Below are 207,963 nucleotides of genomic sequence, written 5' to 3'. Positions count from 1 at the left end.
CTTGGATATTGGCAAATGCTAAAAATGCTTGATTTATTATTTTGTTGATTGTTTAGACTTAAGAACATGATGGAGAAAATGTTAATTACTATTTAAAGGGTGTCATTTGTACTTTTTTCTGAGAGAGGCAGTTATTAAACATTTACCAGTACCTCCCTGCTCTATAGGGTTTTCTAGTACTGAAGGGATTAGAGACTTTCTCTGCCATTGGTTGGAGCCCCTACTAATTGTGTGGTTTTAGGAGTCTAGCAACTAGCACCCAGCTCTATTTAACCACTTCACATAATATTAGATTTTACAATGTGATATTTACTTTAAAAATATCGCAACAAAAAAAATAGAAACATTTACTCCCAATTTCTCAGAAGCATAACACCCACACCCATCCCACCCCCCAACCCTCATATGCCACATCGATCTATGGTTTGGGGTAGGAGACTAGGGCCTTTGTTTAGCTTGGTTCCTACATAGCATTAATCCCATTGAGTTCAAGTCAAAAGCCAGCAATGCCAGAGCTGGCTTCTTCTGGGCTCATGCCCCAACCCTTGCTCCTGAGGGCTAGCAGCAACACTTGGCCTGGATTCTTAAACTGATGAATCCCTGTGGCTCAGGGATCTAGGTCAGAGATTTCACTCCTAGAACCCAAAATGAAAAAGAATGAGTGAAGGAAAAAGCCAAAGACCCAGACCTATTTCTCAAGGTTACCAGGCACCTAAGAGGTGGGGGAAGGAGGAAGGAGACCCTAGAACCCTTGTACCTAACAACATGGCATAAAGAAAGAAGTCATTCACCCTCAAACAAGAATACAGCAAAAAAGCCCCAATGATGCTCAGGTGGCTTAAACCAGTCTCAGAGAAACAGGTCCCCCAGGATCTTCCAAATGGGTGAGCCATCTTAGAAGATCTAGGCAAGTGCCAAACCCCCATCACCTATGTATGACACAATTCTGAAACACACACACACACACACACACACACACTCACACACTTAACCAGCTTAACTTAAGAAGGATGGAGGCAGCCCATTGTCTGCAAATTTTCTCCTATTTTCAATCTCTCCCTGGTCTTATTTACATTCTTTCCTCCTACTCTAACATTAGACATTTTGAAACTTTCAATAAAGAATTATAATTTCAATCAAGAATGTTAATGTTGGGAGAGATCTCTGAGAATATGTCATCCAAACTCCTCATTTTACAGATGAAAAAATTGAGGCCCAAAGAAATGAAATTATTTGTGTAAGTGGGGTTCTTGACCTGTGGTCTAAGACCTATTTTTAAAAAGAATTTTGATAAACATATTTCAACACAACTGATTTCCTTTGTAATCCTATATATTTTATTTTATGTGTTTAAAAACATAGTTCTAAAGAAGGGATCTGTAGACTTCACCAGACTGCCAAAGTAGTCCATGACATTAAAAAAGGTTCAGAATTCCTGGTCTAAGGTGCCATAGCTCATTTGTGGTGGAGCTTAGACTAGAACCTAGGCAGAGGTGCGCTGGAGCAAGCTGTACCAACTATACCAATAGTCACAGAAAGCCGATTGTTAAATTAGTGTGTAAGCATTTACACCTTGGAAATTGACAAATGCTACAAATCAGGGTTTGATTTATTTTTTCATTGATTATCTAAACTTAAGAAAGTAATAGGGAAAATGTAAATAATGCAGAATAAACTTTAAAGTATGTTGTCGATGTATTTTTTCCCTAGAGAGCCAACTGTTAAATATTTACTGGCAAACCACTGAACACAGGTTTCCTGACTCCAGCGCCTTTTGAGATACAGTTAGTCTATAATCCAAGGGCACTTAAGATCAGTGCGAGCACCCCTAGGCCAGGGGTGGGGAACCTGCCCCTTCAAGGCCACAAGTGGCCTGCTAGGTCCTTAAGTGCAGCCTTTTCACTGAGTCCAAGTTTTACAGAACAAATCCTTTTTTGAAGACCACATGTAGCCTCGAGGTTGCAGGTTCTCCTCCCCTGGTAAATGACCTTTGAAGTCCATTCCAATTCTAAGACTCTATAACTGCTCTTAAGTTTTATAATTCTGTTTTCAACAACTGAAGAATAAAGCTGACAGTCTGACTTAGGTGAATTCTTGTTACTCTTATCAATGAAAGCAAGAGCCAAATATTAATTTACAATGCCCTACCCAAAAGGTAAAAAAAAGGTTATTGTCCCCTGTTCTAAAATATATTTTTTACTCATGAGGCTAAATACTTCCAAAGTCTCTTCTTAAGTTTAGACTCTAATGAAGTTCATCAGATTTTTCAAAGTCATTAACATATCATTTGGCTATTTCTATTTATACTACAATACTTGAGAGCAAACCCCTAGGTCATGTTTTATATAGCTGAGGGCCTTTCATAGGCCTCTGCATACAGCAGGGTAATAAATGTTTATTGAACTGCATTTTTATTGCCTTGACCTGACAAAGTTAATGCTCCTTCCTAGGCTTCTAACTTACTATCTGGGAGTGGCTTGTCTTTATTTTAAGGTCTAGTGATAACTCACAGATCCTCTCATTAAGGGACAATTCACCTAGATTCACTTAGAGGCCATAGATTATAACGTGAACAATGCCAAATTGCCCTGAACTATGTTCCTTCATAGACCAGTTGACACAGAGCCCTCTCTATCCTTCTTGCATGGCACTCGAGTCTGCATCATTCTTAGTCATCTCTGGAAGGACTTGCTTATACATGCCATGCTCCAAGAGGCAGAGTTGCTAACAATTTTTATTGGGATCTGTTACTGCAATAGTCATATCATTTAGCCCTTCTCCTGTATGGTATTAAAAATATACTAATTTAATTTAAGAAATTTATTTCCTTGCTACCAAAAAAATAAATAACAGAGGCAGTAAGTGACTGGCAATGTAAGGAACAGCTAACAGAGAAAAGAAATTAAAAAGAAGAATAAGGGATAAGCCTCTAGAGGAGCCCGGAAAAGGACCATGACAACAATACAATAACATTCCTACCCAGTTCCTGAAAATTTACGCGATAGGTAGTAAAATGGGTAAATCCCAATTGAAGCTAACATCATATCTCCTGATAGAGTCCCTTAATTTATCACTGGTCAAGAACAAAAATGATCAGCCATTTCCAATGGCTTGTCAAAATTTGAATAGGCTAAGTCAGCAGGCACAGTCTTCCTATGACAAGATGTTTTCTGAGTTTCCACACCAGCAATCTCCCACCACATTTCTATCCCTCTAGGATGCAAAATGGTGCTAGCTTGCTTTAGCAATCTTCTTTCCCCAGACACAGAGATTTATCATCTCCCTTCTGGGGTCCAGAATGTGGCTCTGATACTAGATATGTGACCCAGAATAAATCATTTTGCTTCTAAGAGCCTTATTTTCTCACCTATAAAACAGAGAGGAATTAGGCTAGTGAATCCCTAAGGTCACTTTCAGTACTAAATTCTATGACTTCTGATGATCCTTTTTATACAGTTCAGCATCTAGAATCAACTAAGGAAGGGTAGCATTTACTGAATGCTTGTTGATTTATATTTAAGAAACAAATTTTACCCTATGAATTTTAGATGTTATTTTGTGCCTTTTTTCTTATGTAGCATTTTATAAGCCTTAAAGTATGATACAAACATAAGATACTAAAATCTTCAGGTTTTTCCATTTGGTACTGGTTAAAAAATACAAATCAATCAGTGAAATAGATTAGGTTCATGGTAGAGGTGCAGTTTATGCAATTCTTCCCAGGTTTCTCTAAATCTATTCCTCTCATAATTTCTTATATCCATTCTATTCATATATCATAAGTTGTTCAGCCCTTCCCAAGTAATGGGCATGCCCTTAGTTTAATTAGTCTTTTCCCTAGTTACTGGGGTCTTTGAGTTTATCAAAGACTAGGTTACTACATTCTTTTGCTTCTCTCTATCACGAACCTAATCTGCAAAACCCTTGCAACAAAAATGAACAATCAAAGCAAAAAAAGTCTCAAAATGTGTGTGTCATTCTGCATCTTGAATTCATCACCGAATCTATCAAGAAGTGCATAGTTCATGGAATCACTTTGGTCATTGTAGTGATCAGATTCTTATGTCTGTCAAAGTTGTCTTTATAATATTGTCATTGTATAAATTGTTTTCCAACTCTAAATCTACGGTCCTAATAGTTGGGGGTGAGGAGGAGGGAGTAGGAACAGTTTAGGGATTAGTGATCAGAAAAACCATCCCATGTATAGGGAATGCCATGAACAAAATCATGGAGGCCAGAAAGCAGGGCACACATATGGGAAACAATCTGTAGTACAGTTTGGCTGGAATATAGATCATGTGGGAAGGCAGTTTGCACCCAGGTATTTGGAAAACCAGGCAAAACTTTTCTCTATAGGCAAGAGGGAACCATTGAAATGCTTTGAAAAGGAACATGCAGTTGCCAGACCTATGTAAGAGGAAAATTAATTTGGTAGTTGTAAGGAGGAGTCTTAGAGGAACCAGAGAGTAGAGGCAGGACAACATAGTAGGTTGCTATTGTAATGATCAGGATGAATGGTAATAAGAATCTGTACTAGGATGGTGATAGCAAGAATGGAGAGAAAGAAACAAATGGAAGAGACTTTATGGAGTTGGAATTGATAGTACCTGGTAATTGATTAGATATAAGAAGTGAGGCGGTATAATGTTAATGGAATAGGAAGATCTTCCCCATCTATCAACAGGCTAATGTGACCACATGTGTTCAATCACGATGTTTTGCTGCTTTAAAACTCTAGCTCACAACTGTGATACATCCTGAGTCAGTGTGGAGCCCATTGGGGGAAGGAACTTGCTTAAAGGGGAAGCTCACTTATGGGGAGGCTGGCTTGCTTGATGGCTTTCACACCTTTTGGTAATTAGGCACTGAAGTAAGAGGGTTGTGATGCCTTTTGGCTGTGTATATATATTCTGAGGTTAACATTTTGCTTCAGGGCTCACTAATGGAAAAAATGTTCATGTGATTTGGCCAGACAAGATTCTAGGTAGCTGTTAAGGAGCCCCCTGGCTTTGAAAACCCAGATGTCGGTGCTTTTCTCTCTGGTGACTATGTATGTATTACTTTGGTCAGAGAGTTGGAAACCCTGTCTGTTGATCTTTGTGCTAGTTTCTCAGACTGTTGGAAGTCCTGTCTGTTGATCTGTGCTATTTTCTCTGCTTGTGTTTTCTCTGTGTTCAGGGTGCTGATCTGTCCTCTGAACTAAGTGAATGATATATAGATAGATAGATAGATATATGATATATGATAGATATATGAGTATATGTATATATATATATATATATATATATATATAGGTATGTGTGTATGTGTTTAATTAAAGTAAAATTGTTGACCCCTTTAAAAAGCTATTTTTCCTTTAAAAGCAGGCAGGCCATCCTAGGTATGCTAGGGTACTTGCTGTTACAAGGGGTCATAAAATCATAGGTTGGAGCTGGAAGGGACCTTAGAAGTCATCTGTTCAATCCTCTCATTTTAAAGATGAAGAAACTGAGGCCCAGCACCATTAAATGACTTGATCAAGGTCCACTAGGTAGTAAGTGGCAAAGCTTAGATTTGAAGGAAGAATCAAAGATAATAAAATTACACATTTATGTTGCTCTGTAAGGTATTCAAAGCAATTGCATACCCTATTATCTCCTTTGATCTTGACTAGTAGATTGTAAGCTCTTTGAGGGCAAGAAGAGACTTTTGCCTCTTTTTGTATCCCTAAGTGCTTAGCACAGTGCCCAGCACATAGTAGGTGCTTAACAAATGTCTGTTGATTGATTGATGATTCATCTTTCAGGTATGTGCTACAATCACCATTTTACAGATGAGGAAAATTAGGCTCCAGAAGACTAACTGACTTGCCTAGGGTCACACGGTTGGTAACTGCAGGGTTGGATCTAAACCCAAATCTTCCTGATTCCAAGTCCAGCAGTCTATATACTACATAAGGCTGCTTCTATATTCTTGTTTGTCCTTCCTTTTGTAAGAAGAAGAATAACATGACATCTTAATGTGCCCATGAATTGGACTGAAGTGAGGCAGAGTTGCACAGTCTTCAACCTCACTCTCTCTTCCACAGTCATTGAAGTCTAGTGGACATAAGCAAGATGACTGGTGATGGCCTGGGATGCAGTGGATGACCTTGGCGTCTTTGACCTCTGACCAAGCTCTAAGCACTCCTCAGCTACTGCTTCAGCCACCTTCATGATCTTTGGAATAAATTGTTCTCATCTGCCCATTACACCAGAAGTCTTCATATTCTTGGGGTACACATCCCCCTACCTCACTGACCCAGATTGAGTTGTTGGTTACCCTCAACCTGATTTAACCTGTCTGAGAAGATGTTTTACCTGGGTGTGGCACCTCCACATGCTACAGTTTCTTGAAGTCACAGGTGAGAGTTGGGTGAGTCAGGTGGACACTAAGGGGATGAGAAGCCCTGGAAAGGGCTTGGCAAGCCCTCTCAGAAGTGCTAGTCCTCCCTTAACACCCCATACAGCCTACATCTATATTAACATGGTTTGAAACATAGGAGCCCGACTGAATCATAATGCATTTAATAAAAGTTGCAAAGTGAGAGGAAGAAGCAGATTTTAACAAAATATAAGGTGGCTTCCAGGTAGATGTGGGTTTGGAACTGAGAAGAGAGATGAGGGTTAAAGGTAAAGCTTTGGGAGTAGTTGTATAGTGTAAAGGTACATGTCAGTATATGAGACTGCCAAGAAAAAAGGATGTAGAAAGAGAAAAGAGAAGTTGAACCAACTTTGAAGTAGAGGTATTGTAAGATGATGAGAAGCCTGCAAAGAACACCAAAAAAGAGTCGTTAATGAAATAATAGCTAGCATTTATTATGTTCCAGGCAGTGTAAGTGCTTTATAAATTTTATCTTATTTGATCTTCACAAGAACCCTGAGAGCTAGAAGTTATTATCTCTGGTTTACAGATGAGGAAACTGAGATAGACAAAGTTGAAGTGACTTGCCCAGGGTCACACAGATAGTTAAGTGTCTGAGTCTGGATTTGAACTCGGGTCTTCCTGACTCTAGATCCAATGGCACTGCAGCTACCTAGCTGCCAAAGTAGGAGGTTATGCATGATGAGGGTAAGATCTCAGGAAGCCAAAGAAGAGGGTATCAGGGAAGGGATTGGTAGAGACCTGATCACATGCAAATATGTGCTCAATAAACACTCCCATTCATCCACTCACACTAATCTAGCCTTCAGTTTTCCGGAAGGGATACAATTAAGGAATACACAAAAAAAGGGAGAACGATTTCAGGGTAATGGATTATAGCTTCTTCACATGTCTCTTTTTAGCACATACGAAGAGGTTACAAACCCAGTAAAGTTACTCAATAAATATCGGATATCTATTTGAAAGACCTTATTCTCAAAGCGTGTGTGTGCTTATTTATTTTTTTCCCTTTTAAAGAAATACAGGGAGGCCACATTCTAAAGTAATATTCCAGGAATCTCAATCAGGAGAGATTTTTGTGTCCCAGGAGCCGAGAGGAGGGCCTTTGAGTGGACTTGGGTTTAGAATGGAGCTCAGTTTACCGGACTCACCTCTAGGAAGGAAAGTTTGGGACTGAGGGAGGTAGGTGGCTGGGGAGGTAGGACCTAGGGAGGACAGAACACAGTGCTTCTCCTGTCTGTACCTTTTCTCTCTTCTCCACCCCCAAAACCAGGAATTTCTGGGACGGGATAGGCAGCGGACCCACCTCCTCTTTCTCCTCCCTTTCCAAGCTGGAGAGGGTAGGGCGGGGAAAAAAGTTTATGACCTTATAGTACCCTAGTACTGAGTTGGTGGGGGCGGAGAGAGAGGCGTGGATCTCCTCCTTCATCAATCTGCCCGAGGGTGTGGGTAAGAGGGGTGTCTGGATTGAAGGTTTAGGGAAGGGAAGACGAGGAGTAGGAGTGGGGAGAGGGGCGAAGAGGGAGGAGAAAAAGCAGAAGGGAGTTGTGCGCCTTCTCCCGCTGTTCCGTGCGAGGCTTGCCTCCCCGCTCTTCTGGAAGTGTTTTCCAGTTGTGGCTCAGCTAGGGTATAGCAAGGGGAGGGAGGTGGCGGTACGATGTTGGGGGAGCGGAGTTACCAGTGGTTGGCGTTGCCACCATTGCTGTCCCTGCTGCTGCTGCTGTTACAGGGGCAATGTTATAGCTGCCTCGATGACCCCTTACCGCTGACAGAGGAGCGGGTCAGCCAGTTGCTGGGTAAGTGCTGTCAAATAGCTCAGGATGGTAATCCGACACCTCTCAATGTCGCGGGGGTGGGGGCGTGGGGAGGCCCGAATTGAAGAAAGATAGGGGAAGGGAGTGTAGTAAGGAAGAAGCTTAGGAAGGGCCTTGGCCACCCTATTTTGAGAGAAAGGAAAAAAATTTCTTGCTACTGGGTGTCACATTGGGTGGAGGGATTGGGTAGATGTGCGCACTGATGCGCCCTCATCCTGCTCCGCCCCTCCCCTTCTCTCCAAGCAGCGGAGGAGACACTTGGCTTGTTTAGAAAAAGTTTTGCTTGGCTCCTTCTAAGGACTGACGCTGATCTGATAGCTCCTAGATGAAATCAGAGCTTCACTTTTGGGTGTGAGCTTTGGAAGAAGCAATTGGGGAACAAATTCAGAGTTTGGGTTTGGAGAAAGAGGAACTTACATCCTGTTTTAGGTAAAAAAAAAAAATGAAGTGACTAATTTTATTGGGGAATCTTATCTCTGTTCCTCGTGTGCCACCAACTCGATGTGTGACCTTAGGCAAGTCACATATCTGTGCCTCTTTTTTTTGTCATTTGTAAAATGAGGAGCCTAAATCACATTATCTCTAAAGTCCCTTCTTTCCTGCTTTACAATCTGTGAAACCTATGAAATCTAAGTGACTATAAAGATGTGGCAGTTCACGCCCACCGGCATGTAGATATGAAGTAAGTCAATCTTGCATTGCTGTTTCTTGGAAATCAAACTTTCTCTTCATCTGTTTTGCTTCTCCCACTGCAAGAACTAGACTTCGAACAAAATCCCTCGGGCAGGGCAGCTATTTCAGATGCCTGATTTCTTCCTAGATTAACTCTGCCGGCTTCCCTCTCCTGCACCTCATCTATTTCTCTCACTGCTCTTATTCAAACACCGTGGCTTTCCTTAATAAGTGTAGCCATCCCAGCATACTCTCATATGTTTCTTTTCCTGGGTTTAGGTTAATAAGAGGAATCCCACAACTGCCTAAATCTGTTCATTTTAGATGCCTTTGATAAGATGGGGTTGGACTGTAGTGCGTTGCATCTGGTCAGGGAGACTATCCAAAAATAGTGGCTTTGCCTCTTGCTAATTATATAACTGGGCAAATAAATCCATAATCAACAAGCATTTCCTAGGGGCTTTGCTCTGGAGTGCTAAGCTCTGGAGATACAATAAAGGAGTGAAAACATTGTCTGCCCTCAAGGAGCATACATTTGGACAATAATTATTAGCTAGCATTTTTAAGGTTTTTAAGGTTTGCAAAGTACCTTACAAATCATCTCATTTGATCCTCTTAAGATCCTGTGAGATAAGGCTTATTGTTATACCCATTTTACCGTAAAGGAAACGGAGGCTGAAAGAGATTAAGCAATTTGCCCAGATCTTACAACTGAGGTGGGATTTGAACTTCAGCTCTTCCTGACTCCAAGTCTGCTCATCTATGCACCTAACCACCTTCTACTGGAGGAGATGTGTACATAAACAGTCACATATAAATTACACACAGAGTAGGTAGAAGTAACCCTAAAAGGTTTGGTAAGCCACACTGCTTGTACTAGACTTAGTGTCTTAATTTGTATAATGAAGGTTCCTTCCAGCTCTAAATTTATGGTCCTTTGAATAAGCATAACCTGCCGAAATTCCTTAATGAGTTCATGAAAACAGGATGCTAAGCAAAATGATGTTTGAGAAGGAAGGGAATTCCTTAGGAGCAATGTTATAGAGATCTGCAAAACCAGTTTTTTTAAAACCAAACTTATGACTTCATCAGTTTATGTCAACTCTTGGTAAAGAGGTAAGGAACCTCTTCTACTAACACAACTGGCATCTCCTCTGCAACTTATGGTATCTGAGTGTTGACAGAGGACACTGGTTAGGTTAAGTGACTAGCTTAAGGATATATAGCGTGTGTGTGTGTGTGTGTGTGTGTGTGTGTGTGTGTGTGTGTGTATAAAGAGAGACGTGTTAACCAGGCCCTTCTGACTCTAAAGTCAGCCCTCCATTCATTACGTCATGATGAATAAATGAAAGGAAAGAAGGAAGAAAAGATGAATGAAAGAAAGGATGGAAGAAAGGAAAGAAGAAAGGAGGAAAGAAATGAATGAAGGAAGAAAGGAAGAGAAAGAAAGCATTTATTTAGTGATTACTATGTGCTAAGCACTGGTGATACCCACAGAAAAAGTGAGATAGCCCCTGTACCCTGGGAGCTCACACTCTCATTGGGGGAGATAACACATAAATGAAAGTTTATCTTGGGGAAGATAGAAAACCCCACAAGTCCTAGGAGTTCTGCAGCTGAATGGATGACAAAGCTCAAGGTTCTTTTCCTTAGGTTACATGAGTAAGAATGATGGTCATGTTAAGGGACTACAAGATGTAGAAATAGAACAGATAATATGGCCTGGAGGGGACCTTAGAGGTAATAGCAGGGTAGATGGTAAGCCTAATGGTCTTCTGTCTCACCTGAAGGAATGGAGTTAGTGACTCCCATTTCACCCAAGCAGCCCCACCTGGGCAACAGATAGACCAGGGAGGTGGGTAAAAAGTGATAGCAACAGGATAGGCCATTCAGAGGCCTTCTTACTCTGAACATTTGCATACATAGGGTATCCCAAACCTCTTAGTAAAATCTCTCCATTGGACTTCTAGAAAGTCTTCACTAATGCTTCCAAGGTCAGAGTAGTCATGGAAGTAGCATTACATAACATGCAATATACTGTCCTATATCAAATTGGTCAGTCACAGAAAAACATGTTAAGTGGCTTTAAATCCATGACACTATGTAAAAGTTAACCCAGAATGGATAGCCTAGTCCTTTCTCACTAGGAGTTTAAAATGTAATACTCATTCCTTCTTTAGTCATTTAGATTTTTTTTTAAATGTGTCATTTGTTCAAAGTTTTCAGTAGCCTAAACAGGATACACACAGAGCCAGCAGGACATAAGGTTAAAGGTTGGCAGTCAGGGTTATGCAAAGAAACTGAAAGTCTGTGGTTCTGACACTTTAAACCTTTTTTTTATTATCAACTAATTAATACTCCCTCCTCTTTTTTTCTGACTGGACCATCTGCTTTCAATGAGAAAGCTCTACCAGGACAAATCTGCAACTACTTGACGACTTATAGTCTTACTTTCCTGAGAGGTTAAATGATTTATTCCCATAGGGTCATATAGGCAATATGTGTCAGAGGTAAGACTTAAATCCCAGTCTTGCTGACTCTTAGGCCTGTTCTCTATCTACCACCACAAAATCACCAAATTTGAGAGTGGATGAAAACCCCAAAGGCCAATAGGCTCATGAACAAAAGCAATGCTCTCTATAACATAACCTGCAAGTGGTTGCCCAGCTTCTGCTCAAAGGCCACTTCTGGAGAAAGCCCATTCTACATTAGAACAGTTCTAATTTGAAGATGTTTTTCCTGATGTCAAGCCTAAATTTTCCCCTTTGCAACTTGTACCTATCGTTTTTTTTTCTCCTCTGGGGCCAAATAAAATATGTCTAATTATTATTCCACATGACAGCCTTCAGATGTTTGAACATGCCTATCTCATTCTCCCCAGGTCTGATCTTCTCCATGGTAAATAAATATTCCCAGTTCCTTTAATTGATTCTCATATGGCTTGGGCTCAAGATCATTGGCCATATTTGTTGCCATTCTCTGGATACTCTCCAGTCTATCCATTCCTTGTTAAACTGGTGTCCAGAACTGAACATGGTACTTCAGATGAGGTCTGATGAGGGTAGAGTATGGTGGGACTCTACCCTCTTGTTCCTGGATGTGCCCTGCTTCTCTAAATGTAGCCCAAGACTGCATTGGACTTTTTTGGCTGCCACATCACACTACTGACTCGTCTTAAACTTGGGGTCCACTAAAACCCACAGATCTTCTTTAGACAAACTGTCAAGTAATCATGTCTACCCTGTCTTGTATTTTTTTATCCGGTTGTAAAGCTTTACTATTCAATATCCTATTATTTCCATTACTATTGAATTTTGTATTATTAGCTTTAGCACACTACTCAAGCCTCTCAGTGTCTTTTTACATCCTGATTGTCATCTACTGGATTAGCTATTACTTCTGGTTTTGTGTCATCTACAAATCCGATGAGCACGCCATCTCTTCCCTTACCCACAACATTGTTAACAATGTAAAACAACTGAAGGCCAAACATAGACCCTTAGTGTATTCCTCTGGAGATCTCCTACCATGCTGAGATTAAATCATTAACAACTACTGTTTGAGTCACCCATGGTTGTACTAGAGCCAACTATAAGGGAGTAATTGGGGGAGGGTACCTAGGGGAAAAGGGCAGAGTAGAACCAATTGTTAAATTGCCAGTGTGAGTATTTACACCTTGGAAATCAGCAATCCCCACAAATCAGGGCTTGATTTATTGTTTTGTTGATTCTCTAGATTTGAGAAAATGCTCATAATGTAAGTTAAACTTAAAAGTGTGAAATGTCTGTTTTTTGTGGGGGAGATGATTATTAAATATTTACCAACATACCGCAGAATGATCCAACCAGCTCAGACTCTATCCCACTATATTATCACCTGGTCTACCTCCCTCTATCTTCTCCACAAGAAAAGTATGATTTTTTTTATCAGAAGCTTTGCTAAAATCTAGGTAAACTACATCTTTATCTTTCCCCTAGTTAGTAACCCTATCTAGAATGGAAATAAGATTATTCAAGCATGATATGTTCTTTTTCTTTTTGGAGTGGGCCAGGCAGCGCAATTGGGATTAAGTGACTTGCCCAAAGTCACACAGCTAGTAAGTGTGTCAAGTGTCTGAGGCCGGATTTGAACTCAGGTCCTCCTGACTCCATGGCCAGTGCTCTACTCAGTGAGCCACCCAGCTGCCCAGCATGATATGTTCTTGATAGAGTTATGCTGACTTTTTGTTAGCAGGACTTCATTTTGTAGATGTTCACTAGACATCTCTTTAATGATCTGATCTAGAATTTTCTGAGGAATCAGAGTCAAGATTGTTGGACTATAGTTTGTAGACTCAATTCACGTTAAAAAAAAATCAGGACATTTGATCTTCAAAATTAGCAAGGATTGGCAAGCTATGGCCAAAAATAATATAACAACTGATTTCATCATCAGAATGTGTTCTTTCTTTTTAACACAAGGGACAGCTGGAACTCTACTTCCCCCTATACACATACACACACACCCACATGCACAAGCACATGCACACACAGATACATGCACACACAAACACACATGCATACACACACAAATAGTTTATTCCTACAGGCATGTTCATCCTACATTTATAGATCGTCCCTTGCTTCAAATAGCTGCTGCAGTGAACTATGGTCTTGAGGCAGCAAATTTGCTACAATACAACACAGTTTCGCTTGGTGCAGGGAGCTTAAAGTCCGAGACTTTGATTGTCCATTGATGGTCAATCCCTGGAAAACTGAAACACATTACCCAAGCTTGCAAAATCTGATTCATAAACCAGAATTTCAGTTTGTTAATTTACAATTCTACAGCTACCTGTTTGACCTTGGGCATCTAACTTAATCTCTCCGGGTGACTCTATCACTATATATAAAATGAGAAGGTTGAACTAGATAGTTTCTAAGCTGGCTTCCAGGTCATAATCTATGATGCTATTATTGAAAGGTTAGAATACTATGCTATATGGTGGGAAAAGGAAGAAAATATAAAATAGAACTGATCCTTGTCCTACCGAAGCTAGGTAAGATACAACCATAAATAATTGTAGTAGGTGGTATTATACATTGAAGACATTAGGTGCCAAACAAAGTACTCTGTGTGGAGACTCTGAAAAGAAAGATTGTTATCAACAGGGAATCAGTGAGGGCTCCATTGAAAAAGAGCTTTTCAGTTGAGCTTTGGAGTTAGGTTGGAATTTAGCAGAGGAAAGCAGGGTGTTTCACTCATAGGGAGTAGTATAAAAAAGTTATAGAGGCTGAAAGAACAACGTCCTTTGGAGGAACAAGGAGTAGTTCACTTTGGCTGGAGTGTATTGCTTATTAAGGAGAGCAATGAGTAATACAACTGGTAAAATCATATCAGATTGTGGCTAACAAAGGAGTTTGAAGTTTACTTGTTGGGTAATAGGGCCATACTGAAACAGATTTCTGAGCACGGGGGTGGCTTGATTAGATCTCTGTGCAATAAAGTTTATTTTGAAGCTGCGTATTTTTATTATGTGAAGTTCTCTTTTGCTTTTAAGTATATAATAAATTCAACATGTAACTTTCAAAGCTATCCTCTTTGCTTCATCTTTAGTCAGAAGCTCTACTTCCTTTCCTCTTAAGTCTTTGGAGTCTATCTTCTGACCTCATCATTCAACTGGAACTGCTCTGTTCAAAGTTGCTAATAGTCTCTTCATTGCCAAATCTAATGACTTTCTCCCAACCCTCATCCTTCGTGACCTTCCTGTAGCCTTTGACACTATTAGTCACCCTCTTCTCCTTAATGCTCTCTTCCCTTAGCTTTCCAGGATCACTCCTTCTCAGACTTTTTTACTGGCTCCTTATCTAGGTCTTGTTCACTAACTGTAGACATTCTCCAATGATCTGTCCTGGGCCTTCTTTTTCTTCTCTCTCTATGCTGCTTCACTATGATGCTTCTCATCATTTCTCATAGCTTTAATTATCTTCTGGAGAGATGATTTTCAGCTCTACTTTCCTATCTAGCCTTCTTCTCTCTCCTGATCTCCATTCTCATGTCTCCCATTGCCTTTTGGACATCTCAAACTAAAAGACTGACAGGCATTTCAAATTCATATGTCTAAAACTTAACTTTCCTCCCAACTCAATCTTTCCTCCTAATCCTTCTCTCTCCCTTGTCATCTTTCCCATGTTCTTCATATATTTATAGATAGTTTCTTACTGGCCCTAGTGAAGAGTGAAAAAACCCCAAGGAACCAGGGTTTGAATCTCAGCTTTGCTTCCTAACAGTGGTATGACATTGGGCAAGTCATTTGACTTTCCTGTGACTTGGATGATTTCTGATCGTCCTTTCAACTATAAAATACTGTGGTCCAATAATTCTGGGAATTTGGAGATCATTGATAACCATTGAGAGAGCAGTTTCACTTGAGAAATAATAATAAGTAATAATATTTAGTACCTACTGTGTGCTAGACTCTGTTAAAACACTTTATAGATATCTCATTTGATCCTCAACAACCCTGGTGGTTTTATAGTTGAAGGTACTGAGGCAAACAGAGGTTAAGTGACTTGCTCAAGGACACAGCTAGTGAGGATCTGAGGCTGATTTGAAATCAGGTATCCCTGACTTTAGGCGCAGTACTCTATCCACTGTCCACCTAGCTGCCTCAAGAAGCAAGTTCATTTTTTAATGATTTTTTATTTCACATTTTTTAGTTTTCAGCATTGATTTCCACAAGATTTTGAGTTACAAATTTTCTCCCCATTTCTACACTCCGCCCCCACTCCAAGATGGCAGGTATTCTGATTACCCCATTCCCCAGTCAGCCCTCCTTTCTATCACCCCCCCTTCCCCTGCGCCCCATCCCTTTTCCCCTTACTTTCTTGTAGGGCAAGATAGATTTCTATGCCCCATTGCCTGTATATCTTATATCCCCATTGCATGCAAAAAAACCATTTTTTTAGCATCTGCTTTTAAAACTTTGAGTTCCAAATTCTCTCCCCTCTTCCCTCACCACCCACTCTCCCTAAGAAGGCAAGCAGTTCAACACAGGCCATACATGTATCATTATGTAAAACACTAGCATAAATAGTCATGCTGTCAAATACTGACTATATTTCCCTCCCTCCTATCCTGTCCCCCTTTATTCAATTTTCTCCCTTGACCCTGCCCCTTTTCAAAAGTGTTTGCTTTTGATTAATTTTTCCTCCTATCTGCCCTCCCTCCTATTGTCCTCCTTTTTTATCCCCTTCCCACTACTTACATGTGGGGTAAGATACCCAATTGAGTGTGTATGTTATTCCCTCCTCAAGTCAAATCCAATGAGAGCAAGATTCATTCTCCCTCACCTGCCCCCTCTTCCCTTCCAATGAACTGCCTTTTCTTGCCACTTTTATGTGAGATAATTTACCCCATTCTATCTCTCCCTTTCTCCCTCTCTCAATATATTCCTCTCTCATCCCTTAATTTGATTTTTTTTTTAGATATCATCCCTTCATATTCAACTCATCCTGTGCCCTCTGTCTATGTATATATATATTCCCTTCAACTACTCTAATACTGAGAAAGGTCTCATGAATTATACACATCATCTTTCCATGTAGGAATGTAAGCAAAACATTTCAACTTTAGTAAGTCCCTTATGATTTCTCTTTTTTTGTTTACCTTTTCATGCTTCTCTTGATTCTTGTGTTTGAAAGTCAAATTTTCTATTCAGCTCTGGTCTCTTTTCACTGAGAAAGCTTTAAAGTCCTCTATTTTATTGAAAATCCATATTTTGCCTTGGAACATTATACTCAGTTTTACTGGGTAGGTGATTCTTGGTTTCAATCCCAACTCCTTTGACCTCTGGAATATCATATTCTAAGCCTTTCAATCCCTTAATGTAGAAGCTGCTAGATCTTGGGTTATTCTGGTTGTGTTTCCATAATACTCAAATTGTTTCTTTCTGGCTGCCTGCAGTATTTTCTCCTTGACCTAGGAATTCTGGAATTTGACAACAATATTCCTAGGAGTTTTCTTTTTGGGATCTTTTTCAAGAGGCGATCAGTGGATTCTTTCAATTTCTATTTTACCCTCTGGCTCTAGAATATCATGGCAATTTTCCTTGATAATTTCTTGAAAGATGGTGTCTAGGCTCTTTTTTTGATCATGGCTTTCAGGTAATCCAATAATTTTTAAATTATCTCTCCTGGATCTATTTTCCAGGTCAGTGGTTTTTCCAATGAGGTATTTCACGTTGTCTTCCATTTTTTCATTCCTTTGGTTCTGTTTTATAATATCTTGGTTTCTCATAAAGTCACTAGCTTCCACTTGCTCCAATCTAATTTTTAAGGTAGTATTTTCTTCAAGGGTCTTTTGGACCTCCTTTTCCATTTGGCTAATTCTGCCTTTCAAGGCATTCTTCTCCTCATTGGCTTTTTGGAGCTCTTTTGCCATTTGAGTTAGTCTATTTTTAAGGTGTTATTTTCTTCAGCATTTTTTGGGTCTCCTTTAGCAAGTCATTGATTTGTTTTTCATGATTTTCTTGCATGACTCTCATTTCTCTTCCCAATTTTTCCTCTACTTCTCTAACTTACTTTTCCAAATCCTTTTTGAGCTCTTCCATGGCCTGAGACCAATTCATATTTTTCTTGGAGGCTTTTGATGTAGGCTCTTTGACTTTGTTGACTTCTTCTGGCTGTATGTTTTGGTCTTCTTTGTCACCAAAGAAAGATTCCAAAGTCTGAGTCTGAATCTGGGTGCATTTTTGCTGCCTGTTCATGTTCCCAGCCAACCACTTGACCCTTGAGCTTTTTGTCAAGGTATGACTGCTTATGGAGTAGCATGTACTTTGTCCCAGGTTTTAGGGGCCTTGTGCTGCTGTTTTCAGAGCTACTTCTACACAGCAAGCTCTGCCACACCAGCACTTCTCCTCCCCCAAGAACCACCAACCTGGACCACAACTCAGATCCAAGCAGGCTCTGCACTCCCACTCTGATCTGCAGCTTAATTCCTCCCGCCAAGTGGGCCTGGGACCAGAAGCAACCACAGCAGAGCTGCACTACTTCTGCAGCCCCGGGCCTGGCACCCACTGTGAACTCCTTCCACTCCATTCTAGCAATTCTACCCAATAACCTTCTCTGTTGTCTTTGGCATTTATGGGTTGAGAAGTCTTATGACTGCCACAGCTCAATGATTCAGGGCCCTACCACCTGTTCTGCCCGGCTCCTGGTCTGATTGGTCCTGGCACAGCCCAGGCTGGGCTGTGCTCTACTCCGCTCCCAGCTCCGTGTGATAGACCCTTCCCCACACCCATCCAAGCTGTCCTGGGCCGGAGCCCTGCTTCCCTCTGCTATTTCATGGGTTCCGCAGCTCTAGAATTTGTTCAGAGCCATTTTTTACAGGTATTTGGAGGGACCTGGGGGAGAGATTAAGCAAGTCCCTACTTTCCAGCTGCCATCTTGGCTCTGCCCCCAAGTTATTTTTTTTTAATATCATTTTTAATTTATGGATAAAACAAGCATTTCTATAACAGTACAATAAAAAGATGATTGCATGTGAAACTGCAAATCTACTATACACAACTTGCTGTTCCTTTCAAATATACAACAAAATTATTGTGTAAATGTCTTTTTCTTAAGCACTGTGTTAAGCTCTGAGAATTCAAAGATACTCTGGGAAAAGCAGTAGCTCCTTTTGGTCTCTCTACAATGCCTCTGTCCCTACTGCCTCTTAAACCAGTAGAAGTGAATATATTGATAATTCAAAAGAAAGTCCCGATGATAATAATTACTGATAAACTTTTTTACGGAAATGATCTATGTATACTCTCGAACACTATGTGTATTACTATGTTGTTGTCTTTCTTTATTGTTCAGTCGTGTCCTACTTTTCATGACCTCATTTTGGGGTTTTCTTGGCTAAGTTACTGGAGTAGTTTGCCATTTCCATCTCCACTTTATTTTACAGATAAAGAAACTGAGGCAAACAGGGTTAAGTGACTTGCCCAGGGCCACACAGCTAGTAAGTGTCTGAGGCCAGCTTTGAATTCAGGAAGATGAGTGTTCCTAATTCCAAGCCCAGTGATCTATCCATTGTGCCACCTAGCTGCCATACTTCTGTGTTACTTAGTCCCAGTTAGTATGAATAATGAATCCTATTAAATGGTTGTATTATTTGAAGTTGTAATTATATGTAATTATATATAAATTATGATAGTTGGTTCTAGCCCAACGGAAATATGCAATGAAAATTTTGAATATTATCACTTCACAAGATATATTATTTGCATTAATTGGCCCCTAGCTGAGATTTGGAACTTGAGTAAAAATGATCAGTCCTATGCTATTGAATGACCTCCCTTCCATTGTGACCAGAGAATCCATTTGGACATCTCTTTAAGTTCTCTCATCTCAGTAACCTCCCCACTTCTCTTCTACTTCCTACTTTCCTTACCCCAATTCTCATAGCTGGTGCTTTGCCTCTCTGTTCAGTGGGTTTCAACAGCTTTTCTAATTAGTTATTGGTATTTCCCTGTAAATTCCATCTCTTTATCCTTAGTTGGTTTAGTAACTGTTGCTTGAATGATGGAAGCACCAACCTAATGACTTGGAACACAAAAGCTGTTTGCTCTGGACTTTAGCATCTTGACTAATATCAGATTTCCTGAGAAGTTTCTTTTTGTTTGCATGTCAATATTGGGTACATCTTCCTGTAAATGTGCAGAAATAAAATAGTTGATAAGATGTATAAAGACTTTAAATTGTTTTTTAAATCAATGTCTTTTGTTTTAACATCAATTTTTCCTGGATATAGGCCTCCCACCATCAGAAATGAATACTGTCTTGCAACAAAGGCAAATGGTTGAGAAAAGAACACCCATATGGTGATCACATTTCACAATATAGGCAACATCCCATCCCTGAAGTCTGCCGTTTCTCTGCTAAGAATAGGGAAATAGTTTTCATTATCAATTCTCCAAAATCAAGATTGTTTATCATTATTTTTCAAATTTAGGCTCCTTTTTGGGGTTGTTTTTTTTTCACTTACATAATTGTAGTTATTTTACATATTTTTCTGCTTATTTTACTCTGCATCAGTTGTTCCATATCTTCACATGTTTCCCTGAATGCCTCATATTGATAATCACTGAAATCACAATAACATTTAATTACATTTGTGTGCCACAGTTTGTTCAGCCGTTAGGGTTAGAGTTAGTTAGGGTTACTAGGCACCCACTCCATTCCAAGTTCTTTTTTATTTAATATTTTATTTTTCCCCAATTACATGTAAAAACAATATTTCACATTCATTTTTAAAACATTTTCGAGTTCCACATTCTCTTCCTCTGTCCTTCTGCTCCTCTTCCCCTTATTGAGAAGGCAAGAAATTTGATATAGGTTTTACATACACAGTCATCCAAAACACATTTCCATGTTAGTCATGTTGTAAAAGAAAACACAGATTTAAAAAAAAACACAAGAAAAATAAAGAAGCAGTATGTTTCAATATGCATTCAGACCCTATCAGTTCTTTCTCTGGAGATAGAAGCATTTTTCATCATAAGTCCTTCAGAATTGTCTTGGATCTTTGTGTTGCTGAGAAGAGCTAAGTCATTCATAGTTGATCATCATACAATATTGCTGTTACTATATATAAATTGTAGTGCCAATGCAATACCCATAGCAGCTATGGCTGCTATGAATATGCTGGTATAGTTCTGAATTGCGAAATGTAACAGACTCTCTTCATTGAAGATGAAGCCAAAACATTTATTCAAACACCAGAAAGCCAAATCCATAATAGCAGCAAAGAAATCTATACACATTATCCATGCAGAGAGCACCAACATCCCCAGGCCTTCCCTCTATTAGGGCCTTCCCACAAATGAACACCCTCAAGCAAAATCACTCCCCCTCTCACTCACACTAGCTGTTGCTCTGTGTCTCTCTCTCTCCCAGCTCTGACTGCTCTCACTTCCTCTCAGTTCTGTTCCGTGCTGTCCTGCTCCACCCATTCAGTAAGCTCTTCCCACTACAGGCTCATGTAACTCAGGCTTCCATATGACTCAAACAGGTCACATGGGCCTATTAATGGATGGGAAGATCTTCAAATTGTCTTAACATTACAACAACATCCTCCTGATTCTGCTTATTTCACTTTGTATCCATTAATGTCTTTCCAGGTTTTTCTGCCAACATCCTGCTTGTCATTTCTTATAATACAGCAGTATTCCATCACAATCAAATACAACAATTTGTTCAGCCATTCCCCATGATGGTCATCCCCTCAATTTCCAATTCTTTGCGACCACATAAAGAGGTGCTATAAATATTTCTGTACATATAGGTCCTTTTTATTTTTGTTTTTTATTTCTTTAGGATATAGACCTAGTATTGGTATTGCTTGGTCAAAGAGTACACATAGTTTTATAGCCCTTTGGGCATAGTTCCAAATTTCTCTACAGAATACTTAAATTTTACCAACACTGCATGAGTGTCTCAATTTTCCCACATCCCCTCCAATATTTGTCATTTTCCTTTTCTGTCATGTTAGCCAATCTGTTACATGTGGGGTGGTAGACCAGGGTTATTTCAATTTGCATTTCTCCAATCAATAGTGATTTAGAGCATTTTTTTCATAACTGTAGATAGCTTTGATTACTTCATCTGAAAAATGCCTGTTCACATCCTTTATCCACTTATCAACTGAGGAATTGGTCTTATTTCTTTAAATTTGACTCAGTTCTCTACATATTTGAGAAATGAAATTTTTATCAGAGAAACTTGCTGTACATTTTCCCCCACAGTTATCATTGCTATGTATTTTCCTCCATCCTGTCTCCCTCCTATTTATCCTACTTTCACTCTTCTTTCTTTCTGTCCATTCTCAAAAGTGTTTTGCTTCTGACTTTTCCTCCCCCAATCTACCCTCCCTTCTATCAGCCATTCCCCTTTCTCTTATCCCCTTCCCCTCATACTTTCCTGGAGGGTAAGATAGATCTCTATACCCAACTGAGTGTAACTTATTCCCTCTTTAAGCTAATTCCAAGGAGAGTAATGTTCACACACTGCCCCCCCTCACCCCTCCCATCTTCCCCTCCACTGTAAAAGCTCTTTTGCACCTCTTTTACGCCAGATAATTTGCACCATTTTACTTCTTCCTCTCCCCTTCTCTTAATGTATTCTATTTTTTCACCCTTTAATTTTATTTTTTTAGATAATCATCTCATCATATTCATCTCATACCCAATCCCTCTGTCAATGTATACCCCTTCTAACTGCCCTAATAATGAGAAAGTTTTTAGGAGTTACAAGTATCATCTTCCCATATAGGAATGTAAACAGTTTAACCTTATTAAAGTCCTTTATGATTTCCCTTTCCTGTTTACCTTTTTATTCTTCCTTTGGGTCTTATATTTGAAAATCAAATTTTCTATTCAGCTCTGATCTTTTCATCAGGTCTGTGCTCTCATCTGTGAACAACCATAAGTGCTCTTTTGCATCCAGAAACTGTGACCAGGGTCCCAGCTCCCCTGCAGCTGTAAAGTTCTAGTGTTCTAGTGCTCCTCCTTGCCCTGGGACTGAGACTCAGGATTGTGACCCAGATCTGAGTATGGGTAATGCAACAGAGTCCTGCCCCCAGTGCCAGCAGAGCAACCCCTGTAATCTCCTTCTGACCAATGGTCCAACCCTCTTACTACCTGAAGGTCCCAAAACCCCCACTGTCTCTACTGATTCAGTTACCCCCAAGGCCTACTGCTGGCTTGCTGAGGTGTGGCCTGCACTGGACTGTGCTCTATTCTCACCTTGGTGCAACAAACCTTTTCTGCTGACCTTCTAAGTTGTCTGGGGCTGGAAAATTGTTTCACCTTGTCCTTTTGTGGGTTCTGCCACTCTAGAATTTGTTTGGGGAAATTATTTAAAGTTGTTTGAGGGGTTTGGGGAAAAGCTCAGGCAAGTCCCTGCCTTTTCTCCACCATCTTGCCTCCCCAAATTCTTTACGACCAGAAAATGTATCACTACAAATACTTTGGTGTTTGTTAATTCTTCCTCTAGGAAGACTTTTTTGATTGCCTCTCTGCCTCTGTTCACTATACACACCAAAATATGGAGAATGGATTGAAAGTTGGCCACAATGATATAAAATACTATCATTTCTAAAAGAGACAGGCATACTTATCAACCACTTTTCTAAAGCCACTTAGGAAAATAATTTATTAAACTGCCATAAAACCATAGTTGTATGATTTCTACAGCTATAAATAAGGACACAAAAGACAAAAAGAAGAGAGATCAAAGTGCTTAGATCAATTTAAAAGAATGGGAAATAGAGCTGAATTGTTGATGATCCTATAAGTTAAGAGTTGGAAATGACTTTAGAGATTATTTTAATCCAGGTCTTTCATTTTACAACTGTGCTGCAGCCCAAGACAAAAAGGAGTTACCTAGATCTCTTCCTCTTTATTTTTTAAAATTTATTTTATTTTATATTGGCGGCAATCTGTGTTAAGTAACTTGCTTAGGGTCACACAGCCAATAAGTGTCTGGAGCCAGATTTGAATTCAGGTCCTCCTGACTCCAGGACCAGTGCTCTCTCTATCCACGATAGCACCAAGCTGCCCCAATCTCTTCCTTTTTAGACAAACCAGCTAACCGAAAGTGGAGGAGGGAAAAAGACCTTGCTAGACTTCTAAATCAGACAGCATGAACTTCTTCCTTTCTGATAACACAGTGGTGAAGCTACTGGTGTATGTACGGGTTTATGTGGAGCGTGGAATATGTGTGCTCATGTGTACTTACATAGTACCAGGAAATACTTTACATTTTTATAGGATTCCTATGTTTCTATTTTTTTTCTGACACATTAAGGGAGCAGGAGTGAGTAGAAAAAAATATTTTAAATGATTGAAGCTTTTCTATATTGTCCAAGAAATTATTATTTTCCTCCATTTATGCATAATATTTTTATTGCTGCCTCAAACAAATTTTAATAGGACATTTCAGTACAGTTTTCCAGTAAGATGGAAATAATTCAAAATACCAGCTATTAGAAAGTAATAACAGAATAACAGGGAAAAATTGTTTTTATGGGAGAGGAATGGGGAGAAATTCCCTAGTAATGTAACCAAGCACAGGGGAAAGAGAAAGGATTTAATAAATAAAATAAAGTTGATGACAGTGAAACATGGAAAGAATTGCAAATAAATATAATGTGGGTATTAAATTATTTTATATTCCTTCTTGGCTATTAAAATTCCTAAGAGAAAAATCATAAGATTGTCATATGTTTTGCAGTGACCTCGTATTAAGAGTTAGCTAGATGGCACAGTGGATAAAAGTGCTGAACTTGGAGTTGGGAAAACCTGAGTTCAAATCCTACCTCAGACACTTATCAGCTGTGTGTCCCTGGCCAAGTCACTTAAACTTCAGTCTGCCTGAGTTTCCCAAAAATTAAAATGGGGGAAATACTAGCATCTACTTCCCAGGGTTGTTGTAGGTGTCAAAGAGGGTGACATTTATACAGCACTTTGTAACACTATATATAAATGCGTGCTATTATTGTTATTAAATACAATCTCCTGTTAGTCACTTAAGCTCTTCACAACCTGCCTCCAATCTAACTTTATTATTATTACTCTCCTTCATATAATCTATGGTCCAGCCAAACTACCCATCCTGCTATTCCTCACACCCAGCATTCTATCTTCTACCTTCATGGCTTTATGTGGGCCATACCTCATACCCCTCCCTCCTCACTTGCCTCTTAGAATTCTTAATTTTCTGCAATGCTTAGCTCAGTGTGAGGTCTTTCCTGGTCCTCCAACCAATTGCTAGAGGCTTCCTACCCTCCAAAACTACATTATATTTATTTATTTGTGTGTATATACATGTATATATGTATGCATGTATACATATTTCTTCACCACAAAATGTGAGCTCCTTTGAGAACAGGGTCTTCATATCCCCATCACCTAGCATTGTGCCTGGAATGACTGTATTAGGTGGTTAATAAATACTTGTTTGTCTGATCGACCACAGAAAAGTTAGTTCTTGCTCCTGCTCTTCGAAACTCTGCATTAAGCCTTTGTCAGAAGTAGCTGGAAGGGACTGCCTAATTTTGTGTTTTTTTTTTTTCCTTAATGAAGGCAAAATAATCCCAGCAAATTTGCTCTAGTTAGGGCATGCATGACACACAGCAGCTTATAGGCATTAGATGTCATCCCTTTCAGAGAATGTTGTTGTTTGCCCTTCATTCTCAAACAGGACTATGACACGGGGGATGTGATGCCATGACATGCAAGTGAATTGGATTAAGTGAGGGAGGGCTGCACAAAGTCACCAAGCTCACTTTTTCCTCTGGAGCCATCTGGGTCCAGTGGTGAGATACAGAACAGGAGGACTGGATGCAGAGAATGTTAGAGCTGGAAGGGGCCTTGGAAATCATGTAGGCCAAGCCTTTCACTGTCTGGTTGAAGGAACTGAGGACCAGGGAAGTGAAGTGACTTGCTAAGTTAGTGGCATGGCTGGGGCTAGAGCCCACATATTCCAATTTCCAGTACATTGTTCTTTTCTGCTCATCTGGTCGGAAGTATTCATAATCAAAGAAACAAGCCTTAGAACCATAGTCTCTCTCCCCTCTCTCTTCTCTTCTTTCTTATCTTTCTCATCTTTCTTCTCTCTCCTCCTCTTCTCTTCTCTTCTCTCTCATTTCTTGACTCCTCTTTTGTTTCTCTCCCACCTCCTCTCTCTCTCCCTCGTCTCTCTCTCCCCGCTCTCTCCCTCTCCCTTCCTCCCTATCCCTCCTTCGTTCTTGTTTGGCAGATTTTTTGCCATATTTTTATTCTTCTTCAGAAGAGGAAGAATGGGGAACTACATTAAAGCTGTCATCTAAAATACTTTCTGTTTTGATTAAAAAACCACCATATGCTTAACTAAATGTAATTAAAAATAAAATTAGTGTATACTCAAAGCAATGAAGATGGACAGTTTTTTCAGCTCAGCTTTTTAATTTTGCTTTGAAGAATGACAGAGAAATCATTTCCTGCATTTTTGGATGATCCAACTTTGGAACCATTTCCTCTTGGGCACTAAAGTGAAAGGGCTTTGTGAGGGAATTTTAATATCTGTCAGCTGTGTCTTATTTTGCATTGTTGTAACTTGCTGCTGCTAATAAGATGCTCCAGAGAATGAGATGTTACATCTCAGTGTAGTCCTGGAGAAGAAAAACGAAGCAAGGTACTGTAAACAGCCTTTTTCCCCCTTCACACAAACAGTAACAGCCAGTATTTTCGAGTTCAGTCATTGCCAAGTGATGAAGGGGAAGTGGTTAAAGGCTAAGGAAAGAAAAATGTTTTCAATTCAAAGTTAATCAGTGAGGCACAAAGGTACATAAAGAACCTTCCTTAGAAAAGAGAGAGGAGCTTGTATTAATTACCATACACATGTGGGCCAGAAGTAGGACAGGGAGTGTTATAAGGCTATGGATAATTAGTTAAAATAGGAAGTTACAATACTTCCCCGGTAGCCTTACCCCGGGTGAGCCCCTTCTCTCCCCTGACTCTCTCTGCTTCCTGCATTGGTAATGGCCTCTCTAGAAGCCTGATATTAGAATCTTCTATTTGTCTTCTGGTAGGAGGCCTTGTGAACTAAGACACAGATCTCTTTTCCTTAATTGTATTTAGCTTTAAAAAATTATTCAGGTGCTATCTTCTGCACGAAGTCTTTCTTGATCTCTTCCCCACCCCCAGCAACTATCCTCCTCCAGCTCAAAACTACCTTATATAAGGGGGGAAAGGATTTATTTTCTTCCTTTTTCCCCCATCAGTCCTCCCTGCCACCCCATTAAGGATGGGTACTGAGGTGCTAGCAAGGTGTTAACATCCAATGAATCCTCTACAAGTATAAATACCTTTCTCTGATTTAATGGGAATGGACATGGATCAATCCCATTGGTAGACATCTTAAACTCATTATGTCCAAAACAAAACTCATTATCTTTTCCCCTAACCACACCCCTATATTGAATCCCTCAGGCTCACAACCTAGGTATCATCCTTAATTCCTATCTCTATCTTCCCCTTTCCCCCATATCCAATCTGTTGCCAACACCTGTGGATTTTACCTTTGCTACATTTCTTAACATACCCTCTTCCATCCTCTGATATTGCCACCGCACTGGTACAGTCCCTCATCGCCTTACACTTTGAACAGCCTCCTGGTGGGTCTGCCTGCCTCAAGTCTCTCCCCACTCCAATCTACTCTCCATTCACTCACAAAAAAAAATGATTTTCCTAAAGGACAGGTCTGACCATGTCACGATCCTACTCAATAAACTCCAGTGCCTCCCTTTTGTCTCCAGGATCAAATACAAAATCCTCTCTTTGATATTCAAAAGCCTTTTATAACCTAAATCCTCTTTACCTTTCCAGTCTTCTTACACCTTAATCTCCATCAGGTAATCTTTAGTCCATTGACACACTGGCTTCCTGGCTGTTCCTCCAATAAGGCACTCCATCTCTCAGCTCCAGGCATTTTCTCTGGTTGTCTGCCTACTTGGAATATTCTCATTCCTTATCTCCTGCTGGCTTCCTTCAAATTCTAACCAAAATCCCAGCTTCCACAGGAAGACTTTGCAAACCCCCTTAATTCTAGTGCTTTTCCTCTTTTAATGATTTCCTATTTTCCCCATATATAGCTTGTTTGTACATATTTTTTTGCTTCTTGTCTCTTTCATTAGATTTTGAGCTCTTTGAGGACAGGAACAGTCTTTTGCCTGTTTTTGTATCCCCAGTACTCTGTGGGTGCTTAATAAAAGTTTATTTACTGACTGAAAATTGGCCACAGTGGTATTCATTTTATATGGAAAACCAGGCTTCGATAAAGCCCTTCAGGAGTCAAATGGAGCTTCTTGGCTGTGCCTTTAAACCCAAATACACTGGCTCTCACTGATTAGCCAATAAGAGGTCCCAGTACAAGTCTCACTTGCTCATTTTCTGGGTTTTGCTGGCTGAGAGTGAGTGTCAATATCAATAGTTTCTATTCTGGGCGGAAACTCTGATGGTCTCCTTCCAGATTGATTCTTTTGTGAAGGCAAACTAGGCCATTTTTGGCCTCAATTCTTACCTAGCCTTTAGCTACTGAATGGGTGTTGCCTCAAACTAGAACCTGGAAAAGACCTTAGCTTAAAAAGGGCAAGGTCTCTCACTGCATCCAGGCCATTGCCAGCCATCCTGACCTCTATCTTGCCACTGGACTCCAGTAACTCTGGAGGAGAGTGAGACTGATGACTTTGCACAGCCCTGCCTCACTTAAATCCAATTCATTTTCAAGTCAAGATGTCATTCGTCCTCTTCCAGAAGGATGGGACAAACAACGACAAGGTGGATAGTACAGAGAAGTCCCAGAGGTGCTCTTCATGCTTCCAGTTGACCAGATGTGACTTAGCATTTGGGCACCTGGTATGGAATATCTGCTCATATTTTGTACAACCTACACATATTTTTGTACATCCTTGTATAGCTACATTTTCCCACATTATAATGTGAGCTCCATATGTACAAGGACAGGTTTATTTTTGTATATCAAGTGCTTAAGGCAGTGCTGGCACATAGTAGGTGCTTTATAAATGATTGAGAACTGATTGATCAGTTGTCACGTCTGCTGCTTGTCCTGGAGCATATTGCCTTGGTTTCTAGAATTAGCAGCTTTGGGAAGCATAACAAACAGGCAGGATGGCACGGTAGATCTTGCTTTGGAATCAGGAAAACATGATTTCAAATTTGGCCTCTGACACATACAAACTGTAGGACTAAACAAAGTCACCAAATGTTTTAGTAACTCCAGGCAATGTGTTAAGACCATGAGCTAATGGTCAACATGGAGAGGAAGTTTCCATAGCAGAGTCATGGCAAAGCTAAGATTTTTTTAAATGAAAATCATAGTAAATAAGACCTAACCAAACTCGTCTGGCTTTGGAAAACTCTTGAGTTTGAGATATATTGGCAGAATCCGGAGACATTGTGCCAGGAGATCTGGGAGCATGGAATTTTTGTTGTTCAGTCATTTCAGTCATCTTCATGACTGCATTTGAGATTTTCTTGACAGACATATTGGAGTAGCTTGTCATTTCCTTCTCCAGGTCATTTTATAGATGAGAAAACTGAGGCAAAGAGGGTTAAATGACTTGCCCAGGTAACATAGTAAGTGGCTGAGGCCAGATTTGAACTCAAGAAGAGTCTTCCTGACTCCAGGCTCTGCCCTCTATCCACTGGACCATCTAGCTGCCCCAGGAGCATAGACTACCTCCCTATATGATAGGAATTTGGGAGCAACATAAGTTTTGGGGTTCTCTCCCACTGAAAAACTGATGCATGTAATAAGTATGCATAATTTCATATCTAATATCTTAGGGTGAGAAACATCTCTGGCACTGAAAAATTCTCATAGAGCCTCTATTCCTCTCCCATAGAACACAGTGGACCTGTAACACAGTTTGGTAAAAGGATGTCATTCCTAAGCGGGTGAAAAGGAGGGAATAGAACAGTAAGCTGGAAGTAGGCTGAAAGTCAAGAGGACAGAGACTGAAAGGATTTATTGGCTCCGTGTAGGGTTGGTTAACAAGGCCAGACTAAAAAAATCAAAACAAAATGAAACAAAACTAGAGCACCATTGGATTGCTTCAGGTTCCCTCACTTGGTCACAGGAGGAAAGGGATTGTGTAGCTCTTGGACTCTGGAGGTGTGATCAAGGGAGATTATAAAGAAAAGAAAATAACAGTCTGAGAACACACAAAAGGTTTCAGAAGAGGAATCTTAGAAGGCCTGGAGTGTTGGAGATAATACCAGTTCCTGAAGTGTGGGAGGGAAAAGGGAACTCAGAGGCAAGGATGATACAAGGATGGATAAGTTAAAGGGAGATTTCAAGCAAAAGAGATACAGAAAAGGAGAAGGCCTGTGTATTATATGGACAGAAGCATTTGAGTTATAGTTTAACAAAAGTAAATTGGTAGGAAATCATGAACTTTACTTTTTGGAGTTAAAGGAATTAGAACTCCCTGATCCAAAAGACATATTCTAAACCAGAGGTATCAGCCTTGCAATTCCCAAGTGGTCTGAATCAGATTAAAATGTCATTGGAAAATGGTTAGCAAAATGTTTTTTTTAAAGTACAGTACAACGTAAATAGGGCACCTTGGGGGGTACAATGGATAGAGAAGTAGGCCTGAGTCTGGAAGACCTGAGTTCAAATCCAGCTTCAGACACTTACTAACTGTGGTACCTTGGGCAAATCATTTGATCTTGTTTGCCGCAGTTTCCTCATCTATAAAATGAGCTGGAGAAGGAAATGGCAAACCACTCCGATATCTTTGCCAAGAAAACCCCTAATGGGGTCATGAAGAGTCAGACATGACTAAAGTTACTGAATAACAACAACAATAACATAGATAAAGTTACTTTTTCTCCAAGTTCTCCAAATTGCTATGTGTCCCATAAGGATCCATTTCTGTTTGAGTTTGACACCATTGTTCTGAACTATAGATGGATCAGATCAAAATGCTAAAATTGAAGTGCCAAGTCCAGACAGTCTGGGTTAGTTTTTCTATCATGCTTGTCCTTTTTAAAGAGATGCAGTAGTTAATTCATCTGAGTATTACATATAGGGAACCAAACATGTACCTGGGTTCAAATCTTCCATCTGCCTCCCGATAACTATGTGATTTTGCAGAAGTTTATAATCTCTCTTGTATTGAGTTTTCTCTCCTGTAAAATGAAAACCTTAAGATCATGAAATTGAAGTGTTGGTCAGAATTTCTGACTTCCATTGCCTTATTCTTGATCTTCCACCCAGATCTCCTCTTTCTAATTCTACTCCCATGGCACTCTTGTGCAGTAAACAGCACTAGCCTGGATGAGTTAGTGAGTGCCCCCTCCTAAAAAACAAACCAACAAGATTATATTCTCTCCGCTGCCTACAGTATCAGTTTCCTGTAATGTTTGGTCCACTAGTAAATCCTTCAGGACTTGAAAATGCTAGGGTTTCAAAAGCCTTCTGTTAAATACTTCTAGGACCATTAAAACATTAAGCTTTATCAACTAACCCCTTATCTGTATTGACTTCACTTGGGTAATTGCTAGTGGAGAAAGTCTCTTATAGAAAAGTACCTGAAGGTCTCCCCCCACCACCCAGAGGAGAAGAAAAATGACTTAAAAAAAATAGAGCCTCAGATATACATGTGGATTTTTAATCTCATCATCTGGGTATTCCTTTCCACAGGGTAGAGCACAAACCATCAGTATCCATCCATTTTATCTCTGTCATCCATTTATTCCCATAAGATTGCTACAAAGGGTCAACTCAATTTGCTGGGAGTCTTCCTTGCTTTCTCTTTTTGTCAGAAAGGTACCAATGAAGCATATAGGCTAGCCATAATTATCCCTTGAATATCTTCATTTTTGCTCATACTTCTTTGATAACAACCTTTATTCCATTTCTTCATAATACATATTTATGTATACATATATGGATATATATATATAGACATAGAGATACATAGATACATGTAGATATGTACATAATCAGGTGTATATACATGTGTATATACACAGAAACATATTGATATATAGATATGTATAGATACATATAGATATATGCATATAGATATATATAGATACACATAGCCATGTTTCTATATATGTGTATATATATGTGTGTGTGTATATATAGGCATCGATCTGTGTTTATGTATCTGTAGGTATGTACGTATGCATGTATATGACACAAGCTGCAAATAATGTTAGATAATGATTTGGACCCAGAATTGAACAGAACTAGGAAAGAAAAAGCAGGCAAGATTGCTTTTGGGAAACTAAAATTATTTTAATGGCCTTAAGTTTTTCCATGAAACAAAGGCCCATCTTTTTAATGATGATATTCTACTAATGTAATAACATGGCTATGGGTCAAGGAACATTACAGTCTCTGAAGAACTAAAAGTGAGTATTACCCACAGGACAATGATGAGACTCATGGTGAATGTGAGTAGGCAGCAAGTTATTATAAACAGTGAATCAAATGGCAGATTTTGAAATTTTCCCTAGGCTGAATTCTGATTAGGCAGTTGGAGTAGAGTTGGTGGGAAAGACTCCAAAATGTGGACCACATCTTCTTAAGGAGGCTAGCCAGTGGGTGGGCTCTAGAGGCTGCCCTTTAAAATGCATTAAGGATATTCCATAGGACTCAAATCAATAAAATAAATGCTTGTTAAAGGACTGCTTTGGGTAAGACACTGTGGGAATACGGGATTTGCATATGGAACAACATTCAGAGCCATCAATGTTCATTTGTTAACTCCTATTATATACCAGGCATTGTGCTAGAATGAATGAGGAGAGAGTACAAAGAAGGTGAACAGTCCCTGCCTTTGAGGACATAAAAATCTGTTGAGAGGAAACAAAATGGATACAAGATAATTTCGGGGAGAAGGTACTGACAGCTGGGAGTAAGAGGATAGGCTTCCTGTAGAAGGTGGTGCTGAAGTGAAGAGGGAGTGTCTTCCAGGCATGGGGGACAGGTTGTGCCATGGTAGTGTTATGGAATTTTGTAAATGATTTGTAAATGACATGAGGTTATTTAAATAATCTTTTTCTTCTTATGGTAATGATAAGGTAGCCTAATGAATGGAGCAGCTAGGTGGCACAATGGCTAAAACACTGAGCTTGGAATCGGAGAGATTCATCTTCCTGATTTCAAATCTGGCCTCAGACTCTACTAGCTGTGTGACCCTAGGCAAGTCACTTAACCCTGTCTGCTTCAGTTTGTCATCTGTAAAATAAACTAGAGAAGGAAATGACAAGCCACTCCAGTATCTTTGCCAAAAAACCCCAAACGGGGTCACAGAGAGTCAGACACGACTGGAAACAACTGAACAACAAGAAGGCTTATGAATGGAGTGGAAGGGATAATGAACCTATGGATGTACCTATTTCTACCTGTCGAGGTAGAAATAGAAAGATTTGTTGACTGAATGAATATGTGGCATGAAATAGAGTGGTATCAAGGATGCCATCAAGGTCTCTAACCTGGACAGTGGGAAGAATGGTGCTCCCCTGGAGAGAAATGGGGATGTCTGGAAAACGGGTGGGTTTCTGTGAATTGATTGAAGATCATAAAGATAGAGCTGGAGAGGATCTTAGAGGCCATCAAGTCTAACCTTTTCACTATGTAGTGAAAAAGTTCAAGTACAGGAAAGTGCTTACTTGCTTAGCATCCCATAGCAAGAGTCTAAGGTGGAATTTTATCCCCTAATTCCAAGTCTATTGCTTTACACATCACACTTTGGTGCCTCAAACTCATTTTGAGTTGGAGATGCCTATGGGATGTCCAATTCTAAACGTCCAAGAGGCAGCTCACGATGTGGGACTGAGAGCCAGAAGAGACATTCGTTCTGCATCTACAGATTTGAATTAGGCATTCAACTTAGAAAGAGAGGTGAGATGCAGGACAATAGCTTGAGGGAATGGTAGGGTCTAGAAAGAACCTTTTAAAAGATGAGAAAGACTTGTATGTATTTGTAGACAGATGGGCCAGAACCAATAGATAAGACACTGAAAGTAGGCACCATACAGGGGAATCATAAGAATAGATTCTACATAGAGTTGTGTTGATACTAATTCTTTTATCATTCTGAATTTATCAATCTTTAGTTATTTTTCAGCCTCCTAGCTAACAGTACTTAAATTAGAGGCAGCTGGTGGTATAGAACTGGGCCTGGAGTCAGAAAGACCAGAGTTCAAATCTGGCCTCAGACACTTACTAGCTGGGCAAGTCATTTAATTGCTGTCTGCCTCAGTTTCTTCAACTATAAAATGAGGATAATAATCGCATCTACCTCCCTGGGTTGTTGTGAAGATCAAATGAGGTAATATTTCTAAGAGCGCTTAGCACAATGCCTGGCGCATGGCAGGTACTTTGTAAATTCATAGTCCCTTCCCCTTTCCTTTCCATTAAAGCCAATTTAAATTATTCATGAAAAAAAATCTATGGATCATCTCATGGCAAATTTTGTCAAGAATATGGACAAAGCACTCAACTTTCATTTTATTTATTTTTAATCCTCTCTCTGAAGTAGACTTTGCATATTCAGAGTAGGGGAGGAGACAGCAGGGTATAGTAGAAAGAACACTGGATTCCAATGCAAAGACCTGACTGAGCTCCTAGGCATGTGGCTGCTTGGACAAGTGATGTATTCTCTCTGAGCTTCAGCTTACTCATCTAGAAAAACCTTTTGAGAGAATTTGTCTATAAATACAAAGTATTGATTGATATTGATGTTTTTTGAGCATAAATGTTTAAAATCTTATAGGTTGTAAAGAAGAAAGAAAAAAAGAGGTTGATTTTGAGGCTTCCCTCACCACCTTAGCAATGTAGTTTTACAATGTTCTTAACTCTTTTTCTTCAAGCCTGTAAATCTGAATTTATGGATTTTTCTCATCTTTTCCTCAGGTATTTTTTCTGTAGGTATCTGTCTTGATTCCAGTGCTTTCCCTCTTTCAATTATTTCCTATTTATCCTCTCTATAGTTTGCTTTGTAACATTTGCTTACACATTGACTCCCACATTAGTTTATAAGTTCCTTGAAGGCAGGGACTGTCCTTTTCCTCTTTTGGTATCCCCAGAGCTTAGCACAGTATCTGGCACATGTTAGGCACTAAATAAATGCTTGTTGATTGATTGAGCAGAATCAGACCTGAATTCATGAAAGGAATAATTGCAGGAAGGAAATATCTTCTAATGAATTTCTTATTATTTTTCTTGTCAATGTGCAAGCCTAGGCTGAGCTTTTAAAGTAGAAGAATCTGAAAGAGTTATGCCAGTATGATTGCTGACATTAAGTTATTCTCTTTCCTAGAAAAGTCAAGGAAAAGTAGAAAATAAAGCTTTAGTCATTTCATAGCACTCCAAAATACCCTGTGGCAGGCTCCTTACCATTTATTACACAGATACTAGAATTTTCCTGTCCACTGCAAACAGCACTCCCCTTTTGAGGTTGAGTTGCCTTAAATGGGGCCCCATTTAAAAAAAAAAGTTAACTCTGTATTTGATAATAAGTGGAGCAAGACATTTCCTTTGGGAAGGATATCCACCCCTGCGCAGTTTTGAGCTCGTATTGAGATCAAGGGATAAATAACAGACAGCCTGCCTACTTCACTGGTAGCCATTTTTTAAGGTCAGCTAAGCAGCACAGCTAGGTGGCATAAGGGGATAGAGTGCTGGTTCTGGAGTCAGGAAGACCTGAGTTAAAAATCAGACCTCAGACATTTACTAGCTATGTGACCCAGGGCAAGTCACTCAACTCTGTTTGCTTATCTATAAGATGAGCTGGAGAAGACAATGGCAAACCACTCCAGTATCTTTGCTAAGGAAACTCCAAATGGGGTCAAAAAGAGTCTGAAATGACTGAAAACGATTTCATAACAACAACAAAGGTGGTACAGTGCACTGAGCGCCAGGCCCAGAGTCAGGAAGATTTATCTTCTAGAATTCAAAACTAGTCTCAGACACTTACTAGCTATATGACCTTGGGCAAGTGACTTACCCCTGTTTGCCTCAGTTTCCTTATCTGTAAAATGAGCTGGAAAAGGAAATGGCAAACCACTTCAGTATCTTTGCCAAGAAAACCCCAAAAAGAGTCACAAAGGGTCAGAGACAACTGAAAAACAACGGGACAACCAAAGCATATTTGGGTGGGGCAGGAGGGCCCACTGGGGAAGACCTCCTATGGTCAACATATGGGAGGAGATGGACAAGATCTTCACAGGATCTGCAGGCTTGAATGAGTTATAGTGAGAACATTTACATTAATGAGACCACAGACACCCTGTAGTATGTACTAGTCTAAGGATGATTGGACAAATTGCCATTTACCAGGCCAGCTTTTGAGGGCCGGATTTCCAGGAATTGTCATATGCCACTGGAGAACAGTATAAAGGGGACTGTATTTAAGTTCACCTGACAAAGGATGATGACTTTTTTTTTCTTCTTCCTTTGTGAAAAATGAAGATTATTCCCACAGGCCAAGGTCAGATTCCTTCTCGGAAAACCTGATATTTCATTTAGCAATTCTGTAACTACCTCTTGGGACAACACTAGAGAAAAATCTAAACATTGGAGCATTTTTCATGAGTAACTGTTCGTTTGTCATGCTGTAGACTTAGGGGTAGACAATATTTTAGAAGTTATTGAGTTCAGTCCCCTCATTTTAAAGACAATGCAGGCCAGCAAACATGAAACGAGGTGCCCAAGGTCACACAGATAGTTGGTGGCAAGCCAGGGATTTGAACATGGCTCCTCTGACTTTAAATCCGGTGCTCTTTCTACTCAATTACTTTGAGTAAATCAATCCCTTTTCCACTCTAGAACTTGTAATTATGAAGGGAAGTATAATAACATTTTCCTGGAAAGAGCTTTAGTAATTCTGGCAGCACTGCATTAATCAGTTAATCAGTGTTCAAGCAGAACTGATGCCCTTGACGTATATAATCAATCTTGATTCCTTCCACATTTGATTTTTATCGCTTTTGAAATTTGACAGCTACAGATATCAAGGAATAGTAGTTTATTTTCACATCTTCTCTTGTTACAGCTAACACAGATGGGCACGTATAATACAATAGAACTGTTGATACATGTATTGGCTCTCCTTGCAGTCTTTTTGAAGATAATTATAGTGTCTCCTCAGTGAATTTATGGAGATTAATGGTGTTCAAACCAGAGCCTATTATAACTAGAGGGGGCTGTTGTTTTTTACCTTTTGTAATGAAATAGAATTCTTTTCTTCAGGTGGCATGTTTATTAGTACCAATAAATGCTGAAACTTCTTGCCTAGGATTAATTTTGAGGACTTTTTGAAAGGTGAATGTGGTGCTACATATGGCAACTTCCTATTGAGCAAAATGGGATTTAACTAGGGCAGCTCATTCCCTGCCTAGGCTTGATAAATGCTTATAGTATGAATATACAGTTACAAGATTTTGTTGTTTTTTTTTTGAAATGCCACGATGATGGCTACCTTACTGCTCTATTGAATCATCCCACTGAAAGAAATTTGGAATCTTCCATACTGTGGTGGAAAGAGCACTGGATTTGTCAGTTCTACTGCTTTACAAACTGCATGACTTTAGCCAAGCCTCTTTGTCTCTGGCCTCTGTTTCCTCATCTGTAAAATGAGGGGGCTAGACTGGATCACCTCTTAAGGCTCTTCTACCTCTGAATCTTAGAAGCATCTAGATCCTTAGGCATTCCAGATACTACCCACCACAACCATGGCCACATCAGCCTTTCAAACAAAGCAGCAGGGAACTGTGTTCAGTATCTTCTACTTTAGGAGGGTGTCTGAAAGACCACAGATCTGACTGTAGAAGTGGTCATTCCGTTACTTTTGTTTTCTGACAAATACTCTAAAGGTTTTAAAAAATTAATTCAGCCACCCCAGATTTCAGTAGCCTGGCATTTGTACTTATACTACCTCTTGACTGGGCAGCTAGATAGCACAGGGGATAGAGCACTGAGCCTGGAGTCAGGAATACCTGAATTCAAATCTGACCTCAGACACTTAGTAGCTGTGTGACCCTAGGCAAATCACTTTATCCTGTTTGCTGCATTTTCCTCATATGTAAAATGAGCTGGAGAAGGAAATGACTAACCAATATCTTTACCAAAAAAAACACATCCCAAAAACCCAAATGGGATCGCGAAGAGTCAGACATGACTGAAACACTTGAACAACAGCAACCTCCCTAACCATACCTTCCTTTTAAAAACAATAGGACTGTTTTATCATATATAAGACTGCTGGTCTTACAGCAAATCTCTTGCTACATCCCTACAAATCAGTAAAATTTTTATTTTAAGTTTTATTTTTTTATTATTTTTGTCACTTTATCGTTATAAACTTGACAAACATCAACAAAGATAAACATCTCCTACACAAGGGAGAAAAGAACGAGAAGACTGCATTTGACTCCACCATGTACATTGCACGGGTTCCTTGTATATTTCAAATGTATGATGATAAGCACCAATACTGCCCAGTCCGCCTGTCTCCCCTTCTAAACTTCCTTCTGCTGTCTTCTCTTACTGTTAATGACTCACTGACGTTCTTTTCTTTTTATATTTAGTATCATGATTCACTGTTATTCTTTCCTTTTTATGTTTAGTATCACTATCACTCCCCCTTCCATTCTCCCTAATTTTTCCATACCCCAGAAAACCAAAAACCCTCTTTAATAATAAATAAGTATAGTTTTGCAAAACAAGTTAATCACAAATTGGTCATCTGGAAAAATGTATCCTATTCTGTACCTCTAGTGGTTCTCAAACGTTTTGGTCTCAGGACTCCTTTAAACTCAAGAATTATTGAGGACCCCAAACAGTCTTTGTTTATATGGGTTATATCTGTTGATATATACTGTTTTAGAAAGCAAAACCAATAACATTTTAAAATATAATATTTATTAATTCATTATAAATAGTCATAATAAATCTATTGCATGTTGACATAAAACATATGATTATGAAAAATATATTTTCCCAAACCAACAATTTTTGTGAGAGGAGTAATTATTTTATACTTTTTTGCAAATCTCCTTAATGCCTGGCCCAGTAGAAGACAGTAGGACTCTCATATCTGCTTTATCATTCAATTTATTGTGATATGCTATTTTGAAGCATATGAAGACAATCTGGTCTCACACATATATATATATATTTGAAAAAGGATGGAGTCTTTTAATAGGCAAATAAGATCTTAGTATTCTGAAAATAGTTTGACCTCAAAGACCTTCTGAAAAGGTTTCAGGATCCCAATGGGTCTAAGAACTTCACTTTGCCCATCACCCCTCTGCCAAGAAATATTGGAAGCCTTTTTCATTGTCAATCTTCTGGAGTCCTGACTGGTCATTTTATTCATCAGGATTCTTAAATTTTTCAAAGCTATTTTCCTTTATAGTCTTGTAGACATTATATAAGTTTTTCCTCTGGTTTTTCTCTCTTTACTTTGTATCATTTCATAGAACTCCCATACATCTCTGAATTTCTCATTCTCATTCTTTCTTATAGTACAACAATATTTCATTGCATTAATATGCTATAATTTGTTCAGGAATTTCTTATAAAATCAATTTTTTAACACAAAAAGAACAAGAATTTTTGTTTTGTTTGTCTCGCCTTGTTTTTGCTGCTGAAGGTGGTAGATTAGTACCTTGGTCAATTTTGAAGCCTGAACTCACACTATAGATGGACATTTAGTAGGATTTAGCAAAGGAAGGGACCTTCAACATAATTTCATTCATGTTTTCCACTTTATAGAGGAGGAAACTACTAATGAGCCAGAAATGTCCAAAAATACAAGCTCTAGGGAGCACCCCCATGGAGGGAAAGTGGTCTTCATGTTCTGAATGAAATCTTTACTAAAACCATTTATTCTCCTCTCCACCTTTGATTTTATTTCTAATTCCATGCTGATAGCAGTAGCTTTCAAATAACTAATTTAGTTTCTTAAAGTATATTACCAGGAAAGTATGTCTGGAATGCATTAATAATGAACAATAAATCATATTAATGTCTTATAGTTTTAAAAACATTTTTTATTTGTTGGGCTGTGTTTTTTTCTCCCTTCTCTTCCATTTCCCTTCCCCCTCCCAAGTCCCCAAACCCTCCTCTAGGAGAAAAAAAAGGAAAACAAGGTAAAAATCTTTGTCACAAATAAGTATAGTCTAGCAAAACAAGTTTCCATATTGGCCACACCCAAAAATGTGTGTCACTATGCATATTAGTCCATCACCTCTCTATCAGGGTGTGGGGAGGATACTTCATCCATCCTCTGGAATTATAGTTGATTATTGGGTTGACCAAAATTCTTAACTCTTTCACAATCGTTCATTTTTACAATGTTGATGTTGTAATATAAACATATAAAATTTTTACTGCAATGTCTGCTCACTTCACTCTGCATCACTCCATAAAAGTCTTCCCAAGGTTCTTTGAAATCTTCACTTTAATAATTTCTTATGGCACAGTATTATTCCATTTCATTCATTTTCCATAATTTGTTCAGGCACTCTCCAATGATTGGCACCCCCCCCTTAGCTTTCAGTTCTAAAAAGTGTATTTCTTACAAAAACCCTGTGAGGTAAATATTATTGCAAATATTTCATTTTACAGCTAGAGGATACCTGGTTGGTAGCATTATGTTTGCTATCAATTAGTTGGAAAGTTCTGAGCCCTCTATAAAGGAAGACTTTGTGAAGCGCTTATTGCTCTTCCCTCCAGCCCTCCAATCAGAGGGGAAGAGGTAGCTGAGGATATTGAGAAGATGAAGCTAGTTTAGTCTTCATGGTGATGAGATTTGAGGAGATGAGCTTCTCCTGGGGGAGTTATGATGTTCTTGGAGTTGACACCAAGCAGAGCAGCTGATGAAAAATGAAGAGTTTAGCTACAAAGTTCTTAGCCTTCTTTAAAAAGGAAGCCTCCAGAGGCATAGGATCAAGCAAAGGGATGGAGGGGCGTGGCAGGGAACAGGCAAGTGTCAGAGATCTAAGCATCCAAGGAATCAGCATTAAGTAGGTCTGGAAGCAGAGAATAGGCAGTGATCCTAGGAGGCAGGGAACCACCATACAAGAGCTCTGACCTCATATGGTGAGCAGCCCATCATTAGGGGCTAGAATTCAGAGGCAGAACTCTGGTACCAGTCCCTGGTAGTATTGACAAGAGCATGGCAGATCCCCAGTCCTGGAGCAAAGGATACCAACGTTGGCATATGGGCATAGGAATCAAGACAAGGACCTAGCTACTAGCTCAGTGCCTCAGTAGGTGCTTAATAAATGCTAATCGATTGGAATGAGGGAATGAGACATGTTAGTTATAAGGTACAATGTAGTAGTCCTACCATTAGTACCAAAGTAAGGGAGCTAGGTGGATAGAGCACTAGGCCTGGAGTCAGGAAGATTTATCTTCCTGAGTTCAAATCCATTCTACTAGCTGTGTGACCCTGGGTGAGTCACTTAACCCTGTTTACCTCAGTTTTCTCATCTGTAAAATGAGCTGGAGAAGAAAATGGCAAATCACGTCAGTATCTTTGCCGAGAAAACCCCAAATGGAATCACAAGGAGTTGAACCCAACTGAAACGACATAGAAAGTACTGAAGTACAAAGTCAGAGGGGAATGAGCATCAAGGCTACCTTGATGTTTGAGTTAATCCAGAGGTCCTTGTATGTCACCTGTTTAAGAACCACATTGGTCCTGGAGCCCTAGATGAGGATTCCCTCCTTCCAGTGCCTTCAAAATTAAGTTGTCACTTGAGAACTGGAAAGCTATGGATCAGGAAGTCAAGCAGTCATTACAAAGAGAAAGAAGCGCATATTTCTAGTTTGTTATATGGGAAATGTCTGACACTAGTTATACCTTTTTCTTTCAGGCAAAGGAATATTCATTATCCAAAATGAAGACCTTAATACATGCATCCAAGCAAGTAAATTTGGACTGGCTCTGGAGAATTGCAACCAACCAACCACATCTATGTTATGGAAATGGGTTTCCAAACGCCACCTGTATAATATAGGCACCAGCACATGCCTAGGATTGAATCTCAGTGCCCCAGAGCAGCCATTGGGACTGTTCGAATGTGATTCTACACATTTTCCCATGTGGTGGCGTTGTTACAGAAAGGCGGTAATCGGCTCTGACCTATATGGGTTAGAGGTAAAGAACAGGAACCTGGTGGTGGCCACAAGACAGTCTTCCCAGAAATGGGTGGAATACATGTCAGGGGGTGATGATATCTGTGAGCATCCTTTTCAAGGTAAAAAGAGGAACTCGTTTATCTTTCATATGCACTATTATAAAACTGCCTTGCATATTATATTTTCTAAGTATTATATGAAATGATGCCCATTTTGATAAATTACTATAAATATTGGAGAACTTTAGTTTACTTTCTTTTTTTAAATTCAATTTTATTTTTTTCAGTTCAAATTCTCTTCCTACCTCCGCCCCCTCCCCCATCCATTGGGAAGGCAAGAAAATAGAATACATTATGAAATATATGTAGTCATATGAAACAAATTTGAATTTTAGCCATGAAGCCTTGAAGGAGCTGTGAAGACTGAGGCTTGGGGAGGGATATAGGAAGTCCCACTTCTTGTGAGGGAGGGGCTGGGCGGTGCTGGCTGAACTAGGTTAGACTGAAAGGCCAGGGGATCAGGCTGACAAGGGAAAAAATCAGTTGATACCTGAGGAGGGGTAGAGGTCAGAGGGGAAGATACTCTAGAGACCCAAGTGGGTGCCACCTCAAAGAGAGGGGCTAGGGGAGGAGATATTGCCATGGGGGCAGGGCCCGAGGCTGGAACCTGAATAGGGGTCCCTTCAGGGGAAGGGGCCACAGAGGGAGGCACCGACAACAAGACCCTTGGCTGGGACCTGAGCAGGGGTCGCCAAGGGGGGAGGGGCCGAAGCCCTGGGGGTCATAGAAGGGGGTCATCCAAAATGTCCTGTTCACCTCCATTGCCCCTTTGTGGGGCAGCTCTAGCTACAACCATTTTACAAGTTTTTAAAGGTGAACTTTTGGGAATTAAAAAGGATTGAGCCATTTCAGGCATTTGGACTGGAAGTCTCTTCCTCCGTAGTAAAGGAGAAATAGAGAGACAAACAAAATAAAACAAGACAAAAAAAACCCACAAGAACGTACCTGCTGGAGTTTCCCAATTCCCTAGTGTGAAAAGAATTGAAATAATCTGGCATATGCTTCTGGATGGGGCATCTGTCCATGTCCTCCATGCTTCAGAAGCCGTGCTTGGTCCATGGCTTCCAATATAGCCACTGGACCAAGAACCACCTGAGAGCATCAGGCTGAGTACAACAAGACAGTCTCCTAGCTGTCTGACCTTACTGGGACCTGCTGAGGTCAGGCCCAAAAAGCACCTCCAAAATGCTAGGAGAGTGAAAAGGGGATTGGAAGAGGGGGAGGCCCACATACCTTCAGTCTTGGCTGGAGAAGAACTTGAGATTAGCAGTACTCCTGGTCTCAGGGAATCAAAAATGAAGAGGTTTAAGCAAAATGACGATAGGTAAGGGAACTATAGGTTTCTAGGGGTGCTCATGACCCCAAAATACCTACACACCGGGTCCTGCCAAAAGAATTCGACTCAAGCCTTCTCAGTCAAGGGAAAAGACAAAGTTTATTAGGTATTCACCATAATGGGTTGTCTTAAGAAATCCCACCCTTTGTCACACCTGTTTTCACAAGCGGGCCAGATTCAATCTACTGAGCCAGATTGAATCTGAGCGCCTTCATGGAGGCAAGATGGAGATTATATACACAAAGTTTGTGGGAGGGATTGAGGGGTGGTCTGGGGTGACTAGTGGAGGGGTTTAGGGAGGGACTTGAGGAGGAGTCTGAGGAGGAGCTTGATGGGACTGAGATGAGGTCAGACTCCAGGGTGGGAAATAGCTGAAGGCTACATGGAGTCATACAGACAATAGGGGGCTAGGGTAACAGAGCTAGGGTATAGATATTTTGATCAGGATTAAGGGTGGGAAACAACTGGACCAGCTAGGCTAGGCAGAGACTTGGGCCCAATGATAATGCAAGGCCTGTGGCCTTAGGGGAAGGCCAGATCTAGTTGGAAGACTCAAGGAGAGTTCAAGGGGGCTCCCAGAGACTGTACTCCAGGTTCAAGGGGGTTGCTGGAGACTGTGCCCTCATCAATAACTACTTTTTAGATGCATAATTATTTACTGCAGAGGGGAATTTAAAAGCACCATGATGCTGCATAAAGAGTTCTGGGATGATTGTCAGAGGACCATCTCTTGACACTTCCTTCCTATGTGATTGTGACTAAGTAACAATTTCACTGGGCCTCACTTTCTTCATTTTTAAAATGAGGAGGCTGAATCAGATGACCTTTAAGTCTATGTCTATGATTCCATGAGAATGGGAATCATTTTGTCAAATTCTAGTGGCTGACTTCAGAATGGAAGGATAATTTATAGTACATCCTTGAACAAGTCAATACAGCTGTGATCTCACTGATGCAGAAAACACTCACCAGCACACATTGCAGCCCATTTTTTCCTCTCCAGAGTATATGACTCTCATCTATGTCTTCTCACAGTTCATCCACAGAGAATCTACCCAATAGACCAAAGGCCTTCCCCTAGGTCTATTTTAACATTTACACTACAATTTTCAAGTACTGAGGGGGAAGAATTCTTGTATATCAAAAGAAGTAAATAGTGAAGAAGAAAAGAAAAAGGAAAGAAATCCACTTTGACAAAAGTGACTTGTTCCTGGTTTGGGGGCCCTGGGTAGGGTTCTCATTTTTTTTCCAAGACTGATATTGAAGCTGCCTCTTGGGGTTGGTGGCATATCCAACTAGCTCAAAGCCTGGCTAATGCCCTCTTGATAGGCTGGTTACAAAAACACAGATGAATTCTGCATCCTCATACTTGCCATCAAGTGTCCATTGTGTGTCTGTATCATGTGACTTCCCCAATAAACACTCCTCTGCTTTGACAACTTAGCTTTTAGTCCTGGCAAGAAAGGTCAGGGAGTTCTGAAGGGCTGGGGCTCCGGGATAACATCCAACGCCAGTCTCTTACCTCCACAAGTAAACATTGAGGGAGAGTTGTGACCAGTGAATATCACCAGTTGCACAATGATACTATATGTGTAAAGTTGATGCTCTGTAGGAGGCAGAATCACCTACCCTCCCAACTGGACACTGATGCTTTTATTTGGTACCTTCCCACCTTTATTCCTCTCAATCATCCACCTACACCCTGAATACATCTACAGAAGGGATCTCTGTGGGATTTAACTCTCTGAATCTGAAAGAAAGTAGATTGAAATAAACAACTGTGTCCCCAAGGAACTACAGCATAGCTACACTATTAGGGCATGGTTTCTATCCCTTGGGGCACAAAAAGCTTGTCAAGAGGTGTGGGGAATGTTTGGTGAATAATTATATTTTCTACTGAAATATTCCAAAAGTAGTCATGCTAGAGAAAAAATGTGGATTGGAGTGAGAATGATGAGGGGGTGGGGTGCAGGATGAAAAGAGAGGGAGCTGTATAGTTTATCTGAAAATTCTGAAAGAAATGGCTGAAAGAATAATTCCTCTTGACCAAGACCAAATGAATGAGGTTTGGTTACAAACCTCTTTTCAAACTGAGCTAGAAAATATCAATGACAGTAATTCAGCGAAAGACACGCTAAAATTACTTTCTTCATTCTATTTCTTATATGCATATGCATAGTAAACTAGAATTTATTTCCTTTCATATTGAACAGAGTTACAGGAAAATTACTTAAATCCAAAGGATGTAGAGACCAAAGTAGAGAACTTATGTATCAGGGGAAGGGGAAGCCCCAGGCCAAATTTATATAAAATAATATACTATTTACATGATATATGCATATGCATATCTATATGCACATGTATGTGTATATTATATATAACATGTGTCTTATAAGTACACAGTTATTTGCATATTATCTCCTCCATTAGAATGTGAGTTCCTTGGGAGTAGAAACTGTTTTGCCTTTGGATTACTGTTACTGTTCCGGTTACTGACTGACTGACTTGGTACCCTCAGCATTTAGCACAGTTCCTGGCAGATAGTAAGCACTTAATTAATTATTGATGCCTGACTGACTGAACTCCTGGTGCGATGCCCTACATTTAAAAGCTCTGGCTGATAGCATGAAGCCTCTAGAATCAGACAAAGACTTTTCTCCAGGCCATACTTAAGACAAGAGGAGGGGATCGAGCATTTCCAGAAAGCAACAAGTTTCCCCTTTAGACCCCCACGTTTCAGTGATGTGCCAGTGGAGCCCTTCTGGTTTAGGATGCTGGTTGGTCCTTTGGCATATCTTTAGATACTTCCTAGGACTAGATGTGTATTTTTAATTCAATTATATTTTTTTTCATTTTATAAGCATTTATTTTCTCCCCTTCCCTGAAAAAAACACACACACACACACACACACAAACACACACACACACACACACACACCAAAACACAAAACCTTTGTAACACATATACATAGTCGAACCAAAATAATCCCTGCTCTGGCCATGTCCGTTCCCCCTGCCCCACAAGGAGGTGAATAGCATGCTTCATCACTGGTCCTCTGGTATCACTGTTGGTCATTGCATTGATCAGTTCTCACATCTTTTGAAGTTGTTCACTTTTACATTATTATAGTTTAAATTGCTCCTCTGGTTCTGCTCATTTCACTTAGCTCAGTTCATACAAGTCTTCCCAAGATTCTCTAAAACCATTCCCTTTGTTATTTCTTAGGGCACAATAGTATTCCATTACGTTCCTATGCCATCATTTGTTGAGTCCTCTCCCAGTTTATGAACTGGATACTTATTTTAGTAGCATGGTATAGTAGAAAGAGCATAGGACTTGGAAGAATGGACACTAAATTTCCATCTTGGTTCCACCACTTGCTGGCTGATCTTAGAGAAATCACGTGTCCTTTCTCAGTCTCCATTTTCTCCTCTATAAAATGTGGTAGATTTAATGGTTTCCAAAGTCCCTTCCAGCTTTAAATCTACGATTCTATGATACTATGGCCTCTATGAGTTTCCTCTTATATAAAATGAAGATAATACTATTTGAACTATTTGTACAGGGTTATTATGATCATCAAATGAGAATATTTCTGACAGCAATTAGCAAACTGCCAGACAAAAATTAGTGCTCCAACACGACAAATACGGAAATCTGTTTAATATGGTTGTGCATGTATAGCCTAGATCAAATTGCATGCTTTATTGGGGAGGGGAGAATATTTAGAACTCCAAATCTTATAAAAGTGAATGTTGAAAGCTAAAAATAAATAAATAAAATGAAAAAAATAGCTGCTATTAGGGACCAGGAAATATGTGTGGCTGGAGAAATATGCAACATTTTTTTTCCAAAAAGGAAATTTAGGGGATGATTACTTGACTATTTCTCACTTCTGTGATTTGTTTTTTCTGTCGTAGAATTATACACAGTGAAAGGGAATTCCCATGGAATGCCGTGTGTGTTTCCTTTCCAGTATAATGACCAATGGCATTATGAATGTACCCGAGAAGGCAGAGAAGATGGGCAGCTGTGGTGTGCCACAACAAGCCGATATGAAGAAGAAGAAAAATGGGGATTCTGCCCAGATCCCAGTAAGTACAATAATTTACTATTCTTTCTACATTAGGAATGGAAGATAAGGACAAATATAAAGTTATTTGTATCTTTAGAAATTTTGCAACCTGCACAATCACTTCTATTAATGCAGAATTGGATATTGTTATTACCCTGCCATATTTGTCCACAAATATTTTGCAGTAGGGTTGCTATGATGCAAGACTTTGGGATTTAGAAAGCTAGAAAATTTAATAGCATATATTGCCTTCTCCTCCATCTGGTCACTCAGGAAAAGCATCCCCTTCAAGGATAGTCCTGTTTTTAGAGTCCTGTTTTTCTTTGCTTCAGAAGATGTTAATTAAACATTCTAACTAAGAGCCTTATGAGAGTAAATCTTATTCTACATTAAATTATAGTACTCAGTGCTTTCATTAATAACAGCTTACTTTAATGAGACATCAAAACAGACCTGAAACATACATTTATTCCTTCAATACACTCCTTCTTTCATGGACTTCTTTAATCTCTCCAAATCCAGACTTTTTCTCTTCCCCACTTGGATCACCTTGACTACCCACTTCTAAGAAGGTTTTGATCTTTGACTGGGTCATTCACACCATGACAACCAGGTACACAATGGCTCTTTGAGTCAGCTCCCCAAAATGACATGTTCCCCTCCAATTAGCCTGGAGACTGTACGTCAATTATCCCAGACTCATTTTCTTTGCTAAGTTTTTCTTAGTATCTAGCTAGCATGACTGCAACTGATTCATATTGACTAAGATCACCTTCAAACTGGTTTACCTTCCTAAGAATGAGCTCCATCTTTGGGCTTATGCTGCTACTGCCTAGGGGCTTAAGGTCTCGGCCCTTTCAGCATTTGAACATTTTTTTTTTCGGATAACTCTATTATTGACCCAGTAAAGACTATTTGATTATTTTTAACCATGATGGTATGGAAATGTAGGGACAATAGTTAAAGCACTCCACCTGGAGTCAGGAAGACCTCGCCTCATTCACTTGGCTGTGTTGACCCTGGGTAAGCCAGTCCATTAGTCAATAAACATTTATTAAATGCCTACTGTGTGCAAGGTTCTTACTAAGTGCTGGATATACAAAGAGGCGGGAGTGGCATAACTGAGGAGGTATGGGTTTCAGGGTTGATAAGATCTTTCAGGATAATGAGATTCCAGAGAGCACAATGAAATCCACCTGAGAAATAATGAAATGACTGCCCTGGGTATCCTCCTTAAATAGAGGATCTAAGAAGAGCTCTCCACTATCTACCTTCTCCCCTCTCCCCTCTCCAGTCGGAGGAAGGGGAGAGACCCAGAAGCAGTAGGTCCTGAGAAGGTGTGTGTTTCTGGATTAATTAGCTGTGGACCCTGCGCAAGTCATTTACCCTCTCAGTCTCAGTTTCTTCACTTGTAAAATGGGGAATATAATAATTAATAGCACATTTCTGACAAGGTTGTTGTCAAGCACAAATTGGACTAGACACGTACATAAAGCATCTTATAAATCTTAAAATGCTATAGTAACAATTAAGGCAAATACAGTGAATCATTTCTCAGTTATCTGCCTTTATTCATGCTCACTGGAATAATATTTTTCCATGGATAGAATTATCTATGGAAAATCTTGCTCCCAAGACAGGCTTATCCACTTGACACATTTCTGAACCACCTTCCTATGTCATCAGTCAGTCCATCAGAAAGTTAATCTAATATGCACAAACAGAAAAACAAATATCAGATGGAGAATTTGTTAGAGAAAGTCTATGTCTATATATGTACATATGTATGTATATGTGTGTTATCTATCTATCTATATAAATATATTCGCACTTAATTGTAGCCATCTGGAGGGGCAAGAGGAAGGAGGGGAAAAGAACAAAGTAAAAAGTGCACATCAGAAAACAAAAGAAAACTTACAAGGAAGCAAAGGAAAGATAGATAGCTCTCAACACAATGTGTAATGTTTATCACGTAGGCTTTCTTGAAATGAAAATTTATGGCTATATATTTTGAATCCTCTTTTATGTTCTGCTGGGCACATGACATGCTTTTTTTCTTTTCTTATTTGATATTTAAGTTTCAATATTTAAGTTTATGAAATGTTTCTTTTTCTTTTCTCTATTCTGTATTTGAGTTCTGATGTTTGAGTCTAAATTTTTTTAAAAATTTAATCCACCAGCATTAATTAAGTGCCCAATATCTACAATGCACGGGGGCTAGGTGTTCTAGGGGATTCCAAATACCATCCCACTGCTAACGGAGTTTATAATCTAGGTCAAAAAACAGGATTATAGTATAGTTAGCACATACCCAGGGAATGCAAATTCAATTTAATATTGTCCTAAGAAATACGTGATTTGGGAGAGTAAATCAGCTATAAAAATATGTCATTCATTCCTAAACCAAGGATTAATTATATTTGCACTAATGACTTTTTTGTGTTATTCATCCCACTATTTCCCTCCATCAGGGTAGATAAATGCCTGGATTAATGATTTTAAAATGAATGAGGCGCACACACTTTACTAAGCTGAAAAGTAGACAGCATACCAGTGCATTAAAACTGTTGCATTTTCCTGATACCAGGAAGTGCCCTTGTCCCTGAACTCTGACACTTGAAGCCAATTAGTATCTCCTGCATAGAGACTGTGGCTTTCTGGAGCCTAGGGCTTTTGCCTCCCCAAGTTGGCTGTTTGCTTAACATCCTTCAGCTAAAGAACTTCCTGCGTTTGACAGACTACTACAGCTAGCTCTCCTGACCTTTCCTTCAGACATCAGTAAGCCAGCTTTATTTCTACAGTGTTGAATTACAGTTCCAGTTTTCTCTCTTTCTTGTTGCTTTCTGTTCCTAGTGGCCAATAAAACTAAGAATTCAGTACCTGAAACCCGACTGTCTTCGTGGAGGCAAACAATGACAGGGTAGTAAAGAAGTTAGATTGCAGTCTTTATATATTTAATTCAATCATACACAGCTATGTGGATATACCCTTCACTCATCTAGATTGCAGCCCATTCATGCTCTCACATCTTGTGTAATTCTTGTCCAACCCTTTTTTAAGTTCCTTGTAGATTATCTCCCCACCATACTAAAGATCTTCCTCTGCTTCCTTTAATACTTGAGGGCATCATTGTAGTCCTTGGGTTGTCTCTCTTTTGTTCTCACTTCATATTGAGACCACCTCCCTTTCCAAACATATCCTTGATGATGTGTTTTAGGTGATGCCTTACATGTTAATGATATGTTTTCATCTACTTGCACCCACTATACGTCATTCTGTTGACCTTTGGGTCAAACGCTATTTTGATTCTTCAGAAACAGTGATGTTCCCTGATTTTCAGCCACGTAGCATCCCTAGGAGATCATTAGTGTGAAAAAAATAGGCTTCTATGACTGAAGGTGGCTTATAAAAGTTTTTTAATAGTCTATGCATATCCTTTGTCTCCTTCTATATAGGTATTTCTAAGAATCTCAGAATGTAGAATAGTATTTCTTTGTTTTTAAAAAAATTGCCTAATTAAGCAAAATTTAAACACTAACTTTTTTTTGTAGCCTTGTTGCTAAGTACTAGCCCACAATTTGTTTTCTTACTTACTGTGAGAAAGGCCAAATATCTCTTTACATCTTGAAGAATAAGTATTTGTAAATCTTTTGGGGATTTTTTGTTAGAATAAGTAGATATATGTTAGATAGGTTTAGTAGATGCACAATTGACTGAAGCATCAGTCAACGATTAGGAGTTATTTTTGGCAGATCAACTTAAGGAATGTAACACCTGCCATCTTCTTCTAGGACCCAACACAGCATAACCATGCTTTCATCAGTAATTTAAATGATGAGAACTAGAGTGAGAGCCAGTAGGTATTCAGATAGGGATGCCATAGCAACTGGGATAGGATCAGAGTTCAGAGTGGTCTCTACCAGCTAAAAGATTGGTCAGAAACAAAGCCCGACTGGGACAGGTGCCAAGTAGGATACTTGGGGTGGAAAGATAAACTATAGAATTTCAAATTGAGGAATGGCTAGCTAGGGGAAAATCCAGGAGAAGAGGCTCTCTAGTGTATAGTAGATAAAGTGGCACTGCTATTAAGAGGATAAGTATGATATAGAATGCACAGCTAGAAATAGAGTGTGCAAAGACACAAGCTGTCATAATTGTCTATTTTCACCATGACCTATTTCATCCACTTTGAGTTACTATTATATGAAGCATAAAAAACTCAGAATTCCAAGTAGAACCAACAAAAATATTTAAATTTTGGAATATGGAACCTATGAAAAATGTGATAGGATCTGAGAGTATTCTAAAAGAAAGTTTAGAGCCCTACCTTTTAGAAATTACATTTCTTTTCACTAGAACACACCTTATATCCTTGGAACAAGATTAGATAAAGGGTTGATTTGGATTACCAATGGAGGCTGTGGGAATCCATCCCTAAAGAGTTTAGGCTTTTACTACCTCGTATTTACTTATCAGTGCACATATTATACCCAACCTACTCACCCCCAGAATGTAACACTCTTACTGACAGCTACTATTCGTTTTGGTTTTTTTTTTCATTGTAGGGCCTGCCACAATACCTTGTACATGGTAAGCACTTCCTTAGTGTATACCAAGTTACATCATTATGGGAGTGGTAATTATTAAAACTGAATAACAATAGCCTTTATATAGCACTTTAAGGTTTATACATGTATCTGCTTTGTTCTTTACCACTACCCTGCAAGGTACATGCTATTTTTATCATCATTTTACAAAAAGAAACTGAAGCTTAAAGAGATTAAGGTGTTTGCTCAGGGTCACATAGTAAGTAAGTGTCTGAGGCAGGTTTCACACTCAGGTCTTCTCACTCCAAGTCCAATGCTCTATCTGCTCTGCCACCTAGCTTCTTGTTAGATAAGAGATTGGAGGTTGGATTAGACATCAAAAACAGCAAACTACCTTGTGTTTCTCTAATTCTGTGACTACTCAAACTCCTTTTAATCTCTTTATAATTGTAGGACAAGGTGATTTCCCTCGGTTCTTTTTTTTTTCTTCAAATTATGAGAGATTTCATTTACTCTATAGTTTGGATTCAGCACAGCTGACTTAACCTAATCTTGATACCCTGGTGTGACACATACTAAAAGCAGGAATTTTGTGAGCTTTGGAAACAGGAAACACATTGAAAAAAATCCCAGGATCTTTGAGGAAGCAAAACAACCCAAAATATTAATGATTATTCCAATTCTGTGCCTGTGAGAGTTATTCCACATTCTGGGGACTCATAGAGCCTTTACTGACAACTTTATCCTTTTTCCAGGAAAGGCCTATGTTCTTTTATATTTACATGCTGCTTTCAGAGGGAAAGGGGAAAGCAAATCAATCCAACAAACATGTATTAAGCACCAACCATGTGCAGGGTCCTATCCTGATGCTTCACTATGGCATGGAGATGACTTTAGAGCCTCTACATTAAGGGTTCTTGATCCTTACTACGTCATGGATCTACTTAATGATTATTTTTGGGCTCTCTTGGCTCAGAGTGAATGTCAACAGTAACTGTTTCTGTTTTGGCCAGGCAACCCTGAGGGTCTTCTCCTCCCAGTTTTATTGGGTTTTTTTTTTATTATTATTATTAAAGGGGCCATTCCTTGACTCACTTCTTAAAGAGGGCTAGTCACTGAATGGGAGTTGCCTCACTCAAAGTGAGAACTTGAAAAGACCTTAACTCAAAAGGGTCAGGGTCTCCCACTGCATCCAGGGCCATCTCCAGTCATCCTGACTGATATCTAGCCACTGGACCCAAATGACTCTGGAGGAGAAAGTGAAGCTGGTGACTTTGCATAGCCCTCCCTCAAACCAAAGTCAATTGCAAGTCATGTCATCATCTCCCTAATGTCACAGTTCTCTTCGAGAACGAAGAAGAAACCATAACCACCAAGTCACAGATCCGTTGGGAAGTCTGGCGAAACCTATGGATCCATTCTCAGAAGAATGTTTGTAAGTGCATAAAATAAAATACATAGGATTGTGAAGGAAACCAATTATATTGAAATGCAGTCTATAGACAGGAAGACTTCAGTCATATGTGACCTAGCAGCAAATCTAATAACTACAGTAATTTCAAAGGTACTATGAGCATAGACAATATTTTGAGATATCTGCAGCAACTGTAACAGGATTGGAAAAAATCTGTGACTTTTATTAGTAACAAAGTCCCAGGTGCTAATACTGTTGTGGTTTATTGCCTTCATTCCTAATGATCAGCTTCAGTTAGAAAATAGAGAAAATGAAGATGTAATTTTTTCTCATTCAAGTTCACAAGACCCCCCTGAAATCTATCCAAGGCCCTTTTGGGGGTCCATGGAACTCAGGTTAAGTTCTTTTCCCAAGGTTATGCCAACAAGATACAATCTTTGGCATGTCCTACATAATAAGAAACATTCAATGACATAAATCAATTGGAAGGTTTCTCAGACAAGCCTGATGACAGATTGTCTGTCTGGAAGTCTCAGCCTCCTCAGGTGATAAAAGGAACCAAACATTCCTTTGGCCACAGGCCTTGTACCTCTCATCTCATGCTGGGTATAGTATGTCACCTGAGGCAAAGGTGGCAAGGGGCTGGGTATTTTCTATCTGCCCCAAGCAATGACTTTCATCTATGTTAGGACAAGGTAACTACCCTGTCTCTCAACCTGCATGTGGAAACCTTCCAGTGCAAAGAGGAGAAACATTTCTTCTGACCTCAGGCATTCTATCTCCTGATGCACCTGACTCTTGAAAGAAGAGAAAACGTGGTGGAGAACTAGACTTTTTCCTGCTATTCAGGTTCTACTTCCATCTCATGCTGTATGTATCCTTTCCTGCCTAATCTCTACCCTTTGGAGGTAAGAGGCATATTGAAGCAGGACCTCCAATCTGATTATCTAACCATATGCCTCTCATCTCATACTGCACTTGTTTTCAGCCCAATTTCCAGCCTCTTTTGAGAAGTGAAGTGGTACCCTCCACTTAGTGATGAACATTCTCACACCTTTTCATGCCTTCCACATCCCATTAATTTTGAATACCTGTAAGTCACCATCTAAACCTCGTTCCTCACGTTCTACCCCTCAATTCCTTATTCCCATCCTCCTAAATTCTCTCACTCCAAAGTTTCAACCAAACACTACCTAGTTCTTTCACTGTGCCCTGTGCAATGTCCGTTCCATAAGCAACAAATCTCCCTTCATTCTAAATCTTTTCCTCTCCTGCTCCTTTCATCTATTAGCTATTATTCAATCATGGCTGTCCTCTGATGATACAAACTCCCTGGTCACTCTTTCCATTATTAGCTACACCTTCACTCATTCCACTTGAATCACTAGTCAAGGTGAGAGACTTAGAATATTCCATGTTCCCCATTGCCACTGCTAAGTTCTCCCCCTGCCTCCATCACTCAGTAACTTCTCTTCCTTTGAGTTTCATATCTATCACCCGATAAAAATCCTGGTGGCTCTTGTCTACACAGTTCCAGGTCACTGTCTTGCGTTCCTTAATGAATTTGGTACATGACTCACAATTTTTCTCTCATCCTCAACTCCTGTCTTCATACTAGGGGATTTCAACATACAGATTGCCTTAACCTCAAATACATAAACCATTCAGTTTCTCAACCTACTCACTTCCCATGAACTTCCCCTCCACTGTACCTCAACCACACAGAGTGATGATTATAACCCCAATATTGACATTTGTAACAACAATGCTTCTAGCAGCTGCTGTGGCTGTGTAAGACCAACAAGACCAATGGAAGAGGTGCTAGCACAGGTCCTTTGATCTGCTTTTCTAAGGAAAGCAACTTTAAGAGGTTAACAATCTCACTTTAACCAAACATACATATATCATTCACTAAGTTCAGGGCAAAAAGTCAGCACCCTGAACTTCAGAGCAAATACAAACAGAAATTACAAACAGAGAAATATGAATAGAGCAAATAACACAAATCAACAGACAGGCATCTAGCTGTCTGACCAAAGCTATAAATACATAGGTACCAGAGATAGAAGCACCAGCATCTGGGTTTTCAAAACTGGGGGGCTTCTTAATGGCTACCCAGAGTCTCCACACCAACACTCTTCCAATGAGTGAGCCCCAAACAAAATGCTAATCTCAGAGCATATATACCTTTTTTCAGGGTCAGAGCACTTCACACCTCTTGAGGGTTTCACACCTCTCATGACTTAACTAGCAAAAGGGTGTGGGCCTTCCTACAAACAAAGGCAAGACTCAATCAAAGGCACTTGATTGCCTTGGTGCTGAGAAGCACTCCAAAACAAAAAACAGTAAAAAGTCCCACTTTACTTGCCCTCACACCATTACCCCAAAATGTACCACCTCCACATTCCAGAGTTCCAAAATCCCATTATCTGTTCTATAATCTATTGGCTTTTCATGTCTCCCTCTGACTTCCCTTACCAGACCTATACTGTGACCTCCAATCCCTCCTAAATCCTCTCTGAGGCCATCTCCCCTGCACTAGCTACTTTCTCTTTTTTTCCCTATCTAGACCCCTTGGTAAACCAATTCAACTCTCCACTGTCCTCTTTTCTTGAATCCCTAGCCTTCTTATCATAACATCATTTATGTTCTGCTAAGCCTCAGCCTTGGATTACTCCCACCATTGGCCACCTTGACTCCTACATATATGTTACTGAATGAAAGTAGAGAAAATCATGCAACCTTTCTGACTGGGTCCACTGTATACGTATGTTACCCAATTCAACTGGGCCCTCACTGATGTTATGCAATCCTTCTATACCTGCCTTATCAACTCACTATCCCACTCACTACAGCATCTCTCCAGACCTTGTCATCCTTCCTCAAAGCTCCCATGACTCCCCCATCCACACTCTCTCAAATGAGCCCCTTACTTCATATTTTACAGCAAAAACTGAGGTCATTCAACATGAGATCACTCTTCCTCATGTTACATGATGTGCTTAGGTGCCTTCTGCCACTGTCTCTCCCTTCACCCTGTGTCACATGATGAAGTGGCTTTACTCCTTACCAAGGCTAACCCCTCTACCTGCTCCAGCAATTCCATTGCTTCCTGTCTTCTCTAGCAGATTCCTCTCTCTCTTTATCACTCCTTTTCATTCTCTCCCATTCGCTATTGCCTATAAGCATGGCCATGTCCCCTTCATCCTTGATCCTGCCATCTCTCCTATCATCCAATATCTCTTCTGCCCTTTGTGGTTAAATGCCTAGAAAAAGCTGGGCCTCCACTTCTTCTCCTCTTACTCTCTTCTTAACTCTCTACAATTTGGCTTCTGACTTCATCATTCAAGCAAAAGTGCTCTTTCAAAAGGTATCAGTGAACTCTTAGTGGCCAAATACAAAGACCTTTTCTCAGTGCTTTTCTCCTGACCTTTCTGCATCCTTTGATACTGTTGATTGCCCTCTTCTCCTTGATGGCCTCTTCTCTCTAGGTTTTTAGGATACCACTCTCTGATCCTCCTCCTACCTATTTAATCACTGTTTTTAGTCTCCTTTGCTTTAGTCTCCAGCTCACACTCACTAACCGTAGGAGGTGCATGGAGTTCTATCCTGGACCTTCTTTCTTCTCTCTTTATACTACTTCATTTATCAGCTCACATGGATTTAATTGCTGTCTCTATGCTCATGATTCTCATGTCTACCTAACCTGCTCTAATCTCTCTGCTGACCTCCAATCTCACATTTGCCTTTAAGACATCTCAGACTGGATGTCCAATAGACATTTTAGTCTCAATATGTCCCAAATTGAACTCATTATCTTTCCCTCTAAACCCTGTTCTGTGCCTGTCTTCCATATTGCTGTAGAGGGCATTGTCATCCTCCAGGCCCTCAGTTTGCAATCTGGGAGTCATCCTCTCCTCCTGAATCTTTCCCTTCTCATATCCAGTCTGTTGCTAAGACCTGTCAGTTTCACCTTTACAGCATCTCTCCAGCATGGCCCCTACTCTCTGACACTGCCACCACTCTGGTGCAGGTCCTTATCCTCACTACTGGACCATTGCAGTAGCCTGTTGGTGGGTCTGTCTGCCCCGAGTCTCTTTCCCTCTCCAATCCATCTCCATTCAGCCATGATTTTCCTAAAGCAGATGTCCAACCATGTCACCATCCCCCCATCCCCTACTCCGTAAACTCCAGTGACTCCCTGTCTCCTTCAGGATCAAGTACAAAATCTTTTCCTTGGCATTTGAAGGATTTCCTCTGACCTTTTAAGCCTTTTTATACCTTATTCTTGCCGCTTATTATTTAATCCAATGACACTGGCCTTCTTATTGTTTCAAGAACAAGACACTCCATCTCTCAACTGAAGGCATTTTCTCAGGCTGTCTGTGATGCCTGGAATTCTCTCCCTCCTCATCTCTGCCTACTGGTTTCCCTGGCTTCCTTTAAGTCCCAACTAAAATCCCATCTTCTACAGGAAGCCTTCCCCAACCCCTCTTAATTCTGATGTTTTCCCTCTGTTCATTATTTCTTATCTATCCCATGTATAGTTCATACAGGGCAGCTAGGTGGTACAATGGCTAGAGTATCAGGCCTGCAGTCAGGAAGACTCCTCTTCCTGAATTCAAATCTGGAATCAGACACTTACTAGCTGTACAATCCTGGGCAAGTCACCAAACCCTGTTTGCCTCATTTTTCTCATCTGTAAAGAGATACTTCACTGGGGTCGTGAAGTCAGAAATGACTGAAAAATGACTGAATGACAATAATTTTTATGTATTTGTTTGTTTGTCTCCCTACCCCCCCACCATTACATTGTGAACTTCTTGAGGGTAGTCTCTGTCTTTTGCTTTCTTTGTATCCCCAGTGCTTAGTACAGTGCCTGGCACATAGTCAGTGTTTAAAAAATGTTGATTGATTAATTTAAGCTAGGTAGAGGAAAACTCCACCAGAAGGTTGGCTACCAGGTAATTTTTTTTCTTCACTGTATTAACTCATGAAACTTACTGCTAATTCATGGAGGGGTTGAATTGAACTTGGTTGAATGAAACTTTCTGCTAAATCATAGAATCTACGCCAATTCAGGAAATTCCCACACCAGTGAAGTCATCAGTGTCCTAGAGTTTGAGCAGAGTAAAAGGTGCTAGATAATGGCAATATAAGCATAAAAGATTACATAATGCTTGCCCTCTAGGAGTTTACATTCTATTTGGGGGTTGAGGTGGGATAAGACTTGAACACAAAAACTATGGTTACTGAGGGTGTGATTAAATACATACATAGGTGAAGTCAAGCAGAGTGATTTAAGAACTTCAAGGAAGTATGGATTACTTCTAGTTAGAGAGAAGGAGGGAAGGCCTGAAAGGAGAGAAGGCTGCTGTAAATGCAAGTGGTTCGTTGTTGGTGACAGCTCTTTCCCATGGAAAAGGCAGGGTTTGGTGGCCCCTAATTCACTCTGATTTGACAAAATTTAGGCATCTGAGATGGGCTTGTTGTTCTCTTCTCCCTTACCCTGCCTTCTAAAATGGTGAACTGAGGAGAAAAGTTACTGAGCAGAGGGAGAGAAAGTTCAGTCACACTGGTCAGTTATCCCAAGCTGGGTGAGGCTTGCCCAGAACCTCTGACAGACTCACAGCTTTACCTCCTCGTGGCTGTGTAAAGAGTCAATGGGCCACCTTGTGGCCACCTCAAGGAAATGCCCCTTTCCCAGCAATCAAGCATAAAGGGGAAAAGTAGGTCATTATGAGGGGATTCAATTCAATTCAAAATTAATTGAGCATTTATTAGACACCTAAGGTGTGCAAGACAGTGTACTAGGAACTGAGAATATGAAGATAAGATGAAAAATAGTCCCTGCCCTCAAGGAGCTTAAATCCTACTGGAGAGATCAATTAATACAATATTGTTTGACGGGAGAAAGAACACTAAAAACTAGAAGGCTTCCCATGCGATGTGACATTTCATATGAGTTTCGAAGGGAACTAAGAATTCTAAGACATGGAAAGGAGGAGGGAGTACATTGCAAGCACGTAGGATGGATTGTAAAAAGGCATAGAGGAGAGACATTTGAAGGTTAAGTTTGGCAGACAGCAAGTTTGCCGTTTAGCTGGCAAACAAGGAGTAGCAAATACCAGTATAGCTAGAACATGGATTGTGTGAAGGAGACCAAGGTGAACTAAGTCTGGAAAGGTAGGCCAGAGCCAGAGTATGAAGGGTTTTAAATGCCAAGTTGAGTTTGTATTTTTCCTAGAGGTCACAGGGAGCCAATAAAGATACTTGATTAAGGGAGAGAGGTGGTCAAACTGGTAACTTGGCAGGATTATTTTAGTAGCTGTCAGGACATTGCTTTGGGAGGGGAGAGTCTGAAAGCAGGATCTCTAACTAGGAGTCTGGAGCCAACAGACTGTGACTCTAACCCTTATCAGGGTCTGCCTGATTGAGGGGTTATGAGTAGAGAGAATGTGGAAAATGTAGAAAGTGGAAGGAGGTGAAGGGCAAGGGTGGGTGAAGAGTAAGAACAACAGTACTGCCACTCTCCCCACTACCAACACAGACTGGGACAAAGTCTCATCAAATGTCAATATCCTAAATTGGCAGGTCCACTTTCTCCCTTGGAAATAGCAGGTTTTGATTCCTTAATATGATGAGAAAGGACTCAGTCTACATACTATATTACCTAACTTGCATTAGCAAGTGGTTAAATTTGGTTTTGACTGCCATGACTTTTGCCCTGAATAGTCAACGAGGAAGGGTGGTGCAATGGAAAAACTAGCTGGATTTGGAATTAGAGAACTTAGGGGGTTCGTATCCTAGCTACACCAATTAACTAAATGTGTGACAGTGTGACAGTCACACCTCTTGGCCTCAGGGTCCTCATCTACAAAATGAAAGCACTTGACTAGGTGACCTCTAAGGGACCCTTTACCTTCTAGCTCTAAATCTGTGACTGGTACTTTCCCTAAGCTCCCCTTTTTGTGCTGAGGGCCTGAAGAGCTCTCCTCCCTCCCCTCTCACCAATTCACCCTGCCTTTTGCACAAAGTAGGGCATTTATCTCCACCAATGAAGACAGTCTCATATCAATGGACTTTGGGATGGGGGATAGGGGGGTGGTTCCATCTCTATAACAGAAGACTACCCAAAGGCCAACCAGAAAAGTAAAATTTTAATCTGTAATGCATAAAAACCTGGCTTCATTAGGGCATTTCAAAAATCATCACACACACAATCATTAAAAACAGGCTGTACGGAATGGAAAGAGCCCTGGCTTAGTAGCCGGTGGACTCAAGTTCATATGCTATCTATGCTGCTTATTACCTGTGTGACATTGGGAAAGTCATTTAACATCCCTGGGCTTAAATTTCCTCATTGTGAAATGAGGGGCCTGGATTGGATGGCCTCTGAGGACCCTTCCAGGTCTGGATCAACACTTACTGAGATGTTATATTCAAAGCACAATGCTAGGTGCACTGTGCTAGGAATACTGAGACGTGTAAGATGTGATCCAGCTGGGGAAGGAGAGTGTGAACATAGAAGATGATGAATTAAAGGACAAATCAGTATGTAAGCATGTTTTTAAAATCAGCATATTTCAAAGGCCAGTCAAACCCAGCAGGGAGGCTTTAGGGTTGTTTTGGCAGGGGAATGATTTAGAAATTTTGAATAAATATCAAGAAGCATGAGAAGCAAGAGAAAATTTCCACCCGAACTGGAGCTGCTAGTAAGGGTATGGGCCCCAGAATGCCACTTTTATAAAAAAAAAGTTTTAATTTTTATTTTTTTAATTATTTAATTTTTAAAAATTATTCCAAACTTGTTAATCATCAACAAAAATATCAAATATTACAAATAAGAATAGAAAACAATTATATATGAAACTATAAATCCTATTATATTCTTCAAATAACATATAATTTTTGTTAAAGTTTTTTATTTTGTTAAAATAAGCATATGTTATTGTTAACAACACAGCAACAAAGATGCCCTATTTGCTTCCATATCCCTGTCTGAACTGTTTCTTTTTCTGGATTTTGTTGCTTGGAACATTATTATATTTTACATTGTGATAGTTAATGTGTACATTATTTTTCTGATTCTGTTATATTTATTTAACAGTTGCTTCATTTAAGGCTTCCCATACTTCTTAGCCTAGTCTTTCACTTTATTTCATTGTTTTTTGTCTGTACTTATGTTTTTCACTGCTGTAAGGATGGAGAAAAAAATTTTTATCTGTGAAAATAGGCAATTATTCTGCAAATTATAATCTTGGGCAGTTGCCTGGGTTCACTGAAGAGTTAAATGACTTGCCTAGGGTGATGCAGCCAGGGAGTATCAAAGATAGGTAGGATCTGAACCCAAGTTTTCCTGAGTCTGAGCCTGACTCTCTACCTACCATGCCATGCTGACTTTATCTTTCTTAGTTATTCTTCATATCTGTCATTTCTTGTGTAAAAATACTATATATAAAAAATATAAAATAGATATTGTATATATGATGTATATAATATAAAAATACTATCTATATGTATATGTATATATATATATATATGTAAAACACAGCGTGTTTTACCATGCTAAAGAGTTTCATAGCTCTTGTTGTCATTGTGGATAGCATCTTCTAACAGAGCTTTGTAGAACAAAATATGCCCAGTTAAAAAGAGCAAAGGGAAAAGATGGAGTCTACGTTGAAAAGCAGCATGGTGTTGTGGATGGGGGCCCTGGATCTGAAGGCAAGAAGACCTGAATTTAAATCTAGCCTCAGATACTGTGCAACCCTGGGCAAATCATCAAGCTCTCAGTGTTCTGGGCAACATATAAGTTAGAGACAAATTGCAGATCTGCCTCTGTGCATAGAATTCCCCACGCTGATGATTTTTGGCCCAGCCTAAAAACCCAAAAGCACAGCATTCAGTAGTTATAACCAAATGTTATCTTGTTCTTCAATGATATAGGAATGAAGGAAGGAAATGAACATTTATTACATACCTACTATATGCTAGATACTGTGCTTAAGTGCTTTATAAATATCTAATTTGATCCTTATAACAACCCTGAGAGGTAGGTACTATTATGATCCCCATTTTACAGTTGAGAAAACTGAGGCAGATTTAGGTTAAGTGACTTGCCCAGGGTCACAGAGACATTAAGCAATAGAGTCTGAGGCCAGATTTGAATTTAAGTCTTCCCGATTCCCATATCAGTGCTCCATCCTCTACACCATCTAGCTGCTTCTACACATAACAATGCATCCATACCTGCCCATCCACAAGGAGACTCCTACCCTGCCCTCCCATAAATTCGGCATAGGGTGTCCTCTCAACATGCTTGGGGTCTCCCTTGATTTCTGTAAACAGCATAAGAATTCCAGCGTAACAACAATGGACCATTCACCGGCTATCCTTTGCTCTTGCAAAATGAGGATAATAACAGCACCTGCTGTGAAGATTAAATGAGATTATATTTATAAAGTGCTTTGCAGGTCTCAAAGTGCCGTATCAATACTAGCTGTTATTAATATTATTAGTAATCAGAACAAATATTTGGTGAATTGAATCTATTCCAACCTAGTCATTACACAAATGAGGAAACTGAGACCTGGAGAAATTAAGAGATGTGAAAAAGGTCACGGCTAGGATTCCAACCCAAGTCCCCTAACTCCAAATGTAGCATTTACAGATTTATAAATATTTTATGGAAACAGATTTATCATGGCAACAAACCTCAAACAGAAGCTTTCAATGGCCTGTGCCCTTGTTATAATTATTTCCCGTATACCATGCTACTTCCTGCAATGTGATTCAACCCTTCATCTCCACTGCCACAGCCACTGCCTTGGAACAGACCCTTATTACCTCATGCCTGGATTACATCAAAAGGTTTATCTTCCAATCTCCATTTTCCCTCCATAACAAGCAATTCTGTATCTACTGCCAGATTAATTTTCTCTAAATATCACTTACATCCAATTAACTCCCCTACTGAAAAACCTTTAATAGCTCCCTTTCTTTTTTTAAAATAATATTTTATTTTTCTCCAGTTACATATAAAAGTAATTTTTAACATTTGTTTTTTTTTTAATTTTGAGTTCTAACTTTTCTCTCTCCCTCCCTCACTTTCCCCCTCCCTAAGACAATAAGCAACTTGATATAGGTAATACATGTTCAATCATACAAAATATATTACTGTATTAGTCATGTTACAAAAGAAGACATAAACCCAAATGAAAAAAAAAATTGAAAAAAAAATGCAAAAAGTAAAAAATAGTATGCTTCAATCTGATTCAGACTCCACCTCTTTTTTCTGGAGGTAGATAACATTTTTTACCATGAGTCCTTTGGAATTGTCTTGGATCATTGTATTGCTGAGAATAGCTAAGTCATTCACAGTCGATCATCATACAGTATTGTTGTTACTGTGTACAATGTTTTCCTGCTTCTGCTTACTTCACTTTGCATCAGTTCATATAAGTCTTTCCTTAGATCCCTGCTTCTTACAGCATCAACTCACTTTCTCTATATTGTTTGTAAGACCCTACAAAACCTAAACCCAACTTATTTTCCCTGTTTCCAAGGACTTATTCTCTTCTGTAGATGAGTTGTCTTCACTGTCTTACAAATTCTGTACCATCGTTATTCCCACTTCTGTAATTTTGCTTATCTTATTCCCCCTGCCTGAAATACTCTCTTATTTCCTTTCTGCCTTTCCAAATCTCCTCATCCTTCAGAACACAGCCTATATTGAGCCTCCTACAAGAAGCCTTCCATTACTACTCTAGCTCTCATTTGGTTCTTTTGCCTCTGAATTTCTACTATATTTATTGTGTATAATTTTCTAATCATGTCACTGGATTGTATACTGCCTTTCACCAGTTATATGCTTATTCTGGCTTGATCGGCATTTTTATCACTCTAAAATACTTGCGGTCTTATTTCAGATGGCTATAGTTGTGAGTTTTTTGTCACTATTTTTCCTTGTTCACCTCAGTTTATGATTTTTTAAAAAATCTAGTGCAAATATCATCCCAATTTGATATGGATTCTCTCATGTTTCATGGGAATGGCAAGTTCCAGGCCCCATTTTGTGTGGTTTATTAAGTTTATTTTTAATCATGTTGTGAAACTTTTGGCTAGCTCCTTAAAAGCGGATTTGTACACATCTCCCCTTTGGCTGGACGAGTTTCCTTTCCTAAACTGTCAGGGTTCCAGTTTCAATGTTCATTTGAAAGCCTTAATTCATTTGGGATATGTCATGCAATATAAAAATAGGTTTTAGTTATTGTAAAATAAATATGATGTGATTTATTGTATTTCTTGGAAAAGGCCATTCTAGACACCATACAACCAAAGATGTTGCTGCTAAAAAATTTTTTTTTTAAATCCCAAGCCAGTTATGTCAAACATGAACCCTTTACATCACTATGTATTAGAAGCAAAGATTCAAAGTGGCAGGACTTTACACAAACCTGTTAGTATGAACACATATGTGACTTCTTTTCTATGAATAAATTGCTTCATAATTAAGGCTTAAAGAAAGGATCATAACCTCATCACTAAAAATTTCATTTGCATTCTTAGCTGAGTCCGTTTAATCCAATGGAGTAATACAGGAGAGTTCTTGGTCATGAAGAGCTAATTAGGGATAAAGACCGTGAAGATTTCCATATTTTGCCTTTTCAAGATTGTAATGCTATAATGGTTTTTACTCAAATGTACTTTGAAAATCAATCATCAATTATCTAGCTAACTGATTAGGTATTAGGTTTGTCAAACTATATTTATGGCATTACCAAACAGAGACACTAACACAATAAAATAAGAGTGGAGTTTTTCAAATGGACTTTGTTTTTAGCCTCCACAGCAATAAGTTGCGAAGTTTTCTGGGAGAAGGATCCTAACACACATATTTGCTACCAATTCAATCTCTTTTCCATTCTGTCTTGGAGTGAGGCCCATTCTTCGTGCAAGATGCAAGGAAGTGATTTACTAAGTATCATGGATGGGGCAGAAGAAAATTTTATAAAGCGTAAGTAGAAAAATGATCTATATTTATGTACACCCAGTTAAAATAACTGTTGTCACTAATCAAGTCCATTTCATGCAAAACCACGCCCATGAGACTAGAGTGGAGAATGAAACAGGTTTGCTTTTTGTTTGTTTGTTTGTTTGTTTTTTTATTGGAAGTGGTTTTCCTATTATCCTGGAGTTTCATACTATTTCTTATCACACTTGGCACTCTGGGAAATTGCCCTCACTTTCTTTTTTGAATATCAAATTATAAATAGTATGACCTTGTGGCAAGAAGAGAACTCCCATATGCCCTTGGGTGGATGTCCATTTAGTAGAGCAAATTTCCATTTACTTACTCGATAGAAACCTACTGAGCACCTGCTATTTTCAAAACCTTGTGATAGGCTCTGCAGGGCCCACTAGACAAATGTCATATGTGGTTCCTGCTATCACAGATGGCCAGATCTAAGAGCTATCTGGGGACAAATGTATATGAAAAATAAGTCCCAATAACAAAATGAAATAATATGCAATGACACAAAATAATGTACAATTATGTTAAGTGCTACAAGTTATAGTTATATTTATCCAGAATTTTGCTATCCCCTTGAGGTGAGAGGTAAATGAAGGTAGTTTTCATCATCGTTGTCTTCTTCTTTTCCTTCTCCTCCTTCTCCTCCTTCTCCTCCTCCTTCTTCCTCTTCCTCCACCTGCCCCTCTTCCTCCTCCTCCCTTGCGATTGAAGCAGTATAACAAAAAAATCAAGTTGTTATTTTTTGCTTATTGTGTTTGGTTAAGTTGGTTTCTTCCCTCATGGGGTTTAAAGTTCTAAAATACAGACTCTAGCTTTTCCCTTCATTATCAATATGTCCCTCTTTTTCTTCCTATTCTCCCACTATGACTCAGTACCTGTCAGATGCATAGTGTGATGTTGAAAGTAATGCTGATTAATCAATTGAAGGAGAACACAGTACATCATTTACATTACCATGTAATTAAGTAACTTGGCACAGTACTTCTTGTGTGAACTCTACTTTGTTTTTATTTACCATGTTCAATGTTAGCCTATATCAAGTTAGGAAACTTCTGTACTTGTAGAATGGGGCTCAGTTGTCTCCAGTAGTGTTGACATGTCTTTTGAAATAGTTCAATGAACATAACTCATCACTGTGTCTCATAGCTAAGGCCTCATTCTGCCACCTCACTGACTGGTAATACTTATCATTGGTGTGTTGACTTTGGGGTTGTTGTTATTGCTTGTCCTTCATTCTCGAAGAGGACCGTGACATCAGGGAGGTGATGCCACAACATGCAAGTGAATTGGATTTCAATGAGGGAGGGCTATGCATTCACCAGCCTCACTTTCTTCTCCAGAGCCATCTGGGTCCAGTGGTAAGATCAGGATGGCTAGAGATGGCCCTGGATATAGTGGGAGACCTTGGCCTCTTTAAGCTAAGGTCTTTAATGTGTTTCAGTTTGATTGAGGCAATGCCCATTTAGTGATTAAGGTGAGGTTTGGGGTTAACCTTCCTGTCAGAGCCATAATCATGGCAGGAGAAGGAGAAAGAAGAACCCTCAGAAGATCTGACTCCAAAGATGAGAATAAACCTGGGGTACTGAGAATAAAAGCCTTCAGACTGAATTTGAACATTGTCAGAACAACTTCTTCCCCCAAGGGGAGCTATCTAAGGTCCTAAATCATTTCTCCTTGCAGTTATCCCTCATTCTGTGGATCAGTACCCCCTGTCTCAGTATCTGTCAATATCTTACCTAACCTTGACCAACTCTTAAAACTGACACTCTTACCCTTGATCCATAGCTAGCCTACTCTTGGCTAATCCCTGTGCTACCAGCTTGCACGGGTATTTGCATTGCCTGATTTTATTACAACCTTTATCTGTCACCTACTCTGTCATTCCAGAAACAAGTGCTTTGATTCCCAAACCTAACACTATCCTCATTCCAAATGTTATGTGCATCCATCAAAGACTAAAGAAGATAGTCATATTTGAAAACTTTTGTTAACCTCTGTTGTTTTCTTCAAAATGGTGAAAAGCACCACAGATCAACTAAGGTATTCCTCCACACTGTTTAATAGCATGCCAGATTTTTGTCCAAATCAGTTTCCCTCTTCAAATGTCACTTTGAAGTGAACACACAAAGCAACACAGAATGTTCAGTTTTCAAGTTGAAACGCAGACTTCACAGTTTGATAAATTAGATATTTGTGGCACCTGTTTTGATCTAAAGTGACATTTTTGTATCTTAGAAGAAGCATTTGGGTAGCTTGTACATTGAATTTTGTGATAATACTTAGGAACATAGATGTAGATTTGAAAGGGACCCCTTCATTCTACAGATGAAAGAATTGAGGCACAGAGAGGTTTAATGATTTGCCTGAGGTCAGGCAGGCAGTGACAACTCCAGGATTCAAACCTAGATCATTTAGGCTTATTCCCTTTGACACTTGGGCAATAGAATCTGGCTGGCCAGGAAGGATAAGTGTCAGGATCTAGCAAAGGAAGGGGTAACTTGTAGATTCTCTAAGTTAGGTGGGTTGGAGGTTAAGTCCAGGGAGGTCAGTCACGGCAAAGAAGAGAAGGCAGGCACTGTAGATCCAGGGAAATGAGGGGTTCTGTGTCTGACGGAGCTGGAAGCAGGATCCCAGGCTTAGGATACTGGGGAGGGGAGGGAAGGCTCAGGGGTCGAGTCATATCATACATACAAATCAGAGTCCAGGCAAGAGTTCAGAATTTAGAGAGAGGCCTGAGTATGAAGCATGGGGTACCAACAACACAAATGAACCTTGAGATTGAGCCAGACACTTTTTGAGGCAGTGTGTGTTTGGGGAGGGGGGTGGTGTATGCCTCCATGTATGTACGTCAGCATCCAAAATCAGTCTGAAGCCTTTTGTTCTCAGAACCCTATGCTCCTTATGCTCAGAACTTTTTATTTAAAAGTATTTTTTTTCCAATTACATGTAGTTTTTAACATTCATTTTTATAAGATTTTGAGTTCCAGAATTTTCCTTCCCTCCCCAAGACAATAAGCAATCTGATGTAGGTTATGCATGTACAATCATATTAAACATAGTCATGTTGTGAAAGAAGAATCAGAACAAAAGGGAAAAACCACAATTTTCAGAACTTCTAAAGGCTTCTGTCTCTGTCTCTCTGTCCTTCTTCCCCTTCCCCTCCCTCCTTTCTTTCATCAAGCACCACTTTCTACATGAAGTCTTTTTTGATGCTTCCCTCCCCTCAACTGCTAGTAGCCTCTTTCCCTAGACTACATTGATTTTATTGTTGTATTTATTCTGTAGGTACTTATATATGTATTTATTTACAAATCCACACATCATGTCTCTCCTTATAAGAGCAAGGGCTATCTCATTTTTGTCCTTATGTCCTCAGCATCGAGAGCAGTGCCTGTCACTTAGGAGGCATTCAGGAAATGTTGGTGGAGGTTCAGACCCTGCCTTTGACATGTATTAATTGTGTGACCCTAGGCAAACAACTTAACCTCTCAGGGTCCAATGTGATTTTTTTATATTCATAAGTTGCAGAGAAATTACTGATTTGTATTGTTAAGGGAAGCTTTTTCATTAAAAACCCCTATATCATTCATAAGTAAAGTCCAATATATATTTAAAAGCTTATGTATTGATGATCCCTCCTGACTCTTTTCCTCCTTCTTTCCTCCCACTTCTTAATCTACCAACTGCAAAATTCTCCCCGCTGACTGTGGATCCCATGAGAATGAAAGTGAGCCTAGGTTAGGTTACTGAACTTTGGGTGTTATAGGGTCATGGTATATATGTGTGTTTGTTGCATATGGGGAAGAGGATGATGTCTGGAAATGGCTGCAATATATGTTATATAAAACAAAAAAAGTTAATAAAACATTAATTTTTCTAAAAAGAAAGAAAATGAGAGTGAACTCAAGTTTAAAATCATAGAACATCTCATGTACTTTTTGGTTACTACTGTTCCGTATAATAGATTGTTATAAAAACTTAAGATTTCTAGATGATAGGGGGAAAAATGCATTTTAACTCAAGTACTGCTCTCACTGAAGTAGTAAGAACCTCTAAGAAAATTATGGAGGGAATCTTCACGGCTGTGATAATGTGTTACCAGAAGGCTGATATTTTATGTTAGATGTAGTTCAAAACATCATGCCCCATAAGTCCTGAAAAATAAGAAAGGTAATTTTTTTCAAACCTGTGATTCCATTCTCTGTTCATTTCAGAGCATTTAAGTACTAAAGCAGTGGATGTGTGGATAGGTCTGAATCAGCAGGATGCAGTTACTGGCTGGAAGTGGTCAGATGGAACCCCGCTCACCTACATAAACTGGAGTCCAGGTACTTGTGGCTTTTAGTTATACTACAACATGACAACATCTCAAGGGTTTAATAGCTAGGGTTGTTGTTCAGTCATTCTGTCATGTCCGACTCCTTGTGACCCCATTTGGGGTTTTTTTGGCAAAGATACTGGAGTACTTTGCCATTTCCTTCTCCATCTTACTTTAGAGATCAAGAACTGAGGCAAACAGGGTAAGGTAACTTGCCCAGAGTCACACAGCTGGTAAGTGTCTAAGGCTGGATTTGAACTCAAGTCCTCTTCACTCCAGGTCCGGTGCTCTATCTACTACACCACCTAGCTGCACCAAAGCTGAACTGAATTCCTACAAAGTAAGAACATGGAACACTTGTACCAGGCAACAATCAAAAACCAAGAAGCTAGGCAAATTGCCCAAGGTTGAAGAAAGAATTTGGGTCAGAGCCAGATCTGGGGTCAGCTACTTTCTTATAGTAACAAATTGTAAAATATTTACCTATTCAAGAAACAAAATCATCCCTTTATTTAGTGTGATATTTTGCAGATGCTCTTCCAAGTAATATTTTTCAAGAAACTATTAATGATACTAACTGGTCATGTAGGATTTTTTTTTAAGAGTCACACTAATCACCGTAAGTAGCACGGTGTAAAGGAAAGAACATTGGATTTGGTGTCAGTTGACTTAGGTTTATATACCATGTCTACCACTCACTACTATGTAACCTTGAGCAAGTCACTTAACCATTCTGAGCCTCAGTTTCTAAACCTGTAAAATGCTGGTTTTAGACTAGATGACCTCCAAAGTCCCCATTAACTTGAAATCCTATGAGTGAATGTCAAGAACATGCTTTAGATTGATTAATTATATTTGCTTTGGGAATTTAAAGAGCTGTTATTTTTTTCAGATATAAAATTTGACCCATTTCTTGATCACTGTGGAACATTCAATTCTTTGATGACACGGTCCTGGCGAAGTCGTGAATGTGAATCTGGGTTGCCTTATGTATGTAAAAAATATTTAAACCACACCAAACATGAGGCATTTGGTAAGTATTTTATGTTAGTCTTATAAGTTGTTTAATATTCCTCTAAACATAATTAAATACCTCCCTCCATCTGTTGATAATACATAATTCACACTTTGTCAATGTTGGTTTACATTTATCCAATAAAATATTTGTATCCAGAAAATTTCTACTATTCCAAAGGAATCTTGAATTCCACATATATGGTCAGGATATTGCTCAAAAACAAAAACAAAACAAAACAAGATAACTTTAGCATATCAAACATTTCCACTTTTTAATTTTTCCCGTTGGAATTCTCATTCTTTGACACTGAAACATGCAACACCTGTTTCTCATCTAAATCTACTCCTGAATTTCATTCATGATCCCTTTGGAAATTGACTAAATCACAAGCAAGTTTTACACAACAATATACTTCAGTGATTTTCCACTGCATTCCACACATCACTGATAAGCCCAATGGGGTAAAAGTCTGCAACTCTTAGTAACAAGTTTTTAGCCCAATTAATTTGCTTTTTATGATCTAGCTCCTCATTTATAGTGGGCATTAGAAATCTGCACTTCGTCTAAAAGGTGAAAAGAAAGACCAACTGTTTTCTCTTATCACTAAAATCATAGAATTCATATTTAAGTCTTAGAATGTAACTCGCAAAATCACATACAAAATCCTCTCTTTGGTATTCAAAACCCTTCATAGCCTAGCCCCTTCCTACCTTTCCAGTCTTCTCATCCCTTACACCCCAACATGTTCTGTAAACAAGATACTCTCTAGGCTCAGGGCATCATCTCTGGCTGTCCCTTGTGCCTGGAATGATCTCTCTCCTCACCTCTGCCTACTGGCATCCCTAACTTCATTAAGTTCCAACTAAAATTCCATTTTCCACAGGAAGCCTTTCCCAACCCCTGTCAGTTCTAGTGCTTTTGCTTTGTTCTTTGTTTCCTGTTTACCCTGTTTATATCTTCTTTGGAAATATTTGTGTGCTTGTTGCTTCCCCTTTAGATTGTGAGCTCCTTAAGGGTGCGGGCCATCTTTTGCTCTTCTTTGGATCTCCAGTGCCTAGCACATATTAGGTTCTTAATAAATGCTGACAGATTGATTTATCCTGGCTAGGAGAAACTCATTGTTTCATATTACAACTTGGATTGTGGATTATAAGGGTTTTCTCTTGGAACAAGTAAATATAGTTAATGTTTATGTTTTTATCTTCCTCTAAATAGCCATTCCAGTTCTTACAGAATTTGGAAAAGAGTAGTGAGTCAATTCGTCATCTCTATAGAGAGATTCTTTTAATGTTTTAATAGTTTGCTGAAATTCACATAGAATTCTCTCTCTTCTTCTCTTGTTTTCTTCTCCCTGTTTCCTCCTTCCCTCTATAGTATGGGGATTAAATCACTAATTTATTGTCAGTCAACATTCAACAAACATTCATTAAGTGCTACTCTGTGCACAGCTGGCATTTTTAAATTGTTAATGTTGTCCTAGGTACTGGCAGACATATAAAGTTTTGATAAAATATGGTTGCTGACTTCATGAAGCTCAAAGTCTAGGAGAGGCATAAAATACAAACTCAGATGACTGTAACACAAAAAAAATTGTGGCACAAAACACAGAACTCTGTGAGGTCAAAGGTAGGCCCCTTGTGCTATCTACCAAACTGGGTAGCTGTGAGAAATAGACATGCATTGTACCTGTTACTTTACTGGTATAGAGAACTCCCTGGTGAGGGAGCTCCCACTACTAATTCAGGATGACACCTTCCCTGCAATTTATAGTCTTAGAGAGTTGCCTAGAGCCCTGAGAAGTCAAGTGATTTGTCAGGACACACAACCAGTATGTACCAGAGGTGAGATTCTGAACCCGGGGAGGTCTTCCTGGTCCCAAGGCTGATTCTCTCTTTGAACAGTAAGCTCTCTTTTGCTTTTCATGTTATTTCATTCTGTCATCATCTCATATATCTCAATAATGTTTTTGTTTTATATCTTTAAAATGAAAAAGATGCTTGGAAATACCACCCGACCCTCTGTGAACCAGGCTGGAATCCTTATAATTACAATTGTTACCAGTTCCAGAAAGAAGGAAAAACCTGGAAGACTGCCCTGCATTCTTGTCAGTCCAATGGCAGTGACCTGATCAACATAGCTTCATTAGCAGAGACAGAGTTTTTCATAACCCTCCTTATAGATGGTGAGTCCTTAAAGCTGATTGCTTTACCTTTTTTTCTAATTGCTACTAGATCTTAAGCCCATAATAATGTAGCAGGACATATTTTTTATTAGTGGGATAGAAAATAAATGCATCTATTTTTAAATTGACCTTGATGTATTTGGAATACTATTTTCAGAATATATGCAATGAGTTGTAGCATTTTGACAAAATATATGTTCAGAAAAAATTAAAAGGCATTCACATATTTTAGGCAGACAAAGTGATCGACACAACAGTAGTTTTTAAAATATGACACTGAGTGTGGCATTTACTGTTATTTTATGACTTTAATTTTAGAGATTCAACCCTCAAAAAGTAGACAACTGAACGAAAAAACTTGCAAACAGTTAAACACCACCAAACTCATAATTTAGTGATGCTGTTGCCAGTAGTAGTATGCCCTAAGCATACAATCCAGGCAGTAAACTTTATTGTTTATTAAGTTAAAATTAAATGATGATGATGTTGATGATGGTGATGCTTTAAGTTCTACGAAGAGCTTTATAGCTGTTATCTCACTTAGTCCTCACAACAACCCTGTGGAAATTATTGTCCTCTATTATTATTCCCATTTTACAGATGAAGGAACTGAGGCTGAAAGAGGTTAAGTGACTTAAGGTTTATATAACTAATAACTATCTAAAGAAGGATTTGAACTGGCTTCTTCCTGATTCCAAGTCCAGCTAGGTGACATCGTGCTACTTAGCCAACCCCAGACCAGGGGTTCTTCACCTTTTTTTTGCTTTTTTTTAACAGTCTCCTTTGACAGTCTTGTGAACCCTATAGAGGCTGTCTTTCAGAATTTTTAACTGCATAAAATAAAATACAAAGAACTACAAAGGAAATAAATTACAGTGAAAACAGTCATTGTAATTATTTTCCTCTCCAAGTTCACAGACCCCCTAAAATGTCTGTCTGTGGACACCAAGTCAAGAAAAAGAATTTTTATAGACATTAACTAGTAACATAAGTAATTCTGGTAAAGTAAATTTATTATGAAATAAAGGTCTAATGCAGTCAACCATTGCCCTAACACTAAACTTCTGTTTATCAGCTGACCTTGAATTTTACCTAGGAGTCAAAAGCCCTTCTTGGTGGGTTGCCTTCAAATTGAGGATTTGCTCAGAATCCTCAGAATGAGCTGCTTATTTCCCAGGGGTCCATCCTGATTTTTCTCTCTCCATTACAAAGAGATATATTTATTCTGACTAGGCTGTTTGAGCCTAATTCACCTTCCTGACACTCATGATCAGCTTCCAAGATCTGAGTTTCTCTTCCCAATTCCTTTGCTCTAAGATCTCCAACCAACTTTCTTCCATATCAGAAAAAAACAGAGAAAACAGAAAACAAAGAGAAAAACAGAAAAAAAAAGTATAAAAATTGCTTGATGGAACTGAGGAGTTAAGAAATAGGTGTTTCTTTTTCTCCAGTCAGAAAGAGGTATTTCTCACCTTAATTAGTCTAACCCCTCTCACCCACCTCCCTTTCATTGGTTTTCTTTAGATGTCACTTTCTTGCTTTGTGTAAGTTTGGGGAAGTTAACAAGAATTTCTTAAGAGATGACTTCCCCCCCCTCCCAAAAAAAGAGATGACTTCTCTTAAGCTTAGTGATTCCAGTCCATACCCAGCTTCAGAGGTGGAGGTTTCCCAATCTTTTTTTTTAAAACTTGTATCTCTTACCATAACACAAAACAAAGTTGCTGTTGTTATTTTCTAAGCTTTTTGAAAAAAGAGCTAAACTAGTTCTATCACATGGAGAATTTATAACCAAAAAGAAACTTTTAATTAAACAGTCAAAATAATGACCTCCTTTTTCAGATAATAGGGATCCAAACAATAATCTCCTATGATCTCTTACAGAAAATGTATCTGAAACATGGATCGGCATGAGCAGTCATAGCAATCCAGTTTCCTTTGAATGGTCTAATGGCTCTTCAGTTACTTTTACTAACTGGCACATCCATGAGCCCAATATTTCTCTCAACAGCAGCCAACTCTGTGTTTCAGCTCAGCAATCTGTAAGTTTTCCCCATCATTACTAAGAGTCTTTGAAGGCTGGATTGGTTTACTGGAAGGCTATTGTTTTTAGGGTCATGGTGACTCTATGAACTCTGTAGGTCAGGACTCATGAGAGTCCATGACCATCATTGAAAGGAGACTGTAAAGTTGGGGGAAAAATTTTATAGACAATTTCTCAGAAAAAGATCTCATATCCCAAATATATGATTTTGTAAAAATCTATAAGAATAGAAGTCATTCTCCAATTGATAAATGGTCAAAAGACATGAACAAGTAGTTTTTAGATCATGAAATCACAAAAATTTATAGTCATATGAAAAAATACTCTGCCTCATTGTTGATTAGAGAAATGCAAATTAAAACAACCTTGAGATGTCATTTTACACCTACCAGATTGCCTAAAATGATTGAAGGGGCAAGTGACAAATACTGGAGAGGATGTGAAAAAATTGGGACACTAATTCATTGTTGGTGGAATGGTGAACTGATCCAACCATTTTGGAGAGCAATATGAAATTATGCCCAAAGGGTTATTAAACTGCTTATGTAACTCTTTGACCCAGCAATACCACTACTTGGTCTATTTCCAAAGATGAGTAGGGAAAAAGGAAAAGAACCTATACATTCTAAAATATTTATAGTAGCTCTCTTTGTGGTAGCAATTGGGGAATGGCTGACCAAGTTGTGGTATATGATTGTGATGCACTACTACCATGCTATAAGAAATGATAAGCTGGGTGATCTTAGAAAAACATGGATAGACTTGCATGAAATAATGATGAGCAAAATGACCAGAAGCAAGAAGACATTATACAGTAACAGCAATATTGTTTCAAGAATAACTTTGAGCGAATAATTCATTTTGACTATTATAAATAATAAAATTAACTATAAAGGACATTTGAAGGAAGACACTATCTACATCCAGAGAAAGAACTGATAACTAGAACTATGTATAGAATGATTTTCACATGTGTGTGTATACATATTTGTGTCTAATAATAGCCACCTCTAGAATGGGGGAGAGGGGTGAAAGAAGGGAAGAAAAAAGGGGAAAAAAGAAATTTACAAAATAACTTTATTATATTTAAGAGGAATACCAAGTTGTACATAATAGAATTGCAATTTCATGTGCAATAATCTTTTTTTATAATACTATATTATAGGAATGCTTTTTACTCCATAAATTAAAAATTAAATAAAATTAACCCCCCAAAAGCAGGCTATATGCACTACTCCAATGGAACTCCATGAGAGCCCTGCCCCTCACCCCAAATGGCTACTTTTCTAGTCAGAAGTGTTTCTTTATGTAATGATGACACTCCCAACTAGTCTCAAAAATATCTAGGCTGACAGCTTTATTTGATTCATGTTCTCACCCTGTTTACAATACACATCCACACCTCTCTAGATCAGAGCTATAGTGATATTTTGCAAGCACCAGGTGTGAGTTTTTATAATTCTCAGATTTTTCTCCTCAGATTGAGGGTCTAGGTTTATGATAATCTTGATCTTTTACCTGTTTATCCAGGAAATTTGAAGGAAATTTTGACAGTATTTTGTTATTAGCATCATGGACAGAAAATGTTATTTTGACAACAGCATATTTGAAAGATTAGGATCTGAGAATATGACTCTGGAGATTATTTAGTCCAGCCCGAACTTGAGGCTCACAGAGTTTAAGTGACTGACCTTGGTCACACAATAGGAGATGTTAAAGGTGACAAGTCTGATGAACAAAAGATATTAGTAAGAATATATATTTATAGGAGATGTACAAATCATAGGACCCATATCAGATTATTGCCTTTAACACAGCAAAAAAGACCATTCTGTTATAGGAATTTTTAACCTGTTTGGAGTCATGGACCCCTTTGATGAAAGAATCTGGTGAGACCTATGCATGCCTTCTCAAAATTGTTTTTAAATGTGTAAGACACATAGGATTACAAAGGAAATCAATCATATTGAAATATAGTTATAATTTTTTTTTCAAAAATAAGTTCACAGTCCCCAGATTAAGAAACCCTTTATTATAGGATCATCAGTGAGAGAGAGACTGAAGAAACCATACAGTCTAACCCCCTCATTTGACAAATGAGAAAACAGAGGCCCAGAGATATTGAGGCTTGAACAATTCACATAGTATCAGAGGTGAAATTTGAACCTTGGTCCTCTGACTCCAATCAAATGCTCTTCCAGAGAAAGATAAAAGTGTTAGGACTTAATCATAGGTGGAAAAGAGGGAAAAAGAGAATGAGGTGTCTAAAACGATCATGAATTGTCTCTGAGGTAGTTGTGGTACGGAAAAAGATGAAACTTCCCAAAATGCAAGCGGAGATGAAGAAAAAGGACTAAGAAAAGATTTCTTTTGGATATATTAATACTATGTGCTAACAAACATTTCACCTCTTTGCATATCCCAAGATTGGGATATGCTGGGCGCAGAATAGGTGCTCAAGAAATATTTATCAAATGAATATTTCATAAGTTGGAAGAATAAGAAAGGAGTTTAAAAAGAAGAGATGATGAAATCAGTGAGAAAGAAGAAATAAAAGAATATAATGATGTTTGTGAAATTTAATTAGGAGAAAATATTAAGGTGATACTTCTTCTGTTATGTGCTAAGAAGAGGTTGTTTAGAATGAGTATGGTATTAAGAATAAAAAAGCCATCAGATTTGACTATAATTTAACCATAGTTCCTTGGTGTTCTCTATCAATGAGGGCACTGAAAAATGCTATCCTTAGTTGGCTGATTTCTGAGCTTCTGTTGCCTTTGATAATGAGGTAGCTCAGTGGAATACCAGAAGATCCCAGAGATAGACTTTAAAGGTCATCTAGTCCTATCTATTGCCTCTTGGAAAAGATAAATGGAAGCCATGAATCCATACAAATATTCAGAATGAGTCTGGCTTCCAGGGAGGAAAGAACTATCATTTTTTTTTTTTGGAGAAGGGAGGCAGGGCAATTGGGGTTAAGTGACTTGCCCAAGGTCACACAGCTAGTAAGTTTGTCAAGTGCCTGAAGCCGCATTTAAACTCAGGTCTTCCTGACTCCAAGGCTCTACTCACTGCGCCACCTAGCTGCCCCAAGAGCTGTCATTTTCAAAGAGGACAGGACATGACAGGTGATGTCTTGACTTGCACGTGAATTGGATTGAAGTGAGGCAGAGTTGCACCTCACTCTCTCTTCCTGAGTCACTGAAGTCTGGTAGCAGGACAAAAGTCAGGACAACTAGCAATGGCCCAAGATACAGCAGATGACCTCAGTGTCTTTGATGTCTGACCAGGTTCTAAATGTCCCACAGCTCCTGCTTCAGCTGCCCACATGGCCATTAGAGCAAATTGTTCTCATCCATTCATTCTGCTGGGGAAAGTCTTCACATGGTTGGGGTAGACACACACACACCCCCAACTCATCTTTGAGGTCTGTCGATTACCATCAACCTGGTTTAGCCCATCTGCCAAGATGACTTTACTGGTATGTGGCCAATGAGAATAGTACAGCTTCTTGGAGTCACAGGTGAGATTTCGGTGAGAGGTAGACACCAAAGTTGGATGCGGAGCCCCAAAAAGGGTTCAGCAAGCCCTCATAACAGAGGTGCTAGTCCTCCCTATACACTATGTAGATACAGATGTTTATATGTCTGTATGCATGTATGTGTAGATGTACTGATGTACTGGGGGAAGAGATCACTCAAGTGGCAGCTACGATAGATCACAGATTTAGAGCTGCAAGGAGCCTTAACAAAGGTCTTCTAGCACAACCCCTCACTTTACAGATGAGAGAACTGAGGCCCCAAGAAGCTGTGACTTATCTGAAGTTGTGCACAAAACACTCCCGTTATAGGATAGAATTTAATTTAACATCAGGGGAGGAGCTAGAGCAGCAGCTTGGGGTGGCATTCCTGGGCGAACCACAAGATGGCACTTTGAGCTGAAGCTGTGCCAGCTCCCTCAAGCATACGTGAATGACAGAACTTATTGGTCCCCAACTTTGAGCTCCTAGCTCACTTACCCCATGCGCATATGATAGTCTTGGCTGTCCAAGTCTTCACAACCTTTACATACTTCCCAGTGTTTCCAGGTTACTACGTAGGGGTGTAAATGTTCCAACAATAATTTGTAACTCTCTTAACTTGTGGCCCCCACCCTCTAGATGCCAATCTCTTTTTCTTCATCAGTGTGGCTCTACACAGAATTTATTCAATCAGCATTTAAACTAAAATTCAATGCCTATAAATGGAAATAGACATATTGAAGTATAACAGGGTCATGTCCAAGCAATGGGATTAGCCCCAACTGAATTCTATGTTCATCCTTGCAGGGAAAGGGGAGGATGAAACATCTGAAAAGTTTATAGGGCTGTACTTTCAAAAATCCTTCCTTCATCCTCCATCCTAATATCAGAGTCAAAGGGGAGAAAAAGGAAATTGTTTTACCAAGCTAGAGCTTCCCTTGTCCTCGTACATTACTGATGGTGAACGATCCCTGCCCTCTGGCCAAAAAATAAGCAAAACCTGCAGTCTATAATAATTCAGCTATGGGTCCTGGGAAAATCCCCCACCCCCCACCCAGGTAACCCAAGCAGTGAGCTTTCTTCTCCATGTCCCTCCTCATGTGTGGCTAACACCAACGAAATCAAATCAGGGGCCCAGTACTTCCATGGGCTGACCTTCCCCTTCCCATCCCAATAACCACCCACACAATCAGAGGCCTAGCCATGCCAGTCAAACTGAGTCAACACTGAGAGTGAACGTCAGAAAAGGGTAAGAGACACAAAGCAATTCTTCTACCTTTTTCAAAGTTCCAACAGAGCTTGTGACCCAGCATGACCCTGACAGCTGTCCTTCCTACTTATCCTCTCCTCTAGGGCTATTTGCTCTATGTTTCTGTGTTACATTTGGGCCTAAAGACCCACAAAATCCATAGGGTACAAAGAGAGGTAGCTGCCATTCAGCAAAAGACTGCTGGGGCAAGTGTTATGCACATATCTTAAGCAGCAGAGCTAGGTTTGAAACACCACAGCAACATGGACTCCGTTTTAGCATGGTGCCCCCCAGCCTAGGAGGATTACAGGAAGAAGAGATTTTTAGGTTGGTAGAGATGCACACATTTTAACGTGTAATAGAAATGGCCAACAAAGAAAGAACAATTGATGGTGCAATATTAGGATAGATAGGTTGAGTGAGTAAATATAGTTATGAGAAATTTCAGAACATGCAACATTTGTGCTTTTAACAAATATTATCTCAGAATACCATAATTCATTTTCGCAGATAATTTGGACCCAACTATGCAGCATTCATATTCAGTTTTTAACCATTATCAAGTACCTGCTACATGCAGGCATCTGTGCTAGGTACTAGGAAAGATTCCAAGTTAAATAGGATTCAGTTCCTTCCCTCAAGTAGCTTCTTATCTAATTGGTAAGTAAAACACATAAATGACTATAAACCTAATGATATAGAGACTCCCGGAATAGTATACTTAGAAATTATCTAGTCCAACCTCATTTTTACAGATAAGGATGTTAACTCTCAGTAGATGCTCCATCTGTCTGTCTGCCTGTCTATCCTCTAAAATTATCAAGAAAAAAAACCAATAATAATAATAATAACTAGCATTCATGTAGCCTTTTAAGGTTTGCTAACCACTTTTCAGGTGTTTTTTACTCCTCACAACAATCATGTGAGATAGGTACTATTTATTCCCATTTTATAGATGAGAAAATTCAGGTTGATAAATTAAGTGACTTTCCCCATCACATGGCTGTGATGTGGCTGGGGGACAGTTTAAACTCAGATCTACTTGACTCCAAAGCTAGCACCATGCCCACTATACCACTGGCACTAACTTTCTGAGGACTTATCGTGGTATAGAGATGGACCTGGGTTTCCAAAGGATGTGCCAGTATAGCGCTGGCAAGTATGAACAAACTGGAAAAGCATTATCAAGGTATAGCTGAGTGACATGATATATGACCGTCATCCACTGAGAGAGGAGAGGACCCTTGCTTAGTTCAGAGAGACTCATCTCATTTTGCAGCCCCAAACTCACTCAGGGACTATTTACCATTAAAGCAGCAGCAGGGTTGCCATCCCTCTTGGTGGGAGGAATACCTACACTGGTGAACTCTCAGATTCTTGAAATTCCGTAATATGGAACAAGCTCATTAGAAAGGCTCATCAAAGGGTGCTGGGTGAGAACAAAGGAGAACGTTATCATCTACAAAGAGGATATCCAAATATAGCTTTCTAAATGGGCAGCAGGCCAAAGTGATTGGGCACAGCCCTGTAGGGGGTGTGTCTGTGGCTACCGTTATCAGTTACAGTCATTAAGATTAGACCCTTCATGCTTTTGTTTAGTTTAATTTGTTGCTGTTAAGTTGAGAGATTGCTTGTAGCTTCAAAAGAAACTTCTAATGCAGAAATTTTTAATCTTTTGTGTCATGGACCCCTCTGGAAGTCTGGTGAAGCCTGTGGACTTTCCTCAAAATAATAAATGTAAAATATAAAATAAATATAAAATATAAAATGCATAAAATAAATACAAAGGATTACAAGGAAATCAATCATATTGAAATAAAGATGTAATTTGTGTGTGTGTGTGCTCTGAAATCCATATGGTAGCTGGAGTCCAGGTTAAGAATCCTTGTTCTGAGGCGTTATCACAAAGGGACAAATGTGAGAGGAGAGACAGTGTGGTGTAGTGCAAAGAGCTCTGTATATGAAGACTAAAGATCCGCTTGTAAGACTTGTTTTTGCCGCTGCAGCGATGGCCTGGGGCCAAGTGAGTTATTCAACTTTCTGACTAAACCTGAGGTTTCTACTCTGTAAAATACGGGCAGTAATGCTTAGATAAAATGAAATCATACTTGCATAGTGTTTTACAAACCTTAAAGTACCACGTAAATATTAACTATTATTATTTGGTTTTTGTGAGGATCAGCCCTATGAGGTGAACAGTCCAAGCATTAGAAATTGTGATTAGAACTGGGATTTCCTTGGTAAAGGTAAGTCTCAAATGAGGAAATTCCCTCTACCAGTTTACACTGATACCTTGTCTCCAGTCAATGGTAACTGTTTCTCTTTGGAACAGCAACCTTGGGAGTCTTCCCCTCCCAGCTTGATTTTTTTTCCTTTTTTTCTAATTAAAGGGGCCATCCTTTGACTCATTTCTTAAAGAGGCCCATTCACTGAATGGGCCTTACCTCACTCTAAGTGAGGACATGAAGAGGCCTTGGCCTAAAAGGGTCAGGGTCTCCCATTGCATCCTGGGCCATCTCCAGTCATCCTGATGAATATCTGGTCACTAGACCCACATGGCTCTGGAGAAGAAAGTGAGGCCGGTGACCTTGCACAGCCCTCCCTCACTCAAATCAAAGTCAACTGAAGGTCATGTCATCATTTCCCTGATGTCATGGTCCTCTTTGAAAACGAAGGAAAAACACAACAACAATAGCAACCTGACTCTGAGGCCAGCTCTCTACCCACTGCACCACACTGCCCCTTCTGTCTAAGTATTATTGCCCATATTTTAGTCTTCATATACAGGGTTCTTTCCACTACACCACACTGCCTCTCCTCTCATATTTGTCCTTTTGTGAAATAAAATTCTGAAATCCCATCTTTTACAGGAAGCCTTTCCCAACCCCTCTTAATTCTAGTTCCTTCCCTCTGTTATTTCCTACTTATCCTGTATATAGCTTATTTGGGCTTGGCATATATAAAAACAATATGTGTATATGTTTGCTTGTTTGTTTGTCATCTCCCCAATTAGATAGTGAATTCCTCAAAGGCAGGGATTCTCTTTTGCCTTTCTTTGTATCTCTGGTTCTTAGCGCAATGCCTGGTGCATAATAGGTGCTTAATGTTTATTGACCATTTACACATGATGGCTCTTCAAATACTTGAAGGCAGCAATTATTATCATTATAGTTCATATTTGTACATCATTTTACTATTTACAAAACACTTCTACCTACATTCTCTCATTTGAGGCAGCTGAGTGGCACAGTGGATAGAGTACTGGACCTGGAGTCAGGAAAACCTGAGTTCAGATGTCACTTCAGGCATTTACAAGCTGTGCGACCTTGGGCAAGTCACTAAACCTCTGTATGCTTCAATTTCCTGATCTGTAAGATGATGTTATTAATATCACAAAACAATGATACAAAAACAAAACTGAAACAGTCCCTTCCCTTAAACAGCTTATAGTCTTTTTGTTTTTAAATCTTTATTTTTTTATTTTATTTTGTTTTTTCTCTTTTTTTTTGGAGGGTGGAAGGCAGGGCAATCAGGGTTAAGTGACTTGCCCAAGGTCACGCAACTAGTAAGTGTGTCAAGTGCCTGAGGCCGGATTTGAACTCAGGTCCTCCTGCCTCTGGGGCTGGGGCTTTACTCACTGTGCCACCTAGCTGCCCCAAACAGCTTATATTCTAACAGTAGAGACAATCGATGGATACTTGAGCTTATATGATCAATCAATAACATTTATGAAGCACCTACTATGTACCAGGCACTGTGATAAGTGCTGGAGATACAAAAAGAGGCAAAGGATAGTCGCTACCTTCAAGTAGCTCACAATCTAATGGGGGAGATGACATGCAAACAAATATGTACAAATAAACTATATTTACAGGATTAATAGAAAATAATTAACAGAAGGAAGGCACTAGAGTTAAGGAGGGGTTGGGAAAGGGTTCCTGTAGGAAATAGGATTTCAGTTGGGACTTAAAGGAAGCCAGGGAAGCCAACAGGCAGCAATGAAGAGGGAGAACATTCCAGCTTGAGGAATAGCCGGAGAAAATATGCCAAAAGATGGGGTGTCTTGTTTGTGGAACAGCAAGAACAACGTCACTGGATTGAAGAGTACATGGCAGGGAGTAAGGTATAAGAATACTGGAAAGGTAGAAAGGGGCTAAGTTATAAAGGGCTTTGAATGCAAAACAGAAGATTTTATATTTGATCCTGAAGGCAATAGAGAGCCATTGGAGTTTATTGAGGAGGGGAGTAACAGTCATACCTTCACATCGGGAAAATCGCCTTAATGGTTGAATGGAAGATTGACAGCAGCAGGGAGAGACTTAAGACAAGCAGACCCACCAGCAGGCTATTGCAATAGTCCTGGTGATGAGGGCCTGCACCAGAATGGTTTAAGTGCCAGAGGAGAGAATGGGAAGTGTATGAGAGATGTTGCAAAGGTGAAATAGACAGACCCTGTCAATAGTTTGGATATGGGAGGTGAGAAATAGAGGAAAGTCAATAGCGAAGGACCAGACATTAGAGGATGGTGTTGCCTTCTACAGTAAAAGAGAAGGTATTAAGGGGAGGAGGGCAGCTACATGGATCAGTAGATACAGCCCTGGCTTTGGAATCACGAAGAATCCTCTTCGTGACTTCAAATCTGGCCTCAAACATTTACTAGCTGTGTGACCCTGGACAAGTCACTTCACCCTGTTTGCCTCAGTTTCTCATCTGTAAAATGAGCTGGAGAAAGAAATAGCAAACCACTCCAGTATCTTTGCTGAGAAAAACCCAAATTCATGAAGAATCAGACACAACTGAACATCAGCGAGGGGAGGAAGTTTAGGGAGAAAGATAATGAGTTCTGTTTTGAACATGCTGAATTTAAGACGCCTACTGGACATCGTACAGGTATAAGAATTAGCTGTGTGCTGAGCCAGTAGTGGGTAGAAATCGCAAAGAGGGAGAGTTTGACTGTAGATGAAGAAAAATTTCCTAACAATTAGAGGTATCCAGAAGTTGACTCAGAAGGAAACGAGTTCCCCTAGCACTGTAGAACTTTAATTCAAGATTAGACAAACATATGTTAGGGAAGCTTTGGAGGAGGTTCCCATTCAGATAATGACCTCTGAATTTCTTTCCAACTCTGAGAAGCTATGGTTCTGTCTGTGCTGGGTCTTGCCACATCTCAGAATTTACTCTGTTAGATGCTGTATTTGTCAGTGGATTTTTCGTTGATGTTTAATTAATTAAAATAACCTTATTTCCTAATGATATTTCTAGTGTCTATTTGATAGCTCTGGGTGTTTGTTCTGGAGCCCATTTGTAGACAAGCAAACAGCCATCAACCAGTAGACAAGCATTTATTAAATACTTACTGTGTGCCAGACGTGTTGCTATGAGTACTACAAAGGAAAGCAAAAGCAGTCCCTGTCCTAAAGGAGTTCGCATTTTAATGGGGTAGATATGCACGCACCATGTACAGGCAAGATTGTCTACAGTAAATTGGAGGGAAAATGCTAACATTAAGGGAGATTGGGAAAGGTTTCTTGTAGAAGGTAAGATTTTAGCTGAGACTTGTAAGAAGCCAGGGAAGCCAGGAGATGGATATGAGGAGGGAGAGAATTCCAGGCATGGAGGACAGCCAGTGAAAATACACAAGAGTTGGGAAATGGAATGTCTTGTATGAGGGACAGCAAGGAGGCTGGTACTTAGTGGTTTTATTGTTAAGAAGGAAGGGTGAAGCATCTAGGATAGAGCACTGGCTCTGGCATCAGAAGGACCTGAGTTCACATCTGGCCTCAGACACTTACTAGCAAGTCATTTAACCCTGACTGCCTAAAAAAGGGGGAGGGTTACTCTCAAATTCGCTGGTATCATCCTATACTAGATTTTAAGCTCCATGATGGCAGAGCCTATATTCATTTTCTTCTTTTTAGTTACTGTCCCCAGACCTAGCACTGTGTCTTATACTTAGTAGGTCTGCTGAATTGAATTTAGTAGAGCCAGTGATACCTTAACCAGGAGTGGGCTGGAGCCAGCTCAGATGGGCTATTGGGAGACAATTGTTAAATTTTCAGCATGAGCATTTTATATACCTCGGAAATCAAATGATACAAATCAGGGCTTGATTTCTTATTTTGTTGATTGTCTAGAGTTACAAAAGTAATGGGAAAGGGGTTGATAATGCAGATTAAGCTTTAAAGTATGTCATGCATATTTTTTTCCCAGAGATCCAGTTATTAAACATGTCCTGCCACATCTATTTCTCTTACTAGACTGAAAGCTCTCTGAAGGCAGGGATTTCTTATTCATTTTTATGTCCCTCTCCCTCCAGCACTTAACACTGAGCCATAAACATATTGTTGATGAATTAGATAAATTCATTTTCTTCCTTTAATATTGTAACTGTGCTTACTCATGCTTCATTTTCTGGCAAAATGGTAATTATAAAATGAATAAACAGAATAATTAATCTATTTCTAAGAAGCAAAACTCTATATTAACAGGTAACCTTATAATTAACAGATTACTTAGTCATCATAGATGACTAAATTTAGGCCTGAGAAATGGAGAGGTTGGATAGACTGTCATAAAGGGTAAAGGCTACAGTGGTAGACTGAACAGGCATTCCCCCACCTGCTGGCGACTGCTGTAGTTACAGCTTAGAGTTCCTTTAAGATTCTGACTGATCCATAGATGGACTATTTCATCTGGAATGATAGAAATGATGGAAATTCCTCCAGGAAAATTCCCCCTGCTCTAAAGTGGTATTACACGCTTAAGCCTTAGCATGCATAAAGGCTTTGATGGTGCATACTAATACTTCAGGCAGCTAGACAGCACAGTGGATAGAATACTGGACCTGGAGACAAGAAGACCCATCTTTCTGAGTTTAAATCCAGCCTTAGGCACTGACTAGCTGTGTGACCCTGGGCAGGTCATGGAACCCTATTTGCCTCATTTCCTCATCTGTCAAATGAGGTGGAGAAGGAAATGGCAAATTACTCTAATGTCTTAGTCAAGAAAAAACCTGTCACAAAGAGTCAGGTATGACTGAACAACAACTAATAGCTCACATTAATAGAGGACTTTGTAAACTTTAAGCACTACATTTGTATGTGTTTTATTTTCCTCAAATCATGATTATTCTGACTTTGCAGGATGAATGAATGAAACATTCCCCCCACCCCATAACAATTCTATAAGGTAGACAAGGTATTATTATCTCTATTTTACAGATGAGGAAACTGAGGCCAAGAGACTGAGTTTTTGCTGACACTAGTAAATATCAGAGCCAGGACTTCAATCTAGATCTTCCTTACCCAGTGCTTTGCAGCAGTCAGCTTTAGATTAAATTCTTCTACTTGTTAATTTTTGCATCTAGAAAAGGTGGTTCGTGCTAGACCAAAAGTAGGTTCTTTTCATATTCTGGATTATGGTATAGGCAAATGACTTCTGTGCCGGGAGTCAAAGGATTCAGTTTGCACCATGGTTACATAGCTGGCTACCTATGTGACCTCGGGCAAGTCATTTTTCCTCGTGTGTAAAAGGAAACTGATAAATTTATTGATCTAGAGCTAAAAAGCACCACTAAGACCACCATGTCCAACCTCCTTTGTACATGTGAGAACCCTGAGGCAGGTTAAAGACTTGTCCAAGGACACATAAGTAACTTCCAAGGCCAATTTTTTATTGTTATTGTCTAATCATTTTTCAGTTTTGTCTGACTCTTCCTGACCCCGTTTGGGGTTTTCTTGACAGAGATACTGAAGTAGTTGCCATTTCCATCTACGGTTCATGTTACATATGAGGAAACTGAGGCAAACAGGGTTAAGTGACTTGCCAGGGACACACAGCTAGTAAATGTCTAAGGCTGAATTTTGAACTCAAGTCTTCCTGACTCCAGGTCGGGCACTCTAAATACTGTGTCACCTAGCTGCCCCTAAGATCAATTAGTTAGCAACTATTTATTTTGTGTTTTATTCTGAAATTGGACACAAAAGAACAAAAATATTTCCATATGCAAAAGAAAATGTAAAAAGAGGACTGAATATTAATCCATGAATCTCTTCCACATAGCTTGGGTTGGCTTTTTTGTTGTTATGTTTTGTAAGTACTCAATAAATTCAACACATTACTTTTTTTTGAGCGGGGAACCATCAAGAAATATTTGCACCCCACCCCAAATTACCAGTGATATTCACCAAAACACAAGATATCTCCCTAGTTTCCAGACTTGTCATTCCAATGCCCAGGACACAACCTCATCATTCTTTGGGGAAACTACCCTAATCTCCACTTCTTCAGAGTTAGCATTGAGTGAAGTCAAGAGACATTTCACTACTTTCCTAAAGTAAAGTAGCAAGGAAGGGGTCAACAAATGTGTAAAGAAAGCAAATTTTACAGTATGTTTATCAAAATGATTACCATAGTTCAGATATTCTTTTATGTATACATTTGAAATCCGCTAAAACTAGGTCATAACACTTTAGCCTTGCCAAGAAAACCCCAAAGGGTCACAAAGAGTTAGACATGACTGAAAATGACTAAACAAGAATTATTTATCATTAGTTTTCAGTTTCTCTAATATAATGTGATCATTGAGAGGGTGTGAGTCATAGTATGTAGGATGCCTTCTTAGCTAGGAGTTTGGGTTCAAATTCTGCCTCAGATACTTTCTAGTTGTGTTTAGGGAGACAAAAAGTTTTTTTTTTCTTTAGCCAGAATACAGCATGAAAGGCAAATTGTTTTTATTTATTGCTGGTAGTTATATATAATAAGAGAGGAATATGAACCAGGAAAGCAAAGGATTGTGAACCTGTCTTTTTTGTTTTTCTTCTTGCTCAAGTTGATTTGCTCATCAGTGAGATGGGGTCTTGGGAGTAAAATGGGCTAAAAAGTCTGCACATAGCTCCAAGTATTATTTTTTGATGGTCCCCAAATTGGGTTGGGGGCCATAGTTGAATGGGGGTTTAAAGGAAATTTCTAACTCTGTAGTAGTTGTCTGAACTACCAATCACGGATTTCAAAGTAGTACCAGACACAGGAAATTTTTTTAAAAATAGACTTAATCTTAGCCTAAAGGACTCTAGCTGGATGTCCTTAGCTAAGTGTCATGTCTCATAGCCTCATCTATGGCCCTGCTCAGGAACATGTGTCTAGTCACACCTGAGTAGATGGGAACAAAGGATCAGTAGACGGCCCTGAAGAGCTTAAGCCCAGGAGATGGGAATGGAGAACAAATTTGGTAACTAGAAATGCTCAACTAAAACAACATGCCCCCCAGGGAAGAAGAAAGATATGATCAGCCTATAAATGCATCATCCAGCAGAGAAAATTCATCCACCTAAGAGCAGCACAATGATATCTCCAAAGGCCATTGGCAGGCCTACACCATAGAAAATGAGAATGGCCTTGATCACTCAGGTTCCCATTATGTGCCTATGTGCCTCTTGATGCATGGCCCCTTTGTGTGTACTTGGTCATGTGTGTTCTTTATACATGTATGCCCTCTTCTACTGGTAGTATGGTAGTCTGTAGTACAGGGCATTCCATTTGTGCATAAAGGAGATCTTTTTGTCAATTTATTTGCTAATGCTGTTTGATGAAATGTCTTTTTTTTTAATTAATATGTTTTTTGCCTAACTAGCAGAAGTAAAACACAGTAGTGGGGTTCTTTGAGCTATGGCTTTTGAGTGGGTGTTGATCCATAAAAGGTCTTAAATTTGGGTTAGCTTTTCTGGAGACCCGGAAACAAGAGGAGGCACCACTGGCACTACATGTGCGATCATGGCCAAATCACGTAATTGTTAAGAGTGACACTTTCCTCATCTGTAAAATGGAGTTAATATTCAGTCAGTCCTCAATATTCACACATTTAACTTTTGGGACTTCAAACATTCAAGTGATTTTATCACTAACCTCATTTTCACTTTCCCATTGGCAAAAGTGCACATTTGTGGCCATGTGCAGTAGAGAAAAAAATGAGAGGTGGTATGCCTGCAAGTTTGTGGAAAGGCTGGTATCCTACTAGGAGCTTCACTGGTCTTGTTCATGCTACTGTGGCAGAGTAAAGCACTTCATGTATTTGTTGCATATTTTCATTGTCTGCCTTTACAATTCAAGTTTTGTGTTGTGATTATGTCCCCAAAGCAGAGTGCATTGAGTTCTAAGCCCAAATATACCATGTCAGTGATGTGGCTTAGAGAGAAAATAAAGATGTTAGATAAACTTCATGCCAAAATGTCTGCAGCCACTGTTGGTCTCTAGCTTGGTGTTAGTGAATCAGTGATTCCTTATATCTGCAGAAAGGAAGTATTTGTAAAAAGTGTTTGTGGAATCTGCTCCAGAAAGTCCTTAAAGTAACCTCTCAAGTGTGAGATGAGGGACTGAAAAAATGAAAAAGTAGCTGAGTGTGTGGGTAGATGAGATGGTGGTCACCCTGGCCCCCTGTCTTGCTGACTGGGGTCTGGGGAAGCTGGCAATTCACTCCAGGGCATGTGCTTTTCATCAGGGAACAGTTCAACCTTGGAGCCAAAAGGGAGATTAGAGATGGCAGGTTGCCACTTTCCCTTTTTGACCTCGGGGTTCTTCTGAGATTGCTACCCCTCTCCCCTCTGCTCCCTCACCAGTCCAGTGTTGCCTTTCTTTTCCCCTGCATTTTATGGTTTATTTTATGGTTACTGTGTTAGGAAAAGGACATATTATGCCTGGGAGTATACAAACCTAGACAAACCCAGGAACTACATGAACATAATTACAAAACACTTTTTATACAAATAAAGTCAGATTTAAATAATTAGAGAAATGTTAATTGTTCATGGATGGGCAGAGCCAATATAACAAAAATGACAATTCTTCCTAAATTAATATACTTAATTCAATGATATCCCAACTAAATTACCAAAATGCTGTTTTATTGAGATGGGAAAATAATAACAAAATTCATTTAGAAGAACAAAAGCTCAAGAATATCAAAAGAATTAATGAAAAAAAAGTAAAGGAAGGTGGTTTAGCAGTATCAGATATTAAACTGTATTATAAGATGGTAATTATCTAAACTATCTGGTACTGCCTAAGAAATAGAAAGGTAGATCAGTGGAACAAAGTAGACATACAATACACAGTAATAAATGATTATAGTACTTTGGGTTTAACAGATATAAAGATTTAAGCTTTTGGCATAAGAACTCACTACTTGGTAAAAATTGTTGCGGAAACTAGAAAGCAGTATAGCAGAAACCAAGTATAGACCAATGTCTTGTACCATTTATCAAGATAAGATTAAAACGGATACATGACCTAGATATAAAGGGAGATATCATAAGTAAGTCAAAAGAACATTGAACATATTACCAATCAAACTCATGAATAGAAGAATTTATGAATAAACAAGAAGTAGAGAGCACTGTGAGGTATAAAATAATTAATTTTGATAACATTAAATTAAAAAGATTTTGTACAAATAAACCCAATGTAGCCAAGATTGTAAGGAGCGTAGAAAATTGTAGGGAAGGAAATTTTATAGACACTTTCTCAGATAAACATCTCATATCTCAAATACATAAAGAATTTTGTCAAATTTATAAGAATATGAATTATTCCCCAATTGAGAAATGAACAAAGGATATGAACAAGCAATTTTTGGATGAAAAAAAAATCAAAGCTATATATAGTCACTGAAAAAATGCTTTAAATCATTATTGATTAGAGAAATGCAAATGAAAATATTTTTGATACATCATCTCACACCTATCAGGTTGGCTAAAAGGATAGAAAGGGAAAATGACAAATGTTGAAGGGGATGCGGAAAATTTGGTACACTAATGCACTGCTGGTGGAACTGTGAACTTATCTAACCATTTTAGAGAGCAATCTGGAATCATGCTCAAAGAGTTGTAAAACTCTCCCTTTGACATGACAATACCACTCTTAGGACTATTTCACAAGGTGATGAGGGAAAAAGGAAAAGAACCTATGTGTTCTAAAGTATTTATAGCATCTTCCTTTGTGGTGGCAAAGAACTGGAAATTGAGGGGATGCCCATCAATTGGGGAATGGCTGAACAAGTTGTGGTATATGATTGTTATGGGATACTACTGTGCTGTAAGAAATGATGAGCAGGTTGCTTTTAGGAAAACGTGGAGAGACTTGCATGAAATAATGAAGAGTGAAATGAACAGAACCAAAAAAACGTTGTATACTGTAGCAGCAATATTGTTCAAAGAACAACTGAATAACTGAGCTATTCTGAGTATTATATATATTCAAATCAACTACAAAGGACTTATGAAGGAAGATGCTATTCATCTCCAGAGAAAGAACTAATAAATAGAAGTATGCATAGTATGGTTTTACAAGTATATATATCTGTGCGTATGTATGTATATGCACACATACAGAAATATACATGTGTATATATATATATATGTATATATGAAAATAAATGGTAGCCTTCTCTAGCGTGGGGTGGGGAGAGAGGGAGGGAAACAATCTGGAACTTAAAATGTAACAAAAAAAATTAAACTTTTTTAAAAAAAAGAAATATGTATATTATCCGAATTAATGTTTTGTTATAAAGAATTGTATGCAGAAAAGTATATTTTCCGCAATATAGAAAAGATTATAGTTTGTAATGGTTGTGGGAACCCAACTCACTATTTCCCATAGGTTCAATGTATCAACATTAGCAATTTTTACTTTTGTGCCATTTTCTAGGAACATTACCCCCATGAAAATCAAGGATTGACTGTACACATACTACCTGTCAAGGTTATTATAAGGAAAACACTTTGTAAACTTTAAAGCCTATGTAAATAAAATCATAGATTAGAGTTGGAAGGGAGTTTTATTGCCATAAAAGTGTTAAGTAATACATCTTGCATTTTTATTTTATCCAGGAGGGACGGTGGGAAGTTAAAAACTGTGAAGAAAAAATTCCATACATTTGTAAAAAAACGGGACACATCCTTTCTGAAACTAAATCAGGCTGTCATGAAGTAAGTCTGTTTAACATTATAAATTATGCATAAGCACCTTTAGACATAGTTATTTGAAATTATTATCCTTTTTTTACAAGAGGAACTAATTATTTGAGTGTGTGATTTTAAAAAAACAATATACAAATTAATCAGAAAGTCATGAAAGATTTACAACTTTTTGAAGGCTCTCTTTATGGATCATTGCCCTGTCGACACTTGTGACCTAAATTTCCGTTTCTTTCTAGATCAGAAGCCTAAATGATATTCTTTTCCCATCTGTACAAATAATAAGTGTTACATGATGCCTCATCTCACACATGGTTTTCATAGTTCAAGTGAGATGGCAGAGGGAAAAGGAGGCATTCCTTTGATCAGGGGAGGAAGCCCCTATACCTACACTCTTACATTCCTTTCACTTACAGCAAACACAAATAGGGTGAGGGGACTATCAATCAATGCGTTTGGGTAGAATAAAGCAATAAAAGGCCAGAAATTTTTATAATTGTTTATATTATATTATTTTTATTATTTATTATATATTTTATTATGTTAAAATTATAATTTTATAATTATATTTATGGTCTACTGGTAAATGGAAGACAAAAAAATTATATGGCTTTTAAATGAAAATAAGATAGAAAAGTTATAGCTATTATAATAATTGAAGTATGTTTTAGATACTGAGTTAAAACTACCAGGGACACTAGGCATGCTATGATGGCTGCGGGGAGGGGAACCTTGGAATCAGGAAGACCTGAGTTCAAGTGTGACCTCAAATGGATGTTAGCTGTGACCATGAGCAAGCAAGTCACTTAATCTCTTAGTGTCTCAGACAGCTTTCTAAGCCTCTAAGTTAGAGATAAGTTGTCAAGCGGTATTGGGGGAAGAGGGACAGTTTCCTCACTGAGTAGTAATCCCTATATTGATGAAATTAATTTTTCCCCTATAGCGCTTTTGGGGGTTTGAATGATATATGATTGTTGCCACATTTTCATCATTAATGAAAAGCATATACCACATACGACTTATGTGGCGCCATGCCAAGGGTACTAGCAGATTGAATCAACTTGCCTCTTCACTGTCCCTGGATAGACACACTGACTGACCCACAACAAATAAACTTTCAACATCTTGATTTCTTTTCCTTTTCTTTTTTCTCAAATTGTCTCAGCTCTTAGCTTTTGTTTTTATTTGGACTAAGAGATAGATAGATAGATAGATAGATAGATAGATAGATAGATAGATAGATAGATAGATAGATAGATGATAGATATGTGTACATATATACATATGTGTGTATACATGCATATATATAAACATGTAGAAATATGTGATTTCATCAGCATAAAAATGATGAAATAAATTTCATTAGCACATAAAAATAAATTTCCTGTGAGGAAGAATTCACCTACCAGTATAAGTCAGTACCTTGTCTTCAATGTTTGGTCTTAGACAGTATTATTATTATTAATAATAATAATATTAATAACAATAACTTAGCATTTACATAGTACTTTACCTCATTTAATATCTTCCTCATTTAATCTTCACAACAACTCTAATAGGTATGTATTATTATTATCCACATTTTACAGATAGGGAAATGGAGGCAGACAGAGGCTAAGTAACTTGACCAGATTCAAGTTGACCAGCCAGGAAGTATCTGAGGCAGGATTTGAACTCTGGTCTTCCTGACTCAAGGTCTAGCACTACCTAGCCCCCAACCCACACACACTATACACACACACACACATGCGCGCGCGCACACACATGCACGTACACATACATACATACGTGTATATATACACACATATATGGAAAAATATGTGAATATAGATAGCTATAGATAAAGATATACATAGATTATATCTATACACACCCACACACACATATATATATATACACATACACACATACACACATATGGAGAATTTAAGTTAGAATTGTTTTATAACGTCCCATCTTTATTCATATCCTTTTGGTACATATTCTTTAACTTATGTAACAACACCTGATATAGCTAGCTCTTCAGGAATGTCGATATTTCAAGATTTGAGCTCAATGGTTAGAGCTAACAAATCCAATTTCAAAAATCAGATTTTGGAATCCTATGGATATAGATTTCTTTACCTTCATTAAATGTTGTCAAATACAGGTTTTCTTCCTAATAGATACGTTTGACCTATTTTGCTCCTTTTGCCAAGTCTACCTGTAACTGTTTTTAGCTCATGGTACCAATATAGTCATGTTCAAGGGCTGGACATATCTACAAGTCAGTCTGTTTCTCTCTATTCCATGGCCACAGATTATGTCCCAAAACCTGCTCAGCCATTTTCCAACCATATATCATTTGTTCTCTTAGATTGCTAGGTTTTTTTTCATACAAACTTAAAATAAATTTTCCTACAATTTCTACAAATTTTTGGTCTCTCCCAAGGGTAGAAAGTATGCTTATCATTTATGTTTTGGAACTTTTTATGCCATTATATTAAAAGAGATCATAGATTTAGAACTGGAAGGGCCTTTAGAGGCCAGGTATCCAACCCGCTAACTTTACAGATGGCCTAGCAAGATGCTAAGGAACTTTCCCAGTCACACAAGTAGTAAACAATGAATAGAAGTTGAAAAAACGTTCTGCTGCCCCATTCTAACCTCCCTGCAAAGATTCACACCTGTGAGCTTTGCTTAGGTTGTACTTCAAAATCTGCCTTTTCTCTTCCCATACGTATACCAGAATACACACACACACACACACACACACACACACACACACACACGCACTCACGCATATGTGTGCACACACATATGCACATACACTTATGAATCTTGCATATATGTGGATATTTGAATTCAGAATTCTTGAGCTATCTGACATTTAAAAAGGTTCAAGAGACATAGATTCTGGATAATTTAACCATTTTACTAATAAAGCCAACAGGTTATTTATAAAAAGATGGTCATTTGGCAATCTCTCCCAACCCAAAGACAATCATGGTAAGCAGGACTCACAGTTTATATACCCTTCAAAACAGTAGGTGGTCCATTGAACTGCAATCAAATCTAATTGGAACTGGTTAATGTGATTGGAGATGGTCTATATTGAAATGAAGGGCTGATTATCACTTGGATAGGGAAAGTATCTCTATACCAGAACACCCACAGCTTTGGGCTATCAATTCAAAGAATGTATACCCCACCCAAGCCTGAGCAGAACACCACAGGTTATAACAGAGCGGGGCCTTGAACCACAAAGTGAGTCCAATTTCATCATCAATAATGTCCTTAAGAACTGAACATAAAAGTCAGGACTTTGTAAGGGCTATGAATCTCCCCAAGATATTGGTAATTAATAATCACTTCTGACAGCTAGAGATTATCTTTTTGTTGTTCAGTCGTTTCAGTCATGTCTGACTCTTTGTGACCCCATTTGGGGTTTTCTTGGCAAAGATACCTGGAGTGGTTTGCCCTTTCCTTCTCCAGCTCATTTTACTCATGAGGAACCTGAGGCAGAGGTTAAGTGACTTGCCCAGGGTCACTGTAGTAGCAATTTAGATTTACTTCTACCTTCTATGTGGAGAGTTTCATATACTTTGCGATACAGAACTACATAGGCATTTTGACAATTATCATCCACCTTGTTATTAGTGCCTTACTGTTACAGTCACACAACTAGTTAAGTGTCTGAGGTCACATTTGAACTCAAGTCTAACTGACTCTAGATCCAGCCCTCTATCTTCTGGGCCACCTAGCTGCCCCAGAAATTATCTAGTTCAACTCATTCTATAGATAAAGAAACTGAGTCCCAGAGAGATGAAATAACACTATATATTTCTGGATCAAAATCACAAATTTAAAAGCAAGTGTGTTTATATTTGTTTAATTCTGTTTCTTTCCACTATGTACTCAATGGACTAGGAGAAAGATGTATATTATTTTGCAGCTGTGGATAAGCAATAACAAATATCGCACTGAAGAAAACACTTGAAATGTTTGAAAACATCTGGGTGTTTGACCTTCTGCAGGCACATCCTAAAAATTAACATAGCTTGAATCTCCATGTGAAAAGGCAGTTATATGTATACATGTACACAGGTCGTTTCGCCAATAGCTGGTACATACAGATCTTCAGGAATGGAAACATTGCAGGATCCAGATCTTTCAGTTGTTGGAATTTTTTTTTCCTACCCCAGACTGCTCAGAAACTCAAACCAGGCATTGTGTCTTATTTTTTTTCTTCTACTCCAGTTGTTTACATTCTAGTCATAACAGACAATACAGATTTCTCCCTTTTGTGCACTAATTATTGTTTCAGAGAACAATCTGGTTTTTTTTTCCCTGCTCTAGTTGTATGATACCTACATTTTACCTGACATTAATCTAATAGTATACAGCTGTTGGCTGATTAGCACTAAGCACTTCAGCAACCCAATCACTGCCTACTGAGGAATGATAGACCTCCTCAAATTTTTTGTTTCATTTTTTTTCCCATTCTGAAAGGAGAGAGCATATCTACGATAGCAGAATTCGAATTTGCATGGCAACTATTGCTGTTTGACAATTTTGCTCCTCAACTTCTTTCCCCTCAGACCAGCTTTGTCAGCGTTTGTAGATTCAGTGCTCTAATGTTGTAATATATTTGACAAACTTTTTATTCTGAACATAATTTGAATATTTCCCATCCTTGTAACCATTTGTTTGAATGTAATCCCTTTTCCAGAAACTTTACTGAATCAATTCAGAAAATCACTCTGATGATTCAGGTTAAAAAAATTATTTTTCCTCTATGCCACTTTTGGTATGGCATGGAGAGTTGTTTGTACATTTTTGTTATTATTTAAATGCACTTAGTAATCACTTACCTATATGGCACAATGCAAAGAACTCTAGCAGATATGATCAGACTGCCTCTTCACTTTCCCTGGGTAGACATTGGCTCCTAACTGATAGGCTTTCATCATTTTTATTTCTTTTCCATTTCCCTTTTATCAAATTGACTCAGCTCTTGAGTTTTGTTTTTATTTAGCTAAGCATGCTATCAGTTCTTCTCATCTAAAAATGGCAAAGGAAGAGGGAATACTTGGTCAAAAAGGTCAAATTGTCAAAATTCCTTCGCCTGCCCATCTAAACCCAAATGGGGTCTTTAACTTTCCTTACCCAGTTCACCCCTTCTTCTTTAAGCCTACATTGTGTGAAGGATCTGGGGCTGTGAGAGAATGGGATGGGGGGTGGGGAGGAAGTCAGGGGAGTCGGGAGCAGGAAATGTAGAGCCATGAAAAGAGTAAGTAGTCAGGTAAATGGATGAGCGAGCTTCTGTAATCCATGACTCACTTAATGATAATGTTCCAAACTGAAATAACTTATTTCTAAAGTTGGGTTTTCTCTAATTTACTGCAAGACAAAGACACTAGCCAAGAATTATACTATAAATTGTGTTACATATGATCTGATAAAAAGCAATAAGTAATGGCAGAGTGCAAAAAGAAGAGGGTTTAAAGACTGGCAAGCACAGAAAAGAGAATTTATTCAATTGAAGAAAATTCCCCAAACCTCAGCTGAAAAAGAAAACAGCAATGAGTGTATTTCACCTACGCTGGACTGTTAAAGAGGAGGGTCACATTTTAGGTTTTGTGTCATGTCAACTCAAAGCCGTCAATTTTGATTAGGTGGGAGAGCAAAGTTCACCTTTCTTTTACAAAGGGACCGCTATTTTGGTTCTCCCTCCAACCTTTTTGCATCCAATAGACAGTCAAGGGAATAAGAGGACTACTGGTTTCTAGTCCCTGTTTTGCCATTAACTAGTTTGACAGATTTCCTCAGTTACTTGGGCTTTAGTTTCTTCTCCTGTAATATGGGGAATAATCCTTTTCATCTCACATATTTATTTGGAGGGAAAAAATAGCAAGAGATCACAGACTAAAAGAGAACTGTGAAAAATAAAGAGCCCTATTATAGAGGCATCTGTCCCTTCCCCCTCCATTACCTTGCATGGAGCTGAAATTCTCTGTGGGAATCACTTGTAGACTATTCTTTAAGTCTGAAGAAAAGATGTAAAAAGACATTATTCCAGTCTCTTGGGCAGGGAAGGGGGGATGGTAAGGGGAGCAGGGAAGGAGGGGAGAAATAAATGAATATTACCACTCACTGGTGGAATTATGTGGAAATGCATGGATTCCGATAGGGCTGCTATGCCATCTCTTAACCTTTTCCAAGGTAGGAAACAAACAAACAAAAAAAGCAACCCAAGGATCAGGTTTGATCTGATTTCCATTTTTGTGGTGTTTTATTTATTGTTGGGGGTTTGGGGAGGGTGGAGGTAGGGGTGACTTCCTCCATTTTCATTTGCTTTAGGCAAGTTCAAGATAGTGCCTCGAATAACTATAATATTGATGACAGTGAATCAATAGAGGAAGAACCAAATGATATTAGATTGTTCTGGATATGGACACAAAACCTCGGAGACAAATTGCAAATGGGTATGTATGTATAGAAAAGGAAGTCATAAGAGGTCATGAATGAGCTGAGTTGAGAAGGGATCTTGCTCGATAACCAATTCAGTGTTGTTTCCCTGATTTTATATTTCCTTTTTTAAGGGATGGGAAAGACATGGTGGATTTTGTTACAAAATTGATACAATCCGTCGAAGTTTTGAACATGCGTCCAGTGGCTATTACTGTCCTCCTTCACTTGTAACAGTTACCAACAGGTAGAATAATATTTTTTTAACAGAAACACAACTGCGACACCAAGCAAGGAAGAGAGAGAGAGAGAGAGAGAGAGAGAGAGAGAGAGAGAGAGAGAGAGAGAGAGGGAGAGAGGCCTTTGCTACAGCAAGAGATCAGCTCCAGCTGTTCAAGCTGCTCCAGCTGCTTTATGATCCACTCTTGATGAAAAACAAATGCTTGTTTTGCACCACAGTATCAGTTTCTTGGGCTGAGATTAGCTGAAATCATAAAAAGGTTATTCCCAAATTGATTTTATAGTAACAAATGCTAATGCAAATATTTTAATATTTCAGTCTCTTAACATTCTATAAAGATTTATTAGGTATTTTACAGAGCTTTAATATTATTCTTTCCAACACTGCTAATAAATTCAGCTGAATTTTGGATTTCATTACCTAATTACTTGCTTATGTAAAACAAATATGCAATTTAAAAATTATTCTCCATTAAGTATAACACTTTCCTCGATTCTAATCATACTTTTTAAAAATTGTTGGAATAGCAAAAGGAAATGATAACTAATATGGAAATGTTCAAATGCCTCCCAATCACCTCTTAAGCATCTACAGTAACTTACTTCTAGTCTTTCCTGGGAAAAGTATCTTCCTGACATTGAAGGAAAAAGGGTGCCCCCTTTGTGCTTCCGGTGTAACTCCTAACAATGAGAACATTTTAATATATGACAGATAGTATTAAGAGCATGATAGCTGTAGACATAATTGTCACTTTCCTAAATGCTTAAAGGAAGCAGTGATTAGGGTAAAGGGGAAGGGCTTGAAAGACTGAACACTAAATGCTTTGATAGGGAGCACCACTAGAATGGGGCCAATGCAAAATCATGGCACCATTCCAGCCTTTGACATCAGGCAACATAGCAACCCATGCTGATTTTGTCCCTCAGAATCTACTTGCTTATTATATAGCTAGCAATTGCATAAGTTGTGAAAAAACTTCCTATGCTATAATTAGTTAAATTTAAAAATTAATTTAATTTTTTCAATTAAGAACAAGTGATTTTCTTTCCTCCCACATCCTCTTTTCCCTCCCCATACCCATTGAAAAAGAAAAAAGATAAACAGAATCCCAGTAACAGACATGTACAGTCAAGCAAAACAAATTCCAGCATTGGCCAAGTCCAAAAAATATGCCTATTTCATTCTTCCCACATGGTCTTAAACTAGTCAAGGAACCTGACCTACGAAGTTACTCTTTTAGTAATTACACTTTGATTCTCTTCTCCTAGAAGTGGAAAATGAATCCTATTTTTTAAAAAAAGCTCTTTTCTTTGACCAAAAAGAAGGTACCATGAACACTTAAACAGTCATAAAACATCCTCTATAAATGAAACACTATATCAAGCATTATGGGAGACAAAAATAAAATTAAAAACATAGTCCCTGCTCTGATAAGGCTTACTACCTCACTGGGGAGACAAGACCTATGTATACAATGGCCACATTTTTGTACCAAATGCAGCTCAGTCATATGAAGACAATTGAAGGACAGGGACTGGACCTGTGATTATATTTATAGAGAACTCCCAGGTGAGGAAGCTCCCTCCACCAATGCAGGTCAGCAGCACCTTCCCTAGTTAGATAAATGGCATGATGGAGAAAGCATTGTACCTAGAGTCAGGAAGACCTGAGTTCACATCTGGTCTCACATACTGCAGACTGCCTCTAGAATCAATATTCTGATCATCCCCATTAAATAATTCTTGAGCAGAATTGTGGATTTAGACGGCCAGGTGGTGAAGAGGATAGAGCACTGGGCCAGGAGTTTTGGGAAGACCTTAGTTGTTTTGGGAAGACCTTAGTTCAATTTGACCTCAGATACTTACTAGCTGTATGAACCTGGGCAAATCACTTGATTTCTGTATAACTCAGTTTCCTTATCTTCTATTTTTTTATTTTTTGGAGTGGGGGAGGCAGGGCAATTGGGGTTAAGTGACTTGCCCAAGGTCACACAGCTAGTAAATGTGTCAAGTGTTTGAGGTCGGATTTGAACTCAGGTCCTCCTGACTCCAGGGCCGGTGCTCTACTCCCTGAGCCACCTAGCTGCCCCGGTTTCCTTATCTTCTAAAGGTGGATAATAATCACACCTGCTTAGGGCTGTTGTGAGCATAAAATGAGGTCACATTGGTAAGGCACTTTGCAAATTCTAAAATACCCCACAAATAAATGCCAATTGTCATTATGATTAGTTTTAGAGTTGTCTAAGGCAGCTTACCCAAGGTCACACAACCAGTGTAGGATAGATTAAATGCAGTGCCTGGATGACATATTTCAGAAGCATTCTGGTGGAGCTGAAAGTCTTCATTCTCTAAAATCCAAGTAGCAACACCATGAAGATGTCATTAAATATCAGGACAGGGATAGAGATAGACTTGTGATTTCTTTGATCTAGAGAACTCTCAGAGGAGAAAACTCCCTCTATCAGTACAGTTTGGCATCTTCCCTGCAACTTGTATGAACTGTTTCTCTTTTGGGTAGGAACCCTGAGGATCTTCCCCTCCCAGTTTGATTCTTTTTTTTTTTGAGTTTTTGATTAAAGGGGCCATCCCTTGGTTAACTTCTTAAAGAGGCCTATTCATAGAATGGGTCTTACCTCACTCAAAATGAGAACCTGAAAAGACCTCAGCTCAAAAGGGCCAGGGTCTCCCATTGCATCCTGGGCCATCACTTGGGTGAATATCAGGCCACTGGACCCAGATGTCTCTAGAGGAGAAAATGAGGCTGATGACCTTGCACAGCCCTCCCTCACTCAAATAAAAGTCAACTGCAAATCATGTCATCATTTCCCTGATGCCATGGTCCTCTTTGAGAACGAAGGACAAACACAAGCCTTAGAAAATTTTTTAGGGCAGTTACATGGCGCCATAGTGCACAGAGTGCCAGACCTGAAGTCAGGAAGTCTCATCTTTCTGAGTTCAAATCTGGCCTCAGACACTTACTAGCTATGTAACCCTGAGCAAGTCACTTAATCCTTTTTGCATCAGTTTCCTTCTCTGTAAAATGAGCTGGAGAAGGAAATGGCAAACCATGCCAGTATCTTTGCCAAGAAAATCCCAAATGGGGTCACAAAGAGTCAGACATGACCAAAAACAACTGAAAAGTTAGGGCACAGAGAGGTTAAGTGACACAGCCACATAGCCTGTATGTGTCAGCCAGTATGAACCCAGGTCTTCCTGGCCCCACCACACCATTTTAGCATGTTGATACCTTCAAAATCTGCCAAAAGGGTGTTAGGTAAGTAGACCAAAATTTCTTAATTTTGTGCTCAATTTTCTTGAGAGTTTGTTTCTTAAGGGCCAGCCAGCTCTAGGCCAAATTTTGTTTATCTAGTCTATGCCTCTCATTTTACAGATGAGGAAATTGTGGCCCAGTGGGGTGAACTTTCTGAGTGTCATCAGTGAATCAGTGGCAGTGGCACACTCAGAACCCAGGTTCTCCTGACTCCTAGCACAACTTCTTTCCATCATATCCAGCTGCCTCTAGGTCTAAAACAAGGACATGTGGCAGCAGAATTGAAATACCACTAGGTCTTTGAGTCTTACATTTTTAATAGCAACTTTTTATTGAGAAAAGTTAGAGAGAAATGAAGGTCCTACTCAGCGGTTCTGCAGAACTAGACAGCTCCCTCTGTGACTTTGAGCAAGTTCATCTCTCAGGACCTGCTTCGTCCTCTGTAAAGTGATGAGTCTTGTCTAGATGCCCTTTAAGGTCTCTTTTGACACTGAACTCCTGTGATTCTGAGGAGCTGTCCACCAGTGCTTTTGACAATCATTTTTACCTATTACAGATTTCCTGAGTGAGGTACACTCACTCCTGTCTCTCACCAGCATACCCTGGCTCAGTTACTAATGGATTTTCCACCCTTCTGCACAAGTGAGTGGCAGGCTGGATGGGCACAATTAGAACCACCTGCTCCAAATTACTTAGTTCTTTTGTTATCTGGACAACTCTTGGTCCTGGTTTTTTTTTTTCTTTAACCCTTTGTTCAAGAAAAGAAGGGAAGGAAGATGGAGTTGTAATCCTGAGTAACAGAATTGCTCCTTTATGCAAACTAGTGACAGACATCTTTCAGGCTTTGATGTTCGGCTTGTAGAGAGGCCGCAAAGGCAGGAGTACTCATGTGAGTTCTAAGGTTGCCATGGCTGATTATCACACTGCACATACAGCTACATATTGAATCAGTCTGCCATGAAATACTGGGCAGCCGAAAATCCACATGACATTTGATTCTCGGCAGCTTTTTAGCAACAGATAGAAATGATCTTGTAACACATCAGTTAATCTTAGCTTTATATTTGATTTCTTTGTCCAGTCATTTTTTTTCCTTCCCCACACACCCATTTCAGGTTATTTCCTCTAATAGCACACTTCTCTTCTAATGCCATATCAAATATAACAACCACAGCTTCAGAGATCCACTAGATTCAGAGGTCAGTAGTCAGTAAACATGTATTCAATGCTAGGAACTTGTGCTAAGTCTGGGAACACAGATATTTAATTCAGTTCCATTGAATAAACACTTATTAAGGGCCTACTGTGTACAAGGAAGCATGTTTGGTTCTGGAGATATAAAGTAAAAGATGCAATAGTCCTTCCTTTTAACAGCTAACATTTTACAAGGGAGAATAAAACATGTATAAGGATGGATAAATAAATAGATGATGGATAAACAATAAGTAGATAGCTAAGTAAATAAAAACTATCTTTATACAGTGCTTTAAAGTCTGCAAAACATTTTACAAATATTGTCTCATTTTATCATCTAAATAACCCTGGCTGTTAGGTGCTATTATTATTCCCATGTTACAGATGAGGAAACTGAAACACAGAAATGTTAAGTCACTTTCCCAGGGTCATAAAGCTAATAAGTGTCTCAGGACAGATTTGAACTCAGTTCTTCCAGATTCCAAGTCCAGAGCTCTGTCTACTTCACCACCTAGCACTAGTAACTGGAGTTATCAGAAAGAGCTTTATGAGATATAACACAGCCTCTGTTTCAAGAAGCTTACAGTTTATTGGGGGGAGGAGAGGACATATACACAAATAATGAGGGATATAAGGGAGAATGGGATAAGTACCAAGGATTAGACCAAATAAAAGGAGAATTAGAGGAAGTTGAGGTCTTTTTTATCTGCAATAATCAAGTAAAATGTCACAGAGGAGGTGGCACCTCAGTTGGATCTTGAAACAAAAGAAATTCAACAAAGGGAAATAGATGAGAATACTCTTCTCCCTTGAGGCATGGGAAATAACAGATAACACAGACACGGCAGGGAACAGAATAAGATTGGAGGAGGAGGTTAGTGCAGTTTGATTGGAATGGAGAGGATGAAATGAGGAGCAATATGAGATAAAACTTGAAAGGCAAGTTGAAGCCAGATCATTGTGAGGCTTTGAATGACAAATTCAGTAGACCAGGGGGAACTACTAAAGGCTCTTGAGTAAGAGGAGAAACAGGAAGAAATTGTTATTTTAGAAAGATTATTGATCAGTGTTAGGAAGGGTGGATTAGGAAGTAGGTAGACTAGTTAAAGAGGAAAACCAGTTAGGAGACTGACAGTAGTCCAGGTAAGAAGAAAGGAAGCTGGAACTAGAGGAAATACATTAGAAGGTCAGAAGTGTAAAAGTGTGAGCTAGTTGATAAGTTCCTTATGAAACTGCATGGATGTCTTTAAACAGTACCTGCACCTTCTCTTTTCATCAGCATGGTGACTGTTTTTGATGTCAAACTTTTATTCTTGTTCCAACATCTCCTATAGAATTTTAGGCTCTGGGATTGTTCTTCTCTTTTCTCTGAACCCTTTGAAATCTACCCTCCCAAAATCTAGAGGGATATTCAGATTATGTCTGGCTTTCCTCTCCTCTCCTGAATCCCAAGATAGAGTGGCCAGTTTATAATTTCCACTTACACAGACAACTTCCTCTTTGTGGCTCAGCATCAGGTTCAAAATAGAAGTTCCCCTTATCATTTCCTTCACCTTTAAAAAAAAGGAAATTATTATTATGGCAAGTTAAAACTATATCCAGGAGTTCTAATTCTGTGTATGTGAGTTTGTGTATGTGCGCGTGCATGCATGTGTGTGTGAGAGAGAGAAAGAAAGAAAGATGAAAGAGAAAGGAAGAAAGAGAGAGTGAAGGACGGAGGAAGGAAGGAAGAAAGAAAGAAAAATAGAAAAAGAAAGAAAGAAGGAAGGAAGGAAGGAAAGAAAGAAAGAAAGGAAGGAAGGAAGGAAGGAAAGAAAGAAAGAAGAAAAGAAAATTCTGAATAGTTTGTCAATCTTCATTTACTAAGAGTGATCTTCATAGAGGGGGTAATTGAAGCTAGGGAAATAAAAGGAAAAGTAGAAAAAGAGAAGAAAGATAAGGATAAGATTATTGGAGGCTATCCAGATTTAATGGGTGGGAGAAGAGGATGAGCAGCCAAAAAAGAAGATCAAATACTAAGAAAAATAGGAGAATTATGTGTGCAGTGTTACAGAAGCCAAGGTGCAAGAACATATTGAAAAGATAGTGATAGTGTCACATGCTGCAGAAGTATGAGAACTGAAAGGCCATTGGTTTGGGTGATAAGAAGGACATTAGAGATCTTAGAAAGAGCAGTTTCAATGGTGTGGTAGGAATGGAAGACAAATTACAAAGGCTTTGTAAGAAACTGGGTGATGAGGAAATGAAGCAGTGAGTAGAGCTTACTCTTTTAGCAGTGAGAAGAAGAGATAAACTTTTGGGGCTATCAAGATTAAGGTGATGTTTTTAAGGAGAAGGAGACTTGAATATGTTTGTAGATTGAGGGGAAGGAGTTCATTGGTGAAAAGGGATGATTGACAGAAAAAGGTCATGAAGGAAATGAGATGTAAATCTATGATACAGGGTGTTACCCTTGGTAAGCAGCAGGATTATTTGTTCCTCTAAAGCAAATGGAAGGAGCAAAGGATGAATTAAGGAGTAGAGGAGGCAAGCTGAGCAATTTAATGTTGCATGGTCTCAGTCCTTACAGTAATGTAAAGGAAAGAACAATTTCTACGGGTTAAGGTGATAAAGAATGGCGTTGGAAGCTTGAGGAGAAGGGAGAGTATTTAGAAGAGCCAATATGTGGGGGGGGGGGGGGGAGTGATAGAGATGAATAAAAGGATTGCTAATCAATAGCGTGAGTCTAGAGAAGGTTAAACACACAAATTACTATTGAATCCAGGTGGCACTATTTTCCAATTTACCGAAGGTTGAGGATTGACAGGGAAGGAACAGTGGGAGTACAGAGGAGGCAAGGATTCCAGGGCAGGAAGAAGGAATTATTGAAATGATAGACCTGGGGTCACAACTTTGTAAGGAGGGAAGTAAAGCAGAATAGGATTGATGGAGTGGGGGAATGAGAAGAAATTATTTGTTTGGGTCTCCTTGAAAATGAAAAAGAAAAGCAACCTCCATTGTTTGTCCAATAGAGAGTAGAAAGGGGACAGTATGTAGGGGTTCAGTAATAAAGGAGCCTCAAAAATAGGTCCCAGCCTGCCATTTGATTTGAGAGAAGTCCAAAAGAAATCACTCAGCTCAGAGATCACATCATACTGATTGTGGATCAGTTTTATCTTCCCACATAAAGGACAACTCTTCAAAAGAAAAAAAAATAACAAAATAAATTAATTCTCTGGCAGTTGCTTAGCCCATTGCCCAGAACACTGCGATGTGTGTTACGATTGATGATTTGGGGAGAGTTCCTTTAATATGTTTAACCTCTTCCTCTTTCCATACTAGTATCTTTTTAGTTCATAGAAGAAAAAAAATATTTCACCGCAAGGTAGTTGAGCAATATTCATTCCATGGATCAGAAATACTTTGGTTTATTTTGGACACTGCGCAGTCGATAATCCAAGTAATAAAGTGCTTCTTTGCATGATGCTGGGCTTTAGGAAGCACAGAATGTCCTTAAAGTTATTTTTAAAAGCAGAATAACATGCAGGTCTTTTCAAGAGACATCAGTGCCTTCAGACTTCTTTTTTTTAATGAGAAACTGAAAATAATTCACTCTAGGCAACAACTTTAAATTTCAAAATGATGACAACTCAAAGTGCATTTTCCTTGAATACTTTCCCTGCAAAGGAAACCTCATTTTCTGACCTTAGAGTTTATTGGATCAATGCATACTTCCCTGATTGAGCCCCAGAATTCCTTCCCAAGAAAAACTGCCTATGTAAATAAACAAGGGCCAAATTTCTATCCCTTAGATTTTGTAGATAAAATGAAAATCCATCATCTTATTGTTCTCCTTAGAGGAAAAAGATGTAGTTCAAAATAATAGTATACATAGCAACAGAGAAGGTACAGGTGGTAATTTTTGATCTTTAGGGCTTGACGAAACATTTCAGACAGCACTTTGAATGGACTAAAACAAAATGGTCAGCTCTATAAAATCTCATATCAATAATTATAGAAACTGAAGAGTCTCTTTTAAGGTCGTATAATTTGTTTCCTTAAATCAACATTTTCATAACTTCTTTGGTCATAATTCAATAGCAGATATAGAGAGGAATATGATAAAATATTCGTTCCTTTTTTACTTCATCAATTAGAATATCTAGAGCTAATTTTCTTAGAATATATATCTAGAAGAGACTTGTTTACTCTATTTTATTTCATTAATAGGGCCGTCTTTTTTAATCTGGAATAAGAAAGCTGGAGGACTAGTTTGATTTGAATGTTTTAAGATTTAATTTATGGTTTTATATCCAATTACTCTATTCTTTCCTATATAAAATGGGTCATTGCTCATTTTAAAAAGCCAAAGGCTTTTATAGAAGAAAAAATGCTGGACTTGGAGTCAGAAAACCTGAGTTCCGGCTGAGACCTTAACTAGTTGGGTAGACTTGGTCAACATAAGGCGGTAAGTTCAGGATTTGGACAAAGGTTTCAAACCCTACCTCTACCGTTTACTTGCTGTGTGACCTTGTGCAAGTCACTTAATCTCTCATTTTTTTCATCTATAAGAAAGAGGACTGGACAACCCCTAAAGTCTTTGATCTTATGACAAATCATTTCTCTGTTTTGAGCCTCAGTTTCCTCATCTGTAGAAAGAGAGCTGGACCAGATGATTTCCAATATCTCTTCCACTAATACAATTCTATGTCTTTTCTGGATAATAATAAATAGAACTGAAACATGCACCAGAGGACAAAAGTAAAATGAGTTTTTTTTTAAATCATGAATAATATTGCAATAGCTGATGGATACTGTTATTACAGTAGCTTAGTTCTTAAATAATTTGATTGGCAGCCAGGAAATGGAGTTAGTAAAGGGTTAGGGACTAAGCCTGTAATTTCACTGGTATAGGGAACTTCCGGAAAAGGAAACTCCCTCTACCAAGGCAAGTTAGTACCTTCTCTGCAGCTGATAGTCCTCAAGAGTTGTCTCAGGCAGTAAGAAGTTAAGTCACTTGCCCGGGTCATAAAGGCTCACTCTGCTTTATCAGAGGCAAGGCTTGAACTTGGGAATCTGAGGCTAGTCCTCTCTGTAGACACGTTGCTTCTGATCCATAAATAATGCCATTAAAATGATAGCCCTTTAATTTGGGCTTTGGGGAGGTAGCATGGTGCAGTGGATTGAATTTTCCCTCTGAACTTGAAGTCAAGGGACCTGGGTTCAAATCCCAGCTCTGCTGTTTAATATCTGTACGGTATGAACTTGTGCAAGCTACTTCACTCTCTAGGCCTCAGTTTCTTCACCTGTTAAAAAAAAGAAGAGGGCAGGCCTTATACTAGTTGCGCTCTAAGGTCCTTTCCAGTTCTAGAGTCATGAACCTATGGACTCTGAGCCATGCCATGGACTGGCTGTACAGTCTTAGTTCACTCCCCAGTTCAGTCTCTGAATTGGGGACAGTCATGCTTATCTGTCTCAAAAGGAAAATAGGCATTGAGCCTTCTCCTTTTGAAAGAAGAAACTGATGAAAATGAAGGGAGATCACAATAAGGCATAACACATTCAGTCAAGTTTTACATCCTTGTGAAACAACTTGTCTAATGTGCTACCACTAATACCCAAATAAATAATTTTCTCGTATCAAAAATAATCTCTTAGGACTCAGTAACTAAAACAGCTGCAGAACACACTCACCAAACGCAAATGAAAATCAGTTTCCTCTGCAAGGGGAAGACCCACTGGTGCATAAGGTCATGAAGTGCTGTTAATTAGCTGGCATTACCAAAATATTCAGGGGAAAACCTGAGGAAACCACATTTTGCCCTATTCCCTTTCCCTTCTCCCCAAGATTGACTTCGTTTTGTGAGCAATCGCTTTGTTTCTCTGAAACAGACAAGGATTAAAAAGTCACAGCATCTAGATGTTTTTAAAATAATAGATAAAAAGCCTTGTTGAGTTGTATTGTCAGGTTTTCTGGGTAGTTTTATAACACTTCAGCTTTTCAGTGACTGTGCAGCTCTGGCAGGGGGATCCCCATTGATCTAGAGTGTATGTGCAAGTAAAACTGAGCTATGTAGAGACTTCATAACTAAGTGCCCAAGTTTGATAATGTTTCCTGTTTAGTCCCTTCTACCTATGGGAGGCAGCATGATTATAGTGAATGGAGGGAAAGTCTTGGTGTGAGGAAGACCTGGGTTCAACTCCTACTTCTGGCATATGCCGGCTATGTGATCATGAACAAGCCCCTTAACCTCTCAATGTTCCAAATAACTCTCCAAAAGAGTAAGTCACAAGTGAGTTGTAAGTCTGGAGCAGTGGAAGGGGTTTACATACCAGGAGTTCCCTATAATGGTAAAATCACAGGTCTGGACCCAGAACAAACAGAAAATACCATGAATAGAACTGACTGAATTCTTGTTACTGCAAACTACTGTAAAAATCTTCATATTCTAGTATGTGGGTTCACAAAATATATATGGATTTATTAAAATTTAGGCAGAAGCACATATACATACATGGTAGATAAAGTCAACTCTCAATCTGTATTAGGGAAGGGAACATATCTGAAGCAATTTCAAAACCAAAAACCATGCACTCAGCTAACTGGTAAACACTTTAGTAGGGCAACGTGCTTAGATTAATCCCCAGGGTTATCTATATTTTTGTATAAATGGCCATTGACTCTATATGCATTTTTTTAAGCAAAGAATGTTATACACACTACACTTTGCCCTACATGAGGAAAGTGTCTTACTGTCAACATATTGGAATTGCCAGTATGTGTTTATTCAGGGGAGAATAATACCCCTCCTTTCTCCTCCCCACCCCTCCTTCCCCATTCTCAACCCAGGCATTGTGGCTCTGTGTGTGGCCCACGCTTGTGGAGGGACCACAATGCCTTAAGGGATTCTGCCACTGGCAGAGTAACCTCCATCACTGCCCCTACCTTCCCCCAAAAGGGGCCTGGCTAGAATCATTACAATACTAGCAGGAAGGATTGGAGCCGAATCAGTATAGACCAGATTCTTTTTTCTCTGATGCATTTCTGGGAATCAGACCGACATTTTAGCATTTATTAGTCATGTTTGGGGTTTTCAGCTTTTTTTTTCCCATTCTATATTTTAAGTGTTTCACCAGAATTGCCTACTCTGGTACCATTCTGTGCACCTCATTATGTTTTAATGCCATTTTTTTTATTGCTGAGAAACTTAATATAATCATTTCCCATTTCCCCTATTAAGGTTTGAACAGGCTTTTATTACCAGTTTGATCAGTAGTGTGGTAAAAACGGAGGACAGTTATTTTTGGATAGCTCTTCAAGACCAAAATGTTACAGGAGAATATACTTGGAAAACAGCAGGGCTAAAGGATGAGCCAGTGCAATATACAAACTGGAACAAATATCAACCAAGTGAGTAAAATACCCTGCAACATATACTTGAATTCTTCACACTAACTCCAGCTTCTTTTGCTCTTTTAGCCCAATTTTTCCCACGCATCAAGCTGTTGCCTTTGTCTCTTCCTTAAAATCTCTTTATGTCTCAGTCCACTCACTAACCACCAGTCTTTGCCAAGGGACAGGTAGGTAGGCTACCATCTTTACAGATATTTTGGGATCAATTCATTCATTTAACAACTATTTATTGAAAACTTTCCATGTTCAAGGTGCTCTGGAGACACTGGGAGATGCAGAGATGAATCCAAACTATTTTCTTTTCTTCATGGAGCTTGGGCTGATACTATACCTACATGAATATAGTGAAGGGGAAATAAGATATGTACACATATTGCTCATTATCATTCAAGGCAATCTGTACCTAAGGCCATGAGTTGTATAAAGAAAGTATCATGAGAATTCAGAAGAGTGAAAAACAGCTTCCTTTTTTAAAAAAAAAATTATTTTTAGTTTTCAACATACACTTCTGTAAAATTTTGAGTCCTAAATTTTCTCCCCCTCCTTCCCTTCTCCCCTCCCCAAGATGGCATGCAATCTGATAGAGGCTATACATACATATACATCCATATTAAACATATTTTCACATTAGTCATGTTGTAAAGAAGAATTAAAACTAATGGAGAAACCACAAGAAAGAAGAAACAAGAAAAAAGAGAGCAAATAGTCTGCTTCAATCTGCATTTAGACTCTATAATTCTTTCTCTGGATGTGGATCACGTTTTCCATCATGAGTCTTTCAGAGTTGTCTTAAATCCTTGCATTGCCAAGAAGAGCGGAGTCTATCAGTTATTCTTCTCACAGTGTTGCTGTTACTGTGTACGGTGTTCTCTTGGTTCTGCTCACTTCACTCAGCATCAGTTCATGTAAATCTTTCCAGGGAAAAACAGCTTTCTTCCAGGGTCATAATAATAATGATAGCTGGCTAGCATTTATGTAGGGTTTGCACACTACTTTACATATAGCACCTCATTTGATTCTCAGAACAAGCCTATGCGGTGTCACTAGTATTATCCTCATTTTACAAATGAGGAAACTGAGGTTGAGAGAGTTTAAGTGACTTGCCCAGAGTCACAAAGGTATTAAATGTCTAAACCAGGGTTTGAACTCACATCCAATGCCCTATTCAATGTGTCACCTAGATGGCACCAGGAACCATTTCATGGAGGGGATGGTTTTGAAGTAAGCATACAAAATAAATATTCTTTTGATTAGCAGAGATATGAAGGAGGTATTTTCAGGTCCAAGGAATGGTTTTAGCAAAGGTGGAATTAGGGAAGTCATGAACTGTGCATAGGACATAATAAGGAGCCTTATTTAGCTGGAGAATAAAGTATATGTAGGTGAGTAGTGGAAGTAGGGCAGGAAAAGTAAATTGAGGACATATTGAGAAAGTTTCAGGTATTTGGACTTGATATGAAAATGAAAGATCAGCCATCGAAGAGTTTTGACTGGAGAAATAACAAGGCCAGAAGGGTGGTTTTTAGAAAGAGTAACATGCTGTTGGTATGTCAAGGTAGATCGAAAGGAAAGACAGATGTTGGGAAGAGCAGTTAGGGACAAATATCACTATGACCCAGACAAGCAATGGAGATCTGAACTATGGTAACAGCAGTGAGAATGGAAGAAAGAATCAGCAGGATTTGGTGACTGGCCCAAAGTAGTTGGGATAATTACTGCTCACCCAAAGCAGCACTAGGACGCTACACCCCAATGCCTGCCCATGTTCTAAGGTCAGGAACTCCTTTTCATCAGAATCCACTGTGTATTGAACTGGCCCTTGATGTTCAGAAACCCTGGTGGGTTGGCACAATCTGAAAACATTCTCTAATTCTAATCTATACTCCTAGACTGACTTCCTCAGTCTTTTAAGGCCTTATTAAAATGTGGAAAGGCCCCCTCGGCGTCTCAAGAAAAAGGAAGAACAAAGGAGGGAAAGATCAAAGACCACTCAATCAGCTGAGTGTACAATTAAAGAATTTAAACCCAGTTATTTTGTGAGGGAGTCAGACTACATGGCCTATGACATTCTTTCTAGATGCAGGATTTGGTAGTTTTGGGAAAGATGATTTAGACTGCTGTATATTGTCATTATTCTAGGAAGACTGTGGAAATTGGTGATTTTTTACCACACTAATTAAGCAGTACAGCAAATCACCGAACAAAATGAGCCTTTTTTAATTAATATCTTTTTTTTCCCTTAATATCTCTTTATATCTCAGTCTACTCACTAACCACTGGTCCTTACCAAGGGATTGGTAGGTAGGCTGGCATTTTAACATGTTTTGGGGTTAGTTCATTCATTGAATAACTACTTTGACAAATCTATATGTGTTATTTTTGCTTATTTTATACTGAAGAGAGGAACTGTACTGAGAAAATGGGGGGGGGGAATAAAGTATCAATATTACTTAACTACAAAGAATGATATATTTGAAATGGTACTTTCATTTTTTATTCAGAATAAAAGTATTTTTACTCTGAACAAAAACTAAAGCACCAATTCTAATATACTTTGGAGAATTGTTATAAGGAACTACACTTGTCAAAATAAATTAACTGCATTCTGGGAAGTAAAATTCCTTGGCTTCTATGTCAGGGGGCCAATGGGGGAGGGGGAATGAGGGAGAGAAGAGAAGGAGGCATATTTGCATGTTTGTAAAACTTGGAATATATAACAGAACTCCCTGTCATTAGTAAGTTTCTGCTATAATTTATTTGACTGGCACTACTTGTCTTTCCTTTTCCCTAAGCAAAAATGCTGTTGTGATGCTCAGTTTGGCTGCTGATGCTGATTGACAGTGAGCAAATTGTCTTTGAATAAGATGAAAATGTAAATCTTTTTGAAGAAAATGGCAATATAAAAGCCCTTGTGTTTTCCTTTTTCCCTTAAATTGCAGCTTGCAGAAACACCACCCTAAATCACATTTTCTTTTCTACGTGTCACAAAAGAATCCATTAGCCCAGCCTCTGTGTCAGAATCTTAATCCAGCCAAGACTGACTAACAAATTGACCACTGAACAGGAAGCCGACTGCTTTTCATAAACTCAGCCAAAGCAGTGACCTTGTGTGTTACCAACAAAATAATCACCCAGTGATGGCTTCACAGTTCTGCCATTTTCAATCAAAAAGCAAATTTGTGGTATGTGCTCTTTTACAAGGAATAAAAAATTCAAGTCATTGACCAGGAGAAATAATTCAGATCCACACTAATTAATAGTATTGATTAAAACATGTGATTCCAACTAGGGTCTCCCTTAGTTACAATGGGGCCAGTGATTAGAGGTTTAAATGCACTGTGTACATGATTTGGACCTTTAAAATGAAATTGTGTTTTGTCTCTGATGAAAAGGAATAGGTCAGGTAAGACAGTGCCAAAGAGCATTTTGTGAGCAAAATTGAAAGTTATTCATTATCTCCATAGGGAAAAAAGAAAGAGTTTGGAAATGCTACCTGTTTTCCATTCACTCTACAATAGCTGTATCATTCTCATGTTTTGGGACTACAGATGCCAGGAGTCTCTGAAGAGCAGTCCTCTTTGTCCCAGTGAGTATAGTTCAGGTACATATAAAGGTACTCACCCAATGGTGCCAAGAAATGAGAAATCATGTGCCAACGAGAGATAGAAGTGGATTCATTAGAGCAACTGAAAGAGTTTAATAATTATTATAATAACATTCATAATAGCTGACGTTTACATAGTACTTCATAGGTACTTCAGCTGAGGTCACTGAACTTTTTTTTAATCTTTTGATAACTATTCCAATATATTTGGTTTCTAATGTAATTCTATATATTTGATTTTGGGCATTTAAAAACATTATTCTGTGAAGGCATCCTTAGACTTTATCAGACTGCCAAAGAGGTCTATGATATAAAAAAAAAAAGATGAAGAACCTCTCATATGATGCTTTAAGGTTTATAAAGCACTACATACATATATATGTATATATATATATATATATATATATATATATATATGCGTGTGTGTGTGTGTATATATATATATTTCATATATATGTAAAATTTCATTTGATCTTCGTAACAATCTTATGAAATAATTGCTATTATGACCCCCATCTTATGGATGAGAAAACTGAGGCTGAGAGAAGTTAAGTAACTTGCCCAGGGTCACACAACCAATAAGTATCGGAGGCAGTATTTGACCTCAGATCTTCCTGACTCCATGCACAGTGCCACTTAGCTACCTGTCTATAAAATCTCCCACGTATAATATTTAGTATCATCTCTTTATCATTCTTCAGTTGACAGCAGAGTAGCTTGAATATAATATCTGTTTAATAAATGGAAGGAAGAAAAGGAGGAGGGAAGGAAGGAAGGAAAAAAGGAAGAAAAAGGGAAGGAGAGAGGAAGGAAGGAAGAGAGGAAGGATGGGAAGGAAGAAAAGGAGAGGAGAAAGGAAGGGAGGGAGGAAGAAAAGGAAAGGAGGGAAGAAAGAAAACTAGAGAGGGAGGAAAGAAGAAGAGAGGGAGGAAGGAAGAAAAGGAGAAAGGGAGGAAGGAAGAGAAGGAAGGAAGAAAAGGACAGAGGGAAGAAGGAAGGAAGAAAAAGGTGGAGGAAGGAAGGAAGAAAAGGAGAGAGGGAGGAAGGAAGGAAAGATTTAACAGTACTGAATATATTTAGACTGAAGAAAAAGAGGACTTAGAGAAACATGGTGGCTGTCTTCGTACCTGGAAGGCTCTCCTATGGAAGGGCAACTACACTTGTCTGGCCCTAGGAAGCTGAAATAGGAGCAACTACTTTAAAATTGCAAACAGACAGATGTTCAATATCAGGAAAAACTTTTAAGATTAAAGTTATCCTAAAGTACTAAAAGCTAGCTCAGTAAGTAGTAGGTTCTGTGCTCCTGTAGGTTTTCAAGTCAGTTCTGAATGACCTCTTGGGGATATTGTCAGCCATGACTCCTGCCTCGGTGCCCCACTCCTCTTTCAGCTCTGAGATTCTGTGATTCTGCAAAGCACTGTGTTAGGAGCTATAGAAACAAAGAGGAAAAATTATATTGTCTTCATCCTAATGGACTAATATTCCAATAGCGGAATGTGACAAAAAGCCATAATATAAATCAGAATGAGGCATGTTTTAAAATATTAAAATGTTTTTAAAAGAATGAAAAAATGAGAGAGTTGAGGCCAAGCACAGAGGCATGAGAGATTGGAAAGGGAGTAATCTCCTCCACCTAGAAGGATCAGGACAATTCATAGCTCATTGGACAAAGACGATTGATGAGTGGATCAACGTCGGTCAAGAAGTAATAGGTCTGCAATAACTCTGCTTCTCTGGTCTCTCTTTTCAACATTTTTATCCGTGTCTTGGATAAAGACAAGTGTGGTATGCTTGTCAAACTGTGGGTGGCATGAAGCTTGGAAGAAATCACTAAGTGAGAGAAGAAGGATTTTTTAAAAAAATTCAGGAAGCTGGAATGTCAGCCCAAATCTAACAAAATGAAATTTCACAGGTATATATTTAAAGTCCTATATTTGGGGTTCACATAAAATAGGTTATATAGGTACAGGACAAGAGGGACTTCACTTTCACATTTTTACTGTGAAAAATTCATCAGTTTGCACGTTCAATGAGTCACCAGTGTAATGTCCTATTACAAAAAGAAAAAAAAAAGATTCCAATTCATCTTAGACCACATTAATAGGATTACAGGATCTTAGATTTAGAAAGGCCTTAAAAAAACCATCTAATCTACCCCTGTCTCTTTATAGATGAGGAACTAGGAGCTAGGAATTAGGTTAAGTGTAGCAAGTAACACAGCTGGGACACAAACCCAGGTCATCTGGCTCCAAATCCAGCATACCCTCTACTGGTAAAAGCAGAGTGTACATGACAAGGAAGATAACTGCCCTGCAGTATTCTGCACGAGTCAGATGATATTCAATTGACAGCATTTGTTAAATACCTGCTTTGTGTTAGGCAGCTAGATGGCACAGTGAATACAGCACTAGGTCTGAATTTAGGAAGACTCATCTTCCTAAGTTCAAATCTGGCCTCAGACGCTTACTAGCTATGTGGCCCTGGGCAAATTATTTAACTCTGTTTGCCTCAGTTTCCTCATCTGCAAAAGAAGCTAGGTAAGGACATGGTTAAACCACTCCAGTATCTTTGCCAAGAAAACCCCAAATGGGGTAACAATGGACACAACTGAAATGACTAAACAACCATAACAGCCTGCATCAGGCACTGTGTGAAGCACTGGAGGCACAAAAAAAGGCAAAGGTAGCACCTCCTCTCAAGGAGCTCACAATTTAACTCAGTTCAATTCAACAAGCATTGATTAAATGCCTCCTATGTACAAGGCACTGTGCTAAGTACTCAGGATACAAAAAGAAAATGAAAAACAATCCCTGCCCTCAAGGAGATTAAAGTTAGTTGGGGAGGAAGATGCGGGATACATTTACGCAGATCAGTAAACACAAGATAATTTGAGAAAGGGGAAGTACTCATAACCAGAAAGATCTGAGAGCCACACTTTAAGATGAATGTTGACAAACTGGAGCACACACAGAGGATGGTGGTTAGAATGATGAGGGGCCTTAAAACCTTATCTTGTTAACAAATAACTTTGTTGTTGTTCAGTTGTGTCTGACTCTCCATGACCCCCATTTGGGGTTTTCTTGGCAAAGATACCAGAGTGGTTTGACATTTTCTTCTCCAGTTCATTTTATAGATGAGGAAACTGAGGCAAACAGGGTTAAGTGACTTGCCCAGGGTCACACAGCTAGTACGTATCTGAGGTCGCATTTGAACTCATGAAGGTGAATCTTCCTCTATCTACTACGCCACCTAGTATTGTTTAGACTGGAGAATATAAAACCTGTGATCAGTATCTTCAGATATATCAGTTACTTTCTTGTGGAAAAGATATTAGATTTAATCTCTGTAGTTTTAGAAGGCAAAGGATAGAAGCTATGGGGTAGCTTTTTTCGGTGCAATGTATCTAAGAGCTTTTTTTTTTCTTTTAAATCAAAAAAAATTTTTAAAAATTCCCTTTCATTTCCCCTCCCTCAGAGAGGAGTAGGGAGAACAGAGTGGAAAAACAAAACCCTTGTAGCAAATGTACATATTCAAGTACAACAAATCTTCACATTGGCCTTGTCCTAGAAGATCCGTCTCATTCTGCATGGAAGTCCATTAATTTTCTTTCAGGAAGTGAGTAGCATTCCTCATCAACTGGCCTCTGAAATCAGTTAATCATTGTGTTGATCCAAGTTCCTAAATCTTAATTGGGGAATGGCTGAACAAGCTGTGGTATATGAAGGTAATGGAATACTATTGTGCCATAAGAAATGGGGATGATACGGACTTCGTAACAACCTGGAAAAACCTACACGACATAATGCTGAGTGAGCAGAGCAGAGCCAGGAGAACATTGTACACAACCACAGATATGTGGATTCTGTGAGGACCAACCCTGACAGACTTTGCTCTTCTCAGCAATGCAAGGTGCAAGGACAACTCCAGGGGACTCACAATAGAGAATGCTATCTTCATCCAGAGAAAGAGCTATGAAGTTTGAATGCAGATTGAGGCACACTACATGCTCACCTTTTTTCTTCTCTTTTTTTGTTTTTGGGGTTTTTTTTTTTGGTTCTGTCTCTTCTTTCTCATGATTCATTCCATTGGTCATAATTCTTCTCCGCAACTTGACTAGTGTATAAATTAATTCAATGCGGTTATACATGGTAGTTATCTGCGATTCCATGCCGTCTTGGGGAGGGAGTGGGGAGGGAGGGGAGAAAATTTGGAACTCAAAACTATGTAGAACCGTGTGTGGTAAACTAAAAATAAAAAAAATATTTTAAAAAACTCCATTTTTAGAAGAACTTTTTCATAATTAGCAATGTCCAACAAAGGAAGGAATTCCTCATGATCATGAGTTTCCTTATCACTGGAATTGTTTAAGGAGAGATTGCATGAGATCATATCTCAATGGTGTTCTACAGAGGATTCTTACATCAGGAAGAAGAAAGATGGGGTCTCCCCATCCTCATAACAGCCCAAAAATTGATGCTTTTATGAAAAAGCCCTAATTTTCAAAAGTAAATTTCATTCAAGTTTTTTATTCTTTCTTATCCCCTCTTTAGCTAACTTTGGTAGCTGTGAAGGAAAGATCAGTCTATGTTAGATCCAATCCCATTTCAAAGAGTCATCCAAAGAGTATTTATTGCACTGCTTCCTTCCCATAGGATAGAAATTTGGTGAGGAGATATGAAAGCAAGGTAGAAAATGGAGTAAAGGCCCAACATGTGATTTTTTTTTCTGGTTAAACTAATTGATCTTGAGAACTTCATGGCTTAAAATCTCCTTATTCTGAGGTACAAACATGATTTTTACAGCCACTCAGACTAAATGTTTCAAAGGAGCCATTAACATCCTCCTAAGAATAACTTGACAGTGGTAGATACAAATTTTCCCCATTTCGTTCACTCATTCAACAAATTTTTACAATATGTTTTACAATATTTACATTGTAAATATTCAACAAGCATTGATATATATGTATATGTAATATATGTAAACATATATTGTTTTACAATATTTTCAATATCAATAAATCTTTACGATATTGTTTATTGGGTCTACAAAAGCACAAAGTTATACAAAGCAACATAAAGGAACAATTAGCTCAGGCCATCTGATTGTCCAAATGATGTTATAACAGTGTATTACCACATTGTGGTCAAATTTTGTTATATTGTTTTTAATGGAATCCTAAGCTTATTTCTTCTACTTACTACCTGTATGACCACGGGCTATCTACAGTTAACTGCAACCACAATTTTATTATTTGAAAAACAAAGGAATTGAACTAAATTTACCTTTAAGGTCCTTTCCACCTCTAAAGGCTCTGAACCTATGAATATCACTGTGAAATGATCTTGGTTAGGGTAACATAATGCAAGGCATCCCCATGTTAAATGTCTACTAAATATTTGCAAGGCCCAGAGTGATATAAAGTTAGCTAAAACATGGTTCCTGCCATCAAGAGAAGCTTACAATATTGTAGGTTCATTTGGATCAAATTACATTGATTGGCATCTTTATTCACCAGCAAAGGATAGAATTTCTTTCTGGAATCAGAGAAAAGAACAAACAACTGTAATGGATAAATAGATTTTTTTTTAATTCAATTGGGCATTGGGACATATGGTGGGCAATCATGGATTCAGTAGTAAGGATGAACTTTCTCATGACCAATGTGGCAAAGAGTAGGATCTGGGGGCTCAGGGAAAGTTTCTTCCGTCAGTTGTTCCTAATCTAGAAGCAGAGATTGATCTCAAAGGGAAAGTTCTGGCAGTCTCTTAAAAGTAGATAGAAAATAAGATTGAAAGATAATAGAGGGAGAAGCCAAAAGGGAGAATAGTGAGGCCTTTTTGCAGAGTTGTCACCGTGTAAGGTGCACAGCTAAATAATGTGGACAGAATGGGAATCAACGGAAGGGTCCTTCAAGGAGGTACGCTGTTGTGGAGAAACAATGAAGGCATCCAGGAGAGATAAAAGCAGGAGATGCAGGTTTTCTAAGAGTAGCCAGGAGTTGTGATGGAAGCTAAAATTCAGAGAAGATGTAGCTTGGATTTCCCTCAGAAAATTTTTAAGCTTGCAACCTGGTAGCATTTCCCAAGATGGTCATCTGGATTATCCATGGAAGATGAGGAAGTTGTTGACTTTGGAGAAAGGAGATGATTTATCAGTAGAAATGCCCAAAAGGAATAGATCTTTATAGGTGGCATGACAGTGTTCAGAAAGGTTTGTGTTAATCAATGGAAAGTAATGAGATACACATAGGTCATATAGTCATGTTCATGCCTGGATTTCCTCCTCGCTAGAGCCTTTTGCTTGTTTAAGCATCACGGTTGGCCAAAGCAACATGTCCACTTTAGAAGGAAAGTCCATTGACATGCAACCTCCATTAGGGCAGGTGACTTTGGCGAGGACCCGGGGATTCTTTATGGTGTTTGTGGAAGACATTCGTTATGCTTTGTCTTCTGTGCAAAATTCTTTGGGTTTCCTATGTCATCTGCCTCCCATGACTCAGGTGTTAGGTAGCCTCCAATATGATAAAAATCCAGATTGACTAAAGCCCAAATATAATCCTAGGCAGAAACCATGAAATGGCCAAGGAGCTCTGCGCAACTAACTGGATGGACTTGAAATGAGTTTTGGAGGTTTTCCTTTCCTCCCTTCCAATTCAGAAAGATGCAATTTCAAGGTCACCTTTCTAGTTAGTGGCAGACTCAGGACTAGAATCCAGTCTCCTTGACTCTTGACCTGCTGTTCTGTCCACCATACTACACCCAAGTTCCTTTGTGTCACACCTAAGCAACCATTGTCCTCATGTTCACTCAGCTTCCCAAGGCCCCAGTACTGTAGTACCTCGCCCAGGCTAGCTATCCCTGAAAACTCCTATGCTCCATGATCTCCTCAACTCCTTACCCTCATCAAAACAAGCTGTCTTATGTTCCAAAGCCCCCGGGACTTAAGAGGAGAGCTAAACAACTGGGTGTGTTATTTTGTTAATGGATTAATATGTTGTCTTTCCCAGAAACGTGTTTTCTTTTCAATAAGGACCTTCCATAAACTATGGTCTAACCCAAAGAAATCACTTTAATGGTAGAAATTCAGACACATGTGGCAGGATCAGAAGTAGGCAGGCCTCCTGGTACCTCTCACATTACAGTATATGAGCAGTGGCCTATGGGAAGGGGCAGACTTTCTGCCTTGTGGCTATGACATATTAAAGGAGAATACAGTTTAGGTTATGGAGTAAGTGGCTTATCCAGCTTTACATTTTAGCATTTCAAATTGACTAAAATTTGCCTCCTTCCTACCTATGTAATAGTGTCCCTCTCCTCTCCTCTCCATTGAGTTCCTAGAGGGGTGTGGGGGGAAGGGGTAGGGAGAGAAGGAAAGTTTAATGAACTCCTGCTCTAGCATTACAAACTGCAGTCCAAACTTCCCTAGATTTTCTTCTCTTCTTGAGGGAGTTATCAAACTTGAAAAATATCCCTTAAACCAAGAGAAGCAACTTTCCTGACTTTTTTACTTCCTACCTCCTATGCTTCCTATTTAGCTTTGCAAGCATCACCATGATGTAGGATTGTAAATTCAGTTTGATTTTCCCTTAGCCCGGCCTCCCTTTATTATACCACTTTACAGCTTCTTTGGGGGTTGAGTCTCTAAAATTTAGGTCAAATGTTCCATTAAGGTAACCACTTTAAAATACCAATAACACTCATACAGCACTTTTCATCTTCATAGTGGTTTACAAACATCTCCTTTCTTCACTAATGAAGATGAGTTGGATTTCTACAGTGTCTAAAACCAAAGCTATTTAATCACTGTCTTATAGAGAAAAGTAAGACAAAATGCAAGACTAACAAAAAAAGTATATTACATTTTAAATTTGCTGATTCCAATGCTCTGCAAAAAATCTGGGTTGTTTTTTTTCTCTTCCAACATGTAGGCAAGACTTTTCTGCTATAAAGTCCCAGCATCCATAATGAAATTGAAGATATATCTCTAGCAGCCCAGCATTTCCCATAAGGCCTTCAGTCTAGCTGGGGAATGTTTTTTAGCCAGTATGCTCCAAGTGAAGAAACCTCAAGTTATAAATCCCCTGTATATATATAGAAATGACTGACTATATACTTACTGCCTCTGCTTTCTAACTACCCTCACTGAGGCATGGAATCTAGAGAGACAGAAAGGTACTGTGGGTAAAGGACTGGAGTAGGTGATCTAAGACTTGAGTTCTGGTCTTGGCTCTTCTGTTAGCTCTGTGACATTGTATAAGGCAACCTTCCTCTCTGACTCCCATTTTCTTGTATGTAAAAGCAGAGGTTTACTTGGATAATCTCTAGGATCATTTTCAGCTCTAAAAGTCTCTAAATGAGGGGCAGCTAGGTGGGGCAATGGATAGAACACCAGCCCTGCAGTCAGGAAGACCTGAGTTCACATCCGACTTTAGATGCTTGACACTAGCTGTGTGACCTTGGGCAAGTCACTTTAACTCTGATTGCCTCACCAAAAAAAAAATTCTATAAATGTTGAGATGAAATCCTCTGGTTCCCACAATCAAAATGTCCTGGGTAGATATTAACATTGAATTGTGGGTAACAGGGAATTGTCTAACTTGACTTCTTTTTCTTACCATCTCCTTTTGTGCCCACTAGGGATATCATGTATGTTCCAAGGTCCTCCATTTCCACTGTTTTCCACAGTTCAGTTGACTCCACCTCAGACATTCTCTTTCCCTCATCTTCTTTGATCACCTTCCTTCTTCCCTCTTTTCTTCTAATTCTTGCCTAGAGAAACCTTTCTCCTTCTCCCTCTCCCTTTCTGTCCACCTTCCTTATTTCACCTCCCTTCTCTCCTTATTTCTGCCTCCTTATTCCATTTACAAACCTAATCATGACTGATAAGTATGAATAGTCTAGATAAAGAATCCTAATCAAGAAAAAGAAAAGTCATGAATTTTGAAGTGAGAATTGACATAATAAGGAAATAGTGTCATTCCTCCCTCACAAGTTTCTATCTATCTCAGTCAATCCAACAACATGCAGTTATAAAGCATACTATGTGTCAGCCGCTGTGCTAGGTACTGGATACCAAGAAAAAGTGAACATAGTAATATTTTTAAAATTTGTTAAACAGCCAAATGTTTTTGATAAGTTTGTAACATTTATGCTGCTAAGTTATTAAAGCTTAAAAGTGCACTCAGAATTTTAATTTATTATTTAACTTGACAAACAGGATTTAAGTGCCTACTGTATTCAATGCACTGTGCTAGGCATTATGGGGTATATAAAGATGTGTTAGAAATAATCTCTGCCTTCCCAAAGGACCCTAAGGTCCAATAAGATAAAAACAAATATGCAAATACTAAATAGTGATACAAATAATAAAAGAATGTGATGGTTCAAGAGGTTTATTTTGTTTTTGTTTTAAGTGTTGTGGGGATTTAAGGAGGAGAAAGAGCCTCTCTGTTTAATAGATAAAGAATAGAATAAATAAAGGAATGCTTTATGGAAGACTAGACAGTTTAGTTGTGCTTTGAAAGATGGGTTGAAGTTCAACAAAGGAGACTCAAAGTATAGGCCATTCCAGGAAGAAAGGGGAGGAATGGAGACAGGAAAATAAAATCTAGCTGCCATTTATAACATTGCTTCTTTGGGAGAATGTATTCCTTGTGAACAGCCAACTTGCAAATGAAGCCATGGAATAGAACACTTTTGAAATTCATGGAGCATAACAACAGAGTAGATTTGGGTTTGTTCTATCTGCTCTGAACCTTTCACTTCTCCACATTGCACCTTAATTCTGCAGATACAGCACGTTGGGGGATGTAGAGTTTAGAATAGGCATAGTTTCTGTCTTTGTAGAACTTTAATGAATATATAAATTGCATAAATAACTGTAATAGAAAAGAATTTCAGTTGTTGTTCAGTTGTGTACAGCTCTCCATAACTCCATTTGAAGTTTTCTTGGCAAAGATACTGGAGTGGTTTGCCATTTCCTTCTCCAGTTCATTTTATGGATAAGGAAACTGAGGCAAACTGGGTGAAGTGACTTGCCCAGGGTCACACAGCTAGTAAGTGTCTGAGGTTGGGTTTGAACTCAGGAAGATGAACCTTCCTGACTCCTAGGTGGGAACATTATCCACAGCACCACCTTGCTGCCAATACAAAAGAATATATCACATGTTTTAGTGCTGTTTAATGTCCAAGGAGTGGAAGTTATTGCCAACTTGTTGTTTCATTGTTTCAGTCATGATTGACCCTTCCTCACCCCATTGGGTGTTGTCTTGGAAATATTACTAACTGGGAGCTCATAAATTCTTGAGATGGTGAAGTATAGGGAAAAGAACGCTGGTTTGGTAGTCAAAAGATCTGGATTCAAATCCTATCCTGGTCAAGTCTCAGCTTCGGTTGCTGCATTGATAAAATAGGAAGGTTGGACCAGATGATATAAGGTTTCTACCAGTACAAATTCTATGATTCATCCTAAGAGTTATGGAGGATGTTTGAGGTCATCTTAACCAAACATCTCATTTTACAAATGAAACTGGGCCCTACAGAGGTGAGGTGACATAGGTAGCAACAGGCCTAGCATTCCAACTCTTGTTTTCTGACTCCAAATTCCGGTATTTATTCTGTACTGCACCAAGCTTCCTTGGTGAAGGCTTCCCAGAGGAGGGCCCTACAGCCATTCTTTCTCTTCTTAAATCAAGCCTGGGCAACCCTGATAATTCTTAGAATAGTTAAGAGATTCTGAAGGTTGGTTGTGGCCATGCAAGATCAGTCAACTAACAAGCATTCATTATGTGTGCCAAGCACTGTGCTAGGTGTTGGGGACACAAAAACCAGAACAAAACAGCTGTTACCCTTGGGGAGCTTACACTATCTGGAGAAATGACATATACACATAAAAATAAACTTAATATATATACAAAGTGGTTTCAGGGGGTCACTACAGATTAGGGGTGAATCAAGAAAGGCCTCATATAGGAGAGGACACTTGATTTGAGCTTTGAAAGGAGTTTAGTTTCTAAACGGCAGGTATTTGCACTACAGCTAGAAATAATCTTTTTCCTATGACTGCCATATGTGTTTACTATAATGTCTGAGTTTTCTACTTAACAGAGACTAGGTGCCACATTCCTTCTTTTCTCTTAGAATTTTCTATCTTCATTTCTGTTCACCAGAGAGGAATGGAAATGAGGCCATCATGCCAATGGAGTGCCTTTACTTTTGCATTTTTATTGTTATTGTCTCAGTATTTTATTACAGGATGTCAGTTATTCATCATTTCTGAGATGTCTCACCTGAGCACAAAATGGTGTTGTAGTGGGATGTTAAATCTGCTTATTTTCTGGTTTTTAGGCTACAGTGGAGGCTGTGTAGTTATTCGGGGAAGGAATCCCCCTGGTTTCTGGGAAGTCAAAGACTGCAGGAGATTTAAAGCAATGTCCCTGTGCAAACAGCCGGTGACAGCGTGGAAAGAAACTGAACATGAAGAGAGGTGGCCTTTTCATCCTTGCTCTTTGGGATGGGAATCAAAACCCAGTCTCACCAGTTGCTACAAGGTAAAAACAAAGACCTTGTTAGGATTATTAATTCAGTTCACGTTTGAGCCCTTTTCATCCATGTTTCCTGAAGACATAAGTGATTATTACAAATTCAGAAGGAATTCATTTCCCTTCCTGTAGTCGATTACACTCAGATGACATCATGAGCATAAAATGCATTGTAGATGTGAAGTGCCCCATAAATGTGAGCTGGTGTTATTGTGTGAGCTACAAAGTCAAATTCAGAATTTCCCCAAAGACTACAGGGTTCCTTGTGGTGCTAAAGTCCTTTGATGTAGAATTAATCCTGAGGTCCCAATCAGTATTGCTTATGTTGATAAGAATCAAGGAAATATTAGAAGACCAGAGTGGAAAATACCTGGAAATGAGAATAGATTGATTTTGTGTCATTTGTAAGTAAGTTAATTAAAGCCTTGTTATAGGACAGTACAATTTTGCACTATTTAATCAATCAATCAATAAACATTTATTAAACACGTACTATGCAGGGAGCACTGTGATAGATGCTGGGGATAGGAAGATAAAAAATGAAATAATTCCTACCTCAAAAGAACTTGCATTCTGTTTAAGGGTAGCCTTTAAACTTTCCCCGAAGCCTGAAGGCTCTACTCAATTTATGTTTACACATGCGGGCGTGCGCACGCACATACGCGCGCACACACACACACACACACACACACACAGAGGCAACTAGATGGCTCAGAGCACTAAGCTTAGAATCAGGAAGCTCCAAGTTCAAATTTGGCCTTAGATGCTTGCTAGTTGTGTGACCCTGGGCAAATCATTCAACCTCTGTTTGCTTTAATCCACTGGAAAAGGAAATGACAAACCACTCCAGTAGCTTTGCCAAGAAAACCCCATAGATAGGAGGGTGACAAAGAGTTGGACATGACCAAACTACTGAACAAGAACAAATGTATAAATACAACACACACATAAACATGTTTCTACCCATTTTCAAGGAAGTGCTCCTCCACAAATGATTTTAGAGCTTTGCCCATCCTCAAATTAATTCCCACTATCTTCTAGTTTTCAATAGTAACTTGTACGCTGGAAGTGGTGTCTGAGGGCTATCATTAAGAATATATATGCTTTAAAATGGAGGTGGATCAGTTATGTCCATGATAACAGAAGGACAATCTAGTGCTTCACTGGTACCCACGGAATGTTAAAAGACCTAGAAGAAGACCGCTAATCAAATCGACAAGTCAACAAGCATTTATTAAGCACCTATTGTATGCCAGGCACTGTGCATTAAGTAGATCCTCAAAGAAGGATTTATGGAAGAAAGAAGAACTGCACCCGATGAGAAGTTTTGAGTGAATTAAGGTTTGCATTAAAGAAGCAAATACTCATGTTAGTGAGATCACAGATCCAATGTGAAGAGCATCATCCACCACCAGTTTTACAGTCTGGTATCAAAGAACAATTATCCCTTTACCCGTATTTGAAAATTCTTTTTCAAAAGGATGGCATTTTGGTGTTTGGTATTTTGTCTTTGTTCAGAACTTGGTATAGACAACTTCAGAGAGGATGATAACTTTGGGCAGATGTGCCATTATACAAATAGGGATACCCCACTGGAGGGAAGAGTTTTTTCTCTTTGGTTGGTCATGACACTTATGTTTGTTTTCATAGAAATATAAAATAGAAATGGCTCCCTATCCCCACAGACCCTATAGTCCCCCAGGAAGCTAACAATAGATATGCATGCAGTCAATTTATCAATGTACACCATAAAATATAACACATGGAGTTCTTTGAATTACAGCTCTCAAAATAACTTTAGATACTATTTTATCCAGATCCTTTTTTCATAATTAGTCTGTGAGCCTCTTGAGAGGAAAGACTAGTTTTGCCTTGTTTTGTATCCCCAGTGCTTAGCCTAGTACCCGGTACACAGTAGGCACTTAATAAATGCTTGTTGATGAAGGTCCAAAGTGATTAAGTGACTTGTATAAGTCTACACAGCCAGTTAGTTTCAGAACTAGGATTTTAACTCGGGCCTCATGATCTCCCATCTAATGCTTTTCCCTCTAGGTCACACAGACATACCACTAAATATACTAAATTGGGGCCAGTCACTGCAGTGATTAGAATACAGGCTTTGTAAATTCAAGAAATTTTAAAATGAGGAGATAATTATTTTCTCCTACCCATTTCAATTCATTCCTTTGTTGGTCAATGCCTCTCAAAATGAGTGATTATGTGCTAACCCTATATCCACAGAAGGGAGGAGAATAGGAAACCTACATACTGGTTTTCAGAGCAAAAGTAAAAAAAAAAAGGGAAAATGAACACTCATAGGATACAGGCCAGTGACCCAGCAAGTGACAGTTAACAAGTATTTATTAAGTACTTACAATGTCCTAGGAGCTATGCTACATTCTGAGGATGCAGAGGAATACCAGGAGAATGGCCATGGGTTATTTCTTCAAGTAAGGAATCAAAAGCCTTATAGAGGTATTTGTGTTTATTTGTTTTTTCCAACTTGGTTGGAATTCTACATGTGAAATGCTAACTCAGATTCCATAGAAAATATGGGGATAAACTCCCATCACATAGAGTCTAACAAGGAAGAAAGAACTTACTTATTAATATAGCTTTGTATAAACATGTGTTTGCATTTATATATTCCATAGCAAGCAATATTGATTTGTTTACCTTTCTCAGAGGAAGGAATAGCACTGGCAATTACAAAATTCTTAGAAACAAAACAATGTCCTTATATACATAAGAAGAACAGGAATAGAACTATTATGGAAAGCATTGCAACGGTTCCCATTTTGTTGATCCTACAAGTATATACGGTAGTTGTTGGTATGTGAGGTTAGGTATTTGTGAATTAGAGTGAATCAGGAAGGAGACACATTTTGAGTTACAATTAAAGGATGAGAGCATTAGAATGTGATCCATACAGTTTGGAACACAAGTTTTTTCAAGGTCAACCAAGGCAAAAGGTCTAGAGAGGGGTGGCAGGAAGGCTTATTAGATTAGATTGGAATCAAAGACAGACTGGTATGTTGAATTCAGATAAAGAGACTCCCAGCTTTTTTAAATAGTATTTTTCCCTAGTTTCGTATCAAGAAAAAAATTTTTTTTTATAAAAAGAATATTTATTAAAATATCTTAATGTAGCCTAAGAGGAAGACATGACATGGAAAGTACATTGGTAACATCACACATTAAATTTATACCTAGATTGAGTGGTTTCCACCCATTTGGATCTTTGTACCTAGAATAAGGCCCTTACATTGTTCAGCCCTTTTTAGAATGCCTCAGGGCTTTTCCATAGTTCTTTTTTTTCAATTTATTTAATATATTTAGTTTTCAGCATTGATTTTCACAAGAGTTTGAATTACAAATTTTTTCCCCATTTCTACCCTCCCCCCACTCCAAGATGGCGTATATTCTGGTTGCCCTGTTCCCCAGTCAGCCCTCCCACCTGTCACCCCACTCCCCTCCCATCCCTCTTTCCCTTCTTCTCTTATAGGGCAAGAGAAATTTCTATGCCCCAGTGCCTGTGTATCTTATTTCCTAGCTGCATGCAAAAACTTTTTTTTTGTTGTTGTTTTTGAACGTCTGTTTTTAAAACTTTGAGTTCCAAATTCTCTCCCCTCTTCCCTCCCCACCCACCCTCCCTAAGAAGGCAAGTAATTCAACATAGGCCACATGGGTATCATTATGTAAAACCCTTCCACAATACTCATGTTGTGAAAGATTAACTATGTTTTGCTCCTTCCTAACCTATCCTCCTTTATTGAATTTTCTCCCTTGACCCTGTCCCTTTTCGAAAGTGTTTGTTTTTGATTACCTCCTCCCCCATCTGCCCTCCCTTCTATTGTCCCCCCTTTTTCATCTTCTTCCTCCTTCTTTCCTGTGGGGTAAGATACCCAATTGAGTGTGTATGGTATTCCCTCCTCAGGTCAAAGCCGATGAGAACAAGATTTACTCATTCCTCCTTACCTGCCCCCTCTTCCCTTCCTAGAGAACTGCTTTTTCTTGCCACTTTTAGGCGAGATAATTTACCCCATTCTATCTCTCCCTTTCTCCCTCTCTCAATATATTCCTCTCTTATCCCTTAAATTGATTTTATTTTTTTAGATATCATCCCTTCATATTCAACTTACCCTGTGCCCTTTGTGTGTATATATACATATACATATATATGTGTATATATATATACATATACATATATATGTGTATATATATATACATATATGCATACATAGACACACACATATGTATATATATATATGTATACACATATATATGCATATTCCTTTCAGCTATTATGATATTGAGGTCTCATGAATCATACACATCATCTTTCCATGTAGGAATGTAAACAAAACAGTTCAACTTTAGTAAGTCCCTTGCAATTTCCGTTTCTTGATTACCTTTTCATGCTTCTCTTGATTCTTGTGTTTGAAAGTCAAATTTTCTATTCAGCTCTGGTCTTTTCACTGAGAAAGCTTGAAAGTCCTCTGTTTTATTGAAAATCCATATTTTGCCTTGGGGCATGATACTCAGTTTTGCTGGGTAAGTGATTCTTGGTTTTAATCCTAGCTCCATTTACCTCCAGAATATCATATTCCAAGCCCTTCAGTCCCTTAATGTGGAAGCTGCCAGATCCTGTGTTATCCTGATTGTTTTTCCACAATATTCAAATTGTTTCTTTCTGGCTGCTTGCAGTATTTTCTCCTTGACCTGGGAGCTCTGGAATTTGGCGACAATGTTCCTAGGAGTTTTCTTTTTGGGATCTATTTGAGGAGGCAGTCTGTGGATTCTTTCAATTTCTATTTTACCCTCTGGCTCTAGAATATCAGTGCAATTCTCCTTGATAATTTCTTGAAAGATGATATTTAGGCTATTTTTTTTATCATGGCTTTCAGGTAGTCCAATAATTTTTAAATTATCTCTCCTGGATCTGTTTTCTAGGTCAGTGGTTTTTCCAATGAGATATTTCACATTGTCTTCCATTTTTTCATTCCGTTGGTTCTGTTTTATGATATCTTGATTTCTCATAAAGTCACTAGCTTCCACTTGCTCCAGTCTCATTTTTAAGGTAGTATTTTCTTCAGTGGTCTTTTGGACCTCCTTTTCCATTTGGCTAATTCTGCCTTTCAAGGCATTCTTCTCCTCATTGGCTTTTTGGAGCTCTTTTGCCATTTGAGTTAGTCTATTTTTTAAAGTGTTGTTTTCGTCAATATTTTTTTCAGTATTTTTTTGGGTCTCCTTTAGCAAGTCATTGATTTGTTTTTCATGGTTTTCTTGCATCATTCTCATTTCTCATCCCAATTTTTCCTCTACTTCTCTAACTTGCTTTTCCAACTCCTTTTTGAGCTCTTCCATGTCCTGAGACCAGTTCATGTTTTTCTTGGAGGCTTTTGGTGTAGGCTCTTGCACTTTGTTGACTTCTTCAGGCCATATGTTTTGGTCTTCTTTGTCACCAAAGAAAGATTCCAAAGTCTGAGACTGAATCTGAGTGTGTTTTCACTGCCTGGCCATGTTCCCAGCCAACTTACTTGACCCTTGAGTTTTTCAGCAGGGTATGACTTCTTGTCGAGCAAAGAGTACTTTGTTCCAAGCTTGAGGGGATGCGCTGTTGATTTCAGAGCTATTTCTATATAGCCAGCTCTGCCACCCCAGCACTCCTCCTTCCTCAAGAACCACCAACCTGGACCTGACGCAAATCTTCAGCAGGCTCTTCACTTCTGCTCTGATCTGCCACTTAATTCCTCCCACCATGTGGGCCTGGGGCCAGAAGTAACTGCAGCTGTAGTTCTGTAGCTGCACCTCCCCCGCTGCCCCTGGGGCAGTGGCCGAACCTCGAGCTCTGTCCCCCGCAGCTTTTCCCACTAACCTTCTCTGTTGTCTTTGGTGTTTGTGGGTTGAGAAGTCTGGTAACTGCCACAGCTCACTGATTCAGGGTGCTAGGGCCTGTTCTGCCTGGCTCCTGGTCTGGCTGGTCCTGCTGCCTCCCACGCTGAGCTCCGCTCCCCTCCACTCCATGTGTGATAGACCTCATCTAGCGACCATCCAGGCTGTCCTAGGCTGGATCCCTGCTTCCCTCTGCTATTTTGTGGGTTCTCTAGAATTTGTTCAGAGCCATTTTTATAGGTTTTTGGAGGGATGTGGTGGGGAGCTCATGCAAGTCCCTGCTTTCCAGCTGCCATCTTGGCTCCACCCCCGGAAGTCCCAAGAAAATTTTTAGCATTCATTTTTACAATATTTTGAGTTCCAAATTTTTCTCCCTCCCACCCTCCCTTCTTTTGAAAATGGTAAGCAATTTGATATAGTTTATACAAGTCTTATCATGCAAAAATATTTTCATATTAGTCACAGTTGTGAAAGAAGAAACAGATCAAAAGGGGGAAAAACCATTAGAAAGAATAAAGTAAGTAAAAAAAAAATATGCTTTGATGTGCATTCAGAGTCCATCTGTTCTTTATCTGGAGGTAGATAGCATTTTCCTTCGTGAGTCCTTTGTAATTGAAGAGACTCCCAACTTTAAATGGCCTTCAGAAGTCTATAATCTGTAGTGCTGGGATGTAAGTGCTCCAAGGGGCATAAGCTCCCTAACTTGTACCATAGAAGTCAATTCCAATTAATTCCCTATGATGAGAACAGCTGAATGGTAATCTAGAGAATGTACTAAGATTTAGCACCCCCGTAATACCTCATTTTGAAAAACCAGTGTCCTCTCACCCCAAACCTGAATTTAAGTTTCTTAATCTCTGGGCCCTCCTTCCATCAGGTCTAACTAGCCATCATGGAAGATTTCTACAAGGTGAACTCACAATTAGTTTCCCCTTACTTGGGTTAAATTTTAACACGTTCTTGACAAATAAATTACAGGCTATTTCTATGTCTGGAATAATCAAGGTCGCCTCATTTTTTTAAAAAAATAACACAGGTGTTCCATAGTGAGAAAGTCTTGATGAAAAGAACGTGGAGAGAGGCCGAGGCATTTTGTGAAGATTTTGGAGCACATCTTGCAAGCTTTTCTCATATCGAGGAAGAGAATTTTGTGAATGAGCTTTTATACACAAAATTCAATCGGTAAATACATATTATTTGATCTTGAAAATTTCTCGGATGACTTTTCAGTCTTTCAGTCATGCTACCTTCCACCAGGTATTCTAGGAATTTGCATCTGTATTCTTATAAGAATTTGCATCTATATTCTTATAAACTGGAAGCCTGTGGTTTCTGTTGTATATTGGGAAAAATGTCACACTCATAGGTCATTAATCATTCAGTGGTTAATAAGGAGATTTACTTAACCATATCAGGAAAAGGATATTCAACATGGAGAGTCACTGAGAACACTTTGAGTTGAGTCAGCTGAGTGAAGCCCTTTTGCCTACATTGTAAATCATGTTTTGCTAATCATCAGAGAGCTCCTTGTAGAGCTCCTTTGTCCTAAGGCAACTAGGAAATGATGTCAACAGCCTCAGCCCTTAGTCCCCTCAGCCAACCAAGGCCTTTTTTTTGGAGGCAATTGGGATTAAGTGACTTGCCCAGTGTCACATAGCTAGTAAGTGTCTGAGGTCACATTTGAACTCAGGTCCTCCTGACTCAAGGGCCAGTGCTCTATCCACTGTGCCACCTAGTTACCCTTTGTCAAACTCTTGAGAATTGCCTTAATGCCTTTGGAGGAAAAACTAAGCTTACTTGCACAGAAGGGTTAGGCTGTGGCTCCTACTTCAAGGTCAGAAGCAGACACTGACTCAAAAGAATGGTGGCATCCTATAGAAGTGCATCCCACTAATTCACAAAATCATCCTTCTGTAAGACAAAGGACAAAGAAGCTCCTAATTTTGTATTTAGATTCTTTCTTTCCTTATCTGTTCAGAGTCTAGGGATCTTTCATTCTCATAGTCTTAATGTTGCAAAACTAGAACCTGCATCATTATTAACAGTTTTCATGTGCTCAAATTCTTCAAAGCATGACTGTTGGTTGACAAACATTTGTTGACAAGGCACCCTCTGGGTGATGGGCATCACACGCAGCATGTGAAAGGGACAAAAAAAGAAATAGAAAAGACAAAATCTATGATCCTGCCTGTAAAGATCTGAAAAAAGACTAACATAGATTAAAAAGGCAAAAGATATGTGTATGTGTGCGAATTTTTAAAAAAATATAAAGTAAGACAGTTATAGAATATTTGTATGTACCAGATTTCTTCTGGACAAATGCTTTTTTGGTCCAGAGCTGTGATTTCATTGATTTAGGGAATTCCTGGTGAGGGAATATCTTCTATCAAATCAAATCAGCACCTACCCCACAACTTATAGTCTAGGACAGGGTTTCTTAAACTTTTGAGTATTTCAGCAGTGTTAGTTGGAGTTGCATGGTCTGAAGGCAAGCTCAGTGCAAAGTACACATGCTTCGTATTCTCAACCAAAGTTGCAATGAAATTACTCAGCGCAATAGGCAAACACTGCCAGAAACACTTCAGATTCATTATGTTTGATTTTTTAATTTTTGGTCGTGCATTCAGAAACCTTTTACTGTTGCCAGATTTTTCCCAACCTCCATATGAGGTCACAACCCACAATTTAAGAAGTGCTGGTCTAGGACAATGAGACATTAAGTGATTTGCTGAAAGTCACACAGTTAGAGGAGTTGTTTATACCAGGATAAATGAAGACTCCCCAACCATTGTTTGGATTGGCTGGAAAAGTGCTAACTTACTTACAGAAGTGATTTTAGGGCCCGACATATGACATTTGAGCAAATGTACTTGATTTGCCCCCAAAGAGGCCAACCTTCCTATCCTGTTCCAACCCTTATTCTAAAGTTTAACTGCAGGAATGATCATAGCAATACCAGAGGAAACTCTGGTTTAAGAACTTTCATCTAATTTTTACCATCCAGCCTGAATAACTCAAATGTCTGAGAACAATAGCCTCAAGACAGTTTTATCCTTGGCACTAAAGAAAATAAAGCATCTGTCAGGATTTCAGAATCTTTTAAATATTTAATGCTGTAAAATTATTCTCTCAAAATTATCTTAGTGAGCTCCTTCATTGTATAATTAGTCTTTATTGTTTGATTTATTGAGCCCTCTCTGGCTGGCAATATCTGTACCCTGCCTTGTGTGCAGGAACATAATTGGGTGTGGAGTTTCTCGTTGAGTTGGAATCAGTGGTGAGGGTGGGAGGTAACCCACTGAGGCTTAGACTAATGCAGGTTTCTGTGGAAGTACTTATGTGTGCATTACCTTCAAAAAATCCTTTTTGGAAACTCCTATTAAATACTGGGATCTTTATTAACTGCCCCAGAGCCTTTGGCAAGACTCTAACAAAAGAGAAGTATAAAATAGTAAGTAATGTTGCCCCTCTGGAAAAAGGAGATCTTCCAAGCCCAGATGGAAGTTCCCTCTGCATTTAACCCTTCTGAAATACTTAACAACTCTTACCAGAATACCAAGACCCTGCATTCTTAGAATGGGCTGACATTTCCTCCAACTAATTCTACCTTACCAAAGGTAGTCCCCAAAGCAAAATACTAAAACCATGCCTAGCTCATTTGGCAAAATTCAAAGTATCAACTATGTTTGAATTATATGTTTGCAATAGAGGGTCATACACTGGTTGATTCCTTAATAAATATATTGGTTGATTTGGTCTGATGTGTAATCACACCAATAGCACTAAAAGAATATTTTCTAGTCAATACAATTTCAAACTAATTTTTTTTCTGATTCTCTTAACATAACAATTAAATTACAGTGACAAAAACGAGAGGATTTTTGTTTTCTTTGCCCACTCTAGGACAGAAGAAAGACAGTTCTGGATTGGATTTAATAAAAGAAGCCCATTATCTGAAGGGTCATGGGAATGGTCTGATGGAACTCCAGTAAGTTTTTACAAATACAATAATGGAATTTGGACTGGAGCATTACTTTGAAGGGCAGCTAGGTGGCACAGTGAATAGAGCACTGTGCTTGGAATCAGAAAGACTTATCTTCATAGAGTTCAAATCTGGCCCCAGACACTTAGAAACTGTGTGATCCTGGGCAAGTCTGACCAGCCTGCAACATGACTTCTTTTAGACAAATCTTACATCTTTCAAGAGCTGAGCTTTTGGGGATTATATGAACTCTCAGTTTTCTGAAATCAAAACCACTCATAATTTTTCAAACTTGGGAATTTTACCTATATATTTATTTTGTTGGGTTGCAAAAGTTGTTATATCATCAGCAATATCCTATCAAGATTCTTTACCTGCCCTAGAATCATGAGAGAAGACCCAGCTAAAGCTTGAAGTGGTTGCAGTATGTACAAGGCAATATGTACATAAAAGATATAAAAGGACATACAACACAATTAAATACTGAGTGCCAATAAAGAATTTAGAAAATATGTAGTGAAAAGCAGCACAGTATAGTGAATAGAATACTGAACACTACTGGAAGACTTGGGTTTATATCCTAACTCTTTTACTAACTTGTTGTGGGGCATTTAACTGCTCTGAGCCTCAGTTTATAAATCTGTAGAATAGAGATCATAAAATCTGAGAAAAAAAGTACCTGAAGGGCCAACTAATCCAACCCCTCATTTTTCATATGAGGGGCTGAGGCTTAAGAGGTTAAGTGGCTTACCCAGGGGTACATAGGTAATCCACACTTGAGGCAAGATTTGAACTTGGATCCTCAGATACCAGAACAAGAGCTTTTTCTTCTGTGCAATACTCCCATTTCTAACGTTTTTCCACTACCCACTATATGATATTGTTATGAGGATATTAAAACTTAATGTCGTTATTACATAGGTGATAAGCACTATTTTGTTTAAACAAAATAAACACATTAAATAATTCAGGGTAAATTAAGTAAAATAGTTTACCCAAAGTAAATGAGATAAAAATATATAACTACTTACTCAAATCCGCACCACTTCTCCCTGGGCACAACAAACTACAAAATGCATGTTCTCTAAACATCTGTCAGTTTTAAATTGGTGAATTGTTTTATGTGTGGGAATGGAAAACATGTGAGCTTAGGGTTCCATCTTACTCATTTCTTACCTCAGTCAGCAAATGGCCTTTTGGCTAAAAACCATTTGTACTATCAACTATCAATAATTTTGTATATCTTTTATCTAGGGACCATCCCTTGTTTTGACAAGATAATGGAATCTTGTCATTTCATAGTTGTAAGGGGAAATTATTGAGGATTTTTTCTTCATTTCTAGGTTATGTGATCTCTCTTGGGAAAGTGTTATATATTTTCAAGATTAAAACTACCTAGATGTTAGAAAGCAGTTATTAGTGGTATATAAAATCTTGGGCTTTCCCCCAAAGAGCTTTACATCAAAGGTATTACTCAAATCTGACAACACCTTGAGTCTTTTGCAGAAACTGCTAGAAATCCCAAGGCTACAGCCAATTGTGTCTATGTAATATAATCCTAAAAGTTTTCATAAAATACACTCAAACTCACAAACTTATTATTATTTGCAACTTCAAGAAAAGGGAAAAACTTGGCTACCAAGTTCCTTTAGAAGACCAGAGTCTTAATTTGCTAAGCAGCTTCTCTACCATGGGGAGCAGCTTTAACTGAAACTTTACACCTACAATTCTGAATTTCTCTCCAAAAACAAATTTTAATGACTATTTCTAGTGATGGTTCTTTAAGGAAAAACAATTTAAAACTTTTGTTTGGGATCGTTATTAAGGAGTAATGACCTTCCTCTGCTGCAGGTTGTTGCTTCATTTTTAGAAAATACTTATTTTGGAGAGGATGCAAGAAATTGTGCTGTGTACCAGGCAAACAAAACTTTGTTGCCCCTGGCGTGTGCTTCCAAACGGGAATGGATATGTAAAATACCAAGAGGTAAAAATATAAAGAGCTTCAGTCTGTGTTTATGTGATGCACTTTCTTATTCTTCCGCAAGGATAAAGGGATATGGGACTAACATATAGAAGCTTCATATACCCATCAGCCAAGAGGCAGTGGGAGTTAGTGGATGGAGAGTCTGCCTCAGTGCTGGAGGCCCTGGGCTCAGCACTTGCCTCTAACACACACCAGGCAAGTCATTTAACCTCTTAGTTCCCCAGGCAATTATTTAAGACCACAAGTGATAAACCAATGGTTGATTGACACCAGTGGAAGAACTTCCCCACTCTACAAAATTACAGATCCAAACCAAAATAAACAAACAAAAAAAACCCAACAATATGTTGAATTTGTTTCCACTGAATATATTTAATTAGTTGTACTGCATATCTTTATAAAAAGGAGGCATGATAGCTTTTTGAGAGTTAAATGGAAATGAGAGGGACAGCTAGGTGGTATAGTGGATAGAGCACCGACTCTGGAGTCCGAAGGACTTGAGTTCAAATTTGGCCTCAGGCACTTGACACTTACTAGCTGTATGACCCTCACAAGTCACTTAACTCCAATTGATTTGCCAAAAAAAAAAAAAAAAGGAAATGAGAAAAGATGCCACCAGCATTCAAGAATTCAATCATTAACACAAGTTATCAAAATATTCTTCTGTAATTGCAGAACTATCACCTCTGCAGATATGGTTAGGTCTCAATTAATGCAAATAATGAATTCCATTAAGTGGTTGCATATGTTAAAATGAGTATTATTTAGAGTTATGATCATGTAAAATATAGTGATTGGTTCTCACCCAATGGATTTTTATGTAATACAAATTCAAATAATGGGACCATTCCATAGGATAAATTATTCACACTAACTGGGATCTAGCTCTACAATTTGAAAAAACATGTCATGTTGACATTTTTTTAAAAAGTTTTCTTGTGTATAATATCATATCTATATGGTTAATGTGTACTATCAGTAGCATCATCTGCAAATCTGCAATGTTTTTACATATACATATATATATACACACGTATATTATATCAAGTATTACAAATTACTTCCATTAATTAATTGATTTTAAAAGCATTTTTAAGCTGAAATGAAAATTATTTTTAAGTTTAAGCTGTTTTAAATGAAATGCCTCTTGTGAGAAAATATTCAATTAATTAGTTTGCTTTTATGTATAAATCATCTCTTTCCTTTGCAGATGTAAAACCAAAGATCCCAAAATGGTACATGCATGGTAAGCCATTAGCCTGGCAATTCTTTGTTATGTGCTATTCCATTTCTGTCGTTATCAGCACTTCCTTTTTACAATTCTAAAACTAAAGCATATTTTAAAGTTAGTGATGTAGTTAAATGTTCCTGGGAACTAATATTATAATTTATTTCCATTTTCATCATTTGTGATTTAAAAGCAAGAAATGGTTCGTAAAATGGGCACTAGACTTGAAGTTAGAAAACCTGGATTTGAGTCCTGGCTTGATGATCTTGGCAAGTCTTTTCACTCCTCCTAGGTTTCAGTTTCCCCATCTTTAAAACTGGGACTTGTACTTCCTTCCTCTCAAAACCGTTGTCAGAAAATACTATTGAGATGCTATTATACTACTTATTGTTGCCTTTTAAAGACTAATTATTGTTGTTGTGTGTCTGTGTGTGGTGGTGGTGGTGGTGGTGGTGGTGGTGGTGGTGGTGGTGGTGGTGGTGGTAGCAGCAGCAGCAGTAGTAGTAGTAGTAGTAGTAATAGATTATAGATTATAGAAAATGATCAATGTAGGGAATGGACAGAAATATAGAAAAACAAGAGCCATTCCCCAAAGTTAAGTGGTAAAAGACTATGAACAATTTTTGAAAGGATTATAAACTATCAAGTTATATGAAAATATGCTTCAAATCATTAATAGTAAGACAAATACAAATTAAAACACCTGTCATGTTTTACTTCACACCCAGAAAATTAGAAAAGATGACAAAAATAGAAACCATTTATGTTGGAGAAGCTACATAGGAAGACAGGTACATGAATACACTGTTAGTATGTCTGTGAATTGGTCCACCTGTTCTGGAAAACAGTTTGGAATTATGCAAGATTAAATTGTACATACTCTTTGACCCAGAAATACCACTACTGGACCTGTAACTAAGGAGCGCTGAAACAGACAGAAATGTCTAATATATCCATAAATATTCATCACAGACTAAAATAAAGAGGTCAGATTTGATTATCCCAAAGGTTCCATAATCCTGATCCAAAGACGTAGAGCCAAAGAGGGAGTCTATTGATTGGGGAACAACTAAATAAATTGTGGTACAGCAAAGTAATAGAATATTATTGTGCAGCAAGACAAAAATATGAGGAATTCAAAGAAACATGGGATGATTTATATGAACCATTATAGAATGAAATAAGCAAAACCTGAAGACCACTATGCACAACTATAGTCATTTAAATGAGAAAAATAAATGGAAGAGAAACTCTTCAGTAATTACCCTCCACTTTGGGTCCCAGAAAACAGATAGTGAAATATAACTTCCTATTCTAGGTAATGGATGGGCAACTACCAGAAAAGAATGCTGCATACATTTTGAGATGTAGTCACTGTTGGTTGTTTTGGCCTAACTTTTTCATTATTAAAAGGGAGGATTCATTTCAGGGCAGCCGAGGGGAGCTAATCTAGAAATGACTTAATGTAAAAATCTAAAATGTCAACAAAACTTTTTTCAAGAAAATGAGAGGTTTAGGCATTTAAAAAGAAAAATCGTTGATAATCTTAGAGTCAATCTATGACTATGCCTTCTTTTAAGTATATGGTATATCTTTTGACATAATTTTTAAAATTTATATTTTAGATGAACCATGGCTTTTCCATCAAGGGACCGAATACCTTTTTCATAGTGATCCTTCTGAGTGGGAAAGTTTTGAGTTTGTCTGTGGTTGGCTCCGCAGTGATATACTCACCATTCATTCTGCACTTGAACAAGAATTTATCCACAGCAGAATAAAAATGGTAATCAGAAACAATTTCTACACAATAACCTTGAAGATTTTAAAGATTAGCTCACGCCATATCATTTGAGACGTTTCCGTGTTGATTTCAGACCTTGTTGAAACTTTCTAGAAAACACAACCCTATTTTTAATCTTCTATTAGAGAGATTGAGAAGGCAAGAAAATTGACCTTGGCATGTGGATGTCATTCATTTCATTTGGCTTCGTTCTTGATTAGCGGGAATGTTGCTAAAGAAGCAGGGGTTTTGCTTTTGCAAAGTTTATTCTTTAATGAAAGTCACCTGTTTCCCTGGCTTTCAAGTTATACAGAGTTCATGTACAGCAGATGGAGACTAGAAATCCCCTTCTCCACTAAGGACAGCAAAATAATGGGCTTAAACCATAGGATTAAGAATTTGGACTGGTTGAGGAGAAGAACCTGAGAGTTGTTGAACAGGAAAAAAGATTACCAAAGGAGGTTGTGACTTTTGTCTCTAGAAACCTTTGAAAATGAAAGAAAGCCTTATCTTTCATCTATGGTTTATATATATTTCTGCCTGAAGGCAGAGGGAGAAACTAGGTGGTCCTACAGGATCCTTTCCAGATCCAGGACTTTCATATTATTTTATAATAATTGATCAAGGAATAGTACCTTGTCCATATATGGTGGCTCCCTCCAGTAATCCCTGCAACTGAAGGAGGTTGAAGCCTTGTGTTTGGGAGTTCTGTTAAGCTGCAGGAAGGTGTCCTCACTGAGTGTAGCACAATGTGGGGAGCCTACAGGAAGAGGGTCTACTAAGTGGCCTAATGAGGGGTGAACAAATCCAGGTCAGAAAAACTGAGCAGGTTAAAGCTTCTATACCAATCAGCAATGGATTAGGGCCCTGAGTGGCCCATGTACTTCCATCCCAAGAGAGATTGAGAGAATGGGCCTAAAAAGAGAAAGAGATAGAAAAAAAGAGAGAAGAAAGGCATAATACCTTGAACTTTTAAGACCAGCAGGATGTTTTAATTATATTCTTGATCAAATAATATTTAATATCAAATTTATCACGGTACAGTAGAAAAGATACAGACTTTGGAGTCTAGCTATGCCATGTAATCCCTGTGTGACTTTGGACAAGTCACTTAACTTTTCTGGGCTTTCCTCATCAATCCATCTCTACTAATAAAAGGGCCATCTTAATCTTTCTGACAAAGATTAAGCTTTCCTCTAAGACTTTCCACAGCCTCCTGGCAACTATTCCTTATTATTTCTCCTCACATTCAATTTGGTGCAGTGGAAAGAACACTGAATTTGCCAGAATCTGGATCTGATTGAATCCTGGGACTGTCAATTAGTGTCTATGTGACTTTGGTCAAGTCATTTGACCTGTCTTATTTCAGTTTTCCTCCTCTTTAAAATAAAGAGATTACTCTAGAAGAGCTCTAAGGCCCTTTTTGCCCTTTCAACTCAAAACCCATGATTGGATGATTTGATGAGCCTATAAATTTCCTCCCCAACCCCTAATCTCACAATCAGTGGGGTTGGCCAAAATAAATGGAAAATCTAGTTGGACTAGGAAGTCCCAGGAACTTAACAGGGACTACCACTGCTTTCTCAGGCTTTGACTGTTCCATCTGGATACCAGACTGACCTTGCAGCATTTAGCATATTCAGCTAACTACCAACTGGCTGTCTTAACCCAAGCCCTTGCCACTATTGGAGGCATTGTATAGTATGTGGCATAGGCCCCAAAAGGGGCCAGATGGCCTGGTTTCAATTAGGGAGTATCAAATCTGTAGTTGGTATGCACATTCAATTTCCTAAAGCATCTTTTTTTCCTGTTAGTAATAGAATTGTTTTTATCTATTTTTTATTTTTTTAACTGTTCGACCACTTAAATTGATTGCAAGGTCCAAAAATAAAGAGGTTCCTCATTTTGCTAATCCCTATTGGGTGTGGTAAAATAAGATGGAGCCACATTCTGCCTAGAGAAAGGACTAAAACACACAGAATCCATTTGGGATCCTCTCTTCTACCTTTGTCATCTCAGAAAGCAGAAGCAGGGCAAATGTTTCATGGCATTGCTCTTTTTCACTTATCGTCCTGCTTAAATAGTTTTTAGGATTGTAACAATGCTAAGAAACAACAAAAAAAGTAGTTGTGACCAGACCCAATTGTTGTATAAACAAACAGGACAAAACCCCTCCAAAAGACTAATAAAGGGAACAGTTATAACTAAATGTTTTCTAATGTTATCCATAGACCTTTCATCCAGAGAAAAGAGTGAGTCATTATTTTGTCTCTTACTCTTTCAGCAACTGAAAAGCTGTATTGAAAAAGCACAACAGGGAGTAGATTGGTAAATACCTGTTTTCCAAACCAACTTAAAGATCCTCAAGCCTATGCTTCAATTGTAAAAAAAAAAAAAGAGAGCTGTTGGAAGGAAGACGTGTGACATGAGCCATTTGCTAATAAGTGTGCTGTGTTCCTATTGTATTGTGTTTTGGGATGCTGTCTGTGTGTTGACTTTTTAAAGCATAAAGACTGATGTGCTTATTAGTACCTCCCTGAAAGTCAAGTTATTGGGTGTGCAGTTTCCTGAGTTATAGTTCTAGCACCGCATTTCTTTTTATTTTAACCTCCAACATGCTTAGATTTGTACATCTCGACCATTAAGAAATACCTATATAAAATCCATGAAATACATGAGTCAGTTGACAAACCATTGGCAACTTTGTAGTGGGGACTTTTTGCATTCTCCTAACTCTATTTGAATGGAGAAGGTAATACTGTTAGTTATAATAATGATCTTTATGTCTTGAGTTTTTTTTTAACCTTTATCAATCAATATCCCTGGGAAAATATAAACTTAATTTTTCAGTCAAAAGAGAAAACAAGTTAATATTCCATCTTTTATTGTGGGTTGTACTTTTACTTTTTAAGACCTTTATTGGAGTTGGAAACTACTCTTGAATATGTGATCCTGGTTTGTTGGTTAAAGGTTCTTTTGCAGTGGGGAGAGAGCTGTGATTATTTATTTATGTTTATTGGCTACTATTTCCTTCCATCATGAATATGAGATATTTTTAAGGTAACAAAAGTTCAAGTTTTCTTGAAGTGGTAAGTATAGTCTTTTTCTAGATAATTGAATAAGATAACAAAGAACAAATGAATACTAACTTTGTTTTTCCTTTGTTTTGTTTTTTTTCCTCCAGCTATCTAAGAATAATAAAAATTGGTGGATTGGGCTCCGTGAAGAAAGACCTAACGATGGATTTCAGTATGAGTTGCATTTAATTGTACTTAATTCTCATTGACAGACTTGATTTTCAGAATGATTAAACCAATCTGTGTGATCAGTACATAACATGTCTCTCAATCATAATTTATTGCTTATAGTCTCATTCTCCCTAGAAAAAAAAAAACATTGTGTACTATTATGAGTTAAAAGGAACATTCTGACCTTGATTCACTTCCCCACCCCAGATCCCAAGGATGATATTAAGAGAGGTGTATGCAGAACAAGACAGGGATATGGGTTTTATTTTATGTTTTTATTTCCTTATAGTTGGAGAGATGGCTCACCATTACTATACCAGAACTGGGATGATGGAGGAGAAAGATCTGTGAATAATCAGAGTCAAAGATGTGGCTTCATTTCATCCAAAACAGGTCTTTTTGCTTATCTTCTGGGGGACATTCTTCATAAATTAATCATTTACAAGGTTGCTTAAGAACTATTTTTTGTTACATCAGCAGCACGTTAGGGGTGTGGTAGTGGTAGGTTTTGGTTTTTTTTTTCCAATTTATTTGCTTCTCTTTATGAGTCTATACACTGATGGTATTGTCTATATGATCATTACCATGTGATTTGTTTACAACTTGGTAACTTTTCTTGTGGACCAGGGTAACGGCAAAAATGAAACAACCTACTGAGACTGATTTAAAGAAATTACCCATCATGGGGTTTGCTCTTTGAAGCAACAGACCCTTGGCATCCATTTTCACTCATTATTCTTGGTGGATGAAAATTAGTTGGCTAGAGGGTTTAGCCTTTGTGAGTTTACTTGAACATTCACATTTAAGGGAAATTGGATTTGAGAAAATGTGTCCGTCTGCTCTTGTTAAGGGCCTGTCATTAACTGCTATTTGGCCTAGTAGGGTGGCCATTTGCACCTTGTGTTTAGTAATACTTTATCTTAAGATGAATAATATATTTTATTTCCCAGGAGGCTTTGGTTTGGCTGTGTAAGCTCATCAGTTTGTTCTTATGATTACTCGTAGCATTATTTTACATTCACACTTAATTAAAAATAGCCCATTCCCCAACTGAGCCGTGTTAACATCCACTGTTTATAAAAAGAAAGACAAAGCTAGTTTCTGTAATTACCATCAGGCTTACTTAGACTCCATGGCAAATTACATGGCTCTTTCCTGAGATTGTTTGGAAACTGCATTGCTCTTACAGCATTCACTTCCTTCTTTCTAATCAATAAATGGGAGCATTCCCGTTGACCCTGAAAAGGGATCCAGCTTTATGCTAATCTTGTAACCAAATGTCAGGAGCAGCAGAAGAAAAGAAGCCCACGTGATGAAGGATGCCTGACTTTCCTCCCCTGGATATATTTAGAAAAGGAAAGGCCTTTCGATTAGCCAACTTGAGTTTACCAGCAGGTGTCACAATAGTCTACAGAAAGCTAGTTTGGGAATACAGAGGCTAGTCTAAACAAGAAAAGAATGAAGATACCCCTTTCAAAACCATGAATTCCTTCTGGCTCGCATCGCCGACCCCAAGGTGGTGAACTTGTCCTGTGCAATTGGCAGGCACTGCCAGCCCACAGGAGATTCAGCTTCAAAGCAGTCTGTGTTGTGCTAGATCTAATCCTCTCCTTAGAAATCCTTCTTCAAATCCATGAAAACACCCACCTAGAAAATCTGGTTTCTTACAAATGACAAGGTGGTTGAGTAGAAATATGAGGGGTGTGTGTGTATGTGTGTGTGTGTGTGTGTGCGCGCGCGCACGCGCGCGCATTTGCGTGTTGATGGGCACATGTGTGTGTGCACACATGGGTATGTGTGTGTCTGTGTGTTACCTGGTAGTCTTTGCTAAGAAGTTTGACTTTTTCCTATCAATTTCCGTATACTAAGTAGTAATAGTTTTGAAATGTCACCATTATAAAGCTGAGTGTTATACTTCACACAATCTATTCTTTTGGAAATTTCCTTACTACAAAATTCTTAAGTTATTAAGCAATCTTCTCCTTATTTTGTTCTTTCCCTTTCTGTCAAAATTAAACATTTCTAAAGAAAACTGTTAGTGTAACAAAATATAGTATGGTTATCCCTTCCATATCACAGGGTTAGGAGTTCTTGTGATCTGGGAAATCCTCATAAAATGTTTTGGCCCTCCCTTTGTACCAGAGAAGAAGTCTGAATTGTGATGATATTAAAATGTAAAATATGTTGATATTTTACAATACTATGCATATGTTTTATGCATTTCTGAATTTCCAAACTTTTTCTGTGTTGTCTTCTGGCCTTTGGGGGTTGTCTGTGTCTTTCACAAAACTCCCCCAAAATTCCCATTTAATTTCTTATGCCGACCCACAATATATCAAAACCACAATGGGGAAAGTCACAATGTGGAAGAGATAACTGTACTCTCTTTCCTTCATGAGCCAAGTATACATGGTGTCAAGCAGATCCCCCTTTTTGGCAAAATGCTCATGTACATACACTACTCTTAGAATTGATTCGTGGTGTTGCCTAGTTAGCCAATACTGCTTGGAAAATATATATATGATGAGTCATTAATTATAGTTCAGTTGCCAGAATGAAAACTAAATTTTAGAATGAGTAAACTATAGCTAGCCAAAGCATTTGTTGAAAGAATGGTTGAATCAGCAATATTTTCAAGCCCTTCTAATTTTTTCTTTAATTTTTCCCTTTCCAAGGACTTTGGAGTAAAGAAGATTGCTCTGTTTCCATGTCTAGTATTTGTAAGCGTAAAAAAATATGGGTTATAGAGAAAGAGAGAGATATACCCAAACAACATGGATTGTGTCCCAAAGGATGGCTGTATTTTGACTATAAGGTAAACCTGATTTCAAGTGGTGAGTTATTTTTCTGTAAAATAAGTTTCCATTTTGGAAACGTGAAAAAGAAATTAAAATGACTTTCAAGATCAAAAGCTGTGAGTAGGAAATGGGAAATTAATTTTTGGCTTTCAGCCTACTTGATAATTTTTCAGTTTATGCTCCTACCTCTGTGCAAACATTTAGGATGCGGATTCAGCAGTCTATTTACCCCTCTCCTCCTGCATACCTCCTAGCATTATATAATCTGTTAATATGGCTGATATATTCATTTGTGCTGCTGTTAACTTGCTTTTCAGTTGTTTTATGAATGTGAGTTTTACCTTGAGGCAAAAACAAACTCCTCTAGGACACAGCCTGCATCTTCCATTTCTTCTGTGTCTCCTGTGTCTGGGCCCACTATCATGTTGTGAACACATTATGAACTGAGACATAATTGTCTTTGATTGTTCAGATCAGTCTCAAGCCTCACAAAGCATTGAATCTCCCTACAAACTGAAATAAATGAAAGATTTACCAATAGGGCTTATGTTTGTTACCTTAGGGCTGGGATTTCATAGACTATGCCTAATTAACTCCTGAATATTTCTTCTATCTCCTCAGTCATACCTAGTTTTTATAAATCATTCTATGGGTCTTAGGTGGAAGCCACTGCCACAAATGCCAAGAATTATAATCATTTAACTATTTGTTATTTTGATAATTTAGAAACCCCAAATAAATCATGATCCCAGTGTTTCAGACTATTAAATTAACATAATACATACTGTTAATTGAAATATTTAATCTATTGAAATAGTATCTGGTTCTTTCCTCTGATTTTTCTTCTACTGTTAACTTGAAAAATCTAGCCATTATTGTCATGGGTTCATACTTACGGTCCAACCAGCTCCACCCTACGGAGTTTTGTTAGACAATACGGCTGATCTCAATGACCTCACAACATCATAGTAAACAATTACTTCCTATCATTTGAAGCTGCAAATTCAGTTTAAGTTACAGTATGAAGAATTTAGCCATTGACAGCATTAAATTATAAATTGAAAGATCTTAGGGTTTTAGTGGGATGCAAACTCAGTATGAGTCAGCATGCAACTTAGGAGCCAAAAAAAACCCAAACTAATGTAATATTGGGGTGGTTGAGGGACAAAGCTTCCAGGAACAGAGTGTGATTGTTCCATCATCTTCTGCCCTGATCAGACTTCATTGGAGTTTTAGGCTCAGTTCTAGACACCACAGTTTAAGAAGGATGCTGATGAGCATCAGAGTGTTCAAAGGGAGGCAACCAGGATGGGATAATGAAGGGTCTTGAGGATCCATTGAAGGAATGGGTCATGTTTATCTTGGAAAAGAAAAGAATTAGGAGGGGATGTGGTGGTTGTCTTCAAGTATTTAAAGGGCTAACATATGGAAGAGGGATTATGTTCATTCAGAGCATAACCAGGAACGATGCATGGAAATTTCAAAGAGGTAGATTTAGGTTTGATGTTAGAAAAAACTTCCTAACAATTAAAGCTGTGGGATCAGCTGTCTAGAGAGGCGGCTGGCTCTCCCTATTTGGAAATCTTCAGAGCAGCTAAGTAGCCTTTTACTGAACATACTGTAGAACGGATTCCTTTTGTGTATGGATTACATGGTCACTAAAGACCTCCCAACTCTCAAATTCTGATTCTGAGATTCATTTTTTATCTTAGTGTGATATTAACCTGCTTTTAGACATACCTAGGAAAACTGTAGCTTCTCAAACATACACATTTGGAATAATTGAGGAACAAATTTGTAGAGGACCATAAGTACAAATTAAACATCAGGTGGTATGGTAGATAGAGCACTGGGCTTGGAAATCATGAGGATTCATCTGTGTGAGTTTAAATCTGGCTTTAAGACACTTCATAGCTGTGTAACCCTGGGCAAGTAACTTAATTCTGTTTTCCTCACTTTCCTCATCTGTAAAATGAGCTGGAGAACGAAATGGCAAACCACTCTAGCATCTTTGCCAAGAAAGCCCCAAATGGGGTCACAAAGAGTAGGACACAACTGAAATGACTTAACAACAACAACACCAGTGCAAACTGACAGTATCAGTCAGTCAATGAAGATTTGTTAAACATTTAACTATGTGTCAGGCTCTGTGCTAAGCACTGGACATACAAAAAAATGTAAGACAGTCCCTGCTCTCAAGGAACTTACAGTCTAATGGGGGAAGGGAAATGGAAAGTACCAAAAATTTATTAAATACCTACTATTTGCCAGGCACTATTCTAAGTGCTTTACAAATATGGTTTCATTTGATTCTCACAACAAGCCTGGGAGGTAAATGCTATCATTATCCCCATTTTATAGTTGGGGAAATGGAGGCAGACAGAAGTTCAATGACTTGTCTGAGATCAAATTTGAACTCAGGGCTCTATGACTACAGGATCTGGGCTCTATCCACTGTACAACCTAGCTGCCCATGCAAACAGCTTCATTTAAAAAAATAATCTAATATAGGGTATCAGGATGCCAAGTAGATGATGAAAATACAAGTATGACTTTAGAGGTAGGAAAAAAAAACAAAGAAATAAATATCCTAGAGTCACATGTTTGGCAAAGAAGACGTATAGCCCAATAGTAATGGTTCAAGCCATTTTCCAGTATTTAGCTCATCCCATCCTTTTTCAAGTACTCAAAATGCTCTCAAATGGATTAGTGATCTCATCAATGTGGGTATACCCCATAAAGATGTAGATTGCAGCCCATCCCTGCCTGTCCTGTGAAACGCTTATCCACTTTCTCCCCTGTTTGTCATAGAGGGTCTGTCCAATGTGTGTGGAGGCTCTTCCCTTTGTGCTCTCTTCAAACCATTGATATTACTTTTGGAGGCATTATTCTTTTTTTTAAGTTATTCAAGTCATTTTACTTTTTTTCCATTTTCAATATAGTATTTTCCCCAATTACATGTAATAGAGGCATTATTCTTAAACTAAAGCCATAGCAGTTGTCATATTTAACCAGACAGTTTTCATTCAGTCCAAGCCCATAACTGAACTTCCAAAAAGATATTTATCCTATGACATTATCTTCCTGGGCAAAATCTGGAGATGGCAGTGGTGAAGGAGAGAGGTTTTAGCCTCCAGTTATTAATTTATTTAGAGCAAATGCAACCAAAGTTCACCAATATAAGAACACACTGAATTTCTGAAGCAGGAGTCCAAATATGTCCAAAATGCTCTTAAAAAGAGCTACTGATTTGGAGAGACCAATTTTCTTCTTTAGATCAACTAAAGAAAAGAAACAAATTATTTTCATAATTTTATCTCCCAATCATTTTAGGTAAAAATTTTACATTAATAATTCAAAACTGACTTTGTGAGTGACTGATTATGTGGTGTGATTACAGGAGCCCCTTCTCCAAGAAAAGTATCCCGTCTATATCGTATATCTGTCCAATACTTTGGAATCATGTGTATCAATTTTTCTTCCAATAATTCCTGGGAGATTGATTGATTATTTGTCCTCTACAGATATGATAACTGAAGCATGAGATGGTTAGGCTTAGTGTCTTTTCCCAGCATTTCAGAGAGCCTACAAAACTCCTCTTTAAGGGTACAAAACATTCTAATGGAAATCCATTACAAAAGCAATTTGACCAGCATTCACCCAGAAGGAAAAGTGTTAAGGTACTTGCTCCTCAGGAGCTGGGCTTTATTTCAGAAACAAAGGCCCACATTTAGACACAAGGAGCCTTTGTGTGGGGAAGGAGGGCACTGAATAATTCTAACCATTCCTTTCTCAAGATAGACTTTACTCTTCCTCTGTTACTTTTTCATTTACGGTTCTTAAAATCTCTAGCTTCACTCTGATTCATTGTTAATATGGACTACAGAGTCTGTAATCCAGCCATTAATTGGTTTCATACCCTGCATATTTTTAAGCATCCTCTTCTGTTTAATAAAATATTTTGTTTGAAGGAGATGTCTTAAAATAGAGGAAGATGTCTTCAATTCACTGTAACAACTGCAAAGTGCATCACAGATGTTCACACTGCTCATCACAGCTTAGACACAAGGATATTGTACTTTGTTCTCTGGCTTAGTTTTCATGATAAAAGAAAATGCTCATCACCTTTGGAAAATATGGTATAGCATAGATTTGGAGAAGCAATATGAGACACCACTGCCACAGTCAGGTGACAAATCTTGGTCAAGATAGCTGTGGGGTATTTTTCCCAGAGAAATTTATGTGGCCATATTAGTCAGGTTCACTGGTGTCAGACAGTGGAACATGAGGCAAAGTCAGCAATAAATGATAACTTTCTGCTAATTAACATATGCCACCAATTTGAAATGGATAAATGGAAGCACGGAGAAAGGCAACCAGTAAAATACCCTTTTCTTAAAAAAAAATAAAAATAAAAACAAACAATGCCTTTAAACTGATTTAGTTGTTTCAGGTGTCTGGAAGTTTCAAGGAGCCAGAAAGAGTTGATTTCTCCTTTAGGTTAATAGCTCGAATTCAGGTGAAGTCAGCAGTCTCTGATAAATAGTAGTAGGTAACATTTCATGGTTCATGAGTATTTGGACACCCTTTGGGGTGAAAGTGAGTTAAGCTACTTGGGAGGGCTCATCTATGGGGTAGATTTCTGGTGTAGCAGAAGAACCACTAGATTTAGAGTCAGAACACAATACTGTCTCACAATAATCACTACTTAGACCAAGTCATTTAATGTCATTGAGTCTCATTTTGCTCATCTGTAAATGATTGGAATAAGTTGACTTGCACTGCTTTCCTCAATCTCCCAGAACTACTGCAAGGATGAACTGAGATGATAGATGTGATGTACTTTGTTGACAATAAAATCCTATGTTTTCAGCTGTTCTTCTTATCCGCAACAGTGGCTTTTTCACTAACAGGTTTTCCACCTTTATGGGGCTGGAATTCTTAGTCGATACCAATATGAAGACCTTGTGGAATGGCTAAGGAAGGAGTAAAAGTAGGTAGGACAAGGCGAATCCTACCATCAAGAACTTCTGCCTAAGTTATATGAAACAACTGGGTATATCACCCCAACTGCATGTCCATGATACTTAATCTCCTACAGATATGATACTTAATCTGTGGGAAATTGCACCAAAATTTGATTTTATATCACTCTTTCCTCCACCTAAAGTTTTTTTCTAGTGAAAATGAGATAATTCATTTTGTTTTGATATTTTTAAAAATCTCAATTTCTCCTCTCTGGTTTTTACAATATTAAATCTGCCATGGTGGATTTTGCAAGCAAATTGCCCAATTGGGATTTGGTACCAATCGTAAAAACATAGATCCTATGCAAACATTTTTTTTATTTTGAGAGCCAGTGTTCCCAAACTCCTCCACCATTATTACCACAAGTACTTTTGTGCTTCATGGCTACCAAGAGCACAAAGCTAGAGGCACTTTAAGAAGAGTTCACACTTATATAATGTTTTAAGGTTTGCAAAGCTCTTTGCACAAGCACCCTCTACAGTATTGAGTGCCATTATCTTCATTTTAGAAATAAGAAAACTGAGGCTCAGAGAGGTTGTGACTTGACCACTCATGAAGTTTTAAGAGCCAGGCCTCAAACCTAGATTTTCTAACTATTAAGATCAGTGCTTATTCTGAGACATCAACAGCACATTGATGGTATTGACTTGTGGCTTTCTTAGAGCACCAGAGTTAAGTAGAGAAAGTTTTAAATTAATTTTTATTTTTATTCTGAACCTAATGAACACCAAAGACAATGGGTATTTGCATATACATAGTAGAGAAAAGGGATTGTGTATGAAAATGTGAGTCTCTATTACCTACAATTTGCTTTTCTTTTTAAGTACGTCATGAGGTCAATCTGTAGCTTTCAAAACTATCTTGCTTGTCTGACCTTCTTTGTGGCCTTTCTTCAGTTATTTTCTCATTTTAAAAAGTTGAGGCTATAACTTCCCAGGTAGATGAAGAAAATTTCTAGAGCTTCTCTACATTGAATATTTCAGGGTCTCTGAAACTTGTCAAGTCCCGAAATAAATCAAAACCAGGAGTTAGGAATAAAGTGTCTTTAACTGAGATAACAAGGCAGGAAATCTGCCACCCTGGATTTTATTGTCAACAAAGTACATCACATCTGTCATCTCAGTTCATCCTCACAGTAGTTCTGGGAGATTGAGGAAAGCAGTGCAAGTCAACTTATTCCAATTGTTTACAGATGAGCAAAATGAGACTCAGTGACATTAAATGACTTGGTCTAAGTAGTGATTATTGTGAGACAGTATTGTGTTCTGACTCTAAATCTAGTGGACGTCCAGTGGATTTCCCAACCAAAGAGACCCTTGAAAATATTTTATAGTTTCAGGAGGAGAGGGAGAGGAGAGAGCATGAGGTAGCAAGGCCTGGTCATGACTATAGTGGCCCGTGGCAGTCTGGGCAAAGAAAGCCACTTCATTCTGGCTGTTTTGCCCTTCATGCCATGAATCCCAATGGAAGTGGTCAAGGACACTAGAAGCTGAGATCCAGCCTAAGTCAGGCTCCCCGACAAGGCAAAATCCCTGAGTGGGGGGGAGACCTAGGGTGTGGTTCCATTTAACCTAATCAAGAGTAAATGGTTTAAGAGTAGAAATGTAAGGACATTATTGAAATTCTGACATTACAAGGATCATTTAAGGAAGTGACATAGTACATTTGTATTAACAATTTCCGTCATTATGGTAACAATTATATTAATAATTTTCTGTCGAAACATATGCTTATAAGTTCAGAGGTTTAGAGGAGAAAGGAATCTTAGATACCATCTAGCCCAACCCATTTCACTGCTGAGGAAACAGGTCTGAGGAGGTTGAATTACTTGCCCAAGGTCACACAGGTAATTAGTATATTAGAGGAGAGAGAAATAATGCCTTAAAAATAAATTTTATCCAAAGTGCTTCCTAGTGGAAATACCAAAGGATCCAAGGCACCAGAAGACCTGGAAGAATGCTCAGAATTTCTGTGCTGAAGAGGATGCTGTACTTGCCTCCATTCAAAATGAAGTAGAGCAAGGTATGGTACTGAAGTTTAATTTTATCAAATTAACTATTATTAGACAAGTGTTTTACACATTTACTTTAGATATGTGTTATAGCTACTTCTCTGTGTACATGTTCCTCTTCCTCAAAAAAAAGAGGAATTTAAACTCCTTGAGGGCAAGAGTTATTTTGGTTTTTGTGTCTGCATCCCCAGTGCCTAGCAAACATTAGGTGTTTAATAAATACTCATTGAATAAATGAATATTTGAATATCCCCTGTGTTGTTCTAAAAATAAAAATCTCATTCAAGGTGAAGGTTGCAAGCTTACCACCAAGACTGTATAAATATTCATTGTTCTAAGCAATGATGTTTCAGATGGAGTCTAAAAAGGCTAGGGTGGTATATGCATAACAATAAGCTGCCAGTGTTGCATTCTTTTTGTCCCCTGGAGAATGGTGTGCAGAGTAAGGGGATATGTGTGATCAGTTTCCTAAATGGCAAAGAACATAATATATTGTTGGCACAATGAATTTTCCCTAAGTCATTTAAAGATTTTTCTTCCCAGGATGATTTGGGTTTTTGCCAGCTGTGCATTATAATTTAAGTATAGTAGAGGGATTATTTTTTTTTCAGTAAAACAGTCATTACATGAACATGCTAAAATTGTTTTGTTAAATATGTGATAAGACCCCAGGCCTGGCCAGTTAATGTCAGCGAACAATGACATGAAACAGGAGAAAGAATGCATTACCTTAAACAAGGGTGACGGAACAAACTCCTACTGCTGATTTGTAATTAAGTTTCCCCTTTATTTAAATGTACTAATCATGACTACAAACAGGGATATGTGATTACCCAAATGGTTTCCATGATATTAATGTTAGTAATGTATTCTTGTTTTTGCAGCTTTCATTACAATGAATCTTTTTGGACAGACGGCTAATGTTTGGATAGGCTTGCAGAGTGATGATTATGAAAAATGGCTAAATGGAGAGCCTGTAATATATTCTAACTGGTCTCCAGTTGAGATAATAAATGTAAGTTGTGAGATATAGTTTTCAGAAGTCATTTAACAAATGATCTTGTTGAAGAAGGAAATTTTAGTCAAAATTATTAGGTTTTCTGTGATACCCAAAGTGATCTGCGTCAGTTTTTTATTAGTATTTTTATTTTTTTAACAACTCAATTTAATGTCATTCCATGAATATGTTGATTCTAATTATCACTATTTTTATTTTTTTTTACTTTGTGGTGAATTCAGTGATTATACGAAAAATTGATTAATTGCACATCAATTTTATAGTATTTATATTTTAATCAATTATAAGGTGTATTCTATACTGGATTTCCCAAGACCCGTTGTGATTTATTTTAATCACTAATAAACTTTTTTTTTAAAGAGTAAGAGCCATAACTCTACAAATGTTCAAGAACAAGTTCCTCTCTGTGCTTTATTATCAAGTAACCCTAATTTTCATTTTACTGGAAAATGGTATTTAGAAGATTGCAGAAAAAAAAGTTTTGGATTTGTCTGTGAGAAAACACAAGGTAAGGAACCTTTTTATCCTTTCCATTGGCAAATATTACGCTCAATCTTCTTTTTCATATTTAATATAGCCATGCCCTACATGCCTTACCACGCAGCTTCTTTTCAGTGAACTCCCAAGCACAGCAGAGTTGATAATAAAGCCTGTATACTTACTTAAATTGTGTAAGAAGACTTCACTGCATGGCCTAAGTTCTCTGTTTAGGTGACAAAGAACACATCCTCAAGAAAAAACAAGAGTAGGTTGCCTTCGCTCCCATATTCGTCCCCTCCAAATGGTCCCTGGGATCTAACCTGGCAGAGAATGCACTGTTTTTCACCCTAGGAGTCAACACCACCAAAGGACTTTATAGGAGTTCAAACACAGAGAAATTAGAACTGCCGGGCTCCAAAGTTCTATTTGTCAGTAGTGCCAGTGAGCTCTAGGCTATTCATGTGGAGTGTGGGAAGAACTTTTTGTGCTGTCCTCTGTCCAAGACCATGACATTGAGGAACAGAATGACAATGAGCTCTCGAGCTTGAACAGATTATCTTGCTAACTAATTGGGAATCAAAATTATCTCCCTTCTGCATCAGCTAATTTGTATAGTATTTTGCAAACTTGAAAGCACTAACATCATTATTGTATTGTCACTTATTATCGCATTTAAGCGATATGTTGAGAGATAGTGAACTACTAATGAAAATAATCTGGGAGGAAATCTTAGTCTTCATACTTATCATGTAATAATACAGATCAATGGAATTCTGAAACAATATTAGCTCCATTAGACTATAGCCAATTGAATCCTAGTATACAGAGCTGGAAGAGACCTTAACAATCACCTAGTGATGCCCTCTCCTTTTACAAATAAGGAAACTGGGGCCCATTGAGGTAAACTGGCTTTCTCAAGGTCATACAGCTGTTGAGTAGCAGAATTGAGATTTGACCCAGTTCCTTTAACTCTAAATTCAGGATTCTTTTTAGTACACAACAATGTCCCTGAAGGGAGTATTGAGGAAGGGACCCAGGAAGTTGTCCAGGAGAATCCCTTAAGAATTTTAGAACTATCTATTCCATGTCAAAATTATGGGCATGTTGAATGTTTCTCTCTCTGAACATCATTCTTCTTCTGCCACAATTTCAAACTAACTTAACTCAAAAGGTTTTTTATTCAGTCATTTATTCATTGCACAAGCATTTATATTTAATTTCATCTTATCAGATTCAGTCCAACATCCTAGGCTAGTGATAACACTGGGGATTCTCACCCAGTCTTTCACCTTATTAGCTGATAGCTCTCAGTTTTGTGTCATCTGCAAATTTGATAACCATGTCATTTATGCCACTCATCTAAATCGTTAATTAGAATGCCTAACATCACAGAACCAAGGACAGGTCCCTGGAAAGCTCCATTCAAGTTGATATCAAAACATCAATGATTACCCTCAGGGTCCAGTTATGTAACTACTTATTATTTGGGCTACTTCTCTCCATCTTTTACCCTAGGAAAGCATAGTCTTCTGAAAATAGAATTATGCTCTAGACCTATGGTTTCATTGTTAATGGGGATCTTCTGGGCAAGGAGACTACCTCAAACAAGGCAGGTCCACACATTCTCTGCAACATACAGTTTGAAAGATTTGCCCAGAGCACTGAGATGATAAGTGATTGACCCAAAGTTATACAATAAGTATGTGTCAGAGGCAGGACTCAGCTCTCTGTCTACTATCCCACGCTGTCTTTGCTAAAATCTAGGTCAGCAGTTCTCAAATGTTTTTATATTAGGGCCCCTTCTCACTTTCAAAAGTATTGAGGATCCCTCCCCAAAGAGCTTTGGTTTACGTGGGCTGTATGTGGGCTGTAACATTTTAGTAACATTGTGAAAAATAGTTTTGACTTCACAAATTCCCTGAAAGGATCTCAGGGACCTTTAGGAACTCCCAGACCACATTTTGAGAACCACAGATGTAGGAGAACTATATCTGTGGTATTCCCCCTGACCAGGATAGTAACCTTTTAAAAACAAAGTGAAGATAATCAAGCATATTCTTGTTGAAGCCATGCTGACTTTATTTTTTCATAGATTTTTACTTATTCTGTTAAATATTTACCAGTTACATGGAAAAAAAATTTGTCTCTTTTTTTAATTTTGCATTCCAGATTCTCTCAATTTGATATTAATTATACATGTGATATCATACAAAACATATTTCCATATTAGGCATGTTGCAAAACAGTACACAGACAAAAAAAGAAAAAGGAAGTTGTTAAAAGTATGCTTCAATCTCCATTCAAATTCCCTCAGTTCTCTCTCTCTGGAGGTGGAAAGAATTTTTCATCATGAGTCCTTTAGAATTGTCTTGGATCATTGTCTTAATCAGAGTAACTAAGTCTTTCACAGCTGATCATCCCAACAATATCACTATTAATGTGTACAGTGTTCTCCTGGTTCTGCTAAGTTTATTTTTATCAGTTCATATAAATCTTCCCAGGTTTTTCTGAAACCACCCTACTCATCATTTCTTATAGTACAATCATATGCCACAACTTGTTCAGCCATCCTCCAATTGATGGGCATCCCCTCAATTTCTAATTCTTTGCCACCACAAAAAAGAGTCACTGTAAAAATTTTTGTACATGTAGGTCCTCTTCCCTTTTCTTTGATCTCTTTGGGGTACAGACCCAGTAGTGGTATTGCCAATTCAAATGGCATGCCCAGTTTTATAGTCCATAGTTCCAAGTGTTCTTCAGAATGGTTGGACTAGTTCACAACTCCACCAATAGTGCATTAGTGTCCCAATTTTTCCACATCCTTCCACATGCTGGCTCTTTATAATAAATTATTCACAGAATAATAGAATTTCAAAGCTAGAAGTGACTCTGCGTATACATAGTCTGTGGCTTGTCCTTCGTTCTCAAAGAGGACCATGACATCAGGAAGATGATGACATGACTTGCAATTGACTTTGATTTGAGTGAGAGAAGGCTGTGCAAAGTCACCAGCCTCACTTTTTTCTCCAGAGCCATCTGGGTCCAGTGGCCAGATATTGATCAGGATGACAGGATATGGGCCAGGATGTAGTAGAAGACCTCAGCCCTTTTAAGCTATGGTCTTTTCAGGTTCTCACTTCGAGTGAGGCAATGCCCATTCAGTGAATAGGCCTCTTTAAAAAGTGAGTCAAGGGATGGCCCTTTTAATCAAAAAAGAAAAAAAAATCAAACTGGGAGGGGAAGACCCTCAGGGTTACTGGACGAAAGAGAATCAGTCTACTATATACCTGAAAGTATTCTCTGCATCAGTTTATACAAGTTTTCCTATGTTTCTCTGAAATCTGTTTTTATTTTTTACAGAATAATAATATTTCATTGCATTCATATACCATATAGCAATTTACGCAACCATTTCTTCTATCTAGTTTTTTGCTGCCACAGAAAGTGTTATTAGTAGCCTTTCAATGAACTCAAAGAATTCACCATTTGACAACAATTGCTGAGAAAACTGGAAAGCAATCTGGCAGAAATTAGATTTAGGCCAACTCCTCTTACCACATACCAAAATAAGTTTCAAATGGATATATGACTTAGATATAATAAGAATAAATAAATTATGAGAGCACAGAACAAATTATTTCTTAGATCTGCAGACAAGAGAAGAGTTCATGATCATACAGGAACAGACCATTTTCTAAGGGAGAAATCCAAGCTATCAAAAACCATACAAAAAAAAAAAGTACCATTCACTTATAATTAGAGAAATGCAAATTAAAGCCACTCTGAGGCTCCACCTCACACCCATAGGACTTGCAAATGTTAAAGGCGAAAATAGGCACATTAATGCAGTGTCATTAAAGCTGTGACTTGGTAGAGCCTTTCTGAAATCCCATATGGAGCATTTGCTAGAGACATCAAACTACCCCAAGGGCTATTAAGCTACAAAATAAAGAAAAAACATGTTTTCTCTTCAGTTACAGCCCAAAAAGCTTAAAGAAGGTATTGAACATGAGCCAGCATGGATTAATAGATAAAGAATGAATGGATATTCCAGAAGACCTACTTTCAAATTCTGCCTCAGACACTTACTAGCTTTTTGACACTGAACAAGTCACTTAGTCTCTCAATGACTGTTTCCTCATCTGTGAAAAAAAAATGGGGGGGGAGTGGTTTGGAGGTCTTAATGACTGCTAAAGTCACTTCTACATCCATGATCCTTTGATTCTGCTTTGTGGAGGCCTTGATTATACCACAAGAACTCCAAATGATTTCTAAATTCCTTCATCCAAAATCATAGACTTGGGGACTTTAGAAGCCATTTTACAGGTGAAGAGCAGAGTTTGAAAGGTTAAGAGCCTTTCTTACCTAGGCTTATACAGATTTAGTAAGTGTCTGAGATAGGTCTTCCCGACTTCAAGTCCAGCACTCTAAGAAAGGCAAATTTACATATTTTTTTAAGCACCAAATAGTGGGAATTGTTTAAATGCACTATCCACAATTCTACCAAGTAGTCATTTTGTTACTGGTCTTCAAAAACAGAAAATTTGCCAGAGAATTTCAGTATTTATCCTGAAGTTTCAATAGGCCACTATTAAAGTTATGTCACATGCCCACTATTTGGTGTCATTGGTTCCTGAGGCATGCTATAAAGGAAATAGTCAATTCTACTAGGATAAAAAGAATTCTGGGATAGATTAATTGGAAGATCCGGATTTTAGTCCTGGCTTTGCCATTAACTAGTAATATAATATAAATCATTTCTCCTCTTTGGAGACCTAACGTGATATTTTTGCTGTTGTTACAGATACTTCTGGACTTAATATAAACGCGTCCGACATGTATCCAATACCAGAAACCTTAGAATATGGAAACAAAACTTATAAAATAATTAGTGCCAATATGACCTGGCATGCTGCTTTAAAAGCCTGTATGGAGAGCGGAGCAGAATTGGTCAGTATTACAGATCAGTTTCACCAATCCTTCCTCACTGTCATCATCAACAGACTAGGACACGCCCACTGGATTGGACTCTTTACTTCAGACGTAGGTGCAATTTTTTTAGGTATATTTTTACATAAATAAGTGTTGAGTGGGGGCGCAAAATGGTCATGGGACAAGACCTGGATTTGAATCCCCAACCCTGACACTGACTCTCAGTATGACCATAAGCGAGTCACTTCACTGAGACTCAGAGAAATATTTTTTGTACTGTCTGACTCACAGAGTTGTGAGGAAAATGCTAATAAGACTAAAGTGCTGTAAAAAGTGCGTTATTTTTAATTCACCTTCTTACTGGGTGTGGCCAGTAAGAACTTACCATGTAATACTGTACCTCATGTTTGTGAATTAGCCAACCTATTTATTCAGTTTTAAAATATCCCATCATGGTTCCTTTTGGTATCTAGGGTTATGCCTAATTTGATTATTCTCTTTAGCACTTATCAAGTACTTAGCAAAGTGCCTAGCACATAGTAGGGACTTAAATGTTCATTGAGTAACTAACACCATTTCTTTTTTTTTTACTTATTTATTTTTAGTTTTCAAGATTCACTTTTATAAGATTTTGAGTTCTAAAGTTTCCCCCCTCCCTTCCTCACCCCTCCCCAAGATGGCATGCAATCTCATATAGGGTACACATGCACAATCATATTAAACATATTTTCATATTAGTCATGTTGTAGCACCATAATTTCAATAGCCTTTGAGATTTAACCTGTAGGTACTGTTTCTCTTGCCTCGGTACTATGATTTGGAGGCATTTTTGATTGTTTATTGGAAAATTGTGGATATCCCAGGATCCAGGAGGGGATATGTTTTCTTATTCTCAGGTCTTCATCCTGTCACCAGTTAATAGAGGGGTGGAAGTAGAAATATGGGTATCAGGTCTGGAGTTGGGCTGTGTGATATCTAGTTTGGAAGGAATCTTTTACTTAGAGAGTCACTGTCATCCAAAGCTGGGATCTGCAATATCTCAGCTAGGAACCTTTAATTCAGAAGTATCTAACCTGGGATCTGGGAACTTTTTTTTAACATTTTGATAACCATAGTTTAATACAATTATTTTTTTTAACCCTACATACTTTTGTTATGCATTTCACCAGACAGTCAAGGGGGTTCAGAACATGCAAAAAATATTAAAATCACCTACTCTAAATAAATTTCCTTCTGTAGAACGGTCTTAATTTCGAGTGGTCAGATGGTACCAAGCCATACTTCACGTACTGGGAAGATGAAGAATCATCATCTGTGGGTGCATGTACATTTGTGGCTACTAATGGACGTTGGAGGCGTACAGACTGTGAAACACCTCTTCGAGGAGCAATCTGTCATGTGCCAAAGGGTAGGGTCGTAACTGGTCAAACTCATACGGCAGAAAGTTTGCCATTTATTTTATCCAAATTAAATTTATTCACTAATACTTAAAAGATACTCTTGTATGGATCAAGTCTCATGAAAGGAGCTGCATGACATCTGTTTCAACAATCTGGCTAGCAGCTGCTTTGGGGGTGAAAAACCAACACAAGCCCAACAACAAGAATGCTGCCAGCATAGGTTATTTTGATCTGCTTTACTAAGGAAAGCAACGTTAAGGGGTTAACAATTTTACTTTAATCCAGCATACAGACATCATTCACTTAGTTCAAGGGAAAAAGCCAGCATCCTGAACTTCAGAGCAAATACAAACAAATTACAAACATCAACAGACAGACCTTGTCTGTTTCAAATCCCAATATGTAGTTACCAGAGTTTAACAAAGTCCCAGCATCCAGGTTTACAGCTGGAGGGCTCTTAGCTACAGCTGCCCGGAGTCTCCACATCAGCACACCACCAAGAGTGAGAACCCTCAGCAAATGGCTCTGTCTTCCCTTTTTTACACGTTTCAGATGTTATCAAACGTCATCTGAGCGACCAGAACTTAGGCTGCTATGATTGGCTCTGGAGTTAGCACCTCCGCTTAGGACCCTGGGAGCTTCACACCCACATAGACTTAGCACCTAGTAATTAGGGGTTTGGGGCAAACTTAGGAGCAAAGATCTAATCAGGCCTCCCTTAGTTGGCCCCACCTGGGGCCCCACCTTAATTACCAATTCACATCCACATAGGCTTAGCATCTAATAGGGGTTTGGGCCTGAGGCTTAGCACCTAGTAAGGCTCAATCAAAGACAATCATTTTAAAACAGTAAGAAAGGCCCAACTTAATTGATATTACAACATCTCCCAGGTGTCAACATATTTTGGCTTTACTGTTCTTCGACATAACACTAAACTAAGAATTAGGATGTATGTTATTATAGACCAGATTCTGCCACTAGTAAACTGTGCAGCCTTGGGCACATCTCACTGGACCTCAGCCTTCACATCTGGAAAATGAGGAAGTTGGTCTACATCTGGGGTGGGGAACCTGTAGCCTAAAGATCACATGTGGCTTTCTAGGTCTTTGGGAGCAGACTTTTGACTGAGTCCAAATTTTACAGAATAAATCCTTTGTTCTGTGAAGTTCGGATTCAGTCAAAGCATTGCACTTGAGGACCTAGAGAGCCACATGTGACCTTGAGGCCACAGGTTCCCCACCCCTGGTCTAGATGGTTTATAAGACATCTTGCAGGTCTGATGTTCTGTGACTCTGAGATTGATATCTATTGAGTATATGAAATGTGGGCTAGAAGTTGCAGCTAACAAATGCAAAATAATCCTCCCAAGGTCCCATTACTCCAGTATTCCAATAGTCCTTACTTAGCACTAGTAGTTATCAACACTCAATCTCAAGTAAAGGGCTGCTGAAGTGAATGTAAATATCCAATTTTGTTAGGGTTAGCCCTGTGTTACCTTTAATATTCTTAGCTGGTTATTTTATTTAAATGCTCCATAAAGAGTTCTTAGTCTATGAAAAAGGCATTGGGAAAAAATCTGTGGAAACAGGAATAAATATACACACGATTTATCCCTTTGTTAAGAGATAATGAAAACAACAGCTATTTAATAAGCAAATCATTAGGCTGAGAGCAGAAGGGCAAAGGCGAATACAACCTTCTAATTTGCAGATCATTAATGGACCTCAGCCAACTGATGGGCATTTACTGTGAGAGATACACAAGGACTTTATGAAGTCCGTATGGATTTTTATAAAATGTGATAGCTTGGGTTACAGATATGATAGAAATAATCTGTCACTTAAAAATCAAATTTATAAACATTGACAACATTACAAACTTTGGCATAATCTTGTGCTTTTTCAGATCACATGCTAAATGTAGAATGGCTACTCTAGACAAAGAATCTGAACCCTCTCCTGGGACTAGCAGAATTTAGACCACTTCAGCTCATTAGACTGCATGGTCTTTTAAGATAGGAATCAGGCTTATTTTCTTGCTAGTCCCCATAACCTCTAGCACATAGCACAATGAATATATTAACTGCTCAGAATCATCACTCATTACCATACCATTTACAGATTGTTTCTATCAGACCTGCTGCATAAATTATTAAAGGTACTAGACTGGAAGTAAGGAAACCTGTGTTCTCATCCAAGCTCTGACGGTGGCCCAATGTGATGGGACCTGAGCCATGCCCTTTCACCTATTTGAGGCTGTTTCCACATCTGTAACCTAAAGAATTTGGGCTAAATGATCTCTAAAGTCCCTTCTAACTCCATAAGTGTGTGTTCTAACATAAGTTTTTAACATTTAAAAATGAAAAAGCTTAAAATCAAAATGTGAATTTTATAAAACAATGTATGAATATAGGCATATATGCATTAGCACATAACATACATATAAATATATAGAAGGAGACAGTATGGTACAGTGGTGGTAAAGTTGGCCTCCCAACCAAGAAGACCTCAAGTCCTCCCTCTGACCCAGGACAAGCCGATTAATCTCTCATTGCTCTAGACAACATTCTGAGGGTGTACATTGCAGTAAAGGCACCAGCCTGCATTGGTGGAAGAATTTCCTCATCTAGGGAGTTCCCTAAAAATCACAGGTGAAGTCCCTAAACTAGTATTTCCTTATATTTGTTATTTCTCCTTCAAGACAGGAGTCATATCTGCTATTTCTATTTCCTTCATGACTAACTAGAACTGTGTTCTGTACACATAGTAGATGCCCAGCAAATATTGCCTGGCTTACTGGACATCCATCATTCTAGTGATGAAGGAAATAGAAATACCTGATGAGATCCCTGCCTGTCCTATATATGGCCAAGATTTGGGCTCCTGCTTTGAATGAGAGCCAAGTAATTGTACTTATCCAACAAGTATTTAGTATGCCTTCTTCACTATAAACGGAATAAAATAAATTGGTATATCTACAACCTACCTCATCAGGAAAACTTTCCCTTTTCTTAATTTTTAGGCAAGTTTTAGAAGAATCAACTTCTTAGGAGACCAAAATACCATATATTTACATTCTGTACTGAATTTTCCTAATGTAATGTCTCAAAATGCTGCACATTATGTGACTTCAAATAAATATCAGTATTGGATATAGAAAGATAGATAGATAGATAGATAGATAGATAGATAGATAGATAGATTTCCTGAATGCACCCATTTTTAAGTAGATGCACTTCTGTGGGCATCAGTTTACCATTTTTAAAAATGAGACTTCTAAGATTCTTCTTCAGCTCAATGTTTGTGATCCTATAGTCCCAGGACAATGCTCATGCTCCCTCTTCTCCTTCCTCCTCCCCATCCATCCAAACTCCAGCAAGTTTGTAAACTAACTCACACGTAAGTTCTCAGTAGCTGATAACAGCTTTAGGTGTCTCTTTTCTTCCAATGATATTTGCATTTTAAATGGGGATAAGATGGTAGTAGATGGGAGATATTGCTTGATTTAAAAGTAATGGATTCCTAACATCTCAGAAAGTGAAACGGATGGGGAGAGAGTATTTCTCATTCTCTTCAGTACCTTCCATATCACATCACTTGGCAAATAGTATTCTGGGCTTATGATTATCCCTGTGCCTGCTAACTTTTGATGAGGTATGTCTCTCATGAAAGAAAATCAGATATTAGCAAACATCCAGCAAACTAGATTTGTAGAGGCTTCACTGACATAAAACAAAACTCTCTATAATTAATAGTTTGTTCAAGAGTTAACCTGGCTGAAAAATTTGTCATTCTGTAACCAACCTGGGAGAGCTCCTTTTCAAACTTAGCTAGGATGGTTCTTAGACAACCGACATACAGACCATCATTAGATCCATATTGGAAGCCTTTCTGTATTGATAGGACTTGCCAGCAATTGCAAACCATAGCCAGAGTCATCAAGAATTAAAGGTTATTTCTGTGCCATGATGAGACATTGACAGTGGGGCTTCGAAGGCTTTATTTCAAATAAATGAAATAATTTGCTTCCAGGGAATACTTTAAGATCAAGTCCAAATAGTGAGGTTTTTTGTTTGGGTGTGTGTGTGTCTGTGTGTGTTTGTGTTACCTTGAGCTCAGTTATAGAAGCTAGCCTTAGCTACTTGGATTATAATAACTGGATATTGAAAAATAAACATGTGTAGGATCGTTGTTTGTGGGTTTCTGTGAGTCCTAGTATATGATTTCCCATTTTCTGTGGCATAGGACTATCCTGAACCTAATAAATAAATTGGTACATTGATGCTTATACAGAATCTGGATATACAGCTATGAAGATCTTGACATTAGGTAGGGGAAAGGGAAAGGAATAAGCATTTATATGGCATCCGGTTATATTCCAACCACTTAAAAATATTACTTCATTTGATCTTCACAACAACTCTGGAAGGTGAGTACTATCATTATCCCCATTTTACAGATGGGGAAATTGATGCATGCAGAGGTAAAGTGACTTCCCCAGGATTACACAGTTAGTGCTGGATTTGAACTCAGGTCTGGTTCTAGGCTCAGCGCTCTACCCACTGCACCACCTAGCTGCCTCATGTATATTTGGAGATTGTCTTAGAGGGAATTCGATGAGCCAAAGTGAAAGAGATATGACTGCTTCCAAGACTGAGTATGGTCCCTATGAGTCACAAGGCTAAAAAGTTGAGCCATCAGTTACTCTTGCATGTTGATTCAGTTTGCTATGGCATACTGTAGCCAGAATGGCCTTTGTTTTCTTTGAATGACTCAGCTTACCTCATTGAGCCTCTGGACACTGTGGCTTGCTCTTCCGGGGCAGGAAGCCCAAAGAGCATTCCAGGAAGCAGACTACTTCCTGTGTGAGGAGTCATGGGGCTGGCTGAGGGGAGGTGTTAACGGCTATGCTAGGGGGAGGGGCCAAGTCAAGAACCAATCGGCCCTGGTCGTTCAGGCGGTGCTTGATGATGTCAAAAACTCTATAAGAGGGGAGAGGACAGCTTGAAGATCCTCTTTTCCTTTTCCGGTTGGAGCCAGCGACAGTTACGACAGTTACGTCAGTTACAGCCACAGCCACAGACACAGCTGAAGCAGGAGCTGCCAGTAGCAGAGCTAACCTACGGGAGAAAGCTGAACAAAGACTTCAGGCCATTACAGCGACAGTTACAGCGACAGTTGGAGCCAGAGGCAGTTACAGAGGCAGTTACGACAGTTACGTCAGTTACAGCCACAGCCACAGACACAGCAGAAGCAGGAGCTGCCAGTAGCAGAGCTGACCTACGGGAGGAAGCTGAACAAAGACTTCAGGCCAGTGGGTAATCTTATTACCATCGAGGGGGAAGCATGATTTTGCTTTACGCAATCATGCTTCTCTGTAGCCTCCTGGTTACTCTTGCAAGGCGTACTTGTTGGGCCTGGAAGCTTTTGATCAACATATCAAAATGGGGCTTCTGGTTCATGGGTTGGTTACTGTGGAGCCTAAATAAATGTTTTGATTCTTCTGCCTTCTACTTTGAGAGTTTCTTATATCCGGCGGTTCCGAACCTTTCAGACATGTTTATGATCCTCTTTGAGATTATAAACTCTGCCCTCCTAATTCACATACTACAGATTTCCTAAATAAAATACAATATTTTTAAATTCATGAAAGGTTTCTCTCTCCTCTCATAAAAGGCACTTCTATCCAATTATATGTTATTTATGGTGTCCTGCAGCAGACATATTGTTGCAACTTTATAGTGGAATAATTCAGGATAAGAAGTAATTTAAAATTTTTTTAAAAGTCTCTAGGGTGGGGGAGAGGGGAAGGGAAGAAAAAAAAGAAATTTACATGATAGTTTTGTTGTATAATTTGAAAGGAACAGCAAGTTGCGTATAGTAGGTTTGCAGTTTTATATGCAATCATATTTTTTATTGTACTATGTCATGGAAATGCTTATTTTATTCCATAAATTAAAACTTAAATGTAATTTTTTAAAATGACTTTCCAAATGTTGTTAAAATCTTTCTGAAAAATTGGTGGCATATATAACAAATTCCTAAAAATGTACACATCATAATTTAGTCTTATCCAGAGGTTGGCAAACTACAACCCATGGGTCAAATGTAATCTGTTGCCTGTTTTCATATAGTCCCATGAGCTAAGAATGATTTTTACATTCTAAATAAAGTTTTATTATATTTAAAGATGTAAACATCACTCAGCTTACTTTCATACCGAAATAGGTGGAGGGCCTGATTTGACTCTTGGGCCATTGGGCCTGATACATTCTATCCTTCCTGGTTTTCTCCTTTATATCAAAGATATTTGATTACATTATTCCCAACATAGGCTTATGCACCCCAAGATAGAATTTGGGGACTAATAGTTTCCCACACTGTTGTTAGCACCTTTGATACACTAAGCAACATTAGTTGTCAATGACCCTAATGCCAGTACCCAACACAATATACCAACCTAGGAGCTTCTCCTCTCAATAGGACCTTTGAAAAAGAGTCATCTTCTCCCAAAGATCAATCAGACTATGTCCACATGGCTATACATTAAGAGTGCCATATTCTATTTATATATAGGTCGTTACTTCTGTTGAAAATGCTATAGAAACTAGCTATAGTTTTATTATTATCTGCACTGAAAAATAGCTTTCACACATAATTAGTATGAAAATTTCATTAGATTTGTAACTCATTTAAAAATCAAGGTCATTTATATATTTTTAAATCAATAGATGTATTCAATCACTACCCCCAAAATCTTACTTGTTTTTTCTTCACAGAAACAAAACAAACAGAATACCCAGCATTATGCAGAGAAACATCTATTCCCTGGGTAAAATTTAAAAATAATTGCTACAGTTTTTCTACAGTCATAAACAGTACAAGTTTTGATGCTGCAAGGGAGTTTTGCAGAAAGGAAGGTAATTATTGAATGATGATAATAAGCTTTCTATGGTTTTCGTAGCATCTCAATGAACAATGTAATGTCCTTGGTTTGTTTCGTTACTGTGTCTACAGGCAGCATAAGCCAACTGAAAAACTATAGTCCATTAAAGATGTAATTTTAAAATGTAATTCATTTGTCATTTGGGGAATAATTTATGAAAATCGTCTTTCAGCATGGAATTTTTTAATCTAAAATGACTTGCAGTTTTATAGGTCAAACTTTCCCTTTTTATGTATTCAAACTATAATCTCTAAAGTTACCTAAAACCAATATTCAAAGCTTTTGAAAGGCACGGTATTACATGTTATACCTTTAAATAGATGATGTAGTTTGAATTCAGAAAATTTTTTTTCAACTCCAAATTGTTTAACAGTATGATTTTTCAGGACCACTAAATTAAGGAGCAAGAGAAAAATAACACTGTTCAGTGCCTGGAATAGTTATTTAGCTAGCCTGTGTTAAGCACCAACTATGTGCCAGGCACTGTGCTAAACACTGAATTTATAGACAATGATATGGATAGTCCTTTTGGAAAATGCCTTTGTGTGTAAACATGACTGATTGCTATTTGGATGTTTGTGTTTCTTCTACAGGAGCTAATCTTTTAACAATTAAGGATGAGGCTGAAAATTCATATCTTCTAAAAGAGCTCTTTGCATTTAGTTCTTCTATCCCAGTGGTCTGGTTGAACGCTCAATTTGATAATAACAGTAAGTGACTGGAAGAGAAAAGAAAATAGGTTAAATGGTAATACACCACCATTAGTCTAAGGATAATGGCTACTGGGAACTAGAAACTCTTTTCTGGGCCACTCTCCTTCCTTATAGATAGGCTTTTCTAACTCTTCTCCATGACCTCTGACTCTTTCCAATGACCCAGTCAGAATACAAATGTTTAGACAAGTTCATGGTATTACTTTTAAGCATAAGGACATTTTGGTTGGACGTTTTGAGATTGTTTGTATCTAACCTGTGAGATCCCTTCCAGACTCTGTGATGCTACTTAAAACACTTTTCTGTTATACTATAGGGGTGGCCAAAAGAGTACTTCATATATACAATTTAATGTTGTCATACTACTTTGTAAAATCAAGGGAGCGATCCATTAAAACCAAATGCAGCTTAATATTTTCCACTCCAAATTCAGCTTGCTTAGTGTTCATTGAATATTAATTATCCAGTATTTTCCCATAGGTGGCACCATCACGTGGTTCGATGGTAGTCCCACTGAGCGTTCAAACTGGGGCATAAGGGAGCCAGAATCCAATCTTCTCAAGGCTGATCTTTGTTTTGCATTGAGGACCACAGATGGTCTGTGGCAGCTATTTCCTTGTGGAGAAAAAAATGGATTTATATGTAAGATGGCAACAGGTAGGTCTACCTGTAACCCTGAAGTCCAAGGTTCCTTCTTGTACCTTTCCTCCACTGTTTGTCTGCATTTCATCCTATATATATCATGTTTGTTTACAGTTATCTCCATCATTAGACTGGGAGCTCCTTGAGATTAGGGACTGCTTTTGTCATTATTCGTCTTCCCAGCACATAACACGTTACCTGGCTCATAGCAGGTGCTTAATCAATGCTTGTTTACATACTGACTACCTCAGGTGTACTCCACCCTTTACTTCAGCATTCTCTTGAGAGTTTTTAAAATTCTGCAGTTTTTTTAAATCCAAGCATTTCAGGGGCAGTCAATCTAGTAGCTGACATTTAAATGGTAGCTTAAGACACTGAAGTCTTGTTCACTATCAAACAAGTCAGAAAGCTTTTTAACTGATATGAGAAATCCTCTCCACCAACTGCCTTCCACTTCTCACTGAGAATCCTTACATATTGAAGAGAGGGGCATGACAGTGCATCCTTCAGCTGTTGTATAGGCAGTGGGCTTAGAGAATTATCAGCTAATCTTCAAGAACCCAGTTTTCAAGTTGGGGACTTCAAGTTTAGAAGATAAAGCATAAAAAACCTTTCTTAAATTAAAATTTTATCTTTTTAATTAGTAGAAATCCATTTTCTTTTCCTACCACCTCCCCCCCCCATTGGGGGAAAAAAGAGAAATAAATTCCTTATAAAAATATGCATAGGCAAATAAAACAAATTCACTCATTGGTCATGTTCAAAAATGCATATCTTATTCTGCATCCTGAATCCAACACTTCTCTGCCAGAAGTTGGATAAGCAACCTTCATCACTGGTCTACTGGAATCATGAGTGGTTATTGTGTTCATCAGAGTTCTTATAGCTTTGAAAGGTGTTTGCCTTTACAATACTGTTTTTGTTACTGTATGTATAGGTTGTTCTCCTGTCCTACTCATTTCATATTTCATCAATTTGTAAAAGTGTTCAAAACTTTTCATTCTTATAGTATTGATACTACAGTATACATGGTTCTTCTGGTTCTGTTCACTTTATTCTACATCAGTCTCTGTTCTTATTTCTTATACCACAGTAGTATTCCATCACACTTATATATCACAATTTGTTCAGCCACTACCCAATGATGAGCACACCCATGGTTTGCAGTTTTTTTGCAAAATAAAAGTGCTGTGCTCTCTCTCTACATATATGTGTGTGTGTATGTATGTATGTATGTGTACGTACATACCAATGTATATTCTTGTATATATACAACCATTCCTCTTTCTTTGAAAAAAAATGTCATGGTATTTTCTAGATAGCAGTAATGTATCAATATTTTAAATGACTTGGTTTTTTTTATTTTAATTAACCAAAAAAAATCTTATTTTCTTTCCCTCCCACTTCCACCTTTTCCCATGGGGAAAAAAGTACAGCAAAACCTGAATTTCTTAAGAATAACTTTTGCCTCTCTGTATTTGATTTCAGAAATTAATAATATGAAGCTTGGAGAAGGTGAGTATGTAAAACCTTAATATTTTTAATAAATTAAATATTTTTAGTTTCATGGAAGATAATCAGATAATATATACATACAATACATAATAATCATCAGATAATAAAAATAAGAAATTAGACTTTGCTAAAAGCTTCATAGTATATATTTGTCTTTCAGTGTTCCTTAAAGTGTCCTTTTCTTTTAGCCCCCAACCACAGCCTTATCCCCCTTGCTGTAGCAGTGATGCTAGTTGCCATCCTAGGCATTTCCACATTCTTCTACTGCCTCTACAAACAGAATGGTGGTTTCTTCAGAAGACTCATCACTTGGGGTACTGTTCCTTACACATCAACAAACTTGAGAAGGTTACCTGTAGAAGAAAGCATCCTCATTTCAGATCTGGAGAGAAATGATTAATAAGAATATTGAAACCATAGGATCACGGTGACTATATTCAGCTTTTAAAAGGAATGGATATTAAGAAGCTCTACATTATATTTTATTTTATAACCTTGATGTCACAGTAATACAAATTGTGTTTAAAAAAAACCTAATCAGCCCCTGAATAATGACAATTTGAATTACAACCGGCCTGGTTTTATTTTAGCTCTTCTGCCAAAATGTATTTTTTTCTTTTTTTAAAGAAAAGGGCATATGGAAGGGAACAGGGTTTAAGATTAAATAGTAATTGTTCAGAAAGGTTAGAAATAACTAAAAAGATATCCACCAGGTAGAGAAACTTGTTGTTTGAGAAGGGCTTAAAATTCTCAATTTTCAAAATTCATAAAAGTTCAGGTAACAGAGTAATGTTATTTGCAATTTGATACATTTATTTTTATTGAGACAGCCATTGGATTTGAGATTTTTATATCAGCTCTTGACTACATGTGCTTTTCTCCACCCCCACCCCACCTCAAACTAAAAAAATTCATTAGGAGAAAGAAGAAATCATCTCTTAGTTTGTAAAGGTTAGTGAATTTACATGGCCAAATCGCTGGTGATATTTATTTATTTATTTATGGCTAGCTCTAGCATTTTCTAGAAAGTAGGAAAAGGAACTTCAAATAGAATAGCACATGAGAGATCAGTGTGGAGCAGTGGAAACTTGGAAGTCAGAAGACCTGAGTTTGAATCCTGGCTTAGCCACTTACTGCCTATGTGGCTGTGGGCAATTCACTTTAGGTCTCTGGGCCTTATTAGAGGGTTGGACTGAATGAACACTAAGATCCTTTCCAAGTCTAAATCTAGGCTTCTATGGCTTAGATCCCAATAGTGCTCATCAATCAGACCTTTTTTTTTTTTACAAACCAACCTTTTTAAAGAGGTACAGTGTGACCTGAGACTACAAAATTGCATTTCTAATCAGTAAGCTGAATTTAAAATTCCCCTGACTCCAAATCTTTCCACTATACCACAATGAGCCTTCATCTTCAAAATATAAGGATAGGTGACCATTACCTATTTGTGACTTATAAGGATAATTGGCTTAAACTAACCAGACAGTAAATAAAGACCATTTAACAAAATGTCATGTGAAATTAAAGTTCTGTATTTCTAAGTGGTCTTGGTAAAAACTGCTAATGAATTAGTCTTCCAGTCAAGGGATATTGAAATAGAACTGTCACATATAATGACACTACTGATTAAATATGTCATTAGCTAAACATTTTTTGTAGTAAGATGAATTCACCAATTTCCCAGTGCTCTGTAATTAGACATAGAGGGCTACATTTCTAAGTGTCTAGGCATATGGACAGTTAATGCAATCCTTCCTGGTGCCAGAATTTCTGAAATGAGCAAATTTATGAAATAAACAAGATACTGCAATTCTGTGCTTTACATAGATGCATACATTTTCACTGCGTGGACATATCTGCATTTAAGTCTTATCTGAAATAAGCCTTGTAGTTTAGTGAGTTATCAAGCACAGCATGGAAAAACCTATTGAACAAGCTTAATAAGAAACCATGGATACAGTAGCTACTGATTTCTTAGAATCTTGATCTTCCTCAACCCCAACTCTGGAACACTATGGAGTAATGGATAGAATGTTGTTTGCTTCAGGAAGACCTGTGTTTGAATTCAGCCTCTGATGAACCTTGGCCATTCACCCACTTAACTTCAGTGGGCCTCAGGCAACTCTCTAGGACTTAAGGAAGATGCCATCTGCATTGGTGGACAGAATCCCCATACTTGGAGTTGATTAACCAAAAATTAAGACTTTAGAGAATTATGAAAGAAGTAGATGATTTAAAGAGTCTACATATTCTGAAATGTTAATCTATTGAACATTACAAAGGTAGGAGCCTTTAGTTTTTATCTCCTATCTCACATAGTTAAAAATGCCAGATAAAGCAGGTTGAAAACCTCTTTTCATGTGAGAAGGTGAATTTGATAAAACACTAATGTACTGTTGGTGAAGTTGTATATTGATTCAACCATTCTGGAGAGCAATTTGGAACTGTGCTCAAGGGGATATAAAACCATTTGACCAAGCAATATCACTACTAGGTCTATATCCTAAAAAGATAAAAAACAAAAAGGAAAAGGCCCCATATGTACAAAAATATTTATAGCAGCTCTTTTAGTGATGGCAAAGAAATGGAAATTTGGTGCTCTCAGAAAAACATGGAAAGACTTATATGAACTGATACAATGTGAAATGAGCAGAACCAGGAGAACATTGTATACAGTAACAGCAATATCGTATGATGATCTACTGTGAATAACTTAGCTAGTTCTCAGCAATACAATGATCCAACACAATTCTGTAGGACTTCTAATGAAAGGTGCTGTCTGTCTCCAGAGATAGAACTAGTAGAGCCTGAATGCAGATCAAGGATACTTTTTCTTTACTTTCTTTATTTTTCTTGGGCTTTTTATCTGTTTTCTTTCATTGAAATGTTTTTTGCATGACCACACGTGTATAACCTATGTCAAACTGCTTGCCTTCTCAATGGGGGGGAAGGGGAAGGAGAAAATTTGGAACTCAAAATTTGGGGGAAAAAAGAATGTTAAAATTATTTTTATATATAATTGGGAAAAATTAAAATACTAAATAAGAGAAGGTGAATTCAACATTCTCAATCTCAGGTGAGCAATGTGGATACTGTATCCCCTTAAACTTTGAACCTTCTGGCATGAGGTGTCACTTAAATAACTGGAGAAGTTTTGTTACCACTCTGCTTTGGATAAAACCATTTCACATCAGTATTATTTATAATGAGTTCATAGTATTCTTCTGGGTGAATTGGAAGATGCAAACAAAAGATATTACTGTTGAACCACAGTATGACATATAAACATTTTCTTAAACTTTTGCCAGGAATTTGATGGACTTGATCGATTGAGTGGGCAGCATGTTGCACAGGGAACAGTATGTCTCTCCTAGGTGCTAAAGCAAAAGGGATACGGCAGTTAGAATTCTTGTCAGAAATTAAAAAGTGATTCTTTTTATTTGATCAAGTGAATTTTGTTTCTCTAGAATGTAAAGAAACTGAGACATTTAGATGATCCAGAACAGCCATAATTACTGTACTTGATGTCCATACCTTTAACTGGTGATTTGGTAGACCGCATAAGAGCATCTTAAAATATCAGGCTTGTTCAGGCAATAGTATTAAAGTGAAATTGTTTTGTGTGATGTCTCAAGGTCCTCTGAGTTCAACTACAATGCACAAACTTTGGGCGAAGGTAAATATTTTAAGACTAGTTTATTCTACATGTCTTGCACTATAGGTGTCTCTTTGCCGAGTCATCGTCATTATTTACTGTCGCATGAGAATTTTAAGAGAAAAACCTAGTAAATGTTCTATGTAACTACATCTGTTATATGAATGATATATGGATACTGTGTATTCCCTGAATGTGACTATGCATATAATTTGCTCATATGCAGCAAAGGTCTAATGAATCCTAATTGGGAGAAAGAATTGAAACTAAAAAAAGCCCTCTTTAAGCCAGTGACCTTCTTTACTAAAAGCTAATTAACACAAGTACTAGCTGCTTGCAGAGCACTTCTGCTGCAATTTAGATCAAATTAAGGGGGGAAAAATCATTTGAGTGGTGTTTTCTTCACACTCTGAAGTGGCTATGATGGACTGCCATTAACTCATTTAAAGCATCATCATCCATTTCTTGTAATTGCATGTAGCAGCAACCTTGAACTTATTCTTTGTTTAAAAAAAATAGCCTACCTATGAAATGATGTTATCTTTTATTTGTTTTTCTGTGCTGCTTTTTGGAAATGAAAGCAGAAAGTTTTATTTAAAAGATAGAAAAGACCCTAAAATCCTGGTTTTCTTTTACCCCTATTAAGGAAACAAAAATCTCTCTTTTCTCAACTACATAGAGGCAACATTGGGTAATGGATAAAACGCCAATTTTGCTTTAGGAAGATCCAGATTTCAGCTTCTGCTTCTTGCATTTGCTGGCTAGGTAATCCTGGGCAAGTCAGACAACTTCCTATGATTTATTTACAAAGACAGGTTGCCATTTGTGTTAGTGGAGGTGTTGTGAGTTGGGATCCTGGTGTAACCGAGGAGACCTGAATTAACCCCCCACACGCCTGCAATGCCAGTTAAGACCATTGCAAGCAAGAAAGTTATGGTGCAGACCACGGGCGGTTTAGGTTAGCTTTGCTCCCACGTAGACTGATTTGAAGCCTAGCTGTGGGCCCTTTGGACAAGAAATGTATAGAAAGAGCTTTGTGGGCATTGATCGAGTGTACCTTAAATCCCCCCAGGAGCTTCCTTAAATGATGCTTTCTATCACCTTGTCCCCAGCTTATATCTGGTTTTTTTTTCTTTTTAAACTGCTTTTAACCACCTTGGGAACTGTTTATATCTGAACTGATACATTGCATCAAATGCAATCCACAAAGGGGCGCAGAAGGGAATCCCCAAACCTAGAGTTCCCTGTGCCAATAAATCAGTTCCTTCCCATGATAACATTTTATTTTTCAGAAAATAAAAAATAATCTTCTTTATTTAATTTAACCCCCTCCCCATGTCCGCTCCTCCCTGTCTCTGCCCTGGTCCCTGAAATAGGTACAACATGAAATTAAAAAGAAGTACCTTAACCCAGACTGTGGGGGGACTCTAGTTTGTTTGCTTTAGTGTTCTGCGAAAATAAAATATTTGGGGGGGGGTGACTTTTAGGGGGTGGGTACATAGATGATATGGGTTTTTTTTTTTCTTTTTAATGTAATTCCTTACATGACAGAAAGCAACAAGGCGGTGACAATGACTCTGTGAAATAGTGCCAGTTCCATAAGGTCTGTCAGCTCATTCTGTCTTTTTTGGCCCTGGGCGGGGGGGGGGGGGGCAGGGAGGCGAGGCAGTGAATTTTGGGGCACATAAATTTTAGCTTTAAGTGTTTTCCGACAAATGTGTTGAATCAACTATGGAAATCTATTAAAGAATTGATTTTTTTTATTGCTGTTATTCTTTGGCTCTCTGTAACCAGAATGGCCTTTGTTTTCTTTGAGTGACTCAATTTATCTCAGTGAACTTTATACTAGGTGCTAAGCCCCAGGCCCAAACCCCATTAGGTGTTAATGTAATCCATGTGGATGTGAACATCCCAGGGTCCTGAGGGGAGGGGCCAACTCAAGAATCAATCACCAGAGCCTGAGCTCTGGTGATTCAGATGATGTTTGATGTCTGAAGCCCTATAAGAAGGGAGGACAGAGCCATTGGTGCGGGGCTCTGGAGATGGTGTCGATGAGGAGACTCTGGGCAGCTGTAGTTAAGGAGCCCTCCAGCTTGTAAACCCGGATGTTGAAACTTTGTTGAACTCTGGTAACTATCTGTTGGGATTGAATCAGACAAAGTCTGTTGATGTTTGTAATGTGTTTGCATTTTGTTTTGAAGTTCAGGGTGCTGGTTTTTTTCCCCTGAGCTAATTGAATGATATTTGAATTAAAAGTAAGCTTATCAACCCCTTCACCTTGCTTTCCTTAATTAGGCAGATCGAAAGAACCTGTGCTGTTGGCAGCTTTCTGGGTGCTGACTGTGGGTGAATCTTATACCCCCACAGAAGCTGCCAGCCGGGTTGTTGACACACTCTCTTTCTCTCTCTCTCTCTCTCTCTCTCTCTCTCTCTCTCTCTCACACACACACACACACACATACACACATGCATTCATTTCATACCATTCCTTACTCTGAATTTATCTCTTGCTGTTCTCTTCACTGTTGTATATGAGGTAGTTTGAACTTCTTGAAATTTAAGTGAGAGATTTCACAGAACATTCTTTTACGTATCCAACTAACTAGTCATTCAACCATCCTGGACTTTCTGACCCTTTTATACATGCCACTTAAGTTTGTTTTGGGAACATGCTGTTACCTAATCAATGGGCTCTTTCAACACTTCACCTCCTCTCATCCATCTTTTGATAACACCTTATCTTTCTCACCCTATGCAACTTTGGTTCCCATCCTCCCACCAATCCTTCACAGAAGATCTACTCAATGCACTGGAGGTCTTCTTCTAGGTCATTTAAAATGTTGTGAGACCCACCCAACACAGTACTTGAACTATGCCATATGTTCTCCCAAGCTCTAGCTACCTCATTGGTCCACCTCCTTTTCCAGTCATATGTGGAAACAACGAATACAATCATGTCTTCAAAAATTCAAGGAAGAAATGTGGCATTTCTTGGAGACAGTAATACCACTCTATTCTCTTCCACTTCAACCCGATGCATTGCACCACACACACACACGCACACACACACACACACGACAGAGAGCTCAACTCAATTCCCTTTTTTAAGTCATCTTTTGACTATTCTCATCGTCTTTCATTCCATCATTTATTCATTCAACAAGCATTTGTTAATCACCTAATTAATTAATTAAATACCTGCTCTATGCAAAGCATTTCCTCAACTGGATTTTGGAAACTCTACAGAGCATTTAATGACCCCAAACTTTTCTCTGAATCAAAAACCCATCGAATTCTATACAGCTTCCAGTTATGGAGCACCACAGTTGCCAAGGAATTGAAAATGAGTATCATATCACAAAGGGCAATGGAAAGACATATGGGATGTGTGAACAGATGGCAACACATTGTGAATGAGGAGTTATGATGGAGAACCAAAATAGAAGATGTCCTTAAAGAAATGTATGAGCAAAAGACGAAGATGAGTTGGTCCCATGGCAAGAGTGAAGGTTAACTAATGTATAAACCTTTTGCTTCACCATTATCCTTATGATGTTAGAAAAAAGTAAGGAAGGTCTCAGCATATTGGTGGGCTTCCTGTGATGAACTCATAGCAGGGCATAGATAAGAGTTGCACAGGATGGATGATGGCTTGCAACTGCACCATTGGAGAGGTGCTCATGTTAATAAGATTATACATATGTGTGTATGTGCATTTGAATTTTTTGAATATTGAGTCTTCTGATAAAGCTAGCTATATGGCAAAGAGCCACAATCACCAAAGTGTCAAAATTATGGGTGACTTGAAGGACAGTAGAAAGCAGTATGGTGAGTATAAATAGGTTGTAGCACATTTCCATAAGGAATTAAGCATAAAAACCATCCAGAAGACATCATCAAACAATGGTATGACCAATAAAGAATTGGTCCAGTCAGTAGAAAGAGCAAGAAATAACGGACAGTCTAACTGTGACATTGACACTCATAATGTCAGAAGACTTAGAGGAAGGCCCCCAGAATTTTGAGTGTGATCCCCTGTGAAGAATTCATGATAGGAGAGAGGAAGCCAGACTAGGTGGCATTAGGATACCCAGGATCCTTCCTGAGGAGAATCTATGGGTCTGATACAAGGGCATGGCACTGCTCTGGAGTTACCATATCCCCTAAACTATGATGAAGTCCATCTGCCTTAAATGGGTGGCTGAGTTGCTATACACCCAAGTTGTAGAGATTCTGCAGGAAGGGTGAACAGCAGAACTTCACTTTTGTTCCGGGTAGGCATCTATTATACTATCATGCCCCACCCAGCTATTTCAGTGATGGCTGTACAAAAGAGGGGCTACAGTGCAGAAGCTTATCTTGGGGATCTGGAGGGGTGTGGTAGCTCACAACTTCATGATTGGCACCCTTACTGGACTACAGTTATTTATCTATGATACAATCAAGATGTACCCCCAGATCCTCCTGATCACCGTTAGTACAATGCCCAAAGCCCTGCAGACCAAGCTGGAACCATGAGGACTCCTTTGCTCATGGGAAAATTCTCTTCTTCATTATAATGTTGTTGATGGCCCTCCCCAAAGAAGTATTCTGATTGCACTGAAGTAGCAAGTAAAAAATGAAGAGACTAGCATTGGGAGTTTTTAAATATGTGAGACTTTATTTTTTGGTGGGATTTTTTTGTGGGCAGGAGTGTCTGTGTCATCTTTCACAACATGACTAATACGGGAATATGTTTTTCATGATTTCACATGTATAACCTGTATCAAACTGTTTACCATGGGGTAGGGGGAAGGGAGAAGGAAGGAGAGAATTTGGAACTAGAAATTTTTTTAAATTAATGTTAAAATTGTCTTTATACAATATTCTCTTGGTTCTGCTCATTTTGCTCTTCATTTTTTCCTGCAAGTCTATCCATATTTTTCTAAGATCATCGAGCTCATAATTTCTTATAGCACAGTAGTATTCCATCACAATCATATACCACAACTTGTTCAGCCATTCCCCAATTGGCAGGCATTGCCACAATTTCCAATTCTTTGCAACCCCACAGAAAGCTACTGTAAGTATTTCAGAATATATAGGTTCTTTTCCCTTTTCCCTAATTATCTTTGGAAATAGGCCTAATAGTAGTATTGTCAAGTAAAAATGTATACGGTAAAAGCAATATTGAACGATTTATATTTACTAAGTCATTTTGACTATTATTAATACCCAAATTAACTACAAAAGACCTATGAAGAAAGACTTTATTTGCATCCAGAGAAAGAACTGATAAATTGAAGTACATATAGGATGATTTTACATATATACGTACATACACACACAAATGGGTGGGGGAAGGAAGAAAAAAAAGAGAGTACATGATAATGTTATTATATATTTAAAAGGAACAGCAAGTAGTAGATAACAGATTTGCAGTTTCATGTGCAATCATCTTTTTTTATTCTACTGTTACAGAACCACTTGTTTTATTTCATAAATTTAAAAATGTAAGAACATAAAAATAAAAGATTAATAAAATGTATTTAAAATTTGAAAAACTCTCAAAAATTGTCTCCACATGAAATTGGGAAAAAATAAAATATTATTTTTTTTAAATGTCAGGGAAAAACTTCTGTTCTCCAAATGCTTTCTTTGATTCAGCTTTCAAACAAGTTCATGCCTCTCCGGATGACCACAAAAAACCTTGGTCCTGTTAGATACAAAAGCTTGGTTTTATTAATTTGCTGGAGAAAAAACATATTTGTCAATCAATTTTTTTGATAATGTTTGCAATTTTTTACATTTGTGGAACAGTTGATAGTTTAGTGCAATTCTCAACTCAATATGACATCTCTTAATCTTTCAAGATATCTCAAAAACTACTGGGATTTTGCAAACTAAGAAAGCTTATCAGCATTAAAAAAATAATGTAACCTGCTACTTGCCTTACAAAAAATATCCCATGATAATTTCAAAGGCAGATATTATTAAATATATTATATGTTAGTAACATATCAATTTTCACCTAGAATGTTAATGAAACCAAAATGGTTATATCTCTGCAGAACTTCACATAATCATTTTTGAAATATTTTTGAGCATTTATGTTACTAAATTAGCATCATTAGTATTCAGTAGTATGCTACTAAATTGGTTTATTTAAATTTTAAATATTCAAAAATAAAGATATTGGCAAACTTGAAAAAAAAGAGTGTGTGAGAGGACATAGATAAGAGTCAGCATGGATGGGTTTCTGTCAGTGCTGCTAGAGAGAATATGCACAAAAATATGATCCTAGATCCATCAAAGTTTCAACCTTTTGGGGCAGCTAGGTGTTGCAGTGGATAGAGCATCAGCCCACTAAATTCAGACACTTACTAGCTGCATGACCTTGGGCAAGTTATTTAACCCAGATTGCCTCCAGAAAAAAAAATTTCTACCCTTGTAATGCACTGTGTTAGGTGCTGGCGCTTTATATGAATAAACAGGCCCATCTAACAAGTCCTAAATAATCCCAGTGTCTGTACAATCTTCTTGGAAGGGAATGTTTCACAGGATCTTTTGGCAAGCCTGAGATCCCTTTGACATATCAGAATCATGTCATGGATGTAAGAACAGTAATACCACCCATGTGGTATATAATACCACCCAATACTGCTCCATGCTGGTGAGGGGATTAGAGTAGGGACTGAAAATGAGACTCCACAGACTGCAAATTATAGTAGTTTCTCCTATAGCTGCTGCTAAGAATGTATAAAAGCCAGCATCTGGCCCATTCTCTTTTTTTGGTCACTTTCAGTTTTATTAATGTCTTTTTACATTAGCTTAGAAAAGTCCTCAAAGGTGTTCATTTTTATAATATATATGTTACAGTATACGTTGTTCTTCTGGTTCTGTTTCCTTCACTTTGCATCAGATTAGGGGCAAATCTGAATGAGTCAGTGCTTTCTCCAAATCCAGACTGTTGGGAAAAGCAGGGGCAAGAAAGATGCAAAGATAGAGAAGTCAGGAGGAAAGATATCCATCAATAGATAACCAATTATTTTAGGACCTAGTGGGAAAATTTAGCACTAATTCACTGATGATATTTGTAGTATCAATCAACAAACATATAAAAAGCACCTGCTATGATCTGGTCACTGTACCAGTTACCAGTACAGTACCAGTACCGCTATACCACTGTACTAGGCAATGGTTTGCAAAGACAAACATGAAATAAATAGTCCTACTCTCATGAAGCTTCTCTGCTAATATGGAAAATAACATGTAAATATACATAAACTCAAAATAAATATGGACAAAATTCAAGGTAATTTTGAAGGGGTGGGATACAAGCTGCTAGAGAGATCTGAAAGAGCTTCATATAGGAGACAGTATTTAAATTTACTTTTGAAGGAATCCAGGGATTCTAATCCAAAGATGAAGAGGGAAGTGCATTCTAGGCATGGAGGATAATCTGTGAAAAGGCATGGAAACGGGAGACGAAAATCCTTAAAACACTGACATTTAGATCAGATTGACTAGACCAGGATGCGTGAAGGGTCTCACCAGGCTGCACTCCTGATTCTCCAGACTTCCTCTATCATGCCTTAGAAACCTCTTCACCCTGGAAGCTCACTTCACCCCTGGACTTCTCACCCTGAAAGTGCCCTTTGCTCTTGTAGCCTCTTCCTCTGCTTGGCTGGTTCCATTTTAAGGAGCATGCCCAGCCCAGTCATGTCTTAACACGATGTCTGCCACATAGCATCTGCATGATAAAATTCATATTAAATAATCAACTGATTACTACTTAGATGCATCTATCTTTGGGACTAGGAGTTTCTATTTATAGAATTTCTATTTAGTTTTACCCATTTCAACAAAGCTTTCTTCTCTAATATTGCGAATAGCATGTTTGTAAGTGAGGAATATTGAGTTCTCAATACATCAAGGGATATGAATACATTTTCTAAGATTATTTAGATAGAGACTAGGAACTAAAGGAATGAGAAAAGTCCCCAAAGTGTACTTTGGCCCTTTGTGATATAAAAAAGCAAAAGAGTGTAAGGGCAAGCAAAGTGGTACTTTTTGCTGTTTTTTCTTTTGGAGTGCTTCGCAGCACTAAGGCAATCAAGTGCCTTTGATTGAGTCTTGCCTTTGTTTGAATCAAGAGTCATTGATTGAATCAAGAGTCTTTGATGACCTGCTTAAGTCACAAGAAAGCCTATGTCACAGGAGCTTGAGTTACATGGTTGTGATGCCCTCTGACCCTGAAGAAGTGTATATATACTCTGAGGTTAGCATTTTGCATGGGGGCTCACTCACTGGAAAAAGTGTTCATGTGATTTGGTCAGATGAGACTCTAGGTAGCTGTTAAGGAGCCCCCCCCAGCTTCAAAAACCCAGATGTTGGCGCTTCTCTCTGTGGTAACTATGTATGTATTGCTATGGACAGACGGTTAGAAGCCCTGTCTGCTGATTTGTGTTATTTGCTCTGTTTATATAATTTCTGTTTCTAATATCTGTTTGTGTTTTCTCTGAAGTTCACGGTGCTGACTTTTTCCCCTGAACTAAGTGAATAATATATGTAGGTTTAATTAAAGTGAGATTATAAACTCCTCAAAGTTGCTTTCCTTAGAAAAGCTGACCAAAGAACCTGGCTAGCAGCCCTCCTGTATGCTGGTGTTATTGGTCTTACACATCCGCAGCAGCTGCAAGCGGCATTGCTGTTACAAAGACTTATATAGGCATGATCCCATGATCTGAGATTAAAATAGAAGGCAGTTCTAAATGGATGAGAGACTCTGAAAAACTCAGTTATTATAACATTATAGCAGGTGACCTCAGTGAGGAAGAAAAGGGGAAGGCAAGTGAGCCCAATTCTAAAAGTAAGATAAACAAAGTATCATAAGAAGATCAAGTACATAAGAGCAGCCCAGACCCATAAGAAGAGCGTTCGGAAAACTAAAGTCTAATGTGATGCTTAGAGAAAAAATGTGAGGGACAACCCGAAGGGGCTTTTTTGGGGTACATGCAGAATAATAAGGAAAGGAATCCATTTGGAACATATGAATAATACTAAAGAAAAATAGAACTAATCCATTTTAACTTTGCTTCTCTCTCTTCTCAGTCAAAGAAAATGATTATCACACCGGGAAATGTAAAAACAATCATGCTTAGTTAGAAATTGAAGTCCAAAATAGGTGAGAAGATTATAATCAATTATAAATGAAAGGAGGTGAAATTAGAAAGGGAGCTACAGGGTTATTTTAAAAGGAGAACCTTGAAAGAACTGTGCAGAATACTTGACAAATAATTGAAACAAGATCATGAAATAGTTGTCACTGAAAAATTTTGCTCGTTAAGTGACAAGTAAACTTGTCACAGTGTTTGAATTATGCTTTCCTTCTTTTCCTGCTCCAGATGTTAGAGGAATATTTGGGGGGAGGTTGTTTTTTAATATTATTCCAGGCACATGGACATAATGAAAACTACTAAAAACTACTACAGTTATTGCCAAGAACTGGGTTTTAGTAACTAGTGGGATGTAGTGTCTCAAACAAAATCTTTAATTCTTATGTGGTCAAATTTTGAAAATATACAGGCTTTGTAAAATTACTTATCTTCTAAGGGAGGTGGGGAGCTGGAAGGAGTCCCGTTATTAACCAACTAGGAGTGAAAAGCAAGAAACAGGAAACAAAAGTACTTCCAGTTTAGCATCTAATTGGTTAAAATATTCAGGCAGAGGCAAAGACACTTTCTACATGCAAAGTGCTTTTTACCACTAACTTTATTCATCATTCCACCCAACAAACCATGGGATGCTAAAATAGTGTCTACCATGTTGCAGCTATTAGATTATCTCACTCTTTGGCAGTTCTAATTCTCCAGCTTTCAGTTTCATTTTGGAATAAGGCTTTTCCAAGGTGATGGCATAAGATTCTCATTAAATCCGTGTTTAGCACTGCTCTAGCCTTTAAAAGCAAGCAGCACGAATCATTCCTGAGCAAGCTGTTTTCCAGGCAAAAATCAGAGGCGGACACTGTCCAAAAAAAAAAAGAAAAAAAAACAACACACAAGATGATAGCCAACATATTAAATTCTGCTTTCATCATTGAACTCAACTGTAACCCTTATTATTATTCTGAATTACACTATAAAATGCAACCTTTTATAGGTTTCTCCAAACATGACATTACTAAGTTATCAAGCATCCTTAATAAAGCTTTAGAATTTGATTTATAATGCACTATACAGTTTATCCTTGAGAAAGCTTCACTAAAAGGTATCCATGGTCTTAAAGGCAGGCAGATAAAAATTGGGTTCTCTCTCTCTCTCTCTCTCTCTCTCTCTCTCTCTCTCTCTCTCTCTCTCTCTCTCTCTCTCTATTTCTCTTTTTCTCTCCCCTTTTCCCTCTCCCTCACTCTCTCTGTCTCTCTGCTTGTCTCTGTTACTCCCTCTATTCCTCCCTCTTTCCTCCCTCCTTCTTTCCCCCTCCCTCCCTCTCTCTCTTTTTTTCTCCCTCTCTCTTTCTCTCTCCCTCTCTCTTTCTCTCACAGTCTAAAAGCAAAGGCAACACAAAGGTTGCTGTTTCAGCACTTTGTTGACACTGGTGTCAGCAGGACATTAAAAAAGCTTGACATTTTTTATGTTCCATCAAATATCAAACATTAATTCAAAGTAGAAGGATGAATTCACAGGGTCAGGCTTCCCACACCCACACAGAGCTTTTTGGAAAAGGTCACATTCGATTCAGGTAATTGTAGAGATAAAAGAGATGCAGATACCACTCAGTGCCTCCTGTCAGTCACACTGCCACTCTGGGGCATACAATGGCACGTGAGTGCCTAAGCAATCTTTCCCTAACAAGCTGGGCAGTCATCCTCAACAACAAAAGGCAAAGTTGGTGAATACCAGCACTCTGTTAGGCCACCAGTCACAGTATGACCTTCATCTAAAACGGGAACCAATCCAGGGGTGGGGAACCTGTGGCCTCGAGGCCACATGTGGCCCTCTAGGTCCTCAAGTGCAGCCCTTTGACTGAATCCAAGAGGGCCACATGTGTCCTCGAGGTCACAGGCTCCCCACCCCTGAACTAACCCCTAGAGAAAATTATCTGCCCCAAATTTCAATACATCTTTGGTCAGTCAGTCAATGATCATTTATTTTTTTTCAGGGGGGAAGGCAGGGCAATTGGGGTTAAGTGACTTGCCCAAGGTCACACAGCTAGTAAGTGTGTCAAGTGTCTGAGGCTGGATTTGAACTCAGGTCCTCCTGACTCCAGGACCGGTGCTCTACTCACTGAACTACCTAGCTGCCCCCCATTTATTAAGTACCTATTATGTGCCAGGCATTATGCTCAGCACTGAAGACACAAAGTAAGACAGAGGCACACAGCTCTGGAGGAAGACCCAGCATGTAAACAGCTATGCATAAGCAAGTTATCTACAGGATCAATTGGAAATAATCAATAGAGAGAAGGCATTGGTATGAAAGAAGGGCAGGAAAGGCTTCCTGAAGAAGATGAGATGTTAGCTGGAACTTGAAGGAAGCCAGGGAAGCCAGAGGTGAGGAAGGGGAGCAGCCCGCATCTGAGGGACAGTCAGTGAAAACACCCAAAGATGGGAGATAATGTGGCTTGTCTGAGGAGAAGTAAGAAGGCCAGTGGCAACGCATCACAGAGTATGTGTGGAAGAGGCTTGATGGAAGGGTCAAGGAGCCTTGAAAGGTAAGAGGGGGGCCAGTTATGAAAGGCTTGGAACACCAGAGTATTTCCTGTCTTATCCTTGAGGTGAGAGGAAGCCACCGGAGTTTGTTGAGTAGGGGGAGGGACATGATCAGACCTGTGGTTTAGGAGTCATTACAGAATTCAAATTCAGTGCACCATGGTACCTGCCTGGAGATTCCCATGTATCTGTGATCTCATTGATGGTGACATTGATTCATAAAATGCAGGTTAAATTGTAGAGCAGCTGTTTGGTATAGTGCATATGATACCGAGCACGGGCTTGGAACTTATAAGCCATGTGACCCGAAGTACATCATTTTACCTCTCTCACTCTCAGTTTCTTCATCTTTAAAATAGAGATAGAATAATAGCACCAACCTCACAGGTTGTGGTACAGATGTATAAAGTGCAAACTGTAAAAGACTACGTAAATTTCCATTATTATTATTAATATTAACATCTATCTTCCCCCATTTAACATGAAGATCAAATGTTTGCTAGCTAAGGCAGTTTCTTTTGGTCTCCTCATTACAGCAATTGATTTATACCAATTAAACTTAGTTTTGAAATTATGATAGATGTGCCTAAGTACATCCATAACTACCAGCTTATGTGCTGACTCTCCCATGCATACAGACTTTTTGTGAGTTATCTATATGTGCAAATATAGGGAATCCTCCATGAGGGTGTTAGTAGTGATAAGTAGTCTTTCACAAATAACATTTAACAAAGATCAATCTTTACCATTTCACAATTGACTTAAAGATGCAGGAAGCATAAGATCCCACTGTGTTTATTGCTGTTGATTATGAAAAAGCATTTGCTTCAGGAGAATAAAATACTACCAATAAGCTCTTTTCCAATAAGATTAATCCTATCCTTGGTAAAATTAAGAATCTGTCACCAGTGCCAGAATTCTAAGGCACTTCACTCACTCCCTTCTCTACTACTACTACTACTCCGTTCTTGGCCCTTGTCCATTATCTGGACTGGGTTCATTGCTGGGGGAGCCTATGTTTTCTCCAATTCTTATGCTTATTTTGCTCCCTGCCTAAGTGCCATGGAAACCCCAAATGAAGTCATAAAGAGTGGGGCATGACTGAAACTGCTGAACAACAACAACAAAAGCCTAAGTGCCATAGGGATAATTTACTTAAAGTTTATGTTTTGATTCATGGGTAAGTTCTTCTCAAAGCAAAGAGTAGAAAGGTACTCAATGTACAGTATAAATATGGTATGGGGCAGGTATTTATTTCATACATATAAAAGTATTCATTTCATATATATAAAAATAGTAACCAGTTTATATTAACAGAAAGATTTAAATGAGTGGCAATAAGAACTCCTCTTGGGAAAACTCTCTTGGGAAGTTGGTACTAAAACTTCATCTAAACATGATGCTTGCATAAAGTGCTTCCCTCTGTGATGGAAGGACAAGTTGCAAGTTGAAGAGAGAGTCCTTGTGGATAGCAAGTTCCCTCTAAATATGCCTGTTTGAAGATGACAAACACTGTTTATCAAGGCTCAGAACACTAAAGAGCCTTATAGGAGAAATCTGTAATCACCCACATAGTTGAGCTTAACCATCTACACAGAAAATACCAAGCAGATGAAGGCTCATCATGCTTTTGGATGAACACACAATAGAGTTTGTCCATCAAGTATATTTATGTTGGACAGATAGTACAGAGCTGGACCCAGAGTTGAAAAAAGAGGAAGACAAACGGGTTTCCCTTTAGGAAATTACTAAGTTCCTTTAAGAACCCTAAGCGTCTCATGAAAGAAAAGCTGTATCATTTTAACATCAATATTCCACCAGTATTGCTGTATGGTAACAAGACATGGAATACAAAAATCTCCAAATGTTTAAAAATGAACATCACACAAAAGGCAATGGAAATGTGAATAATGAGTGTGATCAGACTACAACACATGACCAAACAGGAATAAAAGATGTCATCAAGGAACTGTGCAGTAGGAAGAAAAGATGAGTTATTTGTGTGGTGAGGGAAAAGGATGACAGGAGGACAGCCAGTCTACTCCACTGGTACTTTCACCATGTTATGTCAAGGGCATGTTGGGTGGGCCTCCAGTGGTGAACTTATATAGTAGAGTCTCACAGGCTGGGCAGTCATGGATGGGTTTTGAGCTATCTCTTTGGAAGGACCTTCCACATGATGGGTCCACAGATCCACCTGTGAGTATTTGGGCATTTAGTGGAGGTCCTGCCTATATAACACCAACACAAAGGAGAGGCAGGAAATCCCCAAGGTTTGAGAAGCTATTGATTGTCTCTTCTCAACTAGTTGTAACATGTTCAGCACTTATGCCTGCTCATAGAGAGTCCCTATTATGTTCTCAAATACACAGGAGTAGAGAGCACAATTCCATCAATGGATGTCCAACTTGTTGTAGCAATTGCATGAGTCAAAGGGGCCATTGCTTCCTTCCATACCTCTGCCCAGATTTTCCCCCTGCCTAGAATGCCCTTCCTCCTGCCGCCCGCTGTAGGAAGATTTTCCTGATTCCCCCACTGTTTGTGCTCACTCTCTCTCTCTTCAAATCATACTGTATTTATTTATCTGCATCCATATTGTATGTCCTCCAAAGAGTGTAAACTTCTTGAGGTCGGGGGCTATTTTTATCTTTGTCCTCGTATCCCCAGAGCCTGACAAAGTGCCTTGCACCTAGGAAGCTCTTCAGATGCTCATTGAATGGAATAAATTATGAAAGCAAAGCTGGTATCCACCAGCAGCCCATCAGACCACTGTCATGAGTTGACTGACAAATGAAGTAACTGGGAAATGATACATCTTGGTCCTAAGCTCTATGCTGAATTAAACCTCATGAAATAATGCTTAACTTCTTAGTTTTCTAAATGCAGACTGTGTGTTGCTTTCAGAAGGATGACTGCATTTGGACACTTAAAAACAGCTGGGGAAATAGAGTTTGTTTGTTAACTCTCAATGGAACAGATTGAATTTGAAGTGTGTATTAGAAACATGCTGGCAAGTGTCAGTGGTGATACAAATGTTCTCCCAGGATATTTATGCAGAAAAACTCCAATCACGCTTTACTCGGTATTATATGTTTGCCAGTGGTGCTATTCTCCATGATCTTCCATGTTGGCGTCTCCCAGCTCCCTCCCCCTCACGTTAACCGCCCCCCCCGCCAGGGTAGATTATAAAACAGCATTATTTCATACCTGTGAAGTCATCACCATCTTAAAGGTGAACTCTAATAATCAGGTAAAGATGTTTGTCACCTTCTGAGTACTATTAAGACAATATCCACTGAAATATCAGCAAGTTTGGTGTAGAAGGATAAATGTGGACAATAATATTTAGACTCCTAGCTCTAAGGATTGTTTTGAAGATAATGACATGGACATGGGATATGGGATCATTGGACAGAGATAATGGTAGAGTAGCTTTCTACCAATACCCAAACAACCAATAGATTCAAGAGAGAAAATCAGAATAGTTGACCTGGTAGGTCTGTGTGTTTTCCGCTTCCCGTTTCAGCAAGTATTTTCCAGTCCCAGGGGTACTGACAAAGTGGCCATTCTGGAAATTTTTGTCTTCAAAAGATTTTGAAATAAGTACAACTATAATTTACAGAAGCACTAGCCTAAGCCCCAGTGCTCCAAAGAAAGTCTCCAAATTTTAGTGACTATCATCACTACAGCCATATGATAGGTACTCTGCCTTTCCATTCAAATTTCACACCACAGAGAGGTCTTTAATGCATCTTTCAAAAATATAGTGAAGGCCTGCTATCTGCTGCAATTAAACTGGCCAGCACTGAAAAGGAGAGATCTTTGGAATTGTTAAGATAGGCATTGAGGCTCACCTGGTAATTGCCACAATCCATCTTTCCAGATGGGTTTCAGTGAGAGCTATAGATGAACATGTCTGGGATAAGCAGCGAGAACTCAGAAAATAAAAACGAAAAAGGGAACAGAAGTGAGAATAGGTAAAGATTACTTTAATGTATGTTGGTAAGTTACTGTATTAGGATATTAACTCAGACCCATATGGAAAGCTTTCAATGCCTTTTAAAATATCAAAACAAAAATATGCAAACCACTTACATTCATTTCATGGCCAATCAATTCAGTTTGAAATAGTTTGCCAAACAGTAATGAGATTTTCTCTAACAACCAGATACTTAAATCAGTAGGCACTAAATTACAGGGTACAAAAAAAAAATCAATTCAGCATCCCAGGTGATTATTTGCTTAAAACAATCATGTATTCAGTTAATTCAGTCCTTCACACATGCCTGCCAACAGCAGATGTCTCTGTTTTGTGTTTGTCCCAATGGTCTCAACATCTCCAGACTGAAAAGTGAGGGATAGAAATTATTTCTTTCTTTTAGTTTTGCTCTTAGGGGTAGAGCTCCTCTCCTATAATCTGACACATGATATGCTGTTTCAGCCAGGCCTTGGGTCAAAAATGGAGGGGGTAGGGGAAGGGGGAAGAAACACATCTGTAGAATTAAAAGGATTAGTAGAGGGGACTTTCAAGTCATGTAATACAACCCTCACTTCTATAGATAAGAGAACTGAGGCCCATAGAAGGGAAGAGATTTGCCCATGGTCATACAATCAATTTGTGACCAAGCTGCTCAGTAGAATCCAGGTCTCCTGATTCCTAGGACACCACAGTTTCCTAGCATGCCATATCCTTTGAAAGTCTGACTTTAACACCCATGCATTCCCATAATCATTGACAATAATCACCTAGAAATTCCTGAAGGCCTAGCAAAACCTAACACACTTCCTCATATGGGATAGACATGAGTGGCACACTCTCTGCAATGTTTGTTTTTTTGGAGAGGATGAGGGGACCCATGAGGGTAGGACTCTACATACTGAAAGGATTCCAAAAACACAAAATGGAAGATAGCAGAAGGTTTCTATAGCATCCCACTGATTTTTTCCGCCAAGGTCTATGATCTTAGAAGTATAGATTTACAAATTATAGGTTAAAAAGCAGCAATATTATAAAACACTATCAAACCTCACTGGCATTTAATTTTTAAAAACATAGAAAGTTTTTCAATGGAATATTTTAGAAAAGCAAGACCTGGAAGCAAATGCATACAGTAATCTAATGTTCAACATCCTGAAGCATATATGCAGCTGAGGAAGGATGATTTTACATGAAAACAATTGCTAGATAAAAAATTATGATGAGGAACTCAATAGAGATCCTGTACATGGAAGTGGGAAACTTGTGGGTGATGGCAAGATCAGGAGTCTGGTCATTCCTGCATGTGGCTGAAGTGCAGTGGGGGAGTTGGTCATGAGATTTGAGTAGACTGAGGAACTGGGAAGTTAGGGTCTTTGAGGGAACTTAAATGTGTATATTGAAGTCTTCTAAAAGGAGGGAAGGAGTTAGGTTGAAAAAGAAAAACAGCAAGTCAGGCAATGAACTAATTGAGAAAGGAAGGAGAATGTTCTGGGAATCAGTAGTTAATAGCTACAAGAATATAGTTGTTCAGTTTTGTCTAACTCTTTGTGACTCCCATTTGGAGTTTTCTTGGCAAAAATAGTGGAGTGATTTGCCGTTTCCTTCTCCGGCTCATTTTAGAGATAAGGAAACTGAGGCAAACAGGGTTAAGTGACTTGCCCAGGGTCATCTAGCTAATAAATGCCTAAGACCAAATTTGAACTTAGGTTCTCCTGACTGGAGGACAGGCATTCTATCCACTGCACCATCTAGCTGCCCCCAGAATCCTCATGGGGAAAAGAGAATCTGTTTCTCTTCCCTATTATCCCACTCCTACACCCAGGACTATTACACAAAAAATCTAGGAACAAAATACAGGCCCACACAGTTGGAATAGTTGAATTAAGGCATATGAAAATAATGAAATACCATTCTACCATAAAAGAATGACAAACATTAAAAAATCCAGAGAAAACTTGCATGAAATGCTGTAGAACGAAGAAAGGAGCACCAGGAGAAGAATGTGTGCAATGAACACAATAAATACAAAACTACAAAGCAATAAAATTAAACTCAAATAAGATAGATGATGGTGTTATACTATCAAAGTTAAAGGATAGAACCTTTCTGTAAACTATAAGTAAACGACATAAATGGAAAGCGATATATTCTATCAGTTGTAATCACATGGATTTGCTTAACTGTATTCAGAGAATTTCCTTGAAGGAATGAGCTTATAGGTATTTGTTGGGAAGTATCTGTTGTTTTGAAACAAAACATGTCAAAGAAAAAAAAGTGAAGTGACATAATAAACTCTTCACCCAAGCCATTTAAATTTACCCCCAAGATAGCTTGCTTGTTTAGAACTGACTTCTTAAGGATTTTTGTCACTAATTTGATTTTGGTCTGCATGGACAAAGTATGATTTGAAATAAAACAGAATTTGAGACAGGCTTCTAACTGACTTTAAAAAAAAATCTTTCCAGAGGCTTACATGCCACCCTGCCCTGTATTGCAGAAATGCCTGGCTACCTATTTATTTTTCAATTAACAAAACCTAACTGGACCCTATCTAAAAATTTGTCATGTAGATGATCTGGGATACGGGGCATGTGTGACAGTATAGTGTTAATTTCATAACATAGAGATCCCTTATATAATATTATTGATTGCCCTGCCTAACTTTGAAAGAAGGACCCATTCCACTTTTAAATAATTACAATTCTTAGAGAGTTTTACTTATTTTACATTTAAACTAAATCTTCCTCTCTTCAACTTCCCCCAGTTTTTCCTAGTTTTGCTCTCTGTGGTCAAACAACAAGCTTAATAATTTTTCAGTATGACAGCCCTTCAAATACTCAAAGAAATGCATCATGACTCCTACTCCCACAAGCCTTTTCTTGTCCTGGCTAAGTATCATGAATTTTCTCAGATGGCAAGATTTTGAGTCTTCTCACTATCCTAATTACTCTTCTTTGGAGGCTCTCCAGTTTAACAAGACTTTCCTAAAATGTGCTATCAAACACAAGACTATAGGTATGGTCCGATTAGAAGAGTAGGACAAGACTATCACCTTCCTTATTCTCAGCACCGTGCTTCTTTAAATGAATCCTAAGACTGAGGCAGCTGGATGGAACAGTGGATAAAATGTTGGCCCTGGAGTCAGGAGGACCTGAACCCAGCCTCAGAGGTGTGACCCTGGGCAAGTCACTTAACACTGTTTGCCTCAGTTTCCTCATCTGTAAAATGAGCTGAAGACGGAAATGGCAAAGCACTCCAGTATCTTTGCCAAGAAAACCCTAAATGGGGTCACATAGAGTCAGACATGACTAATCAACTAAACAAGATTGAGTTAGCTTTTTTGGTGTATATGTCATATTGTTCATTTATATCATGTTTGTAGTCTACTAAAAATCTCAGTTCTCTTCTTTGTGAATTGTTTCTAGTCCTGCACTTAGACATTTGACTTGGGAATATTAAGTGTTCGATTTTACATTTATTTCTTAATCCATTCTACTAGCCTGTGAAGGTGGATCCTGGTTTAGTTGTCCACCATTTTAGTTATCATTCCCAGTTTCATGTCATCTACACATTTAATGAGCATGCCTTCTGCGAGATCATTCAAATCAATGATGATAGGCTGAGGAGCCCAGTGGCACCCCACTAGAATCCAAGATCACAGAAGGAGTAAACGACAGATTTTTGACTCAAATCCAAGCTTTCTGATTCTCATATTCTTCCTACTTCACCATGTTGTTTTATCATTACTATATTGAGGTATTCATTATACTACTCACAACTTGCACACCTACCTAAATTATCAGATTCGGTAGAAAAGCTGACCAGGCCTTTGATAGAGAGAACTAAACCTACCTCCCTACTGTTAGCATACATTTCCCATGCTTATTGACAGCTCATCCCATGAAATGATATTCCAAGTTTCACTTCAGAGGCAGCTAGGAAGGACAGATTGATGTTACCTTGCTAAGACAGCTGTATTTTGTTAATAAAGGTCTACCTTGATTTCCATAATAAATGCATTTCTGCAAAGCTATTTCTTCACCTATTTTTAACCAATTCAATTAAACTTAAAAATTCTAGAGCGAGGGGCTCTTAACCTCTTGGGGTTCAATGGACAGATTTCCAGAAGGGTCCATGAACTGGGATAGAAAATAAGTTACATCTTCAATTTCATTAGCTTCTAACTGAAATTTAGCATTTTGTTTCAATTATGAATGGAGACAACAAACCACCCCAGTATTAGCAGTACCTGTGACTCTGTTACCAATAGAAAACGCAGACACATTCATTTCATATTACAGTCATTGCAGATATGTCAAAATATTGTTTGTGCCCATCACTACTTTAAAATTATTATATTTGTCATACCTACTGCTAGACATATTAGTAAATAACAAATTTGTTTTTAATGTTTTGATAATTATATTTCAATATACTAGATTTCCTTTGTAATGTTACATATTTTATTTTATGCACTTAAAAATATTATTCTGAATGAGTCCATAGGCTTCATCAGGCTGCCAAAGGGCTCCCGGACACAGAAAGGTTATAAGAACCATTGGTACAGAGGTGTTTTCTATGGAAATTCATCATGGCGGAAAGCTTAGCATAAAGTGGAAAATGATTGTGTAATGCTACATCCTGCTACTCTCAACCTCCAAGTGAATCTGCTTTAACTGTTTTTGTTAATGATTTGGGTTTTCTCAAGAGATAATATATGTACCCTTTAACTTTCAACCAGCGGTGGGTGGATCTCAGGCCCTTTGTGGAATAGTTTTCTACTTCCTCAGAGCTCATTATAACCAGGACTGAACATTTGCCGAAAGATGTGTCCAATAGTGGGCAGAATTGCCTAAGAAGAATAACCATAGTATTGTTTATGCTAATAATAGTTGTCTCCAATTCTCAGAAAAAAAGATTAAAAGAATATGTTGACAACCATAAAAATATGAGACATCTCAAAGTCATGATACTACACGAATATAACTATAATCATTTTCAATTATAAAATTAGAATTTGCTTCTACTGATCTCTTTGTCTAAAATGCTGTTGAATTGTTTCAGTCATGACCAACTCTCTGTGACCCCATTTGGGGTTTTCTTGGCAGATACTAGAGTGGTTGGCCATTTCCTTCTCCAGTTCATTTGATAGATGAGGAAATGAAGCAAACAGGGTTAAGTGATTTGCCCAGGGTCACACAGCTAGTAAGTGTTTGAGGCCAGATTTAAACTCATATCCTCCTGGCTGGCACTCTGTCTACTGCACTTAGCTGCCCTTTGTCTAAACCTTCCTCTTTTTCTCTACCTCTAAGGCAAGAGTCCTCAACCTTTTGTTGTGTCATGGATTGCCTTTGGCAATCTGGTAAAGCCTAGGACTCCTCACAATAATGTGTCTAAGTGCATAAAGTAAAATATGTAGGATTGCAAATGAAATGAATTATATTGAAAAAAGATGCCATTTTTCCCATCCAAGTTTACAGACTACTACCACCACCCCTGACATCGACCCACAGGCCTCTTGAGGGTCCATGGACCTCACGTTAAGAACCCCTACTCTATGGCCTTTCGCAAGATCTACGTCTTCTGTGAGGACTGCCCAGTATATTACACTATAGCCAACTCTTCCCAATCTTCTCCAGCACTTTTGTTTGTGACATACCTTGTTCAATTTGGTGTTTTCTCATGCTACCTCCAGTTGTTCCCTTGTTGTTAAACATGTGTTATTCTTGGATTCTCCAAGGATCCTTGAGCTGAAGGATCATGTAATATATATATTTTTTATACCTTCCAAGCACCTAAAGCATTTCTGGATATAAAGCAGTTACTCAGCAAACACTGTTGAAATGTGTCCCTCTAGCAAAAAGACCAAAATGAAGATGATTGCTAGGTTCAGCTTAAGGCCTCAGGTAGAAGGGGGAACTTGAGCTAAGCCTGGAAGACAAGAGTGGGAAAGCTATGTATTAGGAATAGCAAGAAGGCCATCCTGGCTTGGCCACCAGGTGAGTGGAAGGGAAGAATGTGTAATAAAGCTGCAAAGGTGGGTTGGGGCCTAATTGAAAAGGACTTTAAATGCCAAACAGAGGAGTTCATGATTTGGTCCTATCGGTACTAGAGAATAAAAGTAGGGGAGTGATGTTGTTAGACCTGCACTTTAGGAAAATCAGTTTGTGTGGATGACAGATTGGAGAGGAAGGGAGACTTTAGGTGGGGAAGCCAAGTCAAGTCAAGAAGCATTTATCAAGCACCTAGTGTGTGTCAGGCAGTGTGTTACACACCGGAAATACAAAGAAAAGCAAAAGCAGTCTCTGCCTCCAAGAAGTTCACTATCTAACAGGGAGACAACGTACAAATAATTATGTACCTACAAAGTAAATAGGGGGCAAAGTCATACCAGAGGAAAAGCAGTAGCATTAGGAGGAACTGGGAGCGGCTTCTTGCAGAGGGTGAGATTTAGCTGAGATGAAGAAAACCAGGGAAGTCAAGATGGGAGGAGAGATGGAGTGGGGAAGATGGACTGTCATGTGTGAGGAGCCAGTGTCATTGGATGGGAGAGTACCTGGAGGAGGGTAAGTTGTAAGAAGCCTGGAAAAGTAGGAAGGGGCCAGGTAATAAAGGGGTTTCAAAGCCAAACAGAAGATTTTATATTTGACCAGTTAGGAGGCTCTTATAAGAATCCAGGCAAGAGGTGATGAGCACCTGAAATATGACAGTGGCTGTATGAGCGGACAAAAAAGAATGGATGCAAGACATGCAAGGGTACACTCCTTCATCTGAAATCATCCCCCTGGAATGATGGGGGAGGGGGACAGTTCCTCATTGTTTCTTGCCAGCTGTGGAATATTTAAGATAATTCCTGGAATACCACATATGGCATGCAATTAAATCAGCCGTAACCAGTCTTGTTCAAATGAGCATTCATGTCCAAAATGGAAAATAGATAAAGAAATAGAAATCACCAAAGACTATCAGCATTTCCTTAAGAATTTTAACCAGTGGTTTCTTTTTAAATGGCACAATGAGAAAGCCCAAAGAACCTAGAAACCACTTCATCCAACAAATGTTCAATTTCTTTGCCAAGCAAAGAAATAATACAGCTAAGAATAACACTGGTATAGAATATGAACATATTTCTAAAATCTTAAGGAGGATGCTGGAAGACTATGAGCAACACTACCTTATAAGACAGTGAGAATCAATCAATAAATATTTATTAAGTACTTACTATGTGCCTGGCACTGTGCTAGATGCTAGGGCTTCAAAAGTGAAATTGTCCCTATCTTCAAGGAATTTCTATTCTACTGGGAATAAATACGGAAAAAGAAAAGCTTACAAAAAGCTTGGTGAGAGGCCAATCAGCTCATTCAGAGAGTATTTAAAGGGTGAAATTGGAAAGAAATTGTCAGAAACTTGAAAAGGACCAGAAGATAGTTGGCCTGGTCATATAACAAGAATGAGAGGTAACAAAGGAAGGATAGCTGTCCCTGTGTTCCATTAGTACCTATGTAATATCAAGAGACATAAAAGAAGGTCCCTAGAACATTGAGGGGCTCTCCTGTGGCAGATTTATGGAAGAACATGGACAAGGGCTGCAAAGGATAAGAAGGTTTGTATTGTATGGCTTAAAATCTGTACATTTGGAAGCGTGGATGGGTTGAAATTTGTATAATTTCCATCAGTGAGATCACAGAACCACTGTATCATAGAAGGAAATGTTTGCACTTTTTTCTTGTTATATCATTAAGATAAATATTACTTTGTAAAAGCTATTTAATGTCAACTCAATCATGGTTAAATGGAAATGGAGTACTAGTCACTCACCCACTAAGACTTAACAGTAGGGAAAAAACCCTGTTGGGTAAAATCATGAGTCAGTGGTTAGAGAAAAGATACCTCCCAAATCTCTCAAGTTACTCCTAGAATTCTGAGGAGAAGTTGTGGCAGGCCTCAGTCTCACAGAGTATGCCAGAGCATACTTACCACACATGTGAAGTTACAGAAACATAAAATGCTATATAAATGTAAGTAATTACTATTATTTCATCCTAAATTTAATTTGCGTATTACCTGAAGGCTATAATTGCCTGAATTGTTATCAAAAGTGTGTGCTAATTTCCAGAAATCCAATTCCCAGAGCTCAAGAACTACCCTTGTCTCCAATGTAGAAAGAAGTGTGCTGTTCATCTATTCCAATCTAATGAGTGTTTTTTAGGTGGTTACTTTGTGCAAAGAACTGTAATAGAAGCTGGAGATTTAAAAAAAAAAAGCAAAATGAAAACCGGTCAGCAGTGCATAGAACTCTGGAGTTAAGGTCAGGAAGGCCTGAATTCAAGACATCTACTAGCTGAGTGATCCTGGACAAGTCACTTAAACTCTGTCTGCCTCAGTTTCCTCATCTGTAAGATAGGGATAAAAATGCCTCCTGCCTCCCAAGGTTGTTGTGAAGATAAAATGAAATAATATTTGTAAAGTAATTTACATACCTTAAAGCATTATATAAAACGCTAGCTCCTATCCTACCAAGGGTAAGTAACCTGTAAATGGATGAGTATAGACATCGACATCTAAAGAGGAAGAGAACATTGACAATTAGGGAGATCAGAAAAGGTACCAGGTGGCACCTGAGCTGAGCCTTTAAGGAAGGTAGGGATCCTAAGAAGCAGAGATGAAGAGGGTGTACGTTCCAGGCTCGAGGGCCAACCTAAGCAAAGGCTCAGAGAAAGGGGTGGGATGAGGAAGAACAAGTAGGCTAGTGTGGCTAGAGCACAGGGTGCACAAAGGGACCTAATAAGCAATAAACCTGGAAAAGTAGGCTGCAGCTAGGTTGGGAAAGGCATTAAATGTCATAAGGAGTTTCTACTTTATTCTAGAGGCAACAGAAAGCCATTGATTTAATAAAGTTGCAGAAGCATCTTCGGATATGAAGGATGAGCTAAAATATAGCAGTCTACTGAGTAATGTATTATCATTCTGCTCTTCTAAAGATAAAAATAAGGTAAGAAAACAAAACTCCAGAAACCAGGCCTTCTTGGTGAGCACACTGTCGGGGTAAATCAAATATAAGGGCCTCAGCAATGTCTCCTTAACTTTTCATTAACTTGCTCCCAGGGTGGTGTCCGCCCACCTATGGTGCAAGAACCTATTACAGCTATTTATGGCATAGCCAGTCTGCACCTTTATTTATGGTGTTGTTCTGATTTTCATTTCTGAATTGTTAAACCTCTATCTTTCACTCTGTAAATTGCAGCAAACATTCTGGTAGGTGATATATCGATTAAATTATTGTGCTCTAACAAAATTAAAATGCTCAGAAAAATTCATTTACACTCAATAATTACTTCTCTTAACTCACACAAAGAAGTCAAGATTAAAATAGTTTCTAAGTCAAGCAGCCAAACGGGGTATGAAATCAAAAAGTACTGAAAACTCAGAAGCAATTAAGCGGGGGAAAGTGACTGTTTTATAGAGATGAATAAATACCTTCTCCCCCCCAAATTAGCCATGGTACTCTCACAAAGGAAACACAGTATTCTAAAGAATCTGAAATAATGAAATAAGAAAAAATTACAATGTCCTTTTCCAGGGCAGGAAAACACTGAGTCATCCCAATTTTCTGATTTTCACACCTATGCTAGAGTCTTTTGTTATTTTGAATTGATGGGGATGCTGCTTTAAAGAGAAAAAAATGTTAACTGGAAGAAAAACCATTGGTGTGACCAGAAGTCCTTTCAGTAATGAGCACATGACTCACCTGTGCTCTGGTTTTTTGCTAGAGCTGGATTTGGAAAAGCGGTTGTTCTATAGAGGGTAGATACATCTAAGAAAGACCCTCCATTGTCCTGTCCACCACTCTAGCCTCCAAGTATTCCCAGAATACCCAAATAAGTCATACAGATTACTATCAAGTTCATTTTACTCTCAAGATCCTCTTTGGCTTAGCATGTATGTGATCTTCAGCCAGAGCAAAAGCCAAGTGAAGGAGGTAAGATCATTCTCCTCAACCCTCTCCTTATTCCCAGTCTTATGAATATTTGTTGCAGGAAAAAAAATCCCTGACTTAAGTGTCTAGAATGTGCCAGGTGGTTTGCTAAACACTGAGAATGCAAAGACAAACACTTCCTGCCCTCAAAGACTATGTATTCTAATAAGGGAGTGTTGCAACAATCTGGCTAGCAGCTGCTGTAAGGGGTGTAAGACCTGCCAACAACCAGCACACAGAAAGCTGCCAGCACAGATTCTTTTGATCTGCTTTACTATGGAAAGCAACGTTAAGGGGTTAACAAGCTTACTTTAATCCAGCATATAAATATACACTTAGTTCAGGGGAAAAAGCCAGCACCCTGAAATTCAGAGCAAATACAAACAAATTACAAACATCAACAGACAGACCTTGTCTGATTCAAATCTCAATGCATAGTTACCAAAGTTTAACAAAGTCTGAACATCCGGGTTTACAAGCTGGAGGGCTCTTAACTACAGCTGCCCAGAGTCTCCACATCAGCGCACCAACAAAAGTGAGAGCCCTAAGCAAATAGCTCTGATTTCTCTTTTTATATACTCTATAGCCATCATCAAACGTCCTCTGAGCAACCAGAACTCAGGCTCCTACTATTGGCTCTGGTCTTAGCAACTCCCCTTGGGACCGTGAGGGCTTCACGCCCTTATAGGCTTAGCACCTAGCAGACAGGGGTTTGGGCCTGCAGTTTAGTACCTAGTGAGACTCAATCAAAGACAGCCAACTTAATTGATATTACAGGGAGACAGAAAGTGCCTATTTTATTGGGTGTATAATATATACAAAAGCAATGTCAAGGTAGTCTTGGAGGAGAGTCCACTGGAAACTAGGAAATTGAGAAACAGCTTTGGGTGGAAGACAATGCTTGATCTGAGTCTTAAAGTAAAAGTAGGATTCTAAGAGGGGGAAGTGAGGAAGGAGTGCATTCCAGGCAGGGGAGACAGTCAGTGCAAAGGTACTGTAAGGAAGGAGGATTTTGTCATCCTTTTTAGAGTGCAGTTTCTCAGGATCCATGGGCATGGCAAAGTCTAGTTTCCAGGTGTTAGATAATAACTCCCAGAATAGCCCCAAGGATCCTGGATAATAATTCCTAGAATCATAGTGACAGACAGTCCTATTGTGACTGCGCCATGACATATGAGGGTGACATAACATGGTATTTACTAGTCTTCAGCAGAATGACGATATTGCAGAAGTTAACCTGCAAGGCTATTGTTGGCAAGATGCCTTCTTTGTTTGATGCCCTATAAAGCAAATGGACACGCATCATTGAGTGGGGAAACCATGAGGAATCCATAGGGGAACTCATGGGGGAACCCATTGGGGATTTGGGTAATGCATAGAGGAATGCATGTACCTGCCTCAACCAGCTCCCATTGAGGCTTGAGGGGATTTAGGGCAGTGCACAAGCTATGCCTGTCTTGATAGGCCCCAGCAAAACATAGGGGTAGTTGCCCCCCCTTCTCACCCACCCCATGAGAAAGGCTGTTTGGGAATGCTGTAGGAGTTGGTGCTCCCATTATCAGCAACCCTTCTGAGAAGACTAGACTAGGATAGAGTAAAATTATTAACCCCTCCGAAGCGGTCTTCCTGTCCTTCCTGTCTGACCAGATCAAGAGTGAACCTGTTAGAGGCTGGAGTTCAAAAACTCCAGTACCTCCTGTGTGTTATCTGTCAAACAGGCACACAGGTGACAGACCCAACATCTATCGGAAAGCAAATAGACTAATATAGGAAGGGAGGAAGGGAAGAAGGAAGGAAGAAAGGAAAGAAGGAAGGAAGGAAACCCTGGAAGTATCATCTGAAAAAAAGCCATCTGCTCAAATATTTTTATGGCATAATTACTTGTAACTGTAAAAAATTGGGAGCAACCTTTTTGACCAATACATAGCAAATAGTTATAAAGTATGCTTCATGGTTACTAAAAGTTATAGAAACACAAATAGCACTTGGTAAGATATGCAAAAGTTTACATATATTATCCCATCTGACTTAATCCTCCCAACAATTCTTGGGGTAGGTGCTATTATTATCCCCATTTTACAGAAGTGGAAACTGAGAATGAGAGGTGAATATAACTTAAGAGAAAGGGACACAACTAGTAGGTGTCTAAGGCAGTGTCATAGGAGCAGTATTTCCTAGGACTCTTGCATGTAGGTTGGGCCTTTCCCCATGCATCTTAGGTTAGTTCTTCTTGAAAGGTATTGAAACTCTCCTTGAGACTTAAATGGCCCAGGGAACTTACTCAGGTTGTTGATGTAGTTGCCTGTTTGCCTGAGTACAAAAGGCTGTGAGGAATCCCAGCTCTCTCTGGGGCCACTTACTGTGGACAAATAGCATAACTAACAATAGGAAGCTATGTGCTCAACTGAATGAGTGTGGTGTCCTCCCTGAAGTCTTGTTGAACATCCTTCCACTGCCATCTTTATGTAAACCTCCTTTTGTTAAATATTGAATGACTAACTCATTTCACTTCAATATGAGACTTAAACTACCAAGGGAGTGACCCAAGTCAACCCCAGGGCACTGTGGACAGGATCTGAATACAATTCTTCCTGACCAGCTCCAACATTCTATCCAGTGCATCCTCTGGATGCCTCTGGAGACTCAAAGGAAATGACTGACAAATTGTTACGGATTCCATTCACTTAGACCTTCTCTGTAGCCATTGGACCTTTATTGACGCAAAAGCCCTGGAAGAAGGACTAGCCACTTACAGAGGGACAGAGGATTGTTTTTATAAGGACAGGGTAAGGGAGACAAAGGGAATTTTTAAGACCCAGGATGTGGGACATGAGGATTCCATGGTCCAGGATAAGGGGAAGTTTGGTGGTATTTCAAGATAAGGGGAGGAGACTTTAGGGAGCCAGGGAAAGAGCAACTCTACCCTTAGGGCACCTTTGTATCCGGATACTCTGGATGTCTTCAGGTTGGAGGATAAATTAGGGAAAGGGCAACTCAACCCTTAGAGCGCCTTTATATCCACATCAAAACTATTATAGGAAGTTTTTTTTTCCATTTCTATTTTCTTTATATGATGCCAAAATACCATTACCTGTGGCTTCTACCAGTTGCATCTACTAAGCTCTCTGGAGCCACACAATACAATAGTACTCCCTCCCCCAAATTTTTATCCTGAGGAAGAAGTGGCTCTTTTTTGCCACTCGTGACCTTGATGCTATTTTCTAGGTATCATTATCATTATCCCCAGTTCACAAATGAGGAAACTGATACTCAGAGGTTAAAAAACTTGTCCAGGGTGATACTTGATGGAGTCAAGATGTCCTCTAAGTACAGGACAAGTGTTTTTCTACTGCTCCACCACCCCTAGGTTGAAACAATCAAAGATACTTTGTCATTGTGTTGAGGACAATGGTTCAGACTCCTACCTTGGTACTTCACAACTCTGATCTTGAGCAAACAAGTCTCAATTAAATTATCTATAAAATTGGAATGTCAATAACTTATACCATCTCCTTCACAGAGCTATTATAAGAAAGCTATTCTGCAAATCTTAAAGTGCTATATAAATGTCAGATACTGCTATCAATCTTTAATTGTTAGAATGAGGAAATAGGTTATTCATTATCCCATGGTCTTCCATGAAACAAATCTCCAAGGTTGCAAACCAGGTACCTTCTTGCATTGGTGATGTCCTTACTGACTTTCTAGAAAAGAGTCCTCCCTTTTATATTTCAGGAAAAACTACTGAAATTTAGTAACAATATCAATGATAGAGACTGGGCCTGTCATTTTACTGGCATAGGGAACTCATGGGAAAAGGAATTCCGTATATCAATGCATGTGGTTAAATTTCCTTTTCAAAAAAGGGGATTGAAGAGCTAGAGAAATTTAGCCACCATCTAGTTCAAACCCAGGCAGCTAGGTGGTACGGTGGATGGAGCAGTGGATAGAGTGCCAGGCCTGAAGTCAGGAAGACTTCCATGATTTCCTGAGTTCAAATCTAGCCCCAGATATTTACTAGCTATGTGACATTAGGCAGGTCATTTAACCCTGTTTGCCTCAGTTTACTCATCTATAAAATGAACAGGAGAAGGAACTGGAAAACCACTCTACTATCTTTGCCAATAAAACCTCAGTGAAGTCACAAAGAGTCAGACATGACTGAAAAATAACTCGACAAAAGTCAAACCCAAGGCACAAATTGACTAAGTGCCTTGCATAAAGTCATAAGTCTAGTTCGGACAGAACTGGGATTTGGACCCAAATTTAGTATGCTTTTCATTCGTAAAGGTTGGCATCCATCCTCATCTCCCATTAAGCACAAAAGATCCAGACATCTTGATTAAATTAGTCAATCAATCAAAAAGAAACTGGTCATAAATAGTCCTTAGTCACTATGAAAGAATTGGGGCTTTGAGTCATTAAATAGTGACAGGATAACGGAAAATATCTGGTCATTGCTTGAAGAATAACAAATTATGACTCTTGGTGGACATACAAAAATGATAAGCTAGTTTGGAGTCAAGTCAATCAAGTTAGAAAAGACTCCAAATTTAGGAGCTAAGAATCCCAGGCCCCTGATAGGGAATTATTCCCTTTTTCCTCCTGCCTCCCTGTTGATCATGCTACCCAAGAGACTGGACAAGTGGGGTACAACATATCCAGCTGGAAGCAGACAGGCCAATAACAATAGCAAACAAAAGACAACCGAGAAATATTTAGTTCTGTCAGTGACAGAATTGACTGAGTTACAACCTTGCAAAATTTGAAAGACTGAAAGACCTGAAGGTCCCATCAGCATCCACCTAAAAAACACACCAAGGACAAACTAGACATACTAAAAAAAAGACAGCTGCAGGACTCTATAAAAGCACCCACCCTTGGGACCCAGCAGAGAGAAACACTTCTGGTGAATTTTATCGGTGCTTTGTGAAGAGATAAAAAGGCTACCCATAAGTTATGAGATGGACAGTTAGGGGGTACATGGGAAAATCACCAGACCTGGAGTCAGGAAGACCTGGCTTTAAATCCAGCCTCAGACACTTGCTAGTTATGTGACCCTGGGTAAGTCACTTAACCCTGTTTGCCCCAGTTTCCTCATCTGTAAAATGAGCTAGAGAAGAAAATTGCAAACTACTCCAGTATCTTTGCCAAGAAAGGGTCAGACACCATTGAAACGACTGAACAACCACAACTAGGAGACAGAAGTTACCCTCTTGCCAGATGGGCTTCCCTACACTGTGTCTCACTACCCTTATACTATAAATTTGTCTTGATTATGCAAGAGGGGATTATGGCTCCATTGTGGGGCACTGGAATAGTTACAACTGTCTTTTGAGAGAAATGATTATTAATAGCCAGTGATTTGGAGAAATCTAGAGTTTCCCCCTTTTTCTTAAGTCTTAATTTTTAAAAGTTTAGTCTGTTGAAGGACACTGCTGATAACGAGATTGAACTAACTTCCTTGTTCAGACCCAGGAGGAGTAGCTATTGTGTTCTGCTCAGGCTTGGGTGGGGCATACGTTCTTTGAATAGATTGCCCAAGGCTAGGGGTGGTCTGGGTATAGAGATAGTCTCTCTGTCCAAGGGTGACATAACGTTACTCTCAGTCCCTCCTTGTAATATCCATTCTCTCATTAGTTGTTAACCAATCAAGGTTGATTCCCACCCTGGGGAACGCCTACTCTTCAAAGGGTATATAAACTGTGAGCCCTGGTCATGATTGTCTTTTGGTCTAAGAGATAGCCAAAGGACCATCCTTTTATTAATAAAAATGTTAGACATTAATAAAATTGTTAAATTACTCAGAAACTATGTCTCTCGAACCTTTTTAATCTCCACACCTTCCTATGTCTCCTTAGTAAATACCCTTTCTAAAAGCAAATTATCTGACTGATAATCAATAGGAAGCATAACAGTTGTGACTCATGAAGGACAGGGCTAGAAAATCTCAGCAGCCCTTAGGGTTACACTTAGTACCCTGAGAGATCATTAGCAGCCCTCCAGGGACCTATCCTGCCAATGCAAATGGACACTGAGGAAAGTAATCCTAGAGGGAGTGCTATCTATGTGGTACACTTTAGGAGGTATCTGGCTCAGCCCCCAACTTCTATGAAGGTCAGCATTCAAACAGTTCCAGAAAAATGTCTATTCTTTTGGACTCTGCCAAAGAATTCATTTCCATGATGTTGATATTCTTTTTTCCACTTGGAAATTGCTCTCATAGACGTTTTCAGTGACCTCATCAGTGAAATAGTAAATGAACACATTTTTATCTTAAAGTTTTTTTATTTTTATTTGTTATTATGTCAAGGGAGATTACTGCTGGTATGAAATACAGGAGATAATTCTGTGCCCAAGGTGTGCTTCCTATAGCTTTTCTTCTGCTTTCAAGCCCGGGGCCTTTTTCAGATGCCTCTCACTATAAACTGCTGCCCTATTTATTCTGGATTTCTCTCATCTAGCTCTCCCTGAACAAAGGAGCTCAGGTTTCCCTTTTCTCCTCTGACCTGTTCTTTCTCAAATAAGCAGACAACGTTTACTTGGTTTTTCTAAGTGTTCCTTTTGTTTTGTTTCCTGGTAAACAAAAGAAGATCATTATGAAGTTGTTAAGAAATTTTAAAGCCTGTAGGCACCCTCTCCTCCTCAAAATCATTTTGGGCTTCCTTGTAAAGGTATTTTATCATCAAAATACTATGATAAGATCCCAAAGGACATGGACTACATTTTTTTTCTTTCTGATCTTTTTATGTTCTTTGGTACTTAGTGGAATTCGATAAGTGCTTGTTGACCTGAATTGTTATCTCTGGTCTTCATATAAATAATAGAAGTAGGATTGGTATTTCTTGGTTTCCCCATTCCCTGACTATTCTTTTAATGGAGGAATTCTTCTCTTTTGACTTTCCCTAAAACTTGGCTGGTGGGTAGGGACAGGGGGACAGTGGAGACTCTCTAAGGATCATTGCTTTAAGAAAGGAATTAGGGAGGAGTTTATAGGATTAATGATTCAGAGGGACCTC

General features: G+C 38.6%; 1 protein-coding gene across 3 annotated transcripts; it reads left to right on the top strand.

The window, feature by feature from the left end:
* Positions 1 to 7,919: 7,919 nt before the first annotated feature.
* Positions 7,920 to 172,215, top strand: PLA2R1 (phospholipase A2 receptor 1). Of its 3 annotated transcripts, XM_036744379.1 has the most exons (30): positions 7,920 to 8,198; positions 41,326 to 41,709; positions 46,907 to 47,080; positions 64,865 to 65,038; positions 69,271 to 69,384; positions 70,267 to 70,407; positions 72,386 to 72,574; positions 74,456 to 74,613; positions 92,266 to 92,364; positions 98,937 to 99,049; positions 110,728 to 110,897; positions 125,853 to 126,055; positions 132,978 to 133,123; positions 135,845 to 135,929; positions 137,775 to 137,907; positions 139,118 to 139,153; positions 140,761 to 140,918; positions 144,100 to 144,164; positions 144,453 to 144,556; positions 146,839 to 146,978; positions 153,894 to 154,011; positions 154,885 to 155,015; positions 155,379 to 155,526; positions 160,303 to 160,541; positions 161,670 to 161,838; positions 168,609 to 168,749; positions 169,369 to 169,485; positions 169,969 to 170,145; positions 171,619 to 171,645; positions 171,834 to 172,215. In XM_036744379.1, exons 1-30 carry the CDS (start codon positions 8,060 to 8,062, stop codon positions 172,043 to 172,045), a joined length of 4,404 nt encoding a protein of 1,467 aa, XP_036600274.1. In that variant the 5' UTR covers positions 7,920 to 8,059; the 3' UTR covers positions 172,046 to 172,215. The 3 variants fall into 3 exon arrangements, with proteins under 3 accessions (XP_036600274.1, XP_036600275.1, XP_036600276.1); XM_036744380.1 differs by lacking the exons at positions 168,609 to 168,749; positions 169,369 to 169,485; positions 169,969 to 170,145; positions 171,619 to 171,645; positions 171,834 to 172,215 and adding an exon at positions 166,075 to 166,151; XM_036744381.1 differs by lacking the exons at positions 168,609 to 168,749; positions 169,369 to 169,485; positions 169,969 to 170,145; positions 171,619 to 171,645; positions 171,834 to 172,215 and having other exon boundaries at positions 160,303 to 160,545; positions 161,670 to 161,730.
* Positions 172,216 to 207,963: the final 35,748 nt, after the last annotated feature.

The sequence above is a fragment of the Trichosurus vulpecula genome, chromosome 2 (genome assembly GCF_011100635.1).
Source record: "Trichosurus vulpecula isolate mTriVul1 chromosome 2, mTriVul1.pri, whole genome shotgun sequence".
Taxonomy (NCBI): Eukaryota; Metazoa; Chordata; class Mammalia; order Diprotodontia; family Phalangeridae; genus Trichosurus; species Trichosurus vulpecula.
Note: the sequence above shows the minus strand (reverse complement) of the source record. Positions and strands in the feature narration are given on the sequence as shown.

Coding starts and splice junctions, on each gene's coding strand:
- PLA2R1 (XM_036744379.1), top strand. CDS start 8,060: ATGTTGGGGGAGCGGAGTTACCAGTGGTTGGCGTTGCCACCATTGCTG. Junction 74,614..92,265: donor GTGTTTCAGCTCAGCAATCT/GTAAGTTTTCCC, acceptor TATTTTATCCAG/GAGGGACGGTGGGAAGTTAA. Junction 155,016..155,378: donor CTCCAGTTGAGATAATAAAT/GTAAGTTGTGAG, acceptor TTTTTTTTAAAG/AGTAAGAGCCATAACTCTAC.